Source organism: Aristolochia californica, unplaced genomic scaffold (assembly GCF_029961685.1).
Source record: "Aristolochia californica isolate CCGP_79_NKW_82.1479 unplaced genomic scaffold, dmAriCali1.0.hap1 SCAF_4, whole genome shotgun sequence".
In the NCBI taxonomy this organism is placed as follows: Eukaryota; Viridiplantae; Streptophyta; class Magnoliopsida; order Piperales; family Aristolochiaceae; genus Aristolochia; species Aristolochia californica.
Genome location: NW_027182103.1, coordinates 45,709,358 through 45,937,347, shown reverse-complemented (window position 1 = coordinate 45,937,347; position 227,990 = coordinate 45,709,358). Strand labels below are relative to the sequence as shown.

The window sequence follows — 227,990 nt, the reverse complement described above, 5'->3', positions numbered from 1 at the left end:
TACCTAATAGCTCCTTAACCTAGTGAGTATGTCCTCTGGACTCCAGTTTAACAGCCTCTGCAAAAGTAGCTACCACTGTTGAGCAAAAGATGCTTCTAGTTTCTCATATTCATATGCTGTGTTTTTAAATGGAGAGAGCACTCCTCACACAAGCAGTGCTAGTAAGATTTGAGAAGTTTGGCAAACACTGAAAGGAGTGATCACAGAGGAAAAGAATATATAAGGGATTCTGAATGCCAAGCTTACATATGCAATAACGCCATGCTTGGTTTCTGCAAAAACATTAGGTAGCTCTCACTGATGGCAGTGAAAAGCATCATTTCATGTCATGTCCTCTTCACTCCAGTTTAACAGCCTCTGCAAAAGTAGCTACCACTGTTGAGCAAAAGATGCTTCTAGTTTCTCATATTCATGTGCTGTGTTTTTAAAATAGAGAGAGCACTCCTCACACAAGCAGTGCTAGTAAGATTTGAGAAGTTTGGCAAACACTGAAAGGAGTGAGATTTTAAGCAGTGACTGGATCATTCATCAGTGGAGCGTACCACTATCAAAGATTGTATTACTGTGAAATAACTCATAGAAATGACAAGATAACGGCCCCAGCATGATCAAGTAAAAGGCCCCTTAACTAAAGAAACCAAGTAAGACAGATAAAGTTGGATTGCTACTGCCTTCCATATAATTCAACTTCTCAATTCAGCCAAAACTCATTGTTCAGGCCGGTCTTCATTGTGAACCACAGAAAAAAATCATCATCTGCTTGCCAAATGAGAAAGCTAGAGAGCTAAAATTCCTTTTGCTGGCAACTCACAACATGTTTTAATTCCTCTTCCAAATTACCATTACTCGCACCACTCAACAGACCTCTTTGCTTCACATCCATCAAAACAATCTCACCCTTTTCAAAATCTCTTTCTCGGAAGACAGCTTCAATGAGAACCATGTAAGTAGTAAGGTTAGGTAAAATACTCAAATGCTTCATCTCATCGTACAGTTCGAAGGCTTTCTGAAAATGACCATTAGCACACACAATCCAGTTACAAGAACATTATAAGTGATGAGATCAGGCTTCAGGGCATGATTCCTCATAATATCCCTCAACGTCATAGCATCAGAAACCTGTCCTAATTTACAAAGCGCATGCATGAGAGTTGTGAAAGTAGAAATTGTGGGACAACCTCCTCCTCGAAGCACACTATTGAAAACCAAAATTGCCTCTTCTATCTTTCCACACTTACAGAGAGACCTCTAACTAAGGCACTATCGCCTACATCACAAGGCATCATGCCTACAGCCTCCAGCTCTTAAAAGCTCCCTGTATATCTCCAACTCTACATTTTCCATTAATCAGAGTAATACAATGATTAAGCTTAGGAATAAATCACATTTCAAACATTTTCTGCAAAGCAATGTGAGATTCTTCAAATCCTTCTTTTCGATTAAGTCCTCCAACAATGGCATTATAGGTACCTCCATCTTCTTTAGAAAATAGTGGGCCTTTTGAAGCTTCTCCTCAGCACAAAGTCAACAATTTACTATTTGATCTCCCTCCAGTTACTAATTGACTCCAATCATTCCCCAATCTGCATGTCAATAAAGATAAAAAAGCAACCTCATTATTCTGTCAAACAAAAGGTGAAGCTCAGACAAACTTTCAGTGTGTAAGAGTGTGGCAGCATTTGCCTTCCGAGTTATCTAAATGTAATAGATATTGCACAAGCAGACAATGTTCGGCCATGCATTCGTATCAGTAGCAAGTTCATTCAATTGATCGGAAAACAGAGAATTAGAACAAAAGGACTGTAGGTGGACATGAATTTTCAAACTCGCAGTGCATAACATCTCCCTAAATCTATAGATTCCAAAACTTACGACTACCTGATGAAGAGGAACTGAGTGACTATCCTGTACACTGGAAGCTGAAGATTGCATATGGGCTTGACTGGTGCAAATCTGGTGTGTCTCTCCTTGAAGCTGTCAAGCTAACCAAATCCAAAACCTTCACTACCTTCATGGATAGCAAGCAGCAAGCGCTCTTGAAGCTGAGGAGTGCTCTGGAAGGTCAAGCTGATTGAAACTGCACAAAATAATTACGATAACCATCAATTATTTTCTCCTTCTCTTTTTCAGATGCTCTTTATTTTCCCTTTATTAGTGTCCAATTTACAAACCAACCAGGAAAGAAAAAAACACAATTTACCATGTATGAGCTGACGGCAATCTTTCTGGGGCTCCATAGGCCTTGTGAATCTGGAAGTGTTGAGGACCAGAAATACCCTGCAATGCTTTAAACCCCTCCAATGGAACCTGAAATCAGCATGAAATAGAAACACGTTTAGATGCAAGTGTATTTGTAAGAGTTTAGAATTACACTCATCTGCTGTTCAGCAGTTTTATCAGATGATAATGGAAGCAGCAGATGCAATACATGGTGCAACAACCCACCAGTTACAGCTGGCCCATTTACTTGATTGGATCCCCGCAACAGCATGTACATACATGAGAAGTATATCACTCATCAATTTGAGTACGAAAGTCAGCTTTGCAAGTACAGCAGATCTCTCTGAAAGGCTACTACATTCTGCCTTTTTTGTCTCACCAACTATTGATTTGCCTTTCTCTGTCATGGCAGGTTCATCAACCTCCATAGGTGTTAAAGAGCTAGTAGACTCTTCTTGTTTTCTTGGTGACGAGTGACTTGAGTAAGACTAGCCGGTATTTTCTTGTGACTTCTTGAACACTGACAGGCCCGTCATTCAGCTTATTTTCTGCAATATGGACGCACTCATTTGATGCAACCCCAACTTCAGCGACGGAGGCTTTTGATTTTTCCTTCTCTTTATCTTTTTCCTTTGATAGGACAATGTTCATTCTACCCCCTGAAGAATCCAACTGGCAAACTGCAGCTGCAGCTTTCATGAAAACTGCTGGATCTCTTGAGATACCAGGGGCCATTGATGTCAAAAATGTCCTAGGTGAAAGACGGGACCCATGGCGAGTCATTGGCGACTGAGGATGCCAGTTAATGTTTGCCGTATCTCCAACTCCATGGCAGTCTGTGAGGTTTGAGGATCTTCAAGAAGGTGACAGATAATAGCAGAAACAACACTGTCATATCCAGGAAAAAAGCAACTCCTTGGGAGACTAAAAAGAGCTGCCAAACCACCAATTTCAAGAAACTGCACATAATTGCAAAACAGCCTGCATTACCATTGCAGGAACATGTTGTTTTATTAAATCACAACAAACCTCCAGAACCCGATGACTTTCCTGAAGAGTCAGATAGCCAGTTGACTTGCCCAATATTTTCTCAAAACCATCAATAGACCCCTTCTCCCCGCCATCAGAAGCAGATTTTGTCTCCTTTATTGGAAGAGAGAGAGCAGCATCTTCACCAGAGGAATCTGCCCGGGACCCTGAATTACCCTCATTTAGGTACTGAAGCCTCCTCCCTACACTCAGTCCTTCCCCGGAAGTTAAGTAAGATGTCTATTGCTGCAGAGACTATTCCATTTTGTGCAGCAATTTCTCTTGTATTACTATCTTCATTGAGAACAAAAACTTCCTCTCATTGTATATTTCTTGGGTATTCTATTGCCCAAAGTGTATTTATGTCTTAAATTCACTACATCTCGTCTTTATACGTCACATCATGTTAAATTTGTTGAATCTTTCTTCTCTTTCACTATACTCCGGTCTCACCTCGACCGTCCTTTGTGTAATACATTTACTCACTGGTGTTCCTATGTGTTCTTAGGTTCGATTACCAACACATCAACCGCAATTTCGATCCTTGCACCCTTTGCAAGCTCTATTCAAGACTTCGCACTTAACCCCACTCAAACACCTCACTCATCGGTTGACCCACACCCATCATCCCTACTCGCTTCCTTCTCTCCCTGTGTTTATTGTTATTATATCCAAGAATAACATTTACAAGTCCATTCAAAAATTAAACATCATAACCTAGTTTTTTACATCTATTGACCGTGAACCAACAACTGTGACTCAAGCTCTCACGATCCCAAATAGTGTCAAGCGATGTTTGATAAGTATGATGCTCTTATTTTGAATGGGACATGAGAACTTGTTCCCACGGATCCCTCATATATTGATTTTTCGTACTAAATATCTATCTTATGACTCTATTGATAGGTACAAGGCCCTGGGATTGATTATGAAAATACCTTTAGCCCCATTGTCAAACTCACCACTATTCGCATTGTTGTTGGCCTTGTTAAAGATTGTGGTTGGTCACTTCAATAACTTGATGTCAATAATGTATTCTCCAAGGTACCCTATTTGAGGATGTTTTTATGGCATAAACACTAGGCTTCATTGATTGTGATCATCCCTACCATGTTTGCAAACTCTGCAAGGCTATTAATGATCTCAAGCAAACTCCACTTGTTTGGTATCATGAGTTGTGCTAATTTTTTATCACCTCTGGCTTCACCAACTTTCATGCAAACTCATTTCTATTTATCTCTCACACATATACTATTATGTTGTATACTTTGGTCTATGTAGATGACATTATTATTATAAGAGACAATGATCAAGCTATTGCAACGTTCATTCACCTTCTTGCTCAAAGATTTTTACTCAAGGATCTTTGCTCTTTGACTTACTTTTTCGGCGTAGAAGTTGTTCCTCATTCTCAAGGCTTATTTCTATCTCAACGCTAGTATATTTTTCATCTACTTGCTCACACACACATGACAAATGCAAAGTCTATAACTACGCCTCTTGTCACGATATCTACACTCACACTTCATTTTGGCACGACACTCTTTGATCCATCTGAATATCTGATTGTTGTTGGTAGTCTCCAATACTGTCACTTACGGACCTGACATTGTCCATGCGGTAAATAAGTAGTTTCAATTTATGCATTGTCATACTACTGACCACTGGTATGCTGTCAAACGATTATTGTACTATCTTTGTGGGACTCTAAATCATGGTATATTCCTACATCGACAATCTTTATTGTCTCTCCATGCGTTATTTGATGTTGACTGGGCAGGAAACAAATACGATTTCACTTCCATAAGTACCTATCTTGTTCACTTAAGTCACTCCTATCTCTTGGAGTTCTAAGAAGCAAATGACTGTTACTCGCTCCTCTACAAAGATGGAATATCGGTTTGTTGCGACCGCTGCAATTGAGATCCGTTGGATATATTCTATTCTCACTGAACTGGTGTTTTTATTCTTCAATAATTGGTGCTAATCGATGCTCCAATCTTAAATTTCACTCTCGCATGAAACATATTGCTTTAGATTACAACTTCATTCGCAAATATGTTCAGAGTAACGTTATTCAGGTTACTCATATCTCCTCTTAGAGCTATGTGGGAGTATGTTAGAGATAAAAAGAACAAGTATATGATAAGGGATTATCTTCTTTTTGTATTTATCCTCACTGTGATATTTATCTTCTCTTCGGTTTAATCTCTCTGTAATCTATGAATTAAATTTATCTCCATAAATAGAAACACAAAATATTTTATTCTCTACAGCTGAAATTGGTTCAAATGCTAATCTCTAATTGGCATCCCGGAGGAAATCACCAAATTCGTCCAAAGACTTCCTAGCTTCCAAGCTCACAAACAGGCTTGGGGAGGCAGAAAAACGACAGTAGAGACCATGGGGAGGCTTTCCAAAGATGAGATAGAGACGTTAATTAAGGAAAGAAAATTGGATGCAATTTGTAACTCCGGTTTCCTGAGTACCATTTTTTGCCATTAGAGGCTACCCTGAGTACCATTTTGGTTTTCTTTGGGAGACTTGAAGGGTTCAGAATGATAGTGGTATATTTACTGACGTTAAGCAACCATTTGTTGTCTCCCCAGTTAATAGGTTGGAGGGGTTACCTCAAAGCTAAATCCAGGGATAGAAGCCTCAGCATGGCCGCTGTCAGGGGTTGGGGTTCTCCCAAAGCTAAATCTACTAACAGTTTGACATTGACACGACTCTTAATGAGAGAAAAACAGCATGTGCGCCCACTGCAAAGCTTCATTTCTTAATCGCCCACAGGTTTAATATTTCTTGATTCCATGGCGAAAATCCTTGGCAGAGGCATTCGAAGGCGACAAATTTCGTCATGAAACAGCGACGCTCGACAACAAATAACACGGCATCAGAATTCCGATCCCTCACGGTACGCTTTGGCGAGAAAAACAAACGCGACCGGAGGGTTTGGCCTTTCTGCGTGTTTGCTTCTTCAACGGTGGTCCTCGGGGAGTTCATGCGGTCCACGGAATGTTTTTGTTTTTTTCCAACCTAACTCTCTGATTTAATAAAAATTTAAATCTATAAATTAAACATAATCAGAATACTTTTATATAACTGAAATAATAAAAAATGGACGTGGGAGTTGAAGAACTGGCTTCAATGCTGCCTCACCCTGTAACCCACCTTCCTAAATTGAAATTGAATCGCTCGGGTTGGTTCCTCGTTTGGTCTAAGACTAAGAATCGATAACCCGAGGACCACCGTAAGTACAGTGGCACAGCTGTCGACTTTGAACCTTTTTCTGTGGGAATCTCGCTATCGTTTTTACATGTTAAAACTGACGGCTGTTGCTCGTTTCCCCTGGACATTGCTTCGTCTCCGTGTCCGGCGGTGCAATTTGCCGATAAACTGACCAACTCGATGCAAGGCAACCTTGTTCCACAGCTTCCGTTCGCATTTTTCGTTAATTCAATAGCCGCCCTCTGGTTGCCTTTCTCGCCAAATGGCTGCTCACCTCTCACTCCTTCAGCTCCCTTCTGTTCCTGCTCAATCCCTTCGCACCAAACGCGGCTCCAGATTTTTCAAGTCTACCCCGCCTTGCTCTAATGTAGATAATATTGGTAAGGAGAAGCTAGGAAAGTTCTTCTTTTTCCTTTTGTTTTTGGGCTCTGTTTTGTACGATGATGCTCTCCCTAGGTCCTCGTCGCTACGCGGTCACGTGCCGCTCTTTGCCAAGCGAGCGGAAGCCCGATTCCACTGACAATAATGCCGTTAAGGAAGTGGGGCGGTTGCTACAGGAAAAACGACGTGCGGAGATTTCTGCTCGAATTGCTTCCGGAGAATTCACTGTTGAAGGTTCCGGGTATGTGTGTTTCAAATTTTACTTTTTATTTTTATTTTTTATTTTTAAGTTTGAGAGTTTGTGTTTGAGTTATTTTATTGCTGTTAATGAACTTAAAGGAAATTTTTTGCTTTCTACATATGTCCTATCGGGGTGAAGTTTATTTGGTGTGCTAAGACGAGGTCTATTACGACTGGGAGTTCCTCGAGAATTCGTGGACCTTCTACCTAATCAGCCGGAAGGTTATCCGCAGATTCCCAATGCGAAAGGAGCAATTAGTGCCATTCGAGGCGAGGCTTTTTTTCTCCCTCTCTACGAGCTTTATCTCACTTACGGTGGAATATTCAGATTGACTTTCGGTCCGAAGGTCCTTTTTCTCGCACATTAACTTGGAAACTAAATTTACTTATCTCTGTTTATGTTTAGAGAAACCGAATACATGTTAGTTTCCCACCATATCATTAACTGTGACGTTTCTTATGTATGGTTGGACAGTCCTTTTTGATAGTATCTGATCCTTCCATTGCCAGACATATACTGAGAGACAACTCTAAAGCTTATTCCAAGGTATTGCTCTCTTGTAACTTAAACTCTGTTGTTTGTTCCCTCAGTTTTAATTCCCTTCATTGATCACTGTCATTAACATTTGTTGTGCAGGGCATTTTGGCTGAAATACTGGAATTTGTGATGGGAAAAGGGCTAATTCCAGCTGATGGTGAGATATGGCGGGTTCGTCGACGGGCTATTGTTCCAGCATTACATCAGAAGGTAATAACTGGCAATGTTTGGAGTTCCTTCTCTGTTGTTTTGAGTGAGAAATGCAAGAAGTTGTGCTTTCTTGAGATGCAGACTTGTTTCTGAAACTTCATGTTTTTAATTAGTACGTGGCAGCTATGATTGGTCTGTTTGGAGAAGCTTCAGCTAGGCTTTGCCAGAAGCTTGATGCAGCAGCCTCTGATGGAGAGGATGTTGAGATGGAATCACTTTTTTCACGGTTGACTTTGGATGTTATTGGGAAGGCAGTATTTAATTATGATTTTGACTCTTTGACAAATGATACAGGAATTGTGGAGGTACTCCATTAAATCCTGTTGTTCTGCTAGTTTCATTGTTATCATATGATTATTCGAATGACAACCTTGTCATTGCCTTCTTATTTGCATGCGCTTAGGCTGTTTATACCGTCTTGCGAGAAGCAGAAGATCGGAGTGTTTCTCCCATACCTACTTGGGAAATACCCATTTGGAAAGATATTTCGCCTAGGCAGAAAAAGGTCTCTGCTGCACTCAAGCTGATAAATGATATACTTGATGATCTAATAGCAATATGCAAGGTATGTTTAACTTCTGCTTCCTAATTTTTCTACTGTTTGTGAATGTTGTCTGCATGGGCACATGCTTTTAATCAGCCTTAGTTGTTTCTGTCAAAAATCAGTTTCTCACACAGCGTTGCTGCTTATGTGGATGCTACAGATATTTCAAAAGAAAAAAAAGTGAATGCTAATCTTCCCATGCTATGAAGCTGAAGTTTCTGTCATGTGATGTTACAAAAGAAATAGTTAAGGCATATACCCATGAATATACCCTTTTCTTAATTCCTGTTTGTATCACATTATTATTTTTCTTTTTGATAGTTTTTATTTATTAAAATATAGCATATTTACATTTATGAAATTGTTGTGTCTGTTGAGTACTGATTGAAGTTTTTGCAAATTGGTTCTCTTGATTAAGATATCATGTCTTTTCTTGGGTTATTTGAGATAAAGTTCATATAGTGATGGTAGTTTTGCTTTGTTGGAATATACAAGTTTTTTTTTTTTTTTGCTCTATTTTGCATTTAATGTGCATTTTCTTAGTTTAACTTTAATTTATACATGAACTGCTCAGTCATTATATTTGGTTTATGACTCTATGCAGAGGATGGTGGAAGAAGAAGAATTACAGTTTAGTGAGGAGTACATGAACGACCAAGATCCTAGCATTCTTCACTTTCTCGTAGCATCAGGAGATGATGTATCCCCCCTTCTCTCTTTCTATCTCTCTCTTTCATCAACTTCTGGTTAGGTTTTTTATTTTTTGAAATGATTATGGTTTATTTTAATGCATATGATGCCTCATTATAGGTTTCCAGCAAGCAACTCCGTGATGATTTAATGACGATGCTTATAGCAGGACATGAAACATCTGCTGCAGTATTAACGTGGACTTTTTATCTCCTCACAAAGGTATTAATATGCATGAAATATTCAAGATGAATGTGGAATTGATATTTAATTTTAAAATTAACTGGTCTATAACAAATTTTTGTCACTCACTTTCATGTGCAACCCTGTTTTCAGATTTTTTTGGTTATCTCTTCTATTTTGTTGCTGTTGTACTTATTGTGGCAAATGAAAACTTACAGTAAAAAAATGTCTACAATTTGGTTGGTCATCTTTTTCTGCTTTATTGGATAAAAGGTGGGCATAACACCAATTATAGAGTTCGTAAGTGCTACTACATGCATGCAGCCAATGGAAGGATAAGCTAATAATGTCTATTGTCTGTGTACTTTAAATAGGTCAACCGTGTTTCTTAGCTGATTAGGACAAAGTAGTGTGTGAGTAATTTGCCTTAATGCTGAATTTAGCTGTTTTTTTTAAACTATTATACTGTATTTGTATATATTTCTGGTGAGCATGTGAATCATTTGTCTTGTTTTATATGACTATATATAGAAGGAATTGAGCCCAAAACTACATAATGGTTCTCATGCTATACCTGCAGGAACCTCGTGTGCTGTCCAAGCTTCAGGATGAGGTTAGTACTTGAAGTTATTTCTCATATAATGATGAGTTTTTTAATGATCAAATCCTTTTCTGATGGTAAAATTATTTGTCACAATTTTTTATGAGCTTGTCTTTGTTTTGTTTTTATTTATAGGTTGATTCTGTACTAGGAGACCGCTTTCCTACTATTGATGACATGAAGAATCTGAAGTATACTGCCCGCGTAATTAATGAAGTAAGCAACTCTCTCTCTGTTATGAAGGAATCTTTACGTTCAACTTAAACTCATGACCAAGCTTAATTATGTGACATTGATCATTAAGGCTTTCTCTTCACCTTGTTTGGGTCCTACAGTCCTTGAGACTCCACCCACAACCACCAGTGTTAATTCGCCGTTCTCTTGAGGATGACATATTGGGGGAGTACCCCATAAAAAGGTTGTGATTCAGAACTGTTGCCTTGAGAATACTTCTTTTGATTGTTTAATATTATGTTTTTGTAACATCTTCAGTAACTCAATTACACTCACTTTCGTTGGTGTAGTACCTATCTAAAAAAGAAGAAAATCTGAAAAAGGACAACATATTAAGTTGTTAGTCATATATTTTGATAAATTATTATGGCCAGTTGGAGTAAAAAGAACTTATTGTACTTTTAATATCTTTTCAATTGTGATAATTTTCTTTTGCCTTTCTAGCCCTTGGGTGCATTTTTAAAAATCCAACTAGTTTTTTGCCTTTTTTTTACCTCAGATGGGTGGAGCTAATTGCTTTTCTTTTTCTTTGTTATTTGAACAAATATTCTCTGCTTCTCTAACAAGCCTCGCTGTGCTTCTTACCCTGTTATTTAATCCTAAATAGTTTTAGTTCTGTTATGTTATCCTTGCATAACATAATTTCTATTGTAATTAAAGGGGTGAGGATATCTTTATTTCTGTATGGAATTTGCACCGGAGCCCTACTCATTGGATTGAAGCAGACAAGTTCAACCCTGAAAGATGGCCTCTAGATGGACCAAACCCAAATGAAACCAACCAAAACTTCAGGTTTGCCATCAATATTTTCTTTTTACACCACTTTTTGCATCGACAGAAAGAAATACATACTGCATTTTGTTAGGAAATTGTAATCTGAATATGTGAAGCTTTCATTTGTTCCGTGTTTTGGATAACAATGGGTTGTTCCCTGTTATATGCCTTTGCACAATGTGTAATACATAAGTTATTTCATTGAATTACTACAACTACTTCCGAAGTAATTTTTTTGTCTTTAATGTTTTCTTGATCATGATGTTTGCTGGCTAAGCAATCTCTAACATTACCATTAAATGTCACCGTTTAGTTACTTACCTTTCGGTGGAGGACCACGGAAATGTGTTGGAGACATGTTTGCTACATTTGAGGTAATCTTTTATCATCTACCATGATTTCTCATAATTCTCTGATGGACTAATGCAATCTAACCAGAGGAAGAGATGAGGAAAATACTGCTAATTTAACCTTACCTGTCATTTTGTAGACTGTAGTTACTCTTGCAATGCTTGTGCGGAGGTTCAACTTTCAAATGGCTCCTGGAGCACCTCCTGTAAGTCTCTCATTTGTTGGACAAGTTGTTTTCTAATAAAGTGCGGAACTCAAGTCGATCCATGTGGCTTGATGGTCATGTATTCTTGTTTGTATGCATGTAAATGGTTTTGACATCATTAGTTTTTCTATGACTATTGAGTGCCTATGAATATGTGTTTTATGTGTGGTCTAGGTGAATATGACAACAGGAGCAACAATTCACACAACTGAGGGATTGAACATGACAGTTACACGTAGAACAAAACCGCCCATAATACCCAAATTAGAGATGACAACAGTCATAGTAGATGGCAAGATTTCCCCTCAGCCATCTTCGTCTTTGGCAGCAGCCGTCAGTGCCTCTGAAGGGGAGCAGCAAGATGAAGTTTCTGCTGCTCGATCTTAGCCAACAGAAGTATACATCGTTTGTACAGTAAATATGGTCCAGATGGTTGTTCAGCGGCATTTCTTTTATGGAAGCAGCCTTGTTTCCTCGTGGAAGAAAAAGATAATGAATAGTGTACTTGCTGGCGAGAGGTGGCTTGCTTTTCGAGCAAAAAACAGGCAAATTGGTTTGCCACTCACCTTGCCTCAGCATTCCTTACATTAGTCTCTGCATTCTGTAATTTGAATTGACAGCTTATCCACTGATTATACAGGAGGTACACATTTGAATGAAATTCTTCGAAACAAACGCATGTTAGAAGCTAGGAGATGAGGATGTATGAATCAAGAAGCATGTTTACCTTAAAAGCGTCACATTCTTGCATTTTCTTGCTAGAGTTCACCAAGTCACTCCGGCAGTCTTGACTCTCTGGTGCAGTGAATTTACTTTGTGGAGTTTCAACATGGTACAAACATACACAGAACGGCAAGGTTCGTCGGGATCTTGGAGCTAGGGGTGGCTTCGAACCGAGCCGGCTCGTGTTCGGCTCGGTTCCGGCTCGTTATATTTCGAGCTCGAGCCGAACTCGAATTCAGAAATAGGCTCGTTTAGGTTAACGAGCCGAGCTCTAGCAGAGGCAGGTTTGCCTCGTCGGCTCGCGAACCGACTCGTTAATTTAACGAGCGGCGGGATCGGGGTCTCTCTCCCAAAAAAAAATTTTCGGTCTCTCTCCCGCCCTCGCTCTTTCTCTCCCGAAAAAAAAATTTCGATCTCTCTCCCGCCTTCGCTCTCCTCTACCGAATTTTTTTTTCGGTCTCTCTCCCCCCCTCGCTCTCTTCTCTCCTGAATTTTTTTCGCTCTCTCTCGTCCTCGCTCTCTTCTCTCCCGAAATTTTTTTTCGGTCTCTCTCTCGCCCTTGCTCTCTTCGTCTCCTGAATTTTTTTCGCTCTCTCTCGTCCTCGCTCTCTTCTCTCCCGAAATTTTTTTTCGGTCTCTCTCTCGCCCTTGCTCTCTTCGTCTCCTCCTTCCCTTCTCTTTTTTCCTCCGAAATTCCCTCTTTCGGCCTCCATCTCCCTTCTCCCTCTCGCCGTCGGTGCCCCTTCCGCCGCCGTCACACCTAATCCTTCCTCCCGCTCATCGCCTTCTTTGCCTCTCATCGTCGTCGCCGTCGACTCCCGTAGCGTCGCCCTCACCTCGTCGTACCCCAACTAGAGCGGCTGCTCTGGACCCTCTCCTGTCGTCGTCACCCCCCTACCACCGCCTGCTGCCGCCGTCCAATCAGCCGGCCACCGCTCTCGCCGGAACGGGAACGCCCAGAGACCTAAAGTTTCGGAGACCTAAGCTGAGGGGGGGAGATTATTTTTCCCCCTTCGACGCTCCGTCCCGCACAGCGTGCGAACTCGCACGTGCAGTTCACACATGCGAGTTCGCACGTGTGGTTTTTATAAAAAAAAAAAAAAAACTTGTAAATCCTATTCTCAACCTATTTTTTGTCTGGAATATGCAATAATACGTAAAAATATAATATGTTAAAGTTAGCATTTGATCAAATTTTTCTGTTTATTTTTTTATTTTTTATAATTAATCATGTACACAGTTAATTGGCTCATGTAATTATTGTATTAATGTATAATAAACATCAATAAATAAATAATATAATATCTAATTTAATTAATTAATATATTAATTACACATTAAATTACTTATTTGTGTTGTAATCATGTTTGTTTTACTTAATTTAGGGTTTAAATATTATGTTTTAATTAAGTATACTATTATAAGTTACTCATTTTCTTGTTTTTTATATTTTTCTTATTTTGGGCACTAACACTGGAAACTGTTTTCCAATATATATGAACTTGTCCACACTAACACCAAGTTTGAAATTGAATTTTATGTAAAGGAATTAAGTGAATTTGAAGCAGGAGATAAAGATAAACTTCAAATTTTAAGTTTGTTGACTAACCCCCCTTATAATTCTCATATCCACAATAGTTTCAGAGTCATTATTTAGTATTGGTAGTAAAGTAATAGACTCGTATAGTTCTTCTTCCTTGGTACAAAATACATTTCAAACTTTGATTTGTGACACTGGTTGGGTTCGGACTCTTCACGGTATAAAGAAAAATCAAAAGGTGAATTTCTTTGATTAATTATTTATTGCGATATTTTTTAGTTTTATTTATTAAAATTTTGTTTTATGATTACAACCTGGAAGAGTATTTTTTTATCTGACAATAACTAATTTTATTTTTTGTTTTAGTCATAGGTGGAGATTTTGCTCAAGCAAAAACGTATATTATTTTCTAGCATAAAGAGAAATAACTATAGTTTATAAATTTATAATGGATTTATAATTTTTATTTGGGTGATTGTAAATTGATAGTGATATTTCATTTAATTTTGTTTTGTTTGATTATTGTATGGAATTTATTTATAATATTATGCAGTGTATGGATCTTAGCGATACACACAGCGGCAAGGTTCGTCGGGATCTTGGAGCCTAACCATGGTACAGCAACCCGTATCGACTGTAGCCTCTGTACGTTGCGTTTTACCGGTGCTTCCGCAAGCGGATGGGTACCCATCAAGTGATAACGACAACTTCCTGTAGAAAAGGATATGTCAGGCTACTGTATTAGAAATATGGAAGCATAGCCACGAGAATGGGGACCGTTGCGTATCGCTTCCTAATCAGAGCTTCCGATTAGCTCCAGGTTAGGATATCCCCGAACAATAATGCGGAAATATCAAAATACGTGTCAGCGGATGGATGAACCTTCAAAGACAAGGAAGGGTCCATCAGCCGCTCTCAACGTCGAGGCCGCGACGCACAAACTGAACGAAACCCCAGTGTAGCCGAACCCAGACGGATCCTGAAGCAGAGATCATAGACCATAAAAGAAGGGATAATCAAGGAGAAAATTGTACTGGCTACTGGCTAGAATGGCGTGCAGTTCGATGGGTGCCCCAAATTTCCTTTGTTCCTCCGTCTCCCCCACGAATCTCCTTCCCTCCAAAAGTCGCATTTCCTTTTCGATAAACGAAAAGGTGAACGGTAGAAGGAGTCTTCTCCATAAAGTTTTCTCTGCAGCAAATAACGTTGAGGTCGAGGACGACCCGGAGCCCATCCTTTCTGGGGAATGGCCGGAGAATTTCTCTCTCCTCAATTACGAGGACTTGCGATCTTTTTTGGAGCCTGAGATCTTCAAAGACAAGGTAGGGTTATCTATAAGCGACCGCTCTTTTTACTTCATTCGTTTTGTGTAGTTTAGCCCTTCCGCTTGACATCTTTGCAGTGAGGTAATTAATTTTTTTTTTTTTTTTTTAAATTCTGTGCAGACGCAACCTTCTGCCCTTCTAGGGGAGATCATGTCTACTTTAATTCGAACGGCAACAGCCGCTCAAACAATAGAGGAGATCGATGTCCATTTTCAGGTTGTATCTGGGCTTCCGGTTGTTGATGATGAATTGCGGTGCGTTGGAGTTATATCTAAGAAGGACGTGTCGAGGGCTTTGGATGGAGTTAGTGCTCTCTTCCTAGCTTAATTGCACCTTTCCCTTCTTCAGTATTACAATTTCAGGATTTCGCGAGCACTTTTATGTACACAAACTCTTTGTTAACGGGTAATTGGTTGCGCTCTGTTTCATGTTTGTCTTTTAAACTTAATTTTTTATTATTTTTAACTCTTTGAGATCTTGGAAGGATTTCCACGGGCTGCCATCCCTGTGATACCTTCAGTCTGTAATGGACGCCATTTCTTCTATGTTGTTGGAGGCTATCAAAGATCAGGGCCAATAAAAACCTTGTTATTCCTCCATATTTCCTCTTGAAAGGAAATCGTCTCATCTGAGTATAACTGTGAAGGTTTACATCTATATCAAATCTATTATGATAGAAAATGGTTTTGCTAGTACAATTCATTGATAGAGATCTACTTTTACTTTTCTTGATTTCTATTTGGTTTTTTGGACTTCTCATTTTTAATATCAGATAACTTTGCTTTGAAAAAAATACTAAATTTCATCTTGCAGACCTCACACTAGTCATTAAAAAATAAGATCTTTATATTCCCTCATGGACACAGCTACTACGCATGTGAATCTGCATAATGCTGAGAGGTCTTAGGTTATTTTTTCCTTGTTAAGGTTAAATTTCAGAAGAAAAATATTAGTTTAAATCTGTGAATTACAAGACTTTCTAGCCTTGAACATTGCATCATGGTATTCGTTCCACTGCCGGAAGAATACTTTGTTATTGAACTTATTTGAATATGAAAGTGTGAAAAGGCAACAGTTCAGACATTAGCTTGCTGTAAAGATTTAATCAGTGAATTCCTGTCACTAATCAAACAAAGAAGTACTTGTCAAAACACTTGAGAGAAAGCTGATGAACTTCCATCCCTAATTTTCCCAAAAAAAAATTCTGTACCTTGAACAAAATGTTGTCTTCACAAAATTGAGAACTGAGAAAAATAATGTGACAGCGCAAGATGTTTTCCTGGGTGAGAGGAGGGAAGAATTTTTTTTTTTTTTTTGTAATCTATGTTTTCTAGATGCTACTAAACAGTGGTAAACTTTGTTTGTCAGTTGTATGTATTTTAGTTAAAGATTAATATCTAACTGGACCAACTTGAGTGTATCCTTTAGAGTGTCTGTCCTAGATGATTATCATAATTTGTCTTATACTGTCACTCCTCCCTTTTGAGCTCTATTTGCCAATAATTTTTAGTTTGACTGTGGCTTTTTTACTGCAAAAAATTGACACAACTTGTTCTTCCTTCAGGGTTTTATAAAGGCAATATTATTCATATGCTATGACCTTCTTTTAACAAGATACTCCTTGTTTCTCTCTTGAGATTGTTTTCCTTCCATTAAAAGACAGGATACTCCTTGTTTCTATCTTGAGATTGTTTTCGTTCTCATCATGGTATTAAGAAATCAGTTATATGACATGTATTTGTGGCTGAATAAGTCCACTTTAGCAGATTAGCCACACTTCTGATTTCATTGTGATTTCAGTAATACATCAATGTTAAAATTCTGTTCTTTGTGACAGCAAGTTGGATGATGACTGAAATGTTTTTTGGTTGTCTATGAACTATTATAGTCACAACTGTTGTCTTGCAGTTAAAGTCAAAGGTGGGCGAAGTGATGTCATGTCCTCCAATAACTCTAACCCCTGAAAAGACAGTTCTGGGTAATAATATTCTTAAGTTTTCAGCGTTCCCATTATATTTCTCCTTGTTATTCTAAGGCTGGAACCTCTATGAAGATTGATCTTCTTTTCACACACTGCCAGATGCTGCTGCCTTGATGCTCAGAAAGAAGGTGCATAGGATACCAATTGTGAATGAGGAAGGCCAGGTCGTGGGTAAGTGTTTTGGGCTGAGAACTCTGCTAAATCACAGTCTATCGTGTGAATGAGTTTTATACTTAAATGGATACACTGACTAGTGACGATGTTAAAAACAGGGTTAGTTACTCGGGCAGACATTTTTAAAGCACTAGAGGGGTTGCCTTCTTGAACTCCATCGCTGGCTTGAAAGGATCATATGTTGTGTGATACGTCACGAAGCTGTTGGGAGGTGGATGCCGACCCTTTTTCTTTTCCGTTCTTGTTAAATATGCATGGGATGTTTTCAGTTTAACGTGTGTAAGAGCTTCATCTTTTAGAAGATCTTCGTTCTAACTACCAATCCATCCACCTCAAGTTGAAGTTTGGAATTATTTGCCAGTGTTCATGTAAACGAGGTCTGGATCAAGTATACTCGTGTTTCAGGGTCTGGATCAAGTATACTCGTGTTTCAGGGTCTGGATCATATCAAACGAAGATGCCCTGTCTAGTGATTGTTCGTCTTGCTGTTCATAGTAAAGCTTATTCCTGTTACTAAGCAAGCAAGCTGTAGTGCCGGTATCTACCTTATGGCTTGAAGAGAACAACTTCGATTTGCATTTATAAGCCAAAGCAACGACTAATAACATTTGCTTTGATGGTGAATGAATATCTTTACATCATCCGTTACTACCTTTACTCACTCTTATACAAGGGAAATACTGTGTGACTAAGTGAAAGCCTGTTTGGCATTAGAGGAGGACGAGTAGAGGAGCGAAGAAGCAGAGAAGCTAGAGTTGTTGCTTTGTTGATGCGAAGAAGAACAATGGGTCGTCTGTCCTCCCTTATCTTGTTGCTGATTGTTTACCGGCGATCCCTTTAGGAGGGCATCGACTTTTGCATACTCTTCTCTTTCGTGTCTCATCTCTTTAAGCATCGCAACCACGTCCTTCATGGTTGGCCTTTCTTCTGGAGATGGATTGACACAGAGGAGCGCCACTCCTAGTGCTTGCCTCACCTCTTCTACCTCTGATTCAGGCCGGCCCCGTAAGCTCGGGTCAAGAACTTCCAAACTCCCTCTCCGCTGCCTAACCCAGTCTACTACATGGAGGCCGTCTGGTATAGTGGGGTCGATGGGCTGTTTGCCAGTTAATACCTCCAGGATCACTACCCCGTAGCTGTAGACGTCGCTCTTCTCTGTTATCTTCATCATGTATCCGTACTCTGCAACAAGGATAAAACTCGTCAGATGATTTTGGCAGAAGATTTCGGCAGACAGGTTTCCTAAATTGACGACGCTAGCATCAAGGAGGATACATCAACAAGAAAGGAGAGAGCATACCTGGAGCAATATATCCATAAGAACCTGCAACAGTGTTCGAGGACCTCCCATATTCTCCTTCTTCAACGAGCTTGGCAAGCCCAAAATCCGCAATATAAGGTTGGAGATCAAGGCCAATCAGAATGTTGTTAGCCTTGATGTCCCGATGCACGATGGGTGGAACACAGTCGTGGTGAAGGTACGCGAGGCCTTGTGCAGCTCTAAGAACAATATTATATCTGATTTCCCAGTCCAAACGGAAGCCGGGCCTCTCATGCAACAAACTCCCCAGACTCCCATTGGGCATGTAATCGTACATGAGCAGCCTGGTATTCTTGTTCCAGCAACATCCCAAGAACCTCACAATGTTCTTGTGCCGGATGGACCCAAGCGTCTTCACCTCCGCCGAGAAGGAGTCCCGGACGCCGCTCCCCCCTCCCCCTTCCGCGTTGGACACGGCGGTGGCTGCGGGCCACAATTTCTTCACTGCGACTACCTCTCCATTGTCCATCTCTGCACGATACACAACTCCTGAACAACCCTTACCAATTATGTTGGTTTCCACCAAACATTTCACCAGCTGCTCCACTGAGAAGCTCAGCTTCTGAAACGGAGTCACCTGTAAACAACAGGTACATCGTATAATTACACTCCAGTACAGTAAATATATAGTTCGAGGATGTTTACTCGCGTAATCTTAATTTTCAGTAGTTCTGCTTGTAGTTGTGTCCTGTGCAATAGAGAACTCATCAAAATTAATAAAAAGATGAATAGAGATGTAGTTACCTGCCATGGCCAGGACGAATCACCTCCCATCTCCGAATCATCCTCATCTCTACCGCCAGGTCTCCGACCCCGGATCAATGCCACCATCCCAAGCAGCATAAAGACAGTTACTGTAATAAGCAGCGCTATTGCCAATTTCAGCTTTCTTGATCTCCTCACAGAGCTGCCGCCGGTTTCGCCTTCCTCTGGCGTGAGGAAGCAGGGAAAACCTCCCGCTGAACTGCAGAGGCCTTTATTTCCTACAAGTTCGGTCGCTGACAGCTGCCGGAAAAGCTTCGTGTCCGGAAGGTAACCGGAGAAGTTGTTGTAGGATACGTTAAGGGTGACCAAGTTGTCTAAACTAGCCAGTGGCATCAGATTTCCGGCGAGTCTATTGTATGAGATATCAAGGACAGAGAGCTTGTTGAGATTTGATATCTGTTGGGGGAGTGGTCCCGAGAGGGCATTCCGGCTGAGATTGAGTGTTATATCGAGAGACTGAACCTTGCATAATTCGATGGGGAAATTGCCAGAGAGAGCATTACTACTTAGATCAAGCAACTGGAGATTCGAACAGAGACCAAGAGCGGACGGGATTGGTCCGGAGAAGAAATTCTCGCTCAACACAAGCTTGTTCAGTGTTGACAAATGGCCAAGACTCGTCGGAATAGAACCGGAAAACTGGTTTTTAGAGAGATCGAGAATCTGTAAACCTGAAAGCGATGAAAGCGAGCTCGGTAAGTTTCCCCGGAGGGTGTTATTGTTGATATCTACCATCTGGAGCAAGGTACATAGACCGATTTCATCCGGCAAAGATCCGACCAAACGGTTGCTCGACAAATCAAGAAAGTTGAGGTTTTGCAGGCCACCGATTTCTCGGGGAATCACTCCTCCAATGCGATTGTTCGCGAGGCGGAGCCGAACCAGAGAGCTACAGTACTGAATCGATGGCGGAATCATGCCGGAAATATCATTAGACAGCAATAAAAGTTTCGTCAAATTCTGAAGCCGGAAGAGCTCAGGAGGAATATTTCCTGTCAGAGAATTATGAGAAAGGTCCAGAGCTTGCAGGTTGCTACAATTCGCCAAGGTCGAAGGAATACTACCTTCGAGTTGGTTCTGCCACGCCAAAAACAACATCAGTTGGGTCAGTTTTCCGATCTCGGGTGGGATTAAACCGGATATTTGATTTGCATCCAGCTGCAATTGTGAAAGATTCGTGAGATTCGAAATGACAGACGGTATCGATCCGGATATGTTGTTGTTGCTTAACATTAGCTCTTCCAACTTGGTCGAGCCTAGGGATGCCGGAATGCCGCCGGATAACGAGTTCAATGAAAAATCAATCATCTTCAGATTTCTGCAGTTTCCTATTTCTTCAGGGATCGTCCCAACAATGTTATTCTGCCATATAAGAATCTTCTCAAGCTTCTTCAAGTTCCCAAGCTCCCGTGGCAGGGACCCCGAGATAAAATTCTCGTAAAGATAGAGATTGACGAGCTCTGTGCAGTTACCTAGCTCTTTGGGAATTTCACCAGAGAGCATGGCTGTGTAGATTGATAAAGTTTGTAACTTCGAGAGCCTCCCGAAGGAAGCGGGGATAGAGCCGGAGATTTTGGTATCCGCCAGGCCTAACACAGTAAGGTTTCCGCATTTAGAGAGCTCTGAAGGGATATCCCCTGTAATGTCTCTGTTCCCTCCGGCGCGGAAGGCTTCCAAATTGTACAGCTCGCCCAGTTCCGGCGGGAGAGCACCACTCAAACGGTTATCGTAAAGAAAGAGATTCTTGAGACTTACGCAATTTCCAAGCTGAGGAGCAATCTTGCCTGTGAGCTGATTGGAGTTGAGTGACAGGGTCTCGAGGTTCCTGAGCTTGCCCAGAGACGCAGGGATAGTTCCGGCGAGACCATTGGAGCTAAGGTCGAGAACTACGAGGGTAGCATAGTTCCCAATTTCTGGTGGTATAGTACCCGTCAAATTAGAATTGGAGATCACAAGCTTCTGAAGGTAGAGCAGAGAAGCGAGATTGGATGGAACAGTGAGGTCGAGTTCGACTGACTGTATAACAATTTCGGCGACGAAGCCAGAGGGGGAGCAAGTGATATGGGTCCAACTACAAGGACTTGAATCGGAGGGATTCCAATCAAGAAAAGAAGAAGAAGCGTGGGCATTGCTCTTGCTGGTGTTAAGCCAAGAAAGCAGAGCTTGAGCTTCATCACTAGCAGCCTGGATTTGTACAAGAAAAGAAAGGAGGAAGAAGAAGCACCAGCGGTGTGATAAGGTGGTGGAGTTTGAAGCGTAGAAATGAGGGAGAGATAGCGGCCGCGGCCGCGGCCTCGGCATCGACATTGCCCCAAATCCCAATCACCCTCCCTTCTCGCATTTGCATTGGGTCTCTTGCCCTCCTTCCTTAAACTCCTCCCTGGCTCCCACTTCATATCAAATTAAAATTTAAAGAAATGCGAGAGAGCATCTTCTCTAGTCAGTTGGTCTTCCTCCTTTCCCATTGTTTAATCTTCCTCTTTTCGTTTTTTTTCATTAGAATAGGATTGTGAAGAGATCGCGTCACGCGCAGGGACTGAGAGACACCATGTGTGCATCAAATGTTATTCTAATCTGTTTGAAGCTGTTTCGTCATCCCTCCCTCTCTCTCTCTCTCTCTCTCTCTGGCATCTCGCAGTGAATTCAGATGGAAGGGGACAGACAACAAAAGTACAGACTCCGGAGTGCATGCAAATGCAAAAGCGAAACAATGTCTTGCGCTTGCTTGTGTAACAAACGGTCAAGTAAACCGACCAGAGTGACGGACCTCTTACAGCAGTGAAGACTGGGAAGGAGCTTTTTAGCTGTATTTTTTAACTTGCAGCAGACTGGGACAGGGAGTATTTTGGAGGGGAAAGCAGAGAAAAAGAAGGTTAAAATCACTTGATTAACCAATTTACCCCCCAACCGGCTCCCATAAACAGCAGACCAAGGAAAAAACAAAGAATCAGCCAACTAGGGTTTTCTGCTCTGATTAGTTTGAAGTTTGAATTGAAGGCGAGCGAGTAAACGGCAGAGCTTTTTAAAGACAACCCTGATTTCGAGGCGAAACCACATGGAATTCCAGTCGTCATCGGAACCCCTCTTTCTCCCACCCTTTTCCTTGCAACAAATTTTAATAGCCTCAATGGAATGGACTATTTAAAATTGAGATTGATTCCTTACAGCGTCACTAGAGAAAAGACTTTTGAAGGCCACAGACACGGGAGAAAAAAAGGAAAGCAGAGCGGCGCTGCCGAGAAGCCCTTATTTTCAGGGTCGCGGCCTCGGGAGAAGGACCCTCCACCAATGGAATCTCTCCCCCTACCCATTACACAATACACCTCACACCTTGTCGCCCTCTTCTCAACCCTTTCCTCCTTTTCCTTTCTTTAACGCCAAGTCATGTAGATGGTAACCCGGCCGAAGATGACAGGGTTATCATCCTTTAATTTATCCCGGTGAATGACTCGATCATTCAGGCAGCTTTTCGCTAAAGTGGAGATGAGGCTATAGTTTATTTAAAGAGGCACTACAGACCAGTCCTCATCCTGGAAATCAGGGTTTCTCACAATTCCTTGTGTTGGCCATTAGGATACTTTAGCTTATTGTTGAGGGGAGATCTTTGGACTCTGGAGAAGAAAAAAACATGATTCCTGTCCCAAAGAAGACCGTAGACAACAACGGATCAATAATGAAGGCTACCAAATTTCACTGGTATCATCGGATTGTGATCTTCATTTAGTCTTTTAATGAAAAAAGAAGTCGAGAATTACGATTTGATCTCGCCCTCGTCCCAAAATGGTCCAGAATTACAGATAAATTCGACAGCATCCAAGTACAGTGGTGGGCATTATTGAAAAAATCTGAGATGGACAAAGCTACTGGTTAATAATTGGTCCCAATTGCTAGCTCAAGTGAGAGAGAAGGAAAAGAATAAAAAAATTACAATGGATGATTGCACTCATGCTGAAGCACACGTGTTTGAGTTAAAATGGTTGAGGCATGCTCTTTTTAATTATTATTTGCCTCCAAGTTTCATGAAATTGCTTCAGCAGCGATGACTTGTGCTAATTAAAATTTAATCCATCTTCGTCTCTCTATCGTCTTTCCTTCATTTCATGTGACCTTTCTCGCTAATGTCAGTATTTAGTGGTACATCCGTGAGTTTGTATTGTCTTAAATTGGCATACATTATTTTACATAATTACACCCTTATGTCATCCTTATGAGAATAATACTTAATTACCCTTTGTCCTACCTCCTTGACGTGGGTAACGATATTACCTTGATGCCACTTGAGATGTCTTCTAATGCTTCCCCTAAAGCTGGTGGGAAGAAAACATTGTAGATACCCAGTTTGTTGCATATAATGGTTAAAATCTTGAATGTGACTGGTTTTGTAAGAATGTCTACCATCTACCATTGTGATGAAACATGACTGAGAGATAAGATACCAACATGAAATTTTTTCTATATAAAATGGCAGTCTACCTCAATGTGTTTTGTCCTCTCATGAAAGATAGAATTTGAAGTGATATGAATGGTTGCATGGTTGTCAAATTATAATTCCATAGGAGCTTCTTTATAGAATCCTGATTCAGTAAAAAGATATCTGATCTATAAGAGCTCACTGACTGTATGGGCCATAACTCTGTATTATACTTCTTCACTAGACCTTACAACCACATTCTGTTTTTTTTTTCTCTATGTAACCAATTTACCTTCAACTAGTGTACAAGACCTTGAAATGGACATCATATCATCAAGTAATCCTGACCAATCTGCATCTGAGAAATCTTCTATATTGTAGTGGCCATGATTCTTATAGAGGTGTTTTTTTTCCTGGAGCTCTTTCTAAATTTCTTAGTATCCTCTCCAAGGCTCGTCAATGGGCAAATTATAATTTGTGCATATACTGACTCATCACACTCATTGCATATGATATATTTGGTTTGGTTACCGTGAGGTAGATAAGTTTTCCCGCAAACTTCTGATATTTACCTATATCAACATATTTTTCTAAAGCTTGCATATAGCTTTACATTAGCATCCATAGGAGCATTGTGTCTTAGTTAATTTGTTAAAATATTGTGAATTTCAAACTTTCATGTGTCATTTTTTGGACGAGGCTGAAAAGGTGGGGCCTAGTTTCACTAATTACAATCAAGTCATTAATAGTGATTAAAATTATACTTTGATCAATGACTATCTGTATGTTTCGCACCAAATGACTTTTCGTATTGGATCAGCCTTGTATTACATATTATCGATATATGGAATAAGTTTTTCAATCTATGAGTGCATTTGAAGGACACAGATAAACGATCATACAAAGATTCATCATAAATCCAATAGACATGAAAACAAAAGTTCCACACATGACAGCAAATTACAAACTCAAGCAAACATCAAATACCGTCTATTGCTTTAACTAAACATAGAAATGGCACGGCCGTCTTATTTACTAGTCCACGTTCCAACTCTGGGTAGGAGCAACTGCTTGGCACTGTCACTAGTTCATAGCCACACAGCATTCATCCTTTTCACGTACCATTGCACGGCTGCAAGAACGTTTGTTCGTGACTTCTTCTTCTGTTTCTCCATCGGCAGAAATATCTCCTTCTCCCACCTGCGCAGCAACAGCTTCCAATATGTAAGCCTCAATCTCTTGAAATCTCTCCTTGGAGAGAGAAACTACTGCAAGGAGGTTCCAGGCTTTTTCTTCCGATGCTTCCTCGTAGTCTTCTTTCCTTTTTAATACCATATGACCACTGATCTCCCACACCGCTGGATTCACCTGTGTGTCCAGGAGCTCTTGACTCACCTCACCGAGAGCCTGTTTCTCTGCATAGCACTGTTCATTTGACAACAGATCATGAGTCAGAAGGCAAATTAAAAGCTGGGAGATGACATCAGAACTGCGAAAGATCACAACCCACAATCGAGAGAAACAATTTAAACAGCAAATTGATGATTCCTGTTTGAGATAATGAGTTCTTAATCAATTATAAGAGAAATACATCTACTGCTATGCTGTTTTACCTGAGGAAAGAGGAAAATGCGTTTCCCCAAGTCAGAGATGAGAACATTGTAAGGGATGTTGTTATCTTGAAGACAAACGCAGGCGCTAGAAACAACATCTGCCAACTCCTCAAGAGAATCTCCACTCTCAAAAACTAGACCCCTCACAGGATATTTCAACAGCTGACTTATCTGGACCTCAGTCCCTGATTTTCCCTTCACAGTAGTAATACTTCGGGTTGGAGCCTTCTCAACAGGAAAAGGCACCGCCAAGTAATAAGCCTGTCATCAATAGTTACAATCAATAGCTGTATTTGCTAGTGATGCCGCAAACAGAAAAACTATAGGATACAAAGTTAGTGACCTGGAAATGAAGGTGATTGATGGTGGCAAATGCACCCAAACTGTTGTAACCCAACCTAAAATATGGATTGCCTGCTTCAGCTGCCATATATAGAGCAAGCAGGAAGCTCTCATTATCAATCCTCTGAGGCAGGCATTCGAGAACCTGAGGTATTAAGAGGACATGCCCATACTCAATGGGGCTTACCTGTGAGTAGTATAACACCAGTTAGATCATCAAACTTACAACAATGAGGTTGGTACTCCAGAGAAGGAGCTTTGACTTACATTTATAGCAACAACACTAGGAGAGTCTGTGGAATTGATTCTGGTACTGGTGAAGAATTGGGACTCTGAGACCTTGCTTTCTTCAAATCTAAAGAGGACCTCCTCCTGGCCAACCTTAGTGAAATTGAACTTATTCTCATCAAAGGGTTGGAGAACACGATCCACTCGGAACTCAGTGGGCCGTTTCTTTAGGTGTCGACCTTCATTCAGCTGCGCTATGAAGCCATATTCCCCAGGAATTACCTGCATAAAGATCAAGAGTAAGCTGTCAAATCAAGAAATATCTGGAAAGGCGTTAGCTGAATGCTGAGGGGCAGTGGATCAGACCTTGGTTTCACAAGCAGTAACATCATAGCGGAATAGCCCTCGGCTCACCCGATCTTCCCACTGCAATTTTGCAGATGAAAAGACTGACTATCCAGCCTCACAAAAAAGTAGTTAAATGACATGACTAGGAAATTTTGGTTTAGAATTCAACCTCTCCAAGCAGCAAGGTATCAAGGAAGAAAGCTTGAGGATCTTTACTATCACTTTCAAAGTCCTTCAAGTTCTTCTTCTTGAAAGTGTATAAAGGGAGCTTCGCCCCTGACATCATTAGCAAGCACACCTTCAGTAATTGTAAATTCATATTTCTATGACCACCATTAGCAACGTGCAGCAAATTTATAATAGAGACAGAATTTGTCCCTTTTTTCCAATGAGTATAAATGAAATGAAAAATTTACCAGAAATATCAACAGAACAATTCATTTAATGGAGGTTTATGTCTCAGTAGCATGGCCATAGCAGGATTATTGAGATTCTCAATTAATGCCACAGCTTTAATAACAATCCCTTCCTTTTCCCGAAGGGAGGATGCAACAAGATTTTGACTAGAAAATATTACAAGTGATGTCATTATGTTCAACTTTTATCAAATCCGAGCAGAGCTCTTCATCACCAGAAACCATAGCAACCCCTTTCCTTTCTATCCTGGCAAAGTGTTTGTGCCAACCAAATCACAAAGATGTACAGTGGCCACAGCGCTACTTGACAACCATCTGTGGAGATTATCCAAAATGTGCCGACATAGTTCAGAGTTAACAACTAATTGTTTCATGTCCAAGAATTTAAGAGAAGAGAAGTAGAGTTTTGACCAAGAATCACGATCAAACATCAGCCTGTTCTAACACATCTGACTGCTAGTCAAATACAAACTATATTTTATTTTTATACTTGTTTCCATTTGTCATCCTGGAGTTATTTCTAACTGTTAGGCTTCATGGATCCAGAAGCAAGCACATAGAGCAATGAACAAGACTTGTCCTAATAAACTACAGTAACGGGTCATCCTTCCCCTGTTATGCGAGGTCTTCTCTAGTTCTCACAGTTACGGAACTAGATTACACCCATACCACACGAAGAAAACAGAAAACAAATGCGTGAAAGTTGAGAACGATAGAGAGGGAAATACCTTGAAGAAGGCAACACTTTCCAAGGCAATTACGACCACATCCACCCTTCTCTTCGTCGTCATGGTAGTTGGAAACCATAGTCGGAACCCTTTTGATGCTCAACATGGCTGTAAAATAGTGTTTCTGATGGCGAAAATCTACAATTCTCTGGATCTTTTAATTAACTAACTAAGCTATACACTAGGAAGTCTCCACCAGCTCTTGAAAGTTACTGTTCGGTAACAAGAGCAGGCAGATAAGAGGGAAAGCCAACGAAAGAACCACCTCCGGCAAGGAACAAGAGATCAGAGGGGCTACCGCCCTCGGAAGGCAAGGCTCCACGCCCGCCGTGCGGCGAAGGGCTGCTCTCGGCTACACAACCCTTGCGTCGTACTGCCCGGACATGAACCAGAGATCGGAGCGCTCGATGTATAGCCGTGATGTCTACAACTCTGCGGTCCTGGGTTTTACCCCTTTCACGACTCTACGAAACACTGAAAAACAACCCGTCTGTTGTTCTCCTTTCTCTTTATACTCTCGTTCCACCACGGATTCTCAAACGGATGAGGTCGATTTCAAAAAATCTAGGTGCAGCGGCAGATGGGTGCGAAGAAAACAAGAAAGTTAAGAAGAACGACGAAGAAGAAGGGATATGCAAGCTAGCAACCTCTCCTCTTTCTTTCTCTCCCGCACGATGATAAGTTGCCCGTGATTTAAGTAGGGAGAAAAACTGGATACTAGCGGTTGGTGTGTGCTGTGGAAGTCCAAATTTCTCAGGAACTCCAATAATTGAGGAAAAATTACACCAGTAAAAATGGGTTCAATTTCCATTGGACCCCTTGTCGTACGGAAGATGACGAATTGAATGGTTACAAAGGATCGAGTTAAGCAAGCCGACAAAAGGATCTTTCCCCGAATCTTCTTACCAGCCTTTCACGATTCAATCCCCCCACCAAAGAGCAAACTACTATTGCTACTAAACTATTCTGACATGAGCGAGCCAAACTGTAGCAGACATTGACGAATCCCGAACCGCTCCCGATTAACGACGGAGGGCCTTTGCCCTTTATTCCGCTACTATCGACCACAAATGGTAATACATAAAGAAAGATCGCGGACGATAGAACTCAAATCAAAGGGCATGTCATCTTTCTGCAGTGTGGACAGCTATATAAGTCCTGAGTGTCATGGCTCCTCCGTTGTCATGTTTGCCTTTGGTGGACATTGGTGGGGGAATCTGCTCCGAAACTGCTGGAGGGTTTTCTTTACTACTAATGAGCGTACAGTACAATAAATACAAACAAAAAGCCAAATGGATTAGTCTATCGATTCTCTCCTTACGAAAAAGTTTATCGATTATCTCGTTTTTGTGGGAAAAACAAAAAGGGGGTAGGTGAAGTCAATGAAAATGGAGGGACTACCGGCCGGCAACCACTCATCCCAAGGGTTGAGGGTTATCTGGCCTCACACGATACCCATCAGAATGATATCGAATATCCTAAAGGTACCAGTCCCCCCCTTTTTCAACTTCTGACGATTGAATTTCTCTCAATCTCTTGAAAACTTTAACGAAGCTATCATCTATGAGATCGTGAACTTTTGATCGACAAGTGCCTGAAACTCTCGTCCCCAAGGCGCTTACCTTAGAGATTCTTTAATTGCCCTTTTAGCCCAGATTTACAAGCAACTTCGTTTCGTATTGGCAAGCAATTGATAACTGTTTTCTTCTTCTTTTTTTTTTCAAAAATTTGAAAGAGAGCCCTCGATCTGCTTATTGCTCACGTTCGGCATCTAGATCTCGCAAGCCAAATTTTAATTAGTTTAAGGAATAGAACTTTTATAAGGCCATAATCTTATCCGCATCTTATGTCTGCTGTAAAACACCGGAACGTGTTCATATGACCAATAAACAAAATTGACTCTGTAAAGTGTTGATTAAAAATTCCCAGCCGCCTTCATTAGTTTAGTTTTTCTTTATTCGGAAAAGCAAACATCGATGACGAAACCTTAACAAAACCACGAGAAACGCAGAGGGAGTAGGTGAGGAAGACCTTTCACAAGAAAGTAGGAGACAAGTAAAATATGCACTCCCCGTGTCGTCGTTCTCTAGAAGCCACGATCGTGGAAAGGAAAAACTGATATGGTTCACCTGAAGGAAGAAATTGCAACCACATTTCTCTCTTGCGGTCTCGTTCTTTCCAGCTCTGCAGCAAAGACTAGCGAGTGAACGAGGTACAGCATAGATCGAATGAGGGAAAGAAGAGACTCCAGAGAGCGTTAGAGGAAGTGCAGATGGAATTAATTAATAAAATATATTTACGATAAAATAATTAAGAAAAGAGGGCATTCATGCTATGAGTGATTATAAATATTTTTATTTAATTGACATAAATCTAATATTGACTAACAATTCCCAATCAACCTTGGAAAACGCCTTGTACACGTTGTACACCATGCCAATGTTAGAGTGGTTCCATCCATTGTTGTACTTTTCGCATCTAATATACCGATTTTTGGGTTGTATTTATTAAGTGTTTGACATGGTATCAGAGCTGGACATCACGTTCTGCGTTCGAATCCTGACGGAAGTAGTAAGGAATGGAAACGGTGAGTGTTAGAACTAGGTAGTTCCATCCACCCCTGTTGATTTAGTTTGGCTAAGCGTTTAAAATTATATCAGAGATTAGTACCACGTTCCGTATTCGAATCCCAGAGAAAGCAATAATGTACCCAGGAACGGTGGGTGTCAAAATAATTCCGTCCACTCTAGTTAAGTGTTGTACTTTCCGCACCCCGAGTCTTTTGGTTGTATTTGCTAAGAGTTTGACAGCCAAAACTACCACTCAACATGATCCATAAGCAACATTTATTACAATGTTTTTCTTCTTTGAAATCAATTAGGCAAGGAGCCTCACATGGTTCCCCGGCACAAATACCAGGAAATCCTCGCAAATCCAACTATTATACCCAGTAAAGTCACAAATTTACATAATAGAGAAATGGATGTGTATGTAAAGCTTTAATTTTTTGGATGGACAGCTACTCTATGAATTTCCATCTCCTTCAACATGACTGAACGCCCACATGAGTCACAAGGGGCTGTTCTAGAACCACATAAACTCTCGTGCTCTGAAAGTCCCTTTAGTCGATCTCGGACATCTGATGCACAATTACCAGCTGGTACCATGTCTCCACAGAATCCGCAGGTAATTAAGCGTAAAGCACAGATTGAAGATTTGTGTTGTACCTGCCGCAACACAAGTGTCAGTTAGAAACAAAGGTAACAGATCTAGGGGAATTCAACTATTGGATTACGGCGGATAAAAGGTGAAAGAACAGAACTAATAAAATACCAGATCCTATGTGTAGCTGATTGGGTAGGGACAAATTTTTGCACGTAGCAAGTACTGAAATCAAAGTAAAATCACTGAGAAATTAAATACATACCATTTCTTCCTTCTCTAGTATCACTCCACATGCACAATGTAGTGGTTCATGAAATACTTTCATGTGCTTCTCCATTGCTGCCTGTTGGAAGGCCTGTCCACATTTTGTACAATGCACATGGTTGTGCACTTCCTCCTTTCTGAGTACAACACCACAACCGTCATGCTGACAGACGACATTGTGCCTGATGCAGTGAGCTTCATGCAGAGCTATTGTCCTACTTGGTATATAATGTTTGCAGTTCCAACACTCAACATAATTAGCATCTATGGCAGATGAAGAAGAAGCCACAGCTTGCTCCCCTACTCTATGACTAGTACTTTCTTCAAGAGCCACCAAGATTTTGTATTTTGTCACCCCCTTGAATCCAAAGATGCCAATGCTGTAAATGCCTGATACTTGGCTTGGGTCCCCGAAATTAAGTATCAGAACCTTTGAACCCACATCGTGGGAGAACCATTCATGCTGGTGCTGGGTTGGAAATAGGATGGGATGCCTTGACACATAAATATCTGTATCCCCATCATTTGAATTCACATCTAGCTTAACCTCAACATTTATGTCTCCGGATGCTATTTTACAACCAACATTAGATTCTATTGCAAACTTGTAATACTTATACTTCCCTTCCTCAATACTTCCCGATTCTGCTTTGCCAAGAATTAGAGGTATAAGCATAGGTTGATTGGCACTCTTTGAAGCAGAATCAGGCGCAACTATGTCGACTTCAATATCCGTTTCCAGTACAGAAACACTAGAAGCTGGCTTTAGCTCAAGAACCCTTAAGTTATAGCTTCGATCTCCATGGTTTACTGTGATGATGTCTCCTTGAGAAAGAGTAGCATGCTGACGAAGGCTTGTTTCAAGTATTGCCTTGTGATTTGGTAGATCTGAGAAAGCAATTTCATCTGGTTGTAGCTTTGCATATGTTCCTTTGGGCAATCGAACATAACGGACATCAATTAAAGGGGCTTTCTGAGTGATACCAGCAAGCAAGTTGTTCCAGACATGTGGTGGAAGCTGAACAGAGCCTTCAGCCGCAGTGAACTCCAGAACACCGGAATGCATTGACTTATGGGCTTGTTGGTGCTCAGATATTTCCATGTTTGAAATGTCCTGGTGGATTTGAGATAGTTTAAAGTACATGGGACCCTTATCTAAAGCTCCTTGATCAGATAGTTCAGTGAAGCAAGAAGGAGGCAGTTTTATTTTATCCCCACTACCCTGGTAAGGTACTGCTTCAAGAATTCGGTAGAATATCACACCTTGTCCAACATGTAAACTTTCTTGCATCTGTTGATCAGCCTGGAGAGGTAATGAGTGTATTCACAGTCAGTCCTTGTAGCATGGAATTAAAATCACATGCGCCATGTATATGAAAGAAGACTTTTTTTTTTTTTGAATGTAGAATCTCATACTATGGTGAGACTTGAATGCAAGACCTCAGACTAGAAACATGTTTGCCATTGAGGCCACCAATCCACAAACTAAAACATTGGGCCAAAGTGAATGAAAGAACATATATTAACGTAATGAAACAACCATTCAGTTATTTTACATTCACAGCAATCATTTCAGAAAAAATCCGTACATCACTACTTAAAAATGCCTTAAATTAACTGTTTATTATTTGTTGTGCAAGGCATTATCCATGTTTCACATCTCATGCATAAATGTATCCTGTAATTTACTGTAGCCAAGTAAAACAGGATAAAACAAAAGTGAGAAGAGATCCAAAAAACAGGATGCACTATCTTGGATGTAAAGACTCGAATAGCAAGGTTAGTTGGAGAACAATACTTGGTCCATGGATGGAAACCAGGCAGTCTGACTAAGATTATACATCAACAACTTTGATTTGAAACGTTGCCAGCTAAAGCATTTGGCACACAGTGCCTTCACAAGTAATCAAACATCACTGACAGTCTTTCTACTTGATATCTGATCCTTAGCTTTTCTTAGTTTGCCTTCTCTTCTAAATTTTTAAGGATCAGAATTTTTTAACCTGTTGACTTGGCAATAAGGCTATCAGATTGTTTGTTGGATTAGAAACGGTTGCAGACCATTGTTACGGTAAGGTAGATAAGTCGGTTATGTTTGATGCAATAAGTCACTTGATCTTCGTTTCATTCTGAAGGATCAATGATATTATTTCGAAGTGTTGAAAATTTGATAGAATAAATGACCTTGTAACTATTAGCAGAACAAATAATATTATGAGCTTGAAACGTGATTGCCACGCTTCATCTAGATCTTTAATTTGACTTTTTTACCAAACCGAATACATGCTATCATAATTGTGGAACCCTAAAACGCCAGAAGGCAATTGAAGATATAAGAGCGTGAAAAAGAGAAAAAAAAAACATTAGATACCTTGAGCAGGGCGTCGGCAGCATCAAGCCTTCTAATTCTCTGGGAAGCTTCAATGGCCTCTCTCTGCCGCAAGGTTTCCACACGGGCCTTTCTCTCTCTTTCAAGCTTGAGCCTTGCCTTCTCTTTTCTCTCCTTATGCTCCCATTCGAGCTTCTCTCTCGCAGCCCTTAGTTCGAAATCCATACGTTCGAAGAATTGAATTGAGCCAAATCAAATTATGAAACAACGAAAAAACCTGGAGGAGGAGAAACAAATAGTAGGTCGAAGCTTGAGGTAGAACCTTCGCTAACAATCGATAAAAGGAGGGGATTTCTTTGCGTCGGAGGTGAGGACGACAAAAAAATCGCTTGTCGCAATTGGATGGAGAAGGACAATCCGGTTATGGATTGGGGAAGAGTCCAAGATACAACTAGAGACGCAATATATATGTACTCTTTTGAAATTTTAAACTCTGAAAGTTGAGCAAGAGGCGGTTACTGGGTTTAGTGTTTCAGTAAGGCTTTTTTGTTTTTACGCTGAACGTGCGGAGCAGCTAAAACGGACGGACCGGAAGGCCCAAGACTAGTGGGCCTAAACAGAAATCTCGAAGAGCCCACTTTAACAGTATTATCCCATCCCAATGTTCGCTCAGGAATAGCAACGTTATGGACTCAACTGAAAACCTGTTTTGGCCCGACCCTTTTTACATGAGAAACCGGGCTACTTGGAATGCAGGGAGAAACTTGAAGATTATATCTCAAGTATTTTGGCAACAAACATATAAAACTTGGAATCACATGGGAAAATAGAAAGATTATATTCAACATTGCTAATTTGTATGCGTCCAACACTCAAAATTCCGCAAGTTGTACAGACGACTGCAATCTCAACACCCTCTTCGAGGGTGATCTTAGGTCACCTGGCTTCAATCAACTAGAGAAAATGCGTGGAATAGATGACCAAGTAAGGCCCTTTCAATTACAAACTGCATAACACTATGCGGCCTGTAGATCTCGTCTAAAGATGGAGACTTTCCCTTCTTTCCATCCTCGTTGCCAGGCCCTCATCTCCCACATTTCAGACAGTCTCTTTTGAGCCTGTAACGCAGCCTCTGCTCTTTCGCGAGCCTCTTCACAAGTCTCCATACCTGAATCACATTTATCAGCCTCTTTCTGGTATTGAGATGCCAATTTCTTGGCCTCAAGTAACTGCATATCAGCTTTCCGCTGTTTCTCCAAGGTATCTGCTTCTCTCAACTTTAGTTCCTCAGCAAGCAGATCAGTGAAATTACTGTCTACTTCTTCATTCCCTTCGCTCTCATGTTTCCCACAATCTGCACAAAATGTGGATAACAGAGAAGGCTGTTGTAACTGACAATGATACATATTTGTACATTACCAAGACTGATAAAAGACTCATTAAAATCAACAGTGTGACTTAGAAATCAATGGGGGATTTTGGAAATAACTAACTATAATATACATGGTTTATTATAGTTTTCAAATTCATCACATCTGGTTGTTCATCACTGTCATATTCTGCGGGTTTGAGGATCAAGAGATTGTAATCTAAGTTGATTATGCAAACATTGTCAAAGAACACAACTCAGATGCCTATGCTTAAAGAACAATCCTACCAAGAAAACAAGTTGCAGATATACATGCCGAGAAGAAAACAATTATCTTAAATATATGCAAAAGCAGATAAGATAAGAAGAAAGACAGTAGCTGATGTAGATAAACTAACTCAAAAGGATCTTTAGAACCAAGTGCTTCACAAGACACGAAGCTGCCAATTAGTAAAGAATTTGAATCCAGTGACTTCTTGAGAAGACAACTCAGGGCATTTTCATTATGATGCAACTTGGAGAGAGAGAGAGACAGAGAGATTTTTAGTCCATGGTGAGGAAAAGAAAATCATTACCAAATGTATGAAATCAGGTTCTAGTAGGTGTGAAGGCACCTGATATCTTTTTATATCTTATTTCCATATCATTCTTTAGTTTTTATGTACTTCAACATTTAAAAATGATACATGAAAATCAAGCAGGGATACAGGACTAGATGGAAACAAAAGACTAAAAATTAGAGGGAGATCAGAAAAGGAGATGACTTCAGAATGTAGACTATTAAGAACAAGGTATATCAAATCAATTTTTCCAATAAATCAATATGAACTGAATCCCAGAAAAGAAGCAACATCATGTTCTCCCTGGAACAACATTTTCCTTTCACAACTAAGCAACACGGACTAACACCATTAATAATAGAGTTTTAATTGGATAAGCAGAAGGTAAGAAAAAAGAAGAAGATCTGCTACCACTAAAGGAACAGCACATAAAGGTAGTCAAACTTTTTCAAAAAAAAAAAAAAACATAAAGGTAGTCAAACTTCCAAAATCTTAATATTAACATTTAACTAACCCGTAATTACCCAATAAGGGACCGATGGCGGACCAATGTCTAATTATCAATTTTGAAAAGTGTAAAGATGGTAAGAACTAGAAGCAGAAAAAAGTGCAATTACGAAGACATGGCAATCATGAGATATTATCTTCACAATTTATGCAACTGCAATCTTCTACTCAGATTCGGGTTAATGATGAACAAAGCAACCAGTTTATTTATCTGAGGCACAAATCACCTCTGATACAAATTCAGTGCAATCTGAAAATCTTTGCTGAGAAAAGAGAAAAGTTTATTTTGAAAATACTGAACGGCATGCCTTCAAAGAAAAAATTAAAGGTTCATCTTCTTACTGAATGTTGCTCACCATCTCTATGCATACAACATGTGAAAGGAAAACTAACCTGTAAATGAAGAATTGGTCAATCCTGCAAAAGAGAGAATTGAATCAGAATTACCAAATCATACAAAGGTGATTTTCAGCAGAAAATGGAGTAAGACAACAAGTATTAAGAGTTTGGCCTACTCTCTCCAGTAAAAGGTGTGGAAACCAATACATAACCAGTCATTTAAATGATGTGGCACGGCTCAAAGTAAACAATTACCTAGAGGTTTTAGACATCAGAGATAAAGAGTACAGAAATTTTTGATTGCACAAAGGTAGAGATATTCTTCAAGTTAAAGCAGCTTATTATACATAAAATGTGCTTCTGCATAGACACGAGTTAACAACTCAAGAGGAAAATCAATCTTGATACATGACAGAAAATAAGTTATGACATAAAAAAGGAGTGAGGAGCAAGCAAAAACATCACACTCCACTTGTCTCACAAACTAGAAGTCCCAAAGCATTTGAGATATCTTCCAAATGTTGGATAAAGAAATTTAACATGTTTTATGTATGATGTATTAGATCAATATTTTTATCCATTAGTCACTAAGTTCCTTTTCCCCCTATCAGTTTTCTTGCTGCATTTGAATATGGATACATTGCTTGTATACAAAAGAGTTATATTAGGGCATGTTTTTCTGCCAAAAAGGTACATGCTCACTCTACAAAATGGTATGTCTCTCTGCATTTTGTCATGCTTTCCTACAAATGCTGCAGAAAACACTAGCTCTCACTTCTACAATACCTGGAACCTAATAATCTTTCGAAATATCTCTTCTATCAGCAAAGAAAAAATAATGTTTGGGCCAAAAAAGAAAAATAAGATACAGGATCACACCATCTTTTAATAAAACTGAGACAAGCATGTTATGGAGAAACAAATTTTCTTTTCATCATCCAAAAGTTAAACGCCTAATTGAGGCATTATGTCTTCAAGGAGGAAAAATACAAATAACCTGTATTACGAAAAGCATGCAAAGGATGTGGGGTTGACTATTAATGGCAATTAAGAGGAAAGGTTCAACCGAGAAGCAGATTCTAAAGATGTTCAGAGCAGGAAAAAACAGTAATTGAACTCAAAGTCGTTCCAGCCAGTCCTCTGATTGATCTTTAAGTTGAACAAACAGCCAATGGCAACTAGAACCTAATTCCAAAGATAAAACTCCAATACGAAAAAGAAAGGACTCAATATCCTGTCTATGATAAACCCTTAACATATGCACTTCTTCCAGCAAATATGCCTGTGATTTTTTTCTCATTTCCAGCTCAGCTAAAACATTCTTCCAAGACACTAATACTAAACGTTAGAGAAAATTGAACTGACAACTGTAAAAACTAAAGATAAATTTATTAAGATGCACAACTGAGGTCAATTCAATACGACACAATTGCAAATTGCGTAGCGATTATCCTGGATCTAAAGAACTTCATGACGAAAAGAGTATCAGATCTCAGCATAAAGAAAACAGACATACAAAATACCATCAATAGATACCAGAGTAAATAAATTACCCTCGGGCAAGGTGAGGAGCGGCTGAGCGGCGCAGTCGCAGACGCAGGGAGGGCAGACGGAGGTTCGGGTGACGCCGGCGACTCCTTCTGTAATATGCCAGTAAAGCGGAGGCCCTACGATGTAGATTGCCAAGCACAAGGCCAAGACGAGCAGGAGACCCTTCAACATCCGCGGTTTACTAACCGGCTGAGAACCAGCCATTATCTATGCTCCTCCTCCTCCCAAAACTGAAACCTTGAATTAGCAGAAAAGCACTTGACCTAGATCTCGATCTAGCTTAAGGTACTCCTTTTTACACTCACTGGTGAATTAAATGGAGCTGTGAAAGGAAGTGCAGTGGAAGAGGAAGAGAAAGTAATAAATGGCGGATATGATGACCAAAAGAATTCTCTGAATATCGAAGGTCTGTACTTTGTAACCTCAATTAGCCCGCTGTCGTGATCTATCGTGATCTATCGTGATCTATCGTCGTCTATTAATTACATCACCAACGCAGGCAAACATCTCCATATCCTGAATTTTGTGTGACTGATACTGCTAGCGTAATTTTCTTCGGGGCGCGATCGATCCAACTTATTTCTCCTACATTTGATGTCACAAAAGGTCGCTTTTTACTATTCTCAACTCTTTGGGCGCGCACGATGGGTGTCTGTTTTATGACTTAATGTAAGACGCGTTCATAAATTATGTTCGAGCTTAAACCCAGCTCGAACTCGGCTAAAAATTTTGAACTCAAACTCGATTCCAATTTCGGGCTCGACGTTGAGTTCTGACATGAGTTAGAAATATTCGTATCAAACCAAACTCAAACATATAGGTCCGGGTTTGGCTCACCCCTACTTATCACTCATACAACATAGAGCATAATGAAAGAAGACGAACCATTTATGCCCCAACCAGAGATTCTGGTCCCCATCCAGCATCCAGATGTGGTGGAGAATATTTTCATTAGCTAGTCAGCAATATTTTCACTGGTATTTTTTTGAAGCATTTGAATCATTATGATTCATGTAAAAAGCTATCACAGATACAAAGAGATGAAACACCCAAATCTCCCAACTGTACACAACTAACCACCTGTAATCCGTTTGAACTTTTCATGTAATCGTCCTAGCAAGTGTACAAAAGATACAGTTTCACCAAGGATACTATCATCCCGTCCGAAATATGCTAGGGACGGTCTTAAATTACTTCTGGCAAGGAAGATGGTGAGGCAGAACCACTGTACTTGCTTGGCAGTGGTGTGTTTCTCCGTGACTGTCTTTTTGTTGGAACCAGCAAATTCTCCTGCTCCAAATCTTCATCGGCAGCATTGTAATCGCTATAATCGTCTCCAAACTTGAAGACTGGGTGCAAATAGGCGTTCAGAAGATAAGCTTTCAGATTCAAGTTTGGTTCTTTCGCACGTTCCAGTGTATCTTTCATCATTGCTTCCTGGAATTTACATCGGTGAAGAAAGGAAAAAATAAAACATTATGATATGAATTTAACAGAAAAAAACGTAGACCAAAGGGAAACAAGGAAAAGGAAATGATTTTTTTAAACAAACCTGTAATGGATATCTAACAAAAGCAGGCTCATATCGGTTTTTGCAGAAGAAGTGGAACCAAATGGTTAACACAGGAAGAACAATGAGCAGAGCTGTAGATTGGGCAGATTTTTTGGTACCCAACAACCCTAGCAGAATGATCTGGAAGATGACCAGGGCTGTAATAATTCGTGCATGCACATGGGGCCAGAACGCAGCTCCACTCTCATATTGTTGATTATAAACATTTATAATCTAGAGATATGAACATCATAAAAGCTTTCAGAAAATGATAAGATGACATAGATGATCATAAAAGAGAAAAAGTTTCATAAGACCTACTAGGAATTGGTGATCTAAGTACAAGAAACAGAAAAATGCAAATGTATTCTGTTTACCTGGTGCCGGTATACAACGAATGCAAGGCCAAAGAACACAACTATGAAAGGTAACAGAATGGGTGTCACCACCATATACACAAGGCCAAGTAAGAAATATAGTTGTATTTGTGGCTCATTTGAGGCAAAATCAACACTTCCTGGATCCATTGCCTCATCCCGATCCTTTTCAGTTTTAACCAAAAAAATGTTCTTCAAGTGATAGAAGATTAATGGCTTCAATCTCAGAATTTCCCCAGCAATACCAGCCCAACCATCCACCATGATAAAGGTTATGAAGAAAGTTGCCTTCATAGGAATGGCCGAACCTATAATCCTTGGAATGCTGCACACAGCCAACAGATAAATAATCATGAATATAAAGGATTTGGTATGGACAACAAATAGCTTTAGACAATACCACATTCACTGAAACAGAAGGTGAATTATTGTAGAAGAATGGACATACGCCTTAGCTGACTGCTTCATAAATGAGTTGAGTTGCTCAAATGCAGCTCCGGTTATTACACTTCCAAGGAATACATTGACGAGTAAGAAAATATAATATTTGCCAGCTGATCTTCTTTCCAAAACTGATATAGCAGTAAACCCTTCAATTTTAGACATTAGCATCAATATCATTGGCAAAAAGATGAGAAAGATCTTCAAGACAATTCCTGGAAGGACACCTTGAATCAATGACTTGAGGAACTTTCTGCACCAAGTAAATAGGGCCAAAACTGAGAATACGTATCATAAATTATCAAGCCGAGAGGAAAACTTCATAAAACTATTTAAACCCTGGAACCAAGGAAAAATTGTCAATACTCACATCTCAATTACAGGTTTCAGAAAGGGAGCAGCCTTCTCAATGCCTTCTATATTTGCAAAGGCTTGCACAAAAGCTATTGGCATCATAAAGAAAAAGGTAAGGAAGAAGAGGGCTACAGCTATAATAAGCCTCCTAATTGTAAGTGAAACAAATGGAATAGCCAGGTTATCCCAGTAAACATCTCGTGGTTCTGGAGCCCATTCAGTCAACCACAGTGTGGGGTTCCTGGATTGCTGAGTCTGGGCACAAACAGCAGCACCCCAGCGAGTCTTGAAGGAAACAAATGCCGCAGGCATGAGAGCGTTGGGGTCATTCTTAATCCTTTCACGCTCTAAAGCCTCCTAAACATCAAGAAATATATACTGCAATGAAGAATTCATCCAATAAAACAACCACAAAATTGACAGCTAACAGATTCACTAGTCAAGTACTGCAATATGAACTGCTCATACTTACTTCTTTAGTGAGCCTATCAATTTCAGATGTATAATAAGCAATTGCATCCACTTTGTCACCACACAGCCCCAAGAAACCAGTCTGTTCAACAAAAGAATATCACGAGATAAGGTATAAAGAATGAAATCCCTATTCTCATTGTCATTAAATAAAAGGTTTGAAGAAAAATAGAAAAAGTAAATCAGTGAACATGTTGACTTTCATTTTCTATGAATTTCAAAAGAGAGAAACCAACAATCACCCCAATATTCTAATGGAAATAAATGGAAATGTAGTGGCACCTTCCGAGTTGGTCTTTCAGATGAATGTCTGTTATATTTAAGCTGATTGTAAACAAGCCAATTTTGCTTACTTTTCCTCTCCTTCACTAGCTTTGCAAGTTTATTAGCGTTGCGGACAACCTGCAGGTGATTATCCTTCAAATAAGAACCATAACCCGATTTATAGAAAACAAAACAACTAGCAATATAGAAAGTGGCAAGATAATTCGAGCTATATTATCAACAGATGTAATGCCACAGTCCCTTCCTTTTGTAGGATAGCTATTACTAGAACAGATGAACCATCACAAACTCTCTAGAAGAAGAAGAAAAAGTAAGAGTAGATGACGAGCATCAAATTCTATGCTGTTTCATTCTTGAAGTCATATGTGCATATCAAACCTAGAAATAATAGATTATTAGTACTCACAGTCTCAAACTGTTGGTCAGTTAAGACCAGATTGCTTCCCTGAGGGGCTAACAACTATTGCTCCATTTGGAATCTCAAATCTTACCTTATGGGTGAGATAGTGATCAGGATGGTTGACGAGGAAAAAATGCTCAACAAGCTCACTAACAGACTCATCAGGGTCAAGTGGCACATTCCTTAAAAGAACCTGCAAAAGATCAAATGGCATAAAGACAGCAAGTCAACAGAAATAAGTATGAAAAATTAGAAGATGAAAACAAAAGACTTCACCAGACACATTTAAGACAAAATATTACAAGTTCCAATCTAGAGATATGAAGCAACCTGGCCCTGGTCAAATGGATTTACATGAGGAACAGGCTGCAGAGTTGCAGTCCTGTGAGAATGGCTGAGGAAACATGAGAATAAATTCAGTTAAAATCCATTGGACCAGGGTCTGGATGCGCACACCTCTTCAGTCTTTTCTTTTTCCCTGATGCACTCTTCAATCTATCTTCAGCTAGGTTAATGAAAAATAAAAACATAAGCTGATAAAGACATACAGTAAAGCGGTCAGGACGACGAGGTGCTGATGCAAGAAAATGCAGTCTCATAGTTGATATAATCTCATACTCCCTAAGCAGGACATAACACACCCAAAATGTAAAAGCATAAGCCATTACAAGATGAGTCCACAACCTGCATATACCAGATTATTTAAAAATTTATTAGCACCAGACCCTATTTTTATTGCACAATCTCAAAAATGGAATACATGATACACAACCAGACATTAGGGGAAGGGGAATTTATCCTTAAAGACCCATTAAAACACACACGAAATATAAATAAATAAATATATATACATATATATGTATATATATATATATTGTTTTTAGTTGTTGTATAATTTTTTAAGCCTTTGTTGCCCTTTAATGTGATTTTGAAAATGACCAATTATATTAACACTCATAGATGAATATTTACTTCTCAAAAAGTGGTTGTTGTGAGTGTGTGTGTTTGCCCCCCTATCATCAACTCATCTCAGTAATCATTTGGCATCAATGTAACAGCATGTTCAGCTATGTACTTATTATAATAACAGCAACTTACCTTGGAGATTTATCCTGAATATTTGAAATTGAAAGTTTATCAATGTCGCTGAAAATGATATTTGATTTTTCCAGGGTGCTGTTAGTCCAATTGACAGGAACCAGGACGGCAAAGGCAAGGAAGGTGATGGGAACAAAGATTTTGAGTCTGATGAAGAAAAGAAAATTACAAAAGCATTAGAAAACCAAAAAATACTGAAGTATTACGTAGCATCAGTAAATTAACATTGTCAAACTGTAACAAACACTAATGCAAATGAATGTTGAAATTTCAAGAATAAGTTGGCATGCTGAGATAGATACACATATGTTATTGCTATAATAAATAATAGAAGAAGAAAGAATTTAACATAACAAATAGCATCAAGAAGGGATGAAATTTCCTTCGCAACCATAGAAAAAGAGATACTGGTCGAAGGAAACTTAATAACTCAAGAAAAATTGTCTTAAGATTAGAAATCAAGGTGAAACATAGCAAGAACAGAAAAGACGACAATGCACAATACTTCTACCCTCCCAACATTTAGAAACATGTGACCACAGAAGCTGCAAATCTCACAATTAGCAGAAGTTAAAGCACAAATTTACTAATATTAAATATGCAGCATTCACTACAATTAGTATTCCAGCCAACAAATTGATTCCAAAGATAGAACATCCAAAGTGCAATTTTTTTTTAAAATATAATTAAATGAAATACAAAGGCAAAGTGTATGGAGAAATTTATTGAAGCAAGAGATAATCCAAATACATCCCCACTATTTATCTTCATCTATTAAATGTTACAACCAAATATATCTACCCTATGAATAACTTTTCTCGTATCCTAATAAATAAAAATTCAATGCTCTATTTTTCTCAACAAATGTATGAGCTATAGCTTCTATCTTCTATTAGGTTGCCTTAAATCATTCAAGTCACCATAGTTTCACATTGATATTTAACATAAGAGTGTGGAAACAAAGGTTAGAAGGGTAGCCACTACAATGGAATCACCATCATAATTGTAGAAGACTTAGTCTTATCACTAGTTTTTTGAATGTTGGGGAAGTTAAGAGACTATTTCATAGAGTAAAGCTTGCAATAAGAGTGCATGACTTGTCTGATAAACCCTACATCATCCAAAGTTCTGAAAAAAACAGAAACAAGTGGCCACTTTAACTATGATAAATTAGTTATATACCAAGCACATAGAAGTAAAAGATCCAACAACAATGCCTATTTCAAGAAGAGTAGGTAAAATCTTCATGTACAACATAGCAACTAGTTGCTTCCTACTAACATTATATTCATCTCAGAACTTCAGCAAGCAAACTAGTTACTACAAACCAGAGGAACCACATCCTAGAGGATAAGAATTCACATGTCTGATCTATCATAGATTTTTTTCTTATGTAATATGCTTACCGTCTACATTACTTTGTAAGCTTCATTATATATTCTCTTCTTGTCCATTATAAAGTTACAGTTAAGTTTCAGTACTACTCAAAAGCTGCAGAGTTCTTCAGTTTTCTGTTTTTTTTAGGGCACTGAGGGAGAGAATGAGGTGGGGTGATTCTGTGCCTGTTGCAGTGTACAAATAATGTACCCCCCCAAGTTCTGAAAAGATATAGGTAACAAAGCTCTATAGTGGAAAAAAATATAAAGACTTGTAACCTTTAACAAAGACACATACCCAAGCAAGTAGATCCGTAAATAAACGGCAGAGTCGAGTCCTGCATGGTCAATAAGCTCAGGTTCTGGCATTTTTAGTGCTTCAGGTATCCAATTCAGAAACTTCACGTATGATCTGAAGTCCAAATTCACAAACTTGTTCACAGAGGACCCTGAACGTGATGGACTGCATCTGACTCCCTTTATATACCATTTTGGAAAGTAAACCCTATCATTGGAAGGTTGCAGCCGTAGGATTGCAAATGCGAATAAGAATATAAATGCACTTAGAATATTGAATGCTGCCGATACTCCAATATCTCCAAGTGTTGCCATCTAGCCTTTGGTTACAAGTATCCAATCCTATTTTCCTCCAGATAAGTTGAAGCTATTAGAAAAAAGATTATGTTAAACGAAGATAACGGAAAAAAATAAGAAATAAAAATTCTCCAGCCATTATGGCAATCAGAAATTAGCAAATGCTGGTTTTAGTTACCTAATAAATAACTAAAACTAGACAAGACTGGGTACTCAATTAGTATGAAATTCAACCACAAAACAGTCCTCTTGTCATCCAATCTTTCGGAAAATCAATCTTCTCTCAGGATGATAAATTTTAGTTTGTGCATCCAAAATAATGAGATTTGACAGCTACCGAATTTGTCAGATTTTGAGCAAATTTTAAAACGATTAACAGCAAAGTGGAGTAAATGAAGATCCACGATTTTGCACTGAAGATTCCTGTCAAGAATTCTGAGCATTTAAAATCAAATAAAAAGGAGTTCTATGATTTAGTGCATTTGATCAGTTACGAATTTAGAGTCGCGCAGAAGTTAAAAGAGTGCTCGTCACTCGCTCCACTCAATTTGGTCAGAGGTCGTCTCCAAAATCTGAGACCCACCAGCAGCAGTCCCGACACATCTATCATAAGACCGTTGTAGCAATTTTTCAGACTCTACTTCCTATTTACTTGTATAATCATAAAGCGGATTAAATTTATTAGGATTTACCAGAGACTCCCATGACACTTTGCACCATGATCTCAACCAAGAAAAAGAAAAACATCCTTCCCGGTTCACAACCAGAAACTTCCACATACATCAACCTAGCTACTCGGTTAACCAAAAGACTCTGAAAAGTTTTCCAACATATTATAAGAGAGGGAAAAAAAAAAAAAAAAACAGTAACAAAGCTTACTTAAACCGAAGTCCTGAAGAGGCCATACCAGTACTCAGCATATAAAAAACCCTCATCAAACTCGACCAGAAAAGCAGCGTCTCTGAACCTCGACCATGCCGCAAAAAAGAAAGCCAACACAGAGAGAAGACAAATCCAGAAGAGATCAATAATACACACCACACGACTTCCTTTCTCTGGGTCCCAAGCGCAAGAGATTCGTAGTAAGGAAGCCAAGCCTCCGCACTGTACTGAAACCAAAAACTTCTTTAGCACTTGTATGTAACGGCAAAGTGAGAAAACGAACAACAGAGCCAGTGATAGCGAGAAAGCAAAAGCGTGGGAACTGGCAATCTGATAGTCGAAGTGTAAAACTAAAATCTTCCCTTTAAAAGCCGCCAGAAGCTGAGAGTGCCGTTTCAATTACCAGTGCGTTGACATGAAATCGAGACCGCTGTAAGTGGTGAAAACTAACAAGTAAAAAGCCCACGATGTCGGCAAGTGACACGCCGCAAACGGACGAGAACGGGCCCCAGCCTTTTTTCAAATTTTGGAACGTTGTCTCGGTTTCAGACAGGCACGCATTGATCATGGGTCCCACTACTAAGATTTTTCATTTGGATTTCATGTGGATAGGTCTTGGTTGTAAACTGGCGTTGTCGCTTGTCTGTGTTTCAATACGAGTTGATGGGCTTGTTTAGGGCGCAGTGGGCTTGCAAATCGGCAAATATTTGTGGTTCATGAACGCAAATAAAGCAAGTTGGTTTTCTCAGTGGGACGGATATCTTAATGTGGGACCCAATCAAAGATTAGGGTTCACCTTCTATTCCCCCAATAAACAAAATGATACAAATAGAAGTGGATTTGATTTTATTTGAACCACTCTGACTATTTCATACGATCACATGGCAGATTTTGCCCTTGCTGCCGACCAGAATGACCCGCTCTCTTTACTCGCTGACAAAATATCCCCTGCATCTTATCGGCTGCAAGGTCTGACGCACAGACGAGATTGCCTCATCTTGTGTTCCATCTCCTGATCCACACGGTAGAAAGAACGAGCGGCTCACAACCACCATCACGGCATCACTGACCATGATCTTCTGTGGCTTTCACGAGCTTCGTGAACGACACCGACTGATCATCAATGGTGAAGTCGTCGTACCGTTTAAAAATTGCAGCGACGAGCAAGCCCGCCGTGGCCACCACATAATCCTTGGCTGCACACTGTTTATTGGACGACGATGGGGTCCCCGTCTGCGGACCGTTCGACCAGAACAAATAATTGAGTAGCTCTTTCCCCTTCTCGCCGGTGAAACGGTCAGCCGTGAACTCCTCCGGTCGATCAAACACCACCGGGTCCCTCATTGCTAGAGTCTGGTATCCGCACAACAGCTCCCCCTTCTTTACCGCGAATGCCGACTCGTGGGAGCTCAGTATAAAATCCTTCCGTGCTCGGGCGTACTGGAGCTCCACCGGAGGGTTGAGCCTCAGGACTTCGTACACTGTTGACATCACGAGTTCCATCTGTCTTACCGTTTCGAAGCTCAGAACATCCCCTTTGAGTCGTCTCACCTCGTCTCTGAGCTTTTCTCTTAACCCGGTCTTATCCCTTCCGATGGTAGATAGGAGTGTGGGGATGAAGATAGAGAACCCACCGAAGGCGTTGAAACCCAGAACGAACAAGAGGTTATGAATCGCCTCGTCTTTCGTCAAGTTGTACTCTTTCATCGCTCTGGAGACGGTTTCTTTCCCCTCCCCGTCGACAAAGTCGTAGAGCTTCCGGTATCCCCAGTTGGCGATGAACGAGGGGAACGGAAAAGAATGCAACAATAGCTCCTCCAGAGGTTGGGGAATCACCCCAACTTTCTGGGTGGGGATCAGCTGGAGAGCAAGCCAGGTGTCTAATATCGCGAAGCCGTTTTTCTCAATGTCTGGTCGGACCGCCGGGTCTGCTCCGACGATGCTCTTCATCAAGAACCGAAGTATGCACTGCTGCATCGGAACCACAAACCCGGCGCTGCTGTTACCGGATAAGTCCTTGTCGATCGCGTCGAAAAAGATGTCCACGCTCTGGAGGAATTCTGAAACCCAAACTTTGGAGCTCATCTTCAGCGTGTCCATCACAAAGCTCTTGATCGAGGAGTGCTGCTTTTCTTCAGTGTCAAGGTAGGCCAGGACGCGGATATCGCCGGTGTAGGAGACACTGGGCATGTAATCTCCCACCAATACATTCTTCTTCTCGACCACGGACATATCAAACAAATAGGAGAACGACTTACAGTCAAGAATAGCGATCATTTGAGGGTTCACGCGGAGGAAGAAAGGAAAAGTGGGAGGAACATTCGTGCGGAAGACTGTGCTCTTGTGTTTCTCCATTCGATCGAGGAAGAAGGTCTTGGGTCCCTGGAACCAAAAGTAGTCCATCCGGTCCTTCAGAGGACCCAGAAGTGGCAACCCATAGCTGCCAGGGATGGAACGGACGGGAAGAACCGTCGCCGACGACGCCGATATGATGGACGGGGTCAACATTTGTCACTGTCGGCACTCCTTTCTCTTCCTCCTCGCTCACTTTCACTCTCTGGAGTGGATGTCGCTGCAGATCCTCACGGGGACGGTATTTATTGATCTCTGGGAAAATATCTTGCATCTGCTTCACCACTAGAAACGTTCTAAACATTCTAAACGTTCTAAACATTCTAAACGTTCTAAACATTCTAAACGTTCTAAACATTCTAAACGTTCTTAATAGGTACATGCTGCAATTAAAGAGAGAAATTGCTACGTTGGGTTGGTCGAGAAGTGGTACATAGTAGTAATTGTTTCGATGTGAAGGCTTCTTGTTTCTTTGTGTGACAAAATATCAGCAATATCAAATTGTTACTCTTCAATTGACACGAGAAATTCCCTAGGGGGGGGTTGGGTTAGTGCACAATGTAAGTGTAGATGGAAATGAAATACAATGAAAAGTATTTTCCCTTCCCTGGGGAAAGTGAGAGGAGGGAAATGAAATACAATGAAAAGTACTTTCCCTTCCCTGGGAAAGTGAGAGGGAATGTAAAGTAGTTGTTTGTGTTAGTGTGTGCAATGGAAAGTATAATGTAAAGTATTTGTTTATGTTAGTATGTGCAATGGAAAGTGCAGTATAAAGTAATTGTTTGTGTTAGTGTGTACAATGGAAAGTGTGGTGTAAAGTTCATATATATTAGTTATTAAATAAAATATTTTAATATATTTGACTATTAGAAAATTAAATTAATATTAGTTAATAAATAAAATATATTTAATATAATAATTAAACAAATTATTAATTTTATATTATTAAAATTTTAATTAAATTTTAATTTTGTAATATCTAAATATAAAATAATTATACACATATCGTACTACATAGCGTACTACACAAATATCGTAAAAATAAAAATACAAATAATACAAATATAACCCAATCACCTTTTTAATATAAAAAATTATATTTGTTCATACAAAAGTACAACATAAAAAATATTTACTAGCATTAAAACATAATAGTCAATAATTTTACCACATCTGAATTGCTAAAACATCTCAATAATATGATGTTATTGCAGATTGTACTACAGACTCCCTCTGAGTACGTGCAACTAAAATAAAATATTAAAAATAAATAAAAAAATAACATAAGTGAATATAATAAATAAATAATTTTTTAATAACATAAGATATGTTTTAACATTAAAAACAATTAATTTAATATAATAAATAAAGATATATTTATTAATAACATAATATATTTTTTGTATTATTAGTTAATAATATATTGTCAAAAAATTTAAAACCATTGGTTTAATTAATTATAGCAATGGGATAATTAAAATATATTAATATAGTAATTATAAAATAAATATATTAAATAAATAAAAATAATTATTTTATAAATAAAAAAATACAAATTATTATTTTTACCACGGTTTAATTTTTCCTAACTTAGGAAAAATTAAACCATCATCTTCCTACACGCGTCGTCTTCCTCAGTGGCAGGAGACTACGACGACGGGCTAGCGGGCAACAGAGGCGGCGGGCCAACGGGCAACGACGACGGAGGCGGCAGGCCAACGGGCAACGGCGACGGAGGCAGCGCTCCAACGGTACGCCGAGAGGGAGAAGAGAGGGAAGCCGAGAGGCTCTATGGCAGAGGCTCGGCCTCCCGTGCTTTGCGACGGAGGTCGAGAGGGAGAGGAGAGGGAGGTCGAGAGAGAAGAGAAGCCGAAGGTTGTGAGAGAGAAAAAAAAATTTCTCTGAAACATCGTTTGACAAAGGTTCCTCCCCGATCCTCCCTGAGTGTGAGATGTATTTGAACGATGGTAAGTGAAATCCGAGGGGTTGGTAAGTGAAATCCGAGCTCGACCCCTCGGATTTCACTTACCATCGTTTTATGCCTGAAACGAGGGGAAACGAAATACAATTGTATTTCATTTCCCCTCGTCACTTACTGGCCGCACTAACGGGTTTCGACCCACTTTCCCCGGCATAAGTGAAATACACTTCACTTACGCTGCACACTAACAGGCCCTTATATGAAGATAACTTTTTGCTCTAAGTTTGTTGGAAAATTTTCCATCAATTAGTTTGGGAAGGAAATAACTTCCTACAACAATTTTGACTCCCTTTACTCTCATAACTATAATAACTATACTTAGTACTTGATGGGGAAATGTGGCCCCATATTGCAAATGGCAAGTTCAAGAAGGAAGGCGAAATAGCGGCAAAAATGTTTACTTCTTGCAAATTTTGTAGTAGAATTCGGATGAGGTTTTAGGCAAGACTTGAGATCATGTGTGTTGGTGAGTCATCAAAGTTTCCTTGTTTTGACAAATAGAGTTTTTCTACACAAACCTCTTGAAATTTTTCTAGCAAATTTTTTTTCTTAAAACACTCTCCCAAAAGCTAGTTAGAATTTTTTCTCACCTCTATCTTTTACCTCTCCCTTTGACTAGTTTTATGTGCAAGGGGAGAGAAACACTTGGTTTTCAGTTTTTCTTCATTCATGAGAGCACAAAGCATTTATCAGTCTCATGCAATTTAAAATTGTGTGCAAACTGTAATAAAATGTATGTAAATTAGATTAGCTTAATTGTAGGAAACTAATTGTTTTCATCAATCCGTGATTTTGTACCTTAATTTTAGGATTTAAGTTGGACCTAAAATCAGTATGTAATATCTTATAAATAGCCTCCTAAACGGAGGAGAATACATTGAAAAAATTCTTTGAAATCCTTTGATTTTACTTGGTATCAGAGAGGGACATTTCTCTTTTCCTTCCCGTTTCCGAAGATCAGAGTTAAGTGCTCCCGTAGTCGCCGACAGAGGTAGTCGAAAAAAATTATCGCCGAAGGAAGCCGACGAACTCTGTTTTTTTCCCTCTACGACGGCCGATGGTCTCGTAGCCAAAACCTTGTTGCCGACAAGCGCCGAAGATTTTTGAAGATCGCCAATGACCTCACCACCAACACCTCTACCATTGTCGATCACTGCTGTCGCCAAGGGAAGCCGACAGACTATTTTTTTTCAGCCACTGCCGACGGTCCCGTAGCCGAAACCTCGTCGCCGACCACCGACGACCGCACCACCACCCTGTTATCGTTGCCGACCACTGCTGTCGCCGAAGGAAGCCGAAGCTCTGTTGCCGTTGTCGAAGAAGAAAGGTGATTTTTTTTTAAACTTAGGAACTACTGTTCCTTTATTTCTCTGTTGACCGAACTGACCCAAACCGGCGGATCAACTCAACGGATCCGAGCCGCACCCGGACCAGAACCGAACCGGACAAGAATTGGACCAGACCAACCCGAACCGGACTTGAATCAAACTCGAACCGGATCAGACCGAACCGATCCGAACATGACTACTGAATTGAATCGGACTACTTCCCGGACCGGATCCAAATTTTGAATTAACCCAGAGACAAACAATGGAGAGCTATCGTCCAATCTCTAATAAAGCTAACAACCGGGTATGCACTCACTACGGGGAAAAAGGCAATTCGCAATAGTGATGTTATGAGATTATTGGTTATCCACTCAAAAAAACCTCAGAAAAAAGATTGTTGGGGAAAAGCTACTATCTACGACGAATGTTGCCCATCCAAGTATTATCGGTTAAGCTTCAACATTCTCTACATATTCTAAGAATAAAACTTGGATTATAGATACAGGTGTATCCAATCACATGATAAGGGACTCCAGTCAGTTAAAATCTATCGTACCCTCTCCTCAATCCGTTATTTTAACCGCCAATGGTAGTACATCTCCTATTACTGGGGAAGGATCAGTTATCTTGTCGAATAATCTTATATTAGATATTGTGTTTGTTGTTCCATCTCTTGAATACAATATGTTGTCTGTTAGCCAAATTACTTCGAGTCTTGTTGTACTGTAACTCTCTGGCCCCTCCTATTGTGTCTTTCAGGACATTCTAACCTGGAAGATTCTTGGTTATGGCGTTAGACGGGGTAAACTCTACTATTTGGAGTTTAGAGAGAATGGGAGATCTAAAATAAGTAAAGCAAATCAAGCTAGTAGTGAAGACACTGCTCAAGCAACTATATGGTCATGGCACCGAAGACTCGATCATCTTTCCTTTAGTTATCTTAAGAAATTGCGACCACAACTCTTTTCAGGTTTGAATAATTTGGATTTTCATTGTGACACTTGTGAACTGGCTAAAAGTCACCATATCTCTTATTTATCGAGTTTGAATAAAAGTTCTGAACCTTTTGAGGTTATTCATTCTGATGTTTGGGGTCTTGCAAAGGTTCCCTTTATTTCTCGAGCTCAGTATTTTGTGACATTTATTGATGAATGCACTAGAATGACTTGGGTATCCCTGCTTATATAAAAGAGTGATGTGTGTCTAACTTTTCAGAAATTTCACCAAATGGTACATACTCAGTACCAGAAGCAGATTTGTGTTTTGCAATCTGATAATGGTACTAAGTTTGTCGATGCTTCTCTGAGTAATTTTCTAAACAATCATGAAATTCATCATCAGACCTCATGCATCTATACTCCCCAACAAAATGGATTGGTAGAGAGGAAGAATAGACAACTTTTGGAAGTAGTGCGTGTTTCTCTCTTTGGCATGAACATGCCTCGGTTTTATTGGGGCGAAGCTGTCAAATTTGCTGCCTACCTTATCAATCGAACACCTTCTCGAGTTATAGACTTTCAAACTCCTCAACAAAAATTGCACTCCCTAATTTCCATTCCCCATATTCCAAATCTTGAACCCGAGGTTTTTGGGTGTATTGTATATGTTCATATCCCAAAAGTTTTATGAAATAAACTTGATCCATGTGCTAAACGATGTGTTTTTGTTGGCTATTCTAATTTTAAAAAAGGATATCGGTGTTATGATCCACACACCCGAAAGCTCCATGTAACTCTAGATGCCTCTTTCAATGAATTAAGACCCTATTACTCAGGAGGAGTCTCTCATAATTCTCTTTAGGGGGAGAGCTCAAGTGAAGAGAATAGCGGAGGGGCTGAGTTTATTGAGTTAGAAGCAGTGAATGACTTGTTTAATCAACAAGAGAATAGTGGAGGTGATAAGTTAGAAGCGGTGAATGAATTTTTTAACCAACTAAGTCGTCGTGATGTGCAACAAGATTGTAGTCCCAACCATGAAACCGAGAGCGAATCATTAATTGCTCCTGAAGAATCCTTAGAGTTGCCTCTGTCTGCACCATCAATTGAAGAATCAACCCAGAATGTTCCTCCTCAAGTAAATACAAATCTTGTGTTTGATGAATCTATTGAAACATGTGTTCCTACAGAAAATATAACTCCTAGATATCCACAAAGATTGAATAGGGGAGTTCTAAAGAAACAGTATGAACCTGATCTTGAAGCCAATACCAAATATTCAATCAACAACTATGTGTCCTCCTATAGGTTGACTAAATTGTATGCATTTACTGTTGATCAATTATCCAAATTTCTATTCCTAGTAATGTACATGAGGCATTAACTGATCCAAAATGGAAAAAGACGATGAACGAAGAGATGGAGGCTCTACAAAAGAATGCTACGTGGGAACTTGTTTCACAGCCTAAAGGAGTGAAGACAATTGGATGTCGATGGGTGTTCATGGTGAAACTCAAACCGGATGGAAGTATTGACAGATATAAAGCTCGACTAGTTGCAAAAGGATATATGCCAAGGTATGGGATAGACTATCAGGATACTTTTGCACCAGTAGCTAAGATCAATACAATTCACATTCTTATATCTATAACAGCAAATCGAGATTGACCTCTACCACAATTTGATGTTAAAAATATCTTCCTCAATGGAGACTTAGAAGAAAAAGTCTACATGGAGCTACCACCCGGAGTTAAAAGTGGTTCTTTGTGTCAAGGTGAAGTCTATAAATTGAAGAAGTCATTGTACGGGCTGAAACAATCACCTAGAACATGGTTTGGGAGATTCTCGACTACAATGAAGGAGTTTGGCTATATGCAAAGTAACTCAGATCATACTTTGTTTATAAAACACAAAGAAGAAAATGTAACAGCTTTAATTGTATATGTTGATGATATTGTCCTGACAGGAAATGACCCATGTGAAGTGCAAGTTTTACAGGAGTATTTAGCGACTAAATTTGAAATGAATGATCTCGGACAACTTAAATATTTTTTTGGAATTGAGGTTGCAAGATCGAAACATGGAGTCTTCCTTTCACAACGCAAATATGTGTTGGATCTTCTAGTTGAAATCGGAATGCTTGACTGTAAACCAATAGAGATGCCCATGGAAATGAATCATAAGCTCAAAAATTTGCCAGATCAAATCTTAGCAGACAAAGGTGTTATCGGCAATTAGTTGGAAGATTAATCTACCTATCACACATAAGGCTTGATATAGCTTATGCAGTGAGCGTTGTGAGTCAGTTCATGCATGCACCAAGTGAAGAACATATGGAAGTAGTCTATCGGATCTTGAGATACTTAAAGAGTGCTCCAGGAAAAGGTTTGTTATTCTAAAAAAATGGTATCTCTAATATTGAAGGATATACATATTCTGATTGAGCAGGTGATCAAACAACCAGAAAATCGACGTCGGGTTACTTTACTTTTATGGAAGGGAATCTTGTCACTTGGAAAAATAAAAAACAGAAGGTAGTATCAAGATCAAATGCTGAAGCTGAATTTTGAGGTATGGCTCATGGTGTATCCGAGTTGTTATGGATAAGGAATGTACTGAGGGACTTAGGGATTGAATACGCCAAACATATGAATCTCCATTGTGATAATAAGGTAGCCATCGCGATTGCACAAAATCCGGTTCAACATCACTAAACATGTTGTAGTTGATTGTCATTTCATCAAGGAGAACCTTGATGCAAAGATTATACAATTCCCTTTTATTCAATCTGAGAGTCAACTGGTTGATATGCTCACGAAGGCAGTATCAGGGAAGACATTTCATGGTATAATTGACAAGTTGGGCATGACCGATATCTATGCACCAACTTGAGGGGGAGTGTGTGCAGACTGTAATAGAATGTAGGTAAATTAGATTAGCTTAATTGTAGAAAACTAATTGTTGCCATCAATCCATGATTCTGTACCTTGATTTGATGATCTAAATTGGACATAAAATCAACATGTAATATCTTATAAATAGCCTCATAAACGGAGAAGAATACATCGGAAAAATTCTTTGAAATCCTTCGATTTTACAAAAATTGTACTACCTCCTCTCCATGTGCAAGGGGAGAGAAACACTTGGGCTTAGATTCTTTCTTCATTCACGAGAGCAGAGCATTTATCATCTCATGTAATTTAAAATTGTGCTACCTCCTCTACTTTGGAGGTGCTGTCCTAAAGTCCCATTGTATCGGCTATGTGACACCTCTTCCACTCAAATGATGCTCTCCTACGACACCACGTGTTGAATATGTACTTCTTTTTCTAATTTGATTTTGATAGTGATCTCGTACCTAATCATTATTTTTTTATGATCTCAATAACTAATTCAAATTATGACAATAGTTTAACCAAAATTTTGACTTTGATCATTAACCAACTAATGACAAAATCATTGTGCTTTGAACATCAAGAATTTTGATTTTGGTTATCGGTCAACTAGTGGTCTAATTCTTTGAATCTTAATAGTTGATCAATGCCCACAATCTGGACTCTAGACCCAGGTTCTATTTTCAATAATCATTTTTTTGTGTGTGCCAAAGGCTAGAGAAATAGGGAAACATAGCTTACAATTTGATCAAATGCTTGATTGTTTTGTAGATTGCTTGCTTACTCCAATGCAAACGTTTAAATATTCAAAGCCTGCCTCATGTTCCTTATTATGGTACACTTCCTAAAACATCTCTTAACAAATAAATTCGTAATGGCAATTACCAGATCCTTGGAAATAACATTGAAGGTTGGAAATAAAACGAAGGGATTTGGTGTATTACAATATGGGATTGTTAAGGAAACAAGAAGAAAGAGATGTGATCGTCGGCTTGGAGGAGTACCAGGGCCCTGCCAACGAAGATGCATGCTTGCTGGACGTCTCAGTTTTCCAGTGAGGATTACTTCCAGGATTTCATATATGGAAGCTACGTGAGATCAAACATTTAAAACTTTCGAGGTGTCGAAACGAGGATATCTCTGAAATCATCCAAGTTTAGAAACAAAGAGTAATTAGGGTATTCAAATCCGAAATCTTTAGACCGGTAAACAACATGTCACGCTGCAATGTTGTCCTTAAATAATCATGCTTCTCCAACCCAAGCAATCTGTCATTACCCACTTGTTCTTCTTTGTTTTCTCAGTTTTTTTTTTTCTCTGGTTTTCCTGCATCGGCCATGGTGAGAAAACCAAGCATGGGTCGTCAAAAGATCGAGATCAAGAAGATAGAGAACATAGATGCCAGGCAAGTCTGCTTCTCTAAGCGTCGAGCGGGGCTGTTCAAGAAGGCAAGCGAGCTCTGCATCTTATGCGGGGCGGAGACATCCATTGTCGTCTTCTCTCCCGCAGGTAAGGTGTTTTCCTTCGGGCACCCCTCCGTCGACTCCGTTATCGAGCGCTTTCTCATCCCAACCAACAGCCGGACAAACTCCCTCTCCCGCGCGAAGGCCCTGCCGGATGCCTCCCATCGAGGGGCCACGTTGCGCGAGCTTAGCCGCCGATACACGGAGCTGCTGAACCAAGTGGATGAGGAGAAGAAGAGGAAGATAAAGCTGGAGCAGGTCTTGAAAGCGGCAACGGAACACAAGTTCGGTTGGGAAGCGGACATCGAGGGACTCGGGTTGCACGAACTCGAGCTCTTTAGAGCGACTCTAGAGGAGATGAGGAAGAAGGTTGCTGAACGAGCTGAAGAGCTTGCGATCCGTGCCTCCTATTCGACCCCATTTTTCGGGATGAATTCGAATTCCATTGTCCCTCAAGCCATGACTTTCAACTGCCTGCTGTTTAAAGAAGAAAGGTTCGATAAATTCGTAAGTTACCATTGAGCTGCCGCCAGTTTACTTTGAGACTTTGATTTGGCTCCAGTTTTGTTCTTCAGAATCCAGAAACCAGCTCTGTAATGTACTCTTGTCTTCTTCATCGAAGAAATCATTTATATAACGAACGAATTTCTGGGTTTTAGCCGTTCATTTTACTTAAACCATCTACATCTACCCAGGGACCTATACCAGTTTCCATTCACGAAAGCATTGTAAGCGCCCGTTGGTCAGGATGATCGAAAGGCCTCGAGTAAAAAGCACCTTGACAGACAACTAATTGAATTGCGTTCAATCCCTATCTTGTCTTCCACCATATAGACTCGTTGCATTGGAAAATAAGAAGAGAGTGAACACGTGGGTATAGGGTGGAGTTGACAGGACCAAAAAAAAAAAAAAACACTCGTTGGAATGTTTTCCCAAACCCATCCCGAATAGAAACAGGGATATAAAACAGAGTTGAAATGAGTCGGGTTTAAAACGACAGGACAGAGATGGATCGGGGTTTAAGCTAGGTTTAAGCAAGGTAGGGACGAGATAGGGTTTGATGATTCAAATTTTTTTAATGTTGATTATACGCACAAAACCCCCTTAACCCTGGTGTTTGCTAGCACTTTTATCTTCCCATCACCTTATAAACCTTTCTGCTCGTATATATTGCACATTCCCATCAAAGCTCGTTAAAATAGCATAGATGGAGACAGTAAAAAAACTCAGTTAGACGGGGAATATTTTCAAGTCAAGAGTGCAATGGCATCAAAAGGACCAACCACTCCATCTCTCAAAAGACGCATAGCAGCTTCTGGTGTGAACTTTCTAGCAAACAGAAAGCAAGGCACTGATGTGCCATTGCTGAGGCACCATTCGGTCCATCCAAAACCAAAACCATATTTTGTCTTATAGTACACTTGCTTGATGTCCTGCATACAGCATAAAATAATTTTTTTATTATATTGTTCTCCAACAAATGCAATAAAAACAACAAGAATAAAATAATAAATAAAGCATATCTCGTCCAAAGAAAGCTGACCATGCCAAGTTCCTGTCCAATTTTCATTCTTTTAAAAAAAGAACTTTATTCCAAATTTCAAACATCCTATAAATATTTTGTTTCGGTATGGATGGAATCTCACCACGACAGACAATTCCAGGTTAACCTACAACAGGACATAAATCCTTTCTACTCTTATCATTAACTAAGAATATAAGTTGCCAAAGTAATGCAAAACACATTACATGGCATATAAGTACAAAATATGTGATAAATGATGTCCACATATGTATTAGAAGAATACCATATACACATGTGATTATCGTTATTATACATTAAACTAGTGAGGTTCAGGAGGGTCAGGCTACTCAAGCCTAAGCGTAAACAACCAAGGAATTTCACAACTCTTAAACCCTAAATTTTGGGCTAATTCACTCAAATGAAGCAGTAACATTTGGAACCTACTGGATAGAACCAATCATAAACAGTTGATTTGTTAGTATTCAATGCTCCCATTGTAAACAAAATCTCCTGACTAGTCACTTGAGTCTCAAAAATATGGAATGTTCTTCGAAAGAACAATATCATTACACTCATTGTAGAAAAATGCTTGTCGGTGACATTTATTTGGTATGTAAATATCCAAACCACAAGAAACTTCTATAATTAAAATTATATCAGGTAGACTACTTAATCTAGTGAAACAGTGAGTAAAACTTGTTCACAATTGTGGCGGCTAGTTGCATGAATAAAAGAGAGAGAGAGAGAGATTGGAAAGGCACAACTGTCCAAGCCAGTCATGAAACTGCACTACAGAACGCCAAAATAAGAAAAAAGGGAAATTAATTTGGGTGTATTTTATTTTCTTTCTATCTATGATGAATTGTATTTTCCCCAGTACACAGTAGTCAGGAATATGTTTTGAGAATGATAATTTGAAATAGTTTCCAACAAATCAATGGAGATTCACAAATTATTGTCTTCATTTTAGCATTTGCAGTTCACATACCTTTATTTCTTTGATGCGTTCAGGACTAGCATCATTATATCCAAATTTTCTAGGGTGCAACCCGTCTTCCATTTCAGTTGCAGACTCATTCCATGTAGTATAGGTAATTGTTCTTCGTTCGAGTTCATCTTCAAGCTCACTCATCTACAAGGAGTTAAAGTAAATAAAATAATAAGTAAAGATAGAAATATGTAATTATCTGTTCCTATTGAGTCTTGAAAATATTCACAAGAAAAAACAAAATGATAAAATCAGTAGGGTAGAAAATTATTTTCCCTCAATTTTCATAGGCTCTAGCAAAGCTACCAAACTAAAACCTGCAAGTACTCTTAGCCATGTGGAAAACAACCCATTCTATTATTATGTTCAGGGACTGGCAGACTGAAATATTCATGGCATAGATTTTGAATAAAAAAAAAGGAAAAAGGAACAATATTGCTACTTACAGCAAGTAGTGTTTGAACGTAATGTTCATCCGTGATACATTTGTGTTCCTTCTGGGCTACTTGTTGCTGCATTTGATAATTAAATTGTCATACGATCATTTTCCATAAGAAAAAAAAGACCAGAAGCTCTTTCTTGATAAGATAAGCAATTCAACTATTATAAGAAAGCATCAGAAAAAAATATATCCAGTGAAAGAGTTTAGGGTTAAGCAGTTATATGGTGCAACAATACGAAAATGAGATCATTCCACTATGAAAATAACCCCCTCCCAAAATGTGATTATTGAACCTAAGGCCCAATCCACATGGAAACTTGCACTACTGTCCTTTTTCTTTGTTCAGGTTATATTTAAAACATATAAAAATTTTAAAATAAAAAAGTGCATTTTGAAGTTCATCAATTTTTTACACTTTTGTCCACAAATAATCCATTCCTGTCTGAAACTCCATCTCAGCAAGGTAATTTGACCGCTTGTTCAATGCTTATCTCAGGAAATTGATACTGACAACATGTTCACGGAAGGAAATTATGAGACAGCTCTCTCTCTCTCTCTCTCTCTCTCTCTCTCACTCTTTCTCTCTCATAATGATGTAAAACTTTTCAAGAAAATTTAATTTTACTAAACTTATTGAATGTCATAAATAGCAACTAGAAGCATTTGTTACAGTAATTCATTTTTCTTCTTCTCCTTCAGCTAAATATTAGTACCTATTAGCAACTGACTCCCCATAAAGCTACAGGCAACCAACTTCTAGTAAATGGCTTCACATGAAGAATTAAAAAAACAATAAAAAAACCTCAAGAGCAATATTCCACAAAAAAAAAGGATCTTAACCTTCAACACAAATGACAAGCAATGGTCAGTAACTACCAAGCAACTGTTGGAGTTGATGAAAGAGACCACTTACAGCAATCTGATTGCCTCCGACGTCTAAAGTTGGATGCCACTGAAAAGTATAAGCACATGAAACCAATGTTAAACACTTCCAAACAATTAGAAATACATTCTTTTGCAAGCATATTCCAAACAAAACAGTCCTCTAACAGAACACGTAGCTTTTCTAAGGGAGTTTCGAATATATTATGCAACAAAATTATGAAGAGATAGCAGTAGAGCATAAGTGGCATTATCCTGTGCCCATCATATCCAGGTCCCATTGTATAGATTACAAGAGCTCGCAGATCCAAGTGTTCTGCATCAGTCGCCCTTTTCTCAATCATCTAACATCAAATTTTCCACTGTTTTAAAAAAAATGGTCCTAAACAGAGAACTGTAGTAATGTCAAATAGTATAAAGGCAAGAAGCTTTAGACTCCTGATATGAGGAATGCAGTAAGCACTCTGAACTTTTTGATAACTGAGGGTTTACCTTACAATATTTTCTGAAAATTGGAAAGACAACATCATCGGCGAGAACAACCTCCGCATGTTTCCGAACCAGTGTGATCCACTGATTACATCATGTAGCAGATAAATTAGTGGAAGAAACACACATATAAAAGGAAAAATAAAACTAGGATGAAGAGAAAGTAACCTGGGACCCATTCCTCCATTTGTATTTTGGTATATGAGGTGACATTTTTGCATTGTAGAGGCTTTGCTTTGGGTCAAGAAAACTACATGAGAGCAATTAATCTATTAAAAGAATGTAACGCATACACAATGAAAAAGATTACTATCTTAGAAAAGAAGAAAGGGTTTCATGGTCCTCTTTAAATACCTATCCACAAAACTTTTTGAAGAAGACATCACATAGTTGTACACATAGCTGAAGTTGTACAGAGGAACACAACTGCAGCAAATGTTGGTATAATGAGCAATTTGCAAGGGAGATTTAAATCGACTACATAGACCTAGATAACAACTAACATAATTTATCATAGAATACCAAAGAAAATAATAGAAAAGAGAAACGTCGTGCTGGCTAGATGCAACTTAGAAGAATACCAATGACAGCGTACAAGTACACAAAGACGTCAACAATTTTCCACTGTTCCTTTTTCTTTTTCTTAATGAGATTACTGTTAGTTCTGTTGGTAATAAATCATGCTGTATATTTCTTGAGAACGATCAGAGGTAACCTACCTGTCAGATAATAGAACAAGACGCCGGTTTGCTGGATCTTGAAGAGCTGCTTCAAGTAATAATCGCTCAGCTTTTATCATGCTTGATTCTCCCCAGGCCACCTATAATATATCAAATTATGAAAAATGAAGCTGGATTCAAATCGAACAAGACACAGATAAATAACTTACAAAGAATAGCATGGAAAGGAAAATCAATTAAATTTCCAGTAGCACATACATGGACTCTCTTGGCGATCTGGCGTCCGTAGAAGAAAGGACTCTTAGTCGTGGATTCGTCGAACGCAAATCCCGGCTCTGAATGAATGTAAATTGAGAAAGTTCCGTCGTCGGCATTCTACCAGCTCGACAGCCTCAGAATTCAAATATATCTACAAGTTTATAAGTCTACACATACAAAAACCAAAGGAATCAAATTACCTGGAAGAAAGCGTGCCAGAGAAAATCAAGCGGAAGGTTACTGCGAGCAAGGAAAAGAAAAGCAATCTTTGGCGTTCCGAAAACGGGCTCCACAAGAACTTTGTCTCGCACAGCATTGGACGACCTCAACAGTAGCCTTAGCAGAAGGAAAACAAACATAAAAACAGAGAGAGAAGTAGCAATCTTCAATCCGAACCAGAAGAGACTCCGAACAGAAGACGAGGATGAGTAATAAGATAGCGGCCGCCTTCTCGTCATGGCTTCTAAGAGGCTTCCGGGGGCATGAATGATGGAAAGTTTTCAATGGAGCGAAAACGCCAGCATTTGGGCACTGCGGACGGTTGAATTGAATTAGTTTGTGTCTTTGGCGCGCGATCTCTTTCTTTTTATCACCGGCTAACTGCCACGCGACATACACGCCGTCTCCAATCAGCTGACTGGGCTCTATATGGGATCATGTCCTTTTTGCTGCTTCTTCCCATTCCTCACCTGACTCTTTTTGAATTTTCCTTCTTTTTATATTTCCTTTGAGGATTGCTCTGTTTTCCAGCGAGGATTGCTTCCAGCCTTTCATATATGGAAGCCACGTGAGATCAAACATTTAAAACTTTCGAGGTGTCGAAACGAGGATATCTCTGAAATCATCCAAGTTTAGAAACAAAGAGTAATTAGGGTATTCAAATCCGAAATCTTTAGACCGGTAAAAGTTGTCCTTAAATTTAACCATGCTTCTCTTGTTGAAAATAAACTCCAACCCACTACGAAGCCCAGCCTATCTCAGCCCAAGGTAAATAAAAGCCCAGTAACTTCTTAATGAAATGTGAAAGGGGGGCTAAATTTCTGAAGAGAAACAGAGAGGGAAGAGGAGAACTGCGTCCAGAGGCTCTGCGTGAAGAGAAGCCGTGGTTGAGACGACTTCGACTGCCGAAGGAAGCGAAGGTGGTTCAAGGGAAGACGGCCACAAAGAACGGTGTGCTGACAGTCACCGTCCCGGAGCAGGAAGTCAAGGAGTGCATTGTTAAATTTCACTCAACATCTCCACCCCAAGCAATCTGTCATTACCCACTTGTTCTTCTTTTGTTTTCTCTGTTTTTTTTTTCCCTGGTTTTCCTGCATCGGCCATGGTGAGAAAAACAAGCATGGGTCGTCAAAAGATCGAGATCAAGAAGATAGAGAACATAGATGCCAGGCAAGTCTGCTTCTCTAAGCGTCGAGCCGGGCTGTTCAAGAAGGCAAGCGAGCTCTGCATCTTATGCGGGGCGGAGACATCCATCGTCGTCTTCTCTCCCGCAGGTAAGGTGTTTTCCTTCGGGCACCCCTCCGGCGACTCCGTTATCGAGCGCTTCCTCATCCCAACCAACGGCCGGACAAACTCCCTCTCCCGCCCGAAGGCTCTGCCGGATGCCGTCCATCGAGGGGCCACGTTGCGCGAGCTTAGCCGCCGATACACGGAGCTGCTGAACCAAGTGGATGCGGAGAAGAAGAGGAAGATAAAGCTGGAACAGGTTTTGAAAGCGGCAACAGAACACAAGTTCGGTTGGGAAGCGGACGTCGAGGGACTCGAGTTGCACGAGTTTGAGCTCTTTAGAGCGACTGTAGAGGAGATGAAGAAGAAGGTTGCTGAACGAGCTGAAGAGCTTCCATTTTTCGGGATGAATTCGAATTCCATTGTCCCTCAAGCCATGACTTTCAACCGCCTGCTGTTTAAAGAAGAAAGGTTCGATAATTTCAGAAGTTTCAGAAACCAGCTCTGTAATGTATTCTTGTCTTCTTCATCGAAGAAATCATTTATATAACGAACGAATTTATGGGTTTTAGCCGTTCATTTTACTGAAGCCATCTACAGCACCCAGGGACCATACCAGTGCTTGTCGTCGAAGCTCACGGGCTATAGAAAGAAAAAAAAGGAAAAAAACATAGAATGATGATAATAATTTGTATTAGTTGGGATTTATAGTCCGTGGCTCAGCTGTAACTCACACAAGGCGATTGAGTAAACGCACATACGTTTTGAGTCATGGAAACCGAGTTTAAAACAATCTAATTCCTCAAAATCATAAGTACGTCGAAACTTTTTGTCTTGTGCTCGTCTGTGAGTGTCTGATCCTTTCGTTACAATGAATCTTGATTAAATGTTTACAGGCGGTTATGAAGATTAGAGGTATAAAGATTTCGCATTAGCATGTAAATGCCAAATAGTGTTAGTTTCTGACATTGGTTTATTGAGAGATTATTCTCGTTTCGACTCCCAAAATTTGAAAATCTCATCTCAATTAGCTTCCATTCACGAAAGCATTGAGAGCGCATTGGTCAGGATGATCGAAAGGCCTTGAGTAAAGCACCTTGAGTGCTATTATTAACATCACCTGGGTTACACTCTTATAAACCTTTCTGCTCTCACATATTGCACATTCCCATCAAAGCTCGTTAAAATAGCATAGATGGAAACAAAATACCTTCCCATTCTGTGCCTCTACCACCAAAAGGTTTTTATGCTGCAACGACTCAGTTAGACGGGGAATATTTTCAAGTCAAGAATGCAGTGGCATCAACAGGACCAACCCCTCCATCTCTCAAAAGACGCATAGCAGCATCTGGTGTGAACTTTCTAGCAAACATAAAGCAAGGCACTGATGTGCCATTGCTGTAGCACCATTCAGTCCTATATTCAGTCTCATAGTACACATGATTGATGTCCTGCATACGGCATAAAATACACAATTTTTTTATTATATTGTTCTCCAACCTGTGCAATAAAAACAACAAGAATAAATTAATAAATAAAGCATATCACGTCCAAAGAAAGCTGACCATGCCAAGTTCCTCTCCAATTTTCATTCTTTAAACAAAAGAACTTTATTCCAAACTTCAAACATCCTATAAATACTTTGTTTTGGTATGGATGGAACCTCATCATGACAGACGATTCCAGGTTCCAGCATTGCTAAAACTTAATAGGCTTAATAGGCACCTTTTTGTTTGGAAGTGTGCCAGCAACCATTTCGGCCATTTGAAACCTGTTCATATATTAGATCTTTTTTTGTCTCGAATGTTGATTGCACATACACATCCCCTTATAAGTGAGACTTAAACCCAAGACCTCACAGACTAGAAGACCTTTTATGTGACCATTCAGCACAAGGCCCAAATCTATACTAGATATTCTTCATTCTTCATCAGTTGATAACTCCCAGAGTTCCCAATTTCTGTATCTAGTTTAATTTAATAACTGGCAGTAAAAAGAGACAGGTGGAAATAAGGTTGCGAATCCGATTCATTTGTTAGATTGAGGGTCAACCTCAAAACCTAGAACAGGGAAAAAATCCTTGTCCTAACCTCATTCTGAGACTCAACTACATAATTGCAACCAGAGCGTCACCTACAGGTCCTAACTCTAATTTTTTCTTCTTCCCATTGCTTTCTCCCATTGATATTGGTAGGTACAGCTTCATGAATGCCCCTCCCATCCTTTCTACTCTTAGCATTAACTAAGAAGATAAGTTGCCAAAGTAATGCAAAAGACATTACATGACATATAAGTACAAAACATGTAATAAATGATGTATACATATATATTAGAAAAATACCATATACACATATGATTATCATTATTATATATAAAACAGGTGAGGTTCAGGAGGGTCAGGCTACTCAAGCCTAAGCATAAACAACCAAAGAATTTCACAACTCTAAGCCCTAAATTTTGGGCTAAGTCACTCAAATGAAGCAGTTGATTTGTTACTGTTCAATGCTCTTGAATTCTGGTACTAACTGCTCCCATTGTAAACCAAATCTCCTGACTAGTCACTTGAGACTCAAAAATTATGGAATGTTCTTTGAAAGAACAATATCATTACACTCATTCTAGAAAAATGCTTGTCAGTGACATTTATTTGGTATGTAAATCTCCAAACCACAAGAAACCTACTATGCTTAAATTTTTTTATCAGGTAGACTACTTAATCTAGTGAAACAGTGAGTAAAATTTGTTCACAATTTTGGCAGCTAGTTGCATGAATAAAAGAGAGAGAGATTGGAAAGGCACAACCGTCCAAGCCAGTTATGAAACTGCACTACAGAATGCCAAAAAAGAGAAAAAGAAAATTGATTTGGGTGTATTTTGTTTTCTTTCTATCTATTATGCATTTTATTTTCCCCAGCACACAGTAGTCGGGAATATGTTTTGAGAATGATAATTTGGAATAGTTTCAAACAAATCAATGGAGATTCACAAATTATTGTCTTCATTTTAGCATTTGCAGTTCACTTACCTTTATTTGTTTAATGCGTTCAGGACTAGCATCATTATATCCAAATTTGATAGGGTGCCACCTTTTTCCTTCCATTTTAGTTGCAGACTCATTCCATGAAGTATAGGTAATTGTTCTTCGTTCAAGTTCATCTTCAAGCTCACCCATCTACAAGGAGTTAAAGTAAATAAAATGATAAATAAAGAGAGAAATATGTAACTATCTGTTCCTATTGAGTCTTGAAAGTATTGGCAAGAAAAAACAAGATGATAAAATCAGTAAGGTAGAAAATTATTTTCTCTCATTTTTCATAGGCTCTAGCAAAGCTACCAAATAAAAACCTGCGAGTACTCTTTTTTTTCTTTAAATGTAAAACCTGCAAGTACTCTTAGCCATGTGGAAAACAACCCATTCTATTATTATGTTCTGGGACTGGCACACTGAAATATTCATGGCATAGATTTTGAATAAAAAAAAGGAAAAAGGAACAATATTGCTACTTACAGCAAGTAATGTTTGGATGTAATGCTCATCCGGGATACAGTTGTGTTCCTTCTGGGTTACTTGTTTCTGCATTTAATAATTAAATTGTTATATGATTGTTTTCCATAATAAAGAAGACCAGAAGCTTTTTCTTGATAAGATAAGCAATTAAACTATTATAAGAAAGCATCAACAAAAATTATATCCAGTGAAAGAGCAGGTCAAGCAGTTTTACGGTGCAACAATACAAAAATGAGATCATTCCACTATGAAATCAACCCCCTCCCCAAAATGTGATTATTGAACCTAAGGCCCAATCTACATGGAAACAAGTCAAATATGAGTTGCACTACTGTCCTTTTTCTCTGTTCTGGTTATATTTAAAACATATCAAAAGTTAAAAATAAAAAAGTGCATTTTGAAGCTCAACAAATTTTTACGCTTTTGTCCACAAATAATCCATTCCTGTCTGAAAGTCCATCTCAGCAATGTAATTTGACCACTTGTTCAAGGCTTATCTCAGGAAATTGATACTGACAAATGCGGTCACTTAAGGAAATTATGGGATAGCTCTCTCTTTCTCTCTCTCATAATCATGTAAAACTTTTCTAGAAACTTTAATTGTACTAAACTTTTTGAATGTCATAAATAGCAACTAGAAGCATTTGTTACAGTAATTCATTTTTCTTCTTCTCCTTCAGTTAAAAATTAGTACCTATTAGCAACTGACTCCCCATAAAGTTACAGGCAACCATCTTTCTAGTAAATGGTTACACATGAAGAATCAAAAAACAATAAAACAAACGCAAGAGCAAAATTCCACCAAAAAAAAGGATCCTAACCTTCAACACAAATGACAAGCAATGGTCAGTAACAACCAAGCAACTGTTGGAGTTGATGAAAGAGACCACTTACAGCAATCTGATTGCCTCCGAGGACTAAAGCTGGATGCCGCTGAAAAGTACAAGCACATGAAACCAATGTTAAACACCCCCAAACAATTAGACATGCATTCTTTTGCAAGCATTTTCCTAGCAAAACATCCCTCTAACAGAACACTTAGCTTTTCTAAGGGAATTTCGAATATATTATGCAAGAAAATTATGAAGAGATAGCAGTAGAGCATAAGTGGCATTATCCTGTGCATGGAAGTGCACAAGATGTTCCAAACATTATATTCCTTCCCCTCCATCATATCCAGTCCCATTGTATAAATTACAAGAGCTTGCAGATCCAAGTGATCTGCTTCAGTCGCCCTTTTCTCAATCTTCTAACATCAAATTTTCCACTGTTTTCATAAAAGAATGGTCCTAAACAGAGAACTGTAGTAATGTCAATACTATACAGGCAAGAAGGACTCCTGATATGATGAATGCAGTTAGCACTCTGAACTTTTCGATATGCATCTTAGCGATGCTTAATTAAAAGGCAAAACTGAGGGTTTACCGTACAATATTCTCTGAAAATTGGAAAGACAAGATCATCGGCGAGAACAACCTCCGCATGTTTCCGAACCAAAGTGATCCACTGATTACATCATGCAGCAGGTAAATTAGTGGAAGAAACACACATATAAGAGAAAAAATAAAGCTAGGATGAAGAGAAAGTAACCTGGGACCCCTTCATTTATCTTTTGGTACAAGAGATGACATTTTTGCATTGTATCGGCTTTCCTTGGTGTCAAGAAAACTACATGAGAACAACTAATCTATTAAAAGAATGTAACGCATACACAATGATGAAGATTACTATCTTAGAAAAGAAGAAAGGGTTTCATGGTCCTCTTTAGATACCTATCCACAAAACTTTTTGAAGAAGACATCACATAGTTGTACACATAGCTGAAGTTGTACAGAGGAACACAACTGCAGCAAATGTTGGTATAATGAGGAATTTGCAAGGGAGATTTAGATCGACTACATAGACCTAGACAACGATTAACATAATTTATCATAGAATACCAAAGAAAACAATAGAAAAGAGAAACGTTGTGCTGGCTAGATGCAACTAAGAAGAATACCAATAACAGAATACAAGTACACAAAGACGGCAACAATTTTCTCCTGTTCTTTTTTCCTTTTCTTACTGAGATTACTGATAGTTCTGTTGTTAACAAATCAAGCTATTTATTTCTTGAGAACGATCAGAGGTAACCTACCTGTCAGATAATAGAACAAGACGCCGGTTTGCTGGATCTTGAAGAGCTGCTTCAAGCAATAATCGCTCAGCTTCTATCATGCTTAATTCTCCCCAGGCCACCTATATTATATCAAATTATGAAAAATGAAGCTGGATTCAAATCGAAGAAGATAAAGAATAGCATGGAAAGGAAAATCGATTAAATTTCCAGTAGCACATACATGGATTCTCTTGGGAAGCTGGCGTCTGTAGAAGAAAGAACTCTTAGTCATGGATTCGTCAAAGGGAAATCCCGGCTGTGAATGAACGTAAATTGAGAAAGTTCCGTTGTCGGCATTCTACCAGTTCGACAGCCTCAGAATTCAAATATATCTACAAGTTTATAAATCTACACATAGAAAAACCAAAGGAATCAAATTACCTGGAAGAAAGCGTGCCAGAGAAAATCAAGCGGAAGGTTATAGCGAATAAGGAAAAGAAAAGCAAGCTTTGGCGTTCCGAAAAAGGGCTCCACGGGCCTCCGCACAAACTCGAGAACTTTGTCTCGCACAGCATTGGACGACCTCGACTGTAGCCTTAGCAGAAGGAAAATAAACATACAAACAGAAAGAGAAGTAACAATCTTCAATCCGAACCAGAAGTGACTTCGAACAGAAGACGAGGATGAGTAAGAAGATAGCGGCCGCCTTCTCATCATGGCTTCAAAGAGGCTTCCGGGGGCATGAATGATGGAAAGTTTTCAATGGAGCGAAAACGCCAGCATTTGAGCACTGCTGACGGTTGAATTGAATTATTTTGTGTCTTTGGCGCGCGATCTCTTTCATTTTTTTCACCGGCTAATTGCCACGCGAGAGTCGGTTAACTGTTTATTCCATCCATCGACAGACACGGCTTCTCCGATCGGCTGACGGGGCTCTTCACGCCCAACTTAATTGGGTCATGCCCTTTTTGCTGCTTCTTCCCATTCGACATCTGCCTCTTTTTGAATTTTCGTTCTTTTTGTTTGTTCGACGTCGACGCGGTTAGTTTCCTACTTCTCCTTTGTGGGCCCGTTGGGTCTACGCCAGGTCATATATGGCCCACCACAGTGGATGGTCACGATGGACAAGTGAGGACACCGTACATCGCCTGATTTGGGTATTTTGTAAATAAAAAAGTAAGAATTAAAGAAGTAATTTAAGTATGATGCTTGATTCGATAACAAGTGATGCTTGATTCGATCAAAACATACTAACGTCTTATCTCAACTATCTGACCATCTGACCAATTGATCATGATAGTTGATCAGATCAGATGATTGAGATAGTGTTTCGTATCAAATAACTTTTCATATTAGATCAACCCTCACAAATCAAATACATAAATTAAAACGGTTATTGGTTGATCAGACGGCCATGATCAAATAGTTAAAATAGAGTTTTAGATATTTAACACCAAATAGTTTTTTACATTCGATCAGTCGTCATAAGTAAAATACATAATTAAAATAAATTTTAAGTTCTCACGTTAGAATTTGCGCCCCGATGGCGATGGCTTAGCAGTATCGTAATTATATCGAATTATGAGGTCCGTCTTAACCATGTGATTCAACAAGAGAGCGGGGATTCCCTATTCAAATGAAAAGAGGCAAATAATCAGATTCAATTCACTGAAACTGTCACCGGAGCAGAAAGAGGCTCCGGGTCTGCGTTTACAGAATTCCAGACTCAACGGTACCTCTTGCTCGACGAAACCCCTTTGTCTCACGCTCTCCGTCTCAGAACTGAAAAAAGGCTTTCTGTTTTTTTTTTTTAATAAAATGGGCGAATGCGTGACTCCTAACCTCAACAACCCAGGGAAGCAGAAAACTCCAATGGCTTCTCGTCTCCAGTCCCCTACAGGGCCTTTCTTTTTAGGTTCTAATGACGATCAGCTCGAGAGGGCACAAGCCCGCGATGCCCGTGCCGCTGCCACTCGTCGGAAATTAGTCGCTCGGCCTCCTCCGCTCGATCAATCTGATATACTGGGCAGAGACCAGGTCATGGAGCTTTTCCAGAATTGTATAAAACTAGCCAGCGAGAACGTAAGTGGCTGCCGTCTTGCCTGAATTACAACCCAGAGTCACATATTTCCATTTCGTGTCACTCGTTCTCAATCTATTGGGGTTTTCACTATGCTTTATTTGTGTGAGTCACATACAATTTTATGCGACGCAGAAAATAAATCAGAAGAACACGTGGGAACTCAGTCTCTTAGACCATCTGATCGAGATTATTAAAGTCGAAGAAGACGACGATGCGGAGACAAATTTCCAAAAGGTTGTTTGTCTTTTCGATTTCCCCAGGGTTTCGTGACCGCAAATGCTGGTGTGTTTAAATGTCTGTGTCTTCAGGCAAGTTGCACTTTGGAGGCTGGTGTCAAAATTTACTCGATGAGAGTGGACTCCGTGCACTCTGAAGCGTACAAGGTCCTTGGTGGGATCAACCGAGCCGGTCGTGAAGATGACAAAGGTTAATTTGAGTCTATATGTTTCTCCGTCTGCTTCTACGTATTATCGTCTTATCATTACAAATGAGATTATAGTTCAGAGTATTGAAACCCCTTGCGCCGTAATGCATACTCGTGTGAGAGATTCAGTGCTGTCTTTTCATAACCATTTGGGCATACAAGGTTGAATAATGTTTCCTGCATTCAATGGAATAACACGAGCACTCATTTGTGGGTAGCCGTACTCACACCAGGTTTCACTTATAATTTTCCTTACTGCATCATATGGTCTATGTAAAGCCATAAGAAACAACAACAAGGTCAAGGCCTTAAGGGCAGGTAAAATTTCCACATGTTTTGGAGGTCCTTTCAAGTCTGGAAGGAAATCAAAGCTCTGTAACTTATCGCATCAAGTTTGCTAAAAAATAGAGCTTAACGTTGTTTTTATTCCGCTCATACTCTAATATTCAAGAGTAGGTTAACTATAAAAAAAAAAAAAAAAGTAAGGTGTCTTTGGTAGCAAGATTACAAGAACAAGAACTGGGTGTGTTCCACCTTTTTTTTTTTTTTTCAACAAACGTGATTACGAGTTTAGGGTTCATAAACTTCAAATGTAGAAAAAGCATAATTTCTCAAAGAATTGGCTATTAATAGTTAATAGCAGCTGTTTCAAACATATTGACATTCAATTAACCATGTGTGTTCACCTTTGATTTGAAACTAAGAATAATTTCTTTCTTCCATGTTGATTTTATTGGTTTTGCAAGTCTTATATTCTCATAGATAAGATTACAAATAATGGACTATTTGCATTTTTTGCATGCATATCTTGATTTAGTATTTATCATTATAGAGGTTGACTTTGAGGGAGATCAAACCAACGATGTTCAAGAGGATAGTTACTCCAAGAAAAAGACAGAAAAGAAGGTTGATTGGTTTGGTTTTGCTTTAGTAGATAATCAGAACATACACTAGTTTGCTCCTAACTTTTCATACATGTAGGTGTGTCCTTTATCAACCTTGGAGTCATCCTTTGAGGCTCTTAATGTGAAGAAGTTTGATGGTAATTACTTGCTTGACTTGGATCTGTTAAAATCATCTTTCATTTGAGTTTTTGTCACTTATGAATTTTAAATGTAGTGGTTTTTTGCATGCAAGTGTTTTAGTGGCTTTTGCTGTGGATCCTCTTTATCATCAGATGTCTGCACAATTTGATGAGGGTGGAGCTAGGGGTCTCCTACTAAATAATCTTGGTGTCTATGGTGGCTGTCGAATTCTGTTTGATTCACTTGAAATGCCTGGGAAGAGTATGCCATGTGCAACAGATAGTGAAAAACCAGATGTGATTGATATTTCTTTTGCAAGAGGTTTGCTACTTTCTTTTTTTCTTTGAATGTCAGGTCTATTGCTTTATTTTCTTGCATTATGTGATTAAAGTGTTTGTGCTGATTGTATATGTATCTTAACATGATCTCTCGTTGGCTCTCATTTTTTTTTGTTTCTTTTTCAGAATGTGTTGAACAAATGATGAATTGCATTCCTGAGAGTTCTGATATCTCTCCAACTTTGAGGGACATTATTAGTCAGTTTGATGAAGATAACAGAAGACCATCCGTTATGTTATCTGTTGGCCAGCAATCTCTTGGGTTAGATGATGCAGCTGACGCTACACAACCTGAGCTGGAGTGCAATGGTTTTGACAACTGCGGTCCCTGCAGCCATGACCATGAAGCTCACACAGGGATTTTTAATGATTCCTCAACTTTTACAGACCAAAATTTTCCCAGTTCCCCTGAGGTATATTTGTTTTTTTTTTTTTTTTGAAAAGGCTGAGGTATATTTGTTTTGCTACTTGTTGGACAACCCTGGATATTCTTTAATGAATTTGGGTTACTTTTGCAGGATAAGGAAAACTACATAGTCCATGAACCTGATGTAGATGGCAGATGTGAAAATATTGCTGATTTTCTGTATTTAGGCTTGGGGTTTACTTCAAAAAAGAATGCTTGGGCAGGCCCTGATCATTGGAAATATCGCAGAGTAAAAGGTACAGGTAGTGAATTTAGTGCTGTGCATTATTTTTTCCTGTACTTTTTGTCCTGTTTCTTGAAGGTGTTTAGCTATTTGTAAGACTGTTCTGTAGGTCTGGAGCAGGATCCAAGTCCTGATAGTGGGTCAAAAGCATCATCAGAGAGACCAGGAAACAAAAGACAACAGGCTTTAGATATTGATTTTGTGCTGTCATTGGAAAAAGAAATGCCTGATATTTTTTGTCTACCTAAACATGTAAAATCATTAAAACTACCTTCAATTAGGGGTCCGTATAATACCCTACTTCCAGAAGATTGTCATTATCAGCCTGAGGATCTTGTGAAGTTGTTTATTCTGTCTGATGTCACGGTGAGGATTTTATTGGTTTGCAATCTTATTCTTAACTTTTTATCTTCCCTTGGCAATTATCTTATAGATTTTCTTGTTCTTTCTGCAGTGCCTGGCAAAGAGTGGGAAAGAATCTTCATGTAAGTTACTCTGCTCCTCGTTGCTTCATCATGGATAGTGCATAGTTACATGGAAAAACTGAACCGTTGAGTCGCTCTTCAAATTTAGGTTTCTTGTTAATCTCTGTTTCTATTTCTCTTCAATTGCATTCATTTACCAAGTACATTGTAGACAGAGCTAAAGTAATTTTTTTTTCTGTTTAAAAAATGAATATGACAGACGTGTGAAAATGATAATGAGTTCACTAAATTATTAGGCTTCAAATTGGGGTGGGTTAAATTTAGAACCACCACAAAGATGTCAGTCAGGCAAGGTTTTGAACTAAAAGACTGGGGACGACATCCACAAAAAGAAACCTTGTGGGTTTTGCTAAACCTTGACTGTGGATGTTTGACTGTGTTGGTTTAAAATCATAACTATATAAACTATACTTCATAAGACAATCTATACTGGCTTTAGTTTGCTTCTAGAGATGGTGAGATTATCCTTCTATTCCTCTTCATATACCTCTTAGATCTAACCAATGACCCTAACCATTTTAACAACGAATAGCCATTTTAACACTGATAGTACCACCTTCAATGAATTTCATGTGATCTTTCCTCTGCGTTCTCTACAGCAAGTGTAAGTGACTATTCACTGTCATAGTATGCATGTATTTCTGAGCCTCAAGGATTTATGTGTCCATTATCTTCGTGCATTACGAATGATGTTCTAAAACTTACAGGTATGTGAAGTGAGAAGAGAAAGAGATAACAAGAGGAGAGAGAAAGTTTACTGTGAAAATAATTTGGCAGAGCTTTGGGTTTAAGACGCCCCTTTCCTATTTATTCCTTAAATTATAGCAAGAATAATTTCTTGCTCCCCTTATACCCTAGGAAACGAGATTCCACAAAAAAACACTTTCTTATAAAGCTAAGAAAACTAAACTTGAATTATGACTTATAACACTCTCCCTCAAGTTGAAACATGTAGCTTCAACTTGTTAGAAATTAAGTGATGTCGTTCCCTCTCTAAGCCTAAGTTTAAACGATTTAGTCTCAGTGTGTACAACTGGTCTTGGACTTTGTTTGTATTGTGTCTTGCACGAAAAAGATTTTTTTTAAAAAAGAAGTTTGGACCAAGCTTCACCAACACTATTAGTGCAAATAGTCCCCCATTGATTAGTGTTATGAAAAGTTGTTAGCTTATAATGTTGAACAATAGACTTCATAAGTAGCTAGTAATTTTAGGATGAAACTGGGTTTAATCGTAACTTGGTAGCAAAGCAAGATGTTTGCCTATTGGGTGCAGTTTGTGTGCCACTGAGTTTGTACTCTATATATGTTGTCCATGTCTTAGGTCCGTTAGCTATAGCCTTGACGCATGGGGAGTGTTAGTGTAACAGTTCCATATAGATAAGTGTTATGAAACTTTGTTGGTTTATAAGGTTGAGAATAAGTTTCCTAAATGGCTTAGTCATTTTGGGATGAAAGCGAGCTCAATATTAACAAACACGACTGAGTTTTGTACCATGACTTTGTCAACACCATTCACTTATACTATATCTCCCCCTCAAACTGGGAACTCTCTCTTGGAGCCCCAGCTTGAACATAGTAGAAAACATTAGATTTATCTCAGTATTTACCTTTTCCATTCTCCCCGTGAGCAACACATTATCTATAGAAGTCCAACTAGGTAGTCCTTACAACTACTAGATGGCAAAGCACTAAAAAAAGCATCAAAGAGGGTTATCATAACTTTGACTAGGGGGCATAATCCTAATTGGAGGGCATACTGTAGGGTTTGGTAGAAAAATATAGGTGACACAATTTCAGACAACATGGGAGGATATTAGAAGAGAGATTCCAAAGAATCCAAATCTTAACTGTACCCAAATTGTACCATAGAAGAGTTTCTAAACTCTTAATAGGCAAAAACTTCTCGACCTCTGAAACATGACCCCCGAACAAACTTGATTGAAACTCTTCCCATACATGACAAATTCACTAGGAATCTTAATGTAAGCATTAACACCAATCACAGCCTTAGTGCATGTTCCCTCCAACTCCAAGGATGACTACCTCCCCCTTCTCCCCAACACACGCCCCCCACCAAGTGGCTGCACATGTCAGACATCATATGCTGATTCCTGAACCAAGAAGAAGTTACCTGAATATGATTGCAACCAGAGAGCTGGACAAGTTTTTAGTTTGAAGCAAAACCATACTATAGTTGGACTGTAATATATAACAATGTTGATTTCGGGCTGGAAAATTTAAGGCCAACGCCTGCAACGAGTCCTTTTCATGTGACCTGAACAACACACGTATGGGAAAAGAAGGAATTGGCCAAGTTGACCTAACTCAGTTCACTGATGAAAACTGAGCACACTTAATGTACACTTGGAACACTTTACTCCACAAGAAAGTGGGGGGTATTCTCAGAGAGCACTTAGAACACCTTGTATTCAATTTGAAAACTCATTCTCTCTGCTAGAAAAAAAAAAAAAACAGAGGAAAAGTAAGTTCTCTTCACCAGAAGCCCAAGTTAACCAGGAAATTTCTCTCCCAACTTCTGACTCCAGTGACTGCAACTCACAGGCGGAAAAGAAAAATCAATCAAGAAAAGCAATACCTGACAGCAAGACTACCAGATAGTAAATGACAGTAAACAATGGCAGAAATGCAAAACTCAGGCCTTCTGTGTTTTGCTACTGTAAAGGAACCATTCCTATTATGATTTGACACTTGGCGGAAGAAAAGAAAGTGATGCTTTTAGAAAGTGAAGGAAGAGGGGATAGAAGAAAGGCTTGCTAAGTTTGCTGCTTGCTAAGACGACTATTGCAGCATGGGCAAGTAAAGGACAAAATCATAATAGTGAGGCTTCTCACGAAAGTGCGGTTCTTGAACAAGTAGAGAAGCTTGAGCAAGAAACTTGTGCTGCAGCTTGACAGGAAGTAGAAAAGATTCAAGCAATTGGAGTTGGTATGATTTCGATCTGGTTATTGGTGGCATATTCAATGGTCATTGGTCTTAGCTTAAGGAGAACAATTGACATAGAAGTTTCCCTTAAAAGATTGAATGTTTTACATTTCTGGTCTCTTTCACAAAAAAGAACTATCTGCATTGCATTATCATTTTGGTTGGTTCCTTGTCTAAGATATGCTCTTCCCATTGTTATTTCTGCTCTTCTCATCATCATCATCATCGTCATCATAACAGTCTCTATTATTGTTATTATTATTATTATTATTCTTATTATTGTATTTTTTTCTCACTGTTATATAATGCCGAAATTTTACGTATTTTATGTTATAACAGTCTCTATAATTGTTGTTATTCTTATTCTTATTATTGTTATTATTGTATTTTTTTCACTGTTGTATAATGTTGAAATTTTATATATTTTATGTTATAATAGTCTATATCATTATTATTATTATTTTTATTATTATTTATTATTGTATTTTTTCTCACTATTGTATAATGTTGAAATTTCATGTATTTTATTTTATATAATGTCAAAGCAATTTACTGATCAAGCAATTCAAGTGGAATGAATGGAAGTACTTTTGAAGGATGCTGAACAAGCTTTGGATGAATTGAGAATCTTAATCCCAATTCTTCTGTAGAAATATGCTTTAATGTTTTGACTTTGTTGGAGTTTCATCAGCTAGTGGAATTAGACAACTATCCTTTTTTGTTGTATATTGATTGATGAAAATGTCATGTATATGGATTTCCTTCATGGTCACCTTTGCTTGTTTCCACTGTTCTCATTCTTTATTCTGTGATCAGATGAATCAGGATATCAAAGTGATTCTTATGATCCAATACCACAATGGGACCATGAAGATGACTCCAATCAGTTTGGTGAAGGAGATGTTCTGAGTGATACAGAAGACTCCAGCACTCTTGTGTCCATTCCTCGACAGGTCTTTTACCTTCTTGTCTGTTATCATTCACTCTGTTATAAATTGATTGGAGTAATATCATTAGAACTCACAATTTTCAGCAGCAAATTGTAAATTCTAATTGTTTTTTTTATTAAATATGTAGGTTAACAAAATGGAGGTTCAATATGACAAGTCATCTAAGCACGTTGATGTTCATGCATTGAAAGATACATTATGGAATTGTATGCAAGAGTTCAATCAAAAGCATGAAACAGTGAGTGCTTTCAGTTCCACCTTTCTACACATATACTTACTGTTTTTTATTATATTTGCTAGTAACTATCACATTACTGGTGAAATGCCAACTATTTGGTGAACTGTAGGAGACAAACCACTTGTTCATCATGGATTATTGGGATGCTTATAGATTGGTGACCAAATAGTCTTCATGCTACTGCATTTTCTGTTGCCTGCCCATCTGGTGAATTAGCATATTTTCTCAATGTTTATAAAAAATAGTTCCACTATTTACATAAAAAAAAAATCATTTTGCCCTGTTCCTTGTATCTCAGTCTTCCAAGAATGTTACTTAAGCCGGCAGTGACTTTACGATCTAGTTATAGCAACCAAGACGGTGCAAGTTTGTTGCACCAATACAATATGCATGCTTCAGACAACATGCACAAGGTCTAAAGTATATGCCCCTGTAAATTCCGTCTAACACCAGAGTATATTATTTATCTCAGAGGGTAAGTGCCACTCGAGCACTTGAACCTGATTTGTGATTTTTTGTTATCTCTCTTGAATTAGCTTAAGGCATAATTAATTTGGAGTCTGAAATTTATGAAAAAATCTTTTGAAACACTGTTACCCCCATTTCAGCTTCATTTTCCATATCTGTTCAAGTAGTACATTCTTAATGCCATATTCTTTTCTGCGAGATTAATCTGAGTATATAATTATCAGCCAAGTACAGGTTGATGTGTTTTCTTTGTAACTTATTGAACTATTTTATTTTACCTGGTCAAATCAAATTGTTGGCAGGGAGGTGAGCAGGAGATCTCATTCTGCAATCTTTTGAGAGAATTTCCAGTGAGCTGCACTGCAGCGGCTCCAGGAGACATATCTGTCCATCTATGTTTCATTTGTCTTTTACATTTAGCCAATGAGCATAGTCTTTCCATCCGTGACTCTACCACCTTGGACGAACTCCTCATATTCTTCCCTCAGCATTCATAGACCAGGCGGTGTCTCTGCAATTTGTAGTGTACATTTTTTAGGAGCCATCGCTCATAGATCCATGTAACCAGATCACTTTTAATCATTTTGTATTACCCATGTAATTCTACATATGCGCGTCATTTTGCCATCGTCCATCTTCCATTTTCTGGAGTCTTAAAAGCATCTTTGTTTAGACACAAGTTGTAGTTCATATTCAGTAGGTTGACTAGGCAACTAGGGATAAAAAAAAGTGAATACGGAAGGTAGCCTTCCCGGTTTGGTAAAGAATATCCGTATTGTACATGGTGGGCATGCGTCAAAAAAGGGTAATTTCTAGTAGTGATTGATGAAGTAGACGGAGTGATTATTTAAAACTCTCCATACTGGACGCAGGATTGGCGAATAAGGAGATAGTTGCAGTTGCCCTTTATTTCACTTTCAAATCTCCACCAGAAAACGAAAGGGAATCTGGTCTTCTGTTCGTTCAAAGTTTCGATCTTTTGAACGTGCTCAACATAAGCCACAGAATGGGGATTTTTCTTTGTCGAATATTCTCCAATTTAGAAGTGATCGGGTTAAATTTGTCCTTGAACCGATTCCGTTTTGTCGATGATCCAACTCGGTGCTGGGACCACCAACGCACTAACCCAAGTTTACATGTGAAGAGAACAAACCTCAAACGTAGACAAGTTCGAGTTGGCTTGACTCCATGCAACCCCAACTTCCTAGTTCCCCTCGAGGTAAAAAGTGAGGATTAGTCTCATGGACCTTATCGACCAGCGGCCATCCTGTCTCATCTTACCTGAGATAAATGTAAATTCAGGTAGCTGATCTAATCTGTCTCTTTCGTTCTCACTCTTTATTTACATCCTCAAGAGAGCTTCCGTTCCTTACCTCTTACTTGTTGTTGCCCTTAATGCATCATGGAGAAGTTTCACAAGTCTCAGTGTGCTAAGATTGTTCTCATCGTTCTTCTCCTCGTCAGTCCCCTCTTAACGCCTCGATGAGGCCCCTTTATCTCTATCTCCTTTTTAATCTCCTGATTCTCGCATTAGGTGCAGAGTCTGGAGTGCTCGGTGCCATCTCTAGGCCTCCTTCGGACGAAAGGAAACCTGCAGGAACAACTGTTTCGGCTAAGCCTCTAGATTAACGTGAGCCCATGACAGCTTCTGTGCCTAGGGTTCTGGAGGAAGAAACTGCGGAAGTGAGTATAACTTCTGCAGCTACTGAGGGCAATGTTGGTGCTACCTTAGGTCTTAGTCAGCCACCGAGTGCTGATGCTTCTGCGAAGGTAGTCCAAAGATCAGCATCAGAGAAGGCAAAGCAAGCTCCTATGATGGCTGCCAAGATTGGGCAGGTGGTGAAGAAGTGTTCCTCTATGCCGAGCCTGTTTTTCATCGACGGCTATGACGGCGATGAAGAAGCAGCCGAAGAGGACGAGGAGGAAGAAGTGGAAGAAGTGGGAGTACCTACAAAGCAAGAACTATTCGCCAAGGCCGAGAAGTTCATCTGGAATTTCCACAAACAGCTGAAGATACAGAGGGAGGATTCGTGGAAGAGAATCCACGGGCTGTACCAGGAAGCTTTGTGACTGGTTCTTCGCTTCTAAAGGGGTGATCCGTAGCCAAAGATGCGTAGCAGCTCTTACATGTCACAGTTTTCACCAGCTCTGATGTTTTACAAGTGAAGAGACGCGGTGAGCTCCTCCTTAATTTGATCTTTCTCTCAACTACCATCACTGCATGTCGGAAGGCGATGGAGTTCCTGCTCAACGTACTCGTGGGGGGAAATTTCTCTCGATCGTTGCTACTCATGATGGCAGGCTCTCGTTGTCAAGTAAACAAAGCTCTCACTATAGCATTCTGATCCATGATTGTAGTTTCTTGTGTTTGGTAATTACATGTAAAAACTAAATTAATCAACTTCTGCTTTCTTTTCAAATAAGCATGAAGCGTGCAGAACTCCTCTTTGGCGAGAGAGCAGGAAAAATGCAAACCCAATTCGTGGTAAGGAAGATTTGCATGTATTTCATCTTTGTTCAGCAATTTCCACCTATCACTAAATTAAGAGGACATATATCCATATTTTCTACTGAAAAGAGTTGCCAGATTTGATATTCGACATGTTTGAATGTGTTTGTGTCAAGGTCTTTGGTACCTTGACAAGTGGAATGCCCTACAATATCTATACATAATTCCCTTTTTTTTTGTTCTTTTTAAACATTACTCCCCCCTAAAAATCAAAGAATCGTATCACATCCACTGCTAATTAAATCAAACATATTGTCATCAGGATAAGTGGAAAGATTGCTACAAATTTCCGACATTATCTTCTTCTTTAATTTTCTTCCTTGCTTCTGGATCCTGTTAAAACGATTCTTGCCAGCAGGAGAAAGAACCCAAGTTAACGTCTACGGTGCACAAAATTGGTAGACAGGACGAACTTTCCGTCATTCTTGCTTCATGGGCTAGTTGAGATTACGTTAGTTCTCCGAAATTACCATGTAAGATTCCTCTAGCAAACTGTCGCGGTGACCCCTCCTGTTTTTCGGTTAAATTCACGGATGAATAAGACTGATAAAAGTTAAGGGCGCTTTCGGTAAACGGTTGCGGTTGGTTGGGCTGACGCCTGACGGCACGCGCCCGCCATCGACCAATACTGTTATTGATTTATTACATTGAAAACCTGAGTTAAATAAATCAATGCAAAACTTGGAGGGATCTCATTGAAAACGTGGGCATCAGCTATCAACCATTCTACAGTCGACATTTTACGCCACAAACAGCGCTACTCCGGAGGCGAGAGAGGTGAGGAGGAGGACAGGGAAGTCGAATATTGTTGGAGTTAGTAAAAGAGATAGGACGATTTCATGGACGAAGTGCGGACTGTCGGGGATGCCTTCTCATCTCGTTCGCTGCCGTCTCCTACACCTTCCATGTTTACGAGTCTTCCTCTCGTCTCTGCATTTCTTGCATTCACGATCGCTCAATTCCTTAAGATGGTCATCTCCTGGTGAGTGATATTTGAGAGAAACGAAACCTTTCCATCGGGTTACTGCTTCTACACCCAGCTCTATGATGGTTCCAGCTGTCCTGCGACTGCGGGGATGTATGAATCGAATCCCCTTTTTAATCCATTATGAATCTAGGTTGCATTTGGATGACTTAAAGTATTATAATCCAGGGTGTAGACAAGTTTAAACTATGGAATGGAATTCATTGTGTTATTCCTCGTGAATTCATCTTCCTTGCTTGGTTTCCAGACATCCAGTTGGCAGCCTCGTTGCCCATCCTTCGGGAACATCTAATTTCTCAATATCATATAGGGTCCTTACTGTGGAAGTTTGAAATTTATATCTTATTTTTTGTTTCTCTCTGATTTACGTATTCAGCGAGTGCCCTAGAGTTGCAGGTACAAAGAGAAGAGATGGGATTCTAAAAGGTTGCTTGGATCTGGCGGAATGCCCTCGTCTCATTCAGCGATTGTGACTGCTCTTGCTGTAGCTATCGGTTTTCAAGAAGGGACTGGAGGCTCAAGCTTTGCGCTCGCCGTGGTTTTGGCTGCTATTGTATGTATCCACTAACCAGGTCCTTTCTGTTCTTTTGCCGTAAAGATTTTGGGGGTTAATAGGATATAGAATGCCTCAATGAACATCGTTCCCAATTCTCTAGTAATGTATTTTCTAAATATATTATTCCATGATTTTTTCATTCATGATTATCAATTAATTTGATATTGCTTTATCTTGGCTCTGCTTCCTTGCTGTCATGGATTATTGAATGTTGACATTTGATTGCAGACTTTGCATACAACAACTGATAACCTGATCTAATTTGGTTCAGTCGCCCCTCTTTTGTTATTGTTCCCTGTTTTTGCAGAGATCGGTTGTTGCTTTTTACCATTTTTTAAATGTTTGCAGGTCATGTACGACGCATCTGGGATTAGATTGCATGCTGGCAAACAAGCTGAGGTATGTACTTCCTTCAGAGATATGTCTCAGTTCTTCTGGGTAAAAAAAGTATCAGCAATATGCGTATGAGTTCTATCAGTCTCTGTACTTGTTTGTGCGTGTATGTGTTCAGAATTTCTCCCAATGAATTGACTCATTCAAGAAAAAGATGAAATGAAATAAAAATAATGAAAAGAGACATTCTAATGGCATTGCCATGTGTGTTGTGGTATGTTATAAATTTCACAAATTCTTACGTGATCCCAGTTGTACTTAATCAGTGTAAGTTGTTGTAATTGGTAAGAACTCTAAACTCGTGGAAGTCATTCATCAGCTTCAGCCATTAAAACGTTGGTCCTGACATTCAGATCTGAGGTGACAGGACCTGATCTTCAGTACTAATGTAAGACATCTTTTTTGTTTGCTTACCGGACTCTCTTGAGTGCTCAACTAGTTCTTTTTGCCAGGACTAGACACCTTTTGATTCTAGATAAAACTTGTATCAAGGATCCCATCTATTTTCTGGCTATCCGAGTTTCAAATAGGCTCCTTTTGTTATCACTTGTTCCAACAGCCTATGTAGAAAGTCAGATGTATCAAGATGAAAAAAAGAGGTTGATGTTAGTACAAGTGCTGGGTAAATTCCCTTCATTGTAATTTTGGGACTTGGATGTAAGACAAGGTTATAGAAAGAACGAGACTGTGTCTAGTTTCATGCCTATTAGCTGTGTGTTAATGATGAAGAGAGAAATGCCTCATTATCAAAATAACTACATTTCAATATGTTCAGTAGGTCTTCATTAATCTTGCACAAGAATCAAGCCTTCAAGTTCATGTGCTTTTCAGCAGAGCTTGTCTCATGTCCAATTCATTTTGATGATTCACTTGGTCTGCATTGTGTTGGTAGAGCATGCAAATCCCATAGTTTCAGTTGATTTTAATTGAAAATGCGATTCAAAAGAGAGTTGATTTTCACTAACAAGTTATTTGAAAGTTGTAGTTTCACTTAATGGTTTGATCTTTCCTGATTGAATTTTACACAAAGTATTTTATGTGAAGGTTGCCCATAATAGATAATACTGTAATACTTAGCAACTGAGAACATTCAGGGAATATAGAATTAAACCAATGATGCTTCAAGTGGGGTAGATGCAGGCTCATCTTATATAGAGAAGGTTTCTAGAGTCTTGTCAGGTATCACTTTGGGCTAGAGCTTCTGAGAGCTAATTTTGATCAGTTCTTAGTTGTATCACTTTGCAGGATTTGGATATAATGATATATCTTTTTACTGCTCTTTTTTTAGTCTATATTTTGGTGAGGCTGTTTGTAGAAGAGTTGTCTACAAAATATACCATTTGGGAATAACAAATTTGCATTCACTCCCTCTGAAATAGCTCTTTATATGCATTCCACTAGACAATTTGGAATATTACAAACATCTCTTAACATTATATTTCTGCTGGTTAACTTATACAAAGACAAAGAGAAATATGAAAAACTACTTGATATGTATTGTGAATATGAAAAAATCACTTGAAAATATCTCATGTATCTGCACTCTATTGTATACATATTCAGGTTATTTATATAGGATGTGTATTCTAATCTATAAAAATGTAATTTCAGATGCTCATCCATATGCTACATTGATTTTTCTTGTATATGATATTGATTACAGGTGCTAAATCAGATAGTATGTGAGTTGCCTGCGCAACACCCTTTGTCTAATGTCCGACCTTTACACGAACTACTCGGTCATACTCCATTTCAGGTTTGTTATGGACATTGTGTTTACTGTTGCTACATCCTCTCTTAAAATATGTTTCTTTTCATTCTTGAGTTTGTATTATTTCGTGGACAAATATTAAGCCCATCTTGGACTGCTAAACCAATTGTCTGCCAATAGCTGACTCTGAATTTCCATTAGCTAGGTCCTTTAATTGAGAAAGGATCTATTGGACAAAGTGGCATATAATTCTTGCTCACAAGGTTGACATGCTAATAGCCTTATAGTCTCGAATTTGCTTTAGATGATACTAAGAAAAGTGATAGACTTCGGTACCTATTTATCATGTTGCATTCCGTATGAGCATGCAGGCATTCAGACATCCTCAAATCTCGGTGTAATTGCTAGCATTACTTGAAATAATACTGCTGTATTTGCATCAACTACTTGTCAAACATTTACAATAAACTCTCCAAGATGGTGGCCTTATCTTAGTGATTGTATTTTTATAGGCTAGAACTTAAATATTTTGAAAGTACAAAAAATAGTTAAAAACTTTGATATTGGTGTTAGTTAATGTAGCATTAGAAGTTGTGGGAGGTGCAACAATAATATGGACAGTCCCGAGATAAGCAAATTTTGTGGCCGATAATTTGGCCAAGAAGGGAGTTTCCTTGCAATCTCTTGTTGTTAGGGGTTAGTTCCCATTTTTTCTTTGGTTCTCTTAATAAAATCAACTTTTATAAAAAAAAAAAAAAACAATAAGGACGGGGACACTAAAAAGTTTTAAAAAAAGTAAAAAGCCAAATTTAGCAAAGGACCTTTAGGTTGATCTTGAAGCAAAATGTTTATGTTACGCACCCTGAGTATTAACTAAATACGTGATGAAGGTGATGGCTGTGAACACCTCAACCTCAAGGTGAACTTCAAGAACAGTTATGCACATTTTTATGTATCTACCTTCTTCCAGTATCAGAAAATTGTAGAAGTTGTTGGCCTGCAACTTCTCGACCCAGCCCTCTCAGATTTACATTTCTGATGTTCCGCATTCTCCATTATCTACGAGTGTCATTTTCTAGTTGTTCTGTTCATGGTTAGACATACTGATGCTTTTGCTTAGTGATATATTTATGTATTCCATATGAATTCTGTTGTGAACAGGTAGCAGCAGGTGGTCTATTAGGATGTATTGTGTCCTTTCTGATGAAAAACTCATTACCTGCTTGAGATTGTTGAGGGGATGCCAAAGGTTGGATATGTATTTTGTAAGGATGGTCTTTGTAGCCACTTGTATATATATTTTTGGTTGAACAGCGTCCCATTTAGTAGTGGAATTTCATCTTTATTTGCCGCATCTATTCCTTTCTGTTTATTTTTGCAGCTTGCTTCTACATCAGGCATATGTCAGTACCAGCTTCCATTACCTAATCGTTTTGGACTTGCTGAGACTGCATAGATATTATATTTTTGGCCAAGTAAAGAGATGTTTCCAAAATGAGGTTGTGGTTGTACTGGGAGCATCCACTCAGCTCAGTGTGTGCTAGTTTCGTATCTTATCATGAGTTGGCTTTGACTAGGTTAAGTAGGAGCTATCATTTTCATGAGCAGGATCTGGCTGATCATGGCTTGCTGAATCTGCTTAGTTCAGATCATTTAGAGTTTGTTTCCAACAGTAACTTCTCAATTACCTGTAAGAGGACGCGCTGATAATCTTTTTAAACTTTTAAATCATTATCTTGCATCTAGACTCATCTCCTTTCTCCAGTGGCGCAGCAGAGATCAGGTGGGTTGAAGTAAAAGGTTGAGATCTTTCTCTTGTTAGGATGTTTTGCTGTGCAGAAAATTTTGTTTCTACCATGGCAAAGCATTTTTTTAACCAATTGTACACGATAGTTTATTTATAAGGTAGCGTTTCTTTTCCTTAGATATCATAATTTGGTCCACTTTCCCCTACTCTTAGCATAGCAGGGAAAAGGCGGGTTGAGTGTTCAAAGGAAAAGTCATATAAAAGAATTGCTTTTATCCATCAATTCATACTATTACGATTCGAAAGTCGAAACTTCAAATTTCCCTCCGTTTTCAGCCAAACAATGTTCGAGAAATCGGCTTGGCGGATTCTGCTCACTAAAATCTCGAAGCTCTCAAGGTTTTCTGAAGAGATACAAAGCCAATGCCAATTTGGCGGAGCTTGGGCTCTTTACTAGGATAATGAAACAGAATGCAACAAACAGCTATTGGAGATCAGCAGTTTTGACTTGAGAGCCATAACCTGCAGACCAATGAACGGGGCAAGTAAACTGCAGCTTATCGAGCAACCTTGGGTTGCTCCAAGATGACATTCAGGATTCTACCAGGAACATAGATGCTCTTCTTTATTGTCCTCCCAGCCAAATACCGAGCAAGTTTTTCATCTAAAGATGCTAATTTCAAAGCTTCATCACCAGTGCATGTCTTTTCCACTTGGATAGTGCCCCTCGTTTTCCCATTGATCTGAATGGGTAGAACAACTAGCGTCTCTTCCAAGAATTCTGCCTGTGCCTGCAACCAGTGAAACATATAGAAAGATGGGTATAAGTGGCATTTTGCTACTTGATAAAAAGTGTCATCTGTACCTCTGGAAAAGGCTCGTATGCCAATGAAGCTGAGTGCCCTAACCGAGACCAAAGTTCCTCAGCCAAGTGAGGTGCATAAGGTGAGAGCAACAAAAGAAATGGTTCAATGATTGACCTTGGCTGCTTATCCCACTGAAGGCATTAATTAAAATTGTATATGAGATACCATGCAAGAGTTAAACCACATCAGGGATTAGTACAATTAGCGTAACATGCATACGGCTTTTTAATACTCTGAACGCATAACTAAGACAAAACAAATGAAAGAACATTATCAACAACCTTATATGCTGCATTAATAAACTCCATCATTGCAGAAATGCCTGTATTAAATCTCGTCTCTTGAATTTCCTCTGATACCTGCAACTTCACAACAAGTTATATTCAGACACATCTTATGGATGTATCATGGAAACAAAATCTAAACCAAAATTGATGTCCTTAACACTAATACCTGATTTAGAAAGATCCAAACACAAACAGAGTATTATTCATTCTAATACTTGAAGTTTAAATGTTCATAAAAGGACTTGACCTTTGCAATGCATTTGTGAAGGGAACGAAGTTGTTCCAAAGTAGGTTTGTCATCAGTTACAACTGTTCCATCTTCATATGATCCATCAGGCAATGGAGAACCAACAATAAGCCTCCAGGTTCTGCCAAGGAAGCGATGGACCCCTTCAATACCACTGGAACTCCATGGTTTAGAATCTCTATGAAGTTAAGAGGGGAAGGTTAATCAGTGAATCAATTATGAACTAACTAATACATTCAGTGATGAAATTGAAGACTTGAATGAAAGAGGATTACCTTAGCGGCCCCATGAACATTTCGTACAGACGAAGAGAATCTGCACCATATTCTGATACAACATCATCAGGATTTACAACATTTCCCCTACTCTTACTCATCTTATGGGCTCTTGCAATCACACGAATACTTGGATTATCTTTCAGCACAAAGGAATCACCAGACTTCATTACCTAATTGACAGATCATAGCCATTTGACATAAGAATGAGCCAACAGAAGAAGTTCAAGAATTGATTTGGAAAAAAATCATAAAAACCTTTTCCTCAGGCACCCTTCCCTGAGAAAATTCACTAGCAGCACCAGAAGAGTCAACGGATACCAATTGCCCTTCTGCATCTCTGCATATTGTATACTCAACCTGAGGATTATGTATTAGAAGATCATATTCATTGATTATCACAAAATGAAAAGGAAAAAAATGCATAAATAGATTCCTGATACTCACTTCTCCAAGTATAAGTCCCTGATTTATGAGACATTGGAAAGGTTCTTTTGTGGAAACGATACCTATGTCATAAAGAACCTGAGAGAGCAGTTTTGCAGCAGGTATTAGTTTGCAAGATGTCCCTAACAAACTTTAGTTCAGGACTAAAAATATTTAACAGAGATTTCCTAACAAATTTATTGATTATATTTGTTTCTAAAACTTAAACTTATTGAAGCACAACCTTGTGCCAAAACCTAGCATATAGCAAATGAAGAACAGAATGTTCAGCACCGCCTACATAAATATCAACAGGACCCCAATACCTGTACATAAGAACATACAGTAGAAAATTGAGACATCAGTATACAAAATACTCTAACATCCAAGTTGACCCTTAGTTGAAAAAACACAGGAGAAAATGTTGCACAAACTATGCAATGAACAAATCAGAAGAGAAAGCAAATGGGAAGCTGTAAATACATTTCTTTTGACTTATCCACCAAAGCTTTTGAATTCTTTGGGTCCATGAATCTCAGATAGTACCTGCATGAAAATTCCACAGATGACCTTAAATTTCTGAGATACAACTCACAGGTCTACAGTGTAGTTATCAGGGGCATTTTTCATATTGGAACTACAAATAATACTGGTGAGCGCACCTTCCCTTTGATAGACACTCTTCTCTAAAAGTATTATTTTCAGCAGGGAAAAAAATGGGAAAATGGGAAATAGTTAAATGGGAAAAAAAATCTTATTCCAAATTTTGAGTGATCCAAGATGTCCTCAGTACTGCTATCATTTAGAGGCGTAACTCATCATACAATCAAATTTCTGAGTCCTTAAACTTTTCATAAGCAGAAACATATAATTACTTTCCAGTAGCAGCAAGGTCTTACCATCAATCCTTGGAGGAAACTTTTATAAATACCTCAAGTAAGATTTCTTGTCGGTATATGTTTGGGCTCAATATTTAACATTTAGTTTCCCTTAATTTTGTATTACCAGCTAAAAAGATAATTTTTTGTTTTCATGGCAGAAGAGTATTTAAAAGTGACAAGCTACTGCAAAAGATAAGAATAAGACACGCCACAGCATGACAAACACTAAAAGGCAAGTATAAAGATTAAGCAAATAAAGATGAAGCAAATTACCAGCAAGAACCAGCCCATTGAGGCATTGTACTCGTTTCTCTTGTAGCCGGATTTCCAGAAACAGGATCAATGATTTTAACCTATAAATATATAGAAGCTGAAAGAGGTCAGAGATTGGAGCACACCAATGAAACCAAACATCCCAAAAATGCATTTGAAAAGATTAAGAAGGGACAAGAAAAGAAGATTCAGACATGAATAAAAGTACCATAAGTACATACCCAGTTAAGTGCCTTTGCTAATGGAGGCTCCCCTGTCCCTGTGGGAGCGAAATCATCCAATTCAGGAAGGGTCAAGGGTAATTCACTATCTGGAAGGGGAGCTATTTCACCAGTATCATCAAGGAAAATAACCGGGAAAGGTTCACCCCAATAACGTTGTCTTGCAAAAAGCCAGTCTCTCAACTTGTAGTTCACCTAATCAAGGGAAAGTTATATATGATGCAACGTATACTGAAAAAGAATCATGTGCAAAACCACACTACCTTTTTCTTTCCATGTCCAGTACTTTCAGCCCAACCAATGACTTTATTAGCAGCTTCTTTATTAGGAAAGCCATTTATATCAAGCCCAGATGCAGCACTAGATGAATTTATCATAATACCTTCTCCTGAATATGCTTCTCCAGTCTTATTGCAACTTGTATCTTCAGGAGCTACTACCCAACGAACAGGAATGTCATACTTCATGGCAAACTCATAGTCACGTGAATCGTGTGCAGGTACAGCCATTATTGCTCCAGTGCCATAACTGTAGAAACAAAAAAAAAAAAAAAAGACAAGCATACTTTTCAAGGTTGCAGAAATCTAAAAGAACATAAGCACCCAAAAAAAAAAAAACAAACCTTCCCAAAACATAATCTGCCACCCATATTGGAATGGCTTCACCAGTAGCCGGATTCCTAGCATAAGAACCACTAAAAACACCAGTTTTTTCCTTCTGGAGTTCTGTTCTTTCAAGTTCACTTTTCATTGATGCTTGACCGATATACTCTTCCACCTGCATTTATATTTTGTCATCTTTTATGTAGAGGTAGGTCTTCCACAGATATAAATAAAACAAGAAGAAAGGCCGGAGAACATACAGATGTGCTTTGGGGTTCAGAAACTAGACGTGGTAACAAGACATGTTCAGGTGCAATGACAAGGTACCTGCCACACAGAAATCAGAAGAAATTGTCAACTGCCGCCTGAAGAACAAATTAAATACAGCTTAAAACTTCCCACATGGACGATCAAGAGAGAACTGAATCTCATACATTGCTCCAAAAATAGTATCTGGTCTGGTAGTAAAAACGGTCAACTTTAAACCTTGATCATTTCCATTCAAATCAAGAACTGGAAATTCCATCTCAGCACCTTCAGATCGACCTATCCAGTTCCTCTGCATTTCCTTAATGCTCTCTGGCCAATCAAGTTCATCCAAGTCCTCAAGAAGGCGATCAGCATATGCGGTAATCTTGAGCATCCACTGACGCATTGGCTGTTTGATAGGAAAAAGAATGTGACCACGTACTAGTTCGAAGAAGCAAACCCTTTAAGAGAAACAGGAAACTATCTTCTTAAGGTGGATCACCAAGTTTATTTATTACTATAAAATCTATGAAACAAGCATTCAAATGGCCTAGCACAACTAACCTTCCTCACAACTGGGTGTCCCCCTCGCTCACTAACACCGTTCACCACTTCTTCATTGGCCAAAACAGTACCAAGTGCAGGGCACCAGTTAACAGGTACTTCAGCCTAAAGCAATGAGCTCAAAAAATTAGATGTAATTGACGGACTAGCAAAAAGAACAGGGGTATGGTAAGCTACACACTAATGAGCAAAAACCAAAAAAGAAAAGAATGCCTATTGGTGCGAGGAAATGAATCATAAAATTCAGACAAAATATCAAATATATAAAAGCCAAACTTAGCCCTCACATTAGAAGAGGAATTGTCAAGATCTAGTAATCAAACTGAGTTACCAAAAAAAATAGTAACTAAACTAGGTCACAAACCTATGCACAACCTGATATGCAAGTCCTCTCTTCAACAGCTGGAGGAAGATCCACTGCGTCCATTTGTAATACTCTGGTTCTGTTGTAGAAATTTCACGGTCCCAATCATAAGAGAAGCCTAAGGACTTGAGCTGAAAGGGAACAACATAAATTAACTACAAACTAGAAGAAAATGATTATCAAACAGTAATACTGTAGGTATTATTTCACTTCAAAGTATAACAACTAAAGAAAATACAGGAAAATGAAGAACCTGACAGCGGAAGCGTTCAATGTTTTTCATAGTTGTCACTTTAGGATGTGTTCCTGTCTATACATAGAAGAAAAGAAGGTATTATTGTAGGAAGTTAAACTAGCCCATAAGCAATCCATTACATATTGGAGTTCAGCAAACCTGGATAGCATACTGCTCCGCAGGAAGGCCAAACGCATCCCATCCCATTGGATGTAAAACGTTAAAACCTTTCATCCTTTTGTATCTGGCAAGAATATCAGTCGCAGTGTACCCTAGAGGATGACCAACGTGCAATCCAGCACCACTGCATATTTCGGTTATAGCCAGAGATATCAATAATGATTTTAAAATATATAATGAGATTATTACAGAAAATACAACCCCCACCAGAGAAAAGCCCAACAGAAGACCACCCTGAAACCCCTCTAGATTTAAAGTGATGAGGAGTTCATTTAACTGAAAATTTTAAAGTCCATCACTTTCAACACAGATGAATCCTATTTTTGTTTTCAGGAAAATGAATGATCGATGAAAACCTGGGATAAGGGAACATGTCGAGTATGTAGAACTTGGGTTTCGAAGTGTCAATTTCGTCCGGAGTTCTAAAGGTTCCGTACTCCTCCCAGTAGTGCTGCCACTGTGGCTCAATTTCGCTGAAGGGATAAGCGGTTCTCTGCTGTTTCTCGACATTATATTCCTCCTTTCCTCCGGCGCTGCTGCTGCTGCGCTCTCTACCATGATTATTACTACTAAAACAACAAACTTGAAGACGGAAAAGTGGAAGTGCAGTTTGAGCGATGAGCTTGATGTTGGTGACCCGCACGCTTACACCATAGTGGCGCAAAGGTGAAGGAAGCAGTGACGCATGCTTTTGCAATTGAATTTGAGCTTGAGCTTGCATCCTCGGCTAAAGTGGAACGGGAGGAGTAGCGGCAGGTGCGGATGGAGGGAAAGAGAAGAAGATAACGAGAAGCGCGAAACTCTATCCATCGGTTCAAGGGAAGCGTGGGCGTAAAATTGTTACGAACTTTCGGTCCGGTTCGAAATCTGAAGTAGAACGAAGAGCATGCTTTGGAAATTCTGTACTGGTTAACTAATTATTACACTCAGCGTGATCATTTACCTGATTGCAACTTTGATTACCCTATGATCGGTTTAATTTACCTTTTCCTTCTGCAGCTGATGGGGTTTACGTCAAAAGCCATTAGACAATTTGAACTACGTTGTACTAACCAAATGACAGCCTACCGTTCAAATGGTAAAGTTCTTCCCTCGTAAACCTATAAATAAATAAGCCTTGTAAACCTGATATATTCATCCTTGCTCGATCTAACGGGCGCCACTATGGTTCAGAGAGTGACAGAAATCTACTGGGAAAACGTAAAACATGTAATAGCAGCACTAAAGCCACAGAAGAGAGAAAGATTTCAATCAATTTCATTACGAACAGAGGACGATTGTAATTAACACTAATATGCTAATAACCAATATTAAGGAGAATGCAAACAATAGCAGCAAGACTGTTTATGAACAAAGTGGGTGTCTGCAGATGGCTCTCTGACTGCAGTATAATTATCCTTTTATCAGAAGAGAATATTACAATGAAGAAACCCCATGCGAAATTGACGCATTATAAGATAGACGTAGATAATCATATAGGCTGCAAAATGGATAGGTGTTAGTGACAGGTGATCTGATGACGCTAGTTTGACAGCATATGATCAACTCCGCCCCTACTCCCTCTGACATTCTGGATGAGCTGTTGGAGCCATCGCCTAGTTGTTAGGTCTTCCTGAAAAAGTACATACAACACCTGTGTTACCATCTTTTCCTTCGTTCCTGAGTAAAGTAAGCTGATATAAATCACAAATAAGTCGTTATATCCCTCCGTGAGGAAAGGAACAGTAGACCTCCATACGGCGGCAATGGACATGGATCATGCCTCCCACCAACAGTTAAGAGAGGGGGAGGCTGGGGGCGAAACACGAGTTACCCAGCATCACCAGGCGAGACAACCACGGAGGTGAACAGGGTGGTTGTGCACCATTCAGGATCAAATAGCAGATAGTGGAAGACAGTGATTTATATTTTGTGTAAGAATCCCAATATTTATGAAGAAGGAAGTTGCTCCAAAGCAAAAATTCCCCCTCGTAGAGAAAAGGAAAAAGCACAAAGGCAGCAATAGAAGTAGTAGCTCATGTGTACCCTTCACCTTCCCAACATACCATTTATGATAATTAAGTGTGATACTGAGGGAGGGAAAAAGTTCTTTGCATAACAAAACTGAAAACGAGTCAACCAGTTTGAAACTAATGGACAAAATATTTTGCCAAATTTGACACTACAGCAGCAAATGAAAGAAAGTGGAGTGGGCCTTGCTCATAGTCTGAAGTTTTAAGTTCAAGTCTCAAAAAGAGTGTGTATACGTTTGTAATCAACATTCAAAAATAAATAAATAAATAAATAAACAGGAGTTATTGGACACGGACTGGACGGACAGATTGAACCATGTCCTTAACCTGGTCAGAACAATATATGAATCAGAATTGGGTCAAACAGGGTTCACCAAGCATTAACTAGGCAAGATTAACAAGTGAACTAGCTCAGCCAGCCGGATCACATTCATTCGTGTCGGCACCACAAAGAAAACAGGGACCCTCCATAGACATACAACTGGGTTCAAAGGGACCCAGCCATCTTACAAGGTTGGAGAGCAAGCTGAGTTCATGAACTTTGGGAAAAACACCTGAGGGAAAAAAGGAAACAAAAAAAAGGGAAAGTACTCAGTAGAGTCGTTTTTCTTTTCTTTGAAGGACGGACTGAACCACCATTTCTTTAGAGGAATTCAAAGAAACTAGAACCTTTTCTTTGAAGGACGGACTGAACCTCCATTTCTTTAGAGGAATTCAAAGAAACTAGAACCTTTTCTTTGAAGGACACACTGAACCACCATTTCTTTAGAGGAATTCAAAGAAACTAGAACCTAATTTCTAGTTTCTCAAATGATATAATAAGGAGCATCAAATACAACATGATCCATAACCATCAAGATGGCCAACCTCCAGCCTTACTTGCTGCAAGAATCTCATAGTGGAGAATAACAAAGAGAGGGAATAAGATACAGAAAGGATGGTTCGTAACCACAAATATATGCATCAACTACAAGACTCAGTCCATTCTCTCTAGTTGCAAAAATCAGACTTTAGAGTTACGTATCAGAGAAGAAACAGGGTAAAACAATAAAGGTGACATTTTAGGACCATTTACACATATCAAGTCTATCTTAGCCAGTCCTAGCCATGCATTGAAGTATATCCTCTTTTAGGATGTTGATGAATCCAAACCAGATGGGTTTATTCCTCCCATGTGGTAGTGAATAAACACCATTAGTTTTAGAAGTCACTTACATTTAGACATTTGTTGAAAGTTCCGTCCCTTAACATTTCAGGTAAACAGTTCTTCAAAGCTTCGCATGCCCTGTAACAAAGGAAACCAAAATGACTCTCAACCTAAAAAGATAGGCCTAGGAGAGGACGCAAAATGTGAAAGCTACAGAAAGAAAATGAACCTTTGATTGTCAGAAAGCCTTAGATAACAACGAATTATGTGCTTTAGCAGCCTTGGAGAATTTTGTTCAGCAGCAAGAGATGCAACCATAGATCCCAGAACACGCCCCACAGCAAAAAACCTTTCTGCGGTGGCACATATGTATCTCAAACCCATATCATCCAGCAGAATTTTTTGAACAATAAAAGTTGCTACCTGCATCATAGATTCAAGTTAGCCCGAAGAACTCAAAATGTAGACACAGTATCGAGTGTCACCAACCTTTTCTTAACCAATAATTTCTTTTTCTTTTTCTTTTTCTTTCCCTCCAACTTCCGCAATGAGTAAAGCAGACTTCTTTCTCACAGATAATAGATAGAACCTTTTAAACAAAAACATTATATTTAATTCACTCACAGTTTTTGAAAGTTCACTGCCCATTTCCATGGTACGCAGGCAAAGTGGAATTATTTCTGTGTATAGCAGAAAGCTAATGACATCAGAATCATCAACCTACAAAAGAAGAAAATATATCATCAGGACAATACAATAATACCGCCAGATGCTACATGTAATGAAGCTGAAATATGACTCAGGATCACTTTTTTCCTTCCTAATCAATCAGTAAACCAGATGGCCCTGCATGCCTTTTTTACCCTTGTTTCATCTTCTTGTTGATTTATTTTTCTTACATTTTATTAATATAATCACCACTTGTAAACCCTGATTACACTAATTTGATGTGCTAAGTCCCTTTTAAGAAAAAAATGCTACCAAAATATACAATATTGACAAGTAGTGCTGCCTTTGACATCCACAATAATCCAACAATTAATTTTTTTATAAAAAATTTAAAAAAAATTATAAAAATTATTAACAATTACACAATCATTGTGAAAACTCCAATTTTATCAAACCTATATTGGACCATCCAGTTGAACCAGATTCTTTTGGTCTAATAATGGTAAAGCCTGGGGAAAGGGTGACCAATTTTTTGTTCAAACGGGAAACCAAAAGAAAAAAGGAAAAAAAAAAGTCCTTCAACTGCACAATATGCATGCAGGCAGACGAGAGAGGACCCCCCCCCCCTCCTCTTCTCTTTCCTTTCACCGAATATGGGAGCAGCCCAACCCTCCCCATAGACATTCGTAGTTTCTGCACATTTGTAGGGAAGAGAGAGGCACCCTTCCCCCCAACCAAATTGTGATCAAGAAAAAAATTTCCCCTCCTTTTGTTAAAAATAAAAAACAAAAAATACATGACATCATTTTGGGTCAACAGGTGGATAAGACCCACTGAACTGGCTTCAATCGGACCTGATCACTCCACCAGGTTGATGATTGGGTTGGCTTTTATACATTGGAAAATACTCATATTTTTTAATTACTATAAGTAGGAGAAATTTCTCTATTTAAATAAGGCATATAATATATCATTGACTAGCTAACATTTCTTTTCAGAAAATAACATGCAAACATACATTATTTACAAATGTAATATGATTTTATCAAACCCAAGAATAATGAGAACAGTAAGTAGGATGTTACCTTGACAAGTGCACCAATAACTCCTAAGCTTGTAAGCCTCAAGTATTCAAATGGTCTAGTTTTGCATGTAGTATTCAGAAATGGATATAAATACAAGGGTATATGTGCTGAAAGATAACAAAAACGAAATACTTGTTAATAGTTCAACTGATCTCTTAAGTATGTAAGGCATTGCAATAAAGATTTAAATTAACCCCTCGACAAGACCACAATAGAACAGTAATTTGAAGGTATTATCTGATATTCAAGAAATTAGTACTCAACAGTTATTTTCCTCATAGAAAGTACCATTGAGACAGCAAAGTTTTAAGCAACTACGGAATGCTTCCTCTGTTCAATTAACATGACTTCAGTGGGATTCAAGTACTTCATACGTTGCCTTACCACTGAGAAAAAGGGTCCTCGTTTCTTGATGTGAAGCCACACACTGTATAAAGGGGAAACAAATCAAAATAGAATTGATCAGTCATCTTTTCCATATAGAATTGCCAACCATAAAACTAAGAGAAAGCAAAATACCAAAACCACAAGGAACATAAAACAGCTCATAGAAGAAACATAAAAAATATTTAAACAAATATAAGCAAGATTCACTGGGAAACAATCGCATTATAGCCTTAATTCCCATATTACTTATATCATGCCTCTAGTTCCTGTTTCCAGTATAACCTTGTTGAGTGAATGACCCAACTTATCAATGACTTTGCTGTAATTTCTGTTTGTGTTTATGGGTTTCTTTATTATACATAAGCATTCTAGGGTAATTTATCAAGTCACTTAATGTCCTTTTATTTCCTGCATGTTGAGGGCCTTTATGTCTTTTAACCTCTTATCTTATAATTAAGGAGAGGGATCAAATTAGACCCTAATTTTTCAGATATTGAAAGTGAGGCAGTTTTGTCTTACTCGTTATCTCTCTTCCTCTCTTCTTTGTTCTTTAATATCTTAATTTCTCAAATTATCATGGAATCAAAGCATTGACAATCATATCAGGTGTGATTCCTCTCAATTTTTCTTTTTATTACGTCATTCTCTCCTCCGGTATTCTCTTCTTGACCTGCAGCACCTCCAGAGTTGAGGTTTCTTGATCTGCGAGTACCTTAAACTACATTTTCTTGGTGTTTTTGGTGTTTTTGGTGCTGTTGCCTTAAGGCAATATCTATGATAGATAATTTTCTTACAAAAATACCCTTTACCCTAATTGCTCTCATCAATTCCCTCTTTAGTTGGTTGACGATTGCTCTTATTTACCTCAAACCTCAATGACGATCGATCGTTCAACCCTTTTGGGTTCCTTAACAACCGAGGTTGCTACTTGCCAATGGAGTAAACGATATTGATGGAGAAGTTTGCTCTTTCCATTAGATCTATTAAGCTGACTATTGTACATAAGTATACTCCATTGCAAAGTCTTGGACTCCTTTGCAATAACGTGCAATTCAAGGTACTAAGCTCATCACCAAATTCTCTCTATTTATTTCTCAAAGCTTGAGTTCAATTTAAGGCTCGAATTCGAGCTTGAACTTGAAGTCTTAAGGTCAAGCCAAGCTCTAACCTGCATAGATTCAAGCTTGGCTCAACTTGATGCCACACCTAGCCTCTTTATTTAGAGGCAGCTTACCTCAATTACCAATAGGATATGAAGACTCTTCTTTAGTTTGGAATTAACCAACTCATCAAAAAATAATTTTTTTTCTCTAGGGTTCTCCAAAAGGTAAGATTCTCACAGGGACCAACTTGCAAGAAGAGGCCATACATTTATGAAGGGCAATGGTGATATGGAAACAGAGGACCACATTTTTATCCATTGATTGTTTACCTAATATTTGAAGTATTTTTTTTTTTTGTATGGTTTTCAGGTTTGTTTTCCCTAAACTATTCCGGATTTAATGTCCAATTTTTTTCAAAAATCTTTGTCAAAACAAGGTAAAAGTTTATGGTTAATTGTCCTTTGCTATAGTTATTTGGTGCTTTGGAAAGACCACAATAACAGAACCATTGTTAGCAAACATAGCTCACTTGGTCTTCTTATTTAGAGAGTAATTCATCAACTCATTTTTGGATTAGAAAGTTATCTTCTTGTTATGGTTTGCCAAGCTCACTCTTAAGGATGCATTGGCAAGTTGTGGCAGCTTTTTGTGACCATGTCATTCCTCCAACTGTTTAATCGGGAACCTCCTCCTGAAGGTTGATCAAAACTAAATTTCATGAAATCTAAGCCCCACAAGGAGAAGTCAATCATGACCATTTTGGTAATGTTATCAGGGTTAATATACTCCTTTCAGTCGATGTGATTCTTAGAAGGCTGAACTTTGTGCCCTTTATGCTCTTCGGGTTTTCCACCAAAGATATATCTATCTTCTAGTGGTTAAGGAGGAACTCTATAGGTGTTATTTCTTGGTCCACTTCCAGTATGGTGCCTCCTTAAAGGTTCCTTCTCATTTATGATGAGATTGTGGTTAATTGTCAACATTTGCATGTTCATTGGGTTCATACTGTTCGCTGGGCTAATTCTATGGTGGATTAGTTAGCACCATGTTCTTTCATTAGAAGATCTTCCAATGGGAGATTCCATCCCCTTTGATGTGCATTGATGGACCTTGATGTGTATTTTTTCCACTTATTTTATTTAGTCCTTTTTGGTTGCTGTTTTAGCCTGATGTCTTTTGCAGACCTTAGTTTTAGGCTGGCTTGGCTCGTGTGTCTTTTTCTTCCTTTTGAACAAAATTCTCACTATTTTCAAGAACCATGGTGCTAGATTTGCATAGGCATGGTATAACAATGGCCATTAGCTTATGTATAGGAAACAAAGATGCCTCAATTGCAAATACCCAGACCCTTCCAAACAATATCTTATTTTCTCATGCTGCCACTCATAAACATGTAGATTTTCAATGCTGCCTTTCCTAGTTTGGCAGCAGTGCACATCCACCTCAACATTCTCATCCTACTCTCATGCTAATATATAGCACTATTCCAAACAATGGGAAGAAAAAACAGCAAAATGTTAGAGAAACTGATCTTAATTGTACAGTGAACATACAACCAAGACATACGAAATAAAATAAGAACATTCTCAAAAGAAAATAAATAAATAAAATAGAAAAAGCAACTACTGGTAAAGAAGTAATCACCTGGAGAAGCGCGAGTGCATTGCAAACTCGGTTTGATGCAGTCGAAGTGAGGTTCGGAGGAGATAGTACAGGATATATTGAAACAATCTCCTGCATATGGTTAAAAATACTGCTTAGCTTGTTCTTAAACACACCAAAAACATGCTACTTAGCTTGCTTCCAACATAGCAGAAAGATATCAAAGATGAGAAGTAGACTAGCATTAGTTAGGTTGCGTAAAAGTTTATGTTATGGCAATGAACATTGATAATGCATTCCATCCACATCACATATCAAGGGACATAGGAGAAGCAAGAGCATGAGTATCATCAGTTTACTTTTTATCACAAGCACTATTTTTTTCTTATAATTCATGCAGAAATCTTGCCTACATCAACCATCACCACCTACAGCCCACTGAAATGAATTAATACGAGTGAATCATGACCACAAACAATCACCAAAGCAGATTAATCTTTTAACGTTAATTGCATTCATTCTGCCCCTCATAATATCAATCCCACTATTTCAAAAAATATATAATGGAGTCAAAGAAATACAGAAAACATGTAAAAGAACCTAAACAGAATTTAACATATCCAAAGAAAACAAACCGTTAGTCAAATTTCACTTCTTCTTTTATACCCAAAATTCACTACAGTAAAACCCACCCACTAACCAAAGAAACTCCTTTTTCCCCTCTCATAAATAGAATCCAGCAAAACCATTTACTAAATGTCGAAACTACCTTAAATGACCTTGTTAAAAATATTTTTAAAAAATCTAAAAACACTCGACTATTGCAAAACTTTCTGGCCTTTTGCACGGGCTCAAGGTCTTCACCAGTCATCTCTCAGGCCCCCTTTGTATTTAAGGCGATTCAACAGTAGTCATCAATTGGTGTGCAAACCATGGTCAACCTCCGTGGCGACATTGGGATATGTTTAAAGAAATTTGTAATTTACTTTCAGGGTTAAATTGTATATGGAAACAAATTCCAAGCTCTGCTAATCACTTAGCAGACTCTCAGGCTAAAGCGGGTGTGTCTCTCCAACACTTAGTTGTGGAGTCCAGCCCCCAAAGCTAGGTTTGTATTCCTTTCTTCTGTTTATCAATATACACACATTTCATCAAAAAAAAAATCTAAAAACATTTTAAAAAACAAGCAAGAAAAATTATCTCCAAAAATCCATCAAAAGAAATGGTGTGTACTGGTTTACATTCATTGATATCCTTGGTATAGAATGTTAAAAAATAGTTTGGTAATTTCACTATGTAATGGCTGTATCCTTTACTCCTAGTATGTCTGCTGGATAGTTTAGATTATGCTTAGTTATTGTACTCAAAATAGCCCTTTTATTACTTTTCTTGTTAAGTAGAGAAAAAGGGGTATTTCTATCATTTTCTAATCTTTCCGCTTAAGTGAGAATAAAAAAGGTTAGAGGTCAACTTTAGACCTCTAACAACACTACCTCCATTTTTTTATTTTTTTTGAAAAAGTAATGATTTTATTACAAGCAAAGAGAGAACAAAGCAAACACTAAGGAAGCACTCCCCTTACTACAAGAGATTGCAGGGAGGCTCCTAATTTAGCACGAGAGTCAGTAGCAAAGAGGCCCCTTACAACACTCTCAACAAGGAGGCCCCTCACGACACTGCCTCCATTGACAGCAATTATCTCTTTCTTTTCTTTGTTTCTCCTTTTCTCCTTCCAAATCAACTTATCTCAGATTTCTACATGGTATGAGAGTGATGAGATCTAAGATGCGAGTTTTTTTCCAGATTTTTCCTCTCTACTAGGCCTGTATAAACTCCAATGAGGGTAAAATCTGATGTTTCTTGCTGAAAGAGCTTACAGGTTAGATCTTTCCTCTCTTTTGTGCCATAACCAAGTGGCTAACGCCTAATTGTACTGCTTAGTTATTCTATGTATTTGTGATCCTAAAAGGTTTATTAACTTGCCCTAGAGCAGACCAGTGCCTACCCAGATCCTTCCAGGTTTGTGAGTTATTAGTATTTCGGTCTTGATTTGAGTTTTAAGTGACAGGGTTGTGCTAGTTTGTTGACATTAAGTTGTGGAGGATTGCAATTGTTCTGGATTTTATGTTTTTTCACTAGATTGGACTTGTCAGCAAGTTGTTGTGCACCTAAGGTGTCTGCGCAGGGTGTGAGAGTGTGATCTCAGCAGATTGTCTTCAAATAGTTTGTTCAGTGAGAGGTAATTATTCTAGTTTGGATCAAGGCCAAGGGGAAGTAACTTTTTCGAGGCTTTGATAGTAAGGACTCGTCTGGCATTCAAATTACATCTAAGAAGTTAAATGGCAATAATTACTTGTTATGCCCTTCCATCACACAAGTAACTGAAGTCGTGCAGCCTCGCCAATCCCCTAAAAACAACAATTCAGACCCTATCAGCATCTCTCGAGTTGAGATTTGATCATGCAATAACTAGAAATTGAAAGGTTCCCTTTCACTAATATTAATTGCACAGACAAGATCCCTTTTGTGTCTTCAATATTGCAAATAAAAGTACTATTTTGGAACATCAGAGGAGTGGGAGGTAATTGAAATAGAACCATTATTCACGGTGTCCTTAAGAGTAAAGTGTCTGAGGCCAATTGATCATGCTTCAATTGACGGCAGTGCCTTTGGCTGCCCTAGGCCCGCCAACTTTGGTGGGGGTAATCCACGACGAAAATAGTTGCATCCTCTACTCCTTTGTTGGCCCCTTTGGGTATCTCTGATTCCACAACCGCTGAGCTTGCGCCCTACTTCAGGTCCTCATGATTTTTCGAGATCGTCTCTCTAGGCCCCTTATCATCGAATGAGACTCTAAGGTTGTCATTGATTGGTGTGTTAAGAGAATCAGCCCCCCTGGTGACACTAGGATACTTTTTTTGAAATTTGTAATATATCTTCTTACCTAAATTGTGAATGGACCCACACCCCCCAAATCTGCCAATCACTTGGCAAACTATCAAGCTAAAAGGAGTTCACATAAGGAGTTCCTAGTAAGGTTTTCTCTTTCCTCTTGTTTTTGGATAAATATTCATGCATTCCATAAAAAAAAAATCTTCTTGGAGCAACACACACTATTATGAAATACTTCAAAAAGGAGCTCCTAGTAAGGAGTTGTTGTATAACATTCATATACATCTTGAGATTATGGGTTTTTCAGAATTATGCAAAATGAAAGATAGAAACCAATTTTCTGTGAGCTACTATAAATTTGTTAAAGGTAACTTGGTCAATTGAAAGGCTAAGAAGCAGAATGTGGTTGTCTATTCTAGTGCTGAAGCAGAATATGGAGTAATGGCTAAAAAAAAAAAGTGAACTCAAGTGGGTAAGATCAGTCTTGGTGGAATTTGGCTTTGAGAACTAAGGATCCTATGATCATGGGTTGTGACAAGCCAAGAAGTGATTTCCATTGCCAGTAATCCAACATTCCATGAGAGAACTAAACATATTGATTTGTGACTTTATAAGGATTCAGAATGAGAAGAAATTAGTAACGCCTCGCATAAAGTCAGCTGATCAGCTTAGAGAAATCTTCACTAAGGTACTTGGCAAGTGTAAATTTATGTGATTTAGTAACAAGCTAGGGTATTTCTATATCTATGCTTTAGGTTAAGGGGGACTGTTAGAAAATATAAGGGTAGTTGGTAATTTCACCATGATATGGTTGAATCCCCTCTTCATAGTAAGTATATGTTGGGTAGATTAGACCATATTAAGGTTATTGTACTTAAAATAGCCCTTTATTACTGTTTTCTGTTTAATTAAGAGGAGAAGGGCATTTCTGATATTTTGCAATATTTCACTTAAGTGATAATAAACAGGGTAACAGGCAGACTTTAGACCTCTAACGACACTGCCTCCAATGACAGCAGTTCTCCCATCTCTCTCTTCTTTCTTTCTCCTGTTCTCCATTCAAATCAACCTATCTCAGATTTCTAGAAAATAGATGCAACTTTTTTTATCCAAAACATGATTGAAACAAGATTTATTAAGAGAAAAAGGTACAAAGAAACTGCCTGGGAGGAAAGACCACATCAGAATGATGTCTTGACCACATGTCTTAACAGCATAAAAGTCACAATACCAAAGATAAAATGCTATCGCACATACAATAATACTCTATAGAATATTACCCTTTTTATATCGCAGCAACAGTATAGAAGGGAAGTGTACCTGTAAGAGTGCAGCAATGGTACCAAATGAGTTCCACAATAATGGAGCCAGGTCTTGAAAGAACTCTCTTTTCTGTGGGAATGAAGATGAATCAATTAGTTTTCCACGGAAATCTTGATCGCAAGGTCCAATCATCAAAAAGATACAGGAATTTAAAATGTTTCAACAATAAAAAACTAACATAGGTAAAAATCTATCCTCCTTTTCCCTTCTGTAACTTAACTGATTTTCTAGCCCTACAGATATTTTCCGAGTTTATGAAATTAGTCGACATGACCTTTATCTCAGGCAACTGGTTGCCAAAGATCTATACATTCCTTCAAGACAAGGGCCATGAAAAATCAGTAATTAGTCTTGAAGACTACCAAACATCTCTTATCTCAATTCAGAGAGGAGGATTGAGTAAATCATGGTGGAATGAATGAGATACAGGGTCAAAACGTCCAGGAAGTCTATTCCATTTATCTGCACATTGTGTGTAAGAGCAACTACCTGGGGCTTGGACATGAGTATCTGTGCGAGCTACTAAGATCAACGATATGAGGTTTGGACATGAGTATCAGTTTGAGCTACTCCAGTGCCTACCCTTCTTTCCCTCACATATAGGTAATGACATTGCCAAGCAGTAGCTATGACTTAGTTGATTTAGTTAGAGAATAACTGGATCTTAAAACAGGAACCATTAAGTTCAGTAAGAATCATTGACAAAATTTAAACCAATAACATAAGTTCCATATCCTCCAAGATTACTCTAATCGCAAGCTGAGCACCATTTCCCTAGTGTTTCAGTTTATAGTCATCAAGAGTCCAGCCCTAACACACTCTCAACCTCCACCCAATACACACAAGGACAATGGAGCTATTGCACATTACCATGAATGCTACTTCGACAGCAAACCATGTAAAATGGAACTACAATCTACAGCTTTAAAACGTCCCTCTTTCACTTCCAAAAACAATCATAGATTGGAGGAACTCCTCCACACCAGGTGGACAGTGGTCTAGAAAAATTTCTTCATAAATTTGATGCAAATAGACATGTTTCTATTCCCAAGCCGATCAAAGCCCATCCTTGGTCTCCACCTGGTGTGGGCTCTCTAAAACTTAATTTAAGGAAGGACAGCTCATAGGTGAATCACGGAGTTGCTGGAAGTGAGGAAGTAATTACAGATACAATTAGAACAATCAAACTTATACACACTGCTCCCTCTGGATATTGCCAACTCTATGGAGGCTGAGCTTTGGACCCTTTCCATGGATTGCAGCTTCTTTGGGATTCTTTCTTCAGGCTACTTGTGGTTGAGGGTGACTCAGCGGCTGTGATCAGCTGGACTTCTGTAGAGCCACTATTGCATCTCCTTCAGTTCTTTAATGAAATCAATTGACAGTGTGTCTCATCTGACTAGCAAGTACCTCGAGAAGCTGACCAAATAGTTCTCTCTTTGAAACTAGCCAACCACACCTGGTCATTGGTGATAACTTTCCCCTTACTAAGTAGTTTTCTTTTGACTTTTCTGTTTTAATCATATTATTTATGTCGCTCTTTTCTGCTTTATTTTGTTGTAGCTGCTTTTGTATTGTCTGTGTCGCTTGTATCCAATTGGGGCCATTTTCTGATTTTGCTTTCGTACAACAAAATTTTCACCATTATCTCAGAGGAAAAAAAAAAAAAAAAAAGAGAGATAATGTTTCTTTATCTTCAACCACTATAGCCTTGAAATGCAACCAGGTATGGTTCCATTTTCCATGCAAAAAAACTGCAATGAGAACGAAGCTGAAGCATCCACCATGCAAATATTTCCACCGCCGATTGAAGCAGTAGTTACCATCAGAGCTCCTGAGATGTAACATACACCGACGCACTTGAAATTCTGTAATGATATAAATATGACACGAGAACAAAAACGGATTTCGTCGCCCTGTACTTTGTGAGATAATTCTTCCGTCCAATTACCCAATTAATGTCAATCCGTCCCTCTCATTACCATACCAATGTCGATTATATACATAAGAAGATAGTCTTTCATCGCGCCTTACTTGAGGAAATATTCAAGCCCCCTTGTTCTCTAGTTTTGCGACTTTCACCTAAGGGATTGAAATCTAACAGAACTCTTCCGGGAACGAAAAAAAATATAATTTGAAATAAGATGAATAAATAAATATTGAAGAACGGAAAGAAAAATACCGACCTTGGAGAGATCGAGTAAGGCATTTTCCCTAAGCTCAGGGTTGCTGAGCTCAAGAACCAGTTGCTCCGCGGTTGCCATTTTTCTTTCTTTGTTTGCCTGAGCGGCTGCGCTCGCACCAACGTTGGCTGACGCCTGGTTAGTATTGGTAAACTGAGCACTAAGGGAAAGGGTCTGTGGTAGATTCGACATCATCGATCGATTGACTAAGAAAAAAAAAAAAAAGATATCAATCTCGCTAAGCCCGTTTCCCCCCGCCGGATTTTCTCAAAGCCGGAAATCCAGCACCAGCTTCAGTGGATACACAAGCGACGGAATCGAAATGAAGGCTGATTCTTGGGCCAACAAAAGGGCGTTGAGCGCGTGAGAGCGTTATTCTTTACCCGATTCGGACGCTGTAGCATGAAGAGGTCTCCGCGCTGCGGTATATAAGGAAACTACTACTCGTACGGTTTCTATCGACCGCCATCGCATACACGTAAATCCTAATTGAGTCCCTAGTGGATTTTTCTCCTAAAATTCCCCATTAATCCAAAATTTAAAACTCTCCCTGGCAAGTATGGATGGCAGTGACTCGGATCACGTATAATCCGCCTTGCCCCCATTAAAACGGATTTCCATTTAACCACTCGGACAGGACAGACGAACAAGAAAAACCAGACCTTGTCACGGTGGGGTGGCTTTTGCAATATTCGCTTTCAAGCCTCCTATATCATTTCAAAATAATTAATAATAATTTTTTTCATTTTTTAAATGTGTTAAAAGTGTATAAGCAAAACGGGTGATATTTTTAATTCAATTATTATATGTTCATTAATATTTTATATGACTTTATTTATAAATAGTTCTAAAATAACGTTAATTGAACAAGACATGTCGATCAAGTAAGTTTTGAACTTATAAGTCTTTTGGAGGACAAGTTGATCGAATAAGTTGTAAAGTCGTAAAAGTATCGTAAGCCAATTGACCCAAAGTTATCTTAATCAAAGAAGACGTTGCAAGAGAATAAGATAAGTTTGATCAAACAAGATTTGTTTCTCAAACAAAACATACCTATAAAATATTGAGGTGATCTTTCAAAATTTGATCCATATCCATTATTAGGTCATCAAATGTTAAATTTTGTCATATTTTTTTACCATTATTTTCATCAGGTTTCACTATCGTCTAATTTGTATAGGACTTAACTTGTGACACTAGCCAAAACATACTCCAAAGCACTCTCATATTTTGAAATCTGTCTTGTGAGGTAAAATTGGATATTAGAATCTCAATATTTCATTGTGCAATTGTAATCCAAAGCTTTTATTCTTATTCCGATGATTGTCTTAGTTCATTTCGATGTTAGATATTATCCCTTAATTTTAAAATCAGTTTATAGTAAGTAACTAGTTTATTGAGCTTTTATTTTTTATATTTGACCCTGATTGAACTCATATTCTTTTTAAGCTACATACAATCAAACCATTATTTAAAAATATATTATTTTTTATTTTTCTGAATTTAAAGTTGAATTTATGTATTATTAATGTGTTCATATTAACATTTTAAACTATTGTTTTCGATTCTATTATTTCATTGAATTGTATTTTTTAATTGTCCCTATAGTTAAAAAATTTATATTGGGTTAGCAAATTGAACTAAAACTTTGAAATCGAATGAAGGGCACATAGGAGAGGTGTTTATACATTTTAGCTTATATTGTAAAATTAGCCTAGTAAAAAGGTATTTATTTGTACTTAAATTGTAAACAAAAAATCCTTATACATAGTTAGTCAAATATTGTTTAGGGTAAATCAACTCCTTTACTCGTTCATTCATAAAAAAATTGTAGTTATAGTTAAGTTACTGAAAGATCCCTCTGTAGCTTTAAGCTTCAATAATTTAAAGAGTTGTTGCACATAACTTTATTGGCATATCATTATAATTGGCCTTTGTAACATTTATGTTGTAAGTGTCACGCGACTTTTTCCATAGTGGGTTGAATTCTAGGTATGAAACACCTTAGGAGTGAATGTAACAAGCTGAGTTTAAGTTGTGAACCACTATAAAAATGACTATGTATTTTTATATAGTCTATTGTTTATTTATGTTGATTTTTAAAGACAATATATAAATAGCAATTGTAGCTCTTGAGAGAGATGAGAGAATAAACCAAGGGAGAGAAGGAAGAGGAAAAAAAAAGGTGTATGGTCGAATTTGAGCTAAGAGGAAGAGGATTGAAGGTTCTATCTCATGCCTTGAGGTTGTATTTATAGTTGTGTGAAGGTGTTTACAATAACTACAATGCCCTTAGGGCTATATGTTTCAAAAGGAAGAAGACATAAGAGTACGTATACCAGACTGTGTAATTATAATTTTATGTTTTTTTAATGAAAATTCTCCTTATTTACTAGTCATGCCACCTCTACACCCGTGGGTGTCTTTTAACACTCCTTTCAAGTTGGTATTTATGATTTCACTTTGCAAATAATACTGGTCAAATAACTTTTGTGTTTTAAAAATAAATTTTGACTGCATTGATTTGATTAATTTTCTTATTTTTTACATATTGCTTGTAGTCTTCATCTTGTTCTCATATTGTCTTCCCCTTGGATATTTTAGTCACATATATCTTGATTACAACAACATGTGAAATTTTTCATTATTGGTTACCTGTTTCTTTTACTTATCATCCTACTTCTCCCCCTCAAATTGGGGATCTCTTTATTATTCACCAAGAGACCCAACTTGCACAATACAATGGTGAGAGAAGAAAAATCACTCTTAATCGTATGGCATAACTCCATACACCAGTTAAAAATGATTATAGTTTGAAATATACTCCGCTTAATTTCAAATACGGAAAAATAACCCCATTTAAGGGCACAATAAAGAGACTACGAGTAGCTCAAAGAAAAAAAATATTTATTGGGTAAAAAAATAAGAAGACTTGACTCAAACTGGATGTTGGGCACACTCCTATACTTTTTAACTAGTGGTTATGTAGGCATTGCTCTTAAGTGATTTTAACAAAAATAAATCGAAAAAAGTACTTTGAGGAATTAAGGGTACGAATAAAAAGATAACAATTCTCATACTTCAAGATGAAGGAGACACACAATGTAACTCTTCATACTTTAAAGTGAGAAGGAGGCGCTTTTAGACCAATAGATGGATAAAAAGTGACCATGTTTTACTAAAGAGGGGGATAAAAAAATAATTCATCTATGAAATTGATGATTAAGGAAACTTAAAAGAAACCCAATAAGAAAGTTTTGAGATGGAACATAATAATGAAAATAGAATTCCTATATAAATCAATTATTTTTTAACACAACTTGACCAATTTACAAATGAAATATCCAAGAGATAATCTATAGAATAAGGGAGATTTAGGACACTAATATTTGGAATTTAGAATGAGTAAAGAAGACTTTCTAAATAAAAAATTTCAGACTTTATAAAAAAAAACTAAACTCATATGAGGCAAGACGTCTCTTGAAAAAATTAATGTGATGTGAGATCAAAGAAATCAAACTTTTAATGAAGTAAATATACTCAAGTTGGTAAAATTTTGACTGATTTTAAAAATAAATAGGAAAATTAACCAACATTAGCAACTTAACAAGTGAAACAAAAAAATTGATTTAAATTTGAATTTTTGCAACCAACAAGATATCAATATGACATTTGATTATTCCGATGTTGATATCTTTGTCCGAAAATATCAGATTGATAAACAATTTATTGGGATAGAAAGTAGACCCACGTAGCTTTATTTTGATATGTAATTCTCAATGTAAATTTTCAGTAATGTTAGTACAAACTGTTAAAAAATTTGAGGTTTTTTGCTACTTCATGAAACTTTTTAGCTGCTTGACCTTTGTTGCTTCAAATATTGATTTATCTATATAAAAAAGTATGATTTCAATTATTTTTTTTTGAGTTTGAAACTATACTTAAATATATTTTCAATAATATATAATTTTCTATATGAAACATACAATAAAAGAGTGAAAAATCCAATGAGAATATGATTTGGGAAAAAAATGCTAAAGGAAAAAACAAAAAACTCCCTTTTTCATTTTTATTTTTATTCTTCTTATTACTCTTCTTTTTATCCATCTTATTATCCTTTTTCATCTCAAATAAACACAAGATATCTCAAATGAATGAAATAATAGAGTAACTCTTGGGAGAGAGCAGAGCATAAACCAAAGCAGAGAAGGAAGAGGAAAAGAGACAAAAGTGTATAGGTGAATTTGAACCAAGCGAAAAAGGCTTGAATGCTCTACCCCGGGACTTAAGGTTATATTTATAGTTGCATGAAGGTGTTTACAATTACTATAATGCCCTTAGGGCTACATATTTTAAAAGAAAAATGACATAAGAGTACATATACTAGATTACGTAATTACAATTTTATGCCATCTCTATGAAAGTTTTCCTTATTTACTAGTCATGCCACCCCTACACATATGGGTGTCTTTTAACAATTTATTTAGAGCTTGAATTGCATATCAAGTTGCAAATAAAATTAAAAACATTTTAAAGTTCTATTTAGCATTCACAAATACATTTATGCTCCTCTATGTCTATGAGCCACACAATACCTGATTGTAGGGCTGAGATATAGCTAAAAACAATTCAAGGTCACAATGGCCAATCAAAATATGCCCACAAAGAGACTTTAACAACAAAATATTTCATTTAATTTGAACTGAAAAAAGTACTCCTACGAGTATAAGATTAAGACTTTTGCACGGTTGCTGATTTGTTTTGGGCTTATGAGTGTGTCAGAGAGACACCATCTCACCTCGCGCTCGTTATTCGGATTTCGGACACTTGGTTGCTCTCCGCATTCTGTGTGACTGCTTCATATAAGTGAAAGCAATTATGTCAGCCTGTTACCGATAAGGTGATTTATTCCGTTAGTACGACAATCCGAAGAAGTGGCAAAACTCATTCCCGCGTTCGCTCTTCAAGAAGCGGAAGCTTTTTGACACTGCAATGGCGACATTTATCCTTGCACGACCTTTGGTCTTGTCACCGGACGATCGTTTCCTCCCTCTCCCCTCTTCCGGCTTACGTAGAACATCGATTTATACTAGCAAATGGAGCTGCTCAGCTTCTGGGAAACCAAAGCCCAAAAAATTCGACCGGTTAGTGAAGAAAACCCAAACGGAAAACAGGAGAGACACTGTAGACCCCGTTGGTTTTCTCGCGGAGCTTGGTATTTACGATAAGGCATTCGCGCAGTTTCTGCGAGAGAGGTAGCGTAAAATTTCTACAAATATTAATGCCGCTGACAACATTTAGCTGGTTTGTTGATGCTTGATTCGGTGTTTTAGGCACAAAGCCGTTAAGGACCTCAAAGAAAAGATGTCAGGTAGATTTGCGAGTTTGATGGAAGTGTCTTCCGGGTAAGCAAATTGGATTAGCTTGCTTTTCGATAACTGTGTTTCGTTCGGATTGTTGTGGGATGTATAGGTCTAATTCTATCTCAGGTACGAGTTACTGGGTATGCATCGTCACTGGCAACATCGTGTAGATTTCATGGAGTGGGCTCCAGGTAGGTGAAACTTTGCTGGATGAGTTAACGGTACTTGGACTACTGCGTTTTGAGTTCCCTCCTCATAGTCGTTCTATATTTTCAACGAAAGGTGCTAGGTACTGCTCTGTCATTGGCGACTTTAACGGATGGTCTCCAACGGAGAATAGTGCCAAAGAGGGGCTCCACGGCCGGGACGATTATGGTTATTGGTTTGTCATCCTCGAAGACAAGCTCCGTGATGGGGAAGAGCCAGATAAGTATTACTTTCAAGAGTACAACTACGTGGATGATTATGACAAAGGCGACAGTGGAGTTACTGCTGAAGAATTATTTAAGAAAATGAATGATGAATATTGGGAACCTGGGGAGGATCGCTTTGTTAAGTCACGTTTTGAAATCGCGTCCAAGGTGTACGAAGAAATGTTTGGGCCTAACGGTCCCCAGACCGAGGAAGAACTGGGTGAAATCCCTGATGCTGAAACCCGATATAAAGCTTGGAAAGAAAGTCATAAGGATGATCCACCTAGTAATCTACCTCCATGTGATGTGATTGATAATGGAAAAGAATATGATATCTTTAATATCGTGGATGATCCAGTGTGGCGGGAGAAATTTCGAGCTAAGAAGCCTCCCCTATCTTATTGGTTAGAAATGCGGAAAGGAAGAAAAGCTTGGTTAAAGAAGTACAAACCTGCAATTCCCCACGGGAGTAGATACAGGGTCTATTTTAATACCCCAAATGGAGCTTTGGAACGAATTCCAGCATGGGCTACCTATGTGCTTCCTGGTAAAAGTTCAAATTATATCTAGTCATGGCAGAATTATTGGTCTTTTTCATTTCAACTCTCCAATGAAAACATTTTCAACTATGCATGCTTTCAGACGCAGATGGGGAGCAATCTTTTGCTGTTCACTGGGAACCACCTCCAGAGGTTGTTTATAAATGGAAAAATAAACGTCCAGAAGTGCCAAAGTCACTTCGCATATATGAATGCCACATAGGAATCAGTGGATCAGATGCCAAGATTTCCTCTTTTAGTGATTTTACAGCTAAGGTAACACCTCTTGCCCTTTTTATGTGTATCTTTAAGTTCCCTTTCTCTCTTTGCCATTATCCCACCATTCAGTCTAACTTGTGTTTGTTGTTTCTTTTTTGCTAAATAGGTTCTTCCACACATCAAGAAAGCTGGATACAATGTAATTCAGATCGTTGGGGTTGTTGAACATAAAGATTACTCTTCAGTTGGTTATAAAGTGAGTTAAAATAAGTCTTCTTTGACATATATTCACCTTATGAAGGAATAGCAAAAAGAAACCATCATGTATTTAAGATTAGTTCTCAGTACAATGAATTTATTTCACGCCTTTGTACGATTGGGCAATGAAAGTTTTCCATCGATTGCCAACCGACGTTTGTTCAGCTTAAACCCATACTAGCCCTGCTTCTCCCTTCACCCTCTCTCCAAGGACCGCAAAAAGACACCATCATGTGTTTAAGATTAGTTCTCAGTACAATGAATTTATTTCTGGCACTGATATTGACAAGGAGATTAACCTTGTCTTTTCACTTTGATTTAACTGTAATGCAGGTGACCAATTTATTTGCTGTTAGCAGTAGGTTTGGTACTCCAGATGACTTCAAGCATTTGGTTGATGAAGCACATGGTATGCTTCAGAATGTAAATCCAGCAATCCTTTCACTCACTACTATTGTATAATCACTTTTAGTCATTTCACCACATGAAGTAGCCTTAGGATGATTAATTTAGTATAGAAGTAGTTGGGAGGAGCACTGGGAGGATATTCTTTCCACATTGTGCAACTTTCCTTTTTCATTTGTGGGATCTTATGATTATCACTTCACATTGATTTTCATTTTCGTTATATAATATAAAATATGGAACCTTCCATTCTGTTTTTTAATTTTTTATCACCGGTTGATCCTTAGTGTTAAAGTTGAACCTGTTACTCCAGAAAACTATAAGAATAGGATTTTTCTACCCAAGCTAATATGAGATTCTCCTTCCGTACACAACAACTATCACTTTTAAATAACTAGCTTGAGATTTGGAACACGTGCAGAGAACCATTGCAGTGCCCAGAAATATGAGCTTAGGTTGACTTTAATGCCATGTTAATATTGGGTGGTTCCCAAAATGATTAATGGAAGTTAGAAAACCTCTTCCCATCAGACCCATTAGTGTGGGATAGCTCTCCCACACACAACAATTCTCTTTTTATGACGACTAGTCCGAAAAATGGAGCTCATGTACAACTATAGACTGGTGGACTTTTTTTACCTACTGATGCTTAACTTTGTGATTATTTGTGTTTTACAGATCTTGGAATGCTGGTTTTCTTGGATATTGTCCATTCTTATGCAGCAGCAGAGGAGATGGTTGGTTTGTCATTGTTTGATGGAACCAACGACTGTTATTTTCACACTGGTATTTTTTTGCTTTGAAATGGGATTCATAATATTCTTTTGGAATTGTCATATTAGGTAATTTGAGGTTGGTTTTTTACATAAGCGTCAATTTCTGGCTGCTTTCTGTCTTAATCTTTTTATTAGATGAATAGTTGTCAAGCTTTGGACAACTAAGTTCTCACGAGCACTTTGATTATAGATACTTGGTGAAACTATATTTTATCTTTTCTTTTACTTTTGCTAAACTCCACCTTATTACCCTGCTGATAAATTTAATATGCATTTAACATTTAAACAATATGATCTTTTTGGAAGCCTTTACCAATAATTTTGTCTTTCAAATGGGATGAGGAAGATAGATCCTAGGGTGTGCTGCCAAGAAAAAAATTAGACAGTTTTTAAGTTTTATAATTCGGTTGTTATCATCTAATTGACAACCACAAGTTATTTAGGCAGTCAAGTGGATTGCCATGAACTAACACAACTTACTGTTGTTGGTGAGAATAGTTCCGCATAGATAAATGTTTAAAAAAGTTGTTAGTTTATAAGGTTGAGCTATAGGCCTTCTAAGTGATTAATCATTTTGGGATGGAACTAGGTTCAATCTTAATATGGCATCAAAGCAGGACATCTACTTGGAATTGGGCCTAGTTTGTGCCTGATTGAGCTTGTACCCTGTCCAGGCCTGTTATTCATATATGTAAGCTTGGCATTGAAGATGAGAGTTAGTGAGAATAGTTTACATAGATAAATGTTAAAACATTGTTGCTTTATAAGGTTAATCAATAAACCTCCTAAGTGGCTAGTTATTTTGGGGTGGAATGAGGTTCAAATTTAACGATGGCTAAAATAAAATTTAACAAAATAATTTCTTAGTGGAGTATCATTATTAAAAAAAAAGGTATTGTTAAATGATGATCAACAAAAAGTATTAAGGAGATTTCCCTGTACAAACTATGATAAAGGTAAAAAACTGATAAATTATTCTTAATTTGCCTTTCCAACAATGTTTAGGCAATTTGAAGCTCTATGTTTTAGTACACATCTAAACAGCATTCTTTTGCGTTAACTATATTCCTTGCCACTTCAGCTTGTATTTCTAGGTAAAAAGACTTAGCCTGGCAGCCTGTTGTGAAAACATGTTTAATATGGTTGCTCCCTGCTCAAGCTGCTTCATTTTGTTGTCTTTCTGAAACTTACAGCTTTATTAGTTTTCTTGATATACTTGCTGATTTTAGGTATTCTATTTTCTCATAGTTATCTCTTTAATTTGTGTTTGTCAAATCTAACCCTGCCTCCTTGAAAGGTAAACGGGGCTACCACAAATTTTGGGGGACGAGAATTTTCAAGTATGGGGACATTGATGTCTTACATTATCTTCTGTCCAACCTGAAGTGGTACTTCATGAAACACAGACTTATTTTCCTCTTAAAAATTTCAATATATTACAAAAGTCAATGTCAATTTGACCTGATCTTTTCTTTGGGCTTATTCACTTACCATCCTTTAACGTAAAACTTAACTTTTGGAATAGGTGGGTTGAGGAGTATCAAATTGATGGTTTCCAGTTCCATTCACTTCCATCCATGACATATACTCACAATGGTTTTGCTTCTTTTACTGGTGATTTAGAGGAGTAAGTGGTCTAAAAAGCAACTATTTATTGGTTCATATTTTTTCTTAGCTGTGAACAAAAGATTTACAGCCTTAGAAATACTTTTTAATGATTTTGTGGTGATGGTGACATGTACAACTGTAGACTTTGACTTTGACAAAAGCCGAGTTTATGTTATTTGCATGCATGGTGGAGATGGTAATTTCCCTTTTAAATGAAATTACTGTAAATCATGACATGGGTTTTGGTTCTTGTTGATGGATGGATGGATGGAATCGTAGAACTTTGAAGATGGAAGTGTTGATGATTGAAGAAGGCTGACCTGAAAATCAGTGCTAGTAAATTGTGGTCTCAAATGGTGGGAAAGGATTGATATAGTCATCCTGGACATAGTTGGACAAAACTTTGATGTTGATGTGATGGTTCATCCACAGCAGGACATTCACATGTTTTAAACAACTAGATTACAATAGGTGATTTTCTGATGAATGTACCAACTGAGATGGATAAGAGGCAATGGACAGATTAGAGATCTGAGCATCATATGTACTCCTGCTAAAGCCTCTAGTACAATTTTCCTTTCATGTTTCTTTTGGTTCTTTATGTTATTCATTATGGAGATGGTCTCACTTCTCGGAAAATACTTTTGGATGCTACTCGTTTGACTTGAAAAAAAATGAGAGTAATGCTTAAAATAATTTCTTAGACAATAATGGGGCTGCAAGCTTGATTTTCACTATCTTTAGAAGGGTAGCATTTTTCAATCAAAACAATGGTGGGAAATTTTACTTATAGTGCTCTCTTCTTGTTCAAGGGGTAAATTGTCTGACTCCTCTGACAAAATTACGAGCTTGGCAAACTACCTTCGGGAAAGTCTCTCCCTTTTGATCTAGCCCTAAACATGTTTAAAACACTGCCTTAACCCACAAGCATTTTCTACAGACATCTCTAGATGAGTTGCAGAGGTTTTCTATTCCTTATTGAACGAGGGTTTGCTACTTGGTACTATCAGATTTAACTTGATTTTTCAAGTGCATCTCCCCAAAAAGAAACAAAAAAGAATTAATTTCAGTACTTTAGTATATGCTTGAGTTTGTTTTCCTTGGTATACTTTCACAAGTTTACACTGATTCGTGAGTTTTGTAATTGCTTGGGCATGTTTAAATCACTGTTTGGATGTTATCTACTGTTAGCTAATTTTCCTCCCTCTCTTTTTCTCGTACTGAATTCAAGGTACTGTAATCAGTATGTCGACAAGGATGCTGTGATATACCTCATTCTGGCCAATGAGATGCTGCATGAGCTTCATCCAAATATAGTAACAATTGCTGAGGATGTAAGTCATCTTTAATTCTCAGATGCCTCAAGGAGTTTTTTATGGTTTTACTGTTTTAAGTTAGCTATTTTCATTTGTAGAGATTGTAAACTGAAGAGACTGTTTGTTTGACCTCCTTGATAGATAATGGAATTAGTGCACCTATTTCCAATATCTAGACTCAATGTTTCAAGTCTTATTTCCTTTCAATGGTACCTGAGTTTAACATAATTTGATAGGAAGGTATTGTAGTTGTAAAAGTGTGAAATTTGTAAAGAAAGAGCGAGCCGATGAGATAGAGAAGAGTTTGTGAGCAGCACTCAAAAATGAGGGCAGAACTTGAGCCATTCTCTTTTATTAAGAGTTACTTAGGTGAAAACAGGTTAAGTTACAAAACTACCTGTTACAACTTAAACCCTCATATCTCTTTGAGTACTGCTCAGAATTTCACAAAATTTGAAACTAATGCTATTGATATGATTCAGCCTATGGCTATCTTCCAAGGTGTATACCAGACTAGTGAAATGACCAAAATACCCTGATAAGAATTCTAACGCTCCCCCTCAAGCTGGAGTGTATATGTCAAGAAGCCTCAACTTGTTACAAATAGGGGTGGGCAGGGGTCGGGTTTCCCGAAACCCGAAACCGACCTCAAAACCTGAATTCGAAAAAAGTCGGAAACGTCAAACCCGATTGTGACCCGATCACCGTCCCTGCAACACTGCTCCGCCCCGTCCCTATAAACCCAAATTAAACCAGACCCTCTGTCCCATTGCCATGAACCCAACCCATCCCCGACCCATCCCCACCCCATTTTATATCCTCGTCTCGTCCCTGCAGGTTGGGTTTGGGGAAACTTGTTCCTAGCTCGAAATCCAACGGTTTTTTTCTCTGCCTCTTTCTTGACCCACAGGGTAAAGCCTGAAACCCAAACCCATGGTTTTTGTGTTGGTCGGATCAGGTTCCCTACGACCTGATGCCTACCCCTAATTACAAAATATGCCAAATTCTTTCTTTTCCAAGGCTTTGGTGAATAAATCACTAATTTGATCTGCGGGTTAAATATAAGGAGTAACCATTGCATCACTTGTCTCTGCATCATGAATAAAGTGCAATCAACTTCTAAATGTTTTCTGTGTTTGTATTCGGGCAAAATTGAAACCCTAGGAAAGGCAGAGAATCGAAAACTCCTAGATCGGAGAGAGGACGTATCCGGGCCATTTGAGCACTGGCTCAACGGCTTTAGCAAGGAGCTCTAGTGTTCGAATGTTTCCGATCGGGTTTATGTATTTCTCCAAAATGGCAGACGAAGATTTGAAGTTGCAAGAGATGCAATTCCCCATGTGAACGATCTCTCTCCTTCTGCTCCTGTCGATGTCGAGTCCTGAAAGGCGAAAGGAAAGGGGATTTATTTAGCAACCGAGCCGGCTCGCGAGCTCGTGAACGGAACCGCGACTCGCTCGAGTTTGACTCGGTTACTTAAACGAGCACGAACCACTGCTCGAACTCGATTAAAAATGTTCTCGAATCGAGCCGAACCGAGCTGGGTCCGAGCCGAGCTCGAGCTATTCACGAACCGGCTTGGTTCGATGCCACCCGTACACTTAACGGCTTGAGGAGAGAACTTATCAATTGTAGGCCCCAATACATGAACGAAACAAACACATCCAAAAACACGAGGAGACAAAAAATAATTCTGCCCATGCTTTAAGACTTGAAGGAAAATTTTCCCTCCAAGCACCAAGGAGGGCATCTTGTTAATGAGAAAACTGGCAGTAAATATAACATCACCCCAATATGACTTGGGAAGATGCATATGAAACATCTTATGGGCCACGTCAAGTGATTTTTCCTTTTAGCAATTCCGTTTTGTTGGGGAGTATATACACAAGAAGATTGATGAATAATATCAACAAGTTGACAAATTGAAGTAAACATATGATTCATGAATTTAAGTCCATTATTTGTACCCAAAATAGAAGAGAGGCACCATAATGTGTTTTTTATTTTATTGAAAAAGATCATGAGTACATTGAAAACTTCAGATTTCTCTGGTAAGAGATACACCCAAGTAGATCTACTAAAGTTATCAATGCTCGACACAAAATATTTGTGACTAAAAATACTAGTAATAGGACAGGGTCCTTACTTATTTGAATGAATTATTTAAAAAAATTACTTCTAGAAGTTTGACTAGTAGGAAAGGATGCTCATTTGGTGCTTCTCAAGCTGATAGGATTCGCAGTGAAACTCTGATCTATTGACAAGAAACAACTGAGAAAGCTTTGCGGGGGAAGGATGACCTAGGCGAAGGTGCGACTAGGAGAATGTACCACCTACACGGAGTGCAGAGGTTGTATTCTGTCATGGTTCCTCCAAATGATATAGCCCATTTCTCTCACACCCTAAATCAATCGTCCTCTTTTTCAGCAGGTCCTGAAAAACACAGTGAGTGAGATAGAAAGTCACTGAACAACTTAAAGACTTTGTAATCTATCTAACAAAAAAGAGCAGGAAGCTTAGGGACTATTAGAACTGAATTTAAAGTCAAGAAAGAAGTAGGCTTGATGGATCCTACTCCACTAACAGAAGATGTGGAACAGTCTGCAAGAGTGACTTGTTTACACAGAAAATAATGATGACATACGTGACATGTGAGATGTTGCACCAGAATCAATAACCATGTGGACATTAGACTCACATGTAAAGCAGACTCTCTGAAAAGGAGGAAGTCAACTGAGCCAACCGGTGGAATAATTGGTACATTTCATCTGGAAAACCACATATAATAGTACCCTCACTAGTAGAGGTCTCACTGTTCTCAAAAACACTGGAATTTGCCCATGTTGGTTTACCAAAAAATTTCCAGCATCTATCTAAAAATTGGTTGGTGTGCTACGTATACACCTTCTGTCCCCTCTGTTTTCACCTTGACCTCTACCTCGGCTTGCACTATCACAAACTCTTCCCTGCTGCCCCTTCCACGTCCATGGGGAGCTTTTGATGGATTCACATATTCAGAATATTAAGGGCAACAACGTTAACAGATTTTACCTCTTTTCTATTGGGAGAGACTACAATATATTCAGGGCCCGCATGACTCTATCGAAGACATTAGGAAGGGAAGGCACATCATTTGAAGCCAACAACTGAGCTCGAACAACATCATAATTAAAGCCCGAAGCAACAAAAAATTTGGCTACATAAATCTCTCTTTCTCATCAATAGTAAAGGGATTGTGTATGTTAATCTTCTGTAACACACTTTGTAATTCATTGTAATAGACAATAATATTCTTTTCACCCCTCTCTAGACTAAAGGACTTGGCATATAACAGAATTGTAATTCATTGTCATAGATACACGTCAAGTTACTCTCTTGGGCATAGATTCTTTCAAGAGAAATCCAAATCTCCTTGGCTATTTCAGAATTGATCATTTGGATTCTAAGCTTTGGATTCCATGCTATGGAGTAGCCAAGTCATGATTTGGCTATCCTCTGCTTTCCAATCATCATTTATTGGAACTGGGGGGTCATCTCGCAGATATTTAGTCTTTCTCTTGGCTTTTAGATAAATAAGCACTAATTTAGACCAGCTTAAGTAATTTTGGCCATTCAGTTTTTCTTTAATGACCACAATTGTGTCCTTCCCATATAAATTTCCTGTTTCTTTGGTTGGTGTAAACACTTCTTTGGAATCAGCCATATTAAAAAATCATCATCAATTCAAAAAATGCCAAATAATCCTCAAATAAAGTTGCACAAGCTATGTGGGCTCCACATTGTATCAATTAGGGCAATGGGAAACACACCTCAAGGACAAGTAATCTATTTGAGAAGCAAAAGATTCAATATCCATAAAAAACCACAAGGAATTGCCAAGAGTGGATGACATCACCCATCCAGATGGGTGACACAGTCAGTAGATGCAGGATTGACACCTGTGCAGGTAGTAATGGGTAGGATCCCAACAATAAAACCCTCTAGGGGCATAATATTCACGTAGAACTGCTCCAATTAGCATTAGAAGCCATCAACCCTAGGGTTTTGGTGGAAAAAGAAGAAAAAGTTCTGATCTTTAACCTTAATCAGAAAAAAATTCTGGAGCTCCCTTTTCCTGGAGTAGATGAAAAAATTAGAAGAAGGAAGAAGGAACACTTGAAGAGCTCTGCTGTAGGATTTTGCTTTGATACCATGTAAAAGTGTGAAATTTATTAAGAAAGAGAGAAAGAAGAAGAGAGAAAGGGAGAGATAGAGAGAAGAGTGCGTGAGCAGCACTCAAAAATCAGGGCTGAACTCGTATTCTTCTCCTTTAAGAATCACTTAATTAAAAACAGGTTAAGTTACAAAACTACCCGTTACAACTTAAACCCTCATATCTTTTTGAATACTCTCAGAATTTCACCAAATTTGAGACTAATGCTACTAATATGATACTCAGTCCATGGCTATCTTCCAAGGTATATACCAGACTAGTGAAATGACCAAATACCTTTGTAAGGATTCTAACAGTAGTCATACTTGAATTTTGTTACTTTTTGAACTATTAGTCGTATACATGAAAAAGGAGAAAGCTAAAGTTAATTTTATACTTGCAAACAATAAAAATGTCTGTCGTCTAGGGTAGATTTTATGTCATCTTTCAAAAGTTATCCTGCGAAGGATCTTTGTTTATTAGTTCCATCGAAGTTGATTGATTCAAGTTTACTGGCAGAGATCCAAAAGAAATTGCTTCAATGTAGCAAGTACCAAATATTCTTAACATGAATTCTGCTGAAATTCTAGTAACTTGGCACTGTTTTGCAGGCTACACTTTATCCAGGACTTTGTGAGCCAACTGCTCAAGGTGGTTTAGGATTTGATTACTATGTTAATCTTTCTGTATCAGAGATGTGGTCATGGTTTCTTCAACATGTTCCTGATCATGAATGGAGCATGGACAAGGTTCGGATATTTATTTTTCGCATTAATGATGCAAGTTAAAAAAGTCTTTTCTACTCATTTTTATTTTCTTAAGTGTGTGTATTACTTGCATCTCACCTAAATCTGCTAAAGTAAGATTACTTTCACTGTTTGTACATTCTTTTCTTCTATTTATACTCTTGAAATTTTAGATGTGATGTTGGTCGTGCTGTAGAGCTCATTACAACTGCTAATGCAATATTTCATGGGGTTAAGTATTGATAATTCTGATGTTTCATCTTAAAGTTTATTGCATTGTCTTTCTTTTATTAATAAGTAGTATGATGCTGTCAATGTTGAGAAATTTCTAGTAAAATTCATTCTTTAAGATATATGCATTAAAGTTTTTAGCCATAGGGGGCAATTCCAGTATTTTTCCTCTAAAACTCTAAAACTAATAATTTCTTTTCTGTTTTTGTCATTTTATATTCTTCAATCCTTTCCGTCCTGTTGTTTGATTTGAGAATCTGTTTTACTTGAAAAGCTATTCATACTACTACTTACTATTTCATTGAGAAATGAATGTATTTTTATATCATGTTTTAAGTACTCATCTTCAGAAAAACCATTTTCTTTCTAGTGGTTCTTTTGATTTGTCCCCGAACTTTAAGAATCTAAACTGATGCAGATAGTGAACACCTTAACAAGCAACAAACAAAGTGCAGATAAAATGCTGACGTATGCTGAGAACCACAACCAGGTAATAATGGACTCTCTGCACCCTTCTCTTATTCAAGATTTGGCCTTGTATACTGTAGCCTTAGTTTTTTTTTTAATTTAGCTAAGATATTATTAAATTTTTACTTGTGTTTATGAGTTGCTTGTATTTAAGCATTGGCCATGGCCTTAAAGTAGCCTACGGATCTGTGAGATCATCCAGACAGCTAAAGCCAACATACTCTACATGAGATTGATGTCATTATTCTTTTTATTATTATTAGATTAGAGTTGTATTTGAGAAGGAACATGAGTGGATAGGGGGGATGGACTGATTGGGCTTCAAAGAGGAATATTTGGTTGGTGTTGAGCATTTTTTGTGACTAGATTCACATTTAGGTAGTTGTTTATTTTTTATTTTGATTGTTTGAACAGATTACTTTGCAAAGCTGCAATTATCTGCCTTAAAGAGATGACAGACAATTTGTCTTTGATCACAATGGTTTTAAGCTTATGCTTCTTTTGCACAACAACCTAACGGCATATTCATCTGAGCATATCTTAGTGTTTTTCCATTCTTTCCTCTGGGCTTCTTGCGATGATCCATTTCAGTAATGTCATGACAGTCTATTTCTGGAGGAAAATCGTTCGCGCAAATTTTGTTTGGTGGAATAAAAGAGGATGCTCCTGGTTCAAAAGATCTGATGCTTGCAGGGTGTTCATTGTACAAGGTAGCACAATTTGTAAACTGTAACATTTCACTTCTACAATATTTTTCGTTTTTAAGATCTTTTAATGTTTGGCTTTTTTCTTTGAGAGTCTTTTGTATGTTTTATTAACATCAGCTCGCTGGAAAGTGATGTTTCCATATTTAAGCTTCAATGTTTGAGACATAGTTTTAAGTAAATGATAGTTTTAAGTATTTGTGATTTCAGATGATAAAATTGATTACGTTTACAATAAGTGGGCGTGCTTACCTCAACTTCATGGGCAATGAATTTGGGCATCCAAATGTAAGGTCCCTTAGTCTGAAACTAGTCCATTATATTATACATATCGCTTATTTTTATTCTGAGTGAATTTGGTGCCTTTGATCCCCTTGGCCCAAAATTGTGCTTCATTATCTTCTTCATACATTTATATTCTATACTTTTGCCAGAGGGTTGAGTTTCCTACCTCCAGCAACGACTTCTCTTTTTCTCTAGCCAATCGTCAATGGGACTTGTTAATGGATGGAGGGCTTCATAGTAATCTTTTTTCCTTTGATAAGGTTTGGTATTTGTTACTTTATTCTTTGATCTTTTGTTTATATCTCTTTTACAGAATAAAAAAAAATGACTACTGTTTTTATGAACTTTAAGTACAGTTCAAACACAAGCTGGTTATTTGATTCTACAGGACATGATGATGTTAGATGAAGAGAAAAAAATACTTGCACGGCGTGCTCCTAAAATTCACCATGTCAATAACTCTAATATGGTAAATGGGATCCATTTTATGTTTCTATTTTCCACTGCACCAGAATGAGGGATGTATTGTTTTTTTTTCCCCTACCTTTACACTTGTTTTTTTTTTTTTGAAAAAGATGTATATTCCTTTACCCTTGTTTGTTACAAATAGAAAAGACATATTTGATATGTTAACATGCAGGTTATATCATATATTAGAGGCCCCTTAGTTTTCATATTCAACTTCCATCCGGAAAATTCCTATGAAAAGTACAGCATAGGCGTTGAAGAAGTGGGAGAGTATCAAGTAAGTTATCCCATAAGTTTAATTGCCTTTACTCGGTCAAATGTAGCTTGTATCTCATGGTCAGGTTTGCTTCTCTCCCTTCACATTAGCTTTTTGTCAACTGTAAAATTTAACTTATCACTTGATTGATGAGACGAAGGACTAAAGTGATTTACCCTAAATCTTCATATCTATTGATTTCCCTACTAAAGTGTTTAGTCATACCAGAAGTCTTTATATCTGTTGGCTTCCCCCTGAATCTTACCATCTCTTGATTGTTCACATCTTTTGGTTCTAAGTTTTAGTAGAGCAGACTTGAAAAACTAATATTTCTAATACTAAGTCATATTAAGATGATAACTCTCTATCTGAGGCAGCGGCTCAATCAGCTACTTGTACTGAACCTTTGTACAGGTCATACTGGATACTGATGAGATCAAGTATGGCGGACTTGGACGTCTCAAGGGTGACCAATGTATTCAACGGACCATTAACAGGAGGTACTCGTTGCAAATTTTTTCCTTGCGTCAAATACAAAGAGGGGAAATCAAACAGTAGAAATGTTGAACCTCATCTGCTATTATTCTAACGCACGGTGTACTCCAATTATTGTGTTGCTAAACCGCAGAGCTGATGGCCTCCGGACCTGCATAGAGGTACCATTGCCAAGTAGAACTGCTCAGGTTAGCTGTTTTTTTTTGAGGAATTTGGACATCAACAAACTTATGAAGTTTCTACATTTCCTTCATTCACCAGAACTGTTTGCATGGCAGGTTTATACATTAAGTCGAATAATGAGAATATGAACATCATGGTACTGGATCAAAACTGTAAGGACCCTGTTTGCCGGTTATAGAGCTGTGAATCAACAGGTGAGATTTTGATTGCTTTTTCGCCCAAAGGGAGAGCCAAAGGAGAACCAGCCTTAGTTCATGTACCGTCTGGAATGTAACTGAAGGGTTGGAGTATAGATAAGAACCTGAAATTACATATTTTAATAATAATTTATTACCAGAATTTTTCTTGTTAAGGATGGGTTTTAATTTCTGGTTATGACAGATATTTAAGCATTTAATAGTACCTTTTTTTTTCCATCACATGAGTTGAAGAAGTGTAGAACCTAAGAAGTTCTATGACCGTTGCGGAGGACCCGATCTCTCGACTCGAAGTCGTATATGTTTATCATATTTAACGTGTACAGGGGATCCATCTCGGAGTAAAGAATTCATGGCGGAGAGATGAAACTGGAAGAGGCCGAGACAAGTCAAAGGTCCATCTCTACCTTCGTACTTGTGTGTATGTAGGTTCACATCTACTTATCCGTCAAACGCGGCGAAACAGTGGAAAACCTAATCTGGTAGACGAAGACACAGACGTGAACAGAGATTAAAATGACGACAAACGGCAACTTGCTAATTCCAGCCTTTTTCTTCTTCAAAGCTGAACAAATAAAACCGAATTTGGTAGACGGAAGAAATAGCGAAATATGGACTATCTGGAAATGCGTATTTGGCCCGTAACTTCGGCCTTGCTGCACTACTGCAATACCCATGTCAATAGACGAGATTTCTTCTTCAGATTGAACTTCGAAGTTCTTTATTGATTACCCACTATCAAAACTGTAATCCGAGAACTCAGAAATTTCCTTCGCAAGAGAAAAATCGAAATGGGACGTTGACCCTGATCAGATCGGAGAATTAAATTAGGTAAATCATTCGGCAATGGTTGCCATTACCGATCTGTTCCAACTCGAAAGTCATGAGTCAAATCCTGCTTCTGTAGTTGTTGCAATGACGAGTTATAAAGGGCGCCTAACTTGTCTTTGTTACCATTAAAAAATTTAGCCGTTGAATTGGACCTCCTCACTCCCTTCTATCCCTTCAACCCATCTCTTACTATATAAGTTCCTTTCCATGCCAACCGTCCCCATCCATCAGCCTTCCCATCACAATCTCTAGCTCCTCCTGTGCTGCATCTCGTCCTACTCTTTGTAGCCATGAAGCTCGGCAAGCTTTTCTTTATCACAGCCATGGCGTTACTCTTAGTCATTGCTCGTGCGACCACTCCAACAACTAGCGAGGAGGACGATGACGAAGAACTACCTGGAGTTGACAACCATACTGCCTCAAATGACTTCCCATCGGCGGACAACGAGCCATTGTCCCTCAGAGGAGTAAGTCGGTTGCTTGCTCAGAAGAACCCGAAATCTCTGAAATGCAACAAGAACCCCAGAATCTGTCGTGCGAAGGGAAGCCCAGGACCGGATTGCTGCAAGAAGAAGTGTATTAACGTGACGACAGATCGGCTCAACTGTGGGCTGTGCGGGAGAAAATGCAAGTACAGAGAGGTCTGCTGTAAAGGTCAGTGCGTGAACATGTTGATGGACCGAAGGAACTGTGGGCGCTGCAACAATAAGTGCAAGAAGGGGGGCGTCTGTGTGTATGGACTCTGCAACTACGCTTAGGAACGTAGAATAGTGTTCTTCATTCTTTTTTTCCTCATTATTGTCCAAAAGAATAAAAGGTGCCTGCCTCGAGCATAATTGCAGGTCGCTATGAAGCTCAACAGAGTTGTTTCATTAACTAAAATGTAAATTAGTGGTTGTTCTACTTATCGAATGGAGATCGGATTCATGAAGTTAAATTGTCTGTTTCTCATGAGTTTCAGTTTTGTGCTCTTTTACCCGTTGATGAATTTGAACGCATGATATACTTCTGATTTCGTGTCGCCTCCATGAAATCCGGAAGATTATTGGAGTCCTAATTGCTGTTTGGAACCCATAGAAAATAAAATAAAAAAAATAAAAATAAAAATTTGATTATTATCTTATTTTTATTAACTATTTTTAGAATAATAATAATCAAATTCTCATTTTCTTTTCTAGGGGTTCCAAATCAACTAGGTTAATCCGGGACCGATACAGCTTATAGATTCTGTCCTTGTTACTAATTAGTCGGAAATAATTTTAAGATCTCTAATGATGTTCTAGACTTGATTATCTTTCTGAATCAATCTGTGCTTGGATTTTAACAACATCAATCAAAATACTCTTTTAAGGGAAAGAAAAACTCCGAAAAGAGTTCTGTCTTCATGAAGGTTTACTAGATTCTTACGACTTGTTCTGTTATTATTCCAATGAAATTCGTCCTCTTAATTAATGCTGAAAAACCTAACTTCCCAACTCCCCTTGAAATTAACTCAAAATTTCCCTAATGTTCACGTAATGTGTTCTCCTCCATTTTCCTATAAAACCTCAGCTCTGCTGATCTTCTTCTCTACACTCAAATATCACTGCCCTGAACCCCTTAACTTCAAAACCTCCTCTTCATTTGCTTCTCTCACCATAATGAAGATGATGCCGATAGTAAGGTGCTTCTTCCTGGCTGCTGTAGTACTCTCCTTATCCCATGCCCGAACAATATCAGCCAGCGAAGAAGGTTCACAGCATACCGCCGCGGACCTCTCGTCGGTGACGCTCCGAGGGGTAACACGTTCCCTTGCGGGGAAGGCGACGGTTACCTGTAACCAGTACCCTCAAATTTGCCGCAATATGGGCAGTCCAGGTCCAGACTGCTGTAGGAAGCAGTGCGTCGATGTGATGACGGATCGACTCAACTGTGGCCAATGTGGTTACAAGTGCAAGTACGCGGCGGCATGCTGTGGTGGGCGATGCGTCAACTTCGCTAACGACGAGAAGAACTGCGGTAGCTGCTACAAGAGATGCAGCAATGGCGATATTTGTGTTCATGGGTTATGCAATTACGCTTAGAATATCATATTTGGGTAATGGGTACTTGATACTATTGATTGATGGATCAAAATGCTACAATAACGAGGGTTTGAGCTGTAAACAAGATCCCTTGGCTGGGAAAAAAATAAGCAGATCTATGGAATAAAAACAAAATTTCTTGTTCTTTCAAGTGTCTTGACTCCATATGTAGTGGAAAATCATATATTACTTCTGAGTTATTGCATATTCCATTCTTGCCAATCGATGATTGAATTTAATTTACATTATCACTCAAATAGGCTACAGAGCAGGTTGAAATTTCACTTGATTTCAAGAATAAAAGAAATTCTAAGATTTCAAGTGGTGTAGAGGTTCTATCTCTGATTTTGTCTTCTGATTCAATCTCCAATCTAAAGAGGAACGGCAAAGTAGTAGCAAAGGCGATTACTTATTGCTACTTTTATTGTAGAAATCTAGGAAGACTTCTTGAAGTTTGAGGCGTTGGAGTGGATGACAGAATTATGGGAGAGTGTTTGATTGAAGCAAGCTCTCTTTGACGGCGCTTTAAGAGAATTTTGAAAGACTTGCGGTGGAATTTGTTTTTGTTGTAATCTTTGTGAGGATTTTGATAGAGCTTTTAATATTTTTGACCTACAACTGCTCAAAAGGTGTCCAAATAATGCTAAAAAGCCTAACTTGATCGTTGCTTGAAGTTGCTAAACTCTCTTAGGCTCCTCTCCACTAACCGATATCAAGCTCAAGCTCTCTTAGGCTCCAACAACAACATAGCATTGAGGCCTCTCTGCTTGCTCACTCTCGTTCGCCTTTGCCATGAAGCAGTTCAAGACTGTCTTTGTCATAGCAATAGCCTGGACTCTTATCATGGCGAACGTCACCGAGGAGGCCCAGACCTCTCCCCGCGGGCGCAGTCGCTTCCTCGCCCAGGACAACCCGCGATCAGTTTACTGCCATAAGAACCCCGATATCTGCTACAGTCCCGGGACGTAGGGAACAAGTGCGTGGACGTGACGACGGAGATTATTATGTGTAAGAAGGGAACAACTGTGGCTACTGCAACAACAGGTGCAAGAAGGGAGATTACTGCATATACGGCCTCTGCAACTACGTTTAGAAGAGGCAAGTCCAGATTTATTATTCATTTCTAATACAATAAAGACCGCCAATTTGTTGTTTTGGTGGAAGCAAATTCCAAGTGTTTGAGAACGTTTAAGGAGATTACATAGAGAGAGAGGTTTCATTCATTCCCTTCATGTGATTGGAGGTGCCAGTCCAGTACTAATAGATCTGACCCCAAAGGGGACTTGTCTAAGGAGATTAAAGATGATTAACCCTGGCAGTACCAAATCCCACCATTTTCGAATGGTTCATGGGTCTCTCTGTTTCATGATTTTTTGAAGAGCAATTAACCGCCTTAAAAATTAGTTTTTCTGGCTTAATGTTAAAATGTTAATCAATCAACTATTAACTAACAAAATTGGGTTCGACTCCATTCAGATTGTTCTTCTTTTCCCGTTTCTACGTTTCTTCAGTTTTAGGTTATCAGAAATTCTAACTGTTGATCATCGCGATTAACAATTCCGAGTCTACATGAAAGCTTTAAATTGTAGATGATATTTCGAATGCAAGCTAAGTCTCTCATGCAAGTTTGCTATGATAAGTTCTGTCAACAGCAGATCTTCCCTGAAAAGCCACCGACAAATAAAAAATAACTCAGGCGGGCTGTGGCTGTAAAGCCGCCCTTTTCAACGTCCTTTTTCACTGGTTTTTGTGACTGTTTTCAATGTTTTTCTGCAATTTTTTTTAGGAATTTCGGGTACCGAATTGGATCCTGATTCGAAGTCTTAACATCATAGTTGAGATGGCTGAAGAAATAATCTCAGGAGTCTTTGGATGGTTTTATAACTCCAAACTGATAAAATTATAATATCCCATTTGTTTACCGTTGAGAATTTCATGCTTGCATTTTACTTTAAAAGGGAAGAGGGGTGCTTGGTGTGGCTGTGTAACTTGAATACAGTAAGCTCATGCAAGCATTGTGCCTTGCGGGGCTTAAAGATGGTGGAGTCTGTATGAGAAATGGATAATGAAAGCACTGGATGTGTCATAGGTGGTGCCCCTTGCATGCTGAACTCGAGCCTTGGGTACTCTTCTCCTCTTTCCCCAGGACAATCACGGAAACGGGAAGCCCCTTCCTCTTTTTTGTTTTTTAATCCAGCGGAAGCACTAGCTGCCCTGCGGCGCCGCTATTGACATTAGAAGGGGGAGGGGCTCTTCTTCCCCTTTTGAGTTGACAATGCCCAGCAAGCTCCCTTGGCCGAAATAAAAAAAAGGGGAGAGTCCTCTCCCTCATCTATATCGACAACTGGAGCTCCTATTGCTCGGCAGGAGCGGTGGCTGAAAAAAAACAAAAAACAGAGAGGGGTCCCTCCCCTGGCTAGTACCTCCAGATTCATGTTCAAAGGCTAATCTTCCTGACTCGATTTGATAAAGCGTACAACATCTCATACACTCCTACCTTCTAATAAAGTAAACTCTTCTGACCTCTAATGAAGTGCAATCCGGTTTCATCTTCTTTGCTCTGGTTCGCTTTTCCAATCTTGAATTCCAAAAAGACAGGTGGTTGAAGGTCTCAAGTGCGTGATAAACGACTTCTTACCAAGACAAAAATCCTCTTGGTGCAGTATAAAAAACTTTATCGAAAACAAAGCACATCTTCAGTGAAACTCTATCTGAAGCGTAGACTATTACATAATTTAGTATTTGAACATAGTTTACTCTGTACACGCAGTCGGAGTTAATGAACGACAAGCTCGTGCGACCACGTTCTTGCAAATTTTCGCCCAATATTTAAGCCAAGAAGCAGCAAAGATGGTCATGGACACCACTTTCAGTTGAGAAATCTGCAGTTCTGCATCCAAATTTCGACTGTGTCTTCCACATTGTCTTCCTGTTTAGCTATTAAGTTAGCCCTCTGCAACGAATCAACTACTCTGAATCATCACCTTGAACATGTCCGCTCTGAGGCTGAAGAGCCTACCTGTTCTTTTGATTCAATGTCTGCTCACAGTATTGTCGATTCTCGCCTCTCAGGTGCACTCCTTGCCGGTCTATCATGGCTCGGCTCGCATGCTATCCTCCAAGAAGAAGGTGATGAACCAGATTGATAGTTGTTGGCGAAACAAGCCCAACTGGTCGTCCAATCGTCAGGCCCTGGCCGACTGCGCGATTGGTTTCGGGAACGCAGCTTTCGGAGGGAAATACGGTAAGATTTACGTCGTCACGGACTCCTCCGACAATCCTTCTGATCCAAAGCCGGGAACCCTCCGCTATGGCGTCATTCAGACACAACGGCTGTGGATAATCTTCAAGAAGGACATGGTCATAACTCTTAAAAACGAGTTGATCGTAAACAGTTTCAAGACCATAGACGGGCGGGGATCCAAGGTAGAGATTGCATATGGGCCCTGCATCACGGTGCAGGACGTGAGCCATGTTATAATCCACGGGATCAGTATCCATCACTGCAAGCCAGGGAAGTCGGGCATGGTTAGAAGCAGCCCTACTCACTTGGGACGTCGAGGTGGCTCCGATGGAGACGCCATTGTGATATTCGGTTCCACTCACGTATGGATCGACCACTGCGTTCTCTCCAGCTCCACAGACGGCCTCATTGACGTGATCCATGCTTCCACCTCCATCACCATCTCCAACAATTTCTTCTCCCACCACGATAAAGTAACTGACGATTGTGTTTAACTTTTTTCATCTATGCACAAGATCATTTGAGATGCTTGATTTGGAGTCCCAGAATTTTCACTGCAGGTGATGCTATTGGGCCATAATGACGATTACTACGCCGACAAGGTCATGAAGGTCACCATCGTCTTCAATCACTTTGGCCCTGGCTGCGTGGAGAGGATGCCAAGGTTAGAGGATTCCATCAAGTTCAGCAGATTTGCTTCCATGCACCAGAGAATTAATTTCAAGTTTCCGACAAAAAAAATCCTAAATGCATGCAGAGTTCGACATGGGTACGCACACGTAGTGAACAACCGGTACGATGAGTGGCAAATGTACGCCATCGGAGGGAGCGCAAACCCCACCATCTTGAGCGAAGGCAACTACTTCATTGCCCCTGATAAAAGCGGTAACAAGCAGGTGCAGTGAATCAAACATGTTCTCTCTCTGAATTATCTTTTCCGTAAATCGTCTCTGATTTCGTCTTTTTTTTTAATTTTTTATTCTGTCTCCATAGGTCACGAAGCGAGAGAGTGGTGGGTGGAAGAATTGGAAGTGGAGATCTTCGAAGGACAAATTTCTGAATGGAGCTTATTTTGTTCAATCTGGATGGGGAAGTTGTCCTCCTGGTTATTCTTCGTCTCAGGCCTTCACGGCTGCTCCGGGGTCAATGGTGCCAGCTCTCACGGCAGACGCCGGTCCTCTCAGATGTTCCGTTGGAAAAGCTTGCGCAAATTAGTTCTTGCTTCCATTTTCTCTTTTTTGTTCTCGACTGACGCGTACTTTCTTCTCTTTGTAATATCAAATTACCAATCTGATGTTCTTTTTAATTTTTACTTTTTGCTGATTTTTCCCCTTCGCAATCGCCATCTCCACACGCACACGTGGAGTTTGTGAGCTTTAAGTGATTTTCACCTTATTTTAAATAAATGATAAATACAAAATTAAAAGGTTAATATTTTTTTAATCAACCAATAGTCTATTCCATGTCAACAGAGTTTAGATGAGATGGAATCCAAGTCAACCGATTCTTAACAGGAAAATCTGACCCTTGGATGAATTGGATCCGGGCGCCAACCCACAACAGACCAAAAACGCGGGTCGTATCTGTGACCGGTCGAGTCGGGTCTGTAGAACCGGAACTTGAGGTTCCACAAGTGAAAGACTCGATCGACTACTGGGAAAACAGAGGTAGGAGCACAGAGATGACAGTCATGGAGCTGAAACTCAGAACTCGGGACTATTGTGCCGAGCATGCCGCTGCTACCCTTCCTCGTGTACCCGCTGATACTCATCCTCTTGCAAATTGCTTTCCTTCACAACAGGTTATATCTCTTTGTTCATTTATATTAATTTCTGGTGTCCCTGTGTCCTCCAATTTGATTAAATTCCGTACTAGGTAAAAGATGATTGTCACGAACAAGTTGATTTCGATGATCCCTTAAGAGCTACTGCTCGTAGTGTAGAAGAGGTATCCAATCAAAATGTGGAACAAATTGAACAGACGACGATAAGTCGAGTCGACCGTGAATTGACTAAGGTATTATCTAAAGAATGGGCTGCTTTCAAGAGATCATTGACGCAAAGGTTCCCTGTCACCCAGACGATATCTTCATCGTTAGTAAGTTCGCTTTCTTGGTTGGAATCTGTTGTAATTTTAGAGATTCTGATTACATGTATTCTTATTTAGACCATATTTCGGGAATTGGGAAACTGTGAAGCATTTCAATTTAGCATTTTCTATGATTTCAGATAAATTTCTGGTATTTTTGTGTTCTGTGTTTTATGAGCTTTGGGCATTTAATTGTTTCAATATTTGTAGTGTCAGCATCATTTCAAAAAAAAAATATTTGTAGTGTGTATTTTTTCTCTTTTCCTAGGTGGGCCCTTTCGTTCGTGTTCTGATATTTTGACTTGCTTTCTGCTGCAGATGTCGGATATTGAAACGAAAAGTGGTAGAGGTATGATATCCAAATCTTATTATTGCTTTTGAACTTGTTGAATAGAAAATTGTTATCTGGTTTGGAACAGACTGACCTCACTTTAGTTACTTGATGCGGGTCCTGGCAGCTTCGGAAAAATCATTGGCAAGTGTACATGTTGATGAATTGGATGACCCAGAAAAATTTGCTAAAGAGGAGGCCAGGATTCTCACGAAACATGAGTACATGTCACAATTGAATGGATTTAAAGAAGAAATAGGGCGTGCATGGGGATCTGGAGATCGTGTAACATCTCTCAAAACTTCCATCAAGGCTAGTAATACTGATTGGCTTGTCATACATGGGTTAAGTAGTTGCTTCTATTAATTTGAATAATATCTATTCTTAAAGAAGTTTGAATTATATCTGGCTTCTGCTCTGCAGGTTGCAAGGCTTCTAATGGATGCGTCTGTTTTCCAATTTTATCCAACACTCTTTGTTTCAGTGACAGATATTATGGACATGCTTGGTGACTCGGTCTGGGAACGCATAAAAAAGAAGGCAGAATTTTCCGATGATGGAAATCCAATCTGCAGTTTGCCAGGTCAGTCTTCTTGTTTCTAGTTATTTTCTTTAGGCAGCATCTTTTGTTCCATTTCGTGTGACAGTTGTCTAACTAGTCCCAGAAGTTGGATGTGGATGTGGCATGAAAGCTCCTAAAAAGTTCATGGAAATGGTAGCATTTATGTTTCTGGATAAACTATCAAAGGCTATGGCTCAGAACAAAAGGTCATCTGGAAGATGGATAGAACATATGGATACACGATCCCACTTCAATCTTAGTGACTTATTTCAACTTGTGGTCCAGACTTTCACAGCTACAGAGATCATCTCACAGAAATTCTTTGTTGTTATCAAAAGACCATAGCAATAGCTTTTTGTTCATCATCCATAAACCCATACTGCATAAATGTGGTGGCCTAGTATTATGTTGTGTGAGAGAAGTACCTACTCAAAGGCTTCTTTATATGTGTCAAAGAGTACAACCTAAGTGCTTCTCTCCTTCCATTTGTACTATCTTTCTTGTCTATGAATTGGATCAATCTTTATGTTAATCAATTTCTATGTAAAACAGTTCACTACTATTTAATTATTCCTTTTTTCTCAAATTTAGAATTTAAAGGTCATTAAAAATGTCATTCTCTGATCTCAATATTTCTGGATTCTCAAAGTTGTCTCATTAAAATTTTCTGTATGTTTTTCAGAAGCCTTTACATCGAGTGATGTCTGTTCTGAGGCCAAGGAAACTTGTTCTAACTGGTTCTGCAAAATAGGTTCCATCCGCGAGCTTCTTCCGCGAATGTAAAGTTCGTATGAGTTTTCTCTTTCTCTTAATGGTTCCTTGCATGTGAAATTTCTTTGCTAACCTGGACTGTTGGCTATTCATAATTAAAGGAAAGAAAATCCTTCTATTTGGTATTTAAGGTGGTTCTTTCTTTATGGTAAATGTACTCACAGATTAAGTTTTACCAACTTTTATTGGCCAAGGACTCTGAAACTATATGACATAGTTTTGTTCCATGGACTGTTACATCTTATTGGAAGGTTTGGAGAGGAGATCAAACCTAAGAATAAGCATATAGTCCTCAGGAACTGCCATATTTAAATTGACTTAATTTTTCTAGTGCTAAACAGCACTCTAATATTATGCAGAAGAACCAATAAAAAAGATAAAATTCCTAAGCTGACCAGGGAACAAAGGACAAAGTTTTCCTTATAAGGTTCTAAATAGTAATAGGAGATTAGTTATAATTGAGAAGCTATGCTAAGTGCTCTTGATCTAGGACTTAATAAACTTGTGAGAAATTGCTGGAGAGAAAGAGGAAAGAGAGGAAACATAAGACAGAGAGAGAGGGGCTGAACGAGTGGGAGAGAAAAAGGAGTTCCCTCTCCCCTCTTGTAAGTCTTTTTTATAATAGAAATTGTTGCAAAAAATAAAAAATAGTCTCCACAACACATATGGATATCAATTCAACTTAATTCTCTAGCCTTAACCACCTAGGCAAGCTAGTAAGAAAGGAAACTAAGTTAGAAAATAAAATAGACAAAATCTCTTAGTATATTACTTAACTACCATTGCAATGTTCCTTTTCACAAACCTAAAATTTTATAGCCGAGCTTGCTACTTTAGTAATTGATTAAGCTACTTCTAAAACCACTTGGTGTGCAATTGTGTTCTTTGCTGCATTTTGAAGAAATACCTTAGTTAAAAGATTGCCAAGGCACCAGTAAGAATTGTTATTCCTGGCAAAGGAAACAAATTTAAATGGAGTTTGTAGACTTAAAGAGACAGGGCTATAAAAATAGTGTTCAACTGTCTTTAGTAGTTCTTATAGTGATTTTTCCCTTTGACTCAGTTATTTGGAGTTAGCCATTCTGCGTTGTTACCGTTTCCTGCAAGACAATTTTTTGGCTACCGTTCAGCGCTTAACAATGATGATGAGAGGCATTGCAGATCCTCTAGCATATATCTATTGCCATCTATACATGGTCTGCTGTGTTCACAGGTTGCCTTTTCCTTCTACAGGTTTGAACGAAACCTGTACTTACACATAGCCATGTAGACGATTTTATCTTTTTACTAAAGAGATCAAAACATACACATTTATGTCAATATGTACTTGCTTAATGATATGTTCATACTTGCATAGGTGTTGCAAAATAAAAATAGAGACAATCCTTCAGTTCAGTTCTATGCATGGTCATGCATTGCCAAATGAAGCCAATATTGTGTTTGAATGAGAAATTTATTTTTCTATATCCATTTTTTTTGTTTTGTTTTGCACTAATCGTTTCTTTCTTCTTTTGGGGTCTTCTTCACTCATTTCTCCACAGATCTTCTGGTTGCCTCCATTAATGACATTGCTACTGTGTTGAAAAGGATTGTCTTGTTAAAAGAAAACTGTTATGAAAACTATGAGCACAGAAAAATTCTATTCAACCTGGTGGAGCCTGCCATTGAGTGGATTATGAAATGTGTATTTAGAGGTTGCTCGCAGGTCAGTAACAGGAATATATTCATTATATTGACATCATTATTTATATTTTGTTTACTTTTTGTTCTGAGTTGAAATTATGCTATTTTTTACTTTAAGCCCGGCTGTTATATTGACATCATTATTTATATTTTGTTTTGCTTTTGTATTCTGTGAAAGCTAGAATTTGTGATGTTTCTCTTGTTTATATACAAGTTGAGGAGGACCACTTGGTTGGTTTGATGAATAAGGTTGCCTCAAATATAACTGTACATTATATTGCTTGTCTTTTTCTTTCTTGAACTCTTTTTGTGTTGTGCTAGCTAATTATAGAGTTGGAAAATGGAATCTAGTTATGTGTTTCACTTGGATGGAACACAGATATTAGTCATGCATAAGACAACTGCATGTCTCAAACTTTCATTGGTAGACTATATTAACATAATACACAGATAAATTTAAAATTTTAGGTCAGTTCATAAGTCTATTGTATTGAGGGATCTGGTTTATCCAATAAGTGAATTGCTTATATTATTATAGCAGTCTTTATCAATTAAAATCTTTAATTCTTTCCTAATTTCCTATCACTGTTTTAAAACCTGATTGGCTGGTTCAACTGGTGGTGATATCATAAATAAGTATCGTAAAAAAGGAAAATATGCAAATGTGATATGGTATGCAAAAGCAAAAACCACATTTACCAAAGCTCAAATCTGTTATAAAACTCATACTATGCTGACTACTGTATAACTCAGTTACTCTATGAAGAATAGCTGTCATAGTGGCTTCTTTCAACTGATAAACTACTGATGATAGGTTATGTGAACTTTCCTTTTGTAGTCCAAGATCAATGATGTTTCTGTGAAGCTAGGGTTAAGCAGGGGTCAATTGAATGTGACGGAGAATGCCCCATGTATCTCAATCATCCTGCATCATTTTATCAAACAACTACCAATTGAAGTTGTAAACACAAATGCATGGGATATTTTGCAAGTTATTGAATGCTGTGAAGATATTTCCCTCGACCAGGTATTAGTCTGATGAGCTCTTGTGCCATTTTGCTGATTATTCCATTAGGGCTCCTTATTAGGATTTGTCAAGAGGTCTAGACACTTTAGACACAGTCTTTGATATCATATACAGTATTTGAACTTCAGGTTACTTGGGCTTAAACTCTCTGGATGCAGACCAACAAGGGATGCAGCAGATGCCATAATTGGTAGGATTTTTCAGGTATTCATTGATCTTTCTCTTCTCAATATCTTTATGTGGAATTGTTAGAGTGATCATGTATCTAGTGATTCTATTGGCACAGAGTGGATTGTTTCTGGCATTGCTTCTGCATTAGGAAATAAACATTTGTGATACTGGTGCACCAATGATGTGCTCACTGTTTCGTAACAATTCATCAATATTTCTTTAACTGCAGGCAGGTTCTCAACTTGATGATGATATTAATAAGTATTTGAAGGTTGCTGATGCTTACTTGGACATAGTCCTTCAGCATCAGATGGTAAGTTTGCACACATGCAAGTTGGATGCCCTTTGTTGATATTATTGTGTCATGTTATTACTAATCCTTCCATTACTATTGTTTCTGTCAATGTCTATTGTATCACTTGTTCAAGAAAAATGTTGTATTAGAGCTGAGAGGTCTGTTATTGGATAACATTCTCCAAATTAGAAGGTACTCTGTCTGATAGTTGCAATCTCTTAACATAAAAATGTCTTTTGATGACAGGATCACTATTTGGCCATTATTTTAGATGGTATCTCTGTTCGAATGGGCAACAAGAGAGCTACTGAAGATGAATCAGACAGTTTGCAGTCCATTTATGAAAAAATTCTAACCCATTTTAGCAACTTAGAAGACATCTTTTCTCTCGTAAGATGCTTTATTTATTGCAGTCCCCACTTTATGAAAAGGAAGAATTTTTCTGTCAAGAAGAAAGCTTCATGAAGAAACATTCTTGTTCCTCCCACACGTACACACGCACTCTTGCACACATACCACAACACTACCACCACCAAATCAAAGATAAGAAAATCTTGTTTATTTTTAATACCTTTTAGTCTACCATTTTACTGTTGTTTAATGAGGAAACTAAGCATTTCTAGTGTTACTTTTTTCTGATCCTACCTTAGGACCATTTTATAGAGATTTTGGACACAGTACATGGAGTTTCACGCAATACAGTAAATATGCATATCCTCAAGAAGGCAACAAGGTGTGATTTGTCGATTAGGTCATAATTTTTTTATTATGTAGCTTAAATGTGGAATGTGAATACTATTGTTAAATCATACCATTCTGCATGTCTCTAAAGTTGTATCCTAGTGTTAAGAATGTTTTAGTGATGTTGACGAGCTTGAACAGGACTGGTTATATTCAAGATCCCAGGACAATACAGTTGCTTTTTGAAGTAGCCCGTGCTCTACATGATAGCTTAGATTATACCGATATGAAAAATGAGGACCATCAACAGTCATCACGTCATATCTGTCTTTTTGTCTCGAAGGTAGATATTCTGGGTCTACATTTCAATTTCACATATCTTGGAGAGACTTATTATTTGAATTGGCTTTTTTAGGTTGACTTTAGAGCTGATCTAGAGCACCATTTGACATTCTTGATTGAATGTCGAGCAGCCTTTTGTAACACTAACGAAATCAAGGTTTGAGCATTCTTCCTGCATCTTGTGATAAAACAATCTTGTAGGGTAGATAAATTTGATTTTGTCGATTTCTGAAGGCCTTATCATCCATTTACAACTATTGCTTTGTGTTTGACTCTTGTTTTTTAAATGATAGGAAACACTTGTGCATTCCTGTAACTACTTAGCTGTTAAGGCTATCAGAGATGCAGAAAAATGTGTAGATTTTGTCAAATCTTGTATTGCATTTAATGAAGTTACAATACCCTCTATTACAACCATCATTGGCCGCATGAATTTGTATCTTGAAACAGCAGAGGTAATAATTTCCTTCCTTGTCTCTTATTTTTCTCTTTTCCTGTGCTAGTACTTATGCAAACTTTTATTGTACCTCAGGTTGCATTATTAGGTGGCTTAGTTCCTCATACAGATGGACTGATCGAATCAACAATTAATACCTTAAGAAGTCTAGAAATGAGTGACAGTTGTACTCTCTTCTATTCCAGTTATTGTATTCATTATACATTTCGTATTTTACTTATACTTAATGTTCGTTTGCATTTTTCTTGTTTATAGGTTCACGACTACTGAGTGGTGTGGGAGGAATTTTTTTTTCTCTAACAAGGAAACTTTGCAGCTTCTTAATTGTAGTCCCAGGTTACCTTAGCATGCTTAGCTACGTATCCTGCTTTCTGAAAGATTTCCATCATAATTATTGTCTCTAAAATTATTCTGTTTGCTTGAAGGTAATTTAGAAGAAGGAACCACATGGGTTCCCAGGAACATACTGACCATAGTTAATTCAGTGTCATGGTAAGAATCTTAAAGCAGTTACTTTGTTGAATCCTTATGTTTTAAATTCCTTATTTAAGATTCTGACACTTTTTGTCCAGTATTACTCCTGAATTCAGGATTAAAACATTTTGTGCAGTACTTTTACTATCAGCTGCTCTATCGCAAGATAAGCTTCCTTACCATTCCGGCAATGAAGAGGTATAACTTTTATATGTTGTTTTTAGCTGCTTCCTTCTACTGAATATTTTCTTGAATGATGATGGCTTTTACACTGGGTATTGGAGACAAGTTCATAAGGCAATTGTTGAATTGCAAGTGTGTTAAGGGTGAAGAGAGGAGAGAAACAGTGTGAAGAGAGAATCGGATAGAAGTTTGACACGAAAGCTGTGTGGGAGAGAGACTACAGTAATGGATTACCTCTCTTCCTTCTTGGAACTTAAAATTCTATTAAAAAATAACCTTTGTGCCCTATTACATTAAAGTATCTAAGACAAAATACCCCTCAGAAAATAAAATTACATTTTCTATAAAAAATCCTAAAGGCTTTCGTTATGTCTTGTTTCTTCTTCTATTTTGCAGTGTAGTAACATGTGCTTATTATTGTAAACTTCTGGAAATGTATGCAGGTTATGGGCAATGACCTACTTTTCTTTGGAGAGTCGTCTTACTTTCAAGAACTTGTGTCAATCTCCAGCTATGTGCTTCAAAACCTGATTGATGAAGTTCAACAAGAGCCATCCCCTGTAAGCATTTTGCTCTTTCTTGCAACCACGGAGATCTGTGCCATTCATACTTGAGATTAAGTGCAATCTTTTTCTCTTTCAGGTTGTGCGTGGAAATCTTGCACTTGAAGCCTGTAATTGCATTGTTTCATCTGTTGAAGTAGGTTCAGATGCTACATTTGCTTGGATTTAATAATTCAGCAAAATGACGCTATCCTGTAGTCATCTCAGGACAACATGTCGTTTATATTGTTGTATCTTGCAGGCTAGTCATGAAATATCAGGCATCTGCTCTAAACTGATGGAGATTGCCAAGTCATGCTTGCAATCAAAACACAGGTATCTGCAGAACACACTGAAATTCACAAACAAATACATAACAAAGGTTCCAGTGGACATATCAGTGGTTTCTGCTCCTACAATTCAAAGGGAATCGATCATTTCATCTCCACTTCAGTGACATGGTGTCCTCAGGAGTGCTTTTAAGAATTCTAGATTTCTTTGAAGGGCCTATTAGATAATAGAATCAAGGACATCTCAGAAGAAGCCATCCCCTGTGGATATCTTGGCTTCAAAAACCAAAAAGCTCAGTTACCTTGAGTCCATGTTTTTCATACTGAGATCTTCCAGTTATTATGTGCATCCATCTGAGACGAAGAGAAAGGTCTGTATTTGAGTTATATCTTTTTGATGTTTGGTGATAAGACCCTAAAAATTGGCGATTTTCCTCATCTGGAGAGTAAAATGGACTTTTTTGCTTCTGATTTTTGTTTAAGTTTTGGCTATTATACATAAGCTTATATACTGAATCTTTGATGTAACTATGTTATGGTGCCAACTTCAAACCAGGGACAGAGGCAACCAGAAACACTGCAAACGTTGAAGTGAAATAAAATTTTGGCTGAAGGTTGTGGGTATTCAGCGCTGTGCGAGTGGCGGCCTGGTGTCTAAGAACATTTTCAAGATTTAGGCAGAGCATAGTAGATCTCTTGGATGAAAGTATAATTGCTGGGAGACGAACCCTTTCTCCGTAGAGCAAGGAGGGTGTTTACTGTTCATCCTCCCTCCCGTTCAAACAAAGAGGATGGATGCCTACTTTTAATTTTTAATTTTTAATATTTGAATATTAAAATTATTTAAAATATGTTATGGTATTCTATTTTTATTAAATTAAAAGACTCATTTAGTTAATAATTTTTAGTTTATTTTAGCTAAATTTAAAATAATTATTTTATGTAATTGGTAAAATATTATTAAAATATCAATTTATCGACATTAATAGGCCTTACTGTTCAGAACTGTGAACCATTGGGAATTTGGCCCAAAAAAAACAACCTGTACCTGGAATTTCCTCTCCTCCCACCGATAGAAATTTCTGGTTCTCTTCTTCTCCAGACTGTCAGCTACTTCTTTCGAATCAGACGAAGCTCAGGTCTTTTAGGGTTACGTCGGCCCTCAAGTCTTTTGATGGATTTAGAGGTGGTCGGGCGTCACGCCCTCCTCTTCGACGACGACGCCATGGCTGCTTTCGTGAACTCCGTTGACGCTCTCCTCCAGTGGAATTCTCTCCTCATCGATCGCTATGACGTGCGTCATCTCCTCCAGCAGGTGCCCCCTCGTGCCAAAAAACGTCGCGCCCCACCTGTAGTCGAGCCTGATGGTGTATCTCGTATTGATCTTGATAATGAGAGATATCTCGACTTGCCTCCCGAGGACGAAGGCGATGTTGCTTCAGGTTTGTCTCCACGGGTTACTGATCTTCGTCTTCCTACCTTTCCTTTTCCCCTTTTTTTTTTTCTTGAGTTGTCTTGTTTGTTGTCTACTGAAGATTTAAGTTGGTCGGATTATGGTCCATTTCTTTAATTTGGTCAGCGTTCTTAAATATCGTTACGGCGTTCTTATGACTGGAAATATTTGGTCTTTAATTTTCGTTTCAATTTGTTGTGGCCACTGGAAGCTCTTTAAAAATCTAGAATGTGTCATGTGACTGATAAAAATTATACTAAGCCAAATAAGTTAATGGTAAGTTATTGCATTCGCGCAGAAAATGTTTCTTCCAGAATGTTGATGTATGTGGCCAGTCTGTTCTCTTAGTAGATATAACAGACCCAGAGTGTTCAATATCCAAGATACTGAAGAGCAATTCATTATTGCTTTATGACTCTACCGTTTTGTTGATTTTGGAGATAGCCCCTTTTTTCTTTGGCAGAATTATGTGCTTCAGAGACTATGACTGACTGGACCAATCCGGGTTCCCTATTTTGTGAAGAGTAACTTAAATGAGCCGAGATTTTGCTTAATGAAAGATGCAGCTTTTCCAAATCTTGTGATTGGAGTTCGTTAATCTTGATCTTTTTACCCAATATACACTACTTGATGATACCGGTTTAGTGAGAAAATTGACCTTATCTGAGGGCTTTGAAACATACCTAATTACATAAAGTAAGCTGCCATTTAGGCCGATAGATCATAGACTATCTGTTTTTTATCTTGATTTTGTTTCCCCATTTAATGCAGTTAGATGTGTCCGTGTTTGGCTTATGTACCAAAACATAAGTTTATTAAGATATATGGCTGACAACGTTGACATAAACAAGGGTGCAAATCCCCTTCCTTCTTGTAAACATATAGTTGTAATCATGATTATTGGTTCATTAAAGAAAATGTAACAAGTCTCTGTCTCTGTTCCCTACTCTCTCTTGGCTTTGGTTTCCAGAGCAAATTGGAATTCCAATATTTTCTTAGTGGATGTTGGATGCTTCAAATGTTTTATTATATCCATCATTCTGCTGCCATGAATAAAAATAATGTCTTTTCCATGTCCTCATAGTTGTCTTATACTTTTCAAATCTTTTGAGTTGTCATAAGGATGTTATGCTTTACAGTACTCTATATGGACTTGGAATATATAACCATGCAAAGGTACACGATAGTATCACATTGTTATTCTCGTAAGTGTTACAATTTCAAAGTTTGCAGGAAGGTTGCCTAGTCATTTGAATCTCTCACAGTGACAAGTAAGAAGCTTTTCACCCACTCTCCATTTGTTTTCTGCCTTCACCAATTGCTTGTTGTATATCCCAAATTGCCTACTGGGGACCTTCATATTTCTATGTTATCTTGTTCTAAAATTTCCTATTCATTTATGCAGCTTCAGAAAAACCAGTGGCATCAGCAGTTGATGCCTACAATTCAGTCGGATTCTCCTATGAGAACATGAGTCCTTATGCTGACCACAGGAATTCTGATGCCTCACTTGGAAATACTGATTTCCATCCTCCTTTCCCTCTGCCAGAAAGCCTTCAAAACAGCATAGTGAGTACCAGCTTCCATAATTCCTTTTTTGGTCAATAGTGCTTTCTTGTATAAGACATATAACAATATCTTGTTGATGCTATATTGTTAATAGTGCTTCTTCTCCAAGCGGACCAAATGATATAACAGTTCAAGGTTCATACATTATTCTAAGGCTTACCATTTCTAAGTTTCAGATACTTGGAGCCAGATGGAAAGTTCTGAACTAAGGTTTTGATCTCTCATGACCAAACAAGGATGATGCAGGTGGGATTAGAATGATAGGTTTGCATTACATTATGAAGAAGCAATATTCTACATGACCAGTTTAATCAGAAACTGGGACGACCCCATCTTCATAGAGTTGCATCCTTTTCAATCTTGTAGTTACCAGAATATCATGATATTCCATGTCAGTTTGAAATGGTTTTGTAAGTGTTTGCACATTTTCACATAATTGTTTATTTCTTTGTCTATCTTCTTTATTATTTTTTTCTTAAAAAAGTGCCACACATTTGTGTTTGTAGCTCTTTACTAGAAAGGTGTTTGTAGAGCAATACAACAAGGATATACCTCTTGATTAATTTGTTTATTTGATTTTTCTTTCCGTCATTGTTGAGGTCCATTTTTTTTCATTTTTTGTCTAATTGCAGCCTCCCACAGAGAAGTTGCACCAGATAATTGCTAGAACTTCCAAGTTTGTTAGTGTACATGGTGGACAGTCAGAAATAGTGTTGAGAGTTAAACAGGGGGACAACCCAACGTTTGGATTCTTGATGCCTGATCACCATCTTCATCCCTACTTCAGGTTTCTTGCTGACCATCAGGAACTTCTGCAACCAGATACAAATCCAAAACCCAACGCAGAGAAGAATGGAGGTGGGGCTTTATCTTTGCTTGGATCAGTATATGGAGAGGATGATGATGGTCCTGATGACCCTGTTTTGGAAGCTAAACAAATGCAAACGGGTAAATGTGTTGAGTCATTGAATGAGATATCTCATACCTTGGAGCCACTTGAAACTTCTACTAGTTTTATTGGTGGAGATAGAGCAACTCTGATGCGGCCATTGGGACCTGCTAATGAAAAGCCTTCCTTGTCCAAGAGGAAACTGTCTGTTTCTACAGTTTGTACTGGGAGTAAAGAGACAGTCAAGAAACGAGATAGTGAAAATTTTGGTTCACTTGGTATTGCTGTTTGTAAGCAACAAACTTCCCCGGTTCCAAGCACCTTGGAGGCAGAACCCTTTATATTGGAGCCTCCATCTTCAGTAAAGAGAACGGTCGACAAAATAGTTGAGTTCATTCGTAGAAATGGGAAGGAATCTGAAGCAATTCTTATTGAGCAAGACAGCACAAGTGAGAGCTTCCCATTTCTTCTTCCCCAAAACCAGTATCATCCTTACTATCTCAAAACTCTCCAGAAGGCTCAAGAGGTATGATTTTCTATTTTATACATAAACTTCATGAGCTTCAACTTTGAGCAGACAATGGAGAGCTTTCTCAATTTAAGCATGAAATTTGACCTTTGACCTGTCATTTGCATTCAAGATTTTCACTTCTTTGCATGAGGTGGTAAAAAAGAAAAATTGTTGGTTGATCCTTTATTTTCATTGATATTTCACTTGTACTTGGAAGTGGTTTTGAAAAACTGTGAGCCTATGCCTTGAAGAACTCTCACAATGCATAATGCAACCAATAATATGGTTGTTAAGGAATAGTCCCACATGGATTAGTGAGTACAAAGATCTTGAGTTTATTAGTTGGAAAAAAAGTTTCCTAAGTTGGTTAGTCATTTTGGGATAGGCCTTGGAACCTACTTAATATGGTATCAGAGTAGGTACTCATATGTGAGCTTACACCTAAAAACTATCTACTTGTAGAGCCACAAAAGAGGGCCTACACCTAAAATGATCCACTTGTAAAACTACTAAAGAGGGTCTACATCTAAACTACTTACTCCTAAATTATCCACTTGTAGAGCCACAAAAGATGATCTACACGTGAGGGGGAGTGTTAAGGAATAGTCCCACATAAATTAGTGAGTACAAAGATCTTGAGTTTATTAGTTGGAAAAGAGGTTTCCTAAGTTGGCAAGTTATTAACATGCTGGGAAATAGTGCTGGCAATAGGTGTAGCATAGTTGGTAACTGGGCCATGTGATAGCCACATATTTTTAGTACTGATATCTCAGTTATAACTCGTACATATGAGCTTGGGTTCCTGGTTTGTTATTTCAAGTCGTTACTATTAATGACCTTCTCCTTAAACATTGGAGGTTATGTTACCTTTAAATCCAGTATTACTTTCAGTGCTCCAAGCTCCTTTAATGACTACATGATGATTATTTATTGGCCCTTCCTCAAGCTGGGTTGGATAATGTGGTGGGTTTTGCTTAGAAGTAGTTCCTTGGTGCATCTGGAAACATATAAACCAATGCACCAGCAGTAACCAATGCCCAATGGAGGTCTTTCCAATGGTTCTTTCCTGAGTTAGGCTCTTGGTTAATATCAAAGAATTAGGGAGTGCTTTGATTTGCAGAAATTGGAAAGAATTGGCTGGACGTTTGCATCAGATTCCTCTTTTGGTCCTGTTGGTTCCTTACAGAAGCAATGCCCTTAAGCTTAATTTTAATGGCAGTTCCAAAGCGATACTGGATGCTAGTAAAATCAAGCTAGCCCCTCCTCACTGGGGTGAGGTTATTAAGATGGTTTTTCAGATCCTATTAAGATTGTGACCAGCTAGAAGGTGGTAGGGGATTGGTGCAAGAACAATTTGGATCCCCCTTACTGATCTAATACATTTTTTAAGTGTTTCGGAGCATAAAAAAAAATTTCTGTCTCATGGACTTGCATCCAAGATCTTACACTGTTTTAGCTGATATGGACTGACCTCCAACTCTTTCTGCCAATGTCCTTCCGCTTCTCCCTCTTATGACTTTGTTATGTGATTGCTCTCTTGTCCTTTCTGGCTCAGTTCTTCTTCTTCATTTTCTGTCTTTTTGCAACAAAATCTCCAACCTTTGTGATAAGAAGAAAATTATAAAGAAGAAAAAAGCCATTATTAGTGTTGATTAACTATCTTAGCTGTTGACAGCCCAGCTGAGACATGCTGAATTACTCATAAATATGATTAATGATAGCCAATTTACTACTTGGAAAAATGCACAGTTGTGATGCATTTCAGCGTTATTAACTGTAGTTGGACCTAGTCATATGAAAACTGATTTAATAAGCCTTCCATTTATAAATTTACTTTTTATTCACATGAGCAGTACAACTGATGAAATACTAACCCTAGGACCTATAAGGGAAATTTTTTTTGTCCTTCATGTGTGCATGATTTGTTTTTTTGAGAATCACGATGGACGTTCCCCCTTTTCAGGCAAATCTTCCTAAAAAGAGCAATGCTGCAGTGAAGCAGGACTCACTGGAGCATGCCAAGGGCACCACTGGTTACAAGCTGATGAGGGAAAATAACTTAGAAGGGATATACGACACACAGAGGAAGGAGAAGTTTAAAATGGTAATTGGTGGGTCGAAGAAGGGGACACAAAACGCACATTCCAAAACTGAGCCGCAACACAGTGGGGTGAGTGCTGATGCAGCTGCTGCTATTGTGATGGCAGCAACAAGAGGCGTGAGAAATCCCAAATTAGATTCCCTCGCCACATCTTCTCCTAATGGCTCTGCTGCAGGCTTAGGTGCTGGTGATGGTGGCCCTCAAACAAGTTTTGGCAGTGTTTCCTTCTCTTGTCAGCCCAATAGTTCAATGTCCAGACCTGTCTCCAATGGGGAAATGCCTTCAGATTTACCCAAGTCAACTAGACAATTTGATAAAAGTGGAAATAGAGCCAGTGATGTCTCCTTAGGCAAGGCTATGGCGAAGTCAGCAGCGCTTGCAGCTGCCAGTGAAGCCGATTCCTCTGAAGCGTCCATGACGAAAGAGCAAAAGCAGAAAGCAGAAAGGTTGAAAAGGGCAAAGATGTTTGCTACCATAATCAAGAGTGGTGCTCACCCTATTCGCGAATCATTATCTCAGTTGTCAGTGGCGGCACCTGATTCTGCAATTTCTGGTTGTAAGAGTGGCTCAAATCACTCTGCCTTGTTGGATCTGGTGGAGAGAGAGGGGAAAGGCAGCCCAGCTTCAGTAGATGTTGACAAGTTTAAAGGTAAATTGGAGAAAGGCAAAAATGAAGATCATGATTCCGACAGTGGGCGGTCGAGGAAGAAGCACTCTTCAAAATCTGGAAAGTGTGACAAAGACTTAGATAGGGATCACAAAAGCTCGAGGAAGAGGCGTCAATCTGAACATTCAGCAGACAAAGAAACTGACCATCATAAGCACAGGAAGAGATATAGAGAATCTAGACACAAGTACGAGCTCCACAGCTCTTCTGAAGATGAACATCGGCACAGGAGATCTCACAAGCACCATCATACCTCTGAAGATAGACATGGGCACAGAAGCAGGCATAACAAGCATTATAGCTCATCTGAAGATGAACACAGGCAGAGGAGTAGCAGGTCCCATAAGCGCAGAAAGAGTTCTCATGCAGAAAGAGTTCCTATGGCTGATGATGAAATTAAAAAGTTAGAAACAGTCGCTGAGAGCAAGGAGGGATTGTCAGAGATTTCTAACAGCCTTCCATTAGGATCAAAGCCATCTGATGAACTGAGAGCAAAAGTCCGTGCCATGTTGTTGGCTACTCTATAATCTTCCTGTTCAAATTCTCACACAATTTGGTCATTTTACAGTCTCATATGACTCTCATCAAATTACAGCAAGTTAATACTTTCACGTCAGTACTCTTGTTAAAGTCAGTAGGATGTTTGTAATGAGGGGCATAATTGTCTTTTTATGTAATTATTCACTTAACTGAGGAAGTTAAAAAGGAGGGCTCGACGCTTTTTAGTAGATTGCTTCTACTGCTTCTCAATATAGGATTGACAGCAGAAAGTTTAAAAAGAAAAAGAGGAAGGTCCACTTCCACTCCCATTTTCCTTGGCATTGAGGGGTAAACCAAGAAATAAAAGGGAGGGGTTACCCTCTCCTCCCCTCTCACCGTACCATCCTGGAGTCCTGAATTTTCGTGTGGAGGTGCCAAAAGATTAATTTAGTGGAACGGTCACTATATTACTTCAAACTTTGCATTACGTGCATTAATGAATTAGACATTATTAAACGTTTATGTCTTTTTAGAGAGTCCAAATTGTCAAAACCGTTTCGTCAAAACAAGATTAGCTCTTGTGGAACTCCCGCATAAAAACCATTAGAGCAGGAGGGCAGCAACCATTCCACATTATTCCGTCAGTGTATGGTGGTGACAAGAGGTGGAGGAGCTCCACGACTGGCAATCTGTTTTGATTGAACCTGCCACCCCACTGTTGACAAGTAAATCCAGAGGATAGTCTTGGTATGATGACGATTCGATGGAGGAGATTGGCGTAAGCAGCAACAAAAGGCGATCAAATCCTGATTTGTTTAAGAGGTACGTACTCTCAAAAGCCTCCTGGCTTAAACTAATAAGGAGATGATGGTTGACGTACGGTGAATACGGACGGTCATGTGTGTTGGCTTAATCTAAACTCGCACTTCACCGCAGTTCAGCCCTCGGCCTCCGTGGAATCGAAATCTGTACGTCGGTCAACATGAATCGTACTTAATTACAACTGATATTCGATGCCGGCCTTCAGATATTTTTAACGTACGAACATCGGCAGCTGCCTGGAAGCTACAGTTGACGCGTCCATGCGACCACGTCTCTGTCTCATCTCGGCGCACCGATTTGACGGACTCGATCGATCCTGTGGCTTCCGTCAAGGAAATGCCCGGAATTTGGATTCTTCCTCGCGGCCCACAGAATTTGGATGTTTCGAAGAAAAGGAAAAAGACCGAAGTGGCGTGTATGCTTATGCTTATCTGTTTCGAGGAGAGGCGTGCCGTGTTCAACTTCAACTCGTCCTATTTATCCGCACGTGACGGAAGACGACTTTTTTGACCCGCACTAAACCGACCCCGACACGACAAGCTCTCCATTCAGATTCATGTCCTTTCAATGAATGTCATTGGATTCGTTGGAAGAGAGAAGGAAAAACAGAGAGAAGGAGAATGGAAATAAAACTGAACGTTTTTTTCATTTTCAAAAGATGCATATTCTATGTGCCAAATATTGCCAATTACAGAAGCTCAATCAACCATCTACAGCTTGTCTATATTCACAGACACATCTCTGGTGTGCTTATTCAACTCTCGAAAATGATCAGAAAGAATGAACTCTTTTTTCTTTTTTGTATAATCTAGATTTTCCTTTTCCCCCTCTAACCCAAGTAAGCTAGGCAACGAAAAAAAAACAAAAGAATAGCAAATTTAACTGAAAATGTTCAATTTGCTGCGAAGCTGGGACTGCTCATCTTGTTGCTGATGGCGTTATTGCCTGTAGTGCTCACGGTGTTGCCGTTATTGTTGGTGGCGGGAACGGGCGCACTAGTGTTGTTGTTGCCGTTTGGCTGACCCCCTCCAATGATTGAAGTGATGGCAGCAGCCAGCGCTGCAGTGAAGTTGGGGTCTGCTGTGATGGCAGCCGTCGCCGCGCTTACTGTATCGGCCAAAGATGGCTGAGGTGCTGCCAGGGCCGCCTGCTGGTGGGCTGCAAACTGTGACGCGTCCACGTTCTGGGACATATGAAGGCCGGAGAATTTGGACTGGTTGTAGAGCGCTTGGCCGAAAATCTGTGGGAGAGAAGCTGCGGCCGGTGTCGGGAAGTCCTGCGGGGCGTTGGGAAAAGGTACCTGGAACTGGGGTTGTGGGGACCTCTGGAACTGCAATGGATTGGGGCTGTGAGTCAGGTCCAATGTAACGGTAGGGAATGGAGCCGATGCCGAAATAGTCGCCATACTTGACGAGCATGGCAGTAGTGTTCTCGTCAAGAAATTGGAATTCATCAACCCGTCCGTGCTAGACATTGACCCCGACAGAAGCATAGAAGCTGCCGCCGACGTGGTCGACGCCATGGCCATCGCCGCCGGTGGAAGGGGATGGTTGTGGTTCCCTTCGTAAGTGGTGATTAAGATGGAACGATCTTCCGCGCATCTTTGGACCTGGAAGTACAAAGGAGGGAAGCCACATATGTTAAGTCGATGCACTTTTACGTGAAAAATCATACTGAACTAATGAAGACACAGAAAAATTGTAACTTACTTGTTTACGAACTGGACATCCTGCCGCCATGGTGCAGCGATAGTAAGCACGAGGACACGGGTTTCCTTTAGCCATTTTCTGGCCGTACTTTCTCCACTGGCATCCGTCGGTGATCTGAAGCGAATTTGTTTTTTTGCAATTAATAAAAGGGAAATTATTGATCATAGAAGATCAGAGCGAAAAAAGTCATTGATTTGTTAAACTAGTTACCATGGGCGCCTCCGATCGTGCTCTAACAGAGACACGAGCTTTCCTCATGGTGGCTTCGCTCGCTTGGTCGACATTCTTGGCTGAAGCCAATTTGGGCGCCTTATTTGGTCCCCATCCCTGAGAGACTCGATCTGGGCTGTCTTCTCGGCCAACTCTTCCGTATCCGACGTCAGGCTTATTCTGATCGAACGGGACGATCTCATTGCCGTTGTTGATGATATTCTGTGAGTGGTACTCCTTGGAAACTACCTCGGCATTGTTCTGAGGGGATCCAGATCGTTCGTGGGTTCGACCTTCCGATGAGGATTGCGAAGGTTCGTCAGTTTCTATAGTGGCTGCTGGTCCCAGATCCATGAACTGCCTCGGAACAATGAGTCCTCCGCCTCCAAGATCATGCTTCTTTTCTTCCATTTTTTCTTCGATGTTCTGAAACGCCACAGTAAAACAAGAATTTATAAGCAGTACAGGAAAACAGAAATCAAGATACAAATTCAGCATCCAAATCCCAAGTAAATGGCAAAATTGAATACCTCTTGCGGTTGGGAGTTATCGCTGGTTTTGTGATTCTGTTGTTGCATAAGCGAGACCAAATGCATCTGCAACGCGTTGTAGTTGTTGCTAACTTGGCTAAGCATGCCTCTCAGTCGCTGGTTCTCTTCGTTCATCCGATCGAGCTCTGCTTGTAGCGCGGCCAACTGATATGCAACCAAATCATATTTTTCTCAGGCTCAATTCGGTCGAAATTAGTTATGTTTTATTTCTATCATCAAACACTATCAGTCTTCTTTTCCTAAATCAGGAAAGAAGAAGAAAAAAGAAAAGAAAAACAGAATGATCAGTACCTCCGTTTTTCCTTCGTTCTCTTCTGCGTTTGAAGATAGTCCATCATCAATAGTGGATTGATCGCTACCAGTATTAGCAGTGAGAAGATTGAGACCGGTCTGTAGTATATAATATCAAAACAATCAAATCCGTCATTAAAGGATCAACTCCAACAACATGAGCCTTCACAGTTAGGCCTCAACAAACAGAAGTGCATTTACTGTAATAAATCCAAAAAGAGACGAGCCTCTTACATTTATATCAAGCTCCAATCGTGTTGCTTCTCCATCATGTGAATCCTCCTCCTTAACATTGTTGAGACCGGAAGAAAACTGATTCTTGTCCGCGAAGAAATCCATCTCGTCCACAACAACCCTTTTATCAAGATCGTCTCTGCAGTTGAGATTCACCTGAAAATCAATTCCCGAAAAGCGATTGCCTGAATCCATGGCGTCGCGCTTCCTCTTCTGATGAATTGACTTGAGAAAAGATTCGGAAGTGTTCACAAAATCTATACTGAGTCCCCCTCCTTTTTCCATAAATTCAGAAAGAGAGAGAGAGAGAGAGAGAGAGAGAGAGAGAGAGAAGGAAGAGGCGAGGGGATAAGAAGAGATTGAGATTCTAGGAGGTGTCTGTAATATGTAAATGTGTGTGGGAGTGATGAAAGGAAGTTTATTTCCTTCTTCCTTTTTTTCTCTTTTCCGGTGCAAATGGCGCGGCAATAAAAAGGGGGTTTGGACGAAGACTGTGCTGAGGGTTTGAATTTTGGAGAAGGAGAGGAGAGGAGAGGACCGGCCCACCGAGCGGGCTAAGAGAAGGTGACATAAGACGGTGCGTCAGGGCGACAGCTGGCACAGAGGGGCCACACGGCACGAAGACAGCGAGAGAGTTCGTTGAGTCAAGACTCGGGTTGACGCGTTCCAAAAAAAGAGCTCTCCCGATTGGTGCAGCGAGCACGTGATTTGCCCAGTCAACGAATTTGACGGCACGGCTGCGACAACTGGTTTTCTCTTGCGGGCCCCATCCCCCTACCCCTTGACCTCTAAATACTTACTGGCCCCACTCTCGTGTCACCCCTCGCACGCCTACGTACTTTTTCGTTTCGTAGTTACTCATTCGTCTTCCATCCATCGTTGACTACGGAGTGGGACCGAGTCCGAAGGTTTTTAACCCGCTCCCACTGCATGTCTACCTAGACTCGTGCTCTTCTCTCGTATGGTTTTTTGCGATCACCACACGTATGAACCTAGCTCGAAGGCGGTGGGAGGGTTGAGTGGAGTGTATGAACCCTGTCAAAGCACCGACCGAAGAAAACTCATTTCTCCGTGAGACGTGCTTTTCTAATCCACGAAAATCTACCAGAAACAGATTCTAATCCCGACTTATAAGATAATGAACGGAGACAAGACCAAGTAGTGAGATTGATTAGCAAAAAGTGGGAAACTTCTCCTTCGCGTCTGTTACTCGTGCCGACTCAGTGAATTCACGGACGGCTGGGATGAGGGAATCGTTTCGTCATTGCATGGAAAGCCCCGAAAGTAAACTCCTGCTGAGCAAATATGGAATTCTTTTACCGTCTCCAACAGATATCGTGACGTTGGAACTCCCCTGATTTAGCGGTATTTTTTCGATTATTCATATCCTGAAGCTGACTTTGTCGCACACTGATCACTGTTTGAATATATGATTACGTGAAACTCTGTTTTTGCTCATATAAAAACACAGCAAAGAGCGACAGGCCAGAGCCAACATCGTCAATGCAGAGTTTACCACACTCGAAACGAGACCATTTTTGACCGTCCATTTGGAACTTGTTCATTGGGTGATCTCAGATTACTTCTCTTAGTTCATCATCTTCGTCGTCTTAGCTCACCTATTTTATTTGCTTAAACTACTGGGAGAAAGAAAAAATAATTGGGGAGCAAGCCAGTCTTTGACTCCCATCTCTCTCATGACACGACGCCCAAGCGTCTTTTTGGTTGGGAAAAAAAGTTGAAATTAAAGAGCGGTAGTGGGGGAAGTACCCCTAAGCCTCTTTTTTTTATTCTGGAAGGGAGAAGTACAGACCTTTTCAGACTAGTCCAGGTTCATTAATCCTAAGACGATCTTTAGACTTACAGAGTCCTCAATCATCGTGCTAACTAAAATTTTTTGATCCAACGAAAGGGTCTCATTGACGGGGTTAATGGTATTTATGAGAAGAAGCTGTTTCTGAAGCAAATTTTATTTTAGGTGGTGGATGACTCGAAATAATTGATGTGTATAATGAATTATGGGAACCATGTGTTTTCTCTGGTCCCCTCCATTAAATGGAGACGATATTAGAGTATAGATGTAGTGGCTACAACCTACTTTTAAGTTCAATATTTTCCTTCAGTATCAATCAATGCTGGGGTTCAACTTGAATGAATACTTAAGAAAATAGAGAAACTGGTAAGGGAAAATCCCAGTTCGGTTGACTCAGATTTTTCTCTAGAGGAGTAAGGTGAGAGATGGCAGCCAACTCAGAATGTTGAAAGAGAGGACCCTTCGATCGAGAGAGAGGAAGCGATGGGAAGTTAACATCCGAGCTTTCGTCTTTGCCTTCTCTCTGTCGCTCTCTCTCTGGTCTAAATCGCCCAAGAAGAGTCAAAAATGCAGCAAATGTGTAGACTTTGGGGGCCACGGAGGTGGAGTTATGGAGAGGGAATCATTTCTTTATGGTTTCTCTGTCAATCGAGGTTGCGTGGATAAAAAACACAGACGAAATGATACTTTTCTGTGCCCCCCTTTCACACAGACATCAGAGGCAGTCTCACTACCATCGTATATTTCTTTTCCTTTTTCTTTTCTGGCGGCAATTTCCCGGAACCAACTAGATTCGATCGCTTTCATTATCCTCCTTTTATAAAAAAAAGGAAGAAGAAGAAAGACGAACAAAAAGAATAACATCAGCCGGGGATTTTCAAACTTTTTCTCCGTGTTTCAAACCTCTGTGATCTCATTGGAAGTACCGACGGCCATGACCCACAGTGTTCCATGTTTTTTTTTTTTTTAATGCCCTTTCTAACTCAACACATGCAAAATCTCCATTGTCAACTAAAGGGCAGACTCGGCCGGAGATATCTTTGAAGTTGTCGTTAACTTTTTTTTCACATTGGATCAGTCACCGCATCAGAAATCAATGTTCTGTGAAGAGGAGAAGGGATTGCTGTGTGGTAGGGCCATCCCCAGGTCCATTTTTTCCACGCATTTTGTATACGCCCGGATCAGAATTCAATAGATTGGACAACGTTATACCGTCTCATTTGAACCAGTCGGTGGTCACGGGTCGCCACAATATTAATGGATTGAGAAGGTTTGGCGCCACTGTCGATGGTTCTGCCGTATTTACGTGTAGGTTTCGCGTAGAGGACGCGTTGGAGGGCTCAGGACCATGTAAAAAACAGTTGGTTGCTTGAGAATTGAAATAGAATACAGTGGATCATGCTTGAGAGTTGTGAGTTGTGATGCATGTAGCTGAAGATCACTTTCTTTGCTTCGTTAAGGATTGTGATTAATGTTGCATGACGAAAAGGAGAGACCCGCAGAGCCCTCTGTCAATAGCTAAACGAAGACGGATGACCCATCTTCTTTCTTGTTCTTCTAATGGTTTGAATGAAAATTGGTCCTTCGTACCTAAGCCAGCTGATTGACGGCTCAAAAATCTGAACAATTCCTGGTTCAGTGAACACACACCCTCAAGTCGAGGAGTCATGTTGAAGATACTATCTTAAGTGATTGATTCTCAATCAATTAAGGATCATTGAATTGATTCTAAATCAATTAAGGATAATTGCCCTGTTTAGGACTTTCCTTACAAATAAATTTGACCCTCCATTATATGAGCGAATCACGTCAAATCATTCCTTGTCTGTACAAATCAGATCTCTTGTAAATCTTTGTAATTGGGATATTTTCCCTATAAATTAACGAAAGCATGCACCCCGTTAGTGTGGTGAATTTTATAATCTTCTCATGGTATCAGAGCTTCATCTGGATTAACATCCTGTGATCCTCATGGCCTCAAATTCTTCTTCCGATCTTCTTCCCTTTAACACCTTGATTCATATGATCACCATCAAACTCTCTTCCTCAAATTATCTTTTATGGAAGAGTCAATTTCTTCCCCTTCTTGATAGCCAAGGATTGTTGTCTCACGTTGATGGTACTCTTGAGCCCCCACCTTCGTTTGAGCCTCCTTTTTCTCAGACGCCAAATCCCAAATTTCAGACATGGAAAACAACAGACCAGCGTCTCGTCAGCCTTCTGCTGTCTTCTCTCTCCGAAGAAGCCATGGCAGAAGCCGTTGGCCTAACCACATCCCGTGAGGTGTGGATTGCTTTAGAAAATTCATTGAGCCACCGATCGAAGGCCCGTGAAATTCGTCTGAAAGACGATCTCCAGTTGATGAAACGCAGTAGCCGTCCGGTCAGCACCTATGCCCGTGCGTTCAAAGCACTGTGCGACCAACTCCATGCCATCGGTCGTCCCGTTGATGACACCGACAAGGCTCATTGGTTTCTCCGAGGTCTCGGCTCGGAATTTTCGAGCTTCTCCTCCGCCCAAATGGCTTAGAACCCCATCCCCTGTTTTCCCGACCTGGTGTCCCGCGCCGAAAGTTTCAAAATCTTCCAGAAATCGCTCGAGTCTTCGGCGACGGCGACTCCCCAGGCTGCCTTCACTGCAAATCGACACCAATCTGATCGTTCCGGCGGTTTCTCTCGCCCGAATCGTGGCCGCAGTCGTCCTCACGGCAGTTCTTCTAGCCACGGGCGGAGCCCTATTTCTCATCACGGCCATGGCCAGGGCACGGAAGGTTTTTCTGGCCACGACCAACGCCAACCCACCACCAGCCACCGTCGCCGACCACCGCACTGCCAGATCTGCCGCCAAGAAGGGCATTACGCCGATCGTTGTCGGCAGAGATATTCTCGGGACGATGAACCCCGCTCGGAAGCCCTTCTCGCTGATTCATTTCATTCAGCGTGTTCCCTTTCCGAAAATCAATCTTCAGATTGGGTCGTGGACACTGGTGCCTCGGCCCACATGACCCCGGCCCACACCTCTCTGGATCAATCTGTCCCCTATACGGGTAAGGATCGTGTAATTGTCGGGAATGGTGCGTCTCTCCCCATCACTCACACCGGTTATTTTTCTTCATCTTCCGATCTTAAATTATTAAATGTTTTGGTTGTTCCCCATCTTACCAAAAATTTGTTATCCATTAGTAAATTAACGCATGATTTTCCGTTATCTGATACCTTTACTAATGATCTTTTTACTATTCAAAGTCGTCAAACGGGAAAGGTGGTGGCAACTGGTAAACGTGATGGAGGTCTGTATGTGCTAGAGCGTGGCAATTCCGCATTTCTTTCCGTTTTGCAAAATAAATCTTTGCATGCCTCATATGAACTATGGCATGCTCGTTTAGGACATGTTCATCATTCCGTAATTTCCCTCTTGAATAAAAATGGCCAGCTCCATCTTACTTCTTTATTACCATCTCCGAAATTATGCGATACCTGTCAACTTTCTAAAAGTCATCGTTTACCTTATTTTCGCAATGAAAAAAAGTCCTCTCATGTTTTACATTTAATTCATTGCGACATATGGGGTCCCTCACCTGTTACTTCCACTTTGGGGTTTGTTTACTATGCTCTGTTTATTGATGATTATTCTCGGTTTACTTGGATTTATCCGTTGAAATTGAAATCTGACTTCTATGACATCTTTCTTCAATTTCAAAAATTTGTTGAAAACCAACATTCCGCTCGTATAAAAATTTTTCAAAGTGATGGTAGTGCTGAATTTACTAGTAATCGTTTTCAACACCACCTTCGTACCTCTGGAATTCATCATCAGCTCTCATGTCCATATACCCCTGCACAAAACGGTCGCGCCGAACGTAAACACCGCCATATAACTGAAACAGGCTTAGCTCTACTATTCCATTCTCACATGTCCCCTCTCTTCTGGGTTGACACCTTTAGCACTGCTGCCTACATCATCAACCGCTTGCCCACACCACTTCTCGGAGGTAAGTCCCCTTTTGAACTCCTCTATAGTCTTTCTCCCAATTATGCCAATTTTCATCCTTTTGGTTGTCGTGTATACCCCTGTTTACGTGATTATATGGCAAACAAATTTTCTCCACGTAGTCTTCTTTGTCTTTTTCTAGGTTATAGCTCCTCGTACAAAAGTTTTCGTTGTCTTGATCCTATCACCTCTAGGATATATCTTACTCGACATGCCCAGTTTGATGAAACTCACTTTCCGTCTTTCATTTCTTCCCAGGCTCAACCCCTATCCTCTCTCCAGTTCTCCAGTTTTTTGGAACCTCGTTCGTCTTCTTCTGGCATGCCCACATCTCTTCCAGTGTCCCATTCCCCGCATATTACTCAATCTGGTTCCCGTTTGTGTGATATTTGTACTGATTCTATGAATGAGTTTTTGCAGGCAACTAATCCCTCTTCAGGACCGCCACTACCGACTGTTGATACTTCTCTTCCTGGGTCCACTGTCTTGCCTCCTGCTGCTTCTGTTCCTGCTGTTTCCTTGGGATCCCATCCCATGGTCACCCGCGCCAAGGCTGGCATTTTTAAACCTCGTCACTCGGCTGATATTACTTTCTTTGGATCTGCTGGTCTTCTATCTGCCCTTCTGATATCCACTGAGCCTAAAGGGTTCAAATCTGCTGCCAAGAATCCGGCTTGGCTTGCTGCTATGGATGACGAAGTTCGAGCTTTACGAGAAAATCATACTTGGACTTTGGTTCCTCGCCCTGCTACCACAAATATTGTGGGTTCCAAATGGGTATTTCGTACCAAATATTTGCCTAATGGGACTGTTGAGCGGTTCAAAGCTCGTCTTGTCGCAAAGGGGTTTACTCAAATACCAGGGCTCGACTACACCGACACCTTCAGTCCTGTCATCAAAGCTACGACTATTCGGGTTGTACTCTCTATTGCTGTCACTAATCGATGGGCTCTCCGCCAATTGGATGTCAAAAATGCCTTCCTCAATGGCCATCTCAATGAACAGGTTTATATGGAACAACCGCCTGGGTATATTGATCCTCGCTTTCCTGATCACGTTTGCAAGCTGCAGAAAGCTCTCTATGGCCTCAAGCAAGCCCCTCGCGCATGGTTTCAGCGATTCAGCTCCTTTCTTACCCAGCTTGGTGTCCTTTGTAGTCGGGCTGACCCTTCGCTCTTCGTATTTCATCGGCACTCTGACATCATCTATTTGCTCTTATATGTCGATGATATTATTATTACGGGCAACAACCCCTCTCTTCTGGATAGCTTTGCCCACAAGCTACATTCTGAGTTTGCTACCAAAGACTTGGGATCCCTCAACTATTTCCTTGGTCTTGAAGCTACACCCACCGATGATGGCCTATTTCTTAGTCAGCTGAAATATGCGCGCGACATTCTTGCCCGGGCCCACTTACTTGACAGTAAGCCTGTGCACACTCCTTTGGTGGTTTCTCAACATCTATCCTCTGTTGGTCAGTCCTTCTCGGATCATACTCTTTATCGCTCCCTTGTTGGTTCTCTTCAATACTTGACCATCACGCGGCCCGACATTGCTCATGCGGTCAACTCAGTGAGTCAATTTCTACACTCTCCCACGGCTGACCACTTCCTGGCTGTCAAGCGCATTCTTCGATATGTCAAAGGCACTCTCCATTATGGTTTAACTTTTCGTCCGTCTGCTTCGCCTGGATCTTTAGTTGCTTATTCTGATGCTGACTGGGCCGGTTGTCCTGACACTCGTCGCTCTACCTCGGGTTACTCTATTTTCCTTGGTGACAACTTAGTCTCCTGGAGTGCCAAGAAACAACCCACAGTTTCTCGTTCCAGCTGTGAGTCGGAATATCGTGCTCTTGCTCTCACTGCCGCCGAACTCCTCTGGCTCACTCATCTTCTTCGCGATCTCCAAGTTCCCATTCCCGAGCGGCCCTTTCTTTTATGCGATAACAAAAGCGCTCTTTTCTTGAGCTCCAACCCTATTGTTCACAAGCGGGCCAAACATGTTGAGCTCGATATCCACTTTCTGCGTGAACTTGTTCTTGCTGGAAAGATTCGTACTCAATATGTGTCATCCCACCTACAGGTTGCGGATATCTTCACCAAAAGCATCTCTCGACCACTATTTCAATTTTTTCGATCCAAGCTACACGTCTATCCTAATCCGACGCTTAGCTTGCGGGGGCTGTTGAAGATACTACCTTAAGTGATTGATTCTCAATCAATTAAGGATCATTGAATTGATTCTAAATCAATTAAGGATAATTGCCCTGTTTAGGACTTTCCTTACAAATAAATTTGACCCTCCATTATATGAGCTAATCACGTCAAATCATTCCTTGTCTGTACAAATCAGATCTCTTGTAAATCTTTGTAATTGGGATATTTTCCCTATAAATTAATGAAAGCATGTACCCCGTTAGTGTGGTGAATTTTATAATCTTCTCAAGTCATTCCAGGAGGTTTTGCTTTGCAAAGAAACCTGAGTTTAAAGATTGTTGCTGGGTAGCGTATTCTTAAATATTTAACAAAAGGTCTCTCCACGAAGAAGAAAGAATAAGCCTTTGGAAGAATCTGGTTTGGGTGCCGAGACAAAAGAGGGAAGCCCTCACAAAGTTCTGGATCCTGTAGTCCTGGCTCTCTTTGATTGTGTGTATATTTCAACAACCACCTCCCAGGCACCCGTGGAAATGCACGTTTAACATGCAAGAGCGCCGCGCCACCATGCGCGACCTCTGTACCTTCCCCACCATTAATACGGATATCTTTAGCTTCGTAAGGGTGAGTGGGTGAGGTGAGAACTGAGAAAGAGTCTTGGCGTGGCAAACTTTATTCTTCGACTCTTTGAAAAGCAGGTTGCACCCCCCGGAGGGCCGGCTGTGTGTCTTGTTTTTGTTTTCAACAAAAGAGGCTAGAGACGGCATTTCCTGTGAGCAAGAGAGAGATAGTACAGCTGTAAATGGGTTGAAGTTGAACAGAACGAGAAAGGCAATTTGCTCGTGGTCCTTACAGGCCGAAGAAAGAGGCAAGTACACGTCTTTTGTAGCAGATCTCCTCATCACCTCAAAGGGTCTTAGTCTTCAACTAGTGTTAATTGGAAACAGAGGTGGCATGGCTGCTGTCATCCATGTCTGGCAATAGTCTCGTTTTTGGAGGTTTGAAACTGGTCAGACAGAATTTGATGGAAGAAAAAGAGGGAGCCCACGGAGGTAGCATCGTGTTTAAGCAGTTTGAAAAATCAGAATCGGTCGTTCTCAAGTTTGGAGAGACGATGGGTGGAATTTGAGAACAGGAATGGTTGAACAGAAAAGGACAGAGAGAACCAGGGAAGAAGTAGAGTAGCACATATTACACTGCGCTGCATGGCGGTGCTTCTGTGCTTTTTTTTTTTTTATACACTACGAACTTTTCTGAAATCAGTCGTTCCCACTCTCAGATTGCTCGTATTTAGATTTTGACAACTCGATGAAATAATACAATAGTCAAGGTTGAAGTTTCAATCTTTATGACTTGGACAATTGTTTGCAGAGTTGAAAACGACTGTAATATTTGAATCTCTATTGACAATTATGAACAATTGCTTGAATCTACCGTCTTTTACGACCAATTACTACCAGATATTTTCAAAATATGACGTTAAGTTTTGCCCTAATTTCAAATGCATACACGAGTTGTCTTATTTTAGGGTCACCCTGTGATCTATACAGTTTTTGCTTTGTGGTTTAAGGGGTGGGTTAGTCCACAATGAATTTGAATTGAAGTGAAAAATTGAATTAAACTGAAATGAATTGATTCAACTTCAACTCATGTTTGGGTATTAGTGTAGACTGGAAAACAGATTCCAGTGTTAGTACCCCAAAATGAAAAGTATGATATAAATAAGAGAATAAGTAATTTTTTATAATATATTTAAATAGAATATATACCTAAACATATAATTAACCAAAATAAACACGATTACTACATTTATAAGTGATTTAACGTATAGTATTAGAATATATTAATATCCTAATTAATAAAAAAACTATATTATATTACATAATGATTATAGTTTATTATAAATTAAAACAATAATTACGTATGACTGGAATAAATTATTAAAATTAATACAAAAAATAAAAAAATAACATAAGAGAATATAATAAATAAACCTTATGGTTTAATTAATTGTAGAAATTGGATAATTAAACCAATTAATGGTTACAGTTTATTATAAATTAATATACTAAATATGTGTGACTAGAATAAATTATTTAAAATAAATAAAAAATTTAAAAATAACTTAAGTGAATATAATAAATAAATAAATTATTTTTTAATAACATAAAATATAGTTTAACATTAAAACTCACTATTTTAATACAAAATAAATAAATACAATAAATAAATATATTAATTTATCAATAACATAATATATATTTTATATATTAATAATTAATAATATATTAACAAAAAATAAAACTAGTGGTTTAATTATCAAACGATGGTTCAAAACGAAGAAAGTGGATGATTCGCAAAATAAGTAGGAATCAATTTTCTCGCCTTTTTGCCTGAGTGAATAAAACAGTGTAATCTTACTTCAATTCAATTTTTTTTACACTAATACCATTTTTTAATGAACTAAGTAATATGGAAAAAATTCATTCTACTTCGTTGTGAATTAACCACCCTTTAGTTGCTCTAAAAAGAGAAAAGAACAACATCACTGATTCATCCTGTATATATTTTGAAGTTTTAAATATGGGAAAAAAGGTTATTCAGTTCGCTTTGGTGCATGGAAAGGGAAGTATATGCACCTTTTCAAGGCTTGAGGGGAGAGAATTTCTTTGCCATTAACCTCTTTCTTTTCTTGTGCCTGTATCAAAATGCATCCATACGCGGGGGAGTGGGAATGTGGGCTCTCCCTAGTAAATAAGTTTCATTTGATCTTGTGGAGCATCTTAAATTTAGACAAAATTACCGCTGGACAGATGGCAACAACCCTTGAGCCGCTATAGATGCAAGCATTCACACATGAAAAGGAAAACCCAGCCAATTTCAAGATTGAGTAGGCATCCAGCCGAGACCCAGATAGTGGACAGAGCTCTCGAAATCCCAAAAGATTTTGAGTACCCAACGCAGGGCCTTCGTCTATGGAGCTATTCAACCCCACGGATTCTGAACACATTCCATGCCTCGGGCATATCTAGCCTTACCAAACTTTACCGAAGGCTAGCCCTTGAAAAAGGAGCTTAGTTTCTCATCACTAAGAGCCCAACAAGCCATTTTGTTCAAAAGAAACTGAAATGGACAGCACCACGCACCATGTGAAGGCGCTTTGAAGGTATGCATCATCCTGCATATTTGTCTATAACATATGTCTATGTACACGATAGTTGTCACTAAAAAGAAACAACGGAAGCAAAGCGTAGTATTCAGTTCTATCAAGTAGACACGTCATGAACAGAAGAAAACGGAACTAAAACACTCATGCTGCCACAGCAAAGCCGACTCTCGCGTTGCCGTAGTCAAACACCGTGTGGTAGACTCCCATGAAGACATCTCCCAAAATCCTGCCATGCAATATCTGCGTTAGAAGGGCAGAAGCAAAGAAAAGACCCACCCAACCAAAGATTTTAGCAAATTGTACTGCTTTTTAAATACCAGAGAGGGCCACGGGGTGGAGGCACGTCAAGAGCTGTAAATCCACTAATGCACTGAGCAGCAGCCCCTTCTCCCACCTTGAGGATGTACTGCTCACCATAATTTGTAGGATTAAAAACAAAAGCTCAATTATATGCCAAAACAAAACCCGTCTTCCCATTCGTTTTAAAAGTAAAGATGCAGCAGGATACCAAAGTTAAAACCCCCTAGAAATGCCTAGCCTAGTAACCAACAATACTCTCAGTTATACTTCTGGATAAATTTCAAAGAAGTTCCTCCGTCTATCCATAATGGAGCTAGTAAATGATAGAACAGAATGGAGTCCACATGCAATCAATAACATCAATAAAGTTAGAATGATCAACATAATAAAACAAAGCAAAATATACTCCAGTCTGATAGAACAATGAAATGTCAAAAGACTACAAAGTGCTTCACTATCAAATGCATCTTTGACAACTGTGAGAATAGATGAATCTACCTGGGAATGAGAGTTCCAGAAGTTATTCAAATTTCTACTAATTCAACAAGAAATGGAGCCACAAACCAAAAAATAAATCATTCAAAGTCAGATATAGCTCTCCAACTTTTTATTAGAACAAACACAAAATAAGGCTTTTGTTGTGAGGATGGATTGACGTCTTTACCTGTTCTGCCGTGAGATTGAACTTTTTACCCCCAATGGTGAAAGAAACACTAGGCAAAGAAGAAAGACCATTGCAATCAACAGCAGATTCTCCCATGGGGCTAGGTAACCGATCACAGAGCTGAACATGACAATGAGAGGCTATAAGTCAGCAGTAAATTTACGGTGCAGATCATCCTGAGTTCAATCATCCACCAGAAGATCTGTGGAACTACATCAGTTACATCACCTCGTTTATGTAGCTTAATATGTGATCCTGTGTCTGGTTCTGCCTAAGCTGATTTTGAATCCACACAACAGCCATCTCACAAGCAGAGCACATCGAGTCCCTCATACCGACAGATTTTCCATCATTTTCATGCACGACACTCTCAATGCCAATGCTGAAAAAGTAGAACATAGAATTCACTGTTCTTGCTAGAATCCAAGTGCAAGTTCAGAAAAATAAGTAATTAAAAGGTGCAGCACTAACCTGACACCACGAGTTCCATCAAAGACACATAAACCAACCTGTGAGCAGACTTTCTTCGGTGATGTCTGTCACAGCAAAAAAAATCATCAATAAGACTATTTTGCCATAAAACAAAAATGAGGACATTTGCATCTATATGTCAAACATACCTCAGCTAACAACAATTCCATAATTGTTTCACCATACTGTGAAACAACAGTTTTGCATTCCTGACTGACAACTCCTTGGGCTCCAATGGCATGATTGATTTCCGCAATAATAGTCTGAAAATAAGTAATTACGAGAAATTCTAACAATCAGTGACAAGCAATCAGTACAGCCTCCAAGGACTCAAACCAGGATTAGGTCTCATGCATTGACCAACTCAAGAAAAGTGGGTGAATGAGAACCACAAAAATAACAAGCAGTATAAAAAACATTTAAAGTTCACAGGAAATCAAGTGGAGTTGCAAATGCCAGGTTCAGAACTACATTAAATAGTACAACAAAAGGAGAAAGTTCATATACTTCTTAAAGCAAATGCATCAGGTATGGAAAAATGGCCCATACCTAAGATTCCCACAAAAAATATTTTAGAATACATAAGACAAACTGCAAAAGAATTCCGATTTGATCCTCAAAGATTGTAAAATGAAAAAAAAAAAAAAAAAAAAACTAGCAGAAGCATATATATATATATATATATATATATATAAAGAGAGAGAAAGAGAAAGAGAGAACCAAATGTTCAAACATACAGTAGGACCAGCAATCAATGAAGTCCCACTGTCTGCAATAGCTGAGCAACCTCCTTCACAGAATCCTGAATTAATAAAAGCTTCCATTACAAATAATTCAACAAAAAAAGGCACTACCTACACCATTGCACTTGAAATGAGTTACCAACTAAGAATTAAAGGATACCTACCAGTTGTTTTACCGTCAACAAGCACGTCTCCCAAATCAAACTGAAATGGTAGATTAAAAAACATGAGTTGCAATATTAATAGAACATTGTGCAACTTACATTGCATGTCAGGGTTACATATGTAATAAATATTATTTTTAATGTTGGTTACACACGTGAAACCCTTTCCCAAGTGAGAATTGAACACAAACCTCACACCCTAGAAATCCCCCATATGGCCATTGAGCCAAAGTTTCAATCCACACAAATAATAATATATTTTTATAGTAGACAATAATACCTGCCAGTAACCTTTCTGGGTTACAGGAACATATGTATGTTCACCCTTGTAATGGTTCGGATCCACTCCACCAAAAACAATTTCACCACCTTCTTCTTCCTCTGCATTTCGGTTGAACCAAAACGAGAAAACTGGTTCCTTAATAAGGCCTTGATCGACCATGTTGTACCTGTTAAATTTATAAGCTCTCATCTTTACTTATTCACAGGTAGATATGCACTTTTCGTTCCTGGTAATATAAAACCAATAAACAGCAGGTTGAAGCTTTCGTCTTTAAGCATAACATACCACAATGGAACGGCATTTCCAACAGAGATCTCCTGGAATCCAAGCCCCAAGATACCATCAAACTTTGCAACTATAAAAGTGATACTTGGCTCTCTAGTTGCTTCAATAAATTCCTGTCATGAATCCCTGGTGTGAGAACACCATATATGCAAATACATACAGTAAATGCTACAAGTGAAAATTAGTCCGCCCTGCCATACAAAGAACATTTTGAATGTCACTCACTTGATCTTTCACAACAATATCTCCTACTTTAACATTATCTTGGCTAAAGAAGCCGGAGATTGCTCCAGTCCCATAGTGAATATCAGCAGATTTTCCTGGGAAAGATCAGAACAAAATACAAGTCACATTAATAACAAACAACAGCACAAACAAGCCTTCTAAAAACAAACATGTAGGCAACATCAAATACGTAAGTGAATAGAGTAAAAAAGAGTTCAATGAATTACCTAACTGCACTACTACTTGTCACAATCACACAAAACGCATAAAAATTCTCTTTCACACAATTAGCATGAAGACTGTAGGTTATCCAAGATCATAGCAAAACAAAAGAATATTCAAATTGCATAGAAAAGATTTCAGTATCACAACAATGTAAGACGGGACTGATAACTTGACGTTCTAGGTAAATAACAAAAGAATGGGTTACAAGAACAGCCAGATATGCTGCTGCAGAACTTTAAGAAGCTTATCCAATTTAGACATCTAGGACATTCTCACGTCATCCGGACTAAGTGTATCACCCATTCCATTCTAAGGTAATTACAAATGATCGAACGTAGACAAGGATAGCAGTCAAAATAAGGATATCTGAGGTGCCAATGTTATTGCTCAAATAAAGAACAACCACATCAAGCAGTCTTGAAACAACAGATCGACGTTTCCAGTTACTCAGTTAACTCAGTCACTAGTAAGGTCACTTTTAGTAAAAAATACAATGTGTGTGTGTGTGTGTGTGTGTGTGTGCGTGGGGGGGGGGGGGAGATGGGAGTAAATTAATCAAATGAAGGAAGAAATTGCAGAGTGTAGAGGTAGAAACAAACCGTTCTTCTGGTAGGAGCTCGAATCCTTTGACCTGTATTTCGGGTGGAAGTAGCAGGCAACCTGTGTCAAATGCCAAATGACAAAGTTTATACGACGACTGTCTACATCCTTCCCAAATTTAATTAATATAGGGAACGAGAGATTAGACCTGGCCAACTTACCGAGAAAAAGCATTTGTAGGAAGGGACCCACAAGTTCGAACTACCAGTGTCAAATATCACAGTGAACTTCTGAGGAGGAGTACCAATACCGATCTCTCCGAAGTACTGTGCATCCATGTAATTCGTCAAAGACACTGTATCAGTATCGGAATCTCCCAGACTCCCAGCTAGATTTTGAAGACCATATTTCCGAATGGAAGCTTTCAGCCTCTCTCCATCCTGCGATGCAACACGTGCAGCGAGATGATCGTTTTGGCTCAGGTGCTTCTTCTTCAGCCCGATTCTGAACAATCCATTGGCAGAAACAGGAGCGAAGGACGGAAGCAAAAGGAGCGAGAGAAACAAAGAGATAGCGAGCACTTCCAACTTGATTCCCATCGGACCTGTTCGTATTCACGAAAGTAAAAAAATTCACTAAAATCAGGTATTCCAGAATCCAAAAAGGACAATCGATGCAACAAATTATCATCATAGACGAAAGTAAAAACACCATTGGAATCCCCATAACCCCCCAATCTCAGCAGGAAACAGCACAATCTCCTCTGCTTAGATAACCTCCGAAAATCCATTAAAAAGTTATGATACCATATGGCTTCTTCCTCGAATAAAAAATGGGACAATGAGCACTACCCTTTTTGCAGACAGGAAAATCAGAATAAACAAAATGAAGGGAATACAACTAGAGAAACTGAAGCCAGTAGCAGCTATAGAAACACCTTACCACCGGAAGAAACCGCGGAGGAAACGAGTCAATGCGATAGGAGAAGAGGACGATGAGAAATAGGAAAGGAAGGAGAGAGGAAAAGGGGGACAGCGAGGACAAACACCTTGCCCACACCTCAGGCCTCAACAACCGGTCTCGAGGTCGGTTGCAAAGACGAAACTCAGCCGTTTGATTTAAACTGACGGATGAGGATAAGGCTTGTCGTATTGACGAATGGGGGTGACGAGGTTCGGCACCTCGGTTCGTCACCTCGGTCGCTTTATCAGGAATCTGGGAAGAAAAGAACGTCCAGGCGGGGCCGTTTTTCGTGTTTGTTTTTTCCATTATGTTACGGCTTACAAGCCTTCGGATTGCGTGTCATCCAAGCGATGCTTGGAATATTTACGTCTATGACTAAATCCATTTTTAGCGGGAATCTTTCGCAATTTGCATTTTAGTTTTAGGAGATCGACGGATTATTGTCCATTATTGACAATTATGGATAACAACTTAAATGTGGGACCCGGGGGAAATGTCTCTAATCTAACGTGATCGAGGGAGATGCGCATGGGTTACAATACAGAGAATGTCTCATCTTCTCTATATAAGCTGCTGTGATGCCCCAAATAGAATATCGCTGTCATGAAAGCTATTGGGACCTCAAAAGGCCCTCTATAGTAGTAGATAATAAAATTCTCACGTGTAATTAAGAGTGTCATCGCAAACCCTGAACCTGCCTATGTTTGAATTGAGTTTAATTTAAATATTTTGAACTCGAGCTCGAACCTAATAATTTTAACCGATTTCGAGTTGGAGCTCTAACCTATATTTAAAACTTTGCATAAAATATAAGTCAAATAAATTATATATAAAACTATGCATATATTTTACATAAAATCGAGCATAACTTCTACTTAAAATTAGACATAACCTTTATATATTAACCCTGTATGAAATTATCTATACACTATGCATAAAATTATTCATAAAAATTGTATAATTATGTATAAACTTTATTCAATAATCAAACACAAAAACATTCATTTGAAAAGCAACGCTATTTTTGTGCATTTGTACTCAATCAGATCATTTTGATTCAAAGACTAGAAAACTAAATCATGGAAACAGAAAAAGTTTAAGAAAAATAGTTTTGGTTGACTTAATGGTATGCCCATTTTCTTTTTTTCTTCGGAGCATGGATTCATACAACACTATTTCTGAAATGCTACCAATCTGTTCTTTTGAAAAACTTGAGTGGAGTTAGCATTAAGAGTACCTCAAACAATTTGAGTCTCTTCAAGTGTTGAGAAAGAGACAACCGGAGTTCAAGAAATAATTTTTTTTTATGAGTTTGTAATCTCACACGTGTGAAATCGCACAATGTCTTCGTGGGTGGGGGGAGGATATTTTTCCCCTTACTTAGGTCTTTGGTTTTCCACTGAGACGACGCGAACTCAATGGTGAAGGAGGCGGCCATAACAGTGGACGGAGGGGCTTGGCGATAATAAGGATCGGCGACAGCAGACGAGGGGAAGAAGAAATCGAAGACGACTCCCGCTCGTTCCCGGCTCCCAGTCCCAACTCCCGAGCCCTTGTTAAGTTCACGAGCTCGGCTCGCGAATCGAACCTAGCTGAGCTCAGGTATCTCATGAACCGGCTCGGTTCGATGCCACACCTACGTGTAATGAGCTTTGAAGGGGTGGCTGTCTTATAGTTAACTCGAAAGAAAAAACTCTTGATCCCCTAATGATTCTTTGCTCTTTTAGCTTTACAATTTGGAGTGCAAATTTAAACAACTGTCAATTTCAGTACATTAATCTGCCGTGAGTGGGAAGGGTGCAACAGGAGAAGTAATGTCTGTTCTCTTATGGTTCTATGTGTCTTCCACTGTGTTTTAAAACAAAATGGGGGTTTCTCTACTTTGTTTCTAGTACCATGCTTGTGGCTCTAACTTGTAGGGAGCATTTTCTTTGTTTTCCCTTTTTTTTTTCAGTTATTTAGGTGAATAGGTTCTATAGGCGTCCTTAGCTAGATGGTACATGTGTGTCAAACTACCTCTATCCCTATTGTTGGAATAGTTAATGTCAATGCATATTTTTCTATCATTTATTTGTTACAGTATTTAAAAATTATTCATAGTTTGTAATTATTTTTTTGTGTTTTTCTACTGTTCCTCAATAATAATTATAATCACAAAGTTAACGATTAGAATCAAGTATGAGATTGATATTGAACATGGAAGATCTTCAAATATTTGAATTTTTATTGGTTGATTTTCTCTTGTTTGTTAGATTTTTTTTCGTGTTTCTTGTTTGATCTTTCTTTGGGTGTGCATAGGTGGTGGTGATCAAACCTATTTTGATTGACGGTTTATGGTTGAAGGGGGTTCCCTTTGCTTCTTGTCTATAATCCTTTATATTAGTAAAGGAAAAACTTACACTGTGTGTCCTTGCAATTTTGTGTTTCCATCTTTGGCCTCTTCTTTCATTTGCTATTTGTGATTTTATTTAGCATTTCTGGCAAAAACTCTTTGTGGCTATATAAATTCAAGTCTTTCACTTCACTCTAGAGATCTCTGTAAGTACTTCATTTTTCTCCTTTAGCTTGGCGGAGAAGACAGCTTCTTGACCTGAAGAGCGTGATACATTGCTTCTCTGTAATAGGAGACATATTCACTATCGTGTAGACGAAGCTCTGAAACTTTGGATTCCTCATGCAAACTAGAGGACTAGGGAAAGAAGAAACCATTTACATGAATTTCAATTTGGGAGAAGGAAAACGAACAACACTCAGTACTAGCATATTACATACAAAACCTATATTTATTACATCAAATCGTGATATAATCACACAACCAAATTAATCAGAGATGCCAGGCATGTCCTCCAGCACGACGATCAAGAGAAGCAAACATGAAAAGAAACAATCGAGGTTAACAACACTCTGCAAACTCAACTTCCTTCGGTTTCTATCTCCTTGTTCTTGCTGCTCCGTGAATTGCGAAAATATAGATCAATTGTGTTGCCGAAAGGATGATCACGAACGCCTCCATAGTTCTCTGCAAAGCCCACTCATATTGTTTTAAGAGGAGAAAGAAAAAATGGGTTGATTGCAGAAAATCTAGAGACTGTAGTGTGACACAGAAGAAAAGCGATTGGGGCTCTTACCAAACGAGCATTCCGGTTGCGGAGCTCAATCTCCTTGCAGGCCAAACTGCATGTCGGAACAAATAAGAGAAGGAAGCCATATCAAAATCAAAATTCAAAGCTATATATCCCGGAACATTAATTAATCTAATCAAAAGCCTGGAGCTAGCTTTACCCCATGGCAAGAAGAGTAAGAGCCCATGCAATAATAGCCGAGGAAGCAGCAGACGGCAAGCTGTCGGAGCTCCACGAGCGGACGTGGTTAACGCCAGCAATGGCTGATGCAGCTCCAACCACTGATGCAATCAACGCGAATGTCACAAAGAAGCCAGTGGCTGCGTTTCCCATGGAGAAGTAGATGGGGGAGAAATGAGCTGGAAGCTGAAGCTGAGGACCTGCATGCAGAGTTTAATTAATTTGTCATCATCAGCCAACATTCCAGTACTATCAGAAGACGAAAAACCAAAGCAAAAAATGGCAATCAATTTTGAGAGGAAGATGAGATATTGAAGAGGTACCAATGATGAAACCATGGTTGATTGCGTGATTGAGAGCCCATCCACCAATAGCCGCAACAACGGCATACATACACAGATTGAGAAAGAGAAGACCACCTGCTACGGGCTTCATCTGCTTATCGGCCATTTTAGTGAGGCAGATTTGGTCTTCACGGTCTACAACTAGAAATTTTTGGGTGGGTTAAAAGGGATGCAAAGAAGGCGGTGATCGAGAGTGGTTATCTTGGAGAAGAAGAGAGAAAGCTTGGTTTGGGACAGTAAGATGGGATGATGGGCAGGCTTATTTTGTTGTTCTTATAACACAAGGTATTGTTCTTTCCTTGTAAGAGTTGGGGCGATGTGGGGCTGTAAAGGCCTGGGAGCCTTGAAATTCAAGGCAAGGAGCTCAATATTCTATAGATTAGTATCAGACTATTAGTAATCTCTGCTGTGAGAGATCCTCGATTCCTCTCCGTTACTCTTTCCCTTGGCCTTCTTTAAGTTGGGGGTGGTGGAAAGCGAGTTTCTTTTTGCCTGGTGTCGGAGGGTTAGCCTTTTACATGGCTTCTTTTCCCTCTGGGGCTCTCTACCTCTGCTCGCAAAGGTCTAATGTGTGTTTTGAAACCCTGGCTATTGACCCTATCAAGCTGCCACACCCAAGTCGGGTTCAATCGGTTAAGATGTAAACTGCATTTGTAAGACTTATTTCTAGAGAAAGAATAAAAGTTGGAATGATCAACTCATCTTTCACATCGGCGAGTTCACTATTTCAACTAAAAGCTCTCATGGCGATCTATTAATGATTTTCAGTACAAGAGGGGAATTCATTCGTTGAACTCAAGCTTGCTCTTTTGCCATGGGCTGTACCGGTATCTGGACAGTATGGATCATGGTCAAGTGTAACTGTAGTCGATCGAACGTTCCCGTTGAACCATTACGGCCCACGATATATTCTTAACTCGTGGGATGGAGTGTGGACGGGGGCAGAAAACGAAGACGTGCGTCTTGGGGAGTGGCGACTCCATTTCTTGTTTCTTCTTCTTCTTTCTTCTTCTAGTTTCTATCGCTTTTCTGAAGTTCTCCTGTCCGCGTCCTTTGTCTGTTCTGGTGGTCTTCTCTTCCTAGGGCCGACGAGGATCCATATTCCAAACCCGCGTTCCGAGTGGGCCCGCTGCTTCCTTAAATTCTCTCATCTGGTAGCTAACTCTTTTGGGGATCTTTTGATAAAATCAGCCTTCAACGATCTCCCTCCACTCCGTTCTCCAACTTCCTGAGGTTCCGTGTTCCCGTTCGAAGATGATTCAATTGCTCTTTTACGTGTTGGTAGCCGAAACGGCCTTGATCATGCTTCTTCTCCTCAAAAACCCCTTTAAGAAATTTGGTCTCATGGGTTTGGATCGGGTCAAGCGGGGAAAAGGCCCCATCGTCGTCAAGACCATCGCTGCCACCGTTTTCATGGTTATGTGCTCCAGCATTTACAGCATCGCCGAGATCCAGAAGCGGGCTTTTGATTCCGGAAGCCTCACTCCCACTGATGAGGTCATCTTCGGAAAAAACCTTCTCGAAGTGTCTTTCATGGGTGCGCTTTACTTCTCACCTTTCCTTGTCTTCATTTGTTTATACCCTGAATTGATTGGAACTGTAAGATTTTGCAACGATCCCTTCGAGCTGCAATTATTTCAATCGGAAAATAAGATCATGATGAATTTTAAATTTTTGGTTGCCAATGATATTAAATCAGCAAAAATATATGAGTAGTAGTTTTATGATATAATTAGATTGCTTTCCCAGTAGAGGGTATTTGAATGGATCCGTTCTGTTCTATATGAAGGAAACGCACTGACTTGAAATGTCATGGGTTTTACAAAAGAATGTCGCGATGCAAGGCCTGAACTTATGAGCTTCTCTCGTTTGTGGCAGTTTTAGTGAATTCTTTTAAAGATACGTCCTTGAAGACTTTTCTTTTGGAGTAAGATGTTCTTCAAAAGGCTTGAGTTCGGGTAGGGGTTATCTTGATATTTGGAAAATCATATTTGATAAAGGCAGGTTCTGAGTTAGTTTCCCTGGAAGTGTACTCATCTTAACTTAAGAACTTAATACTTAAGCGTTTATCAGTTACTATTGCTGTCCTTAGCTAGAACATCCTGCAGAATTATCTGAACCTTCGCTAGCACATCCTATAGAATTATCTGAACCTTCGCTGAAAGATTCTGCAGAACTATCTGAACCTTCACTAGCACATCCTACAGAATTATCTGAACCAAACCTTAGGGTGAAAATCAGCTCAGTTAGGGAATCACCTCATGGATTTAAGATGTGGAGACGTTTATTCCTACTTCTTGATTGCTTCTCAAAAATTTTGGGACTCGGAATGTTTTACTTGTATCTAACACGAGCTTCACAAATTAGTATATTGTGAGGCATGTCTCCTTCAGTTTATCACCCTCCGAACAGTGTCTTCCTTCATGGAAGTTAAGCTATGTCAGTCCAATTGATGAAAATGTTAGCTGGGGAGAACTATTTTTATTTTTTTGACAATTATCTTTGCCGAGGACAAAATACAAAAGAAGTCACAGGTGAAGAAGATTGTGGTGGATTTCACTGCTTCATTAGAAGTGCTATTTTTTTATGATGAAGCGGACACGAAAGGCACATAGTAAAGAAACAGGTTGCTTGTAAAGATGGTCTTAATCATTCTTAAGATTTGGTGGATTCGTTTTTAAGCCTTGGTTCATGTTTTACAATCTTACACACAATCATTGTTACTAGGGGAATAGTATTATCTAGGACACAGGTGGAGATTGAAGGTGTCATAAGGAGGTTAATAGTATGTTTAAGTGTTTTTGCTTCTTCAGAAATAATTTGGCGAGGATTGTCTCCATTTAAATATTCGTACCTCTGAAGAAGGTCCAGCCATGTGGTGGCAGAATCTCTTTGTTGGAGATTCAATAAGACCTTTTCTTCGTCATGACCTCCATGGTGAAGTGGTGTAAATTTCTAAGGGTTATGTAAAACAAAGTAGGATAATATTTTTCTCTTTGTCTTTACAATCTTTTTGTTTAAGGTTAAATGCTGTCATTAAGTTTTAGTTGAGTTTTCACCATTCATTTGTTGATTTTAATACTGGTGGTGTTAGCCTTACTCTCTGCTGTTATTTTGTATCTGCTAATTTGCCTGAAAGTCATTGACTGATCTAGGTTAATGAACCAGGCTTTGTACTGTTGCTTGCATTAATAATTGATCGAGCCCACCATTACCTCAGAGAACTCCGTGCTCTTCGAAAGAATGCAGAGGCTGCCAAGACAGAGAAAAGAGGATTCAAAGATGGGAAGAGTGGAGGCTCGGATGAGTTAAAAGAATTGGAAGAAGAAAATACCAGTTTGAGGTTGAAGATCAAGCAACTGGAATCTGAGGTTGCAAGGAGAGACAAGGACTCATCAAAGAAACAGAAAGTATCTGAGAATGAAGTTTCAGACTCTGATGGGAAGAAGAACATGTAGGAGCCATGCTTGATACTTTTTGCAATTTTCACTGTACTGGCGTCAAATACTTGGAAGATGATTTCTTTAATTCCTACAGCAGATCAGTCTCAGTCACTGTTTTTTAGGACCTTTTGAAAGGATTATGTTACCTAATTTTCTTTTCAGTGCTAGAGGTGCTACTCTTTTGAAGAGGTGTAGAAAAACAAGGTTTCCATGATTGGGGTCTTGCGTCTATAAAACAAGTTTTACCCACTATAATGTCCTGGAGAATCAAAGCTGAAGGCAAAGAGCCTCAGTCTTCCAATGCAAAAATTATATTTTCTATCACATCAGTGAGATTTTAATTCGTAGTTGTGGACCATAAATGGTTTTTGTAATGATGGAAAAGCCTTTAAAATTAGGTAGGCTCTTGACTCCATGGAAGGTCAGGTCTGGGATGCAAGGAAACTTTACAAGGATTCTTCAACTATCTTAATGTACCGACCCAGAAACTAACAAAAGAGAATTAGCCTCTTTAAATTCGCCCGTTTTTCAGGAAATTTTTATTTCAAATCAATGCTTCTGAGTAACACCAGTCCTATCAACACTTCTGAAATCAAATCAGAAGAAGTGATTATAGATGCTCAACAACGACACAAGTTTCAGGATTTATGAACCTGCTACATTTACATTTATCTCATGAAATTCTTGACCAAGTGAAGACAGTGTCCAACCTGCACCAAACATCTGCAAGTTGAGGAAAAAAGCAAACATTTTGGATGGAAAGGAAGGTCCTGTCTCTCCCAAAACAAAGCATGCGCTAAACCAAGTGGCCTCCCCTGCTCTACTCTTCCATTTCGTCTTCCTCTTCGTCTGCCTCGATCTTCATTTTCTTCACCACCTGGGCTGCAGTATCGGCTCTTGGCCCGTTCTGTATCGGAATCAAAATGTCGGATTTCTGCCCAGTGGCAGGATTCACCATCCCCCCATTCCGCTCTACCCTGTAAGTTAAATCCTGCATGCTCGGGGCGGCATCAATATAAACAGTGGAGTTCTCATCGATCTCTCCTCTGATTAGCATCTTCGACAATTGGGTCACCACCTTCTTCTCCAACCATCTCCTTATGGGTCTCGCACCATAGACCTGTAAAAGATGATAAAAAGATCACCGATTTCAGTACAATATGACATTAATGTCTCAATCGCGGAGCGATCAAAGCAATGTTGATATACTTACCGGATCGTAGGCCTCTTCCAGTACAACGTCCAAAGCAGCATCAGAGACAGCCAGAGCCACCCCCCTTTCTGCTAGTCTAGCGGCCACATCCTTCATCTGAAGTCTTGCAACCCGCCTTAGTTGCTCATGAGATAAAGGATCGAAGACCACAATCTCATCCAGACGATTCAGTAACTCGGGCCTGAAGTGCTTCCTCACCTGTCAAACAAAATGCCACGGAGAATGGAGAAATTCAACATCCAGCTCCTCTAAAAAACGTCTAATTGAACAAGACTCCACCATGAAACCAATCTATTCATCCAAGATTCTAAATTACGTACCTCTAGCATCACTCTATCCCGAGCACTCTGCATAGAAGATTTCCCACTGAGTCCGGCAAGAAGATACTCTGCTCCGAGATTCGAAGTCATGATGATCACAGTATTGGTGAAATCAACCGTCCTCCCTTGCCCGTCAGTTAATCTACCATCATCCAGAACTTGAAGAAGGGTGTTAAAAACCAAGACATGGGCCTTCTCCACTTCATCGAACAGAACCACGCTGTAGGGCCGCCTCCTCACCGCCTCTGTCAGCTGGCCACCTTCTTCGTGACCGACATACCTGTACATGCCCAAATGTTAGGCCATTGATCCACCAAAAACAACAAGAACACTGGATAACCTGGATTTGAAGGAGCTACTTACCCAGGAGGCGCACCAATGAGTCGCGCAACAGAGTGCTGTTCCATGTACTCAGACATATCAATCCGAATCAGCAACTTCTCGTCGTCAAACAGTTGCTCAGCAAGCGCTTTCGCCAACTCTGTTTTGCCGACACCAGTAGGTCCCAGAAAGAGGAACGATCCCGTCGGTTGTTGAGGCCGGCCTAGCCCAGCTCGTGACCTCAACACAGCCTCTGCAACTGCATCTACTGCTTGGTCCTGACCCACTACCCTATTATGCAGCCTCTCCGCAAGACCAATCAATCTCTCTTTCTCGTTTTGGCCAAGCCTGGTTACTGGGATACCCGTCCAGCGGCTAACCACCTGCAGTCAAAAAGTTAAAAAGCATATTTGTGAGCACCCATTCACCACTGAACAATTAAAATACACAGAGATGTAATTTGGGTAATGCTACAATGCAACCATAGATCATACCTCTGCAATCTGATCAGGTCCCACTGTTTCCGTCAGCATCAAATTCTCATCTGTATCCCCTTCAAGCTTTGCTACAGCAGTATCTATCTCCTGAAGAGCTCCATATTTTATATCAGCAACACGGGCCAAATCCATTCTTCGTTCTGCCTCTTGCAAGCTGAACATAAGCTCTTCCTTCCTCTGTTTCAGCCTTCGAATCTCATCCACCCTCTCTTTTTCCTTCCTGTACTTCATTAACAGCGGCTGCAACTTGTCTCTCAAATCATCCAATTCCTTGCGAACCTGAAAAAGCATTACAGGTAAGCTAAACTCCCATTACGATAAATTAAAGTTAAAAGGTCACCTCCCTCAGGGTACTCACCTCCACAAGTCGAGCTTTACTGGCTTTATCCTTCTCCTTCTCTAGTGCATGCATTTCAACCTCCAACTGAATTCTCTTTCTTTCAAGGTTATCAATCTCTTCAGGCTGGCTATCCAGCTGCACTCTCACGTTTGCACAGGCTTCATCGACCAGATCAATAGCCTTATCAGGAAGGTGCCGCCCTTCAGGTACCAGAAATTATCAGTGAGCAATCAAATTTCTTCCAAGGAGATAAAAATAAAACCATATTAACGCAAAGAAAAAGTTGAATATCTAAGACTGTCAGGTATGAAGTCGCGAGCATACCAGTGATGTATCTGCTCGAGAGCTGGGCGGCGACTACCAGAGCACGATCCTGAATCCGAACGCCATGATGACCCTCGTATCTCTCTTTAATACCACGAAGGATACTGATTGTATCTGTAACACTAGGCTCCGCTACATAAACCTGTTGGAACCTACGTTCGAATGCAGCATCCTTCTCAACGTATTTCCTATACTCTTCGAGAGTGGTGGCTCCGATACATCGAAGCTGACCCCTCGCCAGCATTGGTTTGAACAGATTTGCCGCGTCCATTGACCCTTCCGTCCGGCCTGAAATGGAAAAAAAAAAAAACAGCGAATTGGTTATAACTCTGGAGGTCAATGTCAAATCAATAAACAAATTGGTCTCTAACACGATTGAGGTTATGTGTTCTTACCTGCCCCAAGGACGAGATGAATCTCATCTATGAATAAAATGACCTTTCCTTCAGCATCTTCGACTTCTTTTAATACAGCTTTAAGCCTTTCTTCAAACTCTCCCCTGTATTTGGCCCCCGCAACCAGGGCACCCATATCCAACGCAATCAATCTCACATCCAGTAAGTTACTCGGCACATCACCGCGGACTATCCTCTGAGCAAGACCTTCTACAACAGCGGTTTTCCCCACGCCAGGCTCTCCGATGAGAACTGGATTGTTCTTTGTTCTTCTCGAAAGAATCCTGACAACCCTTCTAATTTCCTCATCCCGCCCGATCACGGGATCAAGCTTCCCGGCTTGCTCAACGAGATCTCGACCATACGTCTTCAATGCTTGGAAGTTGGTATCGCCGGACGCACTCTCGACCTTCTTCCCTGCCTTTCCGCGCAGTTTCTCCACTTCCAACTTTACTTTGGCCGTGCTCACACCAGCTTCTTTCAAAAAATCACCAATCTGAGAGTCTTCCAAGAGGCCGAGGATCAACTGATCGACAGCCAGATGACTGTCCCCACGGGATTTTTGGGAGGACTGAGCGCGGCGAATAACCTTAATGAGTGAAGTGCTAGCAGGGATTTCATCCGGGGGAGGATGCTGTGAGGGGATTTTCTTCATTGCTAGATTAAGAACTCGCTCGAATGAATTGGCAGCCTCATCACCACCGCCGGCACTGGCAATTGCTTGGCGGAGAATGCCATTAGGGTCGGAAATCAAAGCAGAAGCAATGTGGATGGGAGTTAACTGAGCGTGCCCAGCGTTCATGGCAAGCTCATGGGCTGCGGCAAGACCCTCGTTCGTCTTGTGGGTAAACTTATCCGGATTCATGGCTCCTTTCTATGCACAAAAACGAATACTGCTCTTCGATTGTCTATAAACAGACCTTTGGATAGAAACTAAGAATGGAAGAAGAAGAAAAAAAATAGTCTACTGAAAACCCTTCACGAAACGATTTCGTCGATCAAATTTCCAATGCGCTGCTCCGAAGATGATTCACCGAGAGGAGTGATGCGATTGAGGTTATTTCAAGGGAGGAAGATGATTCGACACTATTCTGGAGCAGAGGGCGATGGTGCTCGAAGGTCCTAGACGACTCGGATACTGTAACCATCATCAATCCGGGACCATCCAGAGATAAATCTTGTCCGTACGTGTGCATAGATCTAGAATCTTTTCAGAAAAGCTTAACATGCCACGTGGTCATGGGCAAGAACGAAATGAACAGCTTTTCATTTTTATTTTTTATTGCTTATAAGGAGTAATTATGGAATCAGGTTTAATCATGGCCTCATTATGAATAAACAACCTTGACTCTTTTCTTAACCGATTCAGTAATGGAGAACCGCAACATTAAACTTGATGACAGCGTCGAGGCCTGGTAGATGGAGATAAACGGTTTCCAGGACCACAAAGCCTCTAGCAAACCGGAAAGCCCCAGTCCCATACACAACAGACACCTCTCTCTGCTTCAGATAGAACCGATCGGCTCCTTGAATCTCAAGGGCGCTCCCATTGTACTTCTTATTGGTGAAAACCGCCGAGAAGAGGAAGTGGAGGTCGGAGGCATCGAGGGCGGAGTTGACGTAGATGCCATGCGCCCGGCCGACTTCCTTCGAGTGCCTCTCCGGCCCTTCTGTCGGCGCGTCGTCGGTCACCATGATGGTTCCGAAATCGAGGACACCAGAATTTGTGCCTTTAAAACCAGCTATAGGGAAGGCGGTGGCGTTCTTGCCGGTCTCCCAGTTTCCACTTGGTACCGGAGAGAGAGGTGGCAGGGATTGCCAAGGCAACAAGTATAGCGAGAATCACACATGTAGTTGACAAGGTGACTGAGGCTATTGACAGGGAAGTTTGTATCAGCTTCCTAAATAGATGCTGAATTTAATGCATTTTGCTTCTCTGGAAAGCTTCTTATTCATAGAGAAAGGATTAACAGGGCTCGATCAGTGACAGTAAGCCATTAAAATATGTGAGCTAAACTTATCAAAGACCAATTCTAATAAAACAAAAGCTAAGTATATGTTTGTCAAGCTTCACAAAAATGCTCAAATTAAATTTGACAAATATGCCGGCTTATTCTCTGGCTTGATGTGAGAAGGGAGGAAAGCTTCTGTCGACTTACACAGATTAATATTGAACGGAGCACAAGCCGGTGGCTACCTAATACTGCTGATGACGATAAACGCAGACCAAGAGCTCAAATTGAGTTTTTTTTTTATGTTTCACAGCAACAAGACATGGAGGATGAGGCGGGGATGTGCTGAAAGAGCAATGGTTTTGTATCAGAATTGGCAGTGAGATCTGCATGAGAAGCCTTTACCGTCCCGTAGCTCTCAAATGACATCCTTCTCATGAAATGATTGACACCCACCTCCCCATCTTCTTAATTCAGCCAATACACAAATTGGATACGACAGAACGATTAGATTAAAACCAGAATTTTCAACTATATATTGTGGGAGAAGTTGGAACTTCAAAACCCTATGCATGTGGAGTTATTCAATGCGAGAAAGCTCGTAGACCTACCACAGCAAGTACTGATTCTTTACTTGTGCTTACTTCATATCTTGGGCCTCATCGTTACGTTTGCAGCTTTCTAGTATCCCTTGATACTTCCAGGCCAAAAATTTTAAATTGTATCCTTTGATTTTCTCTTTTGGAACTGTCTACTTGGCTTCACACCTGCAACAACTATTGAAACAGAGTATCTATGCCTTTTCGTGCACGATATTCTTAGGAGAACCTTGGACCTGCCATACAACGATAGATCTATGTAACCTAAACAACTGAGCTTCAATGTAGAAATTAATGGGCTATTCAAACTTTTTTAAAATTATGAGTCAAACTTTTCTCGCCCTTACTGGAAGGGTAACCAGGAGTTCGATTAGCAAACCGAATCAGGTCTTCCACATACAAAGTATGTGCATGTATCAGTTTCTATTGACACAATCAAAACGAGAAGTAACACAAGATAGCATTTTTCAGTGACTCTATCATCATATGTACATAAAAAAATTTACCTGCAGCTCATGGCAGTCATACAAGAATCAAACAGGAAGGTTATCGATGGGCTTAATCTTTGCAACACCATCACGTTCAGGGACGAGGTACTTTGCATAGGTAACTCTTAAGGAGCCCTTTCTGGCAGTTTTGTGGAAACCCAATATCAAATCAGCACAAGGCCTGCATATCGATTAGTAGTCATGTACACAATGAGTGGTCGATTCATGAGCAACATTCAAAATGCTAATCATAGAAACTAAATACAAATATACTTCAGCTGGGATTCTTCGTAATGGGTATGTTCGATAAGCAATTCTGTCCACCTTGGAGTCAGTTGTAAGGTGCATCTAGCAATGTATATAGCCGAAGCACATAGCAGGGATGCCTTGAATTTCAATGCCTCATATTGCACCAAGCACAGCTCAATCAGGTAAAATGCCAGATGTTCAACCTGGTAAGAAATGCAAGCATATCTTTAGTAAAATCTTGTGACAAATGGGTATAGGAAACCAATTGCAAGATCGCTTAGGATTCACCTTTTTATCTGACAGGCCCGCTTTCAAAAATCGTAGCATGAAAACATATGGGGTTGGAAAGTTCAGACGAAACTTTAATTTCTTAAGCATGAGCTTCTCCTGATGAAAGATGGCAAGTTATTATCCTATCACAGGTGTCTTCCCATGAAGAAAATTAAACAAAGAAATTAGAAGGCACACCATAGCAAGCACGTGGTCTCTGGTGTACAAGTCGAATGAGATACTAATCAAATCACCTATCTGTGACAAAGATGCAAACAACAGAAGTAAGATGAGTATAATTGCTCAAACAATAAAAATTTGATAAAAACCAACAGTTCCCAAAAACATTTATAAACCTTTGGGTGCCAGTAGTCTTCATACTTGGAAGCTAATAAAAGAGCAGTGATACCGACCAGCTGCATTTCATCTTTTTTTATTGCAAACAAGGAGAGAAACCTGTCCAGCAGTTCTACCATTAGAAACAATGTTTCTTCCATCAATTCAAACTTCAGATGTACCTAGAACAGAAACAAAACCCGCCTGGTACATTAGTTTTTTTTCTCATGTTACTAAAAGCTGCCCATAAAAAGTAATAATTAAGCGAACGACATACTTCTATTAGCCAGTTGACCAGGGTAGCCCGCATGGTAGAAGTTAACTCTGTCTGGACAGTCATATAGTTTGCCAGCAAAGGATAGTGTGTCTATCATTTCAAGCAACATTAGTACAGGCATGATGACTAAAACCAGACAAAAATAAACTGAATGTCTGAAACATCGTCCTAAAGGAGATATTCTTCAAATCCTTCAATTCTCTAAAAAGTACTTTTACAAAAAGGGACATAAAAGGAATGGAGAGAAGAAGTGCAAGGATCACCTCCATGGTCCAATAATATTGATAAATCTCATTTACGTATTCAGCAACTTCCAAATGATTCCTGGAATCATCAATGCTGGGGAGATCTCTCCGTTTGAAATTTTCTTCACAATCACTTGAACTCTGTGGAGATCATACAACACTTCAAAATTTAATAATGGCTAATATAAAAAACCATAAACAATATTAACTGCTTACCTTGGATCCTTCAACTAGCATTGAAGTGTAAGATTTCCGACACCTGTTATTGGGTTTAAAGACATTTGTAGTCACGTTACCACTTGCATTACCAAAACGAGTTTCCGTTGCCTCTTTCTTCAGCTTGTTCATAAATGAACTTCCAGCAGTAAATCCATTGGCAATTGTTTTCTTCTCATTGTGTATCATGGCCTTGGACTTTAAAGTCACACCAGGCTTGGAATATTGATGAATAATTTTTCCTGTTGTCTGGATAATTCATTGAAATCATTAGTTTTTTTTTTTTTTTTTTTTTGAGAAAGACATGAAATCATTAAATTTAAGAAAATTAGAAGAAATAAAAAAGAAAAGAACTATAATAGCTGCCGAAACAGAGAATGTCATCATGTGCTTCAATCAATTAGTAGAGATTGAACAAATCCGAACAAGGTTACACAATCTACAACAAAATAGGGTGGCATACAAAAGAACAAAAGTGTTGGAAGATAAGGCCCAAGCCCACATGACCAAGGAAGACCCACAAGATGGGCCCAAGCCCATAAGAAATAGGACCCACCATGAATACCACGAGCTGGCATCCTTATCACATAAGTTGGAAGATCAAGAAGGACTCACAAAAGCATCTTTATCTTATGGTCACGTCCAAGAAGAGTTTTAGTTTGAGTTATGTTTGTCTTTTATCTATATTGAGTTATTTAATTATGCTAGGACTTATCTTTAAGTGTTATAGTTTGGGTGTAATTGGGACAATGGTAGTTTTATTTTAATTGGAATATACTACCTTCCTCTATTATAAATAGAGGTTCAAGTACTCTGTTTATAAAAAGTCAATGAAGTATGTATTTTCCATAAATTCAACAAAAAGAATGTAAAAAATCAAAAACACCTACAACAAGTAATGTTGTGAATAGTTCACAAGTTTTGGACGAAAATGCAAATTATTTAAAATAATACAAAAGTGGTCATAGACATGAAAATATGTTCATCACTTTATTTCAATTAAAATGAAAATATTATTTAACAAGCACTCAAGAACTCCCTTGCTATGCCCTTTCTCCCCAAGACCCAATAACCCATGTAAGAAAGCTTGAAACTTATTTCAATCCTAAAGTTTTCATTTTAATAAATCTAAAATTTTGTAAACTTCTAGCTTCTATCCCATTGTGTAGGGCTTTCCCTTTCCACATATCTGTAGCTCATTCACATCACCAGATACCTCTTTTTGTTTCAACTTTTAAAAAATCAGCTGAATAAGAAATAATTAGAAACTAAAAGGTTGATACTTCAGTGAAATGTCTCACCGGCAGTCTAAATGATGCATTTCCATCCATCTTGTCATTCTTAGCAGGTAACAAATGCCTGCCATCACAGGTAGCACATAGGGAGGAGGATATTAAAACAAACTGATAAAAGATGACAATGATCTAGAATGAAAGAGATTAGAACATTTCCCCCTTGGCTCTCAAAGAAGCATGCCTATGTAACTTTCCCTGTAACAAGCCAAGGTTTTGCTATGCGATGAAAAGAACCATTAAATCTTACAAGAGGAAGGCATTGCCAGAGCAGAATACAGAAAGAGCTCATTTATAGTCAATATATCTATAAAAATAAATGGTTCAATAAGCCAAAAAGAGAAGCTTTTAGAGAGTCCTTAGCCAATTATTTAGAATCAAGAATGTCTCATGACAATTGTCATCAAATGATCCATGGAATTATTTTCGTACCATGAAAGACCACTATCTACCCCATCCATGTCAAAGCTGTTAGTTTTGCATAGTTAAACTGCTCAACTGTTGAACTTTCTTGACCGATGAAATAACTTCTTAGATGATGCTTCTTAGCACACATGCCATAAGAATAACTTAAAAGAGTTTTTTTTATGGCATTAGTCACACCTATCAGGACTTTATGATGCTTTTAATCAAGCATTTCAACAAATTAAAGAGCAAGATCCAATACATACCCTGTCAACCTCTCTTTTTTTCCAGTTTGATTTCTTTCGTCCAAAGCATTCATGTACAAAAGGGTGGCAAAGAGGTCAGCAACAACAAGAAACAAAACTTTCTGCACTTAGGACTTGTAAGTGTCAATTACACTCACAACTACAAACAAGCTTACAATCCTGATGTTTATAAAAAAAAAAAAACAAAGTGATATTGCACTGTAAACAAGGTTCCCTGACAGTTCTGCTAGTCAGATAGCTAATCAGACAAGCTAGTTTAGATGAAACAGAGTACGATGGTTGCCTCTTTTTTTTCTTTTTTCTTTTTTTTTCAAGTCAATATGAGCTGTAGCTAGTAAGCAGGAGCTCTATAATGATTTCTAGAAGAAGAAAAAAGGCACTGAAGGCATGGGCTGGCCACCGCAACATCATGCACACTGTTCTCATTAGTTGCGGCCGAGCAACTTAACATAGGTTTTCCACATGCACGCAGAAAAATATACCCTAGTGCTCACCTACCTCAGTTTGATGTCATCAACCAAGTGATTTCTGCTCAGACTGTTTTTGGTTCTTCTGTTGATTTCCACCAACACTTTCCTCTGAACCCTAACTTTAACTACTACAGTGAAAGGAAAACAAAACAGACTTAGAAAAAGACAATGAACAAATTCTAAGAAGATAATCTATACAAGCTAGCAAGGTAGACATTGATTATCTGAAAGGCATATTCTCACCAGTAGAAGAAACTTTGCCAACATTCTTTTCAGGATTTCTGGTATTTTCACCAGCTCAAAACATTAATAAACCAGGAAGATGATGTGCACATAAAAATTAAGCATCTGATACAGAAATGAGTGAACTTACCTTGTGGACAAAGGAATTGAACTTTCAGCCGTGCTGCCAACCAAAGGAAAAACAACAAATGTTACCCATTCGTGCAGCAAAACACTCCATATGTTTGCATAGAAAATGACAACAAAAGAAATGAAAGGAAAAGCCAATAAGTTACCCATCATTAATCTTCTCATTACTGCAATAAATTCGAAATTTTGCAGTACCTGATATTTTGAAATGATTCAACCAGCTCCACACTTAAGGCATATAAGAATAAAAAGAGAATAAAGAATAAAGTGCAGGGAACCAAAGTTTGTCAGAAGATGAGCGGATAGAATGAAACAAATTCACCTTTACTTGACAAAATATCATTTTGAGGAATATGAGTCTCATTGTCACCCTGACCCAAAAAAGAGACAAAACTACATCAATATGATCATGCATTGAGACAATTGTTTAGATTAAAAATAAGAGAAAATATTGACTGTTCTGCTGTATCTAGTTCAGAGGGAAGTTCACAATTTCTCCTCCTTACTGGCAACATTAGACTATAAACTGAAAAATTGAAAACTTGAGTGTAGAATGTACTTGAAACCTTAGAAGATTTCCTTGACAAGGTGCTGGTGGCAACGGAACTTTTTCTCACAGGAAACCTATCAATGTACACGAATAAAATAACTTCAGTTAGCGTTTGAATGAAAAAAGGTTATTGGAACTAAACTTGGACCATATAATTGGAAGTAGAATTAGTGTGCCACCTCAATCCAATGGAACTGTTGTTCTGCCTCTTTCTACTAGGATGAGTCAAGATACAAACAAAACTTTAAATGAGAAATAGCAAAGAAAAAAAAAGCACAATAACTTGATAGAAAAACATTATTATGAATACGTTGATTCATTGACTTACCCATCTAACGATACACCTCTCTCTGTTTTACCATGCCTGCATTATGATTCACGTGCAAAATAATATGAAATCCATATCACAAGTAAAATATGAACACATGGCATTTCCTAAAACGAAAGAAAATTTTCATTTTCACTGACACTGGTTTAGGTAACCCAATAGATCTCCTTGAAGAGGAGATCCTAGTATTGCTAACATCAGCCAGTGGTTTTCTGCCGCTCCTGCCTTTTGGTACACCTAAAAGAGTGGAAAGAAAACATTACAAAGAAAGATATGCTACGTGGAATGCAAGTAACAGTTTACAACGGTATCATCAAACCTGCAGCGCCATTTTTCTTGTCCATCACGTTTTCCATTTTCCCGCCATTTCTCTACGAAAGAAAAAATTATAGAAAAAGTTTGATATGTTGTGCGTGTGAGTGTAATAAGGAAGAAGAAAACGAGGTTCTGAAAAGGAAAAAGGAATATCAGATGTCAAACAAACCTTTGAGTCAGGGTTCTCCAGGCCTACATTTGCTTGTCCCAATTTCCTTTAATTGAAATATATAAAAAAGAAATAAAGATATTCAACATACGATATATTTTACAAACTGAAGATAGAATCAAAATATTGGTAGTCGATATACCTTGGGAGCATCGAAGGCTTCGATGAAATAGTCCTGGACAATGAAAGCGTGGGGTAGGAAAAAAATCAAAATAAAATAGCAGGCCAAAGCCAACAACAAAATCACCCAATAAATTACCCATTGCCGAGGTCCAAGGGCTTGCGAGAGCGCCCACTAATCTTCTCCTTGTACACTTTAAAATCCATGACTTCTATTGTCATCTCAAAATCAGATGTGAAAGAGGAACCAGAAAAGATAAAAATAAAAATGAAAAACTTACAAAAAAAAAAAATCATGTAATAGAAAAGGGTCACATGTCTTACTGTTAGCGACAGGGTTTCGATCTACACGAAGATCTTTGTCTTTCGTTTTCCCCTATGTAAATCACAGAGACGAACGAATTATGAACTAAATCTTAACAGCTAAGAAACAGCAGAAAAAAGAAAGGTCAGTGAAATTTCGCTCACCTTAGAAGAAACCATTTTGTGTGAATTACTGAATCGTGGTTTGACGAGCTCGAGAAGTAGGAACGAAGAGTGACGAGGATGTATGCGGGGGCGTGTTTGGGCAGGATTCAAATCAAACGACGAACCGCGCATTTGAGTGGGAGGCAAGCCAGAGACGCTCGCAGGGGACAAATACTCGCGAGGCTCGAAAAAGTCATGAAAAAGATCTTAACTAGCCCATAGCCCATAGCCCATAGCCCATAGCGTATTGGTCATAGACCATAGCCCATAGCGTATTCGTTGAGTTTGTTCTGATCGCGGAACATTGTTCGTTCTGGCAATCCAATTCCAGTCGTAGGTCAAAGAGCGGGAGATGTTACTATCATCAAGACAGGCTCTGGTTCTGTCTGGTTCCGGTGGTGTTCGCGTCGGTGGAGTCGATCGGCTGTGTCATTTTCCACGACGCAAATAGGAAATATAAAATAAGCCGAAGATTGGTTGAACTTACGAACCAATTTCATTAGGTAATCATCGCTTTCAAGTGAAACGAGTTTCTGTACTCTGCTAATTTGTTATTCCCTTTGATGTTGTTGAGAAAGTGTAAAACAGTAGTGAGTAGGATTATTAATGGCGGATGTGCACGTCAAGAAACATACTTGGAATGGACGAGACTATTTGAGATATGCAAGGACTTTGGATTCTCCGTGTTTACAGAGCAGCGCAAACGAAGGATATTCTGTCTGATCTTAATTGGGATAGAAGACGACTACGGTTTCAATTGCTTAGGAAAGACATTGCTGGGGAAGGTAGATCACTTTACGCATTTATTACGGATTCGGATAATGTTTGTGGAGAATACATTAAAACAACGAGAGAGATCCTTGTTCAAGTTCATTCATCTGGTTCATAAAAACATATTACAGACAAGTGTCTTTTAATGGAAGGAAGCATGACAGAAAGATATTTGTTTTAAAATACTGTTAACGATTGTGTCCAAAAAGGGGGATTTTCGAATTTTTAAAAGACAAGAAAAACAAAGATAAAACAAGAAGAAAATGCAATGTCATTGTTTGTCCCATAAACTAGCTTTGTGTAATTCTGAACGGTTACTTTCATTCCCTAAGTTTTTCTTTTGTCTTAATCTGGAACGAACGCTGTCATGGACGCGTTAAGCGTTCTTATTCCTCAATTGCACCTCTGTTGTGAATCTTCTATTTTGTTTTGGGAATAATAGCTGTTCTGATCACAAAAAAAGAAGAAGACAAAGCTCTGATTCATTCCATGTACAGTTAGGTAAGCAAAGCGAGCAAAAAAGATTTACAGGTCAGAAAGACAACAAAGTCATTTATAAGCCGTAGCTGGTGAATGAGGCGTCGAAGGAGAAAGAACCGGATCATCATTCTGTAACAGATGGTTGGTGTTAATGATGGTGAAAACAAGCAAAGCGAAGGAGACGAGAACAGAGAGCACAGATAAGGTGAGCATTAGCCCATGGGCGACGCCACCTTTCACCTCTTGTGCGTACTGAGCAGAAGCCAGTGCCAAGACGGTGAGAGGAAACGAGTACGCCCACCATGCAACGTGAAACTTCTTCATCGCCTTCTTAAACAGATTCGGCCTCGAAACCTGCTTCACATATACAAATAAAATCCATTATAAGTGTGCAGTTAATTTAAAGTTTTTCAGATTTTCAGCACTTGAGACTTGAGACATCGATTTGAAAATATTTTGCTGTACTTGAAAGCTTCGTTTAAGTTTGCGATATGAGATCTCCTTTCATGGTCCAACAAGATGCCTCTTTTTAATAATTTCCATGGGAGAAAAACTATTATAGCTTTTCATGCTTCTTGCAGTGGGGGCAAGTAGGGACAATGTCGTCTGATTGAAGGTGATTTTCTTTTTTTTTCTTTTCAGAAGGTGTCTTTCTTGTATTTTATCTTTTGCATGATTCTTTTGTTTGGCTGGAATTGTTCTTGTCTGGTTAATTAGAGAAATTCATTTTCGCTATTTACTCTTGTTCATGAATCTAATTAATCTGATCGTTGTCGTATGTTTACCAGGGACGCGAAGAGGAAGAGCGAGAGAAAGAAAAGCATCTTTGATGGCTGATCGTAGTTCCCTGATATAGAGACCCAGGCCAAGCTCGCCATGCTAGGTGCCGCGAAAAACAAGAAGAAAACCGGCCTTAACATCGTAGGAAGCCGATTGCTCCCTGAAAACCTCTGATAAAGCGTCACGAACAGAACCAGGTAGTGGGCGAATCCTAAAGAAAACAGGCACACGGCACACTCCTTCCAGCCCATCTCTGCAGCAGCCCGGGCTCCTACCAGATTCCCTATCACGGACAGTAGACTCGTCGGGTTCGCAACCGCAGACAAAAACCTCTTCCCCTTGGTAAACCACTGGCCGTAAATCTTAATATCCAGAACCATAACGGGTATCGAGAAAACCCACCAGAGAACGAGATAGTAACTGTGTTTAGGTCCAAAGAAAGGGGAGGACTGGAGAAGAAGAAGCCAAGAAATCCATGGCGCGAAGAGATAGTTGACTCCGACGTGGTGACAGAACTCAGCTTTGACTGCACGGAAATAGAGGAAGCATTTGAGGAGGTAGAGAAGAGATAGTGAGACGAGACAGGCGAGGGCGACGAACCAGAGAAGGAAAAAAGCGGATTCGGGTAGAATTCTGAAGATGAGGCGGAGGGTATCGTTGTCCTGCGTTGGCTGGTTGAGGGTCTTCCACAGCAAAGCTTGTCCGCATAGAGAGAAACTTATTCTGAAGTAACCCGCATGAAACCTTGTCAGGAAGGGGAGGAATTTGGGCGCTTCAGAATCAATACTACACGAGGGTTTAGAAGGGATTTCGATCGTCAGTTGACACTGGCTCTGTGGTTGACCCTCATCAGTTGCACTTGCATCCATTGTTTGATTCGCCTGACGTCTTCGTAGTGGGACGCAGATGGCGCTCTCACTCACTGTTTATATAGAGAAAAACGAAGGCTTCGGAGAGGCTTCCCGTGATAGGTAAAGTAAGGGAGTTGAGAATACAGACGGAGAGCTGATTTGGTTCCGCCATTTTGGACTTTTTTTTTCCTCCAATCGCTGTGATTCCCAGCAATTGCAAAATGAAAGTTAAAGCAGTGGAGGACGGGAAGATCACAACAAGGCTCGGCACTGGGTATTACAAGGTCTAGATTCGCATAATCTGGACAGTGTTGGGTTAACGCTGCATTGTCTATGGCCTACATAATATCTGTCTGACACTTTAAAGTGAGACCACCAATCTGGACTTCTTCATCTCAGAAGCTCACAGGAAGCTTCACATGCTGACACCGTCACACCAAAAGTATCCTGATACACACGATCCATTATTTTGGGCAGACATGGCTTTGCCGTATCCCTGTGAAAGAAAAGCATTGCAGACGAGTAATTTATCAAAACTTACGTAATGGTCTCCAAATAGGTAGAATGACTCCATAAGGATAGAGATTTTATTGACGTCAGAGACACATTTTCAGAGGATCATCTTGACGTCAGAGACACATTTTCAGAGGATCATCCTTTGTTTGCTTATAAACTTGATATTGGAATACTAGAATCGGGGTTAATAATGGTAGCTCTCGTTGTCTTCACCCATCAACTAATGAAACTAGAAAGCTTGACGTAGGAAAGTTGCTGGTTCCCTCTTCTCCCGCCTCATTCTCTGTTCTCTTGGGTCAATTTCCAATCAACTGGTCCCTTTTATTCTCAAAGACAATCGGTCCATTTTCATCACTGTTCTTCTCTGACTCTTCTCGTGTAGTTGAAAGTCGGAAGAGAAGGAAACCTAAGGGGTGGGGAAGGACATGCAGAAATGGACAAGAAACAGATTACAAGCGAACTGCCACTATTCCGATGGGACCCACAACATATCGAGAATGGATAAAACCTGAAAAGCTAAAGTTGTTTTCTAGGTTTAGGTTCTGCTCCTTGTGCTTCCCACTTCATCATCTTCCTCCTCGCTCAAGTGAGTGGGACACTATTAGCAGCAGCTGCTGATGGAAAGCCCAAGTGCAGTACTCTTTTTTTCTTTTTCTTTTTTAATAATTAACCCGTATTTAGTGATGAATTCATTTTCTGCTTCTCAATGGATGAAAAAGGAACTAATTAGGTACCAGAGATGGAAATATTAGGTAGGTCTTATCCATCATTGGATATAATTGGGTGTGTGGGACGTCTCCATTACAGAGAATGGCAGCTCCATTCCTGATCATGCCACAATGTGATCAACGATCACAAGGTGATCTGGAGACTGAACTAAAGTGTTTTATCTTTATAATACGATCAAAGACGACAGAAATTTATTTAAGGCTGTGATCTCACCTGCGCACTAAGTATTCCATTCTTTATAATATGAGAACAAGATTGTCGAAAGTTGGTTATGAAGAACTGATATAGATATTTTATTAAGAACGAGTAATGGACATTGTTAGGCGCTTGGACGAATGGTGACAAATTTCAGTACGAGTGGATCGCAACTAAATTTAGCTTGGTCTGCCTAGTGGGAATTTGGATAGAATTGAAGGATATACTCAGATGTAATTGGAGGAAAGGTGACTGATACCCGAACTGGTTTCTGCAGTGTAAAGAAGATGAGATGAGAGTTGGCACACACTCTCTTAGTTCTGAAATTATGATTGTCTATTTGTTTTCCGTCTTCTTTCTTTTCTTCATTGTATTAGAGTAATGTTGATTTGGGCAGAAGTTTTATAATTTTTCGTGGAGAATGTTGCACTCTTGGTTGGGGTGGGGGGGGGGGAGTACTTTCCCCAGTGAGAGGGAAAGTGAAGTACTTGTTTGTGTTAGTGTGCGCAATATAAAGTACTTGTTTGTGTTAGTGTGCGCAATGTAAAGTACTTGTTTGTATTAGTGTGCACAATGTTAAGTACTTGTTTGTGTTAGTGTGCACAATGGAAAGTGCAGTGTAAAATGCAGATAGATAATAGTCAATAACTCAGTCACCTATTTAATATAAAAAAACTACAACTGTACATACAAAATACAACAAAAATATTTAATGACATTAAAACATAAAAGTCAATAATTTTGCCACATTTGAATTGTTAATACATCTCGAAAATACGATGATGCTTTTGCAGATTGTAATGCAGACTCCCTCTGAGTACTTCTTTGAGTGGTCACATCATCACCACTATCACTATCTTCATTTTCATTGTTATCTTCACATTGTTCTCCACCATAATCATTACTTGAATCATTTTCTTCATCTTCAAATAAATCCATGTAATCTTCCATGCGTATATAGTTATGCAATATACAACAAGCAATCACAATTTTTACTTGGACATCAAAATCAAAAGGAGAAGCATCTTGTAATATCTTGGGACGAGCTTTTAAAGCCCCAAATGTACACTCGATAGTCCATAAAGATGAGTATCTTCGGTTAAAAAATTTTATTTCATCCACAGGAGTATTATTTCTAAATTCTTGCAAGTGATAACGAGTCCCTCGATAGGAAGACAAAAACCCTGGAAGATTTGCATATCCAGCATCTACCAAATAATATTTACCTACAATAAGATATATATCTATTATAATCTAATAAAAAAATAATAAATTTACATAGACTATATAGAGATAAGTGATATTTACCTTTATGAGCATACGATATCCTAAACCGCCGATCCCCTCCCGTCCGCTGCTGTGGCCGCCTCTGTCCTCATCGATAGCTGCTCGCCGGCCGCCTTTGCCGCTGTTCGGTTCAATTTTTTCCTCTGATTTTTCCTCCCCTCGTCTGCCTTCGCCTCTGTTTAGTCAAGTGCAATACTTTTTTTATATATAATTAACCCGTATTTAATGATTAAATCATTTTCTCCTTCTCAATGGATGAAAAAGGAACTAATTCGTTACCTGAGATGGAAATATTAGGTAGGTCTTATCCATCATTGGATATAATTGGGTGTGTGGGACTTCTCCATTAGAAAGAAATTTATTTAAGTCTGTGATCTCACCTGCCTAGCTTGAAAAAACGAAAAATGGAAAAAATGGTGGTAGAGATCTAAGTTCACTAAGCTGGTTCTTTGCCTTAACTCTATGCAAAGCCCCACCAAATGAGATTGCCACACACCGGTCTATTGCCGCAATTATGTCAGAACTAAGCGATCAGTCGAAGCTGTGGGATATAAAAATGCATTGGTAGGGGAGTGTTCAGAGTTAGAGGAAAGCACCAGACCAGCCGCCGCACCCACCAGTAGACAGGGAACCCGAGAGACTGGGTCGCACACTTGCGTGTCCACGGCAACTCCGTCTGGGGCATATGAACATGAGGCTGCATGGCCGAGTAGTGAAAGAGAATATATCCATAGACACAGAAGCATCCCAAGGGGAACTTGATTTGCCCGTGGGCACTTGCAGTTTTTCTTCTCCCACGATGTGACTCAACTCCCTGTGCTCTCTCTCTGTAAGGGGATAAATGGAGAAGGAAAATGAATGGCTTTTCGTTGCCGTCTTCTATCGTAACCGATAATTTATTATAAAATTTAAAATAATTTAACAACAAATAAAAAACAACTTAATTTTTTATTTAAAATTAAAATTCTATTTTATTAATTACTTTATTTAATCTTCTATCAACTTTAAATTTGTTTTTTTCTAAATAATTTATTTCATTAATTTATTTTTTTATTTTAATTACCTTTATATTTAAATAAATAAATTTATACAAAAATTAAAAATTCTGTTTTAAAATCTTTTGATTTTATCAATTTACATATTATCATATTTTATTAATTTCTTATTAAGTGGTGTTTCATCTTTAAGTTTCATAGATATGAATGATTACAATGTGCTTAGGGCTACAAAGTTTATGAAAAAAAATACATACGTAAACATACATCATCTTACATAATTACACCCTCGTGTTATTTTAATGCTGACCACTTTATTTACCTCCTTTGCCACCTCTAGATGTGGGTGAGGAGTTTCACTTTTTTTACCATTTCTGCTACCCTTCACATGGGTGCCTTCTAATACTCACCATCAAGTTGGTTGTCAGATGAGACATGTTTAGAGACTTATAATGCTTATTTGTAGTTTCTCTCTAACAAAATGACAGTCAACTTCGATATGCTTAGTTCTTTCATGAAAAATTGGGTTGGAAGCATTGTGGATTGCAGTTAAATTATCACATTGAAGTTTTATCGGGCCATTTTTGTTAATAATTTAAAATAATATAAAAATTAAATATCTAGTAATATGAAATTGAATCAATTAGACACAAATTAATTTTTGATTAAGCATTTCGCAAGTTATATGCATTATGTAAGTTAAATATTATAAATATATTAGGATATAATTTCTTTGTGTGTTTAAATTTGATGCATTTTAAAGGTTTTTAAAATTTACTTTCTTATAAATCATAATTTTCTACACTAATCGAAAAAATATAAAATTAATTTTTTTTAAAAGGAACAATAAGGTATGCATTAAAAATTAATTAAAATCATGAAATTTATTAATTTTTAATATATTTAAAAAACAAATTATGGTGGATTATACATGGAAATTTAGTTAACAAGTTAAGAAATTTTCTACATCCAATTATTTTAAAAAGCAAAAATAGCTAAAATTTTAGAATATATAGATTTAACCTGTTCATAGAGAATATTTATACTTTCATTCTTTTCATTAGGATTGTTTTTTGTTGATGTCAAAATCCACAATCCCACATAAGAAATTGACTTCAATTGGCTCTATATGGTAATACATATTTACATATTTATTCATATATCATGTGCATAAACCTTTAGATCTTTAAATAAAAAAAAAATAAAGAACTGAGGTGAGTTCTTTTTAAAAAACATAAAATATGATAATAAATTTATATTCTGCTAATGATAAGAACTTCTACCTAATTTTGTTTATTGAGCTTTATTTTGTGTTTTTTTGCTAGTATGAGAAGGGGTAGAATTGTAAAGTAAAATGAGAGGTTATGACTTTCATAATGTGTAGTAGTCTTAGTGCTATTTCTCAGCCTGAGAAAGGATCTATGTCAAACGTTTAACTAATATAATCCAAAAAACCGGTATCTTAGGCGGAAAGTACAACACTTATCTTAAGACCACCGCGAACTCTGACCATGTAAATAATTCATCTAGACCTCATATAGGGATATTGTGTAGACAAGGATCCTAAAGAAAGGGGTATAAAAGGGAACGAGAAATCTCCTAGACGTGTCTGTTGCTAACACCTTTAAAATATTAAAATTTATGTCGTCTCTTTTAGGACTTATATAGGGATCCCCTTCGAGCCCATGCCGTCTCTCTCCGATTTGGGCGTGGTAACTGGTAAGGAGAGGTTGTGCTTCCTCTCCTCTACCTCTCCTTCAAGCTCATCTCCCCCGAGAATATCCTCATCCATGGAGTCGATAAAGCCTCTGACCTTAGGTAGCTCTTTGCTCGTCCCAAACGTGCAAGAACTGGCCAAACAGCCCATGGAAACGATCCCACCTCGGTACCTACGGCCAGAACTGAACTCTAGGATCATCAACTCCACGGATTCTTCCCAAATTGAGATACCCGTGATCGACTTGCGTAAGTTCCATATCGGAGAATCCATATTTGCCTCCGAACTGGAGAAATTTCACATGGTTTGCAGAGACTGGAGTTTCTTCCAGGTACTACATCTCTCCCACCCAAATCTTAGATCATTCCTTCTCCCTGTGCTTGTGACTCTTATTTACAGTAGAGTGAATCATAATTAAGTTGAATCACAGAAGAAATCCACCAAAAGAAAAAAGAAATAAAGTTGCTAACAGAATTGTCCCCTATCCCCAGATGAACTCCTGAGAATTAAGTTTCCTGGATAAAGGAGTAGCAATTACTCCCACACAGGAGTGTTTTCCCGTAAATCATCAGAGAAGATAGAACTCCGTGCCACGGATTTCCAAAAAGAATCGCGTTTTGATGTTGAGAATACCAGAAAGAAAACCTTTTTTTAATTTTGATCTCCTGGTGACGCTGTTGGGGCGTGCCCGATTACTCTGAAAGTTGACTAAAGAGGTTGGAGCTACAGCTGCTATTGTTGGCTATTGCTTGTCAGGTGGTGGTCTGTCACCACTTGTTTTACTGCCTATAATATTTGTCTCGCAGGTGTCAAAACTAATGCCTCTATTAACCAAATACAGCTTGTATTAGTTGCAGCAGATCTCCATGTCAAATACAAAAAAAAAAGAAAATTAAAAGGAAAGTTTTGTCAAAATGTTGAAAGCTGCAAAAGTCGAACTGCTACTATACGTATAAGGTATAGTTTTATTCGGCTGAACCTCCTGATGATGTTTCAGTAGAGACCGAATACAAACAATGTATGTTCTAATTCAACACCAATGCTATTGTTAATTTGCTAGTTGGTGAATCACGGAGTGAAATCTTCAGTGGTAGAGAAAATGAAGCTGGCGATTCAACAATTCTTTGCTCTAACCATGGAAGAAAAGAAGAGATACTGGCAACAACCTGGCGAAGTGGAGGGGTTTGGACAAGCCTTCGTAGTATCTGAGGAACAGAAGTTGGATTGGAACGACATCTTTTATACGAATACACTTCCTCCTGAACTAAGAAAATCCCATTTATATGACAACCTTCCTCTGTATTTCAGGTATCACCATATATATGTTTCCATTAGTCATGTTATAATGACCATTCAAATTTTGTATATATATTTGTGATTCTAATCTCGTTCCTTGTCATACCGAGTGAAACCGGGTGTTAAAAACCTCTTCTTGCTCTCGGAGGCCTTATGATGGCAATCACTAACCTTTTAAGTACGTTTCCACAGAGAAGCAATGGAAGCTTACTCGCTGGAGCTGGAGAAGCTTGCCAAGGAGCTGCTGGGGCTGATGGCCAAGGCCCTGGGAATGGACGAAAAAGACATGGCAGAGACATTTGAAGGGGGGGCTCAATCAATGAGGATGAATTATTACCCTCCATGTCCTCAGCCAGAAGAGGTGATTGGCCTCACCCCTCATTCTGATGCTACGGGACTCACGCTCCTCCTTCAAGTCAATGAGATGGAGGGCCTCCAGATACGGAAAGATGGGGTGTGGGTTCCTGTTAAACCCCTCCCAGATGCCTTCATCGTCAATATCGGAGACTGCTTGGAGGTAAAAGCTCTGATATATGTAGACAGGGATAATCTTATCCTTAGCTAAGTTTCTGCTCCTACGTACAATGCGAAGCGCAAATGATAACAAGCTCAGTTTAGACTTACTTCCAATACTCTCTGCCTTACCAAGCAGATCCTCACCAATGGGATTTATCGTAGCATCGAACACAGAGCAGTAGTAAACTCAACAAAAGAGAGGCTATCTATCGCGACATTCTACAACCCCAGGATGCTCGGTGAGATCGGGCCTGCACACAGCTTGGTCACAGCAGAAAGGCCAGCCAAGTTCAAGACAGTGGCCACAGAAAAGTACTTCAAAGATTTCTTCACACGAGAATTGAACGGTAAATCTTTCCTCGACTCCCTGAGAATCGAAGGGACAACCGCGGCGCTATCTGATCAGCCCTGAGGGATGGACTACCCATTAACTTGCCCTTGTGTGGTCAATCTTTTTACACTCCAAGTTGTAGTTTATGTCTTCAACGAAAAATAAAAACTCTTAATTTTCAAGAAGAAATTCTTCATAATGTACTCCTTGTTATGTAGATATTCTGGTAACACAGAATTTGACTACAATAATACAGAGAATTCTTCACGTTACATGTAACAATACCCATAGTTTGATTTCGGAAAGAGGCGCAACCCCTCCGGCAATCAACTTTCAAATGGATTTATCAAATCAACAGAGTAAAGAAAGTGACTAGGCTTGAAGCAGATTGTAGAATCCTTCATATTCTTCCTTGTATTAGTGTAATCTCAAGTTGAAACAAAAATTTAACTGTATTTATTATCTTCTCCATCAAGGTGTCCCGAAAATAAAACTCAACCAGACATATATTCTCAAAAAGATGAGTTATATATATAAATTTGAAATCAACCTCAAAAGATTTTGAAAAAATAGTGATAATAATCATGTTGATTTTCAGGACTCTGTGGATTTAGTTCATGGAGAAAAAGAGAAAAGGACTCATTGAGAGAAAACCATAGGAAAAAGAGGTTATGGACTTGATGTCCTAACCCTTCCCCTAGAGTTCAATTTATAGATTAATGAAACTATCGTATTACAATAATACCCCTGAACCTAGGGTTTATGGACTTTAACCTAATTACATCAATACCATCTTTATGAAATGATTCTTTATTTACCATCCTCCTATCACTGTATGTAGAATTGTGGGCCTTTTCCTTGACATGTGGACCTTGAGCCCGTCTTCCAACACATTTTGATATGTGGGCTTTCCTCGGTCTTATAGGTTTGGGCTCATCTTCTAACACACTTGGATATATGGACCTTCATTGGTTGTGTGGGTTTGGGCTATATCTTCTAACAAATCACAGAAAAAAGGTTAATGCCTCTCACTCAAAAGGACAATGATAAAGACCCACTTCAGGGTAAAAAAATCTCAATGGACTTAAAAACACCCATATGTACAAAGGAGGAACCAATCAAAGCAACATACAAGAGATTGGCCCAAAGGAGTATGTGATAACCAAAAAATGATGGTAGGAAAAATATAATCAACAAAAAGGGATGAAAGGAAGAGAAAGTAACCATTACGATAATAACAAGGAGATTGTAATAGTAAAACTGAAGTAACTTAATAAATTTAACCATGTATGACCTCAAGGAAATTTTGGGGGCTGACCAATTTTTCTCAAAGTTTGAGGATGTCGAAGATACACAACTGATGCAAGTAAGTAAATCAACACTGGAGAAGAGGCCCCAAGCCAAGTCGCGTGTGATCTCCCCTCAAAACCAAAAATAGTAATTTGATTAGAGATGGGTATGAGAACAAATGGAACGAACTTACTTGTTGGTCTGAATCATATAATTTCGAATTGGACCTGATTTTGGATCCAGAGTCAGACCTGGTTTTAGAGCCAAAATTGTATCTAAACTTGGAGTCGAAAGGATATGTATTTGACGGGGTAACTTTTTTGGTTTTTCATGTCTTAAGCGGTGGCACTGGTTGGGGGATTGGATATGTATTGCAGGAAAGAGTCTTTGTTGATTACAGAAAGAAATCCAAGCTCGGTTTCATTGTGGCAAATTATCATCTTTTTTGTTGTCTGCTAGAAGAAGATACAAATCGATGAATACACGAACTTCATCGAGATCTTCTAGGAGAGGACAATTTCTTTCAAGCTACCTTAAAGCCCGTCAGTTGCAAAACTGTAGCCGACTTTGTTTTCATCGGAGATGGTATTCCTTAAATACAACTTGAGGGCCTCTTCATCGGGTTTCAGTCGAATTTCGTCGATGTCATTGGGAGAAGCTATATGAAGATCTGCAACTAGTTAGCAAACAAAGGATTTGTTGGAAAGAAGAAACTTTACTCTTCAAACTCTGATGAACTGAACGTTAAGTTTTTATCTCCAACTAATGTTGAAGGACATGGAACATACACTACCTTAACTACCATTGAGGTCTCTATAAAATAAGCAGGTCCCTACTGCCTTGCCCGTGATGCAAAGTAATTTGCTCGCTTTGTTGTTTATAATGTATTTTGGATTGAAATTTCATGCTACAACGCAATTTGTGTTTGTGTTTGACGAAATACAATGAAGGGTATCAACATCACAAACTTTTTGAATTAAAAAACAGCACCTATGCCGTAGTGCTCACCAAAAAGGTTGTGAGGGGACACGAACGACAGATCGTACTCTGTGTGAACATTTTTCTCTTCTATCTGCTCAGGGACAAGAACAATAGACTGTACCATGTGTGAACAGTTTTCTCTTTTATCTCCTCTTCTTGCAACATTGACTCGAACGATGATGGCGACCATTTCCTTCAACATGAATCTTTTCTATTGTAAGACTTGTTTTATTTAAGTTTAGTTCCTAATGTTTCAACACAACCTCTTAGTGAGAATCGTGTAAGATTCCACTATATTAATACATTCATTTATATAAATTTTTTAAAAAATATATATCATACATATAATTATTTTAAACAAATGATTTAAGTAATTATATACAAAATTAAATTATCTAAATAGTAAAATTTTAATAATTTTAATAATAATTCACTTCTAGATCAACAATAATTCACTTCAAATATTATAATTTTTTTTTGTTTCTATGACAATAAAAAATAATAATGATAATAATTTCTTCTAGAAAAAGTCTTAACATAAAATTAATAAATAAAAAATTCCATTCTTTTGTTTTCAATGGCGGCAGGTCCCGATATTTGTTTTTACCATGAATTGCAAGACGGTACACAGATGAAGCGTGCGAGGCAGACGTCACGTCTAGTTAAGCCCTCGAATAAGGACGTCCATGTGTCCATGTTAAACGCTTCCACGAACACAACCACTTAAATAGAAAAGTGGTGGGGATCTGGAGAGTCGGAAGGGCATGCGTAACACATGGTGCGTCATTGTCGTCTCTCATTTGGCCAACTAAACTCCAAGCGCTGGACTAATTAATATCTATATGAGTACGATCCGTTGTACCTCTTATCACCACACTAACATCTGCCAGGTGTCAGCGATTCAACGCCTCCACACACCCGTCCAAACTACTTGTACTTACCGGTTTCCTCTGCAACGTGGCCACTTGTTTACGCGCCATCTAAAACCATAGTCTCAGCCACGCAAGACATCACACCTGTATCTGTTTAACATATCTTGCCCGTAACTACCTAACTATCGACCTTGGTGGACAGGTTGCGAGCCTCGTGCCACGATGACTCCTAAAAAAATTGTTAGGGTTTGGCGGTGTAGTTTATGAGTGGGATGATTGGGAATGGGCCCACCAGAGAGGCGGGAAGCTGAGCTCGAAACTTCCAGGAAGATGAAGACGGATGACAAAGAGACTGTGAAAGGAGTTCATGTGACCAACGTGTTATTTGGCTATGGTTCAAATGGGCGCCAACTTTGAGATTACGAGTGATTGATGCGTTTGAATTCGGTGGGGTTTAAGCGCTTTAATGTTTTATCGTCCTTCTTCGATGGAGAGACACTATTTGACGGCAGGTTAGAATATGCTTTTGTTCGTCTCTTTTATTCCGAAAGAAAGGTTTTGAATACTTGCAGTAGAATGTGATGGACACGGCATTCTTATCTGGATTCCCAGGGTTTGGCGTTGCAAGTAACCAAGACGAAACGTCTACGCCTTCTTAAGTGGATCAACATTTGATGGAAGCGGTTTATTGTCAAAGGGGGATGAAGAAATTAACCTCGCGTACTTCTCTTGTTTCTGCTACTAGATCGCTAACATTGTCAAAGGGGGAAGAATTTCAATGTAGAATGGGAAATAAAAGGGAGTGGAATTGCAATTTAGATTTGGAGAAACAGAATTGTTACTCTTATTGGAAAAAAATGAGTTGTTTTTTGTACATGAACAGTAGAGAATTACAGAGCTTCTCGGAACGCAATTCCAGGAGAAGAGGATCACAATTGTACTGGTATCGACAGAAGTAGTGCTATTTTCGAGTGATTCAGACGGAATATTCTCGTAAACTGGAACATAGCATGGAGTACTCGGTTCCATTTCCAACTTTTCCTCATTAATGAAAACAGAGCACGAACTAGCTTCCAGCTCTTCCTCGATGTGCCAAATAAAATTTGAGCCACTGATTTGGTCATCTGTTGGAATTTGATCCACCTCTGTGCCGGAAGAAGAGATTTCGGCTTCCCCCTTTCCTCGAACAGTAATCCAATCTTCTCCCCAAGTCCAGTCAGGTGACCCGCCGGGAGAATTGGCGCCGCTCAAGCGTCGAAGTCTTTCGTCGGTGTATTGAGGAATCTTTGATTCAAAGTGGGTCAGGCTAAATTCTGTTTCGCTCTCGTCTAACGAATCCCAGAATCCCTGATCCAAAATACTTGTGGGGGAATTCGTCGAAATTGAAGACTCCATAAATTGTTTCGAGAAGTCATCTACAAATGGGTGCTTAATAAGCTGATCCACAGTCCATCTCTCCTCTGGGTTCCTCCTGAGACATTTATTCAGAAAGTCCGTCGCTTGGTCTGAGAAGCAGCTGGGGAACTCTGGTACGTCCGCAGAATAGGCGATCCGATACAAAGCAGAGACAGGGTCGACCGCATCCGGCCACGGAGCCCGACCTGTTGCCATCTCGATAACAGTGCATCCAAGTGCCCACAAGTCGGCAGGAAATCCCTGCGCTTCACACCGTGCGACCTCAGGCGCCATGTAAAGCGGCGTGCCGGCAATAGGCTGATCGGAGGCGGACCCATCGAACCACCTGGCGCAACCCAGGTCGGCAATTTTCGGGCCGTCGAGCCCCATCAGAATGTTCTGCCCCTTAATGTCGCAATGCACCAATCGCTTCCCGTGAAGGTAAGACAAGCCTTGCAGAATCCCTCGGGTAACAGACCTGATCTCAGACTCCTCCAGACGACCCCCGCGCAGCTTGATCAAATCCGAGAGTGAACCGCCTTCGATGTACTCCATCATAAGATTGAAGAAGGTCTCACCATTTTCCGCAGTGATATCGTGACCCACGTACCGAACAATCCTAGGAGAAGCGAGCAGAGACAGAATCCTCTGCTCCCTCAGTAGGAATCGGGAACGAGCCAACTCGGCAGATTTGACAGCGAGCATCTCTTCACCCGCCACGGCGACGGAAACTGTAGCGGAAGAGCCGCGTCCGATGGTCGGACCTCTGATCCAGTAGCTCATCTTGTTCTGTTCTTGTAGTCGGAGAGAGAAGAAGAAGAAGCAAAAAACAAAGGAGGAGAAGGAAGGAAAGGGAGAAGAGTGACCCGAAACGTTGGTTGGTTCGTTGAGGTGCTTTTATAAGGGGCGGTAAGTAGGAAAGTTTGTGTGCCCGGAAGAAGGTATTTTTGAAAATAAAGGGGGTGCTTTTGTCGCAAGGGTGGCCGTCTGGGTTTGGGACTCCTGGAAGACGACTCCTTCGACGGGCGCGCTCCACGTGGCAAAAGGTTGGACGGTTGACAGCCGTGGCCGCTCCTGGGCGGCGGGACTTTACCTAGTTTCGGTACTGTCACGTGAGCCGCGCCATAGCCGAAGCCGCGATGCACACATTTGTCTAAATTAATCTTTCAACAAGCCTCTCCTCTCCTCTCCTCATGATTGATTATATCATGTTAACGGCTTTCGGTTTTATGCGCCTTCCTTCGCTCTCACCCTTCATCATGCCAATCATACATTTTCCCAGACTCTTCCGCTCCTCCAAAGTGGTCCCCACCTATTTATCTCAAATTAAGTGTCAAGTGATAAGATTGTTAATGGCACGTAAATTAAGTTTGGTCCGGTGATTTGGCAGGGAGTGCTGACATCAGCAACGACGACTAAAGCTGATTGTGAACAATTTTAAAACATAGTAAAAAGGCGTGAGCGATGGAATTCGTTGTTTTGGAGACGAAGTAAGAGTGCGAGGAATCGAGGGAATATGATGCGGTAAAGGAACCGGGACGTTGCAACCAACTAAAGCCACGTAAAGCCGGCAAAAAGGCAGCTTTAGCAATAGTGACGGTCGGGATCTGTTCGCTTACAATATAGGTATGTGGTTCTGATGTGTAGAAGCAGTGGTAAGAAATAGTGGATGATGCGTCGCTTGCAATGTAAGCCAAAATGGCTTCTGACTGCATTTCGCTGCTGTGTGCTCAAGAGAAATAAAATAAAAAGAATTGCTTCGAACAGACTACGGATAGCTTTTGTCACACGCAATGCCACGAATTCATTCAATCATCTTTGCGTCTTTCGGTAAAAAGCGCCGGATACGTGTGGGGAGGCGCATGTAGTACACGTATAAGGTACGTGCGTGTGGGAGAGGTAGTTCAGCGAGGCAGGCGTGTGAGGTTGTTACGCTTGGCGCGATGCCCATAAGCGGCACTCAACCCCCCCGAGCGCTTGTTTGTCTTTTCTTGAATGGCTAACGTTCTACCCCGCATCAATTGGGATTAAAAACGTGGCAGGTAATAGATTAACCAGTTGGCATCTAATAAATTAATTAGGTTGTGGTTGGTCGAACCGACGGAGAAACCATTCAGTCGCGTTTGTGCGCCTGTGGGTTTGTTTGTTGACTCTTCTCTTGGGTTTTTATGATCTATCCTTGGGAATTCCCACGTTTTATTGCAGATAAAATGTATCCTTCCACGTCTTCGACTACGGATTTCGGAAGAAAAGTCTTCCCTTTGAATCTAGTCATGGAACGGTTAGAAACTTGAAACTAGCAGATTTGGCAGGTCAATTTGGAATTGAATTACGATTTCTCTTCTTCGTCAACACTCTGGTTCTCAATTGGTGTTTCCGACTGCCAGTTGATCTACCGACTCACACTTCAGCATATTGCCACTGGCTGTTGTCATGCTTGAGAGAGGACTTATATATCCCCACCATCTGCCATTCTAAAGACGAAGAAGAAGAACAATCCTTTCTTCTTCCTCTCTTTCATCACTGCCGAAGCGTTCTCTTTCCCTATTCATTCTCTTTAAGCATTTCTTCTATCATTTTCAAAGGGCATGATTTTCTGATCATTTTTTTCCCCACTCAACTCAATTCCAAAACCTGAGTAGAAAATCTAGAGGAGCACACAGATGCCGGTACTGTCAAGAAAGAGTAGAAGATTCTAAAGAACAAAACTTGGATTGTTAATTAGGTGGGATGCCATCACCTAACGCTCTTCTGGGTGATCTCTCCATGTTGTGGAAGGGGCATTCACTTCTGCCGCCACAAAAGTCACAATCTTATAGAAAACGTTATCTGGGTCTTAGCCGCATTCAGCATTCTCGATATCCTACTAGTTTTTTATTAGCAACTTTATGATTGCTTGAGAATGGGATGGCTCAGCTTCTTTGTGGTAGAGAGGACGTACCTGCGTATCTTATCAACTTAACGTACCTTTATGCTTTCTTCTCTCTGCTTCATAATTTACGTTTTCTCAAGTCTACGTGAGCTTGCTTTATTCTTCTATAATTGACTAACCATTTAGGAATTTTTTCTTCTGAATAATAAATACATGATCTTTATACTCACTAATATATATGGGATTATTTTTAACAAAACCAAAAGATAGAGAGAAACGGGAGGGGTTGGTTTCCTGTAATTTTTCAATAAATATGTCTAAGCAAATAAGATACTCACTCTAATTATAACATTAAAAGTGGGTAATTTTTATTTTTAGAGGGGCAATTTATGCCTAAAAGTAAAGATCTTGAACCAACCGTTAAGTTTGAGCCCTCGCGATTGGGTAGTATTTTCACTTGCTCACTAGCTATCAAGTGATATGTGACAATAAACTTTGATCTCACGAATTTAAAATAATTTGATAGAGTTACAACTTATCATTTCTACTTTATTGTAACTAGGGGTGGCTTCGAACTGAGCCGGCTCGCGAGCGGCTCGTGTTCTGGTTCGGTTCGACTCGTTATATATCGAGCTCGAGCTGAACTCGAACTCAGAAATGGGCTTGTTTAGGTTAACGAGCCGAACTCGAGCAGAGCCAGGTTCGGCTCGTCGACTCGCGAGCCAACTCATTAATTTAACAAGCGGTAGGATGAGGCAAATTTTCGGGAGTCTCGCACTCTCTCTCCTGAATTTTTTTTTTTTTTGTCTCTCTTCTGCCCTCGCTCTCTTCGTCTACTCCTTCCCTTCTCTCTTCTTCCTCCGAAATTCCCACTCTCGGCCTCCATCTCCCTTCTCCCTCTCGTCGCTGGTGCCCCTTCTGTCGCCGCTGCACCTAATCCTTCCCCTCGCTCATCGCCTTCTCTGCCTCTCATCATCGTCGTCGTCCACTCCCGTAGCGTCGCCCTCGCCTTGTCGTACCCCAACTAGAGCGGCTACTCCGGACCCTCTCCCGTCGTCGTCACCCCCCTACCACCGCCTGCTACCACCATCAAATCAATTGGCCACTGCTCTCGCCGGAACGGCACAGAACCCCTGGATACCTAAGTTGAGGGGGGGAGATTATTTTCCCCCCTCAACCCTCCATCCCGCACAGCGAGAGAACTCGCACGTGCAATTCACACATGCGAGTTCGCACGTGTGAATTTTTATTTTTAAAAAAAAATCTTGCAAATCCTATTCTCAGCCTGTTTTTCCTTTGGACGATGCAATAATATGTAAAAATATAGTGTGTTAAAGTTAGCATTTGATCAAATTTTCCTGTTTATTTTTTTATTTTTTATAATTAATCATGTACACAATTAATTGGCTCACGTAATTATTGTATTAATGTATAATAAACTGCAATCATTAAATAATATAATATCTAATTTAATTAATAAATATATTAATTTATTTGTTGTAATCATGTTTGTTTTACCTAATTTGGGGTTTAAATATTATGTTTTAATTAAGTATACTATTATAAGTTACTCATTTTCTTGTTTTTTATATTTTCCTTATTTTGGGGCACTAACACTGGAAATTGTTTTCCAATGTATATGAACTCATCCACACTAACACCAAGTTTGAAATTGAATTTCATGTAGAGGAATTAAATGAATTTGAAGCAGGAGATGAAGATGAACTTCAAATTTTAAGTTTGTTGACTAATTTTCATATCCATAGTAGCTTCAGAGTCATTATTTAGTGCTGGTGGTAAAGTAATAGACTCATATCGTTTTTCCTTGGTACCAAATACATTTCAAACTTTGATTTGTCGCAATGATTGGGTTCGAGCTCTTCACAGTATAAAGAAAAATCAAAAGGTGAATTTCTTTGATTAATTATTTATTACGATATTTTTTAGTATATTTTATAGTTTTATTTATTAAAATTTTGTTTGATTATTACAGCCTGAGAAGAAGAGTGCACACAAAATGCTACCAGCTACATGATTTTTCATGTTTTTATCATCTTGGTAATTTTAATATTTTTAACGACATTAAGAACTAGTAGTGGAAGAGTATTTTTTTATCTGACAATAACTAATTTTATTTTTTTGTTTTTGTCATAGGTGGAGATTTTGCTCAAGCAAGGACATATATTATTTTCTAGCATGAAGAGAAATAACTATAGTTTGTAAATTTATAATGGATTTATAGTTTTTATTTGGGTGATTGTAAATTGATATTGATATTTTATTTAATTTTGTTGTGTTTGATTATTGTACGAAATTTATTTATAATATTATGCAGTGTATGGAGTGTTTAGACTATTTTATGGAGTGTATAAATAATTTTTTGGAGTATTTATGGAATATATAAACAATTTTATGGAGTATTTATGCAGGTATTACGTATGTTGATTATGCCCAATTTTAAATAGACGTCATGTCGAATTTTATACAGGTATTATATATATATATATATATATATATATATATATATAGATAATGCTTAATTTTAAGTAAAGGTTATGCCCAATTTTATGTAAAGGTCATGCCCAATTTTATGTTAAATGTATGCATAATTTTATATATATTTTTTTGAAAAGTTTTAAATGTATGTTGAGGCTCGAGTTTGGCTCGAACTCGGTGGGCTCGAGCTCGACAACAATTTTAGGCTCGAGATGAGGCTAAACTCGAAATATTTAAATCAAGCTTGACTCTAACATAGGCAGGTTCGGGCTCGGCTCGGCTTGATGCCACCCCTAATTGTAACCTATAATGCTTAAAATTTTCCCACTTGGGAATGATGCATATTGGAAGACAAGGCTCAAGCCCACACAACCAAGGAAGACCCATATATGAAAGTGTATAAGAAGATGGGTCCAAACCTATAAGACCAAGGAAGACGTATACATCTAAGAGATTGAAGACGGGCTTAGGCCCATAGATCAAAGAGAAGGTCCATATGTCCATATTCCTTGATGGCGGGATGGTAAATAAAGGGTCATTTAATAGAGACATGACATTGATGTAATTATGTTAAAGTTTCAGAGTTAAAACCCTAAACCCTAAGTTTAGGGTATTATTATAATATTATAGTTTCATAAATCTATAAATAAAATTTTAGGGAGAGGGTAAGTAAAAATCAATTCTATAACCTTTTTTCTCCAGTTTTCTCCTAATGGGTTTCTCTCCCTTTTTCTCCGTGAGCTAAATTTATAGAATACTAAAAATCAACAATGCATTGGTGGGGAAAAACAGCACCCACGCAAACATTGGTGAGAATCCAATGCCCTAGATGGTTCATCCATGGAGGGTGAGTCAGGGCATAAGATAAGGTTGGTGCCACAGGTGTCAAATGAGTTCATGTGACCCTTGGATTGAAGAGCCCTTTTTCTTCAACTTTGATTTGTTGTACCAATGATTATGGTCTAAAATGGTCAAGATTTTTGAGTGCCTAATTTGTCTTCTAATCGATCATGGTCATTAATAGAGGCTTATGATTTTTACTCATAATATTTATGACGTCATCTATTTTTCAAATAAAAACATAAAAAATATATAATAATTATATGCGCCTTCAAGGGGGGCCCATGATAGGATAAACCGTCCGTTACAGAGAAAGAGCCCGTCATAAATATGGGCTGCCCTTTTAAGGCGGCAAAAGCAGACGTCTATGACGTAATCAAACACTGTGGGCTCTTGCCGACATTCAAATCCTGTTTATGTATTTATTTCTAAATTCAAAATAACTATTAATGGTCTTAATCCGTTTGGTGTAAATTGCGAAAGAACCCTAATTTTATTACTTAATCTTCACCTAATTTTACATTCAATTTTACGTGCTTGAATTTCGGAGAAAATGATGAAGCTCACCGCCTGCATCTCTAAAGCTCGCGCGGTCGCCCTTGCTTCTCGGGGATAGTTAACTAATCCTACCCATTTTTTACGACATCATAAATTCTTTAATCTTCTGGTTCTTCCTCTCTCCTCCGCCACCGGGACTTGAGAAATGGAATCGCTGGAACACAAACAAAATATCGGTAACCGATGAAATGCCACGAAACAGACACGTCCAGAACCCCTCTTTCTGAAACCGAATAAGGCACGATTTTTGAAAACTAAGTTAACTTGATGAAATTTTTTAATTCAGAATGGGAAAAGCCAGCCAGCCAGGCTTCTGAAATTACACAATCACGTAGACGAAGTAGTAAGCTTTTGCGAGCTTTAATGGGGGGGGGGGGGTATATTGGTGAATATGAAGAAGGTGTGGGCGGTGTGGGGGTTAATTTTATGGTGGATTGTCCGAGGTTTACCGTGAATTAATTGATAGAGTGGAAGGGGAAAACCGAGCGGCGTAAAAGGGTCATGAGTCATATCAGGCCACGACCGTCGCCTTTCGTTTTTCTTCCTGGGGCCTTTTTCTAATCTCCCGCCTCTCATTCTCCAGACAATTTCCCATCGTTTATTTCAAATCCATCCACCAGAATTCCAATCCATAAATAAATAAATTTTCGCACTGTTCTTCATCTTTTTTAGTGAAACCTTTTCATACAAAAATAGGAAAAACCCAGAGCACCCTATTTACCATTACGCAGCAGCATATTTTTCTTTTTGATCCAACAAGCAAGGGACGGAAGGAATATAGACAGAGACGGTGCAAATCTCTTTGGGGCCGGATAGTGTTGCAGTACCTGAATCAATCGACAATCATGCCATCCAACTCGCAGAAGAGAAAGGCTGCCAAGCGAAAGAAGGGAAAGAAAACAGCTCATGTGGATGCCCCAACCAACTCTCAAGGTACCCACCTTCCATCCCATCTTCCTTTCCTTATTGTGGGTCTCGGGTCTTTTTCTCCTATCTTTCATTTTTTAAGCTCTTCGATGGTATCCATTTCTATCTGTCTTGGATTCTAAATTATTGATGTCTCTGGTTTCTCTATTCCGTTTGAGAAGGTAATGGTGTTGGTGGACGTGACGAGCACAATCACATCAGCCATGATGAGAAAGACAGCGAAACTGGGGACCTTTCTTCTCCCTCATCAAGGGAGCCCTCGGCAACTGGGGATAGGGATGATTCTTCGTGGTCGGGCGGTGCGGATATTCCAATGGAAGGTGAATCAGGAAATATTGATTTCGCGAAGCCCGTCGAGCAAGCAGAGAACCAGCCTTCTGTAACGGAGGCTTCGGGAGATGTTAGAGTTGAGTATGTCAAGGTAATAGAAGGTGATGATGGGAGCTCTTCTGGGAGTAGTTCAGATGAAGAATCACGATCTGCCCAAATTGCGACCGCGGAGGGCGATTTGGAAGGGCCTGTGGATCACTCTGTGGTTGCCGGTAAAACGGCTGATCCCTCAGAGCAAGTTCATTCTTCTTCGCAACTATCGGTGACTTCGGTTGTATTAGTACCTGAGGCGGTGACTTCAGCTACAATAATAGAACCTGATGGTTCGGGCGATTCTATTGTCAAGAAACCTGAAGAGGTCGTGACTTCTATTCCAGAATCTGGGGAAGCAGCTCCGTCTACTTTGAAAGTCGTCGAGGAGGTCGTGACTTCTATTCCAGAATCTGGGGAAGCAGCTCCGTCTACTTTGAAAGTCACTGAGGAGGTCGTGACTTCAGTCATCGAATCTGAGAGAGCAGTTCCTTCAGGGGAGGAACACGAGGATAAAACTAGTTCAGCAGCCGAAGAGATCCCCAGTGAGAAGCCGAGAGCAGATGCTGATTTCCCTGAAACAGGGAACCGTGAGAACTCGGTTAATGAGGTTTGTGAGTGAGATGAATTCCAGTTTTTGTTTCCCTATATATCTTGATTAAATTGGTCATTGGCTATATTATTGGTTGTGCTGATAAAATCGTGTGGAAACAACAGATAGGTTTGGCTTCACTACCAGTGCGTGCAACTTCTTGGAAGAGTTGTTGCGGGTTGTTTGAACTTGTAGGAAGCTCCAATAGATAATAACAGGTAAAGGTACCTAAATATATAAACATCTATGAGAAACGATTTTGATTTTTCTTCTTCAATATTTTTTTTATTCTTTGTACTTGTTCTCTTCAATGAAATTATTTTGACAGTGGTTTCATTTTCTTCATGAAAGGGCACATCGCATGCTCATGTTATCAATGGTGAACTAATTTTCTATTAAACAAGTGCATCATTATCCTTTGTTGATACTCGTACACACTATTCCAAATTTGTCCAGCATCATATGGGGTGTATCAGTGTCTTCTCGAAGTTGGTTAACTCACACTTGGTTGATCAGGGACATAGTGTTTGGTTGATTTTAAGCATCTTTATTTGGAAGCTTAATCTGAATTGGTTATGCTATGTTGTTGCTTGCGATTTTTCTTGTTTTTTTGGTGTCTTGTGTAAATCATATAAGTAAATCTGTTGTTTTCAAGCGTTTCAGTTGAATTATGTGGCTGCAAAAGTTTGCGTGGCATTTCACATATATATATTTTTTCTGCATTATGCGGTCACTTGGGCTCACATTGTCATTTGATTATATTGTCAAGTTTTCTATTACTTTGTATCAAAGAACTCTATAGTTGATTGCCACAACTTAGCCTAGACAGAAATATGCTAATTCTTTTTAGCTTTAGATATTAAGTACATGTGAACTACAATTTGTTTCACAGAGTGTTGGTTTCTTTTCCTTGTCGTATCTTCTGCATCAAAGTTGACATAACAAATTTTAATAAACATTGGTAGGTTGCGTTTCAATCAGTTCTGCCAATTTTGTATTTTTCTTTTTTCTCCCAGTGTAGTTTGTGGAATCATTGTGCCTTGTGAGTTTATGAGGATATGCAAGCATTTACTGACACATTTGAATACAAGGTGAAATGGCACCATAACCTAGCTTTTATTCTTGAGCAGTTGAAAGCTAGGCCTCTGATATCCATTGGTTTGATGCTCTTCATGGTGCAAATCAGTTCTAGACCTTTCACTTAGGCGCTTTGGATCATCCTTCTTATATGAGAGATTCAGATTCTTTTGAAAAAAAATTCTCTTATAAGAATAACATAGAGGATTCCATTAAAATATATTGAAGGAGAAGAGTACAAAGCAAAACTGATTGCAAAAACACTTCAAATAAAATGTTTCACCGAGGAACTAACAAAGACTAAAAAAAGGACTGCTACAGAACCAACATAACTAGACTTATGCAGTGAATGGAGGAGCTGACAGCCTGATAGCAAGGTCTACTCCTGAGCTAAATTGTTTGTGATCCCATTCTCGCTAGGAGTGGCACCAAGTCGAGCAAGCTCATGAGCAGGTTAGGCTCAGTTCAACTAACAAAAACTAAAAAAAGGACTTCTACAGAACCAACATAACAAGACTCATGCAGTGAATGGAGGAGCTGACAGCCTGATAGCAAGGTCTACTCTTGAGCTAAATTGTTTGTGATCCCATTCTCGCTAGGAGTGGCACCAAGTTGAGCAAGCTCATGAGCAGGTTAGGCTCGGTTCAGTCGAAGCTCGATTTGGCTTGGTTTCTATCAAACTCAAGCTTGGAGTCAAGCTTGTTTGCTGAAATGAGCTAAGCTGAAACATGATTAAGATTGGCTCAAAAGCTTGCAAGCCCACTCATTAAACTTTTGTAACAATATAAGAGCTAGCCAATACTTATTCAAATTTCAAATTCCAAGTTATACATGCATTAAATCCCCCCTGACTCGTTTCAACTATTTTTTATAACTTTCTCCTGCCAAATATCTCACTAACATTAAATGATGCAGCTATTTTTTATTTTCTTACTCACATTAAATCCCCTTGTTTGTTGCAAATATTGCTCTCTCTTAGCATTTTAGAAGCTGCAACCTTCTCTCTCGCAGCGTTTTAGAAGCTGTAGCCATTTCTCTGTCTCAAGTTTCAGAAGTGGTTCTCTCTCTCTCTCTAGCTGTTTGTCAATGGGATGTCGGATGCAAGATTTTCAAGAATTTTTTCTCTTCTGATTTTTCACTTGGTGTTCTAGCTGTCCAACCCTCCCGTTGTTCGTCGTGGATAAGTTCTCCCCTGGTTCATCACTGTTCAACTCTGTCACTGTTCTACCCATTTGCTTCTCCCTCTTTTTGTCTGTTTATGTTTTTTCTTCTTCTTTGATCTTCACTGAAATTGGTGATGATACGTTCCCATATCTCCCCTCTCCTCTGTTCTTGTGATGGTAAGTTCCTTTGGGCCATCAACCTAAGAGAAAAGGAGCAGCAGTAAGGGCCAAGCTTGAGCTCCTGGAATGATGCTTGAGCACAGTAATAGGCTTGAACTGGAGCTTAAGCCTAAGCATAAAAGCTCGATTAAGCCCAGGTCACTCAAGTTCGAGTTTGGCTCTGCTTGATGCCACCAGTTATTTGTTCCTGCAAATGTGATATAATTCTTACTCCTGCAAATGTGATACCATTCTTGCTCCTGTGAATGTGATGCCATTCTTGCTCCTGAAAATTTGATGCCAAGATACAAATTAGGAATACTGTTCGGATAATGCCATGGAATGTGCTATTTTAATGCTGCTTTAGCTTTGACCTGGAAAACTGGATCATTACTGGAATACTGGCATCTAAATAAAGAATTTATACCTTAGTCCTTCATGGGTGCTGAAGTAGTGTTCCTGTAGATTTATGTGAAACAAAGATATAAGTAATTGAAAAGAATGACTGAGACAGAGGAGAACAAAAATCGAGCTTCCCTCTTGTGGTCAAACTTGTGTTATAGACCCTTCATCAACTTTTAAGATACTGGCAACCCTTACTCCCCTATCACATGTAGTAGGTGAGATGTCTCCTGGTATACTAGAAGTGTAGTTACTAGTAGTAGACACATAGTGTAAAAGTAAAGGGTGGACTTGTTTGTCTCCTGTGTTATGGCCAAAAAACGGATCATCCCTATACACACAGGATGCTGGTTCATGGAATTTTTGGTCTGTCATACTTGTTTCTGGTGTTATTCCCCTCAATTTCTCCTTTGTGAATTTGGTCAAAAGGCTTATATTCTGTAATCCAATGGTCATTTAGGAGTTTTGTCAAAATGGCACTCATCATGAAGAGGATTGGAGTGTTAGACACCTACTATTAGTAGGTACTATCATTTTTTTTTTCATGTTTAATATAGGTAGAAGAATTACTATTAGTAGGTGAATAAGTGTAATGCTGATTGACGCCTCATATTGTCCTTTATTGTTTATTAATTTTATAAATATTAACCAACTGTTGCCATTGTAGGCAGTTAATTTTTCTTGAATATTTGTCCTATTAGTTTACATCATTGTGTATATCTGTTTTTAATGGTTGGCTTGACAATTCTGAATCAACTCCAATTTTGGTTTCTATTGCGGTTTAAATTGTCTTTTGTTGCCTTCTTTTTAACTTTTTTTAATAGGAGAAAGAGAAACAAAAAATGTTACATTGTGAAAATGTTGAACATATGAAGGCTATAATTGCTAGCCTCAAAAATATTTGCATGTTGCTGTCCTGCTGACCTGCTATTGTCTGTTTTTTATAGCTTAAAAAGAAAGAAAAGATTTAAATTCAGACCAAAGGTTGCCTTTTTGTTTTTCAAGCTATGTCAAATTTTTGACCTTGTGTACATGCTGCTAAGAGTTTTTAAAGGTATAGATAAAACGGATCAATTCTTTGTTTATATTATCCAATGGCTTAGTTGATAAAGATGAAGGCTAAGATTCCTTTCTGGAATGATTACCAAGAAAAGCGCAGGGTCTTGTTTGTTAGTTTGGGTTCAGTATTCTTAACCCTTCCGGTGAAAAGTTGATTGCCGCTGCACCGACTACCCCATGAGAAAAAAATAAAATAAAATCAGCCATACCCTTATGAAAGCTAACCCAGGCTTCTTACTAGAAAGATTCGTTTCATGTATTAAAAAAACTGAATTTGGGTAGTTCTCTACTTTGAACTAAATATATAAATTTGGCTATCTTTTGCTTAAAGAGTTATCTTCTCTGTGATCTCTGTTTCCTGGTGGTTGTATGTACTTAAAACCACATTAGTTGTATTGGCCACGGCTGTTCACAGTCTTTTTTTTTTTTTAGTGAAGGGTACATTTACATAATCCTGTCATTCAAAAGAAGATGGTATTTTTAAGCATACCTGTTTTCCAAGAGTACCTTGGTCTACTAGGGATTAAGAATGCATTTGATTTGCAATTTTAATCTTTCCACCTTTTAAGACTCGTATATTTTTGTTTTTTTTAGACTAATATTATATGGGCTTTGGTATGCAGGAAGTGATGAGAAGGAAATTTGGGGATTATCAATTACCAAGCTTGTTACAGTGAGGTCAATAAGGAAGCTTGCATGAATAAAATAGGTTCGTTGTGATGTAGGATTATAGTTTTCTCTTTGTTTGGGATTGCATATAAGGAAAAAAGATGATAGTGTAATTTGTCTGTAGTTGAAAGATTATTTTCTTCTCTTTTATTCAAAGTAAGATTTTAAGAGATGTTTCGTTTTGATCTTATGCTGTTTTAGTGTGAGAATTCTGGAGCCTACTGAATTGAATTTCCTCTTCAACTTTTTTTTTTTTGTTTTTCTGCCATTTGGTTGTCGTTGGCTTGGACAGTTGGGAGTAGTTGGTGTTGGTTCTTCATGTTTGGAGTTGAATACGGCTCTTTACAGGTAGAGAGACATTTTGAGGCAGAAGGCCATACTGCCCCGTAAATGAGTGGAGTGAGAGTCGCAGGGACTGGCGGGGTTCCACCTGTGCCGCAGACCAGTCCCAATCCATCATCGAGCATATTAATTCTTGGCCTTGTGGCACCAGCTCCAGCTCCAGCTCCATCTCCAGCTCCATCCATTATTGTTGCCGGACATGTTGCATTGAAGTGATAAAACTGAACCGTCAAGTATTCTTCTTAGATTCAGCTACACTTTCATTGAATCTACGATTTGTTTTTTCCTTTTTTTTTTTTAAAAGGCTGAAATTAAGAAATGTCCTTTTTAACGTACGTTCTAATTAATATCATTGATGCATAATGCAATCTTAAATAAATTTTAATAGGGAGAATAGTTATATATATAAGTAAATATCTAATAATTTTTTAAATAAAATTGAGGTAAAATATATTATTAATTATTAATGCATTACATTTTATTATATTTTAATAAGATCATTTCAGTTATTTTTTATTTCTGTTGACGATTAATTCTAATTAAAACGGAAAAAGATCCTTGAGCGTCCGCTTTATCGAACGGCCCACATTTCTGAGACCATAAGCCCACTTTCCAAATCATCTCTCTATTGATCGCCGAAAAGACACCCTTGTCTGGACGCCCATCAATATATTCGTGACATAAAGCTTGGTTCTTGCTAACCATCAAGAATTCCATTTCCAGGTCGTGATTACCATTTTTATGTCCACGTCATCTTTGAATCCTCGATTTGCCACCGTAATAGTAAGAAACGTGTTCGATGTGCAACATCTAACCAGCCGACCAACAGATGAGACCACCCTCTAGCATTGACTATTCCTGATACCCATTCTAAGGATCTTGCAGGGGGGGCCCACTCCATGCGACTCGTGCCTTTCAGAAAAAAACACGATTTCATCGTCTTCACGTTAATGTCCACCTGCAAACTCTCGCACGTCAGTGGGATGGTATATACTTGCTAAATGGAAAATTTTAATCTTGATCATCCACATTCCACTCTAAACCATTTTCGTCTCTTTCACTGGAATTTGGATTACCTACAAATACTTACATTTTTACCACGGCGAGTAAATACAACTCTATTTTTCTTGTTTGGAAGGAAAACCAGTTGGATCGTCAATCCTCACCACATACCCTTGTCCCCTGGGATCTCCTGGTCGTCATCGGACCGTCCAGCCCTGAGCCATTTCACCAAGACGGAGTACCCGTCCGTGAAACTCTCTCTCACCAACGAAAGCGGAAAAAAACAGACATGGCGATGCCGGAAGGCGAGGAATCGGGGAGACGATCCGCTTCGGCACCCTCCGCGACGAGACATATCCAGAAGGAAGACTGAACGTCGTTATGAATATGCGCTTTTTATAAACGTGGCCTTGCAGGTCGGACCGATCTTCCGGCACGGGTACGCAGCGAGCAGTCGCCCGTGGCGAACAAAAGAGGTGGAAGACGAGGCAGATAGCTTGGCCGTAAAAAAATCTGGGGTCAGACTCTCTCTAACTCCTAGTTCTGCGACGGAGATTTTCTGGGTGATAGCTTGATGGTTTCTTTGGGATTGGAGTTCTCTTATTCGGCTTTAAGCAATGCAGCTGGAATCGCCGGTACGCTTCCTCTCTTGGGGCACTACTTTCTGTTTTAGTTTTTAGATGACGAGAACAGGTGGAAGGAGTTTTTTCTCCAGTGCTTTGATAAAAAATTGGGTTGATCATCCATTTTCATTTCTAATTGAAATTTGTATAAAAAGGGTTGTGGAAACAAAGGGCACCACCCAATATAATTTGAAAAGAGCGGGTTAAATAGGCTGTCTAGACGACTCAGCTCTCAAAAACGAAAGGAAATCTTGCAAATTGTAGTGAGAAATGGTTGTGGTGCTTCGTTCTGTGATATCTCCGAGTCCGGAGCTACCAGAAACGGACATAGATCTAAATTTAAACTCGGAGCTATTAATTAAACAAAAGGTCCTGCAAAGAAATTTCTAGTTTCCAGTAACCATTATTGGAAAAAAAAAAAAGGAGGGGGAAGGGGATATTCCGGTTGATTATTCTGTAGGTTCATTTCGGTTAATTTCTTTCCTCAAGAGGTTATCAGTTCTTATACTGTATGATTATAATCTAAAAGGTCTTTGTCTGTCCTGCAGGGAACCTCTTTGCTTTTGTATTGTTTGTTTCACCGTTGTAAGTTTTACTGCTAATCTTATTTGCGTTTCTCCAGTTTTGTAGCCTGAATTTGTCTTCGTTCCTCAACAAAACTGTTGTCTTTCTTTCAGACCCGTTTTCAGAAGAATAATCAGAAACAAATCAACAGAACAGTTCTCAGGGCTGCCCTACATCTATGCGCTAATTAACTGCTTAATCTGTATGTGGTATGGCCTTCCTCTAGTATCACCCGGCATCATCTTGGTTGCAACCGTTAATTCGATTGGAGCCATTTTCCAGTTAACGTACATCATAATATTCGTCATATACGCCGAGAGAGGAAAAAGGGTACAATCTTTTGGTTTTCAAAATTATTGTTCTTGATTCTTTATTTGCTTATATTTATTATTGATGCCCATTTGTTCTCATCTGTAGATGAAAATGTTGGGATTGTTAGCAACAGTATTTGGCTTGTTTGCTCTCATAGTAATTATCAGCTTGATTTGTCTTGAGCCTCCAATGCGGCAACTGTTTGTTGGATACCTGAGTGTTGCTTCTCTCATATGCATGTTTGCATCTCCACTCTTTATCATTGTAAGTCTACTTGGTGACACAGCTGGTATGCAAGAGAATGAACAATCATTTTTTCTCTATTCCAACCTCATAGTCTGTTTCTTCCCTTTCCCTCCAGAATTTGGTGATCAGGACTAAGAGTGTAGAATTCATGCCATTTTATCTTTCCCTTTCGACGTTCTTGATGAGCCTTTCTTTCTTCGGCTATGGAATGCTTAAGCACGATGCCTTCATCTTTGTGAGCATCTTTTTCTCTATATTTATTCTGCTTTCAATTGAACTTTTTAGCATACTCCATTGTTCTATCTTCTGTTTTTCTCTGTTTTAGATGTTTGTAATTGTTTCTGTTTTCTTTTCCTGATATGCCCATTTATATTTGTTCCAGGTCCCAAATGGTATTGGCTGTGTACTAGGGGCAATACAATTATTGTTGTATGCCTACTATAACAGAACACGTGGTGGAGATGCAAGACAGCCATTGCTAGGGTAGCAAGTGTGAAAATCCTGGCAACCGAGGTGAAGGTGCTGGTGTTTTTCTTCTGTTTTCCTTCTGTAAAATATTTGTAATTTTTTCTGTTTTCTTTCCCTGATATGCCCATTTATATTTGTTCCAGGTCTCAAATGGTATTGGATCTGTACTAGGGCAATACAATTATTGTTGTATGCCTACTATAGCCGAACACATGGTGGAGATGCAAGACAGCCATTGCTAGGGTAGCAAGTGTGAAAATCCTGGCAACAAGCTGAAGGTGCTGGTGTTTTTTTTTCCTGTTTTCCTTCTGCAATTCTTTAATGTTTATGATTGTGTAGTGTCATTTTTATTTTTCATTCATGCTTATTCTTCTTGTTTGTAAGTGCCTTCAATGCTGTATCATACAGAAGCTTGAATCTTTTGAGGTATCATCCAAATAAATGTCTTTGTTGGTTGGCTTTTTGATGTCCTACAAGCCAGGCCTGGTTTTCCATTTGTTGTTCAACATTTTCTCATTTATCTCTTGGACATCCATTATTATAATGAGTTTTGTGCTTATACAGTGAGTTTGAAGATGTTAGGCATGGACAGCCATTCAGGAGGCATGCTGCTTCACTGGCTATGTAAAGTCAACAAGTATCAGCCTGCTTTGCATTTTGGGCATCTAAATTTTCTTCAATTTCTGGGGGTTATGTGAGTCGTATTCACTAGTGTTTAAATCTTTGGCTAGGAAAATGTGCTATCTCAAAGGGCTTCGTCTGCTTCAAAACTTTGGGAGTCCTCTGTTCTTGCATAGGCTTTCCTTGTTGTCCTGTTATTTTTTATTGGAGTTCCATCTATCCTCTTGTTGTACTAGTTTGGAGCCAAGCGATGACTGATGGCTTTATTTTTGTCCTTTTTCTTTGGTCACTGTCTTGTTCTACTCTTTTCCTCGCCTTCGTCCCCTTCTGCTTCTACTTTTTGTATTCATTTTGGCATTTAGCAAATTCGTAACGGGGAATGAGTAAGGATCAGCCTACTAGAACGCGACTGAACTGATATTTTATCCACTGCAAAGAAACGTGGTTTTCTTTTCTCACTGGGAAGAAAGCTGGGAGCTTGATTGTTCTGGATTTCTACAAGCAATTATCTAAACTGACTCATTTATAGCCGTAATCTATGTCTTATAGGCAATTTTGAATCATAAGTTGTATAATAGCAACTTAACGCCTTGGCCAGCGAGAGGAAAAAAGAAAACTGAAGATCACTAATTACCAAAAGCAGAACTTTTATTTAGGTGCGGCATAGATATGTCATGCGGACCTGAATTCTCCCAGAAGATCCTACACCATGTCTGTGCTGTCAATCCTTACAATTCTTTTCAGGTAAACTGTTCAGCCAATTTATCTCAATTCTAAACAAAGCTGTAATTTTTTTACATCAACGCTTCATCATGGAAAAGGCAAAATTGAGGGTATGCGGTGGGAGGCAGGTGATGACGAGTGGAGAGAGAAACCCAGACATCATCTAAGTAGGTCTCTTAGAGTAGTTACCACTGGTGCAGCTTTTTCCTGCATCATCAGAGAGACAAAACAAAGGTGAGAACGCTTGGTTTTGATGCTTTCAGATGAATTTGCTTCAGTAAAAGTTTTAAATACTCAATTCTGAGAGTGATCAGAAAAGTGGGTTTTTTCTTGGTCTGAACTCTGAAAGAGGATTGGTATAAAAGCTATCATCCGTTTGGTCTACTGCATGTGTTTTGTTTAAGCTGTAAACAAATTAAAAGCAGCTCTCGTCCCCTGCCGCTTCATTGAATGACAGTATATAAAATGGAAAGAATCCCGTGATAGTCTCAAGCCGTAGACAGCGAAACGAAAAACGATGAAAACTTTCATTAAAAAAATGGCTTGAAAGCAAACACCGAGGACTGAGGAGAAAGGAAGAGGAGCAAAATAAGACAAACAGATATCCACTCTTGAGGGGAGTGAGGTCCTCTGAGAAAGGATTCTTCTGGGTGGCATATCGACGAAGCAAGACCTCTGCTGCAGCCTGCCGGTTTGCTGAACTAAAGGGAATCAATGGCGAATGCTTAAAAATGAATAAATATGTTCGGAAATCGGAAGAATTGAGTCAAAACCTGGTGGGCCGCGTCGCCGGAGGAGTGAAGGGGCCGACCTCTCTCGTCATAGAGAATGAGTCCGCTGAAACGAGGCAACTCACAACGCTCACCCATCAGGATCCTCCTCTGCCACAGTGGCGATAATGTGCTCCCAAATCTGCCTCCGCTCTCCGCATGCAACTCCAGTAGTGCTATTTCCCGCAGAGTCTCCCGCTCTCGCTCTGATTCTTCCCACTTGCTCCCTCTGCTCCAACGCATCGAACCTATCAAAGCTCTCTTCACTGCACCACAGGCAGAAATCCTCTGCACTAGGAACTTCTCCTCCGTCACGCCCGTGCTACCCTCCCCAACAATTTGTTCCCCGGAAGCCCTCTTCTTCCTAAGCATAGAGGTGGCGCAAAGTCCCACGACAACGATAACTGCACAAACGAACACCAATACAGCTGCTTGAGGCGAAATGTTGCACTTATCCTGCAAACTTCTCAACGTTTCCATTTATTTTTTACGTCAAAGTCAGCAGAGCAACTGAGTTGCACTAGTAAGCTAATAGTATAATAGAATAAAAAGTTGCAAATATATAGAGAAAGGAAGGGAGCACACACGGTCGAGGAATTCCAGTTTGTACTTAGAACCAGGCCTGTACTTGTGGAGGAGTGAAGTCTCCGTGATGTCACCGCCGGTTGGGATGTATGCATCTGCGGAATCTTGGGACCCGCCGCGGTAGCCGTTGCAATTGACACCGTTTTAAACAAGAGGAAGAAATCACGGGCAATGATCTTATCTACTAAATGCAAATCAGATTACAGCCACAAGCATTAAATTGGTTTCTTGTGAACTTAATATATTTCAGGCCGTTGGAGAGCATTCCTGTCGAGTATTTTGTACTTAGCGCCTCAAAGCAGCCGTCTGCCCGGTTCCTATTAAATGAACTCGTATCCTAGTCTTTCATTCCAAATAAATGTTAATCAGTCACCGACTGTCTGCTGCGAGGCGCTGGAATGAGAAATCTCGGAGCGTCATGCGAGAGCCAGCTTATACAGAAGATGAGAAAGACAAGGGCAACGTTCATATATGTGGAGCCAAAGGGGCATTCAGTACAGACAATGACCAAAGTTAACGTCGAGTAGTAGCACCGTAACGGATTTACCCTTTTTTGTTTTGTCTTTGCTCCAAAGAAATGCTTCGGGGACGAAGGCTGCTGTCTTCTCACCTTCCTTGCAAAGAGAACAGGCTTCAATGGGTGGGATCGACGCCTGTGCGCCGGTTTGTGTCGATTTCCAGGGTCGCTTTCAGACCACGTGAAATTGGGTGGTGGTCAAGAATCAAGACTCTAGTTCTGGGTGGGTGAGGTCAAGTGTTTGGACATGGGTTAGAGCCTTAAAAAGCATTTCCGACAAGGGAAATTTTACAATTTTAACACACGCCATCTTGGATTTGTGGCGCATGCACACGTAAAATTTTGTTGGAGTAATCCTTCCTTCTCTCTTTCTGTTAACATTCGTTAAGATTACTTTCATTTGTTTTATCTCCCGTTCTAGTGGCTATAAATCTGAGCTATCATGTAAACAGGTGGTGGCTAGAGCGCCCCAGTTCGAACACCGATTCTCGAAAGAGATCACAATCACATCATTTCGAATGAAGCTGGCAAAGCTTGTTGGGAGAGAGCTCCCCCTCTAGCCGACCAGGAGATGGCAGCTCTCCCTCTGGTTTCAGGGTATAAAAACTAAAAATGAAAAAGCAGATTCACTCCTGGGCTGTCTGGCTCGTCTGGTTAATAATGACTTTGGTGTTAAACACGAAACAAGAAGCTGTCGAGAACGACAAAAATGGCCCCCTGAAATCAAAGACGCCGCTTCCAAAGTCGAACGCGCGGGGGCCTGCTTCAAATTTCTCCTTTAATTGATGCGAAAATCCGGCTCTAAGTCCAAACTCCGTCGCCCCTCCTCTCTTTCTCTTTCCGTCTCTGGATTCGCGCTATCCCTTTCCGCTAAAAGGAAGAACTGCCCCGCTTTTCCCCAAAACCATTTACCCTTAAAAACCGTAATCGCAGCAGCCGTGGCAGCGCGCACACATTACCCCGCTTCTCAGTCACAGACGTTGAGAGTGCCTCTCTCAAAAGAAAACAACTTTCTTCTGTCTCTGCACTTGTTAAAAAGACGAGGAGACTGGAGAGGGGAAAGGGTAGGCGGAGAAATTAGGGTTGGGGGATTTCTGTTGCCCCTTCTATGTCCCCAGCCCGATACGTTCCTCTTGTTGTTGCTGCTGACCATGGTGGATGCTTCTTCTCTGAGCCTGCTGCTTCTCACTGGGGAAGGCAGCTGCTTTACGAAAGATGGCGTGACTCGACTAGGTGAGCACAGGAACCCGAAATAAAACTTGGTAGTGTCTTATCTACTCTTGCTCGTTACCTCATTTACAGGGGAAAGAAACGGGGACAAGGAAAATAAACTTGCTTCGTTACGTATTTATTTCTATTAAGGTTTTTATTGGAAGGATGGAAATGCGGCTGTCTTTCTCCCTCACACGTCGCACTGTCAAGGCGCCATTAGGCTGTTGTTATGTGTTGAACTGGCCTTGGAGGCAAAAGTTCGAGTTTTCCTAAGGCTTCCTGCATTTGTTATAATTTTCTTCTCTGCCATTTTTTTCCCCTATTATTTGTTGTGATGTTGCATGTGGTAACTTAGTTTTAAGGTCGCGCAGATTGACTAAGAAGTTGGAAACTGTTTACGATTTGGATTTTTTCTCTTCTTACCTGAGTAGATATGAACGGCGATACCAGGAAGGTCTGGTTGTCTTTTTTCGTTTTTAGTACTGCCTTGTAAACTAATTTTTCAGTCAGCTTGAAGTTTGCAGTGAAGATTCCTAGCTTAGTTCTATTGAAGACACTTTTATTGATTTTGGGTCTTTCCGAGGAAGAATTTCTGAAAGGTTGTTCATTTATGTTATTGGTGGATGATTAAATTATGAAAAACATTGAGAGCATATAATTGTAATTTTGAGATGGCTAGGGTCTTCTCGTTATGCAAGCATTATTTTGTTTTGGGTAGCCAAGCTTTATTATAATTGTTCATTGAACTGAGTTGGTAGTGGGACTTGCATGAGATTCAGTCTCTTGATCTGTTCTTTTCCTTCATTATGCTTTTACGTTGGAATGTTCTTTTGTCGTTATCGTTCTCGTCAAGCAGTTTGTTATTGCTCTCTTGTAAGAAAATGCATAGTAGTTGGTCAAAAGTAAGGGTTCCTTGAACTGTGGCACATGCACATAATTCTATGGAGCCATTGCAGTAATTTTAAATTTCAGGTGAGATCAGTGGCTGTTTTGTGTTAATCACCTGCCAAAACCTTCGGTCTCCACAAGTTACATTATTTTGTTTCTAGTCTCATCCATAGTTTGTGGATAATATCTAAAATTATGTTGAATGTTCTAAATGCACAGTTGAATGGTCAATTGTCTCCTGAGGAAAGTATTTATGGTAATTAATTACTCCTATCCTCTTCTTTTATTTAGATATTCTTCAGTCCTTAATGGATAGAATACTTTAAAATCACAGTGGTCTAGTTGGTGTGAACATGATATGCATTCTTGAATATGGTGAGAGAGCATGAATGCCGCTCCTGAGCTTATGGCCGCCGAATTCTAAAACCTTTGATCTAGACCAATTGGAATCCTAAACCGTTGATGATCCAAACTACAAACCATCTGAACATGGGATAGAAAAAATCTCAAACATCTATTTCATTTTTAAAGTCATGGCTTCTATTTCATTATTACCAAAAAAATCTTCAGAAGAAGGAATTTTTTATGGAGCTTCCTTCCTAGGGAGTGTGGCTTTCCTAATCTGGAAGTAGGAATCATTTAACATTTTTCCTGACTTGTAGAAATTATTTGGTAACTTTTGTCAACGAGTATAATTGGGCATCAACAGACTGTAAATAAGAAAATAGCATGTGTGTGCCTTTTGGAACTGTTAACTTGTTTAACCCCTAGCTGATCTTCTGATTAAGTTTTAGTTTTCATGTCATAATACCAGTGCTGCATCATTTAAAAAAAAAATACCAGTGCTGTAACTGGACTAGACTTGCTGGTTGAACTGGGTTGAACCAAACAGGGCTGAGTCTGGTTCTTTCTACGATGGACATGTTTCAGAGCCAAAAAAATTGAGTTCAACTTGAAAACCAGTCCGGTTCAATTAGGTGGAGCCCTTGACTTTTAAAGCTGAAATTGTTAGAAGGCTGGGATTTGAACACTTGAGATCTCAGAGAATGGAGAAGACTAGCAATCGCAGCTACAATGACAACTTTAACAACAAGGAAAACAAGACTTATCTACTATAATTTCAAATGGACACCTGATAAAAAGACTGTTTCAATATTATAATGTATTGTCACAATGTAAGTCCAATTTTCTATAGGAGTTGAAGTTTCGGAATGATTTTCCGGTTCCTTGGTATTAGAAAATTTCTTCTGAATGGTCATTTTATTTAACATGGTTCTGATCAATATGAGCTGTCATAGTATTTTCATATTGGTCTTTCATTTCTGAACCATTGGTTTCATTATTTTCAAGTATCAGTTTCAAAAAAAATATTGTTTCCAAATATCTTTTAAAGTTTGCCATGCCAGTAGTTATCAAAGTTATGATATTCAATCATGTCATGATACTTCTATCTCAGTTCATTTTTCTATTCAAGTGATTGTAGTGGTTTCTGTAATATCTTTGAGAGCTTTTGTTGCTCTAGTTGTTAAAGGTTATAACTAGCATTTATCAGTATTTATTTGGGTTCTGATCCACCCTATTCTTTCTTCTTGTTATCAGCATATTTGGAAATGTTTCCTGCAATTGCTGGAGGGTTGGGCACACATTCAACTGCATTCTTGAATGAAATTTTTTGTTCCATCAACATTGTTGGAAATGCATGAAATTGAGAACACCATAACATTGTGTTTGGAGCAGGGAATGAAGCCACAGGTCCGCGTAACATATCAACAGTTGCAATTATGGATTCATCTATTTAGAATTTTTTTTTTTTTTAATTTCTGCTGAAGTTTTGTTTTTCTGTGTACCTGCTGATTCTTTCAATTCCATTTGTACAAAATCGTGCGGTACTTAAAAAAAAAGAGTGGTTTTGGAGGATCAATGCACCTGTTACTTGAAACCATGATCGTCTAGGGAATAGATGCAAGTAATTGACGATGCTACTGGGATACATTCCTGAACAGTTTCCCGAATTATTATATATTGATAATTTAATTAAAAAAACTAAAAAGAAAATATTTTTAAGTCTCTTTATTCTCGTGTTTATTATCAAATGGCTCGACTAGATTAATGTAGTTCATCTCATCCTAGATTAATGGATAGTTTTGATCCTGATAATTAGTTCTGAAGCCAGTTACTGGAGTTGGAGAGGAAGAAGATCGGATGAATTTTGATAGTTAAATTGTTCCTTTTGAAGTAGGTTTGTGTAGTAGATGAATTTATGCATGAACATTACCCATTTCAGATATGCGCCTTCCTTAGATGGGTCACAGACCG

General features: G+C 39.1%; 34 protein-coding genes, 1 long non-coding RNA gene and 1 pseudogene across 56 annotated transcripts; 17 read left to right on the top strand and 19 right to left on the bottom strand.

Annotated features, from left to right (window-relative positions):
• Nucleotides 1-6,541: 6,541 nt before the first annotated feature.
• On the top strand, nucleotides 6,542-12,164 carry LOC137961863 (protein LUTEIN DEFICIENT 5, chloroplastic-like). Its single transcript, XM_068808467.1, has 16 exons — nucleotides 6,542-6,860; nucleotides 6,937-7,102; nucleotides 7,241-7,448; nucleotides 7,577-7,648; nucleotides 7,739-7,849; nucleotides 7,963-8,154; nucleotides 8,253-8,414; nucleotides 8,998-9,093; nucleotides 9,204-9,305; nucleotides 9,847-9,879; nucleotides 10,003-10,083; nucleotides 10,203-10,285; nucleotides 10,762-10,893; nucleotides 11,189-11,249; nucleotides 11,366-11,431; nucleotides 11,606-12,164. The coding sequence occupies exons 1-16, from the start codon at nucleotides 6,743-6,745 to the stop codon at nucleotides 11,816-11,818; spliced, it is 1,896 nt and encodes a 631-aa protein (XP_068664568.1). The 5' UTR covers nucleotides 6,542-6,742; the 3' UTR covers nucleotides 11,819-12,164.
• A 2,422-nt stretch (nucleotides 12,165-14,586) lies between these two features.
• LOC137961864 (uncharacterized) lies at nucleotides 14,587-17,583 on the top strand. Its single transcript, XM_068808468.1, has 5 exons — nucleotides 14,587-15,016; nucleotides 15,140-15,322; nucleotides 16,928-16,997; nucleotides 17,100-17,171; nucleotides 17,273-17,583. Exons 1-5 carry the CDS (start codon nucleotides 14,744-14,746, stop codon nucleotides 17,323-17,325), a joined length of 651 nt encoding a protein of 216 aa, XP_068664569.1. The 5' UTR covers nucleotides 14,587-14,743; the 3' UTR covers nucleotides 17,326-17,583.
• A 196-nt stretch (nucleotides 17,584-17,779) lies between these two features.
• On the bottom strand, nucleotides 17,780-21,567 carry LOC137963468 (LRR receptor-like serine/threonine-protein kinase RGI1). Its single transcript, XM_068810585.1, has 3 exons — nucleotides 19,240-21,567; nucleotides 18,475-19,072; nucleotides 17,780-18,356 (listed from the first exon to the last, which is right to left on the bottom strand). Exons 1-3 carry the CDS (start codon nucleotides 21,565-21,567, stop codon nucleotides 17,863-17,865), a joined length of 3,420 nt encoding a protein of 1,139 aa, XP_068666686.1. The 3' UTR covers nucleotides 17,780-17,862.
• A 2,998-nt stretch (nucleotides 21,568-24,565) lies between these two features.
• LOC137962873 (GDP-L-galactose phosphorylase 2-like) lies at nucleotides 24,566-28,021 on the bottom strand. The gene is made up of 7 exons (XM_068809990.1): nucleotides 27,347-28,021; nucleotides 26,372-26,478; nucleotides 26,221-26,280; nucleotides 25,894-26,136; nucleotides 25,628-25,813; nucleotides 25,285-25,545; nucleotides 24,566-25,096 (listed from the first exon to the last, which is right to left on the bottom strand). The coding sequence occupies exons 1-7, from the start codon at nucleotides 27,450-27,452 to the stop codon at nucleotides 24,755-24,757; spliced, it is 1,305 nt and encodes a 434-aa protein (XP_068666091.1). The 5' UTR covers nucleotides 27,453-28,021; the 3' UTR covers nucleotides 24,566-24,754.
• Nucleotides 28,022-30,157: 2,136 nt separating this feature from the next.
• LOC137963046 (uncharacterized) lies at nucleotides 30,158-33,519 on the bottom strand. The gene is made up of 3 exons (XM_068810226.1): nucleotides 33,147-33,519; nucleotides 30,774-32,078; nucleotides 30,158-30,573 (listed from the first exon to the last, which is right to left on the bottom strand). Exons 1-3 carry the CDS (start codon nucleotides 33,327-33,329, stop codon nucleotides 30,346-30,348), a joined length of 1,716 nt encoding a protein of 571 aa, XP_068666327.1. The 5' UTR covers nucleotides 33,330-33,519; the 3' UTR covers nucleotides 30,158-30,345.
• A 380-nt stretch (nucleotides 33,520-33,899) lies between these two features.
• On the bottom strand, nucleotides 33,900-38,074 carry LOC137963004 (uncharacterized). Its single transcript, XM_068810175.1, has 3 exons — nucleotides 37,433-38,074; nucleotides 35,934-35,957; nucleotides 33,900-34,458 (listed from the first exon to the last, which is right to left on the bottom strand). The coding sequence occupies exons 1-3, from the start codon at nucleotides 37,632-37,634 to the stop codon at nucleotides 34,121-34,123; spliced, it is 564 nt and encodes a 187-aa protein (XP_068666276.1). The 5' UTR covers nucleotides 37,635-38,074; the 3' UTR covers nucleotides 33,900-34,120.
• A 254-nt stretch (nucleotides 38,075-38,328) lies between these two features.
• Nucleotides 38,329-45,577, bottom strand: LOC137962205 (calcium permeable stress-gated cation channel 1-like). Of its 3 annotated transcripts, none has more exons than XM_068808944.1 (12): nucleotides 45,258-45,577; nucleotides 44,083-44,448; nucleotides 42,409-42,555; nucleotides 41,859-41,994; nucleotides 41,402-41,503; nucleotides 40,908-41,027; nucleotides 40,627-40,707; nucleotides 40,171-40,511; nucleotides 39,808-40,053; nucleotides 39,360-39,684; nucleotides 38,983-39,216; nucleotides 38,329-38,867 (listed from the first exon to the last, which is right to left on the bottom strand). In XM_068808944.1, the coding sequence occupies exons 2-12, from the start codon at nucleotides 44,394-44,396 to the stop codon at nucleotides 38,616-38,618; spliced, it is 2,298 nt and encodes a 765-aa protein (XP_068665045.1). In that variant the 5' UTR covers nucleotides 44,397-44,448; nucleotides 45,258-45,577; the 3' UTR covers nucleotides 38,329-38,615. The 3 variants fall into 3 exon arrangements, with proteins under 3 accessions (XP_068665045.1, XP_068665044.1, XP_068665046.1); XM_068808943.1 differs by having other exon boundaries at nucleotides 45,286-45,577; XM_068808945.1 differs by having other exon boundaries at nucleotides 44,083-44,423; nucleotides 45,286-45,577.
• Nucleotides 45,578-46,018: 441 nt separating this feature from the next.
• On the bottom strand, nucleotides 46,019-47,835 carry LOC137963876 (fatty acid hydroperoxide lyase, chloroplastic). Its single transcript, XM_068811092.1, has one exon. The coding sequence runs from the start codon at nucleotides 47,766-47,768 to the stop codon at nucleotides 46,323-46,325; it is 1,446 nt and encodes a 481-aa protein (XP_068667193.1). The 5' UTR covers nucleotides 47,769-47,835; the 3' UTR covers nucleotides 46,019-46,322.
• An 8,252-nt stretch (nucleotides 47,836-56,087) lies between these two features.
• Nucleotides 56,088-56,735, top strand: LOC137963467 (agamous-like MADS-box protein AGL62). The gene has a single exon (XM_068810584.1). It carries the CDS (start codon nucleotides 56,088-56,090, stop codon nucleotides 56,733-56,735), a length of 648 nt encoding a protein of 215 aa, XP_068666685.1.
• Nucleotides 56,736-57,460: 725 nt separating this feature from the next.
• On the bottom strand, nucleotides 57,461-61,935 carry LOC137963466 (glycosyltransferase BC10-like). Its single transcript, XM_068810583.1, has 10 exons — nucleotides 61,678-61,935; nucleotides 61,478-61,594; nucleotides 61,259-61,359; nucleotides 60,894-60,965; nucleotides 60,708-60,789; nucleotides 60,543-60,623; nucleotides 60,082-60,120; nucleotides 59,173-59,238; nucleotides 58,727-58,870; nucleotides 57,461-57,646 (listed from the first exon to the last, which is right to left on the bottom strand). The coding sequence occupies exons 1-10, from the start codon at nucleotides 61,933-61,935 to the stop codon at nucleotides 57,461-57,463; spliced, it is 1,146 nt and encodes a 381-aa protein (XP_068666684.1).
• Nucleotides 61,936-62,798: 863 nt separating this feature from the next.
• On the top strand, nucleotides 62,799-63,473 carry LOC137963465 (agamous-like MADS-box protein AGL29). The gene has a single exon (XM_068810582.1). The coding sequence runs from the start codon at nucleotides 62,799-62,801 to the stop codon at nucleotides 63,471-63,473; it is 675 nt and encodes a 224-aa protein (XP_068666683.1).
• Nucleotides 63,474-63,994: 521 nt separating this feature from the next.
• On the bottom strand, nucleotides 63,995-69,243 carry LOC137963905 (glycosyltransferase BC10-like; annotated as a pseudogene).
• A 983-nt stretch (nucleotides 69,244-70,226) lies between these two features.
• On the top strand, nucleotides 70,227-78,739 carry LOC137963716 (condensin complex subunit 2-like). 2 transcript variants are annotated; one of them, XM_068810886.1, is made up of 13 exons: nucleotides 70,227-70,611; nucleotides 70,745-70,846; nucleotides 70,921-71,038; nucleotides 71,869-71,942; nucleotides 72,018-72,078; nucleotides 72,182-72,382; nucleotides 72,526-72,812; nucleotides 72,918-73,062; nucleotides 73,159-73,415; nucleotides 73,504-73,534; nucleotides 77,294-77,430; nucleotides 77,555-77,665; nucleotides 78,436-78,739. In XM_068810886.1, exons 1-13 carry the CDS (start codon nucleotides 70,348-70,350, stop codon nucleotides 78,628-78,630), a joined length of 1,983 nt encoding a protein of 660 aa, XP_068666987.1. In that variant the 5' UTR covers nucleotides 70,227-70,347; the 3' UTR covers nucleotides 78,631-78,739. The 2 variants fall into 2 exon arrangements, with proteins under 2 accessions (XP_068666987.1, XP_068666985.1); XM_068810884.1 differs by having other exon boundaries at nucleotides 72,918-73,068.
• A 2,600-nt stretch (nucleotides 78,740-81,339) lies between these two features.
• On the top strand, nucleotides 81,340-85,641 carry LOC137962926 (uncharacterized). Its single transcript, XM_068810060.1, has 5 exons — nucleotides 81,340-81,624; nucleotides 82,024-82,180; nucleotides 82,532-82,582; nucleotides 84,240-84,332; nucleotides 85,449-85,641. The coding sequence occupies exons 1-5, from the start codon at nucleotides 81,482-81,484 to the stop codon at nucleotides 85,512-85,514; spliced, it is 510 nt and encodes a 169-aa protein (XP_068666161.1). The 5' UTR covers nucleotides 81,340-81,481; the 3' UTR covers nucleotides 85,515-85,641.
• A 676-nt stretch (nucleotides 85,642-86,317) lies between these two features.
• Nucleotides 86,318-92,440, bottom strand: LOC137962233 (leucine--tRNA ligase, chloroplastic/mitochondrial). 2 transcript variants are annotated; one of them, XM_068808981.1, is made up of 20 exons: nucleotides 92,061-92,440; nucleotides 91,684-91,828; nucleotides 91,543-91,599; nucleotides 91,301-91,420; nucleotides 90,926-91,030; nucleotides 90,547-90,770; nucleotides 90,373-90,439; nucleotides 90,133-90,287; nucleotides 89,774-90,038; nucleotides 89,511-89,705; nucleotides 89,290-89,369; nucleotides 88,619-88,681; nucleotides 88,380-88,461; nucleotides 88,157-88,234; nucleotides 87,968-88,069; nucleotides 87,710-87,882; nucleotides 87,435-87,612; nucleotides 87,182-87,259; nucleotides 86,900-87,031; nucleotides 86,318-86,825 (listed from the first exon to the last, which is right to left on the bottom strand). In XM_068808981.1, the coding sequence occupies exons 1-20, from the start codon at nucleotides 92,423-92,425 to the stop codon at nucleotides 86,592-86,594; spliced, it is 2,898 nt and encodes a 965-aa protein (XP_068665082.1). In that variant the 5' UTR covers nucleotides 92,426-92,440; the 3' UTR covers nucleotides 86,318-86,591. The 2 variants fall into 2 exon arrangements, with proteins under 2 accessions (XP_068665082.1, XP_068665084.1); XM_068808983.1 differs by lacking the exon at nucleotides 92,061-92,440 and having other exon boundaries at nucleotides 91,543-91,595; nucleotides 91,684-91,818.
• A 531-nt stretch (nucleotides 92,441-92,971) lies between these two features.
• Nucleotides 92,972-106,541, bottom strand: LOC137962248 (uncharacterized). The gene is made up of 9 exons (XM_068809009.1): nucleotides 106,111-106,541; nucleotides 103,922-103,993; nucleotides 99,752-99,841; nucleotides 97,002-97,044; nucleotides 96,618-96,724; nucleotides 95,488-95,583; nucleotides 95,093-95,286; nucleotides 94,932-95,001; nucleotides 92,972-93,316 (listed from the first exon to the last, which is right to left on the bottom strand). Exons 1-9 carry the CDS (start codon nucleotides 106,300-106,302, stop codon nucleotides 93,227-93,229), a joined length of 954 nt encoding a protein of 317 aa, XP_068665110.1. The 5' UTR covers nucleotides 106,303-106,541; the 3' UTR covers nucleotides 92,972-93,226.
• A 4,491-nt stretch (nucleotides 106,542-111,032) lies between these two features.
• LOC137962247 (1,4-alpha-glucan-branching enzyme 3, chloroplastic/amyloplastic) lies at nucleotides 111,033-125,426 on the top strand. The gene is made up of 21 exons (XM_068809008.1): nucleotides 111,033-111,362; nucleotides 111,441-111,512; nucleotides 111,597-111,661; nucleotides 111,753-112,430; nucleotides 112,526-112,698; nucleotides 112,808-112,897; nucleotides 113,233-113,308; nucleotides 113,983-114,090; nucleotides 115,378-115,468; nucleotides 115,606-115,707; nucleotides 116,920-117,022; nucleotides 121,808-121,945; nucleotides 122,592-122,663; nucleotides 123,247-123,351; nucleotides 123,556-123,633; nucleotides 123,780-123,890; nucleotides 124,019-124,099; nucleotides 124,271-124,375; nucleotides 124,769-124,854; nucleotides 124,983-125,037; nucleotides 125,128-125,426. Exons 1-21 carry the CDS (start codon nucleotides 111,100-111,102, stop codon nucleotides 125,158-125,160), a joined length of 2,685 nt encoding a protein of 894 aa, XP_068665109.1. The 5' UTR covers nucleotides 111,033-111,099; the 3' UTR covers nucleotides 125,161-125,426.
• An 882-nt stretch (nucleotides 125,427-126,308) lies between these two features.
• On the top strand, nucleotides 126,309-126,818 carry LOC137964054 (stigma-specific STIG1-like protein 1). Its single transcript, XM_068811320.1, has one exon. It carries the CDS (start codon nucleotides 126,351-126,353, stop codon nucleotides 126,816-126,818), a length of 468 nt encoding a protein of 155 aa, XP_068667421.1. The 5' UTR covers nucleotides 126,309-126,350.
• An 882-nt stretch (nucleotides 126,819-127,700) lies between these two features.
• On the top strand, nucleotides 127,701-128,123 carry LOC137963464 (stigma-specific STIG1-like protein 1). The gene has a single exon (XM_068810580.1). It carries the CDS (start codon nucleotides 127,701-127,703, stop codon nucleotides 128,121-128,123), a length of 423 nt encoding a protein of 140 aa, XP_068666681.1.
• A 3,132-nt stretch (nucleotides 128,124-131,255) lies between these two features.
• Nucleotides 131,256-132,582, top strand: LOC137963463 (probable pectate lyase 16). Its single transcript, XM_068810579.1, has 4 exons — nucleotides 131,256-131,840; nucleotides 131,928-132,031; nucleotides 132,125-132,263; nucleotides 132,361-132,582. Exons 1-4 carry the CDS (start codon nucleotides 131,256-131,258, stop codon nucleotides 132,580-132,582), a joined length of 1,050 nt encoding a protein of 349 aa, XP_068666680.1.
• Nucleotides 132,583-133,047: 465 nt separating this feature from the next.
• On the top strand, nucleotides 133,048-142,009 carry LOC137963586 (uncharacterized). 7 transcript variants are annotated; one of them, XR_011115218.1, is made up of 24 exons: nucleotides 133,048-133,168; nucleotides 133,243-133,464; nucleotides 133,774-133,804; nucleotides 133,914-134,098; nucleotides 134,210-134,369; nucleotides 135,031-135,127; nucleotides 136,183-136,352; nucleotides 136,661-136,824; nucleotides 137,641-137,829; nucleotides 137,944-138,033; nucleotides 138,230-138,313; nucleotides 138,542-138,685; nucleotides 138,946-139,028; nucleotides 139,178-139,319; nucleotides 139,392-139,475; nucleotides 139,612-139,773; nucleotides 139,851-139,941; nucleotides 140,031-140,111; nucleotides 140,201-140,267; nucleotides 140,348-140,447; nucleotides 140,876-140,992; nucleotides 141,075-141,131; nucleotides 141,237-141,635; nucleotides 141,821-141,845. XR_011115218.1 is itself a non-coding variant. In XM_068810721.1 (24 exons), exons 1-24 carry the CDS (start codon nucleotides 133,049-133,051, stop codon nucleotides 141,852-141,854), a joined length of 2,748 nt encoding a protein of 915 aa, XP_068666822.1. In that variant the 5' UTR covers nucleotide 133,048; the 3' UTR covers nucleotides 141,855-142,009. The 7 variants fall into 7 exon arrangements, 6 of the variants coding, with proteins under 6 accessions (XP_068666822.1, XP_068666819.1, XP_068666820.1 ...); XM_068810721.1 differs by having other exon boundaries at nucleotides 141,237-141,310; nucleotides 141,821-142,009; XM_068810718.1 differs by lacking the exon at nucleotides 141,821-141,845 and having other exon boundaries at nucleotides 139,851-139,938; nucleotides 141,237-141,811.
• Nucleotides 142,010-142,300: 291 nt separating this feature from the next.
• LOC137962714 (uncharacterized) lies at nucleotides 142,301-149,165 on the top strand. Its single transcript, XM_068809740.1, has 4 exons — nucleotides 142,301-142,706; nucleotides 144,123-144,286; nucleotides 144,919-145,701; nucleotides 147,650-149,165. The coding sequence occupies exons 1-4, from the start codon at nucleotides 142,439-142,441 to the stop codon at nucleotides 148,979-148,981; spliced, it is 2,547 nt and encodes an 848-aa protein (XP_068665841.1). The 5' UTR covers nucleotides 142,301-142,438; the 3' UTR covers nucleotides 148,982-149,165.
• Nucleotides 149,166-150,437: 1,272 nt separating this feature from the next.
• Nucleotides 150,438-153,145, bottom strand: LOC137962982 (probable WRKY transcription factor 31). Its single transcript, XM_068810139.1, has 6 exons — nucleotides 152,752-153,145; nucleotides 152,518-152,616; nucleotides 152,206-152,370; nucleotides 151,676-152,101; nucleotides 151,466-151,579; nucleotides 150,438-151,365 (listed from the first exon to the last, which is right to left on the bottom strand). Exons 1-6 carry the CDS (start codon nucleotides 153,034-153,036, stop codon nucleotides 150,649-150,651), a joined length of 1,806 nt encoding a protein of 601 aa, XP_068666240.1. The 5' UTR covers nucleotides 153,037-153,145; the 3' UTR covers nucleotides 150,438-150,648.
• Nucleotides 153,146-163,836: 10,691 nt separating this feature from the next.
• LOC137961865 (aspartic proteinase-like) lies at nucleotides 163,837-168,845 on the bottom strand. 3 transcript variants are annotated; one of them, XM_068808471.1, is made up of 14 exons: nucleotides 168,714-168,845; nucleotides 167,998-168,380; nucleotides 167,836-167,896; nucleotides 167,012-167,106; nucleotides 166,787-166,899; nucleotides 166,499-166,667; nucleotides 166,219-166,258; nucleotides 166,049-166,113; nucleotides 165,461-165,574; nucleotides 165,312-165,376; nucleotides 165,069-165,222; nucleotides 164,841-164,960; nucleotides 164,194-164,282; nucleotides 163,837-164,102 (listed from the first exon to the last, which is right to left on the bottom strand). In XM_068808471.1, exons 2-14 carry the CDS (start codon nucleotides 168,373-168,375, stop codon nucleotides 164,018-164,020), a joined length of 1,548 nt encoding a protein of 515 aa, XP_068664572.1. In that variant the 5' UTR covers nucleotides 168,376-168,380; nucleotides 168,714-168,845; the 3' UTR covers nucleotides 163,837-164,017. The 3 variants fall into 3 exon arrangements, with proteins under 3 accessions (XP_068664572.1, XP_068664571.1, XP_068664570.1); XM_068808470.1 differs by having other exon boundaries at nucleotides 168,719-168,845; XM_068808469.1 differs by lacking the exon at nucleotides 168,714-168,845 and adding an exon at nucleotides 168,488-168,581.
• Nucleotides 168,846-171,561: 2,716 nt separating this feature from the next.
• Nucleotides 171,562-172,605, bottom strand: LOC137964024 (membrane protein PM19L-like). Its single transcript, XM_068811285.1, has 4 exons — nucleotides 172,365-172,605; nucleotides 172,022-172,241; nucleotides 171,868-171,913; nucleotides 171,562-171,758 (listed from the first exon to the last, which is right to left on the bottom strand). Exons 1-4 carry the CDS (start codon nucleotides 172,489-172,491, stop codon nucleotides 171,669-171,671), a joined length of 483 nt encoding a protein of 160 aa, XP_068667386.1. The 5' UTR covers nucleotides 172,492-172,605; the 3' UTR covers nucleotides 171,562-171,668.
• Nucleotides 172,606-173,333: 728 nt separating this feature from the next.
• On the top strand, nucleotides 173,334-176,152 carry LOC137962775 (uncharacterized). The gene is made up of 2 exons (XM_068809843.1): nucleotides 173,334-173,922; nucleotides 175,554-176,152. The coding sequence occupies exons 1-2, from the start codon at nucleotides 173,640-173,642 to the stop codon at nucleotides 175,841-175,843; spliced, it is 573 nt and encodes a 190-aa protein (XP_068665944.1). The 5' UTR covers nucleotides 173,334-173,639; the 3' UTR covers nucleotides 175,844-176,152.
• A 187-nt stretch (nucleotides 176,153-176,339) lies between these two features.
• Nucleotides 176,340-180,318, bottom strand: LOC137962790 (chaperone protein ClpB1-like). The gene is made up of 8 exons (XM_068809862.1): nucleotides 179,239-180,318; nucleotides 178,844-179,131; nucleotides 178,538-178,719; nucleotides 178,177-178,458; nucleotides 177,725-178,065; nucleotides 177,362-177,641; nucleotides 177,042-177,239; nucleotides 176,340-176,948 (listed from the first exon to the last, which is right to left on the bottom strand). The coding sequence occupies exons 1-8, from the start codon at nucleotides 180,101-180,103 to the stop codon at nucleotides 176,649-176,651; spliced, it is 2,736 nt and encodes a 911-aa protein (XP_068665963.1). The 5' UTR covers nucleotides 180,104-180,318; the 3' UTR covers nucleotides 176,340-176,648.
• Nucleotides 180,319-180,603: 285 nt separating this feature from the next.
• On the bottom strand, nucleotides 180,604-180,933 carry LOC137963461 (dirigent protein 1-like). Its single transcript, XM_068810578.1, has one exon. It carries the CDS (start codon nucleotides 180,931-180,933, stop codon nucleotides 180,604-180,606), a length of 330 nt encoding a protein of 109 aa, XP_068666679.1.
• Nucleotides 180,934-181,301: 368 nt separating this feature from the next.
• Nucleotides 181,302-188,719, bottom strand: LOC137962362 (putative cyclin-B3-1). 8 transcript variants are annotated; one of them, XR_011115120.1, is made up of 27 exons: nucleotides 188,626-188,719; nucleotides 188,482-188,533; nucleotides 188,297-188,369; nucleotides 188,180-188,212; nucleotides 188,038-188,083; nucleotides 187,873-187,924; nucleotides 187,694-187,790; nucleotides 187,554-187,589; nucleotides 187,405-187,440; nucleotides 187,242-187,299; nucleotides 186,998-187,046; nucleotides 186,822-186,870; nucleotides 186,677-186,709; nucleotides 186,547-186,584; nucleotides 186,332-186,431; nucleotides 185,834-185,866; nucleotides 185,172-185,229; nucleotides 183,871-184,119; nucleotides 183,673-183,795; nucleotides 183,410-183,499; nucleotides 183,153-183,314; nucleotides 182,995-183,054; nucleotides 182,815-182,913; nucleotides 182,551-182,729; nucleotides 182,296-182,458; nucleotides 181,802-182,025; nucleotides 181,302-181,654 (listed from the first exon to the last, which is right to left on the bottom strand). XR_011115120.1 is itself a non-coding variant. In XM_068809179.1 (26 exons), exons 1-25 carry the CDS (start codon nucleotides 188,638-188,640, stop codon nucleotides 182,323-182,325), a joined length of 1,956 nt encoding a protein of 651 aa, XP_068665280.1. In that variant the 5' UTR covers nucleotides 188,641-188,719; the 3' UTR covers nucleotides 181,302-182,025; nucleotides 182,296-182,322. The 8 variants fall into 8 exon arrangements, 6 of the variants coding, with proteins under 6 accessions (XP_068665280.1, XP_068665285.1, XP_068665284.1 ...); XR_011115121.1 differs by having other exon boundaries at nucleotides 181,302-181,535; XM_068809179.1 differs by having other exon boundaries at nucleotides 181,302-182,025.
• A 1,226-nt stretch (nucleotides 188,720-189,945) lies between these two features.
• Nucleotides 189,946-191,525, bottom strand: LOC137963460 (S-type anion channel SLAH4-like). The gene is made up of 2 exons (XM_068810577.1): nucleotides 190,662-191,525; nucleotides 189,946-190,230 (listed from the first exon to the last, which is right to left on the bottom strand). The coding sequence occupies exons 1-2, from the start codon at nucleotides 191,523-191,525 to the stop codon at nucleotides 189,946-189,948; spliced, it is 1,149 nt and encodes a 382-aa protein (XP_068666678.1).
• A 5,385-nt stretch (nucleotides 191,526-196,910) lies between these two features.
• Nucleotides 196,911-199,288, top strand: LOC137962300 (protein SRG1-like). Its single transcript, XM_068809087.1, has 4 exons — nucleotides 196,911-197,277; nucleotides 198,007-198,254; nucleotides 198,435-198,759; nucleotides 198,895-199,288. Exons 1-4 carry the CDS (start codon nucleotides 196,915-196,917, stop codon nucleotides 199,168-199,170), a joined length of 1,212 nt encoding a protein of 403 aa, XP_068665188.1. The 5' UTR covers nucleotides 196,911-196,914; the 3' UTR covers nucleotides 199,171-199,288.
• Nucleotides 199,289-202,973: 3,685 nt separating this feature from the next.
• LOC137963459 (mitogen-activated protein kinase kinase kinase 18-like) lies at nucleotides 202,974-204,411 on the bottom strand. The gene has a single exon (XM_068810576.1). The coding sequence runs from the start codon at nucleotides 204,408-204,410 to the stop codon at nucleotides 202,974-202,976; it is 1,437 nt and encodes a 478-aa protein (XP_068666677.1). The 5' UTR covers nucleotide 204,411.
• A 6,584-nt stretch (nucleotides 204,412-210,995) lies between these two features.
• On the top strand, nucleotides 210,996-217,384 carry LOC137962920 (lisH domain-containing protein C1711.05-like). Of its 2 annotated transcripts, XR_011115184.1 has the most exons (5): nucleotides 210,996-211,326; nucleotides 211,482-212,290; nucleotides 212,398-212,490; nucleotides 216,756-216,841; nucleotides 217,094-217,384. XR_011115184.1 is itself a non-coding variant. In XM_068810054.1 (4 exons), exons 1-3 carry the CDS (start codon nucleotides 211,239-211,241, stop codon nucleotides 212,482-212,484), a joined length of 984 nt encoding a protein of 327 aa, XP_068666155.1. In that variant the 5' UTR covers nucleotides 210,996-211,238; the 3' UTR covers nucleotides 212,485-212,490; nucleotides 216,756-217,020. The 2 variants fall into 2 exon arrangements, 1 of the variants encoding a protein (XP_068666155.1); XM_068810054.1 differs by lacking the exon at nucleotides 217,094-217,384 and having other exon boundaries at nucleotides 216,756-217,020.
• A 1,038-nt stretch (nucleotides 217,385-218,422) lies between these two features.
• On the top strand, nucleotides 218,423-220,944 carry LOC137963594 (bidirectional sugar transporter SWEET2a). 2 transcript variants are annotated; one of them, XM_068810731.1, is made up of 7 exons: nucleotides 218,423-218,780; nucleotides 219,317-219,353; nucleotides 219,446-219,662; nucleotides 219,750-219,908; nucleotides 220,006-220,125; nucleotides 220,273-220,403; nucleotides 220,502-220,944. In XM_068810731.1, the coding sequence occupies exons 1-6, from the start codon at nucleotides 218,720-218,722 to the stop codon at nucleotides 220,375-220,377; spliced, it is 699 nt and encodes a 232-aa protein (XP_068666832.1). In that variant the 5' UTR covers nucleotides 218,423-218,719; the 3' UTR covers nucleotides 220,378-220,403; nucleotides 220,502-220,944. The 2 variants fall into 2 exon arrangements, with proteins under 2 accessions (XP_068666832.1, XP_068666831.1); XM_068810730.1 differs by having other exon boundaries at nucleotides 220,273-220,409; nucleotides 220,502-220,943.
• Nucleotides 220,945-221,630: 686 nt separating this feature from the next.
• LOC137964052 (uncharacterized) lies at nucleotides 221,631-222,981 on the bottom strand. The gene is made up of 2 exons (XM_068811319.1): nucleotides 222,476-222,981; nucleotides 221,631-221,909 (listed from the first exon to the last, which is right to left on the bottom strand). The coding sequence occupies exons 1-2, from the start codon at nucleotides 222,950-222,952 to the stop codon at nucleotides 221,862-221,864; spliced, it is 525 nt and encodes a 174-aa protein (XP_068667420.1). The 5' UTR covers nucleotides 222,953-222,981; the 3' UTR covers nucleotides 221,631-221,861.
• A 1,292-nt stretch (nucleotides 222,982-224,273) lies between these two features.
• Nucleotides 224,274-227,595, top strand: LOC137963960 (uncharacterized). Its single transcript, XR_011115266.1, has 2 exons — nucleotides 224,274-224,807; nucleotides 227,274-227,595. It is a non-coding gene; the product is annotated as an uncharacterized lncRNA (long non-coding RNA).
• The last annotated feature ends 395 nt before the right edge of the window (nucleotides 227,596-227,990 follow it).

Coding starts and splice junctions, on each gene's coding strand:
- LOC137963468 (XM_068810585.1), bottom strand. CDS start 21,567: ATGTCGATGCCGAGGCCGCGGCCGCGGCCGCTATCTCTCCCTCATTTC. Junction 19,073..19,239: donor ATTCGTCCTGGCCATGGCAG/GTAACTACATCT, acceptor TGTTGTTTACAG/GTGACTCCGTTTCAGAAGCT. Junction 18,357..18,474: donor TTATGGATATATTGCTCCAG/GTATGCTCTCTC, acceptor TCCTTGTTGCAG/AGTACGGATACATGATGAAG.
- LOC137963876 (XM_068811092.1), bottom strand. CDS start 47,768: ATGTTGACCCCGTCCATCATATCGGCGTCGTCGGCGACGGTTCTTCCC.
- LOC137963464 (XM_068810580.1), top strand. CDS start 127,701: ATGAAGATGATGCCGATAGTAAGGTGCTTCTTCCTGGCTGCTGTAGTA.
- LOC137963586 (XM_068810717.1), top strand. CDS start 133,049: ATGACAGTCATGGAGCTGAAACTCAGAACTCGGGACTATTGTGCCGAG. Junction 139,476..139,611: donor GTAACACTAACGAAATCAAG/GTTTGAGCATTC, acceptor TTTAAATGATAG/GAAACACTTGTGCATTCCTG. Junction 140,448..140,875: donor ACCATTCCGGCAATGAAGAG/GTATAACTTTTA, acceptor AAATGTATGCAG/GTTATGGGCAATGACCTACT.
- LOC137963460 (XM_068810577.1), bottom strand. CDS start 191,525: ATGGATGCAAGTGCAACTGATGAGGGTCAACCACAGAGCCAGTGTCAA. Junction 190,231..190,661: donor TCTTCCTCTTCGCGTCCCTG/GTAAACATACGA, acceptor TATGTGAAGCAG/GTTTCGAGGCCGAATCTGTT.
- LOC137964054 (XM_068811320.1), top strand. CDS start 126,351: ATGAAGCTCGGCAAGCTTTTCTTTATCACAGCCATGGCGTTACTCTTA.
- LOC137962247 (XM_068809008.1), top strand. CDS start 111,100: ATGGCGACATTTATCCTTGCACGACCTTTGGTCTTGTCACCGGACGAT. Junction 111,363..111,440: donor GCGCAGTTTCTGCGAGAGAG/GTAGCGTAAAAT, acceptor TCGGTGTTTTAG/GCACAAAGCCGTTAAGGACC. Junction 124,376..124,768: donor AAGAAGTGGGAGAGTATCAA/GTAAGTTATCCC, acceptor ACCTTTGTACAG/GTCATACTGGATACTGATGA.
- LOC137962714 (XM_068809740.1), top strand. CDS start 142,439: ATGGATTTAGAGGTGGTCGGGCGTCACGCCCTCCTCTTCGACGACGAC. Junction 142,707..144,122: donor CGAAGGCGATGTTGCTTCAG/GTTTGTCTCCAC, acceptor TCATTTATGCAG/CTTCAGAAAAACCAGTGGCA. Junction 144,287..144,918: donor AAAGCCTTCAAAACAGCATA/GTGAGTACCAGC, acceptor GTCTAATTGCAG/CCTCCCACAGAGAAGTTGCA.
- LOC137962233 (XM_068808981.1), bottom strand. CDS start 92,425: ATGCAAGCTCAAGCTCAAATTCAATTGCAAAAGCATGCGTCACTGCTT. Junction 90,440..90,546: donor GATACTATTTTTGGAGCAAT/GTATGAGATTCA, acceptor TCTGTGTGGCAG/GTACCTTGTCATTGCACCTG. Junction 89,370..89,510: donor TAGCAAAGGCACTTAACTGG/GTATGTACTTAT, acceptor ATATATTTATAG/GTTAAAATCATTGATCCTGT.
- LOC137963004 (XM_068810175.1), bottom strand. CDS start 37,634: ATGGCTGGTTCTCAGCCGGTTAGTAAACCGCGGATGTTGAAGGGTCTC. Junction 35,958..37,432: donor GCTCCTCACCTTGCCCGAGG/GTAATTTATTTA, acceptor TCTCTTTTGCAG/GATTGACCAATTCTTCATTT. Junction 34,459..35,933: donor GACCAATTCTTCATTTACAG/GTTAGTTTTCCT, acceptor CATTTTGTGCAG/ATTGTGGGAAACATGAGAGC.
- LOC137964052 (XM_068811319.1), bottom strand. CDS start 222,952: ATGGAAACGTTGAGAAGTTTGCAGGATAAGTGCAACATTTCGCCTCAA. Junction 221,910..222,475: donor CCGGCGACGCGGCCCACCAG/GTTTTGACTCAA, acceptor CTGATGATGCAG/GAAAAAGCTGCACCAGTGGT.
- LOC137962775 (XM_068809843.1), top strand. CDS start 173,640: ATGATTCAATTGCTCTTTTACGTGTTGGTAGCCGAAACGGCCTTGATC. Junction 173,923..175,553: donor TCTCGAAGTGTCTTTCATGG/GTGCGCTTTACT, acceptor TTAATGAACCAG/GCTTTGTACTGTTGCTTGCA.
- LOC137963467 (XM_068810584.1), top strand. CDS start 56,088: ATGGTGAGAAAACCAAGCATGGGTCGTCAAAAGATCGAGATCAAGAAG.
- LOC137962362 (XM_068809179.1), bottom strand. Junction 187,791..187,872: donor CAAGAAAAATGGCGCTGCAG/GTTTGATGATAC, acceptor CCACTCTTTTAG/GTGTACCAAAAGGCAGGAGC. Junction 186,585..186,676: donor TCAATTCCTTTGTCCACAAG/GTAAGTTCACTC, acceptor TGAAAATACCAG/AAATCCTGAAAAGAATGTTG.
- LOC137962248 (XM_068809009.1), bottom strand. CDS start 106,302: ATGATGTCGAATCTACCACAGACCCTTTCCCTTAGTGCTCAGTTTACC. Junction 103,994..106,110: donor CCTTACTCGATCTCTCCAAG/GTCGGTATTTTT, acceptor TCATTCCCACAG/AAAAGAGAGTTCTTTCAAGA. Junction 95,584..96,617: donor TTATTGGTGCACTTGTCAAG/GTAACATCCTAC, acceptor CTTCTTTTGTAG/GTTGATGATTCTGATGTCAT.
- LOC137963046 (XM_068810226.1), bottom strand. CDS start 33,329: ATGGATTTCGAACTAAGGGCTGCGAGAGAGAAGCTCGAATGGGAGCAT. Junction 32,079..33,146: donor CTGCCGACGCCCTGCTCAAG/GTATCTAATGTT, acceptor TTACCTCTCCAG/GCTGATCAACAGATGCAAGA. Junction 30,574..30,773: donor TACTAGAGAAGGAAGAAATG/GTATGTATTTAA, acceptor GTGTTGCGGCAG/GTACAACACAAATCTTCAAT.
- LOC137962926 (XM_068810060.1), top strand. CDS start 81,482: ATGGACGAAGTGCGGACTGTCGGGGATGCCTTCTCATCTCGTTCGCTG. Junction 82,181..82,531: donor CCGTGGTTTTGGCTGCTATT/GTATGTATCCAC, acceptor AAATGTTTGCAG/GTCATGTACGACGCATCTGG. Junction 82,583..84,239: donor ATGCTGGCAAACAAGCTGAG/GTATGTACTTCC, acceptor TATTGATTACAG/GTGCTAAATCAGATAGTATG.
- LOC137961864 (XM_068808468.1), top strand. CDS start 14,744: ATGGCGTGCAGTTCGATGGGTGCCCCAAATTTCCTTTGTTCCTCCGTC. Junction 15,017..15,139: donor CTGAGATCTTCAAAGACAAG/GTAGGGTTATCT, acceptor AATTCTGTGCAG/ACGCAACCTTCTGCCCTTCT. Junction 16,998..17,099: donor CCCTGAAAAGACAGTTCTGG/GTAATAATATTC, acceptor ACACACTGCCAG/ATGCTGCTGCCTTGATGCTC.
- LOC137962873 (XM_068809990.1), bottom strand. CDS start 27,452: ATGTTGAGCATCAAAAGGGTTCCGACTATGGTTTCCAACTACCATGAC. Junction 26,479..27,346: donor AAAGTGTTGCCTTCTTCAAG/GTATTTCCCTCT, acceptor TAATGATGTCAG/GGGCGAAGCTCCCTTTATAC. Junction 26,137..26,220: donor TTACTGCTTGTGAAACCAAG/GTCTGATCCACT, acceptor ATCTTTATGCAG/GTAATTCCTGGGGAATATGG.
- LOC137961865 (XM_068808469.1), bottom strand. CDS start 168,566: ATGGATTTTCGGAGGTTATCTAAGCAGAGGAGATTGTGCTGTTTCCTG. Junction 165,575..166,048: donor CATTGATTGCTGGTCCTACT/GTATGTTTGAAC, acceptor ACTTATTTTCAG/ACTATTATTGCGGAAATCAA. Junction 164,961..165,068: donor TATTAAGCTACATAAACGAG/GTGATGTAACTG, acceptor TGTCATGTTCAG/CTCTGTGATCGGTTACCTAG.
- LOC137962920 (XM_068810054.1), top strand. CDS start 211,239: ATGCCATCCAACTCGCAGAAGAGAAAGGCTGCCAAGCGAAAGAAGGGA. Junction 211,327..211,481: donor TGCCCCAACCAACTCTCAAG/GTACCCACCTTC, acceptor CCGTTTGAGAAG/GTAATGGTGTTGGTGGACGT. Junction 212,291..212,397: donor GTGAGAACTCGGTTAATGAG/GTTTGTGAGTGA, acceptor TGGAAACAACAG/ATAGGTTTGGCTTCACTACC.
- LOC137964024 (XM_068811285.1), bottom strand. CDS start 172,491: ATGGCCGATAAGCAGATGAAGCCCGTAGCAGGTGGTCTTCTCTTTCTC. Junction 172,242..172,364: donor CAACCATGGTTTCATCATTG/GTACCTCTTCAA, acceptor CTCTGCATGCAG/GTCCTCAGCTTCAGCTTCCA. Junction 171,759..171,867: donor GCAACCGGAATGCTCGTTTG/GTAAGAGCCCCA, acceptor TGGGCTTTGCAG/AGAACTATGGAGGCGTTCGT.
- LOC137961863 (XM_068808467.1), top strand. CDS start 6,743: ATGGCTGCTCACCTCTCACTCCTTCAGCTCCCTTCTGTTCCTGCTCAA. Junction 7,649..7,738: donor ACTCTAAAGCTTATTCCAAG/GTATTGCTCTCT, acceptor TTTGTTGTGCAG/GGCATTTTGGCTGAAATACT. Junction 9,306..9,846: donor CTTTTTATCTCCTCACAAAG/GTATTAATATGC, acceptor CTATACCTGCAG/GAACCTCGTGTGCTGTCCAA.
- LOC137962790 (XM_068809862.1), bottom strand. CDS start 180,103: ATGAATCCGGATAAGTTTACCCACAAGACGAACGAGGGTCTTGCCGCA. Junction 178,720..178,843: donor CTCGAGCAGATACATCACTG/GTATGCTCGCGA, acceptor TGGTACCTGAAG/GGCGGCACCTTCCTGATAAG. Junction 177,642..177,724: donor CTCATTGGTGCGCCTCCTGG/GTAAGTAGCTCC, acceptor GGGCATGTACAG/GTATGTCGGTCACGAAGAAG.
- LOC137962205 (XM_068808944.1), bottom strand. CDS start 44,396: ATGGCAACACTTGGAGATATTGGAGTATCGGCAGCATTCAATATTCTA. Junction 41,028..41,401: donor ATCACTATCTCACCCATAAG/GTAAGATTTGAG, acceptor AATCACCTGCAG/GTTGTCCGCAACGCTAATAA. Junction 38,868..38,982: donor TTGTTAGATATCCATTACAG/GTTTGTTTAAAA, acceptor TGTAAATTCCAG/GAAGCAATGATGAAAGATAC.
- LOC137963466 (XM_068810583.1), bottom strand. CDS start 61,935: ATGACGAGAAGGCGGCCGCTATCTTATTACTCATCCTCGTCTTCTGTT. Junction 60,624..60,707: donor AATGGAGGAATGGGTCCCAG/GTTACTTTCTCT, acceptor TGATGTAATCAG/TGGATCACACTGGTTCGGAA. Junction 59,239..60,081: donor TCGGAGGCAATCAGATTGCT/GTAAGTGGTCTC, acceptor TATCAAATGCAG/CAACAAGTAGCCCAGAAGGA.
- LOC137963461 (XM_068810578.1), bottom strand. CDS start 180,933: ATGGTGACCGACGACGCGCCGACAGAAGGGCCGGAGAGGCACTCGAAG.
- LOC137963716 (XM_068810884.1), top strand. CDS start 70,348: ATGGGCGAATGCGTGACTCCTAACCTCAACAACCCAGGGAAGCAGAAA. Junction 72,079..72,181: donor TAATGTGAAGAAGTTTGATG/GTAATTACTTGC, acceptor CAAGTGTTTTAG/TGGCTTTTGCTGTGGATCCT. Junction 73,069..73,158: donor TCGCAGAGTAAAAGGTACAG/GTAGTGAATTTA, acceptor ACTGTTCTGTAG/GTCTGGAGCAGGATCCAAGT.
- LOC137962982 (XM_068810139.1), bottom strand. CDS start 153,036: ATGGAAAAAGGAGGGGGACTCAGTATAGATTTTGTGAACACTTCCGAA. Junction 152,617..152,751: donor GATTGGAGCTTGATATAAAT/GTAAGAGGCTCG, acceptor TATATACTACAG/ACCGGTCTCAATCTTCTCAC. Junction 152,102..152,205: donor ATAACTCCCAACCGCAAGAG/GTATTCAATTTT, acceptor GTGGCGTTTCAG/AACATCGAAGAAAAAATGGA.
- LOC137963459 (XM_068810576.1), bottom strand. CDS start 204,410: ATGAGCTACTGGATCAGAGGTCCGACCATCGGACGCGGCTCTTCCGCT.
- LOC137963594 (XM_068810731.1), top strand. CDS start 218,720: ATGGTTTCTTTGGGATTGGAGTTCTCTTATTCGGCTTTAAGCAATGCA. Junction 219,354..219,445: donor GTATTGTTTGTTTCACCGTT/GTAAGTTTTACT, acceptor TCTTTCTTTCAG/ACCCGTTTTCAGAAGAATAA. Junction 220,126..220,272: donor AGCACGATGCCTTCATCTTT/GTGAGCATCTTT, acceptor TATTTGTTCCAG/GTCCCAAATGGTATTGGCTG.
- LOC137963465 (XM_068810582.1), top strand. CDS start 62,799: ATGGTGAGAAAAACAAGCATGGGTCGTCAAAAGATCGAGATCAAGAAG.
- LOC137963463 (XM_068810579.1), top strand. CDS start 131,256: ATGAACCAGATTGATAGTTGTTGGCGAAACAAGCCCAACTGGTCGTCC. Junction 131,841..131,927: donor TCTTCTCCCACCACGATAAA/GTAACTGACGAT, acceptor TTTTCACTGCAG/GTGATGCTATTGGGCCATAA. Junction 132,032..132,124: donor TGCGTGGAGAGGATGCCAAG/GTTAGAGGATTC, acceptor AAATGCATGCAG/AGTTCGACATGGGTACGCAC.
- LOC137962300 (XM_068809087.1), top strand. CDS start 196,915: ATGCCGTCTCTCTCCGATTTGGGCGTGGTAACTGGTAAGGAGAGGTTG. Junction 197,278..198,006: donor GAGACTGGAGTTTCTTCCAG/GTACTACATCTC, acceptor TTAATTTGCTAG/TTGGTGAATCACGGAGTGAA. Junction 198,255..198,434: donor AACCTTCCTCTGTATTTCAG/GTATCACCATAT, acceptor ACGTTTCCACAG/AGAAGCAATGGAAGCTTACT.